Here is a 288,358-nt window from a genome sequence, read left to right on the forward strand (position 1 = left end):
TTTTTACAGTGATTGCTTTTACACCCATATAGGATGTAAAAGCAATCATTTCTCTTTCTCTCTGTCTGCATTCTTGCAGCCATTGAGAAATACTGTGTGAGCTGCGATTGGTCAGAGCTTGTCACATGGTACAAGGCTGTTGTGAATAGCCTTGTACCATGTGACCTCTGTGATCATTCACAGATTTCACACGTAGTAAGCAATGATGTCACAAGTGACATCTTGCTTACTAGTTTGCACGTGATCACTGATTGGCCAATCAGTGATCACATGATCGGGACCTCGTACAGCGGTCCCGTCCGACGATCGGTGTTTCACTGTGTCCGGAGGACACAGCGGGCACCGGATCGCGGACGGCAAGTGGTTAAAGAAATGTAGTAAAATACATTTGGGCTAAATTTATAAAGAAAGATTGTTCATTTGTAAGATTTTACAACGGAAACGAAAAAAAATGTATTTTAAAAAAAAAATGTTGATAATTTTTGTTATATAGCAAAAAAAAAACATCTGAGTAGTGATTAAATACCACCAAAAGAAAGCTCTATTTATGGGAAAAAAAATTATAAAAATTTAATTTGCATACAGTTTTGCATGACCGCACAATTGCCACTTAACTGGTTCCCACCAGACCAATTGTAGAATGATGGCAGGACAGGACCGCCCTTGTTCTGGGAGCACATCATATGATGCCACGTATGTACACCCCAGGGGCACGCAGTGCAGTGATCGGTGGTTAGCTGTGTCCCTCGAACACAGCGCATCACTGATCAGGGTAAAGAGCCAATGACGCTCTTTACCATATAATCAGTTGTGTCACATCACAGCTGATCCCATGTAAACAAATGCAGGATATTGGCATTTCCTCAGCGTTGTCACTGTCTGAGGAAAGGAAAGCCAATAAGCGGCTTTCCTGTGGCAGGGGGCATTTACACAGGTAATCAGGGCACTGATCATCAGGTAAATGAAGCTGATTTTCCCGTCATTATGAAAACTAAGGAGGGTCAATTCATGGTGGTAATGTGCTATTTTAAGCTGCAGCAGTGTAAGGCCATCCATTGACTTGCGTGTTGTCAGCACATCTCAGCATTACTACACAAGGAGCAGAAATACATCTCACTTTCTGCACTTTATTAAATGTTTGTTAAACTACAGTTAGTGTTAGAAAATATTCACTGAATGAAGCAAGGGACAAGCTAGTACTGTGTACATTTCATAGTATAAACACTGGCCACCTCTTCAGATGACTAGCAGTAGGAGCCAGGTTTAAAATTCCTTCAAGCTGATATCATGGAAAGTGAATAAGCCATTGGGACCTGGATGTACAAAACCGGTATTTGTAAAGTATTACTGGAGGTCAGTGGATCCGCACGTCAGCACAAAGGGTTCTGCTAGTACTGCCACTTACAGAGGGCATTAGAGAAACTTGGCAATTTCACCACAAAGACTGTCTCCTCCTGATCACCCCAAAAAACAATTGCTAATGTATTCCCAAACTGAAATGAAAAGGTTGCTTTCTAAGTAACACTTATATCACTGTCATCACAGACCTTCAGGCAGCCCTCTTATTCTTACTCTGACTGTTGTAGTAGTAACTTATCCCTTCCTAAGACCTATGCCTGGCCTGAATGTAGCAGAGGCAATCACTGCAGACAATCTTCGTCAGATAGCCGAACTCACCAAACACTTGACACCCACCTAAAGTACCTTTATTTTAAGCTGTAGGTTTGAAACAAACATACAATGCAGTAGATGGTGCCATTTGCAGTGTCTGAAGGTCAAAAGGAATATTTCTCAATTAGCCTCAATGTGCATGTCTAGGAGGAATGATAGCCGTGAGTTACAATGGGGAAGGAGGAAACTGCAATACACAATAGGGAAGGATTACAGAAAAAGAGCAGGTACCACAGTAACCACATGTTAGTAGCACACCAACGAATAATTAGGTTAGTGGAAATGCATTGGAAATAAATATAAATGCAATCTCTTTGCTTATACAGTATAATTTCTGGAGGCAGCACACCATTCATCAAGGTCAAACTGTCCATACAGCAATATAATTTCATTTAAAACCCTTGTTTTCAGAACATTCATTCAATTTGCTCATGGTTAATTGGGTGTAGCACCCTATAGCTAGATAGAATTTTTTGTTTGTGAGTCTTGTCAAAAGCCTGGGATGAATCAGAATGGGAGTGAGGCAGAGATGTTACCTCAGAGTAGGTTGGGAGGCTCTACATGGCAGGGCTTCTGGAGACCTCCCACCCTTCTAGAGATTGCTGGAACTTTCTAGAAGAGGGGCAGAGGAGGGGAGGAGGCCTGGATTTGCATGTTTGAGGGAACCTGGCCAGTCCTCAGGCAGGAGGCCTGGTTTGGTGACTAGGACAGCCCTTAAATGTGGGAGAACCTGAACAGCAGGAGAGTTGGGTGGAAGATGAAGCGAAGGAAGGTGCTGGTGTGTGGAGACTAGGAGGGGGCCCCAGCGGAGGGGGACCCACCTACATGCTGAAGCTGGACAGAAGAAACTCCACTGTCCCACGGTCTACTTGGAAAGACAGCCTGTCAGCAGGGCACCCACTAAACTACAGGACAGGACAGTGTGGGTACTTCTACACCCCCTGGGCGAGAGAACAGAGAGGGAAGTCAGGGACAATACCCAACTAGTTCTCACTGAGACTACTTCACTGTAGATCTTGGAATCCCTTGCTCAGGGACAGTCTCAAGACAGGTGGATGAGGAAATTTTCATCTGGGGTCTGAAGAGGTTCACCAAAGTAGTGTTACTTACTAAGACTATTGCTGATTTTGTGACCATTTTAGCTAAGAAGTCGTCCTCAAAGTTGTACAGTTCCTTGGGCATCCTATATCTACCCAGAACCCATTCATGTTGTTAAACCCTAATAAAAACAAAAAAAAACAAGCTGAAGGATTCACCCTTCTGTTTCTGAGGGTGCGGCATGCATCCTATTTGGTGAGAATGTCCACAGCTTTGTGGCTTTCGGAATGGTGTCTTTGCTCGGCTGCGTAGAGTCATGGGGGTGTCTGTCCCTCAGACCCTCGCAGTCACTGTACTTAAAGCTTTGGTGAAGGATGTTCCTCAGTATTTGCAATGCTTGATTTTCTATGTTCTGTTAGGAGCAAAGATGACTATTGCTAAGGCATGGAAGCAAACCTCAGTGTCTTTGGCTCAGGTAAAGAATAAAATCATTTACAGTAGATTATGATGCAGGAGAACGCAGTTGGTGTCCTTTATGATACAGTGGCCAGATTTGAAAAAATATGGAAGCCTTGGGCTAAATATATGAATGTTGTACTGTGATTGTTCCTCTCGTGAGACAGGAGTCAGCACCTTCTAGGAATCTCTCTCCGCACTTGTCTTTCTGTCTTTTTCCCCCTTCTACTTTCTTTCCTCTCTTCCTACTGTGGTACCTTTATACAAACCTCTGGTACTGAGTGGGACATCTTAGGTTATTGGAAAAAGAAGTGGTGGGGAGGCAAACTGTACTGTTAACAAAGAGAAATTGTGCGCCTCCCTACCTAACCCTATGTGTTTTTGAGTGTTCATTAAGGAGCTTTTTGGTAAAAAAAAATTAAAAAATGCAAACGCGGAAAACGCTGCTAAATGTGGCAAAACACCGCTAAACAGTAATGAAAAAATGCAAAAAAAAGCTAAAAAAAATTCACGTTTTAAACACGACTTTAAACAGCTAACGTTACCAGCGTTATCAAAACTCCCAGTGTGCATGGAGCCTGTTTCTTACTACAACTGTTGTAATAGTGACTTATCCGTTCCTGAGACCTCTATGCCTGGAATGAATGCAACAGAGGCAATCACTACATGCAATCTTTATCTGATAACTGAACTCACCATACACTTGGCACCCACATATAAAACAGCCTTGCTTGTGAAGAGTGTGTATTACTTTTAATCTTTTGTTGCAGCTTTTTAGACCAGATATTTGGTATAGGCTGCAATGGTGGAGGTATTGTATTTTATTTCTATAAATCCCACTGTGTGTTTAGTATCACTTTAATGAATATCATGTGAATAGCAAAATGCAGTGTATCTTTAAGACTTTAGGGATGAGAAGATGGAAGGGATTTTACCTTTTTTCATCTTTGTTACACCTTAGTGTTGTTGACATCCTTCAGCCTCTTCACAGCCGGTTCCTGTCCAAATGTACTGCAGAGATAACAGGCTACATATGTTTTTCTCATATTTCCTATGTTTTGTTGGCTTCAAATGTTCTTTTCACAGGCCTTTTTTTAAAATGATGACAACAGTGAAATATACCTGGACAACCTGTTCATCAGTACAGAACTTATAGTTTCTCGTGGAAGGACAGGGATGATATACAGGCAGAAGATTGTGGGACATAGGGCAGAGCTTTGTCACCCCATAACAAGGACCCTTTACATCAGTATCTCCAGCTGGTATTTTCATGAAAACTAGGATATAAAATAAAACTAGGCTTTCAAATTGATATTATCATGTCAAAGTTTATCTGTCATTTTAGTGGTTGGGTTTACATCTACTTTAACAAAATATGCTTGTGTTCTTTGAAATGCAGTGCTGGGGTTCATTTACTGTGGACACAGATCTGTGCATTTCAAAACCCCTTATGGACCAATATCTGCCTGTAGCATCTGACAGAAACCTAGCTGTTTGATTGTCAAAAACTCGGCTACTTTTTTCCATTTTTACTTTTTTTCCCTTAGAACTTTTAGTCTGGGGTGATTAAACGGCATCAGGCAGTTGTTGATGACATTCCAGTCAGGAGCTAACTTTTTTTTTTGCAGTACCTCACTACATCCTTTGAACATGAAAACGCTGCACACACTCCTAGATCCTAGATATACTGCAATATCCCACAGTATCCCCATATGCTGTATGCACCCAAAACGTGTTTGGTCTTTTCTTAGTATACAAAATAAACATATATATAAAATAAATGTGTTGATTTTATCAGTAACTTCTGCAGTGGGTGTTTGATAGTCTTCTGTGCTCCAAGTCTGATTCATTTTTATTTTATTGAAAGTCAGCTTCTCAGTTAAAAAATCCCCTCTGCTTCATTGTGCTGAAGGCTCTGTCTGACAAAATACATGCAGCAGGGCAGGGTAGCATCATAAGGGCATATTGGACAACTTCCAGCCAGTGGTACATCCTTGACACCCAGTAGTCCATGGATGTGATCCCATGTTTTATTTTACAGTCTTGGTGTCCCTGCCCACGTGTGCTTGACCAGGGCAGGGTCAGCCTTATGAAGAAACAAAAAATATTAAATAGAAAGACTATCTGAATCCATTGGAGAAATTCCTTTCTCTACACTCACCTGCAATGGCATATTCTTTGAAACCATCACCTTTGTGAAGTGAGCACCTGAGCTGGCGCCTTATCTTGCAAGGAACCCTATTTTGTGTTTGCTAAGGACAAGGTGGTGTTGAGGCCTAGAACATTCTTTTTGCCTAAGGTTGTACTAAGTTTGCACTACCATCCTTGTGTTTGCTTGACCATGACAGGGATGGCCTTACAAGGAAACATTTAAAAATGTAAATAAAATGTTTTAAAAAAATTGTAAATAATAAAATATATAATGGACATACTGTACCTGCCATGAACAGAACTTACACAGCTTCCAGTCTATACCAGTGGATGTCCTCTTCCAGACTCTCTCTTAAATTGTTAATGATCTAAGGAAGATACAGTCATGGGCAAAAATATTGGCACCCCTGCATTTCTGTCAGATAATGCTCCACTTCGACCAGAAAATTGTTGCAATTATAAATGTTTAGGCATTCTCATGTTTATTTCTTTTGTTTGTATTGGTATGACACAAAAAATTGGAGAAACAAAAAGCCAAATTTGATACATTCCACACAAAACCCCAAAAATGGACTGGACAAAATTATTGGTACCCTCAATTTATTATTTGGAAAAATAACTGAAATCAGTCGCTTCCTGTAACAATCAGTGAGTTTCTTACACCTCTCTACTGGAGGTTTGGATCGCTCTTCTTTTGCCAACTGCTCCAGGTCTCTCACATTAAAAGGGTTCCTCTTCCCAACTGCTGTTTTGAGATCTCTCTATGTGATTGAGATCTTGACTCATTGCATTACTCTCTAGCACTTTGTCTGAAACCATTTCTGGTTTTTTTTTTACTTGTGCTTCGGGTCTTTATCCTGTAGGCCCATGATCTCTGACAAAGACCCAACTTTCTGACACTGGGCCCTACATTGCATCCCAGAATTCTTTGCTAGTCTTCAGATTTCATAATGCCATGCACACGGTCAAGACATCCAGTGCCTGAAGCAGCAAAGCAACCCCAAAACATCAGTGAACCTCCACTATGTTTTTGGGTGTAGGGACTGTGTTCTTTTCTTTAAAGGCCTCATTTATTTTTCTGAAAACAGTAGAATGATGGGCTTTACTAAAATGCTTTAATTTTGTTTCGTCTGTCCACAGCACATGGTCCCAAAAGTATTTTCCTCAGGTAAGTTTTGGCAATCTCCAATTTGGTTTTTTATGTTTCTGTGTAAGCAGTGGGGTCCTCCTGGGTTTCTTATCATAGTGTTCCTTTTCATTCAGATGGCGACATATAGTGTGAGCTGACTCAGTTGTACCCTGTGCCTGAAGGTCAGCTTGAATTTGTCTTGAAGTTGATCAAGGTTCTTTATCCACCATTCAAACATTCCTTCATTGAAATCTTTGATCAAACTATTCTCTTTCCATATCCAGTTAGATTAGCTACAGTGCCATGGGCTTTAAACTTCTTTACAATGTTGCACACAGTGGACACAGGAACATTAAGATCTGTTAATTGATACATGTGAGTTTAATTACAAATTACAGGAGCATCATAAACTTGGAATTCAATTATTTCTTACAATTTTGAGAAGGTGCCAATAATTTTGTCCAGTCCATTTTTGGGTGTTTTGTTTAATGTGTCAGATTTGGCTTTTTGTTTTTCCACTTTTTTGTGTCATACAAATACAAACAAAAGAAATAAACATGAGAACATCTAAATATTTGTAATTGCAACAATTTTCTGGTCAAAGTGGTGCATTATCTGACAGAAATTCAGGGGTGCCAATATTTTTGGCCATGACTGTATGTGGAATTATTGGCATCTACAGGAGTCTACATTTAACATTTTGCTCCTGCCTGTCATTTCCCTGGCTGTAGAATTCCCCTCCTCTGTTTTCTGCTGCCTGTTCTTCCTCCTGTGCCTATGGCCATGCAGCTACTGTATGCAGAGGGCCATTTTACCTTTGTATTGGCAATCTAATAAGGTGGTCCATCTCTTTGATGGCCCTGTTGTCTCATTGCATTCCACATATTGGTGGAATGTAGGAATAGTTTTATGGGCAAAACAATACTGACTAGGGAATGGCTTTCTGCAGCCAGGTGTAGCATAGACCATAAACTCCTAAAAAGGGGTTTTTCCATGAGTTAGTTTGGGAGTAGCCATAAAGGCAGTAGTTTTGCTAAGTTGGCAATATGCTGGGTGATTTCTGGGTGTTTTTTTTCTTCTGCTAAAGTAGCAGATACAGTATGTTAGAAAAAGGCTCACACACAGTGTAGAGTTCTGTTGACTCCTATTAGCCAGTTTGCTGGGCTATGGAATGATTAGCAGACAGGGAGGACATAAATAGGCATTGGCAGAACTTTCAGGCAAATGGCTGTTCTGCAACTAGGAGGAGTAGAGGAGGAGAAAAATAGTTCATTAGCAGCGCTTGCAAGAAACCGGCTGCTCTGTCACTTGTTATAGTAAGAAGAGAAAGGTTTTGTCAGCCACCTCACTTCCCCCTGCATTACTGTGGCTGTATAGCACAGCCACTCTGAAACTGAAAAGGCAGAAGTGCCCTGACTCTGGACGGTGTACCCTAATCACCGCTTTGCCCTGCAGAACCTTCTCACCCCCTACTAAATTGTCATGGATAACTTCTACCTCATACCAGCCTGTCTGACATTTTATTTTAAAAAGGGGATTGCCTAAATTTAATGGCAGCTAAGGCATTAATGGGGATAAATATGTGATCCTTTGGTGCATGCTACTTTACTGAAAAAGTATGCGGTGATGTGTTGCAACCAGTTTTGCATGTGTCAGCACAAAGTGTACCTTGCTTTTGCCCTGAAATAAAAAAAGGCCCTAGAAACAATATACTTCTAAAAAAAACCGTACAACCTGATTTAAAGCATAAATACGGGCAAAACCCACTTTACTTGTCCTTGTTTCTGTTTTCCCACCTTCACTGAATATGTCATCCATCTTATGGTTCACTCAGTCGTTGCTCTGAAGTAGCCTTTTCATTTTCAAATGAAACAGTTAATTCTCTTTGGTTTAGTGTTTGTTAGACCAGTGGATGCTATGCCTCCTATTCCCCCAGCCACTGGTCTTGGCACATCCCTTATGTAGTTCTTTCTCCAGGACGCAGTGATGTAATTCAGCCACACTTGCAGCAATGGGCGGACCGAGAGTCTCAGACACATTCAACATGTATAGGCCTAATGTATCCACCACATTCACTACAATTCCCTGTGGTTGATGGGAACTGTATTTTATATAGAGAGAGGAATAGATATACTGTAATCCCTGCTGTTACACCTCCTCCTTGGCAGAGCAGATGTTGTTATCTTTTGAATTACATAGATGAGGCCATGAAAATTCAATTAGTCTTTTCTCCTAAATGGTAAGGATTTTCTAAATTTTATTAACACTTTTAAAATTTTAAAACACTAAAGTTTTGTATAGGGGGTGTTCTTATTTAAAGAAGGGCATTATATGGCAGTAAGATTTTACACTTCCTCTTTGCTGCTGCCTACACTTACCCCTGGCTGAAGAGTTTCTTCCTCCATTTGCTGATGCCTGCCCTTTTCTCTGCCTTGGGAAAGGGTGGGCAGCTTATAGCGTTTGGTTTTGCACCTACAGTTATGCCTCCAGTGCACTGGCTAAAATGAAATAAATACATAAATGTTAAAAGAAAATACAATTCTCTGCTGAGTGCCTGGAAGGAGAAAGATTATGCTGGCAAAGCAGAAGAATTACAGATGTGCCTGGCCACTACTGTGTACAGCCCAGCCACTGCATCAATACAGAAAAAATATAAAAACATATGAAATAAAAATGTAATAAATGAAAACAAACAATCTGCCATTCTGAGGCAACCTTGGCCAGGAATTTTCAATGATATTATAGAGGGGAAGGGTTGCAGCACAAAGAACTTTGACAAAGCGGGGCTCAGACTGCTGAACTGGATGGGGTATAGTGTAGCTTTTTTTTGCAGCCCAGATAGCAGCTGATGCCTGCTGACATCTAGAGCAGCAATTTCCAGCCACTGTAAACCTTTGAGGGTATTTTCTCTCAAATAATACACTCTAATTTTTGTTTCAAGATAAAACCTGCCTACCTCTAACCCTGATATTGGAGCCTAACCAAGATGCTTACATACTGCCTAACCACTAAACTATATTTGTGTCTATTGTCGCTCAGACTATTGGTTCTAATTTTTATTTCAAGATAAAATTTATCTTGTCTTTTTCTATTTGTCGCCGATTCAAGTGATTGCATACTGTCCTGGCACTAGCCAATTTCTACCAAGCATGTACTTGAAGCCTATATTGTGAACTTTTTGGGAAAAATTGTAGGTACGGATTAGGAGGGATACCAGGGAATATGGGGTTGTGATTGTAAAGTGTTTTTGCACTCTCTGTTTTGGCATTCTTTTTTTTTACATTTAAGGCCTCATGCACACTGGACGCTTTGCCCATCTCTCCTAGATGCCTGTCCTCTAGGCAATGGCATTTTGGCAGAAAAAATGCTTGATGCTTGTAAATGCATGTAGCGTGTGTGCAGGCAATAATAACCTTTTCTGGCTATTGAAATGAATTAATGCTCAGGCACTAAATGCGCCTAGTGTTAACATGCCTTTAGTTGTGTCCAGCCATTTTTTTACCTCTAAATGCCTCTGTGTGTGAAAGGACACAGGCTAACATACTGAGGCATTTAAAGGCAGAGAAAAAAATGCCAGACACTTTTTAAGATTAGAGTTAGAAACATCCACTATGCATGAGGCCTAAGATATTGCAGTGTGGTACTGCAAAATATGCTCACAAATGATACTATTAAACTGCTTGCCACTGGGTAAGTGAAGGGGGCTTTAGCTTTACCTAAATAAGCCTCTTGTTCAAATTGATTTGAATCAGATTGGGGTGTTACTGTTGTATTTAGGCCAAGCCTAATGTAGAAGTTAAAAAATCAATTATAAATCCAGAATATGAGCTCCCAGAATACAATGATACTGAAACTGTGCTTAAAAATTGCAGTGTTCCAATAGCAGTACCCAGCTCCATATGTCCTTTTTTGACAATAGTCTGTCTGTTAGCCTTGAAAATTGTCAGAATTTAATAATTGCACAAGGGACCCCATAAAGGCTTCAGTGGGGTAGGAAGCTAGGTTGGGGGAATGTGAATTTCACGCAGGATTTGATGAACCCCCTGCAAATTGAACCCAGGCAGCTTCACTCAAATCTGATACTTCATAGAAATACAAATTTTTTCACCTAAGGTTTAGTGGAAATACCTTAAAAGATATGATACTTATAGTTTATATTCCTCTTTTCTGTTTAACGGCTTGTCGACCGTCCTATAGCAGAAATACTGCTACAGGGAGGCAGCAGAGCGCAAAATCACATATATATATGTGATTTTGCATTTTCACGGCTGTCAATCACCAGGCCCCCAGCCAGTAATTACTCGCTGGCGCCTGGTGATTTCTGAGGATCTCCGACGGGGAGGAGGACTGTTTTGTTTACTAACAGTCCTCCTCCCTGTCAGCTCGGGCACACTGCTGCGGATGGCTGTGCACAGCACAGCCATCCACAGCACTGTAATTACAGTGAATCACACACATCCCACCCCTAGTAAAAGACTCCCAGCACACAGTTAACCCTTTGATCACCCCTCATGTTAACCCGTTCCTGCCAAGTGCCATTAGTATAGTGTCAGTCCTTTTTTTTTTAGCACTGACCACTGTATTAGTGTCACTGGGGATGTCTGTAACAGCAAGTCAGTTCCTCCCAGTGTCAGAATGTCCGCCGCATGTCCCGCAGTCCCGCTATAAGTCGCTGATCACCGCCATTACTAGTAAAAATGAAAAAAAAAAATGTCCCAGTATATATACTGCCATTTGTAAATGCTTTAACTTTCATACATACCAATTAATTTACCCGTATTGGGATTTTTTTAGCAAAGACATATAACAGAATACATTTGGGTGTAAGTGTATAATGAAATTTGATTTTTTAAATTTTTTACTGGACACGTTTAATAGCAAAAAGTCAGTTCCTAGCAACCAACACAAAACACTCCCATAAATGCTCAAAAAAGTGCAAATCAAGTGTTTCAATACATTTTCTATTTAAAAATAAACTCTTCAAAAATGCAAATCGAGCTACAAAAGTAGCTCCAAAACTTTTTTGAGCTTCAGGTTTTTGGCTTTAGGTGATTAGAAGTGGAGATGTGAACCAACTCCATAGAGAATAATTGATTTTGTTTTCTTTGTGAACATTTTGGATCTTCAAGGTGTGAATGGAGCCTAAGAAATACAGTATGATCCATAAGTGTTAACTAGTAGGCATACACACTGAATTGTCTTAGCCTCATTTTCACTGGCATTTACATCTGTCATAAGCAGTTGTGAGTATTAGGACCAAATACCTTTCTAGATGGTCTCAGTATTTTTAGAAAAGCGCCACACCCTAAATCTAAAAAGCAGCAAATTCCCACTTCAAAAAATCATAAATTAATTTTTTGCTCAAAACAAATAAATATAAGGAATGCGCTAAATAAATAAATAATACAAAATGAATGTGAAAAATAAAAAAATTATAAAAAATCACAAAAAATGTTCATAAATCAATAAATATTCAAAAGTCTTCAAATAATGCGCCCCGTGAGGACGTCGTTGGTGACGAAACGCGTAGGGCGTGGCCTACTGGATGCTGACGTCAGAGACAGTCTTTGGATGTGTAAGGAGAGGATCCATGGTGAACGGTCGCGGTCATATACTGCTGCCTAAATCTATGCCTATAACACTGGTGTCGGTATAGACACCTGATTTGTGAGTTTTATTTCATTCATTAAAATTTGGTACTTTTGTAAAACTCGCTGCACAATGATCTTTTTCTCTTACCTTTAAACATGGTCCCAATGGTATGGAGATATATGAAAGAAAGATGAGTTCTATCCCTGGAAATTACTTATATCTTTGAATGGTGGTTATTCATCTGAGCAGAGGTCGTTTAATTGCACAGCTTTGCATTTAGGAACTGGATTGCTATATACGGTCCCAGAGCAAAAAGTGTTTGTGGTTAGTCCAATGATTTATTCAGCTTTGGGCTCTGGTGAGTGTTCCAATTTTCTCTGGTGGTGGATTCAACACAGTGTGGACATTATTTGAAGACTTTTGAATATTTATTGTTTTATGAACATTTTTTGTGATTTTTTTATAATTTTTTTATTTTTCACATTCATTTTGTATTATTTATTTATTTAGCGCATTCCTTATATGTATTTACCTTTCTAGATGGTGTTGTTTGTGTTTTAAAATTCATTGGTAAAGTGATAAATTAGGGGAAAAAAGATGAGTGTAGCCATGTGGGTAACAGAGCAGATGGACAGCTATCAGCATGAAAATCAGTTTGCAGGTTATTTAAAAAAAGACAGATTTCAAATTGACAACAGGTTGCAGGTTGAGGAGAGTAAATTGTAGACGTTTATCGCAAGAAAAAGATGCAGAAAGTCTAAACTCCAAACTTTCTGCATTAATTGATGGTTAACACGGTACAACACTCTACCACTGCACAAAAAGAAGATAAAGGAACAGTAACAAGAAAACAAATATATTGGTGAAAGCTAGATTGTGTTTACGCAACATTTATTACTGGACATAGCCTCAAACTTTACACTTTAACCTTTGGCATAGGTACTTCTGAGGCATATAGCTTTGCATCATAGTTTAAATAATGGTTTTTAGATTAACATACTATTTAAAGCTGAACTCTGGGAAGATATAAAAAGATAAACATTAATGTGTACTAATTAATATATCATTAAACATGTTTTAAATGCCATCAGTGTAGGAACCTGAATCTGACATTGTATCAACCTTTTTGCAATCCCTGTACAGTAAACGCCAGACTTGGACAGAGAGAATCAGTATAGTGAGTTAGTCAGTTTTGTTGCAGTGCTCATGTTCTAACAAGGGGTGTGTTGATAGGAGGAAAGAGCAAACAGATAGAGATTGCAGAATTGCTTGGGACCTTAATTATGCCTCCGATAGTGACACACACCTATACCTTATTATCTGTTAAAATTCTCATAATTTTATTATGATAATATTATATTTAAACTGCCATTTTTTTATTTTTCCCTTTTTATGCTGCAAGCGTTAGCAGTTGAGTTAATAAATGTATTTTGGAATATTATTTTTATGTTTTTGAATAGGCAATGTATATAGTGTAATTGTCTATTTTACGGTTTATTGGCAAAAAATAGTTGATATGCTCCTGAGGCCAGAAGAGTTATGAAGAATTGAGTAGGCCCATGAAACGTGTAAACTATGGCCCACAGCATGATTATTATGTACCCTCGATTCTGCTTCTTTGTACTTTTTGGGAGTTTTAAAATAATAGTATCGTAATAAAATTGTGCAAATTTTAACAGATAATTGAGGTATCCATGTGTGTCACTAGCGGACGCATAATTAAAGTCCCAAGCCATCTGAGATTAAATATTTGGTGTTTCATGTGGGGATGATGCTTCCCATGGTGTAATTATATTCTAGCCTGACTCCAGCACTCCACTCATATATATTTATATGGTCAGTCCATTCTACCCTGCCAGGCATGGCTGTGTTGTGTGGTAGAGCTGTGTGAATCTCAGAGCTGGATGAATAGAAATGTAAAACCTTTGGCATTTAAAACAGTGTGTTTATCTGTTTTCATGGAGTTCAGCTTTAATAATTTTGCTTCTGCATTTCCAATTGTTGCATAAAAATATTTTGTAGATTTAATGAAGAAAACTGTAAAAGAAAGTTGAAAATCATTAACTTTAATTTAATTACACTTCAACTTTTGGCATAGGTATTTTGGGGGCTTATAGTTTTGCCTCATGGTGAATTGTAGGTTGGCATATCATTTTAATAAAGTTTCTTCTGATTTTTCAATTGTTGGATACAAAATATTTTGTGTATGCAATAAAGATAACTAACTGTAAAAGAGGATTGAATTGAATTGCATTTTTTGGGTCATCAAATTGTTAATATCATTTTAAAGGAGGTACTTTTGTTGCTTATAAACCCACAATCTATGCACTTGACATGCACAATGCTTAGCCAGTCCACAAAATCATACATTTTTCCTCTGTGATTTCCATACAAATTGGCTCATAACATCCATTGCAAACAGCATCCTTGGTCAGCTTTCCATAATGGATTTTCACAGTATTTGTGATTTAAAAGTTACAATGCCAATGCATGAAATATATTTTTGCACTTTCAATGCAAACACTCACCAGAATAAAAATAACCTTTAATAGCACAATATAATATAACACCAAAAACATTTTTCTATACAGTGGCCCTCCCCAACCCCAGTAAAATACATTAACAGAGTTCTGGATGCTACAAAGCTTATTTACAAAAGGGAAAAAACATCCGGTCCAAAATAGGATATAAATAGATTGTCCATATACCAAAGCTTATTCCTTTGCAAGGATTGCCACAACTTGTAAAGTCTGAATACTGACTGTAAATCTGGATCAGGTGCATAAAATGACAATGACGTAAACAAATTGTCCTCATTTTGCAAAGGACTTCAGTGTTGAGAACCCGGCCATGTTTGATCGGTCTCCAGCTGATTAGCTAGAAAAGTAAGCGCCAACGGTCTGCATTTATTTTTTTAAGAACTACTTCCTTTCTTCATGCAGTATTCCCAAGGTTTCTTGGGCAGAGATGGCAGTACCAAAAACAAGCAGCACATTCCTCCAAAAACCAAGATGGCTCCTGCTGCTGCTGCACATGCTATAGACCATGAGTATTCATATTCTAGATGTACGTTCTGGTTACTTCCCATGAGCCAAATGACTGCCTGACGAAATACTACCATGGTGATCAAGACAAACACACCTGTGGAAAGAAATAATAATAAAGAATTAAGATGGTTTTCATAAAAAGTATTTGGCATATGACTAGTGTAGACTGTGTAGTCTGTGTAGGGTGAAATATATGAACCAAAGTCTTGTGATTTATAATCCCTTATGTTTTAAAACTGAAATATGGAAAAATATAAAAGACCATTTCATGTTTTTGTATATTTCTTTATAAAAGAAAAATCCTTTTTTATACAACTAGCAACTACAACTGGTACCTGAATGTGTCTTAATGTTAACATCCTGTCCTAGCTTGTACAGCAGCACTCCCAATAGAAAGTTGCATTAGAAGCAAAAATGCTCTGTTAAATGAAAAAAAATGTGAGAAATTTACCAAAACGGGTGCACTCAGAATTTGGTGTACCTCTCCCACTGCCTATTCCAATAAATTCTGAGAAATCTCTGCTTGAGGTCTCTTTAGACATGGAAACTTTAGAAGATTTTGGATTCCCAGTCCCCTAGTGCATTTAGTGGTTCATTGTCATGACCCCTGTGTCACTACAGAACAAAGTTCTAGTGGGAGACCAGGGGTTTGACACTTCCAGAAGTGTCATTTTCTGAAGAGTCTATAGGCAGTGCTTGGGGCATGAGCAGTGGGAGATGTAAGTTTTATTATCTCCTTTACAGGGTACAGTTTTATTCTCACTTTGAATTTAGCAACAGAATGTCTTTAACCAGCAGCTAATGTGGTGTCTTCTGCTAGCTGATAGGCATAAGTGCATGAATTGTAACAGTGGTCTGATAGAATTAGGTTTCATACACAAGTGCATATTAAAATAATCCTATTTATATTGGATCTTTCTGCAAGGAGCTGGCAGAAAAATCCAGTGTAAAAAATGCTCAGTCTGGGGTAATTTTACGCAGGTACATGTGCGTTCACGCACACATGCCATATAGAGCCAAATGCACATAATTTCATGCTAATTACTAGAATATTCATTTTTTTTTAGCTAAATGAAATTTCCATGCATACAAGCATGTTAGTGCATGTATACAGTATGTGTAAATTATGCCAGCACTCTTTTCTCCGAAGTCAGGTTTGGGGCATTTTTTATCTCAGTAGAACAATAGAGATCAGCCATGGATATCCATCATAGCCCATGACACACACACACACACACACACACACACACACACACACACACACACAAAAAATTAAAATATCGTGCAAAAGTTCATTTATTTCAGTAATGCAACTTAAAAGGTGAAACTAATATATGAGATGGACTCATTACATGCAAAGCAAGATAGTTCAAACTGTGATTTGTCATAATTGTGATGATTATGGCTAACAGCTCATGAAAACCCCAAATCCTCAATCTCAGAAAATTAGAATATTGCTTCTGGAAGAATGGTCAAACATTCCCATAGAAACACTCCTAAACCTTGTGGACAGCCTTCCCAGAAATGTTAAAGCTTCTATAGCTGCAAAGGGTGGGTGAACTCAATATTGAACCCTATGGACTAAGACTGGATTGCCATTAAAGTTCATGTGCATGTAAAGGCAGGCGTCCCAATACTTTTGTATTATATATAATACACTATATATATATATATATACAGTTGCAAGAAAAAGTATGTGAATCCCTTGGGATTACGTGGAATTTTGCATGAATTGGGCACAAAATTTGCTCTGAACGTCATCTAAGTCTCAACAATAGAAGAACACAGTCTGCTGAACATAATACTACACAAACATTAGATATTGCCATGGTTTAATTGCACATAACATGTAAACATTCACAGTGCAGGGAGGAAAAAGTATGTGAACCTTTGGACTTAATAACTGGTTGATCCTCCTTTGGCAGCAATAACCTCAACCAAACGTTTCCTGTAGTTGCAGATCAGACCTGCACAACGATCCGGAGTAATTTTGGACCACTCCTCTTCACAAAACTGTTTTAGTGTAGCAATATTCTTGGGATGTCTGGTGTGAATCGCTCTCTTAAGGTCATGCCACAGCATTTCAATCGGGTTGAGGTCAGGACTCTGACTGGGCCACTCCAGAAGGCGTATTCTGTGCTGTTGCAGCCATTGTTTTGTTGAATTACTTGTATGCTTTGGGTCATTGTCCTGTTGCATCACCCATCCTCTGCGGAGCTTCAGTTGGCGGACAGATGGTCGTACGTTTTCCTGCAAAATGTCTTGATAAACTCTGGAATTCATTTTCCCATCAATGACAACAATCCGTCCAGGCCCTGAGGCAGGAAAGCAGCCCCAAACCATGATGCTCCCTCCGCCATGTTTCACAGTGGGGATGAGGTTTTGATGTTGGTGTGCTGTGTCTTTTTTTCTCCACACATAGTGTTGTGTGTTCTTCCCAAACAACTCAATCTTGGTTTCATCTGTCCTCAGTATATTTTGCCAGTAGTGCTGTGGAACATCCAGGTGCTCTTTTGCAAACTTCAAACGTGCTGCAATATTCTTTTTGGACAGCAATGGCTTCCTCCGTGGTGTCCTCCCATGTACTCCATTCTTGTTTAATGTTTTCCTTATTGTAGATGTGTCAACAAAAATGTTAGCATGTGCCAGAGATTTCTGTAGGTCTTTAGCTGACACTCTGGGATTCTTCTTTACCTCATGCAGCATTCTGCGCTGTGCTCTTGAAGTCATTTTTACAGGACGACCACGCCTAGGGAGAGTAGCAACAGTGCTAAACTTTCTCCATTTGTAGACAGTCTGTCTTACCGTGGACACATGAACATCAAGGCTTTTGGAGATACTTTTGTAACCCTTTCCAGCTTCATGCAAGGCAACAATTCTTGATCATAGGTCTTCTGAGAGCTCTTTTCTGCGAGGTATGGTTCACATCAGACAGTGCTTCTTGAAACCAGTAAACCCAAAACAGGTGTGTGTTTTTTAAGGGCAGGACAGCTGTCAGCAACACATCCAATATCATCACACTGATTGGAGTCAAGGTTGGCTCACTCCTGGCTCCAATTAGGTCTGGGAGAAGTCATTAAGCTAGGGCCTCACATACTTTTTCCTCCCTGCACTGTGAATGTTTACATGTTATGTGCAATTAAACCATGGCAACATCTAATGTTTGTGTAGTATTATGTTCAGCAGACTGTGTTCTTCTATTGTTGTGACTTAGATGACGTTCAGAGCACATTTTATGCCCAATTCATGCAAAACTCCACGTAATCCCAAGGGGTTCACATACTTTTTCTTGCAACTGTATATATATATATATATATATATATATATATACATATATATACACATACACAGTATATATATTCAGCCAGGTGCTACATGTCATTATGCCATTTACGTATGCTTTCAGATGGGATTACAATTATTCCTTTTCTCCCAGTGCCCAGTACTGGGACTGCTACATCATTTTCTGTTAACAGAGTGGATACAGCTCTTGTACAGCTGAGGACCTTTGGATCTGTAGTCCTATAGCCAATACATACTGTATTCCTGAGTGCTGAGTGAACTACAACTACCAGAGAGCTGGAATACAGAGGGAAGCTGGGAAAGTCTACATATTCTACAGCAAGGGACTGGCTGGCTCTCTTGGGAATCAGAGCTAAACACAGGGGGACTGTGGTTCTCCTCTAGAGATAGGTTGCTGGGTACTACTGCGGGACTGCAGACCAACCCAGCACAGTGGTGACACCAATCGCCACATCAAGATTGCATCAGCTTCTCTGCATCAAGATTGTCACTATCCGGTCTTCATCCAGTGATCTCTGCTCTCCACACTGACAGGCCATCAGGCAGTTACTTTGAACAGCTGAGAACCTGTGCAAGAACCCTGCTCTTAGGAGGCCATGCTTTCCATGGGATTGATGAGTGGGCTGATGCCCAACCTCTTTCTGACAACACTCTAGAGACACTGCATGTGGACATCTTTACACCTCAGTAGCAAGAGATCTTTGCTTTGAGCATTTACCACAGACTGTCTGTTATCTTCATTAAATTACCATTCCTCACTACTGTTTATGGGCCCCACCACTGCCAGCAGAAGACAATGGCTACTATCACATCAGCTTTAAACATCACAGAACTTAAGCTGCAATTTCTAGGTAAAGGGATCTCTCTGCAATCTAAGCCATTGTTATTCAATTTAAGGTGCCTATACCTATTTAGGCCGAAATACAGTCAGGTCCATAAATAATGGGACATCGACACAATTCTAACATTTTTGGCTCTATACACCACCACAATGGATTTGAAATGAAACAAACAAGATGTGGTTTAACTGCAGACTGTCAGCTTTAATTTGAGGGTATTTACATACAAATCAGGTGAACGGTGTAGGAATTACAACAGTTTGCATATGTGCTTCCCACTTCTTAAGGGACCAAAAGTAATGGGACAATTGGCTTCTCAGCTGTTTCATAGCCAGGTGTGTGTTATTCCCTCATTATCCCAATTACAATGAGCAGATAAAAGGTCCAGAGTTCATTTCAAGTGTGCTATTTGCATTTGGAATCTGTTGCTGTCAACTTTCAAGATGAGATCCAAAGAGCTGTCACTATCAGTGAAGCAAGCCATCATCAGGCTGAAAAAACAAAACAAACCCATCAGAGAGAAAGCAAAAACATTAGGCGTGGCCAAAACAACTGTTTGGAACATTCTTAAAAAGAAGGAACGCACCGGTGAGCTCAGCAACACCAAAAGACCCGGAAGACCACAGAAAACAACTGTGGTGGATGACCGAAGAATTCTTTTCCTGGTGAAGAAAACACCCTTCACAACAGTTGGCCAGATCAAGAACACTCTCCAGGAGGTAGGTGTATGTGTGTCAAAGTCAACAATCAAGAGAAGACTTCACCAGAGTGAATACAGAGGGTTGACCACAAGATGGAAACCATTGGTGAGCCTCAAAAACAGGAAGGCCAGATTAGAGTTTGCCAAACGACATCTAAAAAAGCCTTCACAGTTCTGGAACAACATCCTATGGACAGATGAGACCAAGATCAACTTGTACCAGAGTGATGGGAAGAGAAGAGTATGGAGAAGGAAAGGAACTGCTCATGAGCCTAAGCATACCACCTCATCAATGAAGCATGGTGGTGGTAGTGTCATGGCGTGGGCATGTATGGCTGCCAGTGGAACTGGTTCTCTTGTATTTATTGATGATGTGACTGCTGACAAAAGCAGCAGGATGAATTCTGAAGTGTTTCGGGCAATATTATCTGCTCATATTCAGCCAAATGCTTCAGAACTCATTGGACGCCACTTCACAGTGCAGATGGACAATGACCCAAAGCATACTGCAAAAGCAACCAAAGAGTTTTTTAAGGGAAAGAAGTGGAATGTTATGCAATGGCCAAGTCAATCACCTGACCTGAATCCGATTGAGCATGCATTTCACTTGCTGAAGACAAAACTGAAGGGAAAATGCCCCAAGAACAAGCAGGAACTGAAGACAGTTGCAGTAGAGGCCTGGCAGAGCATCACCAGGGATGAAACCCAGCGTCTAGTGATGTCTATGCGTTCCAGCCTTCAGGCTGTAATTGACTGCAAAGGATTTGCAACCAAGTATTAAAAAGTGAAAGTTTGATTTATGATTATTATTCTGTCCCATTACTTTTGGTCCCTTAAGATGTGGGAGGCACATATGCAAACTGTTGTAATTCCTACACCGTTCACCTGATTTGGATGTAAATACCCTCAAATTAAAGCTGACAGTCTGCAGTTAAAGCACATCTTGTTCGTTTCATTTCAAATCCATTGTGCTGGTGTATAGAGCCAAAAATGTTAGAATTGTGTCGATGTCCCAATATTTATGGACCTGACTGTATATATATGTTTACACAATTTTTTACATTCCTCATTGTTACACCAGTGGCCCAGAGGGAGCTGATAAGTCAAAAAGCCTTATCTTCCCCCTCCTGTTACTGGTGTTCCAGTTATATAGTTACAGCGTACTATTAGTGACTGTATAATCTGTTAAACTGGCTATTTTCATTTTATTAGTGTTCTGCTTGTACTCATTAACTGGGGTTGTACCTCCTAAACCTTTATTCTGTGGCATACTCTATTAAATGAGCCCAATATAGAGGTGTTGCTAAATAATCATATCTCTTGCATTATTATTTCATACTGTTGAAATATGTCTGAGCCCAGAGTATACATATATATACACAAAGTGTATATATCTCATTGTACATTAGAGTGGTCAGTAAGTTTTAGTTATAAAACAAAGAATAAGGAATGTGGGGCACCTATCATATTTGAAACCCAGTATGGATTACCTCCTGTTTTGATTGGCAAAATGACTTTAGGTAATAATTAAAGAAAAAGGTATAATAAAATGATCAGAAAAAAACTGTAAAAATTGTAGCATTCTTTTTAATTATGGGTCATTTGAGAAATGCCACCTTACATTGATGGCCAGTGCAGGGCTTTCTTTTTGTTCAGTGAGAAAAGCATTGTCTTACTTTGGGTAGTCAGAGAAAAAAAGACCTCCTAATATTTGTGATCAGAGAGAATTATATCTCATTACACTTAGGGTAAAAAAACAGAATGCCCCCTACATTGATGGGATAAATGCCCCTCTTAGAGATTTCTAAAGAGATACTTGGTGTCAGTGGTTACCTATCTGAGAGTAGAGGCTCCACTAATCTCATGACACTGACTCTGCTGAAAGATGTCAGTGCCAAACCAATCTTGGCAGCATTAGTAAGGAGATAAATCTGCCAATTCTCAAGGAGTCCCCAAAAACTTCTAAAGGAACCCTGTTTGTGAAAGACTAATCTAATGTACCTGGTTACCTTTATTTTATGATACCTCACACACAAGATGCTAGCTATTAAACAAGAGACTCTGGGATTTATATGTTTGTAGACAAAGACCTACCATGCACACTCAAAAATAATAAAAGGTGAGAGATCTGTGTTCATTCTAACCACCACAAAGCAATGATCTGCCATTACGTTTTTTTGTGTAAAAAGGATGTTTAATCCTGTCTTCTCTGATCCTCCCCTTCTTCCACTGTCTCGGACTCATCTCCTGATAGAACAGAGCCTTGGGGGGCAAGCTTCACATTCACAGTTTGGTGTGTATTGCTAGAAAGTTTCCTGCAGTCTCATAGGACAGTGAAAGGAGAATGAAAACTCCTCCTACAAGCTTTAACCAGTGCTCTGCTGGACATTGATATAGGACTTCTTTAACTGCTGATGAGAAAATGTATTTACTAAAATAATTGCATTTCCATGTTGTGTGTTCTGTGGGAGACCAGATATAGAGAATGCAGGGTCCTAGGTTTAGTAAGACTTTAAGATGAGATACCTAAAGTGGTAAGCTTGGTAAGACTCCACCTGTGTAAAAGTGTAAATAATCAGTGTTTGAATCATTCTATCACAGTCTACAGACAAGTGAAATATGAGATTTTGGGTGGACTAATCCTTTGAAATGCTGTGACCAATGAACAGGATATAAACTTTGCTTACCAGAAAGAATGAAGAAGAATGAAGCAGGCTTCAGGAGGAATTCCACACCTTTGCTTAAAACCATTGTTATGCAGATTGATCCCATTACCATCAGAGTTATGCTCAGCAGAGAGAGAACAGCTGCTGTGATATTCAGATCTATGGAAAGAACATATTGGTGAATGGTAAGCAGGAAAGCAGAAAAATTGACTGTCTATCTATCTACAAATGACTAGACATGAATATACAGGTGAAACTCAAAAAATTAGAATATCGTGCAAAAGTTCATTTATTTCAGTAATGCAACTTAAAAGGTGAAACTAATATATGAGATAGACTCATTACATGCAAAGCAAGATAGTTCAAGCTGTGATTTGTCATAATTGTGATGATTATGGCTAACAGCTCATGAAAACCCCAAATCCACAATCTCAGAAAATTAGAATATTGTGAAAAGGTGCCATATTCTAGGCTCAAAGTGTCCCACTCTAATAAGGTAATTAAGCCATAACACCTGCAAAGGGTTCCTGAGCCTTTAAATGGTCTCTCAGTCTGGTTCAGTAAGAATCACAATCATGGGGAAGACTGCTGACCTGACAGTTGTGCAGAAAGCCATCATTGACACCCTCCATAAGGAGGCAAAGCCTCAAAAGGTAATTGCAAAAGAAGTTGGATGTTCCCAAAGTGCTGTATCAAAGCACATTAATAGAAATATAAAGTTATGTGGAAGGGAAAAGTGTGGAAGACAAAGGTGCACAAGCATCAGGGATGACCGCAGCCTGGAGAGGATTGTCAGGAAAAGGCCATTCAAAAGTGTTGGGGAGTGGGCTGAGCCTGGAGTCAGTGCATCAAGAGCCACCACACACAGACGGATCCTGGACATGGGCTTCAAATGTCGTATTCCTCTTGTCAAGCCACTCCTGAACAGCAAACAACATCACAAACGTCTTACCTGGCCTAAAGAAAAACAGACCTGGTCTGTTGCTCAGTGGTCCAAAGTCCTCTTTTCTGATGAAAGCAACTTTTGCATCCCATTTGGAAACCAAGAGAGTATGGAGGAAGAATGGAGAGGCACACACTGCAAGATGCTTGAAATCCAGTGTGAAGTTTCCACAGTCTGTATTGATTTGGGGAGCCATGTCATCTGCCAGTGTTGGTCCACTGTGCTTCATTAAGTCCAGGGTCAACGCAGCCGTCTACCAGGAGATTTTGGAGCACTTCATGCTTCCTTCCGCAGACGAGCTTTATGGGGATGCTGACTTCATTTTCCAGCAGGACTTGGCACCTGCCCACACTGCCAAAAGCACCAAAACCTGATTCAATGACCGTGGGATTACTGTGCTTGATTGGCCAGCAAACTCGCCTGACCTGAACCCCATGGAGAATCTGGGGCATTGCCAAGAGAAAGATGAGAGACATGAGACCGAATAATGCAGAAGAGCTGAAGGCCGCTATTGAAGCATCCTGGTCTTCCATAACACCTCAGCAGTGCCACAGGCTGATAGCTTCCATGCCACGCCGCATTGAGGCAGTAATTGCTGCAAAAGGGGCCCAAACCAAGTACTGAGTACATATGCATGCTTATACTTTTCAGAGGTCCGATATTGGTCTATGCACAATCCTTGTTTTATTGATTGCATGTAATATTCTAATTTTCTGAGATTGTGGATTTGGGGTTTTCATGAGCTGTAAGCCATAATCATCAGAATTATGACAAATCACGGCTTGAACTATCTTGCTTTGCATGTAATTAGTCTATCTCATATATTAGTTTCACCTTTTAAGTTGCATTACTGAAATAAATGAACTTTTGCACGATATTCAAATTTTTCGAGTTTCACCTGTAAATTATATATATACTGTATATATATATATATAAACTCATTTATATCACCAAGGAATCAATGTAACTATTGCACATTAGAATCCAGCTAACAATAGCTCTTTAATCCACTCAATGTCTATTTACCATGGTTCAAATCCTCCCCTCCTCTGTTCAGGGCACAATGTTTTTTTTTTCTCTTTATGTGTTTGTGCCTTCTAAGCACCAAACATTGACTTTGACTAAAAGAAAAAACTTTACCTCATTGTATCAGACTTTGTTTTGTGTTTTAATTTACTTTTTCTCTTGCTTTTCACCCCTTCCCTCCTCCATTTACCATTTTTGCTCCTGGAGCCTCCTGGGATATCCACATCCGATATCCCAGAAGGCATCTGTGTAAGGAAGGAAGATGACCTGGCATGCAGCAGATCACACCAGGTCAAGACTGGATTTGTAGGGTGGGTGACTATGTATATTGAGGATAAAAAGACTGAAAAAAAAGATGAAAACTGGAGTGATGTTCCTCTCTTTCTGTTGAAGTGGCAGTAATGTGACCATTACAGGTGGTTGTTTCTGGTTGAGCTGTGGGTGGGGGTAGCAAACACTTGTTTAATCCTCACACATTACTGTAGGGTATATTAGAGTGAGGATGCATCTGGTTTTAACTGAAAATACTAGGCATCTATGTGATGAGGGCTACAAGGGGTGTGTGTCCCTGAGAGTCAAGCCACTGGCAGTTTCTAATGCTTTTGAATTTATCGTTTTAAGAGAGATGTTGGTGAACAAGCTTACCACAACAAATGTGCATAATTATGAAAAAATATTGAACATTTTGCACCAGAAAGAAAGTTGATATTTATTAAATCCCCTGAGGCTACACAATGAGACAAGAATGGTGCAGCCGCTTTAACATTTGTATTGATAGGTCAGCTATGTTACATAAGTTTCTCAAGAAGAACTCTTCATGCATATATAAAATACTCTGTAGTCCACCCATTTATTTTGTTAAAAAAAAAAATTAAACTTGTATAATTGCATGAAAATCTCTTCTGGCACTAAATTAGACCCAGTGATAGTTCAGATCATACTTGCCGTATGATACTGCAGTACCTGTTTATATGGTGGCAGTGGTTGGGATGGTGGGAAAGTGGAAGCCTGTGGCAGGAAGGGCTAATGTAAGCATTGATGGTTCTGCCAAAAAAAGTCCATGTTTGTGTACACTGCCTGCAGCACAGTGCTGTAAATTTTCAAGAAAGGGACTTGGTGTTGGGATAACATAACTCAAGTGAAAATTATTAGTGGTTGCCTAAAAAACTGCAGAAACAAGATGTAAAATGTTAAAGAAGCAATGGAAAAGATGGCATTGGTGGTGATGAAAAGGTATCAGGGAGCACATAGTTGGCAGCACTGCAAGAGGGCAAACTAAGTCTCCCTCTCTGTGCAAGTATTCTCTGCATACTTATGCATTATGAGAAGTGTTTCTGAAACGTCACCAGCCAAAGTTCCACTATAAAGGGTTGGTTCTTCTTACATTATTTTTCCATTTCGTAAGATGTTGGTAAGTTAAACCATTTAACTTCATTTTTAGTATTTCTCTGAGATGCTGGTGTCAAAATCTTTGCACTTAAAAACAGAACTCCAGGCATCAGCTAAGTACACAGTTTAGATTTATTTATTTTAATTAATTTAACTTAACTTTACATATATTTGGTACATTCCATCATTCCATGCCCCTCAAGGAGCTTACAATCTAAGGTCCCTAACTCACATTTAAACATACACATACTAGGGCCAATTTAGACAGGAATGTCTTTGGAGTATGGGAAGAAACTGGAGTACTTGGAGGAAACCCAACCAGACACATGGAGAGCATGCAAACTCCAGGCATCAGAGTGTCATGGTTGGGATTCGAACTAACGACTTCAGTGCTGCTAACCACTAATGCAGGCCATAGATGGGTCGAAAATCGGCGGATTTAAAAAAAAAACAAAAATGAAAAATTGGTCGTTCAATAGGCCGACGTTACCACCAACGGTAAAAAAAAATCAGACGATTTTCGTCCCGTCTATGGCCGGCATTTAATTACTTCTGTCCCTGCAGAGAGCTCCGCTATTATATTTGACAGTAAAAAGTATAGTGGTTGCAACATTGTATCTATTTGTATCCATTTCGGATACAGATGTTTTTATTCGGATACAAATAGATACATTGTTGCTACCGCAATACTTTTTCATGTCAAATATAATAGTGAACTGGAATTCTTCTTCTCCTTCTTTTTCTTCTTCTTGCAGGTCACGGCTCATGCACAGATTTTTTATTGGTAAAAAGATCGGCCGATTTGCCCATCATTGCCGCGAAAATCGGCCGATCGGCAAAAACGGCCGATTTTTTCCAACTTTACCGATAAAAAAAATGTGCCAAAATCCAGAAAAACGGCCGACCAATTAACTCATTAACGGTGCGAAAATCAGCCGATTTTTTTTCAGCCAAAAAATCGGCTGATTTTCAACCCATCTATGGCCTGCTTAAGCCACTATGCTGCCAGTTTGTTTACTGTTTTACCTGCCATAAAATTTTAAATTCTGTACCGCCAATCCTGTGATTGGCTGTGATACTTGAAGCTGCAATAGCATTGCATGGCCTCTGAGGAGTTATTGGGCCTAATCTGTAATGTTGAAATAGAACCTAAACTGGTTTACCAAATACTGTCTATCAAATGTATACAATGAAATGAAAGGCCACTATCGTATGTTTCAGTGGTATACCAGCTTGATGAATCAACATGTGATCTCATTGTTTGAGAAGTGACTTTAGCACAGTTTAAGTGGTTTAGCTGCTTGAGGAAATCAGGTAAACAGATTATTGTTAGAGATAGTCTGGGTAGACTGCTAAGCTTAGCGGGAGAGACATCTAGTAAAACACAATAACTGGGCAGTCAGAAAATATGTCTGTCTTGCTGCCACATGTACGGGGAAAATAGTGTATAATTACAAGCTATACATATATATAAGGATTTTAAACTTTAATGCACATATTCAAGATTATATACTTTAAACATATCACATTTATATGGATAGCTAGAAAATAAAGAGAATCGTAAAGTGATTCTAAAGGTTCTTTTTTTTTTTTTTTTGAAAATTACAAACCTGTTATACTTACCTACTAGAGTATAAGTAAAAAAGTGGAAAAACCTGCACTACACCCAAAACAATTAATGACAGTGAATAAATAAATATGTGAATAAATATAGTGAACTGCTGCTAGTCTTTTCTTGTATAATACAAAACATATATAAAGTGAATGCGCTGAACACTAAACAATCAAATGCAATAACCAAACACAGTGGGGTTTATTTACTAAAGCTGGAGAGTCCAAAATCAGACTCCCTTCTGCATAGAAACCAATCAGCTTCTAACCTCAGCTTGTTCAATGAAGCTTTGGCAATGAAACCTGGAAGCTGATTGGTTTCTATGCAGAAGGGAGTCTGATTTTGGACTCTCCAGCTTTAGTAAATAAACCCCAGTATGTCCTCAAAATAATAATGTGACAAAAAGTATATTGCTAAAGTGCTATAAAAAGTCCAAATTCATATAGTGAATGAATAAAAAAGTCCCAAATCCAGTGACACAGTGCTGTGTGCTGAAAAATCTTCCAACAAAAGTGTATAGGTGTCCACAAGTGTTTAACACAACAGAAAAATTAGCCTCTTACCAGACACATTGATCTCCAATCAAGAGATCAGACGAGCAGATGGTGTTCAGATCCAACACTGACACCCATGTTAGAGTGGAGATGAATGAACAACTGCAGGTTCACCTCAACGGATTCATCACATCAAACAGCTCTCCACATCATGTTAAGAAAGGTTTAAAACAGAAGAAGAAAACTTCATGCAACCCAATAATCCAACAAAAGATTTATTAAAGTATTGCACTTACATAGATAAGGTGCATAAAAGCAGTGTACAAATTTAAAATTCTGCAGTGACAGACCACCGGTCGGAACGTGGTGATGCCACAGAAAGCTCCGCCCGACGCGTTTCTCCAAAAATGGTGTCCTCAGGGATTGCAGATCAATGTGTCTGGTAAGAGGGTGATTTTTCCGTTGTGTCAAGCACTTGTGGACACCTATACACTTTTGTTGGAAGATTTTTCAGCACACAGCACTGTGTCACTGGACTTGGGACTTTTTTTATTCATTCACTATATGAATTTGAACTTTTTATAGCACTTTAGCAATAAACTTTTTGTCATATTATTATTTTGAGGACATACTGTGATTGGTTATTGCATTTGATTGTTTAGTGTACAGTGCACACACACTATATATATATATATATACAGTATATATATATATATATATATATATATATATATATATATATACTTACCTACTGTGTGCAGTAGTTTTGCACAGAGCAGCCTGGATTCTTCTCTTCTAAGGTCACCCGCAGGCTCTCCTGGACCCTCCCTCCTGTTGAGTGCCCCCACAGCAAGCAGCTTGCTATGGAGGCACATGCTGCTCTGTGTGTCCATTCACACATGGAGCTGCAGCCTGGCCCCGTCCCTCCCTCTCCTCATTGGATGACAGGCTGTGATTGACAGCAGTAGGAGCCAATGGCTCCTGCTTGCTGTCTCAGCCAATGAGGAGACAGAGACCCGGGACAGCCGAGGCTGTTGTGCACATTGATGGATCGCGATGGGATCAGGTAAGTATTGAGGGGGCTGGGGGCAGTGCTGCACACAGAAGGTTTTTTACCTTCTTGCATAGAATGCATGAAGGTAAAAAACCTTGAGCCTTTACAACCACTTTAATGCTATAGATTTAGATATAGGGTGTTGGCTGGTTCACCAACATCCACAGTCTGTTTCACCACTTAAAACAAATAATGTAGCCCTGCTCCAATATCTCCGGCATTAAATAAGCTTTACTGTTGCAGAAGGTACAAATCCCACCAACATCCTTCACCCAGCAATAAATGGGCTTGGTCATAAAGGTGATGAAAAACAGGATAGTGTGGAACTATTTCATCACTGCTCCTTCCAAGCAAGTTCTTTTAAAGATACAGCACATTCTTCACTTATAATGGGTTGGTTTTGAATGAGTAAAGTAAACAATGCACTGTATCTTTAAAAGACCTTGCTTAGAAAAAACTATGATGTATAAATAGCTCCACCCTTTCCTATTCCTTGGCCAGAGGTTGGGCATCAGCCAAAATAGATCAAGGCCCTTAGGTTGATAACCAGCGATTGGCAGTGTGTGGGTTTGGCTCACAGCTTGTTCTTTATAAAGATGACAAAAGTAGGCACAAAAGTGGCACAGAGCAGCCCTGAACCTCCTCTTCTTGGGTCCCCTCCTGGCCCCTACTTCCTGCCAAGTGTCCTCAGAGCAAGCAGCTTGCTATGAGGGCACCCAAGCAGGCTTGCTCCCTAGCTGCTGCTCCGCGTGTCTATCGCCTTCCATACCGGGCACTTTTACCCCCTTCCTGCCCAGGCCAATTTTCAGGTTTCAGCGCTCTCACAATTTTAATGACAATTGCACAGTCATACAACATTGCACCCAAACTAAAATTTTATCATTTTCTTCACACAACTAGAGATTTCTTTTGGTGGTATTTAATCACGAAAAATGTTGAAAAAAACCCATGTTTTTCTTTGTTTCTGTATAAAAGTTTGCAAATAAATAATTGTTCTTCATAAATTTAGGCCAAAATGTGTTCTACTACATGTCTTTGGTGACAATAACCAAAATTAGTATTTATTATTTAGTCTGTAGAAAAGTTAAAGAGTTCACAAACTATGGGATATATCTGAAAATTGATCAATCCTGAAGTACTGATGGCCAATCTAATTTCTTGAGGTCCAAGAATGTCAGAACAGTATAGATATCCCCCAAATGACCCCTTTTTGCAAAGTAGACAGTCGTATTTCATAATTTTTTTGTTTTTCGGAAATGAAGAAATAAAAAAAATGATTTTCACTATTTCTTTTTACATACTGTCACCAGTACAGTACAGTGTCATCATATAACTGGCATGGTGGTGATCAGGGACACTGCCTGGTGACAGTACGAAAAAAAAAAATTGATAATTTGTTTTTAATTTCTTCTTAATTTTTTAATATTTCTTATTTTTATTACATTTTTTCTCTTTTTGTTTACATTTTTTTTCCTATTTTTTTCATATTTCACTATGACCAAAGTAGTATAATGTTACCATAGTAACATTGTACTACTTTGGGGAAATCATCTATATTTTTATTTTTTTATTTTTGTGATTAGTCACAGCAAGTCACTTGGTACCAGCAACGGGGCCGGTACACAGATCTGCCCGAGGCACGTGACAGATCGCGCTGCTGTGTGGCTCTGCAGGCATGCAAACCGCGCATGCCTGAAAGGACGCCATATGGCATATGGCCACCCAGAGAGACAAGGTGTTTTGCTGGCCGCCATCTGGCCATAGGCCGGGCGGGAAGCGGTTAATCACACACAGGGCGGCAGCTCAGCCCTGCCCCCTCTCTCTCCTCATTGGATCACTATTTGAAATTGACAGCAGCAGGAGCCAATGGAGGCTCATGTGTACATTGCTGGATCGAGAGGGGGGCTTTGGTAAGTATTAAGGGGGCTGCTGCAAAGACAAGGTTTTTCCCTTCGTGCATAGAATGCATGAAGTTAAAAACCTTGAGCCTTTACAACCACTTTAAATTACTATTTTTTTCAATCTGGAAGTATGTAGTGCATGTAAGCTCATCATGTATAATTACTATTTGTAGTTCTCAGTTAGACATTTGACTGACTATGTTATCCCTATGAAGTGCATTAATGTGGGTGTATGTTGACCCCATGGCCAAAGGACAGCTTGTTGGCTGATACTAGAAACATTTTCTCTATTCAAATTATTGTTTTGTGTATAAAAAATGAGTAGTTATAAAGCAGCTTTTCCAAATGACAAATGTATTCAATGACAAATATGTAAAAGACTGAAATGTTTTAACATTTTGGATATTATCTTTTGTTTAAGGGCCTGAAGACTTCGGGTTTGATTTACTGACTGCAAATAAGTTGTTCACGTCATGAAGTGAAACTCCACTGACTTCCATCATCCCACCATTTGCAAGAAAAAATGCAGTTTTTTATCTTCCTTGCACATGATTGGGCATTCTTTGCAAAGGCAAAGTCCAGCACATTCACAAAGCTTTGGGGCAAATTCCCCTGCAAAGTGAACAGCATATTTGTCTTTAGAAAGTAAACGCTATGGTAACTATGCAGAAAGCTGGACAAGTTGCTAAAATAGACTTTCCTCAATAAAACAATACTTTGTTTCAAAATAGTGACATTTCTACTTCGCAAAAAGTTGTGTATGAAAAAGCTACAACTGGACCAGAATCCATTGCATTCTTCATGAGGCCTCATGTGGAATAGAGATGTGCGCAACAAAAAAATGTGTTTCATTTCAGATACATTTGTTAAGTTAATAATTTTGTTTCATAATATTCATTATGTTAGAATGATCCATTTTTTGGGAATTTGTTTCTTATATTTAGATTCGTTTCATATATTCGTTATTTTCAAATTTATTCCAAATTTGAATTTTGAAATTTGAATTTCGGAAAACGGCTAGATTTATTCTATGTTATTCTATTAAATTCTGTTCAAAATTTGAATTTCAGAAGATGGCTATATTCTGTTTTATTCTATTCTATTCAAAATTTGGATTTCTGAAGATGGTTATATTCTTTTTATTTTGTTAAATTCTATTTTTCTGTTTTATTCTATTTTTTAATTCTCCATTCTAATCTTTTATTTTCTATTCTATTCTTTCAGTTCTATTCAATTATATGCTTTTCTATTCTAGTCCTTTATTTTCTGTTCTATTAAATTATGTTTTATTTTATTCATTTCTAGTCTATTCAGTTTTATTGTAGTCTATTCCTTTCTATTCCATTCTGTTTTATTCTTTTTTTTATATGATTCTATTCTGTTTTATATATTCTATATTCTATTATGGTTTATTCCATTATTTTCTATTCTATTCTATTTTATTCTGTTCTATTCTATTTTTTTTTTGTCTTTAGAAAGTAAACGCTATGGCAACTATGCAGAAAGCTGGACAAGTTGCTAAAATAGACTTTCCTCAATAAAACAATACTTTGTTTCAAAATAGTGACATTTCTACTTCGCAAAAAGTTGTGTATGAAAAAGCTACAACTGGACCAGAATCCATTGCATTCTTAGTGAGGCCTCATGTGGAATAGAGATGTGCGCAACAAAAAAATGTGTTTCATTTCAGATACATTTGTTAAGTTAATAATTTTGTTTCATAATATTCATTATGTTAGAATGATCCATTTTTTGGGAATTTGTTTCTTATATTTAGATTCGTTTCATATATTCGTTATTTTCGAATTTATTCCAAATTTGAATTTTAAAATTTGAATTTCGGAAAACGGCTAGATTTATTCTATGTTATTCTATTCAATTCTGTTCAAAATTTGAATTTCAGAAGATGGCTATATTCTGTTTTATTCTATTCTATTCAAAATTTGGATTTCTGAAGATGGTTATATTCTTTTTATTTTGTTAAATTCTATTTTTCTGTTTTATTCTATTTTTTTATTCTCCATTCTAATCTTTTATTTTCTATTCTATTCTTTCAGTTCTATTCTATTATATTCTTTTCTATTCTAGTCCTTTATTTTCTGTTCTATTAAATTATGTTTTATTTTATTCATTTCTAGTCTATTCAGTTTTATTTTAGTCTATTCCTTTCTATTCCATTCTATTTTATTCTTTTTTTTATATGATTCTATTCTGTTTTATATATTCTATATTCTATTATGGTTTATTCCATTATTTTCTATTCTATTCTATTCTATTCTGTTCAATTCTATTTTTTTTTAATTTTCTATTCTATTCCCTTTTATTATATTCTATAAAGCAGCCTAAGTAGAAATCATTATCTTACTTCACTTATACCTTACTGTATTTATTGCAAAATTTTTCCATGTTATTGGAATTCGTTTTTGATTTTGAATTCATTTTCAGATTCAAATAATTTGTTTCATTATAATTTATTTCGGATTAATTGAAAATTGTTACTATTGTGATTCGGAAATTTGGATACATCCAAATCTTTAAGTAGCGTAAATTTTGTCCAAATTCCAATTCATAACAAAAAAACTTCACAACGTATCTAATCTGCAATATGCACTTTGGTTTTGAGCACCAGCTTACCAAAAAGGATATCGGAGAGCTGGAGAAGGGCAAACAAGCTATTAGGAGGCATGGAGGAGCTCAGCTATGAGGAAAGATTAGAGGAACTGAATTTATTTTCTCTTAACCACTTCCCGACCGACCGTTGTATATAAACAGCTGGACGGTGGCACTGCAGGGTCGGGTGGCCATTTAAAAACGGCCTCCCTGCACCCTGCTTGTGCACGCTCCCCGGGAGCACGCAGCACCGCGATCCGGTGCCCGCTGTGTCCTCCAGACACAATGAAACACCGATCAATGGAAGGACCTCTGTACAAGGTCCCGATCATGTGATCACTGATTGGCCAATCAGTGATCACATGCAAAGTAGTAAGCAAGATGTCACTTGTGACATCATTGCTTACTATATGTGAAATCTGTGAATGATCACAGAGGTCACATGGTACAAGGCTATTCACAACAGCCTTGTACCATGTGACAAGCTGTGACCAACCACGGCTCACTCAGTAGTTCTCAATGGCTGCAAGAATGCAGACAGAGAGAAAGTATTGCTTTTACATCCTATATGGGTGTAAAAGCAATCAGTGTAAAAAAAAAAAATCTTCATCACCCCCCAAAAGTAGTACAGTGTCACCATGGTGACACTGTACTGCTAGGGTGACAGTATGTAAAAAAATAATAATAATATAAAAAAAAAATAAAAATGTTAAATAAAAAAGTTTAAAAATTATAATTTTTGGTTATAAAAAAATTTGGCTTATTTTTTTTTTACTAAAAAGATAAAAATAGATATAATGAATAAATTTTGGCCAAGATTTATAATGAAATATTATTTATTTGCAAAATGTTATAAGAAAAACCCTTTTTTTCAAAATATTTGGACATTTCCATTTACATAGTAAAAAAAATAAAAATCCCAGCGGTGAATAAATACCACCAAAATAAAGTTTTATCTGTCTCAAAAAAATGGTAAAAAATTCATATGGGTACAGTGCTGCATGACCGCGCAATTGTCATTCAAAGTGTGATAGAACTGAAAACTGAAAATTGCCCTGGTCAGGAAGGGGGTAAAAGTGTCTGGACTGGTAGTGGTTAAGAGGCATTCAAGGGGGGATATGGTCACCATGTATAAATAGATAAGTGGTCCATATAGTGAACTTGGTGTTGAGTTATTCACTTTAAGGTCATTACAGAGGTCAAGGGGGCACTCTATACATATGGAGGAAACAAGATTTAACATACAGAAAGATTTTTTCACACAACAGCTGTAAAAATGTTGAATAGACTCCCTCGGTTCTGGCTAGCTCAGTAAATTGTTTTACAAAAGAGCAGGAACTAGGTACATTCCTAAATGCACAAAATATAACTGGATATTAATATTTATATGTAATAACACCAAAGATTGTTGATTGCCTTTAGGGGGATCAGGAAGGATTTGTTTCCCCACTGGAGCAAACTGGATCATGCCTTAGGCTTACAGTATAGGGTGTTTGTTTTGTTTGTGCAGTTAGGGGATTGAGGCAAACTATTTAACACTGACAGGGGTGCTTAAAATCTTTGGCTTTTGATCATTTATGTAAAACTGTTATCCCAAAAGGAAAAAAACCTGTTGCTCTAGCTACCTAAATTGTGTGGACTTTTCCCTTTAATCCTGTAACTGTCACGAATGTATGCCACACGTTGGGGGCAGCAGAGGGTGTATATATAAATTTCACAAGCCAGCTATCAGCTTTGAGGTACAAGTGATCCTGCAGACATAAATCTACAGGATCACTTTCATAAACCCCCAATATACCCCCCCACCCCATGCGAACCTCCACCATATTTCTCAGGCTCCACTACCCCACCTATGGACCTGCACAGTAGGTGTTGCTAGGTAGAGAGGAATGAGACCAGCGAACAAGGATTTTGTCTCTTTTAGTTTCTGCTGTCACTTTCCCTGGCCATTATGGCCAGGAAGAAAGTTAACGGAGTGCAATTTTCAGGAGGGACATCAGGGTTCGAATTGACATCTGATGTCCCAATAAATAGAACCTTTACCTGTCCCTTGAATATGTCCTGTTGTCGACAAAACAAGTAAGATGGGGCTTGTGGCCTGTGACTTCATCACGCCCGCTGCTGTACAATGGTAGATTGTTTTTTGTTTTTGTGTGTACCTGTTCTATTCTTAGTAAATAATGAGTTTTAGAGACATTACTCTATGGTGTTTTTCTTTGTTTCTTCCTATTATTGCTGAGGAGAGTGGCATAGTTTACTGGCCTGGTACATGAGTGGAGGAGATGTATATGGAGAGGGACAGCTAATTCAGGGGGGATTTCAATTCATTGGTTGAATTGCTTTAAATCTTTTATTAATACAGAGATCAAATATTTCTGATAAGGAGTTGGCACTGTTGGTGGTCTGGTGACCTTGAAGCACTGCACAAGCTCTATCGATTGGATGCTCTATTGACATGGAGAGGGGCAGCTAATCCAGGGGGGTTTCAATTCATTGGTTGAATTGCTTTTAATCTCTTATTAATACAGAGACCAAATATTTCTGGTAAGGAGTTGGCACTGTTTGTGGTCTGGTGACCTGGAAGCACTGCACAAGCTCTATCGATTGGATGGCTCTCGAGCCCTGATTGAACACTGGGGTTGGACTATATATGCACATTTAATTACTTTTCAATATTTCCCTTATTGCTATTTTTCCAATTTTTTGATTGGCTGCTTGCAATGTCATGTACTGTTTTTAGGAATAGAGATTGATAGTATGAATATTGAAAATGGGTGATGTTTTGTTACATTCACTTTTGTTGATACATATAAAAGAGATTACTCACCTTTTTAAGTACTATTTTGATTTTTCCTGTATCTGGAACTATTGAGTGCTGCATTCTCTTAGTACGCTAAGCACATTAGATTACTACAGTACATTTAAATAAATAGAGAATTTCAAAGTAAAAATGCTATTACATATAGGGGTTATTGGTTCCACATGCAAGTTTAAGGCTTGACATGTTGGGTATCTATTTACTCACTGCAACCTACCGTAATCTTTTATATTTTAACAAAAATTGGATAATATATTGCATTTGTGTGCACTACAATAAACATCAGTGTATTTTTTTCTGAAAATGTATGCTTCATAAACCATGTAGCATAAAAAGTTAGAACTACCTCCAATTTATTCCAATTCTGCTTTCACAAAATATATACTGTGTGGGGTTTTACCTAAGCTTCAGGCCTAAAATTATTTTTTAAACATGTGCAAAAAATGGCTCTGGCAGCAAAAGCATTAAATTGTATCTAAATCTCAAACCACAAATGTAATATACTGCAGTTTATTAGTCCTTAAATGTGGTGGCTACATTAGTTTAGTTGACGTCATATATGTCTGCTTTTGTTTACCTCTGTTACATTAAACCATATGATTTTTCTGGACTGGCTTGCTAAAAGTGGAAACTAAGTACCATACCTGCTCAATGTGTGTTGGCATGGCTATTGGTAGTTTCCACTAGGGGTGTATGTGACAAGGTGACAATGTTCGCCATGATCGCCAAACAGTATGTTGTTGACCAGATGCTGGGGTTTGCCATATCGCGAATCGGATGCACAGATTGGTTGGTGGGGCTGTGGAGGACCCAGCTGTTATGGTATATGTTGGTACCAATGACCAAGTAAGAGGAAGGTGGAGCGTCTTAAAAAATGATTTTAGAGACTTAAGGGCTAAGCTGAAGAAAAGGACCTCCAAGGTGGTATTCTCAGAAATACTGTTAATACTGTCTGTACCTTGAACCACACCAGAGAGGCAGCAGGAGCTAAGAGAACTTAACAAGTGGCTGAGAAATTGGTACAGGAAGGAGGGGTTCGGGTTCCTGGAGAACTGGGCTGACTTTCCAGTTGGTTACTGGCTCTATAGTAAGGATGGACTGCACCTTAATGAGGAGGGTCCACCTCTGTTGGGGAGAAGAGGATAAACAAAAAGTTGGACAGGCTTTTAAACTAGGTGGTGGGGGCTCAGATGATGAAGTGATAGCCAGCTGCATGCGAAGGTCAGAGGGGGCTGTAACCATGATACCGCAACCCTGGAAAAGTAGGATGACAAAACAAAATTACAGCCACAAAGCAACTAAGCAGGAAATAAGGTGTGCCCGTACAAAACTGAGAGGCATGTACACAAATGCTAGGAGCCTAGCTAACAAAATAGAAGAATTTGAGCTGCTGATACATGATGAGGATTACAACTTTGTGGGAATATCAGAAACTTTATTTGACAGCTCACATGACTGGTTAGAAACTATCCAGGGGTATTCCTTGTATCAGTGGGGCAGGGAGGGTAGAAGGGTAGGAGGGGTATGCCTGTATATCAAGAATGATTTGCTAGTGGACATGTGGGATGAAATTGCAAATGGGGCATGAGGAGAAGTGGAGTCTCTGTGGGTGGAACTTCAAAGAGAAGAAACTAGTGGGAAAATATTAGTGGGGGTATGCTACAGGTCCCCTAACCTGAAGGATGAGGTGGAGTTGGATCTCCTATCACAGTTAGAAATGGCAGTGAGGCAGCGCAGTGTAATCATAATGGGGGACTTCAACTATCCAGATATTGACTGCGCAGAGAGAACGGCTCATTCATTTAAGGCCTCTAATTTCTTAAATGTCTTACAGGACAACTTCATGTGCCAATTGGTGGATGCCCCAACTAGAAAAATGCATTACTAGATCTAATAATTACAAATAATATGGATCTGGTCGCAGATGTGGAAATACGGGACAACTTGGGAACCAGGGATCGCAGGATAATTACATTTAGCATAAATCACAGGATAAGAAGGCACATGGGTAGTACAAGAACATTAAATTTCAAAAGAGCCAACTTTATTAAACTGTGCACAATAGTACAAGATATTAAATGGGATCAAATCTTAGAAACAATGAACACTGAGGAAAAATGGGAGTGCAGTAGGAACACATTAAATAAAAGTATCAACCAGTGAATTCCAACGGGCAATAAATATAAAAAAGGGAAGGTTAAACCTGGGTGGTTAAACTCTAATGTAAAAAGATAGATGAAGGAGAAAAAAAAGGCCTTTAAAAAATGCAAGGCAGGTCTCGTCGGCTTTTCAACACTACAAGGAATGCAATAAGGAACTGTAAGAAAGCAAGCAGGGCGGCTAAAATAGACTACAATAGACATATAGTGGAGAAGAGAAAAAAATTCCCAAGGAATTTTTAAAATTTATTAACAGCAAAAAAGTGCAGTCAGAACATAATAGCCCCATAAAGTATGATGCAGGGAACTTGGTTACAAATGACAAGGAGAAGGCAACTGTACTAAGGACCAGTTCACACTATAAAAATGAACTCCGGATGCATTCTGGATACGTTTTTGCTTACTATTCACACCATACTCAGTTCCGATGCAGTTTTGATGCAGTTAGCCATGTTCCAGTATGGTTCTGTGCAGAAAAAATGGAGCATGTTCTACTTTTTTTTTTGCACTGGAAACTGACTGGAACTGACTGCACTACAGTGATCCATGGCCATTGGAATACATGGAAATGCTATGCATGCATTTTTGATGCAGAAAAGAGCACTGAACTGCATCTAGTGTCAACTAGCCCTAAATGCATTCTTCTCCTCAGTCTTTACAAAGGAAACTGAGGGGTATAGTAGTCAAGACATCATCATTACTAATGCATCTCAAAATGTACCCTTGTGGCTAAGAGAAGCCTGTGTCCAAAAATGACTTGAAAAGCTTAATGCAAATAAGTCCCCAGGACCAAATGGCTTACACCTGAGAGACCTCAAAGAACTCAGTCAGGTTATAGCCAGACCACTATTCCTAATTTTTATGGACAGTATACTGACAGGAATGGTACCAGCTGATTGGCAAAGGGCCAACGTGGTTCCAAAATTTAAAAGAGGGCCAAGATATATTCCTGGAAACTACAGGCCTATCAGTCTAACATCCATAGTATGTAAACTATTGGAGGGGATGATAAGGGACCATATCCAAGAATTTACTGATGAAAACCAAATCATTAGTAGTAATCAGTATGGATTTACAAAAGGTCATTCTTGCTAAACCAATTTGTCAACATTCTACAAGAAAGTGAATTGCGATCCAGACAAAGGGAGACAAGTGGATGTGTTACATTTTGATTTTTCAAAAGCATTCAATACAGTCCCCCATAATTGCTTATTCTACAGACTAAGGTCCGTAGGCATGGACCATAGAGTTTGTACATGAATAGAAAACTGGTTACAGGGGTGCTTCCAGAGGGTGGTGATAAATAGCATTAACTCAGACTGGTCCAGAGTGGTAAGTGGTGCACCTCAGGGTCCTGTACTGGGACCAGTTCTGTTTAATTTATTCATAAATGATATAAAGGGTGGAATAAATAGCATAATCTAAGTGTTTTCTGATGATACAAACCTAAGTAGGGGAATAACCTCACAACAGGATACAGAAACTTTACAAGAAGACCTCAATAAAATAAAGGGGTGGACAGATACATAGCAAATGAGGTTTAATGTTGAAAAATGTAAAGTAATGCACTAGGGCTAAACATATGAATGCAAGTTACATGCTAGGGGGAGAACCCTTGGGGGAATCCAGGATGGAAAAAGATCTGGGGGTTCTGGTAGATGACAGACTCAGCAATGGCATGCAATGCCAAGCTGCAGCAAGCAACGCCAGCAGAATATTAGCATGCATTAAAAAGGGAATCTACTCAAGAGATAAAACTACTATCCTGCTACTTTATAAAACTCTGGTTCAGTCACGCCTGGAGTATGCCATCCTGTTCTGGTTACCATTCCTCAAGAAAGATGTGTTGGAACTGGAGAGAGTGTAGCCGTTCCTCATAACTGAGGTCTTCCAGTTCCCTTATTAGTTTTTTTTGCCCTTCTCTACAAACACTAAACTTATTCTCCTTGGAGAAGAGACGCTTAAGAAGAGATATGAGAGTGATAAATAAATTTCAGAATGGTGATTCTATCACAGGGAATAAACTATTCAGTCGCAGGGAGAATAAGAAAACATGTGGCCACTCACTGAAATTAAAGGAGAAGTGGTTTAACCTTAAACTGACTAGAGTTTTCTTCGCTGTCAGGGCAGCAAGGATGTAGAACTCCCTTCCACAATTGGTGGTGTCAGCAGGAAGTATAGATAGTTTAAAAAAACTCTTGGATGGGTTTATTAGTGAACACAGTATACAGGGATTTTTTTTTTACATGAATACACACCCACACAGGTTAAACTGGATGGACTGGTTTCTTTATTCAACCTTACCAACTATATAACTATGTAACTAATTTGAAAAACACCAGTTATTTGTTTTTATTAAATCTGCATATGTAAAAAGATTGCAAATGATTACAGAAATGACATTAAAGTGTAAATCCATTTACAATCTCTTCTGGGTGTTAAATGTACATTGCTGTGATCTTAACAACCTTTACTGCAGATTTCTACCTTTTTATGTGCATAAGAAATAGCTGTTTTATGGTCACGTAATTTTCTCCATGGAAAGACTAGTTCATTATAATCAGCTGTGTCTACATCTATTTAGAAGTAATTAACCCTTGGGGAGTATCTCACCAAAACCGAAGCTCCTATTGCATGGGATGCCTACATTTTGATTTGTATCTTAGTGCAGATTTCTTTGAAATATCAATGAGCCAATCACACAAGCAGGAAATAAGATTTTGGGGGTGTTTTGTACTCCATCTGTGTACAGAACATCTCCAGGTTGCCATATTGCACTGAATTTTCCAACTGCAGATTGAAAAGAATAGGTCATTTTTTATAACAAGAGAAGATAGCTCTGTTCCAGGTAGGCTCGTCACTCCCACACTCAATCCTTCAGCGTTTGTGTTGGCCCAATTCACACACCTGTGCTGTAGATCAAAGGAAAGTCTGAAAGGTCGCACTAAAGGACATATCCACTTTACTGTATAGAAAAGCAGCTTAAAAACACATCAGATCCTAATCATAACCCACAACAGGAATGATGCAAAAGTCTATACATGGGGAAGTATAGCCCAATTATCAGCAACAGTTGTTGCCATATTAACCCTTGCAGCCACCACCCATAAACTAATGCATCACCCTGTCTAAAAATGATACAATCCACTAGACAATGTCAAAACTATGCATCAAAAAACAAAAACAAAATTTGGGAATTGTTGAAATACAAAACCATAAAAGGATCATTGTGGACACAAAACCAAGCATGACATAATTGTATAGGTGTTAGATTAAGTGAATCACATACTTCAATATCTTCAATGTCTAGTACCCAACTCTATCATATGAAAAGACCACTTGAGGCACCCAAGAGTACCCAAACCCAGAACTGACACCCACAGGTATAGGTATAAATTGTGGACAATCTTCAGAGCAATTGAGTTTATCCTATACAACCACATTGAAGTTTAACCCCTTAGGGACCCACGTACCCAGATGCTAAATCCAACTTCCTTTTTACACAAGAGTCTGAAGGTGTCTCCCCCTCTTTTTGGGCGGACCACTTTTTCAATACCCTGAATCTGTAATGCTGTCTGATCACCTCCATGATGCTCGTTAAAGTGACAAGCAACATTTGTGGAGTGACATTGTTTAAATATGGGGGAGGTTCAGATGGATGTGGAGGAGGTGAGGATGGATTTCAGGGAACAGTTTGCAGTTTGTGATTTGGAAATTCTTGCTGTCAATATGGAGGATGCTAGTCAAACATATTCTTCAAACACAGATCTGACATCTACTCTGTAAAATGGAGCATTTAATGGTCAGAAAAATTCAAGCCTACTGGAATAAAAGCACTTTTATGGAGTACCTTGCATTTTTAATGCATACCTAGGGGTTTAAGGATCAAAAAGTTTGCCACGTTTGAGCTTGCTTCTATGCATTAAGGTACAAAAATGTCTGCATGCAGCTCCCACCAGCCCCTCCTAAATAGTTACCTGAGCCCAATCTTGATCCAATGATGTGCACTAGAGCAGCATCTCTCTCGGCTCTCTCTCTCCTCATTGGACAGATCTAGCCATTGGCTCCTGCTGTTGTCAATCACAGCCAGTGAGGTGGGCGTGGCCAAGCCATGCTCTGTGTGTCAATGGACACACAGTGCTGACTTGGTAGCCAGCATGCAAGAGTGCTCCCATAGCAAGTGGATTGCTATGGGGGCATTTGGAAGGGGGAAGGGGCCAGGAGTACTGTCAGGGGGACCTGAGAAGATGAGGATTGGGGCTGCTTTATGCAAAACAAATGCACAGAGCAGGTAAGTATGACATGTTTGTTATTTAAAAAAAATTAAAATGATGCCTTTAGAATCACTTTAAAGAGAAACTAAACCCATTGTTTTAACGGTTTCCCAAAACAGGTAAAGTCAAGGCATGCCAGGAATGTAACTGTCATATTTGCTCATTTGCTTGTGCACTCAACCAAACTGTAAAGCCATCAAGTGGTTGGTGTCATTGCTGATCACATGTGCAGCACCATGGCAACTGCAGATCAAACAGAGGCTTAGATGGCAATTTCCTTGGCTGTAACACTTTAAATTGTGCTCAAAGTAGAGAAAAATGAAATAAAGCTGCAAACGCAAAAAGGAGATATCCCTTCAAATATTAAATTATAACATAAAATGTGTTGCGCTACAAATCATACTGTCTACGGAGATACGGACAGGGAATGCGGTAAGGGGAGAAACATCTAAATTCGAGACCAAGTGGATCTATAATTTTAAGTTGTATACTCCCTTTGGCTTGAATATTGAATGGGACGTCAATGCTTTTATTAATAATGTATGATGTCCCTATTTTTGTTGTTAATATCTCTCCTCTGTTTAGTGGGATCTCTTCCTCATATATGAAACCCAACATTAAATAATTTGTCTTCTTTCCCCCTTTCTTTTGTTCATCAGTTTGAGATATGGATTTTATTATTTTTAATATGTAACTTAAGAGGTTTCAAGATAGATTTATGAAATTATTTTTTATTGAATGTGTTATTTATATAAATTTTTAAAATTGTGTATTAGTTTATTAATTTTTTAAGTTTTACTTTGGGCCTTGATTTTTCAAATAGCCTTTCTGCTGTCGGTTTTGTACAGCTGTTTTTTAGCAAGTAATTTTTATGAATTAATTTCTTTTTTTTATATTGGTCCAGTAAGACTGGTGTTTAAATGTGTTAATCCAAAATGAGGCTTCTCCGCTATGGGAATTAAAGTGAGGCATGTTTTTTACTTAAAGTGAGGCTGGTTTGTAGGTGACATCATTCCACCTCTGTGGGCAGAGTTGCACCGCATGTGTTCTGGGGGGGCGTACCTGGAGCTGGGATTGGTCCATTCCCAAACCTGGGAGTGCTTCAATTCTCTGTTGACGTCTAATTGGCTAGTTTTCAGTCCTGTGGGGGCTTTATAAGGCTGCATTATCAGTTGTCATTGCCTTGCTCTGTATAGACACATTACCTAGCCTACCTATACCAGGCACACACCATGTTTTAAGTTATGACACCAGTTACCAACCAGGGGTTTCTTAGTAGTTACTTTTTTTACTTATTTATTATGTTTTTTTTTTTGTAGATCTTATGGTCTTGGTTTAGGGAGTAACACTGCATCCTGTTTATAAATAATTGCATCACAAATTGGAGCCCTCCATCTCTCACTATTATAGCCAGTATAGAGTTATTTTCTACCTACTAATTGGGCTCAATTGGGCTTTCTGGGATCCATATATATTCTATTGAAACCACCATAGAAAATTACAGGTATTTAACGAAAGTGACCCCTTTTTTTGTGGGCTAATCTATACATATATTAACATATCATTAATCGTCAACAGCTCAAATGTGGACTTTGTTCCCGGCTGTATGGGGTGACCCCAGTGGCATTGGCGGATGATAGAATGCCCAGACAACATCAGCTTCCAGAATCTTTACATCGTTTGATTTTAAAGTACCCAGTCGGTCATATTCATTCTGTTTGATTATATTGGGTTAGTACGATTTTGTTTATGATGTTTCAAATTAAATATTCTGATAGCATATCTTTTTCAAACTGTACTTTGAAGAAGCTAATGTACACTATTTTTACACCATAGGATATATTTATAGCCATCAGCTGTGTCCCTGAAGAAGAGAAAACCTAATCTCGAAACGCATTGAATGCTTGACTACCAATTGATTATATAAAACATGACGGATGTAATCATATGTAAAAATGACCCCTAACTTGCTTGCAGAACCTTTTGAACGTTTATGTAAAAATCAACTATTTACAATGTTTTTTTAAAAAAATGTTTTGTTTTTGATATCTTGGCTCATTGATCAGTGCTGCCCCATAGTCCCATCTTTTCAGGGGAATATAATTTTATTTTTTTTGTACTAATTTGAGGGATGATGGCAGACACAAATTTCCACCACCATAACACATAATTATGCCCTTGAAAACATCCTTTTAATGGTGAAAAGCATAGGACGGAGTCTCCTCTTGACGTCATCACGTACTGGAAGTCATTGTGCTTTGCTAGCTCTAGTGAATTTAGCAATGAGCTCTATGTTTTTATGCTTGTGAGTGATATTTTAGTTTAGTAAAGGTACTAGAGGAGCACTTTTTTGCTTGCTTTTGCATGAACTTATACTGCTGGAGATTGAAAATGCTGCTTGGGAAATCTTGGCTAGTGATAATCCTATGAGGTGTGTGAAGAAACGCTATTGAGGTCAAAAGTAGGCAGCTGATGCCTTACCTGACCACACTGAGCAAGGGGGTCATTGTAGGCTGACATCTTGTCACTATCCTCAGTGTTAGTGGACACAGTGGGCACTTTTTTGAAGAATACACCTTTTTACTCACACAGTGAAGGGTACCTTTTTTGGTCTTTAGAGTTTATGGGACTTATATTGATTATGGAGTATATGCACTTTATAGACACTTTTTAATTTATTAATGCATTGATGTATGTATGTAATTATGCATGCGGGTGTTTATTTTCATGTTTAAAAAAAGTGTGACAGTATTTCTAATCCTTGGCTGTAACTTATAGGAGGGTTTAGCTCAGCAATGGGCAAACTACGGCCCGCGGGCCGTATACGGCCCGGCGAACCTTTTAATCCGGCCCGCGGAGCTAGGCTCCTCTCACAGTCCGCCCTGAAGACCGGTGTAGCATGAAAATCTGTCTCCTATGAGGATCCGTCCCCCTCGACGTATCTGCGCATGTGCCGGAGATCGCCAATCGGTTGCTAATGCCTGAAACTGGCACATGCGCAGATACGTCGAGGGGGACAGATCCTCATAGGAGACAGATTTTCATGCTACACCGGAACAGCGCGGGAACACGGCGAGAGGAACGCGTGGAGCAAAGGTAAGTGAATTGACACAGGGGGGACTTGGGGACTTAATATTGGGAATGAATTACTATAGGGGGGATGAATTACTATGGGGGATGAATTACTATATGGGGGATTAATTACTATGCTTACTATGGGGGAATATTACTATACTTACTATGGATGACACATACACATCATTCATCTACTCTTGGTCCGGCCCCCGGGTCCAATATATGAACCCATTGCGGCCCTCAAGTCAAAAAGTTTGCCCACCCCTGGTTTAGCTCCACTTGAATTATCAAAAGTGAAAAAAAAAATGATAGCAGTGTGTGGGGACAGAGAGTGAGATTTTAAAAGTACCTCGGAGGTATACATTTACACACAAACAATTTTTTATACAATATTGTTTGTGTGTAAATATTACATATACCCTTGTGTGGTGCATTTAAAATCCCACTCTCTTTCCCCACTACATTGCTATGTTTTTTTTTCACTTTATTTATCAAAACATCAAATAGGAAGAGTCTGATACCAGATTGAACAATCACCTGGAAAACAAAAGTTTGATTCTGTGAGGTGTTAAGGGGCAACGCAAAAAGTTTTTATTTCAGTGACTTTTATTTTTACCCATTTGCTTGTTTGTATCTAGCAACAGGAGAGCAAGATTAGCGAAGGAAAAAATATTACAGCGTAATGCGTCAGATTTCCTGGGAATGACCTGGAAATAAAATCTTCTGTACCAGTAATAGCAACACACTGCATGCCTATGAAAATTGACCTAATTTTTTTTGAACGGAATACCCTGCCATGAACTAGAATTTCTAGACTGATTTGAAGTGAAGATTTCTTGTTGTCAGCTAGGCATTTTTTTAAATGTTTACAAAAAATATGTAAGGAGCAAAAATGAACTTACCTTTGTGTGTAACACGTTGAAATATGTGCGCATTTTCTCCAGTAGTGAAGAACTTGAAATATGAGCAATTAGAATCTACAATAAAAGAAACAAAAATGATTAAAGCCCTTGAAACTAAAAATAATTGAAGGATTTATAAAAATCATAGAAACAGACAGCTGGCATTACATATATCAAGATAACAACAATAAAAGCATTGTTGCTACAATAACAACTTCTACTAATTTCAATTGATGTTATTAGTGTTTAGAATAATACATTTGCACTCTGTTCATATTTTGTTAAAATTATTATAAAATATCAATATAATCAATATATAAAACATATTTACTGTTTTGTTTTTGTGTTAAGTTGGGGAGGGAGTCTCATAAACACTGTTGGGTTTTCAATGTATTTTCTGTGATATTCTGTCTTCTTTTCGCTAAAATTGAAAATGAGAGGAAATCTCTCCAATGGAAACACACAGCAATAAAATCACATTTTTCTCTCACTATCTATGTAGTCACCATAACAGGAAGTGAGCAAAATGCCTCTAAAAAAAATTAAGGCTGGATTAAAATGAAAGTAAATGTGAACCCTCACCATGTAAATCAACCCATTCAGTTTGAAAATATACTGTAAATGAAAGGAAAAACATTTGTGTTTAAATAAAAAAAAATATAAATATCTTTTTTATAAGTGATCACATACCATCTGCTCTCAGCTGCATAAGGAGCTCAGAGAGCTGGGTGACGAGAAACAGCATACACTAGTCATCCCAGTAAATGGCTGTGTATGAGGGGTAGTGTGTGCACAAGTCTGATCATTGAAGGAGATCAGGTTTAGTTTTCAGCACGACCAGAAAACTGACCACACTGTGGTATCCTACCTAGTGTGGTCAGTTTTTTTTAAAATAGGAAAGCAGAGGGACTGGCAGAAACAACAGACATTTCACACAAAGGAAGCAATGCAAAGAGAACAGGATGCTTTTTCATACAAGTACATGGCACAACAGTCACATATTAGGAATAGAAAATGTTGGGTTTACACATTCTTTAACTACCTGCAAACTTTTCTTGCTACATCCTGTCACCAGCTCCAGGGGATTGGACAGAGGATGTAAGGGAAGCCATCTCATCATGGTGGCCTTTACCAGTTATGTGATCCCTCTAATTCTTAATTTCCTCTCCTCCACCCCTACCTAATCTTAATTTACCCTAATGGAGGAGGTACCCCCTTCAGTCTCACCATCATGTATGGTAACACAACCAATTCCACAGAACAGAACACTGGGCTCCATTCACTAAAGCATACTGTATAGCATGCAATGTTTAGGTGTGCAATCCTGAAACTGTCAATTCACTATGCCTCACTACACTCAAATACTGCATGAAAAGGTGTTAAAGTCAACTAACAAAACATAATCAATTAACTAACTGCCTTTAGTAAATCCACCCCATTGCATGTAGTACAATCTATCTCTTTTCTCCTGGCATTTCGCCAGATTTTCAGAGACTTTTTTTGTGTATATACAAACATATATATTGTTTGGTGCAAAAAAACCCTTGTTGGAATATATGTCTATTGTAGTGAGGATACTTTACTCTTTCCCAATTATTATTTTTAGAGATATCTTCCCCCTGACAAGTTCCCACTGACATCATTGATCTTTTTAGCTATCTATAAGTGGGTAAATCTTCCCAGTGACCACAAGTGTAGGGAGCATTCTTCCCACTAAGCATTCTTCCCACTCCCACTTTAGATATATTTTAGGATTTCCTAAGACTGGAAAGTTATTTCAAGGGTTTCTCTGTGTTGAAAAGGTTAAGAAAGGCTGCTTGAAAGTGTAACTAAAGGTAAAACGTTCTTTTTCATTTTGGATAGAGTAATAGAGGATTAGAATCCCAGCCATTTTTTGTGTGTCTTATTGGGGAGATTTCCCTTCACTTCCTGTTCCATAGCCAAACAGGAAATGAGAGGAAATCTCTGCAAATTAAGGGAATATCTTGGGGACACATAGGTCACAAGAACTAGCGTCCCCATTGGAAAATTTTCCCTCTATTACTTTTCTGGGGTCAGTCCAAACTGTGGGATTTTCTTTTCATTTCACTTTCAATGATAATTGTAAATAGGACAAATAGAGAGGTGGGATCTCCCTAATGGGGGCACAGACAGCAGCGTTCTAATTCCTCTCCATTCTATCCAAAACTTTAAAAAAAAAAAAGTTTCCTTTAGTTATACTCTTCCACCAATAAAAAAGACAATGTTGTAGAAGAAGGGTGTGGGATTTTTTTAAAATTATTTTAATTCACTATTTGACATTTATAAAGATATTTTGTGTTTATGTCAACTTGTTGTTTTTGATACACCGCTTTTGTCCTGTCAAAGCAGCTTCCCTTTGACTGGTATTCTAATCACATTTTTTCTTTTGCATTAATACATCTGCTGCAGGAGACTTCGTGAGTTGGCATATTTCTACGGTTTCAACCATTTTACCTCTTTAGTAGCAATAAAAACTGATAGGGGTTCTAATTCTTCTCCACTGGATTCTTTCCACTGGATATTACATGTGATAAGATACTACATGGTTTCATGGGATAAATACTACATATTTCAGAAAAATACCACATATGGGATTCTAGAAGTGTGTTTTTGTGACTACCAAAAACATTTTTTAAAAAAGGTAACACACATTTCACAGAGCCTGCCTTCTGGTCTACAGAGGTGCTGTGAGGAGGAGTTTCAGGAGGCGGAGTCAGTACAGGAATCACTGCCTGTAGGCAGAAAGGTACCATGGGATATGTAGTCCTTAGAAACTGTAAGTTAACAGCAGAGGAAAGAGATGGTCAGCAAACAGGCAGTGTTTACTACTAGATTTTTTAGTGAACCTATTTTGGATTGTCAAATATAACTATTGTTTGTATTGCTTTTACAATGCTCATGGTAAAAAGAGAAACTGTTGGCTGTAACTATGGAACTCCTTTACCTGCCAGCTATTACATGACTAAGAACGTGGATGACGTTATGCCTATGTCCATTGATCTTGATTTATACCATCTCTGTGTTAACTTGTATTACTGCTTCACCGTGAAGGTTGTGCAACCTTCCCTTTTACTGCTGTGTTATGTTCCTTGAAAAAACTTTTCTTCTCAATAAAAACTCATTGAAGAGGAAAAGAATGGGATAAAATAGCTGTCAGTGTTCTATTGCTGTTTGTGTCCCCTTTGCATCAGTTAGCTCTCTATCCAAAGCTATCAACAAAAAAAACTGACATTACTTATTTTGCTATAATTCTTCAAAGCTCAGCTCCAGACCTAATTTTCCCCTTTTAAAATGTTCCCAGGGCTTTTTTTTTTAACCACCTGAGCTCCGGAATGATTTACCACCTTTACGACCAGAGCTTATAGAAATAGAATGCCCAACACAGGGTGATTGCTGTGGGGATATGGCGTTTCTGATAACGGTGGTTTTGGGGCCCTTTGTGGTTGGTGTGCCCTTGTCTATATGGACAGGTATAGTGAAGTGTTCAATGGTTGTGATAAATATGGGAATTTTGTGCCCTTCGTTGGGCTGTATCTATGGGATGATACTTAGCTGCTTGTTTTCTTACAGACAGACTTATGACTGACCCCATTTGACTATGCTAATGGGAATATTACAGTGCCACCTTTCCTAAGTTTTGGATTTATTATACGTAGGTAGAATTGGATACATATGTAACGGAACCGGTACCCGACCGCACTTGGGTATATTCCGTTATACCGCAGCTTCCCCTGTCCGAACACTATCCACGGACCACACCCTGAAATCCCTCAGGAAAAAGACAGCACCCAGCTCTTAAAACAGAAAGCCAACTCTTTATTTTAACACAAAACACAGAATATATACAGAGGGCGGGGAAACACAACCAGGAACAGGAAATACATCATTAGCCCGCCCTATCAGTGGGAAGGGCTACAGGGAACCACCCCAACCAACCCAAGACACAGAACAATGGGATGAAACACATGGCAAAGGACATTGACCAACCCCCACACCAATACACAAACAGTACATCCCATAATAGTTGGCTGGACAGGAAGACACAGCACAATGGGGGGTAACACATGGCAAACAGACAATGGACAGCCATGTGGCCGAGAACAAAGGAACACACACTATACACAAGACTCAGACATTCACATACACACCCTGTATCCCTTAACAGGCACAGGGTGCCTTAAACATAATGGGAATTTGGGAAGATGATACAGAGGTCCCCCCACCCCCAAAAGTCACTCCTGTCACATATCTCCCCTTTCGGCAGGAGACTAACGCAGGAGTAGATCCCAGACGGATGTACTCTGAAGTTAGTCGGTACCTCCAGTCCCTCAATGCCAGCACCCACACAGTACCCCATTAAAATTGTCCCACACCAAGCGTTACCAGCGGCGGGTATGTTCTACGGGAGAGGCCAACCTCTGCCTCTCCCGTAGAACATACCCGCCGCTGGGGAGAAGTACGGACTAGTCCTTCTCCCTGAAGTCCTCTCAGCCGCTGGAGAGAAGACAGGGTGGCTGGGCCGCCTTCATCCTTCTGTGGGGGACCTGGGCCAACTGCCCAGCATCCCTGGGGTATCAAAGTGGTGACTGTAGTTGCTAGGCAGAGGCCAGCGGCGCTCTGCCCTGTTGCCAGCACTTCTGCTGGGGACCCTACATCTGCTCCGGCTAACCGTAGGGGAGGGAGGCCGGCTTCCTCCCCTCCCAGACTGTGGATCTGCTGCTGGGATGGAATTCCGCTGTCACTGTCCCCCTGGTGCACAGATCCTGGCTTGGGAGGGAAAACAGTTTCCTCCACTCTGGCTGACTGTGGGGGAGAGAGGACAACAACCTCCTCTCCCTTCTCACCCTGGGCCTCTGAAATTACCACAAGTGTGGGGCAGAGGTCAGTACCATTTGGCCCTGTTGCCAGGTCTACTGCTGGTTCCTCCTCAGCTGAGAAGTGTATCAGATCCCTGGTCTCTGGAATTGGTGTTTGGGGATCGGGGCTCACCATCTCTTGTCCGTGGAACTCAGGAGACATTACCAGTGCTGGGCAGAGTTCAGTACTGTTTGGCCCTGTTGCCAGGTCTACTGCTGGTTCCTCCTCAGCTGAGAGGTCTATCAGATTCCCAGTCTCTGGAATTTCCCCTGCTGATTCTTGGGCATGCTGCCAAACATGTCCTAGCAGTTGCCTGTATGCCCTTTCTAGATCCAGTTCTTTCTTCAGCAGGTATTCCAGATCTGGTTTAAGTTCTGAGACCCCTGTGAGACCGAACATAGCCTCTCTGCCTTCTCGTAACTCCTCCAGAGTAGGTTCTCCTCTATTGCCAAACACAAAAAGATCTGTAAGGCTCTCCCACAGCAATCCAGGCCCACCAAAGTCAAGTCCCTCAGGAGAGCACTCTGTTGACACCCCTAAATATTCCTGCTCTGCGTACCACCGCAGAGCCCGATATCTATTGTCCAGTTCTATCTCCTGCTGGACCAGTCTGTCCAACCCAGCCACCCATTGCTCCTGGGGTTGCTCTCCCAGGAATGGCATCCGTGACTTCCGATGGTCCCTGACCCATTCTCCTAGGGTTGGGTAGCACTTGCCTTTGTCCATACCAGCAGCCTGGACCGCTCCTCTCCAAAGCACCTCCCAAATCCGCTGCCTGAGCTCCAGGTACTGATCCGTAGACACAGTCCTGGGGTATGTTGCAAGGATGATCTGCAGCAGCCCTGGGAACTCTGATGCCAGGTCCATAGCTCCACTGGGGTGACTGACGTCTTTTCCTGCTCTTGAATCCCGGTGGTGGTTTGGATGTGTTTACAGCTGGAAGCACAATCCCACCGCTTGCCACCAATGTAACGGAACCGGTACCCGACCACACTTGGGTATATTCCATTATACCGCAGCTTCCCCTGTCTGAACACCATCCACGGACCACACCCTGAAATCCCTCAGGAAAAAGACAGCACCCAGCTCTTAAAACAGAAAGCCAACTCTTTATTTTAACACAAAACACAGAATATATACAGAGGGCGGGGAAACACAACCAGGAACAGGAAATACATCATCAGCCCGCCCTATCAGTGGGAAGGGCTACAGGGAACCACCCCAACCAACCCAAGACACAGAACAATGGGATGAAACACATGGCAAAGGACATTGACCAACCCCCACACCAATACACAAACAGTACATCCCATAATAGTTGGCTGGACAGGAAAACACAGCACAATGGGGGGTAGCACATGGCAAACAGACAATGGACAGCCATGTGGCCGAGAACAAAGGAACACACACTATACACAAGACTCAGACATTCACATACACACCCTGTACCCCTTAACAGGCACAGGGTGCCTTAAACATAATGGGAATTTGGGAAGATGATACAGAGGTCCCCCCACCCCCCAAAAGTCACTCCCGTCACAACATATCTTTCTCCTCCCTGTATATTGGATTTTGATTAATTGTTGGTTTGCAATATCTCAGCAGTAAGGGTTTGACGGGGTCAATTCCTCTTATAGACTGAATAACATTTGTTTCCTCTCTTTTTGTGTTCTTTTTAGGGAACCTTTCATATACTATACCAGTCTATTGGTAGTCTCTTTCACATGTGCTCCATTTGGATCAGAACTGGTGACATTATTACATCCCTATCAGTGGGGAAGTTAGTCAAATATCTACAACTATAGTTTTATGTACCACTTAGGAGTCCCCTATTATGTTTTTTAACAGTTGCACATTTTTTATATGTCAGGAAGCTTTGGGAGTGTGCCGCTTGCCCCCCTTTGGTTTGTTGGGATCCCCTCACTAACTGGCCCAGCATGGGATTGCTGGATACCCTCCTCCATAGCCCTCGCACAGATGTTTGAGGTACGATAATCTATCAAACTGATGTTTACAAATCTATGTTCCTTTATGTAGAAATCTGTTTTCAAACCCTTACCATGAAACGTTACATCTTTATTGTGGAATATAGTAATACTACATGTATCTGTACTGAGTATACACTTCTATATGTTGCAGGAGTACATCCTCTGCAGCGGAATTTATTAATTGTATATATTATTGTACGTCTATGTATGGGCAATAAAGCAATACTTTTAATTACTACTGTTGTAGTGCCTATAAAGTCCACCAAGAGGCCACTCTTTTTTTCTAAACTTTATGACCAGAGCATTTTTTCCTATTTAGCACTGTGCTACTTTAACTGGCAATGCGCAGTCATGCAGCACTGTACATAAATTTATATAATTTTTTCACACAAATAGAGCTTTCATTTGGTGGTATTTGATCACTTCTGACTTTTTCATATTTTACTATATAAGCCAAAAAAGGCCAACAATTTTAGAAAACAAACAATATTTCTACTTTCTGTTATAAAACATACCAATAAAAATTAACAAAATACACATTTCTTCATACATTTAGGCCAAAATGCATTTTGCTAATTATCTTTGATAAAAAAAAAATATCAATATGTGTATATTTATTGCTTTTTGTGAAGGTTATAACGTCTAAAAACTATGGTATATACTAGAATTTACGCAGCTATGGCGCTATTCTGGTAATGGCCATGATCAGCGACTTATAGTGGGGCTATGATAGTGTGGCAGACAATATTGTGTTAGCTTGGAGGTACGCTAGTGAACTGGCATTGACATCAATAGTGACACTAATACAGTGATCAGTGTACACTGCCACTGTACTAATGACACTGGCTGGGAAGGGGTTAACATCTAAGGGCAATAAACGGGGTTAATTATGTGCCTAGCAGTATGTAATGTGTGTAATATGTGCTGCTTTTACTTTACTGTATGTTCTGTATTTTGTAAACAAAAAAATCTGTATGTGATTGGACACAGCCGATCAACTGACTTCAGCCAAAATCATTGGCTGAAATCAGCTGCCAAACTCGTGCTGTGTCCAATCACAGCACGGGTCAGCAGGGGGCGCACATGCGCGCGCCTGCAGACCCAGAAGCAGGCAGTCACATATATACACGTGACTGTACCTGCCTGTGCCATCCCACCACAGTGAATGTACAGCAGTGGGGTGGCAAGTGGTTAAGGAGGCCATACGTCAGTACTTGCCTTCAATCTCAAACTATCCCCTGAAGCATCTATTTTTGGCCACAAGATGTGATCAGTCCTCTGAGTTGAATGATGCTCAGTGGAAATATTGTGAGTGCAGGGTGTCAAAGCCCTGCCCCCTGAGCAGAACACCCTGTGCTTACAGTATATTGATGTAGAAAGTACTGGTGTTATCATATTAGCGCTACTCTCTTTTTCATCCGGGACTGTCCAGAAGACATCAGAGAAAAGTAAGTAAAAAAGCCCAAAAAGTATAAAATGCAATTGGGGATGGGGCGGGGCTTCAATAGGAGGAAGGGGAGGAGACTTTGAAGAGGAGAGCATAGAGACCAGAGCTTTAAAGTTCTCTCATACAAATGCAATTAAAGTATAGTTATATCATGTGCAAGTTTATTATTTATTTTAAAGGATAAGTTCACCTTTTATAAAAAAAATAATTGATCCCCATATTTTGGCAGGTAAAAAAATGTGCATTTATTATTTTAATAATTCAGCAGATCACAGTTACAATGCCTGGCTCCTGTAGACTCTCAGGTACGAGCAGACAGTTACTGATTTGCATGAAGATCAATGAACTATGAGAGCACTCATCAGCTCCCTTGCATTTCATTGAGAACTGTGAATGAATGACTTGGACATGTGGAAGGGGCCCACCCACGGCCGCACTGTTTTAAATTGTGACAGCAGGTGCGGGGAGAAGATCCTCTGCCCGCTGTCACAAGGAGGGGGGATTGGGGGAAGAGGAGGCAGGAACTGGAACATAGTACATGTTCCATCCTAAATAAAGGTGAACTTAGCTGTTCCAAAGGTGAACTTAGCTTTTAAGCAAGCACATTACTGTCCATGGTGCTGATCCTTTGTTAAAATGGGATCAGCACTAGAGAGTTTCAGTTTTATTTGGTTAAATAATTTTATTTCTCTAAAGCAAAAAAATAAGAAGCATGGATTCTACCTAGATGTATCAGCCCAGAACCCTTGGCACTGGTTTCAAAGCTAGAATACTAGAAAATGTGCAAACCCCATGGGGCTGGCACCATCTTCTATGTCCTTCAGCATTTTAGGGGCGTTTTTTGCTTTTCTTCACACTAAGGGATAGTAAAGTCACGTAGTGTTTCCGTAACATGACAGAAACATGCTGTGCAATGTTATTTTTTCAGAAAGGTATGAGAAAGTGTATCAACATTGTAAATCATATTTATTTGCACGTTGTATTTCAATTATTTTTAACTTATTGCTATTAATCTGAATAATCTCAAATCTTGTAAATGTGCTTTTTAAAGATCTCCATACATTTGATTCCTTGAATTTTGTATTCACTATGGCCTGTGAGTAGGCACTATTGTGTCACACAATTCACAGAGCCTGCTTTCTGAACTATAGAGGTGCTGAGAGGAGGAGTTTCAGGAGGCGGAGTTCAGGCAGGAATTACTGCTTGCAGGCAGCAGGGTAGCATGGGATATGTAGTCCTTTGAAATGAACAGCAGAGGAGGAACTATAAAGCATGCAGGGAATCCAGGAAGTTGTTGAAAGAGATGGCCAGCAGACAGGCAGCGCTCACCCATGAGCACTCACAGCACCCATGAAAGGAGATAGTTCAATTAAGCTGATATTGGATTACCAGATATAACTACTGTTAGTATTGTTATTAGAATGCTGATGTTAGAAAATGAATAAGTATGCTGTGACCATAGAAACTCCTTTATCAATTCATGGATCGAAAAACATTTGTGATTCAGCTACTGGCATCATAAATGAAAAATGCCAAGCATTAATAACACATAAAATTTTAACATTCTTCTGATGCATCAAGTGATATTATCATGTTTTGTTTGTTTACAAACGTTTTTATTTATTAAGAAATAGGCTGCAAAAACAGCATAAGGTATAACATGCAACAGAAAAAAAAGGCACATCTGTAATATTCATTCCAAAAAGGTACAGTTATGTAGAACATAAAAGTTAAGTACATGAGTAAGGTAGGCAGAGAAATAAAGCAACCAACAGAAAGACACCTTCAATTAAAGCATGAATAATCATTGGTCAGACAGTAAATGTCTATGAGTTTTCCAAACATCCCATTTTTGTCAAATAAGTGCATCCTATCCAGTAACGTAAAGTGGATACGGTCCATGAGCATTACCGCATCGACTCTTCGTAAAATTGAGGCCAATGGTACCGTAGGCCAATAAAGGGCAATGGCCCATAGGGCTGAGACACAGATGGTGTGAATCAGCCTCATAGCCTCAGTCCGTATATATTATCATGTTATGTATGATACACTATGCTTGAATTGCACTTTTTACGTACAGTATATCACTGTAGCTTGGTGCAGTAGACCCTTTGTGTTCTATATACAACCAGACAGCATGTTTTCATAGCACCAATACTTTGTTATTTATCCATCAATGCATATTCACCATAATAATGTCTAACAGATTTGCTGAGTTACCTTCACAGCTCCTCAAACACTCTTAGCTGGTGGTATCTGTCACTTTTTGCTCTATGACGGACTTTTGCTGCTCCTCTTCTTTCTTCTGTGTGAGTCAGATATAGTGGTAGGACAGGTAGTGAATGAGCCTTTGTGATTTGTAGAAAGGGGTCAGGTATAAAATGACTGGCCGTATTAAAAGAAAAGCGTACAATCAATAAGAGTTCACTATGCTGAAGTCAAATCACTACATGATATATTCTAAATGGCTGCAATGAGTTACTGGATTTGAAATGACTTTGTCATGAAAACAAAATGCGGGCTGCCATTACTGATATTTCCTTTACGAAGGTTGGCTGGCTGTTCTGCTGATGCTTTGATGTCAATTCTTATAGAGATGGAGTATAGAGAACATATTGTATACCGTATAATGTATAATATACAGTACAAGAAAGTCTGACCTTTTTCTGACACTCTTCTGCAGCATACCTGTTCCAGGTCTGTGACTCAAACGTGTTGAAGGCAGACACAGCCAGGCAATTATAAATTTCAAAAAAGGCCCAACAATAGCAGCCTCGCCTTCTTTCCTTACTTTAAGAATAGCAAACTATGCTGAATACACGTCCAGGTCACATAAAAAAGTCTAGCACTTGGGCTCCCTAGGTTAGCATGCCCTCCCTCCCTCCACAACCCACATGTCCTATAGCAGTTGTATGGTTACTAATGTGTTATGTCAGCTAATAAAAGATGCATGAAAGCTGCCATTACTGACTTCTCATTCCACTGGTTCCCTTTCTGTTATAATGGCCTATTGCTGGCCTCAATACTTTGGGTTATAAATCTGGGCTATAAGTATAAAGATTGGTTTCTGACTTTTCTCTGACTTCCCTGATCTGCGTTCATGTTCTAGGTCAGTGACTCAGAAAGTAAAGAAACCAGTAGTTTAGAATATGATAGAACCAGGCAACTAGCATTTTCAGAAAGCGATTACCAGTGACAACAGCCATGTTTCTGTTAGTAGTGATTCACTTTAGGATAGGGATCAGGTAGCTTTAACTTTAGCAGAATTGGCAATAGACACATAGGGGTTTATTTACTAAAGCTGGAGAGTGCAAAATCACACTCAGTTCTACATAGAAAGTAATCAGCTTCTAACCTCAGCTTGTTCAATTAAACTTTGCAATAAGACCTGAAAGCTGATTGGTTTCTATGCAGAAGTGATCCTGATTTTGCACTCTCCAGCTTTAGTAAATAAACCCCATAGGGGCAAATCCATATAATCTTGTCCTGCTGATTTTCCAAATTGTGCAAGGACAAAGGAAAAGACAAAACATTTATCTGCTGAGAATGATATCAGATCTGATATGACCTATTTCTCCTAACTGATTTCAATGACACATGAAATACGAGGAGAAAAGTATGTGATCTCTAAGCTAAAACAGTGCTTTCCGGTATATAGCTTTAAAGTTATCCCCTTACAATGACCAGTTATGACAACATATGCAATAAAATTGGCCAACTAAAGCGTGCATACCATGTACAGTATGTATCATTCACTAGGTTTCAAGTGACCCTCTTGCAAAAATGTAAAAACTGGGCATCCTGAAAGCAAGATTGATACTTGTTCATCAGTTGGTAAGATAAATCTTATTTTCTTTATGAGATACAGGCACCATAGTAGTGACATGGCAGCCAGTGGGAGGAACCACAGTGGGCGGCGGGGGACATTCTATCCGATAGACCCAGACATGTCAGATAGCAGCGGCTCTGGTATCTTTTGAAGGGGTTATTTGACTCTCCACCCACTAGACAGGTGAATCTTCTTTTTTTCAGGCTGTTTATGTTTTACTCTTTGCAGCAAGGTGAAAATAGAATGTGAATATACAGTATATTACAGAAAAACGAGTTTTAGTACATGTGTTTTTTTAAACAGGTGCTAGTTATAATTTGAAAGACAAATGCTCTGGGATTATCTAAATATGAAAATTAAAGATATGTGAACCATTGCATATCGGCTTTGATATAAACTCAGTCCAAATTGACTATTGTGTCAGTGGATTGTCATTGTCAAACAATATCAACTGAGACTGGTGTTTTTATCTACTTTTAAACTGTTGGCTTAAGACACTTTCCCCACAACACTGGCTTAGAACACTCTCCTCACAATATTGCTTTCATTTTTAAAACACTGTCCCAACATTTCAAGTAGGATCCCACACATTTGAAGTGATAAGTAATATGGAAAAGCAGCAAGTGATGTTTTAATAAGTTTGTTTGTTGTGAAGTATTTAATCAGTAAGTTAATGTCCAGTAAGTTAAACTTCAGTCAATATTTTTTTTCTTTTAGGTTTGGACAGAGCGGAACTCCTGCCAGGTTTTTATTACCTTCTCCATTCCTGTTGGAGATCCTATTTTCTTCCTGTGTAATCAATGATACAAAATGTGAGCGTGGAAGTCTCCAAAGAAGACCCACACAGCAACAACAGTCTGACTGGGGTTCTAACTCTTTCTCTCCCACTATGAGTTAAAAAAAAAAAAAAGTCTGAAGCCCAGTATTCAGGAATACAATTCCCACATATTTATTTTTATTACAGGTGCTTATATACTGCCGTCAATTTACGCAGTGCTGTATATATATATTGTACTTTCACATCAGTCTCTAACCCTCAAGGAGCTTACAATCTAAGGTCCAATTTAGACAGGAGCCAATTAACCTACCAGCATATCTTTGGAGTGTGGGAGGAAACCAGAGTACCCAGAGGAAACCCACGGTGGTGCCGTGGTTGGGATTTGAACCAATGACCCTAGTGCTGCCATTTACCCGCTGTGCTGCCCATATCAGATTGTTCTAGAAGTAGCACACCCCTAGCATTTGGTATAATAAAGTGCAGAGCTATAAAATTACGTGACATGCGTGATGAAAACAATTGATAATATATATGCGAAAATGACAAAATCTATAAATATATTTTTATTTTTTTTATTGGATTAAGATTTCTTTATTTAAAAAAATCTTTTTTGCACTTTTCTGTTTATTTACTATCTGTGGACTTTGAATGACTTTTTCCACACTGGACTTGTTTTGTCATTTCTTATTATTTATACAATTAATTTATTTATAGATTTTGTTGTGTACGCATATATATTATTAATTGTCTCATTTTCATTACGCATGTCACAATGATTTTATAGTGCTGTACTTTATTACACCATATGTTTATGAGTTTTTTTTATCCAAACTCCTGGTGCCAGGAGCTACTGATATTTAACCTAAACACAGTGTCTTATTTTTTCTTTATGAGGTACACAACATGCATTATTTTGTGCCAAAATCAGTTCTGGTCCACCACCCTTATCCACGTAGGTGCAATTTAGGTGCTATCATCTTTGCCTGAGAATCACGATGATGGGTCCAGTCTGTCAGTTTCATTTAAGAAATCACAGACCTGCTCATGTGCTGTGTTCATGCATGATCTCAGAACAGCCATGGAAGATGAGGTCAGCACAGTTATACATACATGCATTATGCAAGCATAGTCCTGATCCTTGTGTACTGCTACTTTTATTTGGGGCTTTCTGGGGTGGAGCAAGTGGGGCAGGAAAACTACAGAATATAAGGAGACTCCGAGGCCAAGGATGAATAGAATGGCATCAAAGGTGTGCAAAGCCTATTACTTTGAGGTGTGCACCCCAAGGCTTAAACAAACATGCTTGTGTGTGTATGTACTGTATATATGATCAATTGTCCATAATCGCCTGTTTAGTGAAAAAACCCCATTTGTGACAATCTAAAGACTAGGGAGGTAAAAAAGGACAGATGTTGAGTGACAATACCTGCACTGCAGTTTCATTAACGTAAGTATAGGTTGGAACACCTTGCAAGAGAAAATGGGGGTAAAGGATTTGAAATTAACACCCCGTCATCATTTACAGTCAGGTCCATATTGGACAGGGCAGATGGACAATGACCCAAAGCATACTGCAAAAGCAACCAAAGAGTTTTTTAAGGGAAAGAAGTGGAATGTTATACATTGGCCAAGTCAATCACCTGACCTGAATCCGATTGAGCATGCATTTCACTTGCTGAAGACATAGCTGAAGGGAAATTGCCCCAAGAAACAGCAGGAACTGAAGACAGTTGCAGTAGAGGCCTGGCAGAGCATCACCGGGGATGAAACCCAGCGTCTGGTGATGTCTATGCGTTCCAGCCTTCAGGCTGTAATTGACTGCAAAGGATTTGCAACCAAGTGTTAAAAAGTGAAAGTGTGATTTATGATTATTATTCTGTCCCATTACTTTTAGTCCCTTAACAAGTGGGAGGCACATAAGCAAACTGTTGTAATTCCTACACCGTTCACCTGATTTGGATGTAAATACCCTCAAATTAAAGCTGACAGCCTGCAGTTAAATCACATCTTGTTCGTTTCATTTCAAATCCATTGTGGCGGTGTATAGAGCCAAAAACGTTAGAATTGTGTCGATGTCCCAATATTTATTGACCTGACTGTAATTACTTCTCTTTGCAGAAGTCCTGTGATACTGGCTTTCCAACCATTTAGGAAGCTTGGTGTATGGTCACATGAGCTCCTGCCAGGCATCCTGATTGGTTGTAAAGTCAGTACCACTCTACCTTGTGGCATACTGCTGGGCAGAAAGAAAATCTTTCTGATCTCCCTGCTGGCACATTATCTCCGTGCCTGCAGATTCAGAGTGAAAGAAAAGTGCTTCCACGCTTCTCTTATAAGCAGAGCTGCTCAATGGGAGATCTCTGCCATCTCCTCGCCAGCACAGTGAAAGAGAAGTGCATAAGAACTTCTCTTTTGGCAGAGTTGGTCAGTGGGAGATTTTTTCCATTTCTCTGCTGGCATATTGATCTCCCCACCGGCACGGCGAAAGAGAAGTGCTGAAGCACTTCTCTTATGGCAGAGCCAGTCAGAGGGAGATCTTTCCCATCTCCCTGCCGACGGGTCCCACCTCCCTGTGGTATGCTAATGCACATGGGGTGATTATGCCTATGGATGGCATACTGTAGACTTAAAAGTCAATATTTCCATACGTATAACATTGCAGATTCCCTGCAGGGACTGATTTACCAAAAACGGTTGTGATGGAACTATTGAAGGTATTAATATCTTGAAGGAACCATCAAAGCACCAATATCTTAATTTTTTGGGAAGCAAAGAATTTCAGTTTAATTATAATAGTTTTCCACTGGACAGTATCTTGCTCTCTCTATCTGTGATCTGCTATGGTGCAGTATAGAACAAGACAGTGATGTTCTCCCTATTGCCTCATCTCCACAACAACCTAGTTGTGGTAAATTAAATGGAGCAGATCTAGCACTGCTAAAAAAAATTGTCTTTGTAAAGTAGAGAGAGTTTCAGGATGGCAGGAATAGTTCAAGAGAAAGTTTATGGAATCCTTCAAATTAGTGAATTTGAATTAATTCATATCAGATAAAACATGACTAATGGAAAGCAAAAGTTTTTTTAGAAATAAACATAACATTACAACTGCTCGTAGTAACCCAAGAACAGATATAGTAGGTATACCAACTGCTATCAGACTCCTGGCCCAGGTGTAGGGTGCAAATCTGACCCTGACTCAAATCGGTTGACTCTTTTGACCCCTATTGCATCAAGAAAGAATCATCACTGTGTTCTATGTTGCTTTCAAGCTTACAAGCTGCTTGCTGTACTATGGAGGACATTAATGATGAAATGTCAAAGAAAGCTTATTCTCCACTTGCATGGTGGCACTTAGAAGTTAAGCTATACCCCTCTATGATCAGATCTTTTTTGTAATAACCTCAGGCTTTCCATCTGACAGAACATTATGAATAATGAAGCAGCTTGTCAGTCACTGCCTATGATGTATTTCACACTCACTGATCTCGTTATCTCCGACTCTAAAGCCGACACACATTTTGTAGCTCCAGTTTTCATCAGGTTTATGGTGGAGCCAGATGGATTAGCATTCAAAGCAGATGATCTGTGAATTGCAGAATACACTGACCACATCAATTTGTATATCCATGTTTGTATCCATTGTAGCTGCAAAGATTTACTTTAATCTTTGATGTAGCTTCATATCTCATATTTTCTTTGTCTAGTGGATGTGTAAGCCTCATCAGAATGTATGTAATGTCAGCTGCATCTTCAGATAATCTACAAAGAGCAATTGTAAAGTATGAGTAACTTCATATATGACGGCATGGGCTTTTTTACAGATGAATGGAATATCTTATAGAGTCTTTTTGCCATTCCCATTAAAATAAAAAAAACAGGATGTTTAGAAAGTTTTATCATCATCCTGTATGTTTGTTCAATGTTTAGCAATTATTGGACAAATGGCATTGGCCGATCTTGATGGATGTGGAAATGAAAAGTGCAGCCCAGAATGACTCCTGACTTGCCACACCTCTATATAGTATTTATGGTAGTTATTTGGAGACTCTGTATGCTATTTCTGAGCACTGGAGAGCTTCTGACAATTCCTTTTGAGACAGGAGGTATGGCTTTGCCTTGCATCCATAGTGATGTCATGTTTTTTCTGGGACAAAGCCAGACCAGACTATCTCTGGAAACTCAGTAGAGAACTGTAGTAAATCAGCCACATATTTCAGTGACGTTTATAGCACTTTAAGGACACCTTTGTGAGTGTAATCACTCCATACATAGTACCAACTTGAAGTGGAACAGTATTTTGAACAATACAAACCAATAACGGTTTTGGGTAGCCCTCTGGGTTTCCCATATATGAAACCCATCATGTTACGATGTTTATCCAGAACCTGCATTCCCAAACTTTCAATAAGGAACTAAAGTTGTGGTGACATTCTTCATTTTTATAATATGACCAGAGCTACATTTGCCAGCACTGGTTGCTTTGAAAGAATTGCTATTTTCAAATGGCTAGTCATTTATTTTATCAGTGATTCACCATTGCTTCCCTATGGAAATCCACATCATTGAATCCCACTCCTTAAACTACATTTACACATTTAAGGCCCTATAAAGGTCAATTGAAAGTACAACTAAAGTTAAAAATAAGAACATTGTTAACATGTACAGTTTATTGGCAGACAATACTTTTTCAGTCAATTCTATCAAAAATCTGTTATATTTTTTAATACTGTATACTTCCTGTGGTGTGCTGTGCAATGTACACTACCAGCCCATTTGGGTGAGATGATGTAACTCCAGTACATAGCTACAAGAATTACATCATCAGGAGCAGCTCGATGGCAGTTCTAGAAGATGCTGGACACAGAAGAAGACAGGGAAAAGATGTCAGGGACTGCATAGAAACAGAGAAAAGTGACAGCAGAAAAAAAGACCACGTGGTCCATCATATCTGGCGGTTTTTTTTTTTTCATCAACTTTTATGAGTATAGATCTATATATGCGCCAAGCATTTTTGGAGCCACTTACTACTGTTGACTGACTCACTACCTCTGCTGGAAGTCTACTCCAAGCATCAACTACCCTTTCGCTAAAATAATACTTTCTAAGATTAGTTTGAACTTTCCTAAAGTTAGTTTGAGGTCATGTCCCCATGTTCTTGATCTTGGTTTCATATGCATGGTGGGGGGGGGCAAAGATCTTAAGGAGGGCACGTTAGAGGGTAAATGTGCTATACTGTGCATGGCTGTGCATACTTTCACCTTATTGCAAGAGCTCCAGAGACGTGCATAAGATTTAATTCCAATTTAAAGCAGAACTAAACCCTCCTCTCCTTTACAGCCAAGGAAGCGGCCTTCTTAGCCTTTCTTTGATCATCACTTGCCAAGGTGTTGCACATGTGATCAGCTAAGACACTGGCCATTGGTTGACTTGACAGTTTGGTTGAGAGCTAACATAAGCACAGCAGCTTAAATTCAGAGCATATCTTAAATATAACTGTTTTGGGAAAATGTTAAATTGGTGGGTTTAGTTCCACCTTAAAGTGGTTGTAAACCTCCGACATGAAATATGAACAAAGCATACCCCTCTATAGTGTGTACTTGTCTTCTGTGCCGTAGATAATTTTTCTTTCTGGGGGTGGGGGGGTTCAGCTCACAGCTATGCTGTATTTTTTACCTCCCCCCTAACTTCTCCCCCTTAAGCTGCTGCAAAAGCACACCGAAGATGAAGCATGCAGGACTTTTCAAAACGCACTGCACCAGCAGTTGTGAAGAATCCCATAGAATTTAAAGGGAAATATTTTTCTCACATTTTCTTCTATTTTTAGCAAGGCAAATGTTCAGGAAAAATGCATCAGTGTAAAAGCAACATAACACTTGATAATAGCCAAGCTATCCTAACTGTGCAACTTAAGCATTACAAAGGGCACTATATTGTGCTGTGCAAGGCAGTGCACTCACAGCTTTTTATAACATATGTTCTAATTGAAAGATTGAAAAAACAGTACACTACCTGGCACAATGTGGTGCTTTTTCCATCTGATTACTGAATAGGTGCAAAGGGCACCATGATATTGTGGCAGTGTACTGGTTTTTGAATCTTTCAATCATAATATGTGTTATAAAAAGCTGTGAGTGCTCAATGCACTACCTACCATATAGTGGTGCCTGAACTAGGGCTGGGAGATATGCTGGGCCAGGGCACTGAAAACAGATATGTGGTGCCAAGTCAAAGGGCTGGGGGGCATCAGCAAAAAAAGAAAAAGAATAAAATAAAAAGTCACAGTCACATATCTACGTATAACAGTGTCAACTGGGCCTGAGTGGTAAGAGGTTTGTGACAAATGATTCGGAGGCCAAGGGAGCCGTAAGCTGTAAGCAGACTAATATATCCTCCAGTTCAGACTCCTTCCACTGCAGAAAGCACTGCCAAGCAGCGGCAGGAAAACACTAGAGTATGTTAGGCGGGACTGCCAGACAGACAGAAGTGATCTGTCAGCTGCCCTGACCACGTACAGCTTGAGTCCCCTCTTTCATTAGGGTTCTCAAATTCATCCAAGAACATCAGGGTCCCCCCCTTTCATTAGGGTCCACTTCTTAAGTCGGGGTCCCCAGAGTCCCCCCTCAACACATAATTGTCCCCAGATTAACCCCCTTTACATCAGGGTCTCCCCTCCTTAAATCAGGGTTTCCAGAGTTCCCCCTTACATCAGAGTCCCCACACTTCCCCCTCCTTAAATTAGGGTCCACAGAAGTCACCTTTACATCAGAATCCCCCTTTCATTAGCATACCTAAAGTCCCCCCTCTTACATCAGACTCCCTCCCTTTCATTAGGATCCCCAAAGTCCCCACTTACATCAGGGTCCTCACAGCCACTCCCATTGCATCAGGGTCCTCAGAATTCCCCCTCCTTAAATCAGGAACCCAAGTTCCCTCTTACATAAGGGTCCTCATAGTTCACCCTTAGCCATCTCCTTAAATTAGGGTCCCCAGGGCCTCCCCCAATACATCAGGGTCCCCCCAATATATCATGATCTCCAGTCACCCCTCCTTATAGCAGAGTCCCTATAGCCCCTCCCCTTACATCAGGGTCCCTCTGAGCATCCCCTCCTTAATCCAGAGTCCCCCCTTACATCAGGGTCCCCCCAGATCAGGGTCCCAAAAAGTCCCCCATTACATCAGAGTCCCCATTTACATTATGGTCTCCAGAATCCCCCCACCCAAAGAGCTCCCCTTTACATCAGGGTCCCCCAGAGCCCCCTTCCTTAACTCAGGGTCCCCAGAGTTCCCCGGCCCTTATATCAGGGCATCAAATGTCCTACCAATACATCATGGTCTCCTTTTATCTCATGCTTTCCAGAGTCCCCCCACTTTACATCAGGGTCCCTAGAGCCCATTCCCTTTAATTTGGATCCCCAGAGTTCCCCCTGCTTTTACGCCAGGATCCCCCAAGCCCCCCCTTACATTCCTTCTCATTCAAGTTCTATCCTAGCCCTCCTCCTCTGAATGTCGGAGCCTGGGAGTGGGGCAAGCACATGATTAGAGCTGACAATACTGGGCAGCGGCATGGTGGTGGATGTCAGCTGGCTTGTATTTATGGACAGCTTTGCTGCACAGCGTGGGCTGTTGGTAAGGCTGAGCAGCACAGCTCCATGTGGCAGCAAGGATAGTAATTGGACATTAAGGCAGGGTGCTCTGGGGGGGGGGGGTTTTCAGACCTCCCCTAACCTCACCCCCCTTCATTATCTACGTCCCTAGTTGTCTCAATTAAGAACACTAAGTGTACTTTCTGTCTGCTCCCTCATTCTATTGTTATCAGCACGAGTCACTTCTGACAAGTTTTCCTGACACCAAGAGAAAAATAGTTACAGGGGAGGGGCCTCCAGCAGATTGACAGCCTCAGCTCTGTTCCATTGAGCTGTGTAAAGCGGTTTGTGTCTCTTCACTCCACTCAGTTCTCTCACTGTGCTCTGAAGAGAGTAACTTCAGCTCTACACCCCCTTTTTTTTTAAATCTCAGACAAGCTTTATAGATTCAGCACTTTGAACGGATGTAGAGAAGAGATGACTGACATCCTATAACTTATGTAGGATGATTTGTTTCATCTATGTGTATCATCTGAAGCCAGTCACTTCACTGGGTATATGTAAGGGTTTACAACCACATTAAGCCAAAAATGTTTAAGACCCCGGTCACACTGCAAATCACATGCCAAACTGCAGCCCATTGTCCGCAATTAGAGCGGTCATATCATTGCAGTTCCTACTTGGTCGGAGCCGCACTGATTTCTAAAGTAGTACATGAACTACTTCTGGTGTGATTTGCATAGACATCTGTATCAGATGTCTTGCAAATCACACCTGAAATTGGCATCTCATCTGACTTTGAAATCGTGCGACTTCACTGTAAGTCACTTGATTTCAAAGTAGGATTTGATGTGACGGGGTGTAAAGGAGATATGGGGTTAATGAAAGAACAAACACACATACTCACCTCTATGTTGCAGCTGTGTGATCAGTGTGATTCTGTCCCAGGTTGACTCTTAGCCAAAGAATTAAGGAATCACATGACCACTGATTGCTCAGTTCTCAGTCTACTTAGAGCAGAGAGCGGTGACTGTAAGTCACCACTCTCCACTCTGCTCCTCCAGCTCTGGGCTGGTGGGGGGGTGAGTTCAGCTGGTTTCCTCTCTCAGTTGTATGCTGAGAGCCAGAGCCAGCTGTCAATCAGGCAGCTGAATGGATCCCAACAATATTGTTGGGATCCTTCCAGAGCCTGCAGCAACTGGGTCACAGGAGAGCAAATGTAAGCGCACTCCTGTGACACACAAGAGAGGTATAGCCAAAAAAGCTTTAGCCATACTTCTTTTTTAAATGCATTTGCCCTTATCACTGGCTATATAACACAAAAGTGAATGTAGAGACTGAACCAAGACCTAACAGTGTTTTATATTATTAACATTACAATATACATTAATTGTTATTACATTTTACAACTATGCCTCTTAATCACTGATATGTATTTGTATATTATCTGTATGCACACATTCCTAGACATCTACAGAGATATGCATTGATGTACAACTGCATACATTTCAGACATCTGCAAAGCCGGGCTTGTACGAAAAGACAAGCTACCCAACCCATATGCGGACTTATCTGTGTTAAAGAAAAACATGGCTGTGTAAGCAGGTTGTACACATTCCAAAGCTGTGTCCACAAATGAATGAAAAGTCAGGCATTCAGCTAATTCCACATTTACAGGGCTTGCAATAGCCTTGCTAATGGCACCTCCATTCTGCAGTGATTCTGGGTTTGTGTGGGCGTCCTGCATAAGCTTCAGCTGCAACTGGTACAAGAGATAACAGCATGCTGCTGCAGTCAGGAGTCTAACGAGGAAAGCCTTCTTTGGGAAAGGAGAAAATGGAAGAGCAAGCCAGTGTGTTGTAACAGCAAGCACAATCACAATACTTTTCAAGTCCTTATCTCTTACTCTGCCATGTACACATTTTTCTGCACGCTTCACAGAAAGCTGTGCATTATTTTCATATTAACTATAAAAATGACATCCTTTCCCTTCTTCCTCGAGACATGTACATCTCCATTCATCCACTGAAGTCACGATCTGCCTCTGCATAGAAGTTTTTTTACATTCTTAATAACTGCTTCTATTGTTCTCAGCTTGGGATTTGATTGTCAATTCTGCAACCTTAAACAACTTTAAAATGATCATGAGATAGGTAGAGTGAAAAAAATATTCTGACAAATTCTAAACTTTTAGGGCTCATGTACCCGGGGCATTTGGAAAACTCTTCTGAACAATGGAAACTGACTGCTGGAAAACATAGGTTAAAAAACGTCAGTTTAGCCGCGTTTGCATACCGCATTTATGCGCATTTGCGCTTAGAGGCGTTTTTTAAAATATAACCTCAGGAGACCTTCCCAAATGCCCAGAATGCACTGCAAAATAGTACACAATTAACTATTTCAGACATTTTGAGAGAAATAGAGAGAGCAGAAGCAGAGAGAGCAGTATGTGTTGAGATGACCTGTCTTTTCTGGTTGTATTCACTATGGATCCCATCATGAGCATAATGCACCACGTTCTACCATTTTTTACATGTGAAACCTGGAACTGACTGCGCTGGTGTACCGGGTCCATTTGAATACATGGAAAATGCTTTGCATGCATTTCTGATGATGAAAAAAGGCTCTGGACAGCATCTGGATATGGAACAGTTAAAAAACAAATGCTTATAAATGCAGTTAACCGTGTTTACATGTGTTTATAAGCATTTAGCGTTTGAAACGCCAGTAAAATCTACTCCTGAACGCAAGTTTGGTACGTTCAAAAAAACAACAGTAAACTCAACTGTCTGTAAACCACTGTAAACGACTATGTGTACATGGACACATAGGAAAACATTAGGGATAGTTTAGGGGCTGCTGAAAAAAAAAAAAAAACGCAGAAAAGATTCTGAACATCAGTTTAGCAGGTGCAGTGTACATGAGCCCTTAGATGCTGAGAAAGCCTTTGATAATGTCATTTTTTTGCTCCTTTAGGCCATGTGCATCAAAAATGCCACTTTTAAGGGAGTTTGATTTTTTTTTCTGCCTCTAAACGTTCCTCCATGTTGGCCTATGTGTTCTTGTACACATAGGAATTTACAGGCGTTTAGAGGCAGGAGCTTTAGCCCGGGTTCACACTGATGCAGTGCGGAATTCGCAGCGTTTTCTGTGCAAATTCTGCACCGCATCAGAATCTCACCCCGTTCATGCGAACGGCTGCGGGTGTGTATGTTAAGTTAACAACACCCCCAAAGCTGTCCGCAAAATGCAGTACGATGTGCAGAATCGGATCGCATAGGTGTGAATACCCATGTGATCCGATTCTAGTGCGGACCTAAAAAAGGGTCCTGAACCTTTTTGGTGCAGATGCGGTGCAATTAGAGCCATACAAAATGTATGGTTCCAATCGCACCGCACACAAGTCGCATGTGATTTTCACGGGAATGCGGTGCGGTACCTGTGCGAATCACATGCGATATACCGCATCGCATATATGTGAACCCAGCCTTAAGAAGCAAAAAAGGAATGTTCCACCAGGAAAAAAAGATGCAGAACGAACATAAACACATGTAAACGCATCAAAATGACCCTAAGCCCTAGGTTCATTTAGCGCTTGAGAGTTCATTTATTTCAATGACCAGAATAAAATATTCTGTTAGTGGAGCGCGGCAATAGATTATTATTCAAGGAACATAATAATTGAATGGAGAAGTAGGAGGAGGAATAAGAAACTAAAGTGTTCCTAAAGGCAGAGGGATTTTTACCTTAATGCATTTTATGCATTCAGGTGAAAGTCCTCCTGGGTGCAGCTCTCCCCCGTCCCCCCCTTATACTTACCTGAGCAACATCTTGATCCAGCGATGTGCATGACAGCCGCGGTTCTCCCGGGTCTCTTGCTCCTCATTGGCTCACACAGCAGAGGGAGTCATTGGCTGAGTTAATGAAGAGAGAGCGGGGGGGGGGGGAAGCCACACTGTGTGTTAGTGGACACACAGAACACGGTTTAGGAGCAAGCCTGCTCGAGTGCCCCCTTAGCAAGAGGCTTGCAATTACGGGCACTCTGCAAGGGGGAGGAGCTAAGACAGCCGGCAGAAGACCTGAAAAGAAGAGGATTGGGGTTGTGCTGTGCAAAAGCATTGCACAGAGCAGGTAGGTATAACATGTTAGTTATTTTTAAAAAAAATACATCCTTTAGAATGATTTTAATGAGGGCTGATTAGTGTAAATTAAGGATTAATAACGGGTTAAACATTTTATTAAAAAAAAAAAACCTTTTATTTGTCAGGCTGCTTTAACTTCCATCTGCGGATCAAAGTTCATCCTTTTGATCTGCAGATGAATGAACACAATAGATACAAAAGTAACAATGTTACAGTGTATCTTTCTAATTCACAGCTGAACATTGTTATTGATAACCACTAGGTGACCGGCCTATAGTTTTACTGATGCAGGGTGGCCGCTGTGGGCAGAGTTAAGTACAGTGTACATACGTGATTCTGCACTCCGGCATTTGTCACAGAACTCGATCAGCATGTGCCGGCCAATGGATGACCACTGGTACATGCTGCCTGGCGATGAGACACAGAACACATCTCTGCCTATATAAACAAGGCAGAGCTGTGCCCTGTCAGTGGCGGTGTGCTGGGTTTTGTTTCCCTGCAAAACAGGGAATAACATCCAGTCCATCCGCTAGTAAAATCACCTCACGGTACACACTAAGCACCGTTAGACACACATTTAACCCTCTGATCACCCTAGATGTTAACCCTTTCCCAGCCAGTGTCATTAGTACAGTGACAGTATATATTTTTAGCTCTGATTACTGTATTTGTGTTACTGGTTCCCACAAAGTGTCAGTTAGTGTCAGTGTCAGATTGTCGGCTGCAATATTGCAGTCCCGCTATAAGTCGCTGATCACCGCTATTACTAGTATAAAATAAATAAATTAAAAAAACTCCAGTCTATATACCATAGTTTGTAAATATAATATATAACATTTAGGGCACACATAGCATGGCTCAGTCTTGCCTCCCGGTCCCTCCTCACTGGCTGTGATTGACAAAATCGGGAGCCAATGGCTCCTGCTGCTGTGTCTCAGCCAATGAGGAGGGAGAGACCCAAGAGAGATGAGGACATCATCACTGGATCATAGAGGGGCTCAGGTAAGTATTAGAGGGGCTGAAGAAGGAGCTGCACGCTGAAGGTTTTTTACCTGCATGCATAGAATGCATGCAGGTAAAGAACCTGCAGAACCTTCAGCCTATAGAACCACTTTAAAGGATAAGTTCACCTTTTGGACAGAAACAATAAATGCACTTTTAATGCAGGTAAAAAAATGTGCATTTATCATTTTTGTCCAAAGGAGCCAGTAAAGCACTGCACCAGCGATCAGTAGATCACTGATGCCTTGCAGGTCTCCTGCAGACCTGTCAGAATTTCTGCTTGCCGTACAGGATGTATGAGCAAGCAGACATACTGACAGGAAGCTTTAATGAACTACCACAGCACTCCACAGAGCTGTGATAGTTCATTGAAAACTACAAGCTGACAGCCGCAGAGGATGTCTGGACTTGTAGGCACTTATTCACAGAACACTGTGAATGAGTGATGCGGCTGTGTGGGCTGAGCCCCGCACGGCCACGCTGTTTTCAAATCTGACAGATAGTACATGGAGAAGTTTCCCTGTACTATCTGTCAGAAGGAGGCGGTGGGGGGGGGGGGGGGTCAGTGGGCATGGCTGTGGCTATGGGAACATGTTACATGTTCTACCCTAAAAATGGGGGGGGAACATGTAACATGTTCCAATGGTGAACTTATCCTTTAAATGCAATTATGTAAAAATACTGGTAATTTTTATCCTGACTAGAATTTCCTTTAAAAGGTGTTCATATGTAGTCTGATTTTGCCTTAAATCCAACAGAACACCTCTGGGATATCAAGTTTTGGTCCATCTGATGCCACCAGGTTGCACCTCAGACTGTCCAGGAGCTCAATGATGCCCTGGTCCAGATCTGGGAGGAAATACCCCAGGACACCATCCATTGTCTCATTAGGAACATGCCCTGATGTTGTCAGGCATGCATACAAGTACGTGGGGGCCATACAAACTACTGAGTACCATTTTGAGTTGCTGCAATGAAATTCCAGCAAAATGGACTAGCCTGCTGCATCATATTTTCACTTTGATTTTCGGGGTGTCTTTGAATTCAGTCATCTGTAGGTTGATAATTTTCATTTCCATCAAACGATAGGGCATCCTTCAATTCCTAACACATTTTCAGTCCACATTAGTATAGATATCCAGCATGATATTTTTCCCCAGTGAGGTCTGATGTGTTTTCAGTGTTACTTTAATTGGTTTGAGCAGCGTGTATATATATATATATATATATATATATACATATATATATAAACATTGGCTAAAAAATCCCCAGGATCTCCATTTATGTAATGTCACAGCAATATTGGTTTTACTAAACAGGCATGGAGTCAGCCTACTTCCATGGGGCCGTCATGTGCAGCTGTGTCTCTACCTTAACATACAGGCTGCAACAGATGGTTACAGGGTTACAGGATGATCTGCCCAAATGACTTATAACCTGCATGGAAGACAGTCCTATACTTCCTCCCTCCATTCTCTTGGTCATCACACAGTTAACCCTTTCCCACCTGGATTACTCACACACATAAGCCTATGTCTGACACATGATTCAGATAAAAGATCCAGAAATACATCCGGCCACCCAGTGCTCATGAGACAAAGAGGCCTAGGCCGTCTAAAGCATGCTATTTGAGAGGGTCCACTCTCACCATCAGGCTGGGGACCCCATTTCTCTGTCACCATCCACTCTAGCGCCAACCAGGCTTGCACCAGTAAGCACATAACTCTCTTCATTCCCCAGGTATTGGCTGAACTCATCACTTTACTCCTTTAGATCATCAGACAAAGGCTTTTGGTTGCAGTCAAACATCCTTACTTGCATCAAATGGCAAAACAGCACAGTCCAGGTAATGGTGGCAGTAGGTCCAAATTATGGCTCAAATAAGTACAGCACCTTTGGTTGAATTGGTATTCAGGAGCATTGTGGCAGTAGGTTAGGAAACTCGCTCTCTCCTCTTAATCCTTCCCAGACACAGCAAAAGGAAACCCCAAGTTTACAGCCTCTTCTGTAGGTCACCATCCCGGCTCTCTCACTCAAACTCTGGCTCCACCCACCTTATATATGGGCACCCACATCACACTTCACCAGCAAGAGGTGTAACCCTTAAAGGGGACCTCTACCTGCCTACAATTTACAGACAGTCAGAACAGGAGCCAGGCAGCCATGTTGAAAATGTTTGGAGTACCCAAGAAAGAATCTAAGCAGTACCATGAGCATATGCCATGCCTACAAAAGGGCTTATATAATTATTTTTTCTGTTTGCTTTATTGCAACTTACAACTTAGGGTAAACAAGATGAATGCCCATATCAGCAGCAATTTTAGAAGGACCTTTCCTATTCCAATTCTGCCTTGGAATTTTAAGTGAAGTGAAAACCTCATGAGGTGGCGTCTAGAGCAAAGAAAGTGCATTGCGGCATGAGAAAGCCCAAAGGAAAAGCATCAGCAAGACATGCCGTTTGCTAGTTCTCAGTTGTTAATAAGTGTACCCCCCAAACACAAGGGGGACATTCAGTAAAAGTTGTTTTACTTTATTCTAAGTGAAAAAAAAAACACCTAAAAGTAACTCCACATTTGTGGGGAAAAAATATCACAAATAAAAAAAATAGCAAATACAACTGCAAGACAATCCATTTTGTGTTAGAACATTATTAAAAATAACCTTTCCTTTTCAATCTGTAGTGCTGTAAACTTTTGTAAAATGCAGTGCAATATGCCAACTTGGAGGTTTCTATACTCAGAGGTCATACAGAATGCCCCCAGAAATGTAATTTTCTGCTTTTGTGATTTGCTCTCTGATTTTAGCAGAACTCTGCACTAAGATACAAATCAGATTTTGGGCATCCTTGCATCCTCTGCAACAAAAATGTCAGTTTTGGTGAGATTCTCCAAATGGGTTAATAACATCTAAAGGGATGCAGACACTGCCAATGTCCTCATTAGAACCCTGCAAGTGCAGCCGCTGATTGATAATTAAATATCACTTCCATTCACATTCACTTTGTATATGGGCTCAAACAAACAAAAAGCTATTTCTTCAGAATAACAAAAGGTAGTAATCTGCAACAAAGTTTGTTAAAATCTCTGCGATGTACATAGATCACCAACAAGGAATGTTTTTTTCTTGACAACAAAATTGGAGTTATTCTTCAAGCTATAAATATTGGCAAAGCATTTTTTTCTAGTTTTGGATGAATGGGGAGGGTTTAGACTCTGATGTTTTTCCCCCCTTTGTTTTCTGTGTCTCCATTGATAAGATTTACCCCTTTATTTAATAGTGGCCATTGTCATCTAGAAAGTAAGGAATGGTAAATCCAACATTTCAGGGCAAAAGGAAAGGGGAAATCCTTCAGTGGGGCATCAATTCAAGGGAACTGTCTAAGAGGGGAGTTAGGTACCTATTAAGGGTCTATGGGGATACATTTGCTTCCCATACTAAATTCATCAGAACAGTTTGAAAATTTAGAATATAATTAACCAGATATAAAAATGGCATCAGCTACTATTTTTAGTTAGTTAAAAGGGGAGAGATCGTTTGGAAAACCTTTACAGACTATCCATATTAGGTGATAATAGAAATAGAGGTGAACAAGAAAAACAGCTCCTCAATCTGGCAAATCTGCTAGATGATGTATGCTGTTTTAACCAATGTTTTCTCTGTGTAAACTAATAATTGTAATCAAGCAATATGAGAAATAGAATTTAATTACCATATTTTTTGTTAATGGTTAAAGACAGTAGAGCACAGCAGTAGCAGGGAGTGGTAATGGTAGGTAGACTTCCAAAACAAAAACAAAATCTGTTATACTGAATTTTATATATATATAAATTTATATGGTGTTCAAGTCCAACTGGGACTTCTGCATTTATATAATGAAAGAACAAATATCAAGGAGTGGAAACGGCATTTATTTTTTGACATACTCCCCTGCTACATTTATGCACTTATCAGTACACCTGAATCATCCTAGGACAGCCTGCTTCACTTTATCATCATTGTGTTCACCGTTCCCATAGAAAGCTTCATCTCTTGTGCAATTTCACAACAGGTTATGCGTTGATTATTCAGGATCAGACATTCCACCTGCTGAAAGTTCACAGGAATGACAGCTACGGGCTGGGAACTACCACGGCCTGGATCGTCACTGATGGACATACGGCCATCTTTGAAACATTTACATCATTTAAACGTCTTACTGCGGTTAAGCGTCTCATCACCGTACTAAGCTTAAAATCTTCTGTAGATATCCGCCTGTTTTATGCCTTCGTTCATAAGAAACCTCACCACCACACACTGTTCCATGCACGCACTAATGCTGTTGTCTGCCATATTGATTAACAGTCTCTGGACTGGCCCGCATCATGTGCACTGCCTATCAGTAATAGGATACACTTGGCACTTACTACAGTGTGTAGTACCGCGACGCTAGCATCCCTTTTTATACCTGTAAAATTAAAGTACCAGTTTGACTTGAACGCCCCTCGTATATTACACAGTTATTTAGTTATATTTATAGCAGGATCTCACTGTAACTGTGTAGATGACAAGGTCATGTACTTGACCGCCTCTTTTAGATTAATGGCCCTAACAACTGCCATGCTGTACACTGCCACCACTGCCTTCCTTGCCACCTTTAGGATTACATTTTGTGTGGAGGGAACTTGCATTATCTCTTATGGGGATATCTTGAGAAGAACCAATCATGTTTTGGAAAGCTAAAATGCATTCTTTTCTGATGAGAAGACCGACCAGTGACCATGATGACAGAAGACTACTAGGGGCTTGCCTGTACTGTGGCCTGCAGTAAGGCTCCTACTGCAGGCCACATTATGTAGCAAAAATCTCCTTGGCACTGGCTAATGTAACAATGATCTTGTAACAATCTCTTTGGCACTAGACCTGGCTAAGATGTAAAATCTTTGGTGTCCTGGTAGCTCAAACATATCTGCCCATTTCATTGTAGCTCCTCTCAGTTCAGTCCTCATGACCACTTTTCTCAGGAGGCCTTATGCACACAGGACATATTGCAAACTCTCCTGGAGTAAATTAATTTAATTGGCCAGAATAGTCATTTATTCTGGTCATTAAAAATGAATTAATGCTCAACCACTAAAAGGGTCTAGTGTTAAAAAGCGGTTAGACATGTTTACGCCCATTTACAAGCATCAATCATTTTTTCTGGCAAAACTCTGCTGCTCCTGGACTCACTGACAGTGTTTTTTTTCTACCTCTGTTTTGCTTGGTGTCTAGTAAAGGTTACTTTGCTTTATGAGCAAGAATACTTAGACCCCCGTAGTGTATTAATGTGCTTTTACTAAATGAAAATTCTGTACATAGAGACAATTACAATTATAGGAATACAATACAAGACTGACAGATGTACTTATAACAAGAAAAAAATGCTACCTATGTCCTTGTGAATCTATGCTCTATATACAATAGTAATACGCTGAAAAGGTTACTTAACTCAGGTTAGAGTGGGTTCACGATCTCCATAGGCAACGCGAAGACCCAGGCTTACTCTACAGCAATTTCAGGAGATATAGCAAAAAACATCTTCTTCTTCTGTCAGAGATCTTCCTTGGTGTTAAATCATCTTAGAGTCCTCACTGTTATCACAAGAGACCCACATTCCATTCATAAAGGATACGGAACTTCCCAGCCCCTCTTTCTAAGTCTCTCTGACTTCTCCTCAGGAAAAAAGGAATTTAAGTTTGGGTTCATTTGCAGTTTTGGGAATTGGTTTGGGGCTAACAGGAGGGGTCTGTTCTGTTTCATCTAAATCTAACCTAGTGAAGGTAAGATCAACCTAGAGCTGCTCCTTTGTGCAAGGAGGAACAGGATGAACACTGCCAGAGCCCTACAAAGTGACCTCCAGCAAGCCACTGGTGTGAATGTCTATGACCAAACAATCAGAAACAGACTTCATGAGGCTGGCCTGAGGGCCCATGTCCTCTAGTGGGCCCTGTGTTCACTGCCCGGCACCATAGAGCTTGATTGGCATTTGCCATTGAACACCAGAATTGGCAAGTCCACCACTGGTGCCCTGTGCTTTTCACAGATGAGAGCAGGTTCACCCTAAGCACATGTGACAGACGTGAAAGGGTCTGGAGAAGCCATGGAGAATGTTATGCTGCCTGTAACATTGTTCAGCATGACCATTTTGGTGGTGGGTCAGTGATGGTTAGGGGAGGCATATCCATGGAGGGACGCACAGACCTCTACAGGCTTGACCAGCAATGGGCAAACTACGGCCCGCGGGCCGTATACGGCCCGGCGGACCTTTTAATCCGGCCCGCGGAGCGTGGCAAACATCGGCTGTCAGAATGTGTGTAGGCGGGGCAGCGTGAGGAACGTGAGGGGAGCTAGGCTCCTCTCACAGTCCGCCCTGAAGACCGGAACGGCGCGGGAACACGGCGAGAGGAACGCGCGGAGCAAAGGTAAGTGAATTGACACAGGGGGGACTTGGGGACTTAATATGGGGGATGAATTAATATGGGGAATGAATTACTATAGGGGGGATGAATTACTATGGGGGATGAATTACTATATGGGGGATGAATTACTATATGGGGGATGAATTACTATGGGGGATGAATTACTATGGGGGATGAATTACTATATGGGGGATGAATTACTATGGGGGATGAATTACTATGGGGGATGAATTACTATATGGGGGATGAATTACTATGGGGGATGAATTACTATATGGGGGATGAATTACTATGGGGGATGAATTACTATATGGGGAATGAATTACTATGGGGGATGAATTACTATATGGGGGATGAATTACTATGGGGGATGAATTACTATATGGGGGATGAATTACTATGGGGGATGAATTACTATATGGGGGATGAATTACTATGGGGGATGAATTACTATATGGGGGATGAATTACTATATGGGGGATGAATTACTATGCTTACTATGGGGGAATATTACTATACTTACTATGGATGACACATACACATCATTCATCTACTCTTGGTCCGGCCCCCGGGTCCAATATATGAACCCATTGCGGCTCTCAAGTCAAAACGTTTGCCCACCCCTGGGCTAGACAATGGCACCCTGACTGCCATTAGGTATTGGGATGAAATCCTTAGACCCACTGTCAGACCCTACGCTGGTGCAGTGGGTCCTGGGTTCCTCCTGGTGCATGACAATGCCCGGCCTCATGTGGTGAGAGTATGCAGGCAGTTCCTGGAGGATGAAGGAATTGATACCGTTGAATGGCCCCCACGTTCATCTAACCTAAATCCAATAGAACACCTCTGGGATATCATGTTTTGGTCCATCTGACACCGCCAGGTTGCACCTCAGACTGTCCAGGAGCTCAGTGATGCCCTGGTCCAGATCTGGGAGGAAATACCCCAGAGCACCATCCGTCATCTCATTAGTAGCATACCCCGACATTGTCATCCATGCATACAAGCATGTGGGGGCCATACAAACTACTGCGTACCATTTTAAGATGTTGCAATGAAATTTCAGCAAAATGGACTAGCCTGCTGCATCATTTTTTCACTTTGAATTTTGGGGTGTCTTTGAATTCAGCCATCTGTAGGTGGATAATTTTCATTTCCATCAAACGATGGGGCAACCTTACATTCCTAACACATTACCAAGTCCATATCAGTACAGATATCCAGCATGATATTTTGCCCCATTGAGATCTGATATGTTTTCAAAGTGTTCATTAACTGTTGAAAATCATTTGTTTATTAAAGATAATCAGGTGCAAAATGCTGAGTGTGTTGTTTGTTAAATTCAAAGGGGTTGATTTACTAAAACTGGAGAGCGCAAAATCTGGTGAAGCTGTACATGGTAGCCAATCAGCTTCTAACTTCAGCTCGTCCAATTAAGTCTTGACAAAAAAAAACCTGGAAGTTGATTCATTTCTAGGCAGAGCTGCACCATATTTTGCACTCTGCAGTTTTAGTAAATAACCCCCATTGTCTTTTTGTATCATTGCAAATGGAAAGGGTGGGGGATGAAAATGCCACTTCACTGGTATGTGTCTAGAACAGTTTTTCTAAACCTTTTTAACACGGAGGAATCCTTGACATAATGTTTTGGCTTCAGGGAACCCCTGTTAATAATTATTATACTTACAGCTCAGAGTACATTAGCGTGATGATCAGTGGGGAGATTACTCCTTACATTTGAGGTAATTGGGAAGAATCACCCCTTTCAGATAGCTAAAATAAATCACTTCTCAAGGAACCCCTATCAACCTTTGGAGAAACCCTGGGGTTCTACAGAATCAAGGCTGAGAAACTGTGGTGTAAAATGTAATGTTTTGTGTTTATTAAAAACAGCCATCACACTTCAGGCGCTCAAAGGGTCCCCCTTCATCAGGGTTCGGGTATAATGGGAGAGTCTGGACTAGGAAGTTGTATCTGTATGTTTTAAAGATGTTTACACATAAAATAACATAATTGAGATATGCCTATTCCAGCTTAGATGACAATCAGACCATATTTTAGAAGTCACGTAGAGTTGCTGAAACAAAATAGCAAAATCCCAAACTTTTTTTCCCCCAGCCATAATCATGGAGCCTGATTAGACACACATCCATTCCAAACACTAATTAGTCACAAAATGGAAAAACGAGATTATGTCCCAATTTTGTAAACTGCAGATAAAATTCCAGTTGGCACTCATATCAAAAGAACATTGCTTTTTGTAAGTGTAGTTTACAACAATCAATGCAGTGGTGACGCGAATACAATTAGTATAATGCAACATGTCAGTTTTTAGTGAACTACAAAAATAAAGCATCTGTTCCATTCCTAGTTCTAAAATTAATTTTCATGTCAGAAATACTGCCCAACTATTTTAGGCAACATATTTTTATATCCATCAATTCCTTTCCCCACCCTCTGAAATAAGAAACATAAATATAACACATTCCTTCCAGCTTATAGTAAATTATCTGTACCTTAAAGTCCATGATATGTCATGTCATTGACAGGAAGGATTAGTAAAACTACAGTATAATATTTGTTCTATGAGAAGTGTTCTAACAGTTTGTCACTTGCTACTTTCTTTGCTTGTGGCGTGCACTATCAAATTCCTGTCTAGGTAAAGTGTGGAAATATGTTACCACATACAGGGCATATATATGTTTTTTGTTTTGAATGCATCCATATCTTCTGCATGCAAACAGAAGGTTTCACTGCTAAGTTTGAGTCTGCTGGCGTTAGCAAGATGTCTGGGCATCATGTGACAAGAGAAGGAGTTGTCAGAGAGAGATTCATTGCATACCAACTTTCCATTCCTTGGTGTAGAGAACAGTGATATTGGAATGCACTCCACACTGGAGCATGCGTGTAAGCTGCTGTAGAACTCCAAGCTGCAATGCTAAATATAAATAAATGATCACAAAAAATCTAATACTATATAATTTTAGTTTCTTTTCTTATTTCTACCCTTACAAATAACATACTGTGTGCACTTGTGACATATGACTGACTTCTCTGTCATTTAGCATCCTTTCCTTTCAAGAACTTTGATTGATAGCAAAAGAGTAAAAGAAGTGAAGTGTAAATTAATGAACTGAGATTAGATTGCATCTTCTGTTGCTACTTATGATTGATGTTGTTATGAGCATAGACCTTTTTTAAATAAAAATTGTAGCCTTTATTTCCTGTGCTCAGCTAAAAATCTGATATCCCCTGTCTCACATTTGGGGAAAGTAATCCATACTGCACCATAGCCACACAGTTTTCTGTTGGGAATAAAAGCTGCAAGCAATGCACGGATAAAATATATATAAAGGAGCTGTTTTATTTGTTAAAGCAGGATATGTCTATCAAATCCTGAGATTCACATAGCCCTCTAACACAACCAGGAAGATGACACCACCTGCAAACAGTTTAGGAACACAGTGACAGGGCTGGGACAAAGGGTGGACAGGAGGGACGACTGCCCTAGGCACGATGGGGATTTAGGGAGTTATGCTAGAAGGGGTGTTTTGGAGGGGGGGGGGTTGCATTAGGAGGGTGGATTTGTGCTGGGGTGGGATTTGTGCTAGTAGGGATGATTGGGAGAATTAGTGCTTGGAGAGGAGATTTGGGGGGCTGGGGGTTCTGCTGAAAGAGGGGGATTTGGAGGGGGGGATTTATGCTCAGAGAGGAAATTCAGGGGTAGAGGATTTGTGCTAGGAAGGGGGATTTGGGGAGGGAGAGGATATGAGCTCTCATTTTTGTTAGAGAATTTTAGCTTGCAATGGAAATTTTGGTTTAGGCGGTAAGTGTGGAGATTAGTGCTCAACTTTTTTTTCTTTGGGGGGGGGGAGGAAGGGGATTTTTACTGACACAACACATTTGTTTTGGGGAGGGGTGCACCGTTTGGCATATTTGGCCTGCGCTCTAGATGACCTTGCCTTGGTATTGCATATTAGTGTCCTACCACTCCCGTGCCTGTTGAATGTACAGATTTGTATTTAACACATCTGATTGGCTATTAGGCACATGTTTCCCTCTTCCAGACTGAGTGCTGTTGTATAGTCCAACAATGATTATTTATTATTGGATACCTAGCTGAATTTATTTGTGTCTTATATCTACTTGGAGTTCAGTTTAAAGGAAATAGCAGTATGTAGGTTATTTATGTGTCCTTTTTCATACCTTGATTCAGCCAGCCAACAATATCCTGAAGTCTAGGGGGAGGGTGTGTGGCCCTTAGGTTCCTTCTACAGCTGCCTTGAGGGTCTCTTAAGTGTTGTCCTCCCCTTGACTTGGGGGTCTCTTAGGTTCCTTCCTCCCCTGCCTTGTGGGTCTCTTAGGTCCCGTCCTCCCCAGACTTGAGGTTCTCTCTTCAGGAGAGCCCCTATCTTAGTACTTGGTGGTCGGACTTGGCTGATCATGGGGAGAAGGGTTTACTGGGTCCTTTGGCTAGGTGGCTCTGAGTGTGCCTTCTCTCCTTCAGGAGGCTTGTCTCTTGGGGGTCAGGGAAGGGTCCTTCCTATTCGGGAGCAGACCACATGACACACCCTAGTGCATTTTTTATATGTGTTCACATACATTGTTGGTTCACTTTGGTGTTTTGCTTTTGCGCACCACAAAAAAAATTTAATAATTTTATACAGTATTTTTCTTCCCATGTGAATAGGCTAACAGTAGATGTGTCTTTTGTTCCTACTGCTATGTCCTTGGGTAGCAAATCAACAATCACAGCCAGAAATGACCATTTGAACTGGGGAAACAACCAATGTATTGACAAAGACATCTGCCACTTTATGTGGACTCTGTACAAAATCATAGCCTGGCTGTCACCATGGAGTATATTAGGCATCTCAGAGTGATCCCCTGTCAGTTGTCGTACAAAGCTTTTGGGAAGTGTTATTATAAATAGAATCTGTTGGGGGTATGTACACGACTCTTCTTATCCCACGGCAGCTCTTCTCTCTCAAGTTATTTAGCTGTCTTGCCATCTATAATTTTTGACGGATGCCTGAGTTATATCTGATGTCTGCAAGTATGACTGGGATTTACAAATGAATATTTAAAGACAAACTTTAGCTTAAAAAAAACTAAATATTTTTTAGTGATTGTGAACCACTGCCTACCTGCAACACTTTTTTCTGGCTGATTATTAGACAAGCATTTTTAGGGGAGGTTGACTAAACTCCTGTATCTCATGACTGATGTCATTTCTTTTTTCAAGCTGAAGTTTAGTTAAAAATGTTTTGGGTATACAGCACCAGGAATGAACTTGCACACAGCGCTGTCATCAAACCATAAACAAAACCAAAAAGTTTCTTCTGTGTGTATGCGTACACTTGTGCTATATATAGTGGGATATGACCGCTGTGCTTTTAGTATCTGTGTGTGAGTTCTGCTGCTCATCAAAAAAACCCAATTAGGGGTTAATTGTATTGCATGACTTACGTTATACACAGCACTGTCATCAAACGTTACAAATGAGTGATAAGCTACACAATCTTCTCAACATATGCATCAACAAAATCAGATTAATGAAATGAATATATCATTAATCCAGCAGTCCTGAATGGTTCCTATAATGTCCCATCCATCCAACATAAAGTGCTTTATTGCAGAAAAATGCACTCCAGTGCAATAATATACTAATACGGTTTCTTCTCAGTGCTTCATGCGACACTCTGTGCTCTCCCCACCAGATAATATTGACCTCATGCTTTCAGCATAAAAGTCAGGGTGAACTTGTGGATTTCACCCTCCCAGGTAATGGCAGCAGTAATCAGCCTCTTCTCCACTCCTGTCTTCTCCTCCGCACCCCTCCTCTTACAGCAGTGTTTATGATCCTCCTGGGAACTTGAATCTCTCAAATGTAAAGTAAGGGGACCAGAGGGGGTACCAACATAGTGTAATACCACTTTATTTAAAACAAATATATTGCTAATGCACTCACGTGTAAAATTATTGAAAAAAAAAAAACACTTGTAGACCTGGAAAGACCACAGTTGTGTACGTTGCACGGGTCAGAAGGGACCACACTGGAAGTCCCACCAAATGCATTTCGTCCAGCTAATCTGGTGTCCTTAGGAGCGGGGATTTCCAGTACACCCATCTTATACAGTAATTAATACTTTTCTCTGCAATAAAGAACTTTATGCTGGATGGATGGGACTTTATCTGAACCATTTATGATTGTTGGATTAATTATATATTTATTTCATTAATCTGATTTTGTTGATGCATATGTTGAGAAGATTGTGTAGTTTATATAGCACCAGAGACATAAATTACTTCAAATGAAGTGTAACCTATGTCCTGCTGGCTGCTAGTTACTGTAAAAATCCTACCATATAGTGATGCTGGATCCTCCTCACAGTGGTGAATTTTCAGCATTGCATAGATTAACTGTCTTAATTCTAACAATGAAAGACTGCGCTGATCACCCTCCTCTTCTGCCCCACTCATCTATTCACAAAACTCCTTGTATTATTTTCAGAGGAGGCAATGTGTTTTGTGAATGGAAAAGAATAGATCCCCCTTCAAATACTCAAGGTATGCCAAAATCCCTGAGGCCTCAAAATGATGTGAAAGGTTCCTCTTGTGTAAAAGATTTGAGAAAGGATGACTTACAGTCACAGGGTTCCTTCATTGTAAAAAACATATGAGCAATGTGTGCCATGGTAAGGTAGGCAGTCATCTCAGTGGCACAGCAATGATCCTGAAGTAACCAAAAGGAAACTGATGCACGAATGCCTAAGAACAAAGACTGACTATGTGTGACTGCAGGCTTTTTGTAGAAAAGAAAGATGGTGACAGCATCGGAGAAGAGGAGGACCTAGAGGGTCAGCAGTAATTGGAGCACGCAGATATGTTTTTCCACTTAATGTATCCACAGGAACTGTTTTACACTATGCAGTTTACAGTTTTTCATTGATGCAGTACAATTCCACTTAAATTGGTAGATAGATATCACACAAACATTAGAATCCCTACAGGGTTCTGTTTTTTTTTATATTAGGCTATTGAGAGTCCTGCATCCCCTTTCACAGAATCAGTGCATTTTCCTATAGTGAACAAAGCATATCGAACACACCTAGTGTTGTTCATCTCTGATCTTTCCTCTGCTATCTGCATGACTCACTTTTGACAGTCCAACTCACCAAAGAATCCAGGGTGACACCCCCTGCCCCCCCAGCACTCAGAAGATGATTGACAGCCTCTAAAGTGCATGCTTCCCTATTATCTTGTGTAGAGGGGGTGTGTCGTATCCTCCCCACTCAGATCTCAGATTACACTGATCTCTCCTCATTGTCTCCTTAGTCTGTGCAGTGTGTGACATCAACTCCTTTGATTTGTGTGTTTTGGGTGGATGTGGAAGAGGGATGGCTGAAGATAAACAGGTACTATGTATGTAGCAGGATTTGTTTCATCTCTGTATCACCTGAGACTTGTCACTTCACTGGGTATATGAAGAGTTTACAACCACTTGGACATATGCAGTATATTACAGTTTGGTAGCTCTGGTCCTTTTGTACTGTTAAAAGTCCATCTCTAGCCTACCTAAGACTGGCCTCCCTGTAGCCTCACCCCCCACCCCATACATTAAAAAAAGGTCAAGTACACATACAACAAATACCTTAAATTACTAAGCTTATCTAAATGGGACAATACAGACACCTTGGCCCTGATTCACTAAGATGTGAGTCTATCAGCAGAGTCTGACCATTCAGGCAGACTCCGGTCAATCAATCAGTCGTCTGACCAGCGTCTAGCAAGCTCATTAACGAGCGTCTACTGACTACTTTGCCATTAGTGAATGAGGTATCCCGTCTGGCACATCTTTAGGTGCAATACCGGATATATTCGCTAGCGCGGGCTTTATTAACATTGGCGTTTTCCTGATAGAAAATTCTAATACAGCTGTACTATTACATTCTGAAAATTCTCTTTTGCTATTTTTTTTTTTTTGCTGTTTCTCCAAAATGATCAGGAAAGTATTGCATTTACTAATGAATGTCATACATTCTATATTCAAATGTTAAACATTTTCACACTTATATCTCAAATAATTTATATACTTCTAATTTCCCAATATAGTTATATATCTTCATTCTCTTTAATCACATAACTATTCTATGTTAAAGACAAGTGCAGCGCTATAAATGCATGTGATCAATAATGAACGCATGTAAAAACCAAAAAGTGCAAAGAATTGCAATAATGATGTAAACTGGTAAATCGTGCTAAAATAAGTTCATAGAATCATTCCTGAATAATGGAATGTCCTTCGTGTGAGAGTACCAACTCAGAGAGTGCCTATGAATGGCACGTGTGGTCTCTCCGTGACGGACAGTAGTGCATGAACTCGTGAAAGGTAAACCACCCTTGGGACTGGTCTACACTCACCAGAAAAAAAGTATTAATGTGCATGGGTTATACACATCGCACACCTGGGGGTGCAGCGGTATGCTGGCAGCTATGGGTTAGTCATCCAGCTCCATCCATCCATCCATCAGGGTGGGTGCCCAAATGGTCCTGGGGAGGAATTAGCTCAGCCACAGGAGCCAGAAAGGTGCTCAATAGTGTAGTACACTGTCACAGGGGTGGATGACCTTTCACGAGTTCATGCACTACTGTTCGTGGTTATATTTATCTTGTGTAATACCATTTTACTAGTCTATATCATTTGACCAGCGCTCGCTTTATCATTTTTAAACAATGTAACTATTCTACATTATAGCTCAAACTGTGTTTCCCACAGTGGTTTAGTGGTTAGAGCTCAGAACTTACAGCACTTGGGTCATGGGTTCTAATCCCAGTCTTGGCAACATCCCAAAAAAATGGAGATCAATTTTCTGGGTTGTGGCAGGAATATTGATCAATCAATTATGATTTTGCCTAGTGACTAGAAAGTGGATGAATGTTACTTGCGTACTGTTCTTCTGCCAATTAGGTCATGTGCAAGTTTCATGCCGTGTATATTTCATTGTAACTTTTTTCTCTTTTAAATCTGTCTCCTTATACAACTTGACCCCCTCCCCCACCCCATCATCACCTGTCCCATATGCAAATCTATGGATCACCGCCCCACTCTTTAACTATCTATTTACTGATCAAGTGAATGTGTCTCATTTTCTATCAGCTACAGCTCAGATCTCACATTATTATACAATTGCTGATTGTATCTCACCACTAGTCTGATTGAATTCACAATTCCTGGTCAGTCCTGTTCCCTGACCTCTAATAACCTTTAGGGCCAGTTCACACTACATGTGTTTCAGTTGCTTTTTCAGCATCACAAAGAAAGAAGGTTATATGGTTGTCAATGTCATAGTTCACATCAGCGCTGCATTGTTTCTGCACAGAACTGTACTGGAACACATTGAAACGTCCTTGAATGTACTAAAACGCACATGTCCCTAACTACATTGAATACAAAGAAAATAGAAAAAAATAAGTGGAAGGGATACAAAAATGCAATGTAAACATGTCCAAAACGCATCCAAAATGTACTGGAACACACTAAACATGCATGCCAAAAGGGCATGAAAAAACCCCATCAGGAACACATCTAGACTGTTTCTATAGTGTGAACCAGCCCTTAGGACTTGTTCACACCATTGGTGGTGCAGAAACGCATGCAAGAACACACATTTTCCAGCACAGCAAAGAAATGCAATGCCCTATGTAGATGTGCGCAGGTACCATGATGAAAACGTTGTTGCACCTACACACGTCTATTAAAAACAGCCCCATTCACAGCCACAAATACGCATGGCACCACACTATTGTGCGGTTAGGTGCGACACACTTGGAAAATAACATAAAAATAAGCAAACATGGCTAAAACATATCTTGAAAATATGGGGACTCTGATATCCGGCGACAGTCCGTTCACGAACAAGAAGCAATTCTGCACCCTAAAACCAACATAGAGGAAAGGGATGGTCAAATTGCTGTGCTTCTTCCAAACCACCTCTGGCATGCCAGGGTCATTATGCAGGTCCTCGATGCCAGTTCTTGCCTGCGGCCACAAAATATCCACTGGCCACAAGTGAAGGTGAGTGGAGGACGTGAAGGTGGATTTCTACCAGCTTCAACCGCAAGCAGTACCACTCCTGAAAAATGAGAGCAAATAATCATTGACACGTCATCATGACAGTCAATTCTCAGTGCAGGCTATCTAGAGTGTCTTTCCTTTTTAACCATTTCAAGAGTTCAAGGAAACATTCTTGGAGCATCTACTGTGTTTGGAAAGGCCAAAGGCCCCCCCCCTCCCCCAGGCACACTAATGCTTATGCAGGCCATAGACGGGGAGAAAAACAGCCGATTTTTCTTTTAAAAAATGAAAAATCGGTTGTTCAAGCGGCCGACGTTACCAGCAATGGTAAAAAAAAAAAAAAAATCGGCCGATTTTCATCCCGTCTACAGCCGGCAAAAAGTGTCCCTGCAGAGAGCTCCGCTATTTCTTTGACAGTTCTTTGACATTTATAGCGGTTGCAACAATGTATTTGTATCCATTTCGGATACAGATGTTTTTATTCGGAAACAAATAGATACAATGTTGCAACCGCTGTAAATGTCAAGGAACTGTCAAAGAAATAGCGGAGCTCTCTGCAGGGACACTTTTTGCCATACTGGAATTCCTCTCATTTTTCATCCTTCTTCCTCTTCTTCTTCCTCTTCTTCTTCATCATCATCCTCTTCTTCCTCTTCATCATCTTCTTCTTCTTCTTCATCATCATCATCCTCTTCTTCATCATCTTCATCATCATCATCCTCTTCTTCTTCTTTTTCTTCTTTTTGTCTTCCTCTTGCAGGTCACTGCTCATGTGCAGATTTTTTATCAGTAAAAAAATCGGCCGATTTGCCCATCATTGCCGCGAAAATCGGCCGATCGGCAAATTCGGCCGTTTTTTTCCAACTTTACCAAAAAAAAAAATCTGCCAAAATACCGAAAAACGGCCGAACAAATAGCCCACTAACGATCCGAAAATCGGCCGATTTTATTTTCGGCCGAAAAATCGGCCGATTTTCGACCCATCTATGGCCTGCATAAGATATGGTGTGGCCCTAGGGTCAATGTGTGTTTAGAATACTTCCAAAATGCACATACAAAAACACTCCATCCAAATGCATGTTGCATTTCTATAGCATGTTAAACAGAAGAATAACGCACTTCCATAATGTTAACATGCGCAAGTAAAAATAGACAAAATCCACATCCTTTTATTGTGGCTTCACATACATGCATTGTGGTCTAACACCGCACTCCTGGGCAAATCACATGCAATTTGTGTGCGTTGCAATTAGAGACAAACACTTTGCACACCTCAAATTGCACCGCATCCGGGCCAGAAATGTGCAGGACCCTTTTTCAGGGTATGCACATGGGTGTGAATAGGCATGCCATCCAATTTGGCAAATCGCAATACGCTTTGTGTACCAATATTGGTGTGTTGGTAACTTCACCTAGAAAGCCGCAGCAGGTGGCATGAAGGGGTTGCGGTTGTGATGCGGTGCAGCGCTTGCACAGAAAACACTGCAAATTTCACATCGCATCTGTGTGACACCAGAATGTGCCAATATGTGGCTTGACAAAGCACAGTGGTCAGTGCAGATTATTTTCAATCCATGTTTTTTTACACTTTTCATTCACTGGTTTAACTCAGGTGATCATTAATCACAATTATCTCCGGAGATCACATGCAGCCCCTCAACCATCTACACATATCTCTGGAAATCTATACAGATCTCCTTGAAAAAAAGTCTCCTCTCCTCTTCGGAAAACAATTGTCCTCCACCTCATAAACAGGGGGACAGAGAAGACTTCTCCTTGATAACTAAAATCAGATGAATTATCTGTGCTTAATAAACATACACCAATACTGCAAATGCATTGTACTGTCCAAGGCATTGCACACGAACGCATTGCACACTAGAAATGTCAAATGCGTTAGTGTGTACAGTGCATGAGTGTAAAATGCATTAGTGCACACTGCAGTGTACAACGCATTGCACACTGTAATACTCTGTACAAAGTAATACCGTGTACACCCACACATTGTAGACTGTAATGCACTGTACTCTGTCATGCAGGATGGAGCAACGCATTGCACACTGTGATACCGTGTACACCCACACATTGTAGACTGTAATGCACTGTACTCTGTCATGCAGGATGGAGCAACGCATTGCACACTGTGATACCGTGTACACCCACACATTGTAGACTGTAATGCACTGTACACTGTCATGCAGGATGGAGCTACGCATTGCACACTGTGATACGCTGTCCACTGTCATGCAGAATCCAGTAACGCATTGCACACTGTTATACCATGTACACCAACACATTGTAGAATGTAATGCATTATACGCAGTATACATGTCCAGATATTCAAAGATTAGCCATGAAGGCCTAGCTGGTTACCTATTTGGCGACCGCAGATAGCCGAATAACGCTACACTGCATCCAGGCAGCTCTGGGAGGGTGTCATATGACATCCTGGCAGAACGCGTTCTCCATGATTGCTGTGTCCTAAGGACACAGCTGATCACGTGATGTGGTAAAGACCAATCACAGCGGCTTTTTACCATGTGATCAGCCATGTCCAATGACACGCTGATCACCGGGAAATGCATTTGCCGGGTCTTGGCTGCACTTTCATCACGCTGTCAGAATGTGTGGAAAGTACTGCCGAGAACCAGCAGTTATCAAAGCAGGGGTCGGCCCCGATGATCAGTGCCCACCAGTGCCACCCAACAGTTCCGCCCACCTGTGGCCAGCAGTGCCGCCTCATCAACGCACATCAGTGTTGCTAAATTACCAGTTTACCAAATGTTATAATATAAACAGACTTTTATTCATTATGAGCTATTTTGTGGTTTATCGAGCAAAAAGTGAAACTCACAGCAGCAAGTCAATACCACCCAAAGAAAGCTCTATTTGTCTGAAAAAACTGATACAAATTTAAGATGGGTACAATGTGGCATGACCGCACAATTGTCATTCAAAGGGTAACAGTGCAGAAAGATGAAAATTGGCCAGGACAGGAAGGGGGTAGGAGTACCCAGTAGGCAAGTGGTTAATATAATTGACCCATCAATACCCAGGAGCTAATGTACAGATAAGTAGCATGTGCACCAAGTGAGATTCTGCTAGGCCCCACCCACAAAATTACAATTACTTGTCCCTCACATGTTATAAACATATTTGCAATGGCCACAGTTACTTTACATATAAGGATCATCTCCTCAGTTGAGAACTGTGCTCTCGCCATGTCCAAATGCCAATAAAGTTATCAAAATTTTCAACCAACACAAAACCTCCAACCACTTCTCATCCACTTACACTCCCAACAACCACTTCCGGGTGCGCGCGCACCAGATGACGGACTTCCAGGAGGATAGCTGCTCGTGCGCCATGGGGGACACCTGTTTGGCGTTAATTTGTGCACGATCGCGCATATCTATGCACGATCGCTCATTTCTATGCACGGCTATGATAGCTTTCGCGAATGTGTGTTTTAGTGATTTTTTTCTTTTTAAACCTTGGCTAATATATATTTGTTGCCAAAGGCCAAAAATCAACATACAGTGGGGACTATTTTATTACTGTAAATCAAATTGTAGAAAACCTGTAGCTGGCTGCACAGTGAATGTGACATATTCATTAGTACATAACAATATTGTGGTGCAAGCAGGTTTTTTATTTTTTTGTTTGGTTTTGAAAAAGCCAGTTTGCACCCACTTGCATATTCACGCTCTTACAAGCTACATTTGAGCAGATTATATAAGTATACAAAGTAACTATTAAGGTTGTTCATATATTGAACATAAAATAAACACAAAAACATCGGTGAAACATTTATTGATCAAATATATCTTCATTTATTTGGTCAGCAGGAACAAGTAGGTACAGTCAATATCTTGGTGAGTCACAAAAATAGTATTGATGTGGCAAAAATAAAACACTCCTGCTCATAAGAGCTTACAATCTAAAGATACTTCTAATGAACTGTGTGTGCTCAGGTTATAGCAGGAAACAAAGGGGAAGATGAATCAAGTAACATTTTCGTGCACATAAGGTTTACTTACACAATCATTTAGTATAAAGATCCATTCACAAAAAAAGTCTACACATCAAAATATAAAGAAAAGACATATGTGAAAAACCCTCCCACCTCTACAAATCCCCTCCCACCTCTACAAATCCCCTCCCACCTCTACAAACACCCTACACATACATTTGTCAGCAGGTTTGTAAGAAAAAAGCATTTGAGTCTAAATAAGCAAGCAAAATTAAAACAAGAGCAGATTTTAAACAAAACGATTGACATGTGTGAGGCTTTCAATGCAAAGAGAAAAAAACACAATCATTGTGCAATAACACACAAACACACTTTACAAGGCCAAAAATATGCAAACATTTCCAGCCCACTTCCAAACACAGCCTGAGTGGTGTCTGGGGCAATTCAGCACAAAATCTCTTCCTCCCCCAAACCACTACAAGCAAGGACTTAGTCACAAACCACCCGGCCTAGTAACAGGCCAAATCACTCCCTACTGCACATCTTTATATAAGCTAGGTTGTATTTGGAGCACGCCAAACAAGGCCCCACACCCAATGAAGCCACACCCACCACTGACCTTAGTTTGGTCAGTGAAAGTGTTTTCACCTGATGAATCCGCTTCCTACCTGCATTAACCCTTGGTATACAGGCCCCACAAATCAGAAAGATATATACAGTGAAATGTACGTGTGCAGCATACAACAGAACATTGAGCAGGGATGTGAAAGGGAACCCCAATTGGAACCTTTATTGCTACTATGGTCACAATTCCCTCCAGATTCTCGCATGAGTTAAGACAGTCACATGACCACATCTTGTATGCAATACTGAAAATGACAAATCGATTTGACTAGTATGGTGAATTTCCCATCAATTGGTAAAACACTCCAGAAATCAAACATCACCAAACATTACACTCTGGGCAAAGCTGATTTACAAATCATGCAACTTACAGTAAAGTTGACCATTTCAATGCAATTTTCAAGACATCTGACACAGATCTCTATGCAAATTGCCACTAAAGTAGTACATGTACTACTATAGAAATCAGTGTTTGAAACGCACCCATGTGGTCACTCTAATAGCAGACAATAGGGTGCGACTTTGCAGATGATTTACAGCTTGCATGTTGTGCAAATCACATGCCAAGTCCCACTCAATGAGCACGCTATTGGAGCGTTCATATTGTTGTGGTTCAAACTTGGTAGGAGCCGCAAGTAATAATAGAGTAATGAATACACTACTTTTCATGCAATTTGCTGAGAGATCGATGTCGAATGTCTTGCAAATTGCACTTGAAATCACCATGTACCCCGACTTTGAAATCATGCAACTTCTATACAAGTCACATGATGTGACTGTGGTGTCAATAACACCACTTAGAAATCTGCTTTAATGTGACCGGGTAGCCCCCAGTAACATTGTTTGCGATTGCCATGCAATTGGCATGACAGGCGACTTGCAAATCGTAGACCAAGTCGCACCCTATTGGCCACTGTAGGCTCTGTTCACATCCAATTGGATTGTGAACTCGTGCAACTTCACTGTAAGTTGGACAATTGCCGCATCGGATTAGATGTGACAGTGGTGTTGGCCCCCAGTAACATTGGGTGCAATTTGCCATGCAAAGAGCAAGCTGCTGGCCATGCCAATCACATGACAAGTCACATCCAGGGTGTGCAATTTCAGGTGCGATTTGTGCATTGACATCGTACCTGATATTGGATATAATGAATGTGAGTGTATTAACATACACCATTTGTTGCAGCGAGAGTTCAAAGGTATTTGAGAATTGTGGCCATTTATTAGCAATTTAACATCTAGACTCAAATAGAAATCGCAATGCTACACACAATTGAAAACACAACTAGTTAGTAATTCTCTAGAAAACACAGTAAAATTGGCAACTTAAAGAGTAATTTTCAATTGCATATAGTGTGAGCGAAGCAGGAAAATCAACAAAGGAAATAAATCTTTGAAGGCGTGCGGTACCTGCCTGCTGGGATAAGGGTCTGCTATGCATTTGGGGGAAAAATGCGCGCCAGGATTTGTGACAAGTTTGATGTGTGGATTCACCAACCGAGTCTTTTCTCTCTCGCTCACTCTTCTGAATGTCTCTCTTTATCACTCCTCAGTATGTATCTCTCGCTCACTCTTCTTCGTCTCACTGGCTCGCTCTTCTCTCTCGCTCACTCTTCTTCGTCTCACTGGCTCGCTCTTCTCTCTCGCTCACTCTTCTGAATGTCTCTCTTTATCACTCTTCATATGTATCTCTTGCTCACTCTTCTTCGTCTCACTCTTCTCTCTCTCTGTCAGCTCTTTGCTTGCCAAATCCTTCACAAAAGTGGGTGGAGTGTAAACCATCATTATCAAATCTATTAGTGATTCAGGCCCTTATCTTATACCATTGTATGACATTCACATAAGGTGCAGCTTTGAAGGTGTTTCAACAGACAAGGCCTCATTCTAATTCACATTTTAGGGATCATTTAGACAGAATGCAAAGACAGAACATGTATGTGAAGACAGCCACACACGGAGATCATGCTACTACCTCGCCGGGGTTGGGATTCGAACCGACAACCCTAGAGTTGTGAGGCAGCAGTGCTAACCACTAACCCACGGAGCTACATTGCTAACCCAGCCTGTATTTCTGTGCTGTGAATCAATCCTAGGTCCCTGGGCATGGTCAGTTTAACTAGCCAGATATCTCCAATGTGACACAAATGTTGTGCTATGTTGCCAATTCAGATGTATGTTGGTTCTATGTATCCCAATACAAAGGATTGCAATACTAATACAGGCGTACCTCGGTTTACCAATGCCTCAGGGAACGTCATATTTGGGGTACAAATGCCAAACCATTTCAGTTAATTGGTCTGTTTACAAATGTTTTAATAATTTGGTATGGGCATGTGGCCTGGTATGGTTCAGGAGGGGGGGAGGCGCTCGCTCGTCCCCCCCCCCTTTCCTGACCTGCCAGCTGCATGCTCGGATAAGTATGTGTTATGGATTTTGGGGGGTACCCCATGCTGTTTTTTATTTAATTTCAGCGTGGAGGTACCCCTTAACATCCATACGAGACCCGAAGGGCTTAGTATGGATGGGAGGGGGGACCCCACGCCAGTTATTTAAAGAACTGTTTCTAAATCCCTGCAATACTTTGACATTCAACTGTCAGTGGGGAAATCCGCCGACAGCTGAAACATGAGCGCTGCATTGGTTTTCACTACTAAAACGCCGCATGAGTTGATAACATAACTCATGCGGGATTGTAGGAGCGACAGCCATGAGTTAATGTTTCATCTGTCAGCGGGGTTCCCCACTGACAGCTGAATGTAAAATAATTCCCTTTATTGCATAAATAATAGAAAAACAGCGTGGGTCCCCCCTCCCATCTGTACCAAGCCCTTCGGATCTAGTATGGATATTAAGGGGGAACTCCACGTCGAAATGTAAAAAAAAAAACAGCGTGGGTCCCCTCAATATCCATACCAGACCCTTATCCAAGCATGCAGCCCGGCAGGTCAGGGAAGGGGGGGGGGACGAGCGAGCACCCCCCCTCCTGAACCATACCAGGCCACATGCCCTCAACATGGGGGGGGTGCTTTGGGGCAGGGGGGGCTCCCCCCCCAAAGCACCTTGTCCCCATGTTGATGAGGACAAGGGCCTCTTCCCCACAACCCTGGCCGGTGGTTGTGGGGGTCTGCGGGCGGGGGGCTTATCAGAATCTGGAAGCCCCCTTTAACAAGGGGGCCCCCAGATCCCGCCCCCCCCCCTACGTGAATGATTCTGCGGTACACGGTCCGCAGACTCATTCACAAAAAAACTAAGTGTGGTGTAAAAAAAACACAGTACAGGGTCTTTGACAAGTCCTTTATTAAAACAATGTCCCCCGAAGTAGATCCAACGTCAATCGCGGCGGCGGCAGGGACCCGAAAAAAAAAATAAAAGTTCCGCTCCCGTCGGAGGCTTCCAGCCTAGTGAAGAAGAGGCTAGCTGACAGTTCTTATATAGGTATGGGGCGGGGCCAGCCGGGGACATCATCTGAGTGACCCGCCCCATGTCACATGCTTGCTGTTCCCGGCTGGCCCCGCCCCATACCTATATAAGAAATGTCAGACTGTCTCCTGCATTCAGCTAGTTAGCCTCAGTGGAGAGACAGGGTGACATTTCTCAAATAGGTAAGGGGCTGGGATGATGTGCCCGGCTGGCCCCGCCCCATACCTATATAAGAACTGTCAGCTAGCCTCTTCTTCACTAGGCTGGAAGCCTCGGACTGGAGCGGAACCTTTTTTTTTTTTTCTTTTTTCGGGTCCCTGCCGCTGCCGTGATTGACGTTGGATCTACTTCGGGGGACATTGTTTTAATAAAGGACTTGTCAAAGACCCTGTACTGTGTTTTTTTTACACCACACTTAGTTTTTTTGTGAATGAGTCTGCGGACCGTGTACCGCAGAATCATTCACGTAGGGGGGGGGCGGGATCTGGGGGCCCCCTTGTTAAAGGGGGCTTCCAGATTCTGATAAGCCCCCCGCCCGCAGACCCCCACAACCACCGGCCAGGGTTGTGGGGAAGAGGCCCTTGTCCTCATCAACATGGGGACAAGGTGCTTTGGGGGGGGGAGCCCCCCTGCCCCAAAGCACCCCCCCATGTTGAGGGCATGTGGCCTGGTATGGTTCAGGAGGGGGGGGGCGCTCGCTCGTCCCCCCCCCCTTTCCTGACCTGCCGGGCTGCATGCTCGGATAAAGGTCTGGTATGGATATTGAGGGGGACCCACGCTGTTTTTTTTTTAAATTTCAGCATGGAGTTCCCCCTTGATATCCATACCAGACCCGAAGGGCTTGGTATGGATGAGAGGGGGGACCCACGCTGTTATTTTTATTTTATTTTTTTTTATTGCGGACCTTTATTTTTACATTCAGCTTTCAAAATAAATTTTATCTAGACCTTCAAAATAAGTAAAATCATAACAGAAATAATTATAAAGGATAAGAAACAAAAATATAATCACTAAAACGAAGGAAATCTAATTAGATTACATGAAGATATGCTTAATGCTGTTTATTAAACACAGTAGTCGCGACCGAGTGCCGGCTGTCAGAGGAATCCACAATCAGATTCACTATTAGTCAGTGGCTAAAAAGCAAACGCCCATGGCAGAGGACTAAAATGTGTTCTGCACATGCTCAGTTCTATCTGCCAAAGACACTGCACGGGCATCTAGATTTTTACTGTGTCGATTTCCTTGAGAAAAACGTTTTTTAACACATTCTTAATTTTTTTGGAAATAGCAGATATTGTTTAAAGTGAAGTCCTGATATTTGGCAAAGCAAATTTCTAAGTGAACATGTCTCTACAGTGATTTTTCATGGTGTTAGACGTGCTTCTTAGCAAGTCTGCTTTTGTGAGTCTGATTCCGGGCGTGTGTCTTTTTGTGAATTAGATTGGGCGTCTGCTTATGGGCTCTGCTCAATAGTGAATTAGGTTGCAGGGTCAAAAATGGACGGACGCCCATGAAAATTGGGCTTAAGCCCATAAATATGCGCCCACGCCCAATAGTGAATCAGGGCCCTTGAGTCAAAAGCTATCACATATATTGTCAACATTCTGAGAAAGTGATTTTAATTTACCAGAGGATTGCTATCCACTCTGGGTCCATTTACAGCTTGCCTGCTGTACTCCTTCCCTATTTTTTTCCTTCAGCCAGTCGCATGGATCTAGTTGGGGGAATGTAGGGACAGGATAGTAGCACATGACTGCTCCCATGATTTCTTAAAGAGACTTTTCAGTCATTGGGGAGAACTAATGCAAAAATGTCTGAGACAAGTTCTATCTTAACTGGTGTTGTTGCCCATAGCAACCCAACAACTTCTATGTTTAATTTTTTTCCACACAGCTTAGAAAATAAAACATGTAAAAGCTGATTAGCTGCACTACAATAGAGAAAATGTTGGGGGGAGAGTTACTAAAATTGGAGCACTTAGAAAGCGGTGCAACTGTGCATGGTAGCCAATTAGCTTCTAACGTCAACTTGTTCAATTAAGCTTTGGCAATAAAATCTGGAAGCTGATTGGTTTCTATGCAGAGCTACACCAGATGTTGTACTCTCCAGTTTTAGTTAATCTCCCCCTTAATCTCAGACACTTTTAATTAATTCCCCACTGTGCTTGAAGAAGTGGACCTTGATCAGCAAAACATGTAACGCCTCCAATTACCTTCTTCATCCAAATGTCACTTTAAAAATAGGACTTTATGTCAATGTAGAATTGAAAATAAATATTGGAGGTTTATTTGTACGCTATAAGTGACCTGGATATTTGCTTGACCCTTATGACTCCTTTGATATCATGTAAAGTTTTCATATTTTGTGATAATATTTGCAAATCTTTTAAAATAAAATATAGCAATAATCTGCCTGGCTTCACAATTAAAAAGTCAAAACAGCATGAGAAAATTTGAACATGACTAAACTTATGACAAACCTGGTGAACCTTAGGATAGAGTAGAAAAACAAGTTCTCTAATGCATGGTGACAAACGGTAGTCATGATCAGGTTGTGCTGATCAGTGGGAGTGGCTTAAATAGGGATGGTTAAACAGAATCTGAGTCTAGTTGCTGTATACGCTGCACTCATTTGCCGCAGTCCTTGTACCTACAAATTACTCCTTTTTTCGGTGCCACAAGTGACAGCCTCACAGACAAACATAAACCTCAGGACAAAGAATCATTTTAAAAATATAAACATTTTCAGTTATATATGCTTTTCTGAACACAAAATGATATGATTTTGTCTGGCGGAGCCTACTGTAAGGAAAAACATCATTGAAACCAGCAACTGCAGTAGACAGCACCAGAGAGAAGGTGATAAATGCAGCTAAAGTTTTTCATTTTTAATGCAGGCAAATGTATTTTTATTAAAATATAAACCAGTGTTCTGCCTAAACACGATGTTTAGTTAAGCTTAAGGATTATTACTTTTCCCCCGTAACTCTAGGCCAGGGGTCCTCAAACTAAGATGTTTATGTGGCCTGCTGGGCCAGCAGGAAAAAAAAGAACCTGGCGCCGGCCGGCAAATAGCTAGGCTGCTCGCTGGGTCCTCAGCCATGAGGACCCAGCAAGCGGCAGCCTGAAAGCTCAGGATTTCACCTGCTGCAGCCAGCGGAGCAACAAGAGAGGAGGAGTTCACACCAGGCACCAGGTACAGTGCATTGCGGTGTCCAGTGTGTCAGTGTAAAGTGCATTGCGGTGTCCAGTGTTTCAGTGTACAGTGCATTGCGGTGTCCAGTGTGTAAGTGTACAGTGCATTAGAGTACAGTGCATTGCAGTGTCCAGTGTGTCAGTGTACAGTGCATTGCGGTGTCCAGTGTGTCAGTGTACAGTACATTGCTGTGTCCAGTGTGTCAGTGTACAGTACATTGTGGTGTCCAGTGTTTCAGTGTACAGTGCATTGCGGTGTCCAGTGTGTAAGTGTACAGTGCATTAGAGTACAGTTCATTGCAGTGTCCAGTGTGTCAGTGTACAGTACATTGCAGTGTCCAGTGTGTCAGTGTACAGTACATTGTGGTGTCCAGTGTGTCAGTGTACAGTGCATTGCGGTGTCCAGTGTGTAAGTGTACAGTGCTTTAGAGTACAGTGCATTGCTGTGTCCAGTGCATTACAGAGTACAGTGCATTTTGTTGTCCAGTGCGTTACAGTGTACAGTGCATTGTGGTGTCCAGTGCGTTACAGTGTACAGTGCATTGGGGTGTCAAGTGCGTTACAGTGTACAGTGCATTGGGGTGTACAGTGTGTTACAGAGTACAGTGAATTGTGGTGTCCAGTGTGTTACAGAGTACAGTGCATTGCGGTGTCAAGTGTGTTACAGCGTACAGTGTATTTTGGTGTCCAGTGCATTACAGCGTAGTGCATGGCGGTACCAAGTGCGTTACAGTGTACAGTGCATTGCGGTGTCCAGTGCGTTAGTGTACAGTGCATTGCGGTGTCCAGTTTGTTAGTGTACAGTGGATTGAGGTGTCCAGTGCATTATAGAGTACAGTGCATTGCAGTGTCAAGTGCGTTAGTGTACAGTGCATTGCGGTGTCCAGTGCGATACAGTGTGCAGTGCATTGTGGTGTCCAGTGCGTTACAAAGTACAGTGCATTTTAAATATTGTATTGTTTTTTCCTGTTTTTTTTGCACTACAAATAAGATATGTGAGGTGTGCATAGGAATTTGTTCATATTTTTTTCAAATTATAGTCCGGCCCCCCAACAGTGTGAAGGTCCGTGAACCAGCCCCCTGTTTAAAAAGTTTGAGGACCCCTACTCTAGGCCCTTCAGTACCTGTGTATTTGACTAAAGTACTTATCAGTCAGTTATCATAGGATCATAGCTCTTTAAACTGCTTAATTCCTTTTTAAATTAATTACATTAATATCCATTAGAGGGTTCTGAAATGAAACCTTGTCACTGTTTAAAAGTATCATTTCAGTTTCTTCATGATTTCATGAAGGGAATTCTTCAACATTTTTTCCACAAAAAGTCCTGTTACTGAAAGAGGCATGCATTGACAGACTGCACTGAATGTTCACTCTTTTGCCAAACTGGATTACAACATGGGTCCAGCCGTCAAAAGAATTCAAACAGTTTACAGAACCACTGACTTCCAGCTGCCCAGATTCATTCATCTTTGGCATGTGGATGTTAGGGGATTAACTGGGTCATCGTTCATGCCCATGCCACATTAAATAAACACTCTGATCAAACATGAAAATGTACTCAGCCGGCCTGCCGAGTGACTCAAACTTTCATCTTGGCATTTGTCTTGTGCAGTTGGCGGCGCTGGTCTGTAAATCTGTAAGACTGATAGTTTTTTTTATTTTTTGGATGAACCTGATTCTGAGCTACAAAAGTACAGGTCAAGTGACACTAGGTTCTCAACATTTTCCTCTGTAATTCTCTGAGCAAGAGGATGTATGTATGTTTCTCTCATTTTTATCTACTACAGCGAATGCATACTGTCTATTTCACAGCTTATTGTTATAAAATATAGCACATACAAAGTGATACAGGTGATGTTTGGGAGTCATCAATACAAGTAGTAACCAGTTACTTTAAGATAGACTATCTCTCTAGGCTAATATATGTCGGAAATGGGACAAAAGAGGAAGAACATTAGAAATGACACACTGCTTTGAAAAATGCTTTACAAAAATTGTTAATCTTGTTTTAGCATCAAAAGTTCTAAAGTGATCTGTAACTTTAAAGTCTACCTATCGTTCCAATACAAGGCAATGTAACAGGTTTGCTGTAAAGCATGAAAAACCATCTGCCTGTACTTACCTTCTGTGTGTTGCCCTTCTGCCCTGATCTACCTCCATAGCCTCAAGAATTGATGATAACTTGTAGGGCATCTCTGACACTCCTACTAGCTTTTCACAGTTCAAAATTAGCAACGAGTTTCAGATTTGGGATGAATATGTGTTCAATCCGAACTCAGCTAGTTCAGATTTTGGTGAACAGGCTTATAAACTGGCCATATTTGTCCATTTCATCTGCTGGAACCTCTGGCTGATGTTTGCATCAAATATCTATATCTATAGGTTTAGGAGTAGTGTCAGGAAAGCATCACTGTTAGTAGATCAGCATAGTGGCAAATCAACATCATTAAGGTTCTTTGTTGTGATTAATCGATATCTACATCACTGAACAATGTAACCTGCTTTGCTTTGCTTTCCAGTGCATTGTGTTTCCTTGATTGCAGGATGTTCTGTTGAGGTGCTTAAGTACTGTTGGCAATACAGGTCAAATGCAATCTTTTCTTGTGTTCTTCATTTGAATACAGCTGGATGCATTCTAATTGTAAATGCAGCATTTGACAAGAACCCTATCAACATAATCCCTGATAAATTAGACTAATACAGTGTATGTCAATGTACAAAGATTATGCTGCATTCAATATATATTATTATAATAGAGGAAAATAGTTTATTTACACAATATAGCCATTGTTTTGTTTTACTTTTACTGGTCCTTTGAAGGAATTATCTTTGTTGACAATGCTAATGCAACCTATATGACATGTAACTTTCTATTAAAGTGGGTGTTAATTCTCTGGTATGACTAAACAGAATGTGTTGTATGAAGTATTCTGTGACCACATGGAACATTTTAATATACATTGTTAGCATACTGCACCAATAAGATAAAAGTCAAGATAATATAATATACTCGGGAACTTCTATGCCTTCCTCTGCCTCCCACCTGCAAGCACTTGTTGCACGGATAGACAAACAGAGATATTTCTACAATATGCAGGAGATATAGCTGGGTAATGTGTTGCATTGTAGGATGGGTATGTCTGCATTACAGGGGTAAGGTTGTCACAGACTGCTGCATTATAATGGGATATGGTGAAATATAGCTACATTAATGAAAGGCCCCCTCCATGCCCACCATACCATCCCTCTCTTCTAACCATCTTTATCTGATTGCTGTTATTAAAAAAACAAATTCCAATCTAAATGCCCCTTTTTACTTATCTTAGGCAGCAGTCATATGACACTTCAGCCATGAGTTATCTCCTCTTCTGTTTACCTCCATCTTGGGATACATATTTAGTTGTCCACTTACTTCACTGAAGTTGGACATGTGCACTCCCAATTCAGTGGTTGCCAGCAAGGTTCTCTCAGGATAGAGAAGAGGACTGACATTATCGCAGGAGACATTAGGAGACCAGTGGTTTTGAAGGCGCCATCACAGCACTGGACATGGGTGGGGGATTTAGGTGAGTATTGTTGGCTTTAGCAGCAAAGGTTTAGGTAAAAGTTTAGTTTTATCCCAGAATGGGTTTTAATGATCACTTAGGAATATATGACTATATATTAATGATAGATATTAGTAATTACGTGTAATACAATGTATATTCAGAATATTAATTGAATGTTAATTTAAAAATTGTATTTTGCCACTGGGAAAAAGGAAACAAAAGTGCATGTAAAAGAGTTGGACACGTATTATATGTGCCTCAGTTTTTGCTTGCACAATGGCAAAACACCAGTAGGACACCCAGTACCCATCACCCCAGCACCATTGCCTTCCACTAGACCAGTGGTTCTTAACCTGGGTTCGATCGAACCCCAGGGGTTCGGTGAGTCAGTCTCGCGGGTTCGGCGGAGGTGAAGACCCACACCCCACTCATATGATTCGTGCAGTAAATATTCATTATTATGTTTTTGTGTGAAAATCATGTTTTAATGGTTTTGTTCTTTGTTCTTAATGGTTTTGTTCATTTTGTGCACCTATGTATAAATATATACCTAAATATATACCTATGTTTTGAATTTTAAAAATCATATTTTATTTTTCCAATTAAGAAGGGTTCGGTGAATGCGCATATGAAACTGGTGGGGTTCAGTACCTCCAACAAGGTTAAGAACCACTGCACTAGACTCTGCATGCTCATCTCCTGTTCAGCACACGAGAGAAAATAGCCAGCAAGATCCCCTTCACACCTCTCCTGGAACCCCTGTTAAACTTCCCCTATACTTCCCAACACCAGAAGTTGAGAAAAGGGGACAATCTAGAAAGGAAAAAACATGAGGAATGCTTCTCCTGCCATTGCAAAAAAATGCTATTTTGGGCTAAATGTTGGCCTTGGCCTCAGTAGAGATGGTTAAAACTAGTTACACTTTTAAACTATTGTTGAAGCAAAACATTCCTCTCTGGGTGATCTATGTACATTGCAAGGATTTTAATACACTTTGTTGCAAATTATTACCTGTTTCTGCACTGAAGAAAAAGCTGTTTGTTCTACTTCTCTGGAGAGATGCTGTACACCAACAGTGTACAAAACACCTTCAAATTTCTATATTGCATCGAATTTTGCAGAAAATGACAATGCTGCAGTTTGAAAAGGATTAATAAATTAAATTACAATTTGTCTTGTATAGCAATAGTATATATAAACTTATTGGGACTCCTGCCAATGAACTGCTTGAACATGAACTTTAATGGCATTCCAATCTTAGTTCGTAGGGTTCAATATTGAGTTGGCCCACCCTTTGCAGCTATAACAGCTTCAACTCCTCTTAGAAGGCTGTCCACAAAGATTAGGAATGTGTGTCTATGGGAATGTTTGACCATTCTTCCAGCAGCGCAATTGTGAGGTCAGGCACTGGTGTTGGACGAGAAGGCCTGGCTCACAGTCTCCACTCTGATTCATCCCAAAGGTGTTCTATCGGGTTGAGTTCAGGACTCTGTGTAGGCCAGCCAAGTTCCTTTACCCCAAACTGATTGCCAGACAGAGAAGCGTACACCCGACGCTTTGCATTGCACTTGGTAATGTAAGGCTTGGATGCAGCCATTCCATGAAGCTCTCTATGCACTGTTGTTGTGCTAATCTGAAGGCCACACAAAGTTTGGAGGTCTTTAGCTATGGACTCTGCAGACAGTTGGTGATTTCTACGCACTGTGCACTTCAGTATCTGCTGACCCCGCTCTGTCTATGTGGCCTACCACTTCGTGGCTAAGTTGCTGTTGTTCCTAGTTGCTTCCACTTTGTTTTAATACCGCTAACAGTTGACTGTGGAATATTTAGTAGCAAGGAAATTTCACAGATGGACTTATTGCACAGGCGGCAACCTATCATGTTACCGCACTTGAATTCACTGAGAGCGACCCATTCTTTCACAAATGTTTGTAGAAGCAGTCTGCATACCTAGGTGCTTGATTTTATACACCTGTGGCCATGGAGGTGATTGGAACACCTGAATCCAATGATTTGGAGGGGTGTCCCAATACCGTTGGCAATATATATATATATATATATATATATATATATATATATATATATATATACACATTTTTTTAATTTCTTTTTTCCATGAAAGTGTCTGCCTCTGAACTTATTTGCAGTTCATGCTGCTCACAAATGCTATAGTCTTTGAACCCACACTTTATATTAAAGAAGAATTTCATCTAAAAAGTACTTATCAACCAGTAACTGTTGAGACAAAAACATTTGGTCAGGAGCATGTAATGTACAGCAGTAAGCACTCTGTCATGTACAATAGAACATATACAGTTCATTAGCCAACAGTATGTGTCATAATGCTGCTTATAGTGCTGGTCAGTGGGAAGAAAAAAAATGGAGGGCATCTGGCCAATTGGAGGGAAAAATGAGCCCTGTTGGTGGTTAGTGGGAAGAAAATATTGCCAGAATTGGTGGAAAGTGGGAGGAAATAATGTCTGGCACTGAAAACTGAAAAATCGCCTTGACGGGAAAGGAGTTTACCACATTGGTCTTCAAGTGGTTAAAAAACAAAGAACTAAACTATTATGCAGGCATTAATATACCACAATATTGTAAAGCACTGCACAGTATGCAGGGAATTATAATAAAATAAATTGATGTGACAATACAAATTTAAAAAAAAAACAACAACAATGATACTACAGTATATCATGTGTATATATATATATATATATATATATATATATATATATATAAATATGTGTGTGTGTATACATATACACTCACTGGCCACTTTATTAGGTACACCTGTTCAAATGCTTGGTAACAAAAATTGCTAATCAGCCAATCACATGGCAACAGCTCCATGCATTTAGGCATCTAGACCTGGTGAAGACGACTTGCTGATATTCAAACTGAGCATCAGAATGGGCAAGAAAAGAGATTTAAGTGACCTTGAACGTGCCATAGTTGTTGGTGCCAGAGGGGCTGGTCTGAGTACTGCAAAAACTGCTGATCTACTGGGATATTCACACACAACCATCTGTAGGGTTTACAGAGAATGGTCAGAAAAAGAGAAAATATCCAGTGAGTGGCAGTTGTGTGGAGAAAAATGCCTTGTTGGTGTCAGAGGTCAGAGGAGAAGATCACACTACGTGCCAGTGTACCTATCTTCTGATGGCAACTTCCAACAGGATAATGTACCATATCACAAGGCTCAAATCATCTCAAACTGGCTTCTGGAACATGACTATAAGTTCACTGTACTCCAGTGGCCTCCACACTCACCAGATCTCAATCCAACAGAGCACTTTTGGGATGTGGTAGAACGGGAGATTCGCATCATGGATGAGCAGATGACAAATCTACAGCAACTGCATGATGCTATCATGTTAATATGGGCCAAAATCTCTGAGGAATGTTTTCAACACCTTGTTGACACCTTGTTGAATCTATGCCATGAAGAATTAGGGCAGTTCTGAAGGCAAAAGGGGTCCAACCCGTTACTAGCAAGGTGTACCTAATAAAGTGTATATATAATATATATCCAATTGTCTCTTGAGGGAACAGGAAGGAATTTTTCCCCTGCTGTAACACATTGGATAAAGCTTTTTGCCTTCCTCTGAATCAACTGTGGGTATAGGATTGTGTATATAGGATTGTATAATTGTTTTCCCTTCTATTGATTGAACTGGATGGACATGGTTCTTTTTTCAACTTGACTAACTTTGTAACTATAAAGAAAAAAAAGGTCTTTGCTCACAAGTTATTTATAAAATGCCCCTTTCACAATACAACAATCTGCAGTACAAAACTCATATACAGGCCAGTGCAAAAGTACACCAGAGCTCACATTCTAAAATAATAGAGATCATGATCAGACAATACTCTGCGGAGCCCACAATATAACTTAATTCAATGTGAAACAGGGTCAGAGTATGTGTACAAATATATTATAGTGGCACAATGCCACAAGACAATATGAAATGATGCTCACATTTTAACACAGTGCCCCAATGTGAAATATTTCTGCCTATAATTTCTGGTAGTCTACTGAAGTAAAAATACTTATGTAGGGAACTGTTATTTTATACACTAGTTGTGGTTTGTTTACATTCATATACAGCCACTACCATAGAGGTCCCATTACAGACAAGTCCCTGGGTGTGCTTCCTGCCCCTACAAGGAGGTCAAGAAACCCCAGGATGTTATATAGTTTGTTTTCCAGGAAGTATCAGGCAGAGGGTGCCAGCCTGCCATGTGCTATGTATCTGGGGAGAACTGTATGGTGATTCTGTGAGTAATGATCCAGATTAACAAGGCTGTTATCTATCTAGTTGTTACTGAAGCAGATTAGGTCTGCCTCTGTTATATTTCAACTTCTGTATAGGAACCCTAATATCTCTGTAAGAGAGAGATTTGTGGTTCATTATCATTATTCTATTTACACACTGCAGAATCCTTATAGTTGTCTATATATATATATATATATATATATATAGATCAGTGTTTTCACCTGCATAAGACTGTCAGGTGAACTTTCTGTTAATTGCAGTGTATCTTTGCAGCCTCTTTGCTTAAAGCTATAGCATCCTTATTGGTCTGGATCTCCCTTTAGCTAGGATTAGCATAGGGAGCGTTGGATAAGATTAGGCTAGAGGTAGGTTAGGCATCCGACGGCCACTTAGACAGATAGAGGCCCGGTTGCAGTGACAGCCCAGTTTAGGGATAGGGACTAAGAGTAAGGATAGATAGGGCATTTTATCCTTTTAGGTGATGCATCGCTGATCTTCAGACAAGCAGTGCAATCATCCGCATGTTACTTGGACGCCATCACAGCATCTAAAGTGGAAGTGTAATTCCTGAATGTTATTCTTATGCATCCTGTTTTATATGGCTGCTTTATATAAACTTTGCATTAATCTCATACAGGTGTGGTGACATGTTTTCATGTTAGAAATATAAGCTGGGTGCATTAATACTGCTATGTATAGTTACTTTAAGTTGTCTACCTGTTACATTCCTAGAAAGGGGTGAGTCTCCTCAATTGCAGGATCCCTATTCTAGATGGAGGCACTGCCATTTGTATTATCACAACCCCCTCTTCCATATAGCGAAGGCTCAGGATTGCCTACTCGTATACAGGTTAGCGCCATAGCTTGTTTGGGGCGGGCCATTTCACATAACCCCCCCCCAAAACAGGGCTACACTTATATACAGGTGCATCTCAATAAATTAATATATCATCAAAAAGTTAACTTATTTCAGTAATTAAATTAAAAAATGTAAACTCGTATATTATATACATTCATTACACACAGAGTGATATATTTCAAGCATTTCTATCTTTTAATTTTGATGACTATGGCTTACAGCTAGTGACAACCCAAAATTCAGTATCTCAGAAAATTTGAATATTACACAAAACCAATAAAAAAAAGGATTTTTAATACAGAAATGTTGGCTTACTGAAAAGTATGTCCATGTTCAGTATAGTATGGGCTCAATACTTGGTTGGGGCTCCTTTTTCATGAATTACTGCATCAATGCATCATGCCATGGAGGCGATTAGCCTGTGGCACTGCTGAGGTGTTATGGAAGCCCAGATTGCTTTGATAGGGGCCTTCAGCTTGTATGCATCGTTGGGTCTGGTGTCTCTCATCTTCCTCTTGACAATACCCCACAGATTCTCTACGGGGTTTAGGTCAGGGGAGTTTGCTGGCCAATCAATCACAGTGATACCATGATCATTAAACCAGGTATTGTTACTTTTGGTAATGTGGGTAGGTGCTAAGTGCTGCTGGAAAATGAAATCAGCATCTCAATAAAGCTGGTCAGCAAAGGGAAGCATGAAGTGCTAGAATTTAGTGGCAGAGAGCTGCGCTGACTTTGGACTTGATAAAACACAGTGGACCAACACCAGCAGATGAAATGGCTCAGCAAATCATCACTGATTGTGGAAACTTCATACTGGACCTCATGCAACTTGGATTCTGTGCTTCTCCACTCTTCCTCCAGACTCTGGGACCTTGATTTCCAAATGAAATGCAAAGTTTACATCTGAAAAGAGAACTTTGGACCACTGAGCAACAGTCCAGTCCTTTTTCTTCTTAGTCCAGGTAAGACAAGGAATGCGACAGTTGTAATCCATGTCCTGGATATGTCTGTGTGTGGTGGCTCTTGAAGCACTGACACCAGCCGTAGTCCACTCTTTGTGAATCTCCTCCAAATTCTTGAATGGCCTTTGCTTCACAATCCTCTCAAAGTTGTGGTTATCCCTGTTGCTTGTGCTTCTTTTTCTACCACACTTTTTCCTTACACTTAACTTTACATTTAAATGCTTGGATACAGCAGCCAGCTTCTTTAGCAATGACCTTTTATGACTTACCCTCCTTGTGGAGGGTGTCAATGACTTTCTTCTGGACAACTGTCAAGTCAACAGTCTTCCCCGTGATTGTGTAACCTACTGAACTGGACTGAGAGACCATTTAAAGGCTCAGGAAGCCTTTACAGGTGTTTTGAGTTAATTAGCTGATTAGAGTGTGACACCATGGGGTTGATTTACTAAAGCATCTTGCCTGTAAATGGTCGCAGTTCCTTTGCATGACCGACTACTTTTAGGCAGAGAAGAGATTTACTAAGGCACTCAGTCAAACAATTAGACACAATCAGAATTTACTAATGGTCACAAAACTTAGCAACCGTCTAAATGAGCTCACCTCTTAGAACCAGGTGAACAGCAGAGAAAAATCTTTTTAATGACATGATCTCAAGCAATTTATACCTCCTATACATATGTTGGACATTTTTAAGAATAACTGCTTTAAAAGAATTCTAGATTTGTCTGTATAAAGGGATATATTTCCAGAAATCCTAACAGGCATTGACTTCACCTAGTTCAGACATCTCAGTAGTGACATGAATGAGCATGGTCAGACCAGGAAAACTAAAAACTGCCTTCACTCTGTTTTTTTTTTTAAAGCATTATAGTAAATGCCTTTGCATGAGTCTACAATGTTGAACTTTGTCACAATATTTTAATTTTCTGTGATACTGAATTTTGGGTTTTCACTAGCTATAAGCCATAATCATCAAAATTAAAAGAAACAAGTGCTTGAAATATATCACTCTGTGTGTAATGAATCTATATAATATATGAGTTTCACTTTTTGAATTGAATTACTGTAATAAATTAACTTTATGATGATATTCTAATTTATTGAGATGCACCTGTAATTACTTACATGTTCTGGGACTTCCTTCTTCACCATAGTGATGACAGTGTGTGTATTGTCCCTATGAACAACACAACAACCTTACAGGTGAATGTGGCTGTCTATTGACATCCACATAAATCTCTGCTCCTCTTCTGCTAGCAATGCAGAGAGGTCTCACTTGCCTGTCTCTCCAGCTCCTCTGAACCCGCACCTGGATATGAAAGCATATCACTCCCAGGTTGAGGTTTCCAGGAACTCCAGAGTGATGAGCTGGTCAGGTCGTCCTGTCTTGCTGGCAGCAGAGGAGCATAGCTGCACAGGACTGTGCCAGGACTATGCACCAGCAGATTCCAGCACAAACAAAGACCTGCCTGGGTGTGACATGTTAAGATTAGCCTAACCACTTACTTGCTGGAGGAGCAGCGAAGGGGAATACTATAGAGCAGGGGTGTCAAAGTGGCGGCCCTCCAGCTGTTGCAAAACTACAAGTTCCATCATGCCTCTGTCTTTCTGAGTCATGCTTGTAACTGTCAGTCTTGCAATGTCTCATGGGACTTGTAGTTTGGCAACAGCTAGAGGGCCGCAAGTTTGACACCCATGCTATAGAGTGTCACTTGCATCTGTTGGGGTTCAAGATGATGGTGGCATTCAGCACCAGTTTCAGGGCTTTTGGATGTCTATACAAGGGACACTTTTACAGGCATCCATAAATGACATGCATAAAATATGTTAATTGTGATGTCATCTTACAAGAAGAAATCGGGCAACAGGGTCTCTTTAAAGACATTTTCAGAGAAACCATAAAAATCTGTTTGTAACCCTCCTGTGCAGTAATACCAAGGTCTTCCACATGTAAGCATCAGTTGTAATGGTTTTCTAATTCAATGCTAGTGTCCTTAGTGTTTCATTTTGAGTTTGAGCTGCAATATTCAGCACAAAAGTTTGTGAAACATTCTCTCCCCCAACTAATTGCAATCTTCTGTTTCATCTTATTTTTACTTAGGAATGCCAGAAGGTTTACTGTTCAATGAAACAACATTGTATTAAATTCTCTGAAAGAGGACAGACTGACTTTATTTTTTGATGTCAAATCTGCTGAGCCCAATAAATTTTACTATTATTTTTATTTCAGTAAAAAGCACAAAGGAGTCAGGGCAATATAGCGTTCACTTTACCTGTTACTGGATTGTATATTCCTTTTGTGTAGCGTTCACCCTGGAAGGGCAGCTGAGAATGACACAGGTTCCCCCACAATAGTACAGAGGCTGCCAGTCACAAGCACAGTTCCATGCACATTGACAATACAAGCTTAGTCTAGGGGATGTCTTTTTAGAATTTATTGCTGAATAACTTGAAAAAAGGGGTTTATAGTTCAGGATACTCCAAAACAATCATTCCAGGGGACAAACTTGTAGCACAAATACTTTTAGCTGCAGTCCCACAGTAGGTCTTAATCACAGTGTCCCAGGAGCTGTCTTCCACCCAGCTTCCACAGGTAGTTCCTCAGTGAGGGAGACAAAAGATCTATCTCCAGACCAGGACTCCCCAGCAAAAGTGTATTAGTACTCTACTTCAGATCCTCATTTCAGCACCTGCTGAGGCCCAAGCTGCAATTCTCAGTATACAGTAACTACTTCCCAGGGACAGCAGCCCCACAATAACTGGAACCCTCCTAGCAGAGAACTCTCTGAAAAGGCCTCCCCAAACATTTATCACCTCCTCCGCCACCTTCTGGATGCCCTTTTCCAGGGATTGGCTGAAGCATGATTGCTATTCATCAATGGGTGTATGACTTTCCCTGGCCAATATTATGGAAGCTTCTCCCAGAAGCAGGTAGGAGAAATCAAATACCCAGCCAAGAAGCCATGGCCAAACAGAAATAGATCACTGCTCTACAGACTACAGTGAGGCCAAAAACTAAATTTAGCCTAACAACCTAACTAGAGGAAAATGCTACACTTGGAATCCTTCTTTGACAAGTTAATGTCGTGAGGCATGGGTTGCAGAAAGTGAAAGTAGCAAATAAGGTTCTACTTTGTCAGATTACGGTTCAGAATAATGATGGCTAATCGGTTGCTATAGGTTAACATGCTTCACTTGCGGTCCTTTGTCTTAAGAATATATTGTTCATTTATTCACTAAATAAAAAGTATTATCTGTTTAATATAATATGTTTTTTACATTGAACATAGGTTCTAAAACTTTACATCTACTATTTTGTTACATAATAGTTTGTTCTTAGTGCATATACTAAGCTTACTCTAGTAATTATACCTTGGAAGGAAGCAGAGTAATAAGCAGTTAGTGACTAAATAACCTTGAATGCTTCTCTATGTATAATTAACATTTTATGTTGAATTACATCTCAAGAGAAACATACAGCATTTTCTAGGCTTTCCAAAGAATGGTTAGAATGGTTCATAAAGGTAAATGTGTACCAGGTGGCTTTTTTGAAGGGGTGCCGTACCTAAAGCAAGCAGTGCAATGGCCAAACAGGAATATAGTAGATTTTATATTTAAAGTCTAAAGCTTTACTCCAGCAAAAAGTACTCATGTGGTAAACGTAAACTGATTAACAAAGGATGTGTTAAGATGCAAGTGATGGCAAAAGGCTTACTGTATTTTTTTTATGAAAACATACATACTTGTTCTTTAAAAAAGAGTAAATGTCAACTGGCCGGCAACAGCTGATATTTTGATTGAGGGATTGGACAAATTAGCACAGATTTTTCAAAGGTAATAATTTAGGGCTTTGTGTGTCATTGTCCAAATTGTCACTCTTTAAATATTACAGTACACTGTACATTAAGTTTAGGGTAATATTTTTTTTGTTTATGTGAAAGCCTAACCAGCACTATAATGGCATAATTGTAGTAATTTGCATTATATTTTCCCTGTATATATTGTATCGGTGGTTAAAGTGATATTAAAGGCTTCATTTTTTTTTAAATCTTATACTTACCTGTTCTGTGCAAAACCCTTCTGAGGTACCTCTCTGGTGCTCTGGGCTCCTCCCTCCTGCAGAATGCCCCCATAGCAAGCCACTTGTTATAGGGGCACTCGTGCATGCTCGCTCCCATAAGACACACAGAAATGAGCTTGGCCCAACCCCTGCTCCCTCTTCACTGGCTGTGACTGGCAATGGGAGCCAATGGCAGAGAGATGGAACAGCAGTTGCTCTCTTGAACATCAACGGATTGGAATTGGGATTATGCTCAGGTAAGTATTAAGGAGGGCTGCAGGGCGGCAGAGCTGTGCAAAATCACGTATATATATATATATATATATATATATATGATTTTGTTTTTCCAAGTAGGGGGCACGTGAATCTCCTTGCCCGCACCGCCATTGGCGGCTACAGCTTTCAATCGCCGGGTCTCGGCGATCGCTGAGGAACAGTGACAGAGCAGAGGTCTGTATGTAAACAATACAGATCTCTCCCCTGTCAGCACAAGCATGCTGCTTTGTATTGCTCTGCATAGTAACTTTAAACCTGAATGCCAGGAATTCAGACACATTCTGAAGGTTCTGGGTTATTAGGGGTTAAGTCCAATGAAATACATGCCACCAGGTGGACTTATAGCAATTGCTATACTTTTGGCGGGCTGAGTAGTCATATGCGGCTGCTGTACCATTCTTTCCCCTCCTCCTGCCCAATCAAAGAGTGCTTTGTATTATGTTAACCCATTCACAAAATACAAAGCCTTCTGTAAATAGGCAGCAGAGGGTGAGACAGGAAGACGTGCTGTTGTATGAGAGAGCAGTGTTTCTCCTGTTGGAGCACTTGGAGTGTAGTGATTGCTGTACTTTCAGCGCTTAGTGAAACAGTCAGTTGTAAAAAAAAAAAGAGATAAATCTACAAGATGGTATGCACCTTGTTGGACCTAACCCATAGTAAGTCTGCAGATTTTAGACAATGGCTGAATTACTGGAATTCATTTTTAAGTGAGCCTATTGCATTACGCTTTATGGGCAAAACACAACTTGATTGTAGGGGTTAAATTTATCTTAAGGGTAAGTTGATCATTTAGTTTTTTGGTGCAATGGCATGTTTATTTTTATGAGAGTGCACCAAAATGAAATAGGTAGTACAATTTCAGTGCCAAAAACATTAAATAATCAATAAAAGTGCTATACCAGGTATTGTAGAAGTCCTAGCTGTTTTTTATTATTATTTCATATTAGGATAAAACATCTAAGACTTTTTTTTGGGTGGGGCTCAAACAGTCCCACTTCATCAGGGCTAAAATACATAAAAGAAAGTATACTGACTATATAATGTAGTGCATGTAGGTAAGGAGTGCACATTAACACATATGCCATAATTATTATTAAGATAAATATTAATGGCGTACATGATAATGTTCCAACACCTCTTATCTACATGCTTTCTAATTCTAGATATTTTTAAAAGGCATTGTATTATATAACTGCTATGTTTTCTTTTCCTTTTGTATTTAAGGGGGAATATTTGAGCTCCTGAAATGTGTTTATGTTAAGTTTGCTAATAATAATAATAATAATAATTTAAAACCAACTCTTCTTCTTTTAGACTCTTCGTCAGCATCTGAATTCTACCCAAGGTACCTTTCTGGGGTCTCTCATCTGATGAGAGTAGTCTCACCATATCAGTTAGCTCTAGAAACTGAATTTGCTTTTGAACATATGGGACTGCAATATCTTAACCCCTTTATGATTCAGTCTAATGACAAAATGCATCAAAGGGAAGTGACGTCAAGACACACAGCGGAACCCGATGTGATTGGGTGGCCATTTTGGATCCTGGAAGTTCCTATCTAAAACGCAGGAAAAGTTTCAGAGGATCTCCAGAGGTCTGGCAGCCAGATAAATTTTGTGGATGGCGATTTTCAAGATGTAATACCATGTAAGCATATAAATAAAGTATATTTGCTAAGATTTATACGGATTTACACTACTATCTGTTTTATATATGGTTGGCATCGCTTGGAGCATGGAGATTGGTGGTTAGAGAGGAGTACATCCATGTGGCTTTGAGGATCTCTCTGTTGGAGCTTATTCATAACATCATCCTCCTAATGATTATAAGTCTTATGGTTTATGATATTCGGTAAGGGTATTTAATCTGCACACTATAGAAGTGTACACAATTTATTTCACTTTTTTACCGAATGTTTTTTCACGGTAGTGTTTTCACTGGCACGTTTTACACGGTTGTTCACTTTTTGCACTATTAGTGATCACGTGTGTTTTTGTGAGTATATCACACTGTTTATTCAATTTTTGCTAAGGATAATGCACTATATGAGTTTTTTTCTTCTTTGAGGTTCCTAGTCCAGTCACTTGGGAGTTGTTTACAACAAGGAGATTTTTCATTTGAACTGTATGAAGGACTTCAATTTTTGTATGATTATATTGACTCTGGTGGACACTTTATATTACATTTATTACTTTATTTACATGAAGATGTGAATAATTCTGGATTATTTGAGCACTGGTTCATTTTGAGCACTATTTTGTTAAGTAAGCATAATATTTCTAGTAATATCTTAACCACTTCAGCTCTGTCAGGTGTGTGTAGCGCTCCTGTTCCATCACAGCTGCTGGTCAAATTCCAGCATCCTGGTTTTGGATATGATACATTCTCCCTGTCTGTCTGTTCACCTGCAAGGTGGATGATGTGGCCAGTCTCTGGGTGGAGACCTAATCTGATTTAAGCCAGCCAAGTCTGCAGTCTCATGCTTGTGTTATTGCGATTGTAACAGGTACTGCAAGCTCCCTGTTTGTCTGCCCTTCTAGTTTGGATTCCCTCGTTGAGTATCTCAGATTGGATATCGACTGCTCTTTGAACTCTGCCTGCCTTTTGACTACAGATTTGACCCTAACTATTCTGAACCTTGTCTGCCTTGTACCTGGACTGCCATTGAACCACTCTGCCAATGGCAAGTACCTGCTTGCTGTGCTCAGTTTGTGCCTGCCCCGTCGTGGTGGCCAGGCACTATAACATTGTGTATAAGTCCTGGGGACAACCGAGTACTGGTAGGCCTGTTGGTCATAAGGGAAAGGGGGTTGCTATAGGTGAAGAACACACAAGCCAGCTATAGTGTCTGACCACTTGTGTTAGGGTTAAGTGTGACAAGCTCTCATCCCATCATACCCATTATGCAACTTTTACATTTCTGCTATAGGCCTGTTTACTTGCTGATAACTCTGTCTTAAGATAAGAAGGTGATATATACCATGTTTTTGGGACAAACAAGCCTTTATTTAGGCAATATTGTATAATGGTTAACCAGGGATGAAATAGAAATACTTTTTTCTAAATATATTTAACTTGTAAAGATTTTTTTAACTGGGGGCATATGGTTATAACTTTGATCTGCATATGAATGATATAGTAAATACAATGTAACAATAGACTTTTACGCTAGTTTACTCAGTGACACTTGTAGAATATCTGCAAGTGCCATTTTACACAGGAGTGGCTGCAGTTTGCATTTGTAATAGCAATACATAGGAGTTCCCAGCTGCCATTTAGACAGCTAAGAATTGCTGATAACAGTGACGGGCGAGCGGTAGCAGGAGGAAAGAAGCAGGGCATAAGAGATATGCCCTAAAAACTTTTTGAAGCCTAAGGTACTCAAATGGCTAAAGTAAATGTCACACCTAACAGCCAACTCCACAGGATGTCTACTATTAACTATTATTAGCCAAAAAAAACTTTTTCTCTGACTTCATGGGTAAACTCAACTAACTACTACCCATGTCCAAAGAGCATGCAATTACCTCGCCAGTTAATCTCTTCCTGACCACCCTATAGCAGAAGTACTGCTACAGGATGGCAGGGCTGTGCAAATCCACGGATATATTCACCATTGGTGACTTCAGCTGTCGATCACCGGGTCCCGGCCGAATTTTCCCCACTTGCACCCAGCAATCGCTGAGGAACACTGACAGGGGAGAGGCCCGTATGTAAACAATACAGATCTCTCCCATGTCAGCAAAAGCAGGCTGCTTTGTATTGCTCTGCATAGCAAGAAGGGATTTAGAGAAGAACTGTAAAGAAGAGTGGACCAAAATCCCTCCTGAGATGTGTGCAAACCAGGTAACCAACTACAGGAAATGTCTTACCTCTGTGCTTGCCAAAAAGGGTTACTTCATCAAGTACCAAGTTATGTTTTGCTTGGGATCAAATATTTATTTTACTCACAGAACTGCAACTCATGACATTTGTATCATGTGTTTTTTTCTGGATTTTTGGTTGATATTCTGTCTCTATCATTTAAAAAACACCTATGAATTTAAAAAACACCTATAAAGTAAAGATATATATATATATATATATATATATATACACACACACACACTATATATTGTTTGTATATATATATACATATATATATATATATATATATATAATGTTTGGTTGGCTCTAAGTAGTTTTCTAGCAAATAAAATGGATGTTTTATTACATGTAGGATAGGAATGTAAGAATTGGCAATGGAAGTGGTTAAAAGAGCCCATTTTTAAAACAAACAAACAAACAAACATGCAGATACAACACAAAAAATGGTAATGTAAACTGAAAATATCCCTCAAGTTGAAAAGACCAACAAAGCATTTTTTTAGGCATTCGTTCAACAATATACATTTGTTTTTATGCCAACCCGTGTATTCCTGGCAACAGATTAAACTAATCAATGAGCTACTGTTTCTGCAATGCAACTGTACTAAAATCAGTACATAACCTTATTCTATGGGTTCTCTAATCTGTTGTAGCCAGATACCAGAAAGCACCTTACAGGGTCACTAGGAAAATACTTTATGTAACTAGTGCTGTATAACTTCATCTAAATCTCTCTTTCTTGTATTACCAATCAATCACATTCAGACTTCAATTACAAGAGCTAATGTGTTTTATTAGTGCAGTTATCCCTTTGGCTTTAGAATCTATGGATAACTGGTCATCCCATATGTACATTCAAAAACACTTACTAAAATGTTAGGAATACACTTGGACTCAGTTACTAAAGGAGTTAAGAATGTTCGTACAATAAGTTTCACTAAGATTCACTTCAGTTTTTCAGCCATGGAAAAATCAATCCCCTGGTTACTTATTTATTCTGCCCATGATTGGATAATTTAACTAGATATCCACCTTACCTAGAAGCTCATTCTGTATTAGTCCATCTATGTATGTAGCACCCTCCTAGTTTTCAGCAGGCTGCTAGGTAAATTTAGTTCAGCTCCTCTATAAACAGTGGAGCATGGGGTTGATTGCTTAGGCGTGCTCAGTTTTTTGCAGGCTGCTGTTCTGATGCTTCTGATTATCTTCTAGAGGTGTCTAGAAACACAGTAGGAGAAAGAGCAGAACAGGCAGCCTGTATATTTATGGGACTCCAACCAATCTCTAGGGAGGTGTGCCCAGAAGGTGAAGGGAGGACCCATAAGTAGTCTGAGGCCTGAGTGGCAGAGTGTTCCTGTGTCCAGTCCTTCAGGAGGAGGCCCCTGTGCAGGGGATCTGCCCACTGGGGCAGAAGTCAGGGAGGAAGCCAGCCTGAAGACACCGAGGTTCCAGGTAGGCTTAGCTGGGGGGTCTGCTTACAACTACTAATCTCAGGTTCCAGTTGGGTCAGGAGAAAGATCACGGGAGAGAGCTGGGAGAAGGCTGTGAGAGAGAGCCCAAGTTGTCCAGAGGAGGTGTGAGTCTACATCTCCTTCACTAGGAAGAACCCAGTGCAGCAGGAGTCAACCGATAATCCTATGGCTAATAGAGTACAAAAGCCCAGTGCTGCAGAGTGTGACATTATGGTGCTTTGAAACTCTAAAAGGAGTGCAAGTCATATTCAGCCTATAGATCCAGTGGGACATTTCTTTTGCAAGTGCAATACAGCCAGGAGATGTGCAATGCATCCAGGAGTTGTGCAGTGCAACCAGAGGTTGTGCACCACAACAAGAAGTTTGTGCATAGCAGCCAGAAATTAAGCAGTCTTCAAGTTGTACAGTTTTGCAGTTCCGGGGTATCCCATGCTCCCCATGTAGGCAGTTGCAGTCTGCTTTCTCCACTGCAGGTGGCGCTTGACTGCAGTGGCATTGCAGAGGGAGAGGAAGTCACTAGGAACATGGTTCCTATATGGTTTCCTGGGTCACTGTGGAAGCTATCCAACTTGATGCTGCCACCCCATGGGAATCTGGAGTCCATCTTGGGTCAGGAAGAGTCTATTTAAGACCCTGGCTCACGGGCTTGACATGCTTTCCGCATGTGGGTATTGTAAGGACAGGTCATCTGTCTGTCAGGCACAGTGAATAGCAGTGGGGAGAGATTCAAGATGAGTAGGGAAAGGGTAGGGACATGCCATCCTTCTTGGAAGCCTCCTTATTTGTGTACAGACTGGCCAGGCTACATGTGCAGATGCTGTTGGCACATCAGAGACCTGCTCTGCAACACATTGCTGTTACATCCTGTGAGTGTTTCTTGGGTGCCTTCCCACTGGATTTGTTGTGAAGTGCAATCTTTAGCTTTAATTCAAGTTCTGTTTCCTGCAACTGGACTGAAGTGTTTACTGCTGCCGCATCACGCTACAACTCCCCACACCCATCCCTCAAGTTCATCATTCTCCAATTAAAAAAAAACACAATAGACAGCCAAGGACTGATATTTTGAGCTAGAGGAAGAATGCCAAAAATGCTGTTTGCCTGGCTGTGTGTGTTCTAAGAGGGGAAACAGGACCAAACTTTCAGCACCTCTTTAGGGATGCGCTACCTGTGTATAGTATTTTGGTTAGAAAGATGACTACGTTTTTAGGCCAGTAATGTCAATTAGATCATTACGTGGCCAGAAACGTAATTCTGGTAGCAGTGAGGTCTTTTTTAGGAGCTTGGTAACTTTTGCACCCATGCAAAGCTTTCAGGAAACAGAACATTTTTTAAACTGTAATTCCAGTGTCTCCTTTTGCCTTGACCAACCAGAATAAACATATTTTACAGTTTCTTCAAAAGCCTCAAGTGAGGTGCTACAAAGGTCTTTAGACAAGAACAAGAAGTCAGAATAGCTGAGCAGGTCATGTCCATGGATAAGGGGGCAGCACTGATTTCAGGAGTCAATGGAAGTCCTATCTCTAAGCTGGGTTGCAGTCAGCATGATATGGTGCACTTGGTGAACACAGACACAACATTTTTCAAACTATCAGATTCTGGACAGCATATTTGGTTCTCTTTTCATTGCAAGAAAAGGAGATTTAAACAATATTCAATTTTTCCAGTAAACAAAGGCTCTTTGAATGCCTTTTTTGCTTATTAGTTACTTTATTAAATTACATCTAGATATGTCTTTTCACTCATCTTTTCTTCTTTTAGCCTTTAAATAATTATTGAACGTGTCCATTAAGTACTGTTGGCTGTCTCTCATAATCCTTCAATGCGCTGGCAACAGATAGGTAAATATGGGTCTTATTTTTAAGCTATACTTTTAAACCTAATAGCTTTTCAGCCACTCATCATAACATTGGCAAGCTTGATTTAGTGCTTTATTAAGCCATTCACAGGAGGAAATTTGTGAGTCATTGTTATCAATAATGCTAAGCTACAAAACTCTTTCAAGTCACCGCTGTTCATTTTGGTAATCTTGTGCGACCTCCTCGCTAACCTTGAGAAAGGCTCTATGTGAGTGTTTGGCTAGTCCTTGTGCTCTGAGCAAGTCATTGTATTATATTTTTAGACGTTTCATACAGTATGTATTGTGCACGCAGCATATATACTGTATGCCCTACTGACATCACCTTGAATTTTACCCAGGGTACTGTGAAATTATCTCATGTTGTCATGGCAACCAGAATTTTAGGGAAGTGCATATGCTGCTTTAGAAAATTACAGTAAAGAAGGGACAAGTTAAAAGCAAAAATGAATTTCCTGTTATTTTCTGCTATGACGTTTGTTCAGAAAGACAATTCTATTTCTGTTTCCACAAATTGGATAGTTTGGTAGGATAAACAGCAAACAGGGTTGGCAATTGTTTGTTAACTAAACCATCTGAGTGAGTTAACACTGGTCATGGGTGGGCAAATCTCTCCCCAGTAATTGACCTATGTGGAGATAAGATAGGTGTATCCAGAATTATGAAGGAACAAGAACTGTCAACTTCCCTTGCAAACTGAATAGCCTATTTGCCTTTGGTAAATCAACCCCTTAGTAATGTCCATACAAAAGGTACTAATAGGTGACCATAAACCAACAAGAATATCCAAACATCCCCAGTGTGATCAGTAAACTTCATGTGCACCTTCACCCTGATGACGGAACAAATACTCACCCACTCCGAGCCTTTCACTTATATAGAGTAGGTCAAACATATTTTTGGAGGAGTGAGTGACAATCTTTTACTACAGGTCTCCAACAGTAGTAGTAGTGCTCCTTACATGACCAGCCAAACAGTTCTCCCCCGGCTTGAACTGAACCAATACCCTGTATGGAATAGATTATAAGCATCTCCAATGGCTATCCAAAACTTTCTTTGGGGGAATTAAAACACAAAATAGGCTCTCATAGCAGAACACAACAACATACCCCAATACACTGTGCAGTGGATGCCAACACACCGAAGCACACTACATTGCACATGCCATGCATTTTGGTGCACTACAATGCATCATAAAGAAAAAGGGTCATGTCCATTAACTGGTCTGTTGAGGTGTACTGCCAGCTGATTTTTAATAAATGGGTTGCCTTAACGCAACATACCTTGACACTCCACAATAGATTATATATATAGATGTAAATGGGCCTTTGCATACTCACATTTCTTAGTGCTCAACTTTCACGAATATCAGAGAGCTCATTTTGTGTATAACAGACCCAAATCCTGCTATAGTTGTGACCACGGGAAATGATATCAAAGGTTCCTCCTGTCAACACATTTTTTCACAATGGACTTCCTCAAAGGATAGCAGCTATTATTGCACGTATTATGATGTTTATCTTACACTACAAGTTAATTAGACACTATGTTGTAAAGATGAATAGAACGACAAAGACAACTGGGCAAGATTGACACTGCTCAGTCCACACAAATGCTGTGTGTTGTCAGTCTACAACAAAAAATTAGTAACTGAGTGCATTTTGGCACAGTAAAGGATACGTTCACCTTTAAGAGGATGTTACATCCATATTTAGGGTATAACATGTAACATGCTCCTATGCCCCAGCCTCCCACCATCAGTTCTCCCGTCCCTGTGATGGCAGGTGTAGGAGGGATCCTCTACCCGCACCCACTGTCACTTTTTGAAAACAGCATGACTGTGCGGGGCTCTGCCCACACAGCCGTATCAGTCATTCCCAGCTTCCTGTGAATGAAAAAAAAAAAACATGCCACTGCGGCAGACCTACTTGTAGTTTGAATGGTCTGCGAGCACGCTCTAAATAAATACCAGTGCGCTTACATGCATTTGGATGCATTGCGCTGAAAAAAAGTAAGCCATGATGTACTTTTTTTCAGTGCAGGGCAGCAAACTGGTGTGAAGTGCTTCTATTGAAATACATTGCTTTTAGAATGTATATGTGCTGACATTGTTTTGATGCATACATGGCAGCGCATCTAGCGGGGGTCTATAGGGTCTTTGAAGGTGGTGCTGGTTCAAAATTGTGGAGAATTATGGGTTGAGACCATCTTAGGTATGGGTGTCACTTCCTAATAATACGTTGGTAACATTGGGGTTTAAGTAAGTTGTATCTGGTAGTATGTAAGTGGTTAAATTGTGGTAGTTGCAGCTGGGGGCCTTTTATCGGGTGGCAGATACAGGGGAGTGCAGAGGAGTCCCTGAACTTGGGGGGGGGGGTGCAGAGGAAGCCATAAGCTTGGGGTTGGCAGAGGAGGCGCTGGACTTGGAGGGGGATGCAGGGGAGGCCTTGGCCTAGGAAAAGTGAGTGGGTGGGGCAAAGGCCCTGGATTGGGGGAACAAAGACTTCTGGACTAGGCGAGGGTGGTATCTGGAGGTCCCAGACTAGAAAGTTGGTGTCTGGAGACCCTGGACTAGGAGAGGGGGAGCATGGAGGCCCTAGACTAGGAAAGAGATCTGACAACACCCACAGTTTTGGTGTGGCACACAAAGCACGCAGCTAAATTACCACATACCATTTTTTGGGGGGAGAGGGGTGCAAAAAAATTACCATCCCCGGGTGCCAAATGTGCTAGCTACGCCACTGTTTCCGAGTATAGATCTATGGGGCTGGATACAGATGTCTGAGTATGCAGCAGGTTTCTAACGTGTTTATATATTCTTTTACAGTAAGCACATAAAATATGTTCCAGCAATCAGGATGATGCTGCACAGTTTTCATTTTGTTTACCACTTGCAGTTGCAATCTATTTAAAGTGCTTTGAAAACATGTGAAAACACATTCAGTATAGCTATGTGAAGGTGTGCACATTACAGAAAATGCATCAAATGTCTTGCTAGGTAGTCTTGCACTTTAATGATTTTTAGCAGCTTCAGCTATTTGCCATGTTTATCATTTAAAAGTTAGGGTCCTCATTACAAAGTTCCTTAAAATCCTGGCTTTTCATTCCAATGAGCTACACTGTTTTTTTCACGTTACCAGTTATTTTTGCACTTGTTTTGAAGGTGCCAATTGTATGCAATGAAAGTGTATAGAAAAAAAACATTGTGGGGTATTTCACCAACATAGCCCATTATCTATAACTCATATCTAAAGCCAAAACCAAAAATATAATATATTGCAGCTTTCCAACCCTTAGATATAGTGGCGGCATTAGGTTTCTTTTTTAGACTAAGAACATATTCAGCAAGTACAGAAAGTACCAGCATACGAATAGTTGTACATATATCATTTACACAGTCTTTCTGCAATACGTGCCACCTAAGTGGGCTAATCAGCACCATTACTGATACATCAATTTCAACTTTCTGGCTAAAGTCAACAGCTAAGCCAATATGTCTGTGAAAGATATTTATCCAGACCATAGAAGAGCTAGTGGTAGTTAGACACATAGAACTACACTAATTAGCCCAGTTGACTGTGACTAATTACTACTAGTTAAGCCCATATCTAATTACTACTAGCTATACTCCCCCCTACCCCCCCAAAAAAATAACCAGCATATTGTACACGGTATATGGACTGGTATCCCCATTTTTCTTCTGTCATACTGAAACCACACTGCACATGTGAGTTCAAGGTGCACATTTCAAGAGCTGTGCTCCCAAAAAGTGATTTGTCTTTAAAACCAGAAGCCAGATATTGACAAACATGGTTATCTTCTGTTATATTACTTGACCCACCTCTTTGGTCACAAGTATGAGGAGAGTAATGCTAGTTATTGCCCAAGCGATATTGCTTTAGGACCACCCGCCCGCATTGTACTTGGGACCAATGGATTAAATCAAGATGTTAACCCCTTTCCAGCCAGTGTCATTAGTACAGTGACAGTGTGTAGTATTATTACTGATTGCTGTATTAGTGTTACTGGTGATGTCAGTGTCAGTTAGTCAGTTTCCACCCATATCACTTAGTGTCAGATTGGCTGCTGCACTATCACAGTCCCATTATTAGTCACTGATCACCACCATTACCAGTATATACAGTTGTGTTCAAAATAATAGCAGTGTGTTGAAAAAAGTGAATAAAGCTCAAAATCCTTCTAATAGCTTTTATTTCCATACACACAAATGCATTGGGAACACTACACATTCTATTCCAAATCAAAACATGAAGAAAAATATATCATATTTGTGTTGTTCCTCTAAAAAAATAGAAGAAAAGTGAATATTAGACTGTTCAAAACAATAGCAGTGTTTGTATTCTTCTTTACAAACTAAAACATTCACTATATAAATGTGAGATGGGAAAACAGCTTTCATTGTTTGAATACTGTTGTGTGGATTCAATTAAATGTTCTGGACTGATATTCTGCGGTTTAGCCACAAGATGCTACTGTTTTCCTAACACAGCCTCAGACTGCATAGATATTTCTATATTCATGAAGAGGTGGGGTTTTCACTCAGAGTTTAGAGAACAGGAAGAGGAGAGAGAGGAGCCATGTTTGGAGGATGGTGAATGAAGGAGCCGGGTGAGCAGAGAATCTGATGGCACCCAGGTGTGAGAGCATCCCTCAGTAACCAGAGCTGCAGCTAAGTGAAGCTGATCGTGTCCAAGACCCTGATCCTGTTCAGAGAAAGGAAGATTGCTGCCAGGAATGCTGATGAGAGCAGAGGAACAAAGCAACATACACTGCGATACCGCATGCTTGTTGGAGAGACATTTGTTCTGTTTAGAGTCACCAGCGGATGAAAAGCAGACCCGGGTCGGTAAGATCGTGCACGCACCTAATTTCAGTGTTGGCACCTAGAGACTGAGACCAGGCCTATAGTTAGTTAGGTTCTCTGTTTGTGTCAGGCCACAAGTGTTATTACTGATCATTGGAAAGACTTCATAACTTAAAGCGACATTTCACATTGGAGAGCTGATAAAATCCCACAAACTTAAGCAGACTGGTGTTTTGCTCAGAAGAAATACTCAGGCACGTGCTACAGGACCAGTTATGGGAGGGGGAATACTGTAGATTTGTGTAAGATTGTAAGCTGTTGTGCTGCACCGCAGGCTAGCCCATACCATACACCCATACACTGATTCCTGCTCTTTTAGGGTATAAACGGGTAAGGTGTGGCAGCTTAGTTGTGCCCGCCAGTAGGTAAATTACTACACTTTCTACCTTCATCCATCAGAAGGCGCCGTGCTGTGCAGCACAAGGGTCTCAGCCTTTGGGCTGGGTGTATGTCAATTTATTGTATGTTCTCAGCATTTGTGGTTGTGTTTATTTGCCACATCTAAGTAAAATTCTGTTGTGGCAAAAGCTGGTGTTGGGGTTGCTTTCCTTGTCTGTGACTTCACTGTATCCTGGGGAGCCCACCCCGATACACGGCTTACATAAACTGAAACATTTTTGAAGATTTTGCTTTCCTTTGAATCACTTAATATTTAGTTGTATAAGCACTGTTTCTGAGAACTGCTGTACATCTGTGTTGCATGGAGTCAACCAACATCTGGCACCTGTGAACAGGTATTCCAGCCCAGGATGATTGGACTACATTCCACAGTTCTCTATTTCTTGGTTTTTCCTCAGAAACTGCATTTTTGATGTCACTCCACAAGTTTTCTATTGGATTAAAATCCGGGGATTGGGCTGGCCACTCCATAACGTCAATCTTGTTGGTCTGGAACCAAGATGTTGCACATTTACTGGTGTGTTTGGGGTCATTGTCTTGTTGGAACATCCATTTCAAGGGCATTTCCTCTTCAGCATAAGGCAGCATGACCTCTTCAAGTATTCTGATGTATTCAAACTGATGCATGATCCCTGGTATGCGATAAATAGGCCCAACACCGTAGTATGAGAAACATCCCCATATCATGATGCTTGCGCAACCATGCTTCTCTGTCTTCACAGTGTACTGTGGCTTGAATTCAGTGTTTGGGGGTCATCTGACAAACTGTCTCCGGCCACTAGACCCAAAAAAGAACAATCTTACTTTCATCAGTCCACAAATTGTTGCACCATTTCTCTTTAGGCCAGTCAATGTGCTCTTTGGCAAATTGTAACCTCTTCAGCACATGTCTTTTTTTCAACAGTGGGACTTTGCGGGGGCTTCTTGCAGATAGCTTAGCTTCACATAGGCGTCTTCTAATTGTAACAGAACTCACAGGTAACGTTACACCTTCTTTGATCTTCCTGGAGCTGATTGTTGGCTGAGTCCTTGCCATTTTGGTTATTCTTCTATCCATTCCAATGGTAGTTTTTTGCTTTCTACCACGTCTTTCAGATTTTGGTTGCCATTTTAAAGCATTTGCGATCATTTTAGCTGAGCAGCCTATCATTTTCTGCACTTCTTTATATGTTTTCCCCTCTACAATCAACTTTTTAATCAAGGTACGCTGTACTTCTGAACAATGACTGGAATGACCCATTTTCCTCAGAATTTCAGAGAGAAATGCACTATAACCAGCATGTACAACATTTGCTGCCTTCCTTCTTTAAATAAGGGCAATAATTGCCACCTGTTTTTCAAAGAATGAATGACCTCACTAATAGAACTCCACACTGCTATTATTTTGAACATGCCCCTTTCAATCAGTGATTCAATTACACAGAATCAGTAGCATGCATGTCATGACTGTTGGGTCTGTTGGATTTCTATTACTCTACTACACCTGCTAGTAAATTATTGACATGTAGAAATATCATTTCTACCAAAAACAGTGATTAATCAGGTTAGTGATGTCTGACTGCTATTATTTTGAACACAACTGTATATATATATAAAAAATAAATCCAGTATATATATCATAGTTTGTAAACACCATAACTTTCACACAAGCATGTAGATACATTACAGAATAACTTTATGAACAAATGTGATTTTTTCTTTGGATTTTTATTGGATATGTTTTACAGCAGAAAGTAAAGAATATTCTTTGGTCTTTTTAGTTTATATAACAAAAAATAAAAACCCAGTGGTGATCAAATACCACAAAAAGAAAGCTCTATGTGTGTGATATATGTTTTATAGATTTTATTTGGGTACAGCATTGCACAACCGTGTGATTACCAATTAAAATAGCACAGTGCTAAATAGCAAAAAAATGGCTTGGTCATGAAGGGGATCAAGTAGTCAAAACACCATATGAGCAATGGAAAACATATAGAGCAACCCAACAGCCTGACTGGATTGAAGTCCTTTTATTACATCCTTTTACATACAGTGACTTGACCCTGTGGTCTTTCAGTCAGATGGCCAGCTCTGGAATGCAGTAAAGTGCATGCCTATCTCTGACATAGATATTCTTCATCAATCGAGATGAGCTTCAGGTTTAATTAAACCTGAGTTCAACCTGAACACAGCTTGAACAAACTAGCCATATTTGGGGATTCTGAATGACGTCATTGGTGGAATATATCACCCAGGACCTCTAATGCTATTGTTTATATTACAGTAGTGGCCATTTAGCAGCATGGAAACAATATCATAAGGCCATTGGTCTTGACAGGGGGGGGGGGGATAAACATCATCAGATGATGGGTTGTTGCGGTTGATGATGGATCTAAATGGTGGGATGTTGTGACTGATAATTGATTTACATTGGGGATATTCTTTACATTTTTAATGTCATTTTATGAAAATACTTTCTCATGGTCCCAACATGCTTATTTACATTATTTGTTTGGGAATGAGTAATGAGTGGTACTAATAAACTTTGTATTCATTTCTCTGGGGGGCGTCCAGATTTCTATAATTCCCCCAAAACCCTGACATTCCTGTTGGGGAACACTGGGACAAGGTGCCTAGCAAGGAAGGGGGAGGCTTAACCATTAACCCTTGCAAGGTACCTCCCTTTGCTAATGTTGAAAGGCATGTGCTCACTGCCCTCCATTTCCTGGTTATTAAGGCTGCATGTATGTGAAAGCATTTGATAGGAATTTTATGGAATTATCAAGCTGTTTATTTATTGTATGTCACTTTTAAAGGGTTCCATCATACTGCTCTGTAACTGCATGTCCAACTTTAAGTTATTCCTCTAGCATGTAAAAAAAAGTGTGTATTTTTCATGTTGCCGTTTAAGCTGCATGAAAAGACCCTCTCCCTCCTAAACAATATTTTCAAAAATGTTTTTGCATTGGTAAAGGTCCCCTATGACAGTGTCCTTTTTTTAACAATAGGTTGGAACTAGCCATAAAAAAGCCAGATTGGGCTCCTATAGACTTCTAAAGAATTCAGAGCTATGTTCAGGGTTTACAGAATACCTGTTGGGTTCTCCAAACCTCCTGTGAATCAAACGTTGCCCTGTTTCCTCAGTTTCATTCATCTCAGTGTAGCTGCTTCCCTTTTTTTTTTCAACAGATTACCCCTCTGAAGATACTATACAAAGCCACCATATAGGATGTCTCTTGTGAAAGATCACTGTTTTGGCTTTGATCGCTTATATCCCCAAGTCCTCCATTCAAACCAATATTGACTCTGCAATTAAAATACTAAAGAATGGCCTGGCTGGTAAGGTTAGTAAGCCCTTAACAGAATCTTTGCTTTCCAAAATTGTTTCCAAAGCCTACATGTGGCAGGAAAGATTCTAATTTTCTATGACTCTGATAGAGAACCACTAAAGCTTTCACATTTGACCATGGGATATGGGCACACTGGTTCTCTTGGTCTTGGGAAAACTTGATCATATGCTATAAATGATTGAATATATCTACTTCTCTTTTACTTTTCTTAAATGTTATCTCAAACACTTTGATTGTATCCCCTGCTTTAAAGTTCTCTGAATGTGTGAATGTGTCTGGGTTTGGTCCCTTCATTGTGAAGTATGAAAATTGTGAATTTAAAACTAAACACTATTGAAATGTATGAAAAGGGAGGAGGGGGCGGGATGTGGGGTCAGATCTTGGAAATCAGCTCTGTCCACTTTTAAAATTTATAGACAAAGGATTGTCAAAAAGCACATGAAGAGCTGATGCATGTACCAAAGCAAAATAATGTAAAATACCTTACAGCGGGAAAAAGGGTCTACCTTTATATGCAACTTAGAGTGAAGCATGGGAAAACCAGCAATCCTGTCAATTCTATGATTGGGTGATGCCTTTAATGTGGGGTTATGGAACAGAACAACTGTCACAGACAATATCAGCGACAGCATATTCTGGCATGGCATTCTGTACTTTGGATGTGTAATTGAGTATTTGTAAAACTAGGTTCGCACTAGTGCTGCTGCATAATCATGCGTCTTTCAGTGCATTTTTGTAGTGCATTTTTGTGCATTTTACATGTGGTTTCAAGCTTCCTGCATTTTTGTTTTTTCTAGTGACTTGCAATATCTGATGTGACATCATTGTTGCTAGGAGCAAGAGACTAGATTTTAGTAAAAAAAAAAACAACAAAACATCAAAATCTTGCTGCACCATTGTGCATTAATGTGAACAAGAACCATAAAGAATAATGTGATTTCCATTGTGATGTAAACTTCTGGTGCAGTCTGGGTTAATAGAACTTCGGGAGATGTCACAGGCACTCATCAAGATTGCCCAATTATGTCTGCCCTTTCCACCAATCTCCTCCATTCATAGAAACTGTACTAGGGCTTCTATGAATGAAAAACAATTATGAATGGAGGATGGGCAGATGATTGAAAGGTCTGCCCCCTCCATTCATAGGTTGTAAGTCTTCATAAGTACATAAGTATTCATTTAGGATGAAGACTGCAATGCAAGAACCCAGCCCTGCATTGTATCAAGAAGGAGAAAGAGTGGCATGCTCCCCCATACCCTGAAGTACCCAGAAGTACTTGGTATGTTATGTCACTCTGGTGGGTGAACCAAGCTACAGGGATTGAAGAGAATGAGTATGTGTAGTTTGGGAGGGAGGGGGAGGATTACGTGAAACTGTTGCTTCTCCCTTGGTTGTCTACTTTTATCTCTTAAAGTAATTTACACAAATTGATGTCTGGTTCAAGTTTACAGCACTATGATTGCATGTATAGCAGCCCCAGTTCATCTTTAATGCAGATTGTAGACAGTAGACTCGGTCTGTAAATGCGAGGGCCGGAATTAAATTGTGCTGCACGTATATTATAGGCTGTGTTCCCAACAGTGATGAGTAAGGGCTATTAGATGTGCCCTCCTGGTCATCTGCTGGAAACACAAACTAGGTTTCAAGCTGTGTCTTCAAGGACTCAGTTTGGCTCCATGTGCATGGACCTAATGCAGTTATTTGAAAAAGCAGCACTGACAGAAGCAAAGAAAACGATTTTATAGGTGAGAAGCAATTATTGGATTTGCTTAACCACTTGCCCTCCAGAGGATTTACCCCACTTCCTGACCAGGCCATTTTTTGTGATACAGCGCTTCGTTACTTTAAATGACAATTGCGTGGTCATGCAACCCTGTACATAAATTAAATGTATATCTTTTTTTCCCCACGAATAGAGTTTTCTTTTGGTGGTATTTGATCACCTCTACGGTTTTTATTTTTTGCTCTATAAACAAAAAAAGATCGACAATTTTGAAAAAAAAAGACAATATTTTAGACTTTTTGCTATAAAACATATCCAGTAAAAATAATTAATAAATAAAAAAAAATTACTCATAAATTTAGACCAAAATGTATTCTACTACACATCTTTTCTAGAAAAAAATCCCAATACGTGTAAATTAATTGGGTTACATGAAAGTGATAGTGTCTACAAATGGTGGTATATATACTGGAATTTTTATTAAAATTGTTTTATACTAGTAATGGCGGCAAACAGTGACTTATAGCAGGATTGTGGGACTGTGGCAGGCATTCTGACACTTGGGTGGGAACTGACTAACTGCCACTGGCATCCCCGGTGACACTAATACAGTGACCAGTGCTAATAAAAAGCACTGACACTGTACTAATGACACTGGGCATGAAGGGGTTAACATCTGGGGCGATCAAAGGGTTAATTGTGTGCTATTTTACATGATGTGCTGTGTGTGTTTTACTAGGGTGACATGCTTCTTTGTATTTCTCTGCTGTGCAGAGAAATACAAAGCAGCATGCCCTTGGTGGAAGGAGAGAGACCTGTGTTGTTTACAGACAGGTCTCTCCCCTGTCAGCTTTCCCCAACAATCGCTGGGTGCCGATGGGGAATATCTGGGCGGGACCCAGTGATTGACATCCCTAGCCGCCAATGGCGTCCCAGGTAGGGCAGTGCATGCATACTCCCTACCCAGAAATGCAAATCACGTATATATACGCGATTTTGCACAGCCCTGCAGCCATGTAGCAGTAGTTCTACTGTAGGGCAGTGGGAAAGCTGTTAAAAGTACTATATGTTTTTTTTTCCTGGGGTACCTTCTTAAAGTGACTCTCCCACCAAAAAAGCAGCACTGTAAAAAATATCACCACCTTTATGGTGGACCGTGTCTTAAAATGCTACCACTCCACTATTCACTTACTAAGGTTCCTTTTACACGGAATGGACTCTGCCTAGACCAGCAGGTCTGTGTCCAATCAGTATTTGCAGATTACAGGTCCTTGTCCACTCTGCTCTATGGGTGGTCGGGAATAAATGGACTCCACTGTCTGTTTACACCCAACTGCCCTCCAATCCAATTCCACCTAGATGGATCCCCTTCTGTGGACTTGATCAGATTGGAAGTAGGTGGCTCTATTTACAGCCACCAGTCCATAGGGTTAATGGAGGGTCCAAACAAGTGAGCCTGAAAAACTGACTGGTGGACCTGATCGAACCCTTCATGTGAAAGGGGCCTAAGTGAGAATACCTGTCCCTGTTATACATGTTCTTTATAGGGTTGCCTATTTTTTATAAGTGATCCTGTGGTGAAGGTACCCGTGAAGTATATATACAGGGGTTAGACAAAAAATGCAAACACTACATGATTTGCAGGTGTGAAAGTAATGGCATGTTTTGCATTGAAAGCAGAAGTGATGTAATACTCTCTTACTTCCGCTGTGTGATAAGACACCTAGCTAACAGGTGGGAAGCCTCACTTTCGCCATTCACTGTGTGCGCTGCTAGTAATATGGAGTCTTGTCAAAGCTTACCTGTGAAGACTGAGATTGAGGCCTGCAGTCACTTTTGCAGCAGTTGTGTTTTATTCCGGGTCACAATCCTGTGTAATGCACTTCTGTCGCTTTCGGTCAGTTGACCATGTCGACTGCGCTTATGCCTATCAGACAACGTTTTCCCGGAAACTGTATATCATAACCTTTGATTCTGTACCTCACGACACGGCAAATAATTTTGCAACTTCAGTCACAGAGGAACCAGCTAATCAGGCACCAACAATTTGCCCTCTTTGAAGCTCAGTAAGCTCTGACATGATGTATTACTAGCAGCACGCTCAGAGAATGACCAGAGTGAGGCTTCCCACCTGTTAGCTAGGTGTCTCATCACACAGCGGAAGCAAAAGAGTGTTACATCATTTCTGCTTTCAACGCAAAACATGTAGTCACTTTCACACCTGCAAATCATGTAGTATCTCTATTTTTTTGTCTAACCCCTGTATAGCCACATTTTTTTTTAGATTTGGATAGAGGGTGGAAGTACCTAACCCCTTTCATGTGTTTATTGTTGTATCTGTCCCTACTGGGGAGATGCATCCTCTTTATTAGTCTAAAGGACCATTGTCACCATGAAAGGAAGGTAGGCAAAAAAAAAAAAAATCGCAGGGAGAGACATGACGGGGGGAATAGTGGGACAACCTAGTAAGGGTAGAAAGTGAAGGAAGTTTGGAAAGATTAAAGTTGAGCTTACCTGATTGAAGGGCTGGTTTCTGGAAGGGATCACAGGAAGGTAGGGGGGGGGGTGATGATCCGCAGGAGTCCATGCGGCGAAGTTTCAGAAGAGGAGAAGCTTCCCACCCTCCCTCCCCATCGTTCTTGTGCTTGGGTTGTCAAGGCAGCCTGGTGGTGGTTGGTCTTTGGAGGAGGAAAGAACTCTGGATATAAAATGGTTTGGGACCTATCGGTGGTACTCGGTACATTCCTGTTAACAAGGGGTTAACTCGGAATAGGTAAAATGGAGGTCACTGCGGATAAGTAGGGTTGTCTCCAAGCCGGTGTGTTGTGGTTGAGGATAAGTAGGATTGCTCCGAGCTGGTAGGTTGCTGCTGGGGGGCCTAGGTTTAAGAAAAAGTTTTCCGTAAAAAGATAAGTTAGGTTTGTTGCCCTTAAAAGACCACCAAGTTTTTTCTCTGTTTCTATTCTAGGAATATTATGTTACTTATATTGAAATCAGTTTTTGGTTAATAAAACACTGCTATGGCCATTTTTACTCCAAACCAGGTTTGTGTTCTTTTTGAATATCTGGGTGGGTGGAGGGTATGGCCTAGAAGACCAGGTTTCAGGTTGGAAGGTATACATTCTACCCTTGTCAAGTGATAGGAAAGCCAAAGTGAAACGAAAGGAAAGTTTTACAGTGTTAACCAGAACAGGGGTGGCAATGGCAACAACTGTTAAAGAGGGGGTGTCCCCTCACTTTGTAGAGTGCCCCCCACTCCCTCCTCACTGGCTGTGATTGACATTGACCAATGGCTCCTGCTGATGTGTCTGAGCCAAAGAGGATGGAGAGAACTGAGAGAACAGCTGCTCTTGTGCACATCGCTGGATCATGATTGAGCTCAGCTATGTATTTAGTGAATGGGGAAGGGGACTGGATACTGAAAGTCTAGAATGCATGAAGGTAAAAAACCTTTAGCCTTTTGAACATCTTTAACAAGTGTGAGCTGACTGCAAGAGTTTATACAGCCCACTAACATTCTCAAAAGCAGCAGCCTTTCAAAAGATAGAAATACCCAATTACCAGCACAGGCTTCACTGCAGATAAATGCTTGAATGAAGAGGGAGGTATCCGTTACTTCTCAACAATTTAATATTCATGAAGATAAAGTGAGTGTTTTATGTCCAGCTAAATATCCATTTGCTGATAGGCAATATCAGTGAGAAAGAAGGAACAATAAAACACAGCATGCTCATTCCACATTGACAAGTAATTTCTTCTAGGCTGGTTCACTAAACTACTCATTACCAAATGTACACTACAAGGCTTTTGTAATAATGACTTATAGACTTCCAGCTAACGTCTAATCAGAGACAAACCATCCACTGATATTCATTTTTGTGTATAGCACATTAAAGTTGAATAATAATGGTTTCAATCTATTTTAGTTTAGCTGTTTTTTACATTTCAAATTTTTTTTTCTGTAACAATTGTTTTCTGACTGCTTTAGCTTTGGTATACGTGCAAACATTTCATACCTGACAAAGGGTTTCCAGGTGACTATGAGTTAGCTAAAGAGATAGCACAGCATGACCTTTTCTGATTTAAAGTGGTATTAAACCCAAAAGTAAACAATTATTATATTGCAGCTTACCAATTTGTAGATGTGATGGCTGCATTAGTTTTCTTTTTTAGGCTTGCTTTCCTTTATTTTCTCTATGCAATCTGGCCAGTAAGTCTGTTTTTCCAGCGGGCTGGCTGCAAGAACCCCAAACATCCAGTCAACTCCCAATGACATAACAAAGGAAGATGGGGGTATGGGACCTGGTGTGCAGTAGTGGGGTGGTGGATTACAACAGAAAACACAGGATTCCTTAGGAGAGTGAGTATGTTTTTTTAGGACAACCCAGTGGACAAGGTAAGAGAGGACAGTAAAAACAATTAAGAAGGGGGGAGGAGTTACTCTTTAATGCCCTTGTTTCTCTGGGGTTTCAAGGCTTACGCTTAAACTGGCCACAGGCTGTGTAATTTATTTGCTTTAAAGTGTTTCCAAAGGCAAAATGTTTTTTATCCTAATGCATTCTATGACTTAAGGTAATAAGCCTTCTGCATGCAACTCCCACCCAGCCCCCCCAATTACTTACCTGAACCCGATCTTGATCCATTAGCTCATGCAAGGTCCACTGCCTCTTCACCCATTGGCGTCTGCTGCTGTCAATCACAGCCAGTGAGGAGATCGGGGTCAGGGCTGAGCCACACTCTGTATGTCAATGGACACAGAGAGCTGGGTCAAGAGCAAGAAAGCACAAGTGCCCCCAAAGCAAGCAGCTTGCTGTGGGGGCACTCAGCAGGGGGGAGGGGTCAGGAGAGCTGGTGGGGGATTATTACACAGAGCAGGTAAGTATGACATGTTGTTTTTAATTATTTAAAAAAATTGCCTTCAGAATCACTTTAAATCAGCTTTCAACCAATATTTTTATACTTCTAGGCGACCAAGAAAACAATTTGGTGAGATAATTAGAACCAGTGTAATTCTTAGTATCTTTTCTTAATCTGCATGTATGAAAGCTTCATAGTGCCATGTCTCTTTTTCTGTAAATAGATGCAATTCTCAGTATGTGTTCTTATTATGCATGTATGGGCACGGCACATTACCATTTTGCTTTGTAGTGATGGGCCGAAGGGGAGCTGCAGCTTAAAGATTTTTTAATTAAAAACCTTTAGCCTTTACAACCACTTGTCTGCTGCACTAAGGAAGCCAAGGCAGCCAATTCAGTAAGACATCAGCAACAGACCTAAGGATACACATGATCCACGTGGCATTTGCTTTATGATGTGCTGCCATGTGTTTGTGTTGGCTGCTACTGTATAGTGCACTGAGTGCTATTCACAACAAATTGCAATGCAACAATCTACAGTTCAGCACATCATTTGTTGTGATACTGGTAAAATATGCATTGTGTTAACCCGCAATTAAGCACAAGATTTAATGGCTGTTTCTACAACACAATAGTCTGAATTAGTATTTACACATATTTTGTGCTTATTTTTGTCAAATAAAAAATATAAAGCTTATATCTGGTAGTTGTGATTCAGTCACTATGTGCCATGTGCATTCACAAAAAGGCAATCAATTACATTTCAGGTTACTGTATTCAGATGATGAACAAACAAACATTGCCCCTTGCAAAATTGTATAAAGTAAAAAGAGCCAGCTTATGTTCTTTGTAAAATACAGAATACAATTCAATAGAATTACACAATGCTAGATAAACAACACGTTTACAGCAAAAAAGAAAACAAAAATAGCCAAGTGCAACAATTTACCAACTCAAAAATTTAGAGAAAAATGTTCACAGAAAGACTTGAGTTTATTTTCATCACTCCCACTGTGAAAGTAATGGCTGAAGATAAAAGAAAATGTGAAGACAGCTCGCTGAGCTAGGTATGAGGATTATGCATTTGCTGCTTAATTGTTAAAACAATAAAAGTTTATTGAGTCTTATATGAGAGCAATAAGGCTACAACCCAGGGCAAAAGTACTAAACATATATCTGTTAGCGTAAATGTACGTTTATTGCCATGTAGGGTATGTACAGTACATTGTGGCTTTAAATAATTGGTCTCATAAATCTTGATGATCACAGAAGAGTAGGATCCAGTGGAGTTTCAAGATGAGTTACCAGAAAATTAGGCTCACAAATCTCCCCTCCTATTCTACTCATACAGCGTAATTGTTTTGGCACAGCTTTATTCAGATGTAGTAATGGCTTTGGATGAAATAAGTGAATACATCATATTTAATAAATATTTTAATTTAAAGGGAAATTACACCCTTGAATATAACAACTGTCTAATTACCCATACAATGAAATGCTTGTAGTTAGAAACATAGAAAAGGCATGGCAGAAAAAGACTGAGTGGTCCATCGAGTCCGCCCATTTTGTTTTTGTTTTTTTGGGGGGTTTTTCGTTAGCTTTTTTGTCTGGGTATACTGTAGATCCATGCTTGTCCCAAGCATGTTTGAAGTTATTTACTGTTGACTCGCTCACTATCTCTGCTTGAAGTTTATTCCAAGCATCTTTTTCAGTAAAATAATACTTTCTTCCAGTGTTTTGAAGCTCTCATAAACAGAGTGTCACATTCAACTGTTCCAAGCTCTAGTGGTGGTTTTTCCTTTTGGCAGTAGCCACCGGCTTCTGGACAGTCCCAGAGGGGGGTGCTGTTTTAAAAGGCTACCACAGGATTTCTCAACCAGGGTTAAGTGGAACCCTAGCATTCCTCCAGAAGTTGCTAGGGATTCCTTGAGCAATAAGCAATTTCTGCCTCTCAGATGAGTAACTACTGACACTAATAATCTTTTATAAGGGGGGTATTCTAGTTTCTTCCCAATGACCACAAGTGTAAGGAGCACTCTGACCATCACACTAATGTACTGTGAGCTGGAAATATAATTATTACACAGGTCTGCAACTAAAAAGCTGTTTGATTATTTTAATCTAATTTCCATGTATTTTGGTGTGCTGAAAATAAATAAAATATTGAAAAAACTCCTAGACATCATGATTTGCCACAAAATGCAAAATTGTCTTCAAATTTATAAAAAATTTAAAAATTTTTGGTATTTTATTTATATTATGGGTTTTTAACCAAATTTAAAGTCCAAATTACTATTAATTAATTCACATAAGTGCATTTAAGATATAAAATGCCAAAAAAACCTTAAAAGGGTTGTCCGAGTTATGTAAAAAAAAATATAGCACTGTAAATCTGATGGTCAGCAATATATACATAAGCTAAGCAAGTTTTAGGAAAAAAAAATCTATTTTCTCATTTCCCTGGTTCTCTTCTGGCCCTTTGTTGTTATTTGCAGGTAAACAATCTCTGCCCCTCCCCCCCTGCAAAGTGAGTGAGTACAAGTGCTGCTCTGAGTGACATGTCTGACTACTGGGATACTCAGCAGCATGCTGTATGTGTAAGCCTCAGCCCTGAGTCTGTGCTTCTAATGGTAGAAGGGGTTAATCTTTCCTGAAGAATCCAGTGGGTGGGATACCAAATACCCTTGTTTTCTGTGTCTATGGGACAGTCGAGACCGACAAAATCACTGGACCAAGAAGAGTTGGCAGCCGAGGGTGCTAACAGTCTGTGAAATAAATGTCCACCGAGAAACTTTGGTACCTTCCCATAAAGTTCTTCTACCACCTCTCCACATAAAATTGGGATTGATGAAGCAATTCGTAAAATCACTTCCAAGAGATGAAGAATGCTTCAAATACTTGGTCACCAAGTTTCCAGGCCTGTCGGAGGCAAAATTGAAGGAAGGTGTGTTTGTTGGACCAGACATTAGAAGGCTTATAGTTGATCAAGAGTTTGTCAATACCATGACAGATCCTCAAAAAGAAGGGTGGATTGCATTTAAAGAAGTCGTACAGAAATTTTTAGGCAATAACAAAGATCCTCTCTACAAAAAGATCGTCGGACGAATGCTGAAAGCATTTCAAGCTTTAGGTTGCCTGGTGAGTTTGAAAGTGCATTTTCTCCAGTCCCACCTTGACTATTTTCCTGAAAAGTTGGGAGCTGTGAGTGACGAACAAGGTGAACGATTCCACCAAGACATTAAAGAGATGGAAAGGAGATACCAGGGAAAATGGAGCATTACAATGATGGCAGACTACTGTTGTATGCTTCAGAGAGACATTCCAGATGCTACTCACAAGCGTAAATACACCAAGAGGAGCCTCACAGGAAAGAAGAATCGAGTTTAGTGTGTGTAGGTGAGCTCATTTCAGTTCAAAAAAGGATTTTCATGAAAAAATTGTAATAAAACTTTAATTTTATGTCTATTTCCATTTATTTTGAGGTATTGCCTTACTTAACATAGTTACCTAAATTGATAGGAAATGCGATGTCCTATGACAAAATGGAGGTCATTTTCGGATTCAGCGCACCAAAAAACATAAAAATTACGTGAAATACCCAAAACAGCTCTTGAAAAAAAAAATGTTGCAGACCTGTGTTATTTGGGATTTTGCTGAAGCCAAAAAAAGTTATTTCAAGGTTTCCTCCATGTTAAAAAGGCTGAGAAAGGCTGGGCTACTATGTGGATTGCTCAATAATCAAATGTCCATACACTAGTAGCCGAATATCCTGTGTTGCTTAACAATTAATTCAGTGATTCTTCTGTGCTTCTTTGTGTTGCCTCTGCAGTCCTTGTGCTACCAGTGCTACCAGTGCTACCAGTCTTGTGTATCCTTTTCTGTGTACCTTGTGTTACCTTGCCTGTTTCTTACCTTTTGTGATCCCATGAATTTCTGCCATTGCCTTGTCTCTCTTCCCCTTCTTTACTTCAGTTAGTTCCTGCTTTTTTTCTCTGTGTGTCTGTCATTTCCTTATGCACACCTGCATTCCGAACCTGTGCTTCTCCCATGTGTCTCCCATGTGTCATTCCTGCTTGTTACCCTGTGTATCCAGAACCTCAGTGCAGCCAGAGAGTCTTACTCACTCACGGATGCAGCCTGCTCGGGTGAGTCAGAGGACCAAAACGTGGATACTCTCTGCAGTGCAACACCTCCACTTCTAGGAGCTCTGGTGAAGACCAGTAAGTGTCTTAGACTCTGCGCCTCAGCCTCAGCCCTTCTCAGAGCGCTCACTGTCACTAAGCAAACAGCCAGCAAACTACTGTGTGTCCACGCTGTGGCATTTGCCACCATCCAACCAGCTGCTGCAAATTCTGGTCAGCCTCGCCATCCCTAGAGGGAGCAGATTCCCAATCCATGACACAGAGAACTGTATGACAGAACTTGAGTTGACTTGTAACCATTGAGGGGCAGATGTAGAAGTGAAAGTAGTCATATACTGTCTGATAGCAATCTGAGTTAAGCATCATCTGCGGTTATGAGGAACAGATTGGGTTGACATTATACTTTTCTTGGGCTGGAGACTTCATAGACAGCAGGGACTGAGCCATACACTTAGGTACTTCAAGCTGGCAATATACTTTCCATACATACTGGTATACTGGTCACTATACTTCTCAAAGGCACTTTAAGCTGGGTACACACTATAAGAAAATCGAAAGAAGAATTCTGTACGAGGAACGATAAGTCAATTATCTGTTAGTTATATAAATAACAGATGAAAACAGAACAATACAGTGGTTTAATATCACAGTGTATGCAATGGAGCCCCAATTAGGCATCAAACGAAGGAAAGTAGCTGCATATCACTTAATCAGGCCTCCAGCAGCAATAACCACCAACTTGGAGACAACTCAGATACACATCCTAACAACTGGGAGCTGTACCTCAGATGGGTTCCTACACCATACCTTTGTGCCCATACTAACCTAAAAAAGGACCTTGCACCCTGCCGGCCTCATTACAAAACGTACCATAACCATCATAGTTCCCAACTGCGAGAGACCAATACAAACAGGGTGGGATGTTTTCACCAACTTGACTGACCTCTGACTGAAGACCTCCCCAGGCCAGCTACCAGACCTCCTCTTACAGCTCCACCCCTACCTGACCTCGACCCAATCCCAAGAGCTTGTCAACTATTTACTTTTAAACTTCATCCATACCCCAACCTTAGACTCAAGCCCCTTTAACCCCTGTCATGCCAGCCCTGCGTCTATTTGTTTTCTTATATACTCTGGGTCTCCCTTTTGTCTTTGTCATCTGAAAATTTTCATGCATGTTAATACCATTGTCAGTTGCATCATCTTCGTGGAAAATTGGACGATTGCGTTCCCAGCTTTAGACTGGCAATGCAGCAGCTATAGCCACTGAGAGATAAGCTGAATTATATTTTATACAGACTTCAAAAGCCTGACTATTTTTCTTTCCACAGATACAAAGTAGCAATATATATTTTTTTTACCACAGTATCCCTATTTGGCCCTGCAAGCTGGACACTATTACCAGTATATTAGACTAGTATATTACAAATCCTTGACAGCCCCCCTGGTATATTAGATTATCACAAGCTTTATTGCAGGAGTAAATTACATTAATGACTGTTATCAATTATTATCCAGCTAATGTTTATTGCAGAGAATTTTAGCATCATCTAAAACCTAAAGGCTCTGGTCATCTTTTCCCAGCACACACCCACCCACCTCTGCCTTTCTCTCTATCTAATTTTGCAGTTTAATATATTAGGTTTGTCTGGATCATTACTATTTATGTTAATATGTAAACCCAACATTTCATATTCCCGATATGTGCCAGTACCTGCTGTACCATGTACTGTACTTGTAGTATTGCTACCTTTGTGTGAAATCCCTGGTGTTCCTCCCTCTGCTTTCTTATAAAAAAACTGACCATACTAGGTACGAGAGCACAGCATGGTTGGTTTGCTGGCTGTGCTGGGAATTCAGCCTGCTCTCCTTCAGTGGTTTATTACATGTACTTAGCATTTTCAATTTACGCAGCACTTTACATATATATATATTGTATATTCACACCAGTCACTAACCCTCAAGGAGTGTACAATATAAGGTCCATAACTCACATTCATACACAAACATACTATTTAGACAGCATGTCTTTAGAGTATGGGACAAAACTGGAGCACCCAAAGGAAACCCTGGCTCCTCCCCCCTTCTGAGTGCCACCAATAGCAATCCTCTTGTTATGGGGGCACTCGAGCGGGCTCGCCCCACCTCCCGCTCTCTCCTCATTGGCTCACTGGCTGTGATTGACAGCAGCAGGGGGCTAATGAGGAAAGAGAGAGACCCATGAGAAACCCGTCTCTCAGGCACATCGCTGGATAGAGATGGAGCTTAGGTAAGTATAAGGGAGGCTGAGGAGGGAGATGCACCCTGAAGGTTTTTTACCTTAATGCATAAAAGGATAAGTTCACTTTTCATAACATGTTACACCCATATTCAGGGTGTAATGTAACATGCTAGGTTCTGACCGGCCCCTGCACCCCTGCTGCCTGCTGTGACAGCTAGCGGGGGATCTTCTCCTCCCGCTAGCTGTCACAATTTTTAAAAAATGTGGCCTGGCCATGTGGGGCTCTGCCCCCTGTCCACATCATTCATTCACAGCATTCTGTGAATTGGAAAACTACAAGTTCAGCTTGTAGTTTTCACTGAGCTACCAAAGCACTCCACAGAGGGAGGCAGCAGGGGCCAATGGCTCCCACTGTATGAGATGTATGAACAAGCAGGTATACTGACAGGTCAGAGGGAGACCTGCATGGCACCAGCGTTCTGTTGATCGCTGGTGCAATGCTTTAGAGCAGGGGTGTCAAACTGGTGGCTCTCCCATCATGCCTCTGCCTTTGGGAGTCATGCTTGTAACTGTCAATCTTGCAATGCCTCATGGGACTTTTAGTTTGGCAACAGCTGGAGGGCCGCCAGTTTGACAACTGTGCTTTAGAGGCTCCATAAAAAAAAAAAAATAAATACACATTTTTTTTACCTGCAAAAAATTGTGCATTCATTATTTTTTGTTAAAAGTTGAATTTATCCTTTAAGGTAAAAAAAACCTTCTGCCTTTAGAACCACTTTAACTTCGACCGTCCAACCACGTGCAAGCAAAAATAGCTTTTTTTTACAAGAATTTTCCTTGCACTTGAGTGGGTATTCTTTGCAAACGGAATCTTTTAAAGAAATTCACCTAGTTTACTAAGCTAAGTGAACATATACTTTGTACAGTGAACATGCTGTACCCATTTTGTAAATAAATCCTATTGTGTGTAGAGTTTTACATATCTCTTCATTCATGGCGGAAAAATGTGAGTTGAATGTTCAAACACTGATTATGCCATCAGTCTAAGGTTCTATCCTAACCACTGATCATGAGCTATAATAGGAATGAAAGAACAAAGTTGTGAATGCAAGCTGCAGAAAGGAGGTTTCCCCGGAGAATTGCTTGGCTTAAAGCATATCTAAACCCTAAAACAAAATGTAGTAAATTGCAGATTACTAGTTCTTAGATGTCATGGCTACATTCGTTTTCTTTTTTGAAGATCTTTTGACCTTCATTTTCACATACTGATCCTGAAAATAACACACGTCCTGTCACTTCATATTTCCACTCATTTCTCCATTGTATCTACAGAGGCAACCACAATTGTCACCCAAACTGGACTTCAAACGTGTGTCTTTGTGCAACTCCATTACACAGTGGGTTGTGGGCTCTAGTAGTTTGCACAAGAGATATAACGATGTTTGTGCTTCCTTTCAGCTCATAGGAAGTGATAGGGATGCTGCACTTTATAAGATAAACAGGCATTTTCTGTACTTGCAAAAAATGTTCTTAGCCTGAAAAGAAAATAATGCAGCCATCACTCCTTTCGGCTGGTAAGTTGCAATATATTCATTTTTCATTTTTAGGTTTTAGATATATTTTAATCATTATAATAGGGCAAGACATGTGACAGTCCAGAATTGCCTACCTGGGAAGATACTGTAAGGCAGACTCATACTAAACTATTAAGATCATATCTTATCACTCACTGCCATCATCTCCGGTTCTTCATTTTCCCATTTTACCTACCTGTCTTGTATTTGGTAGCCCCGGTAAGAATTGCTGCTGAGCCAGGTGATTACCTTTACTTCTTCAAAGATGTTGGACCATGAGCATTCCTCTAACTCAGTATGTAGGCTATGCCTGTGAATATTTTCCCAGCCTCCACAATAGGCATTTCTAGTATCAACCCTAAAGCATCTACCTGTTATATGGGGTGCTACAGGCACAGGGTGTTCAAACCTCTAAGGCTGGTCACAGCTTGGCATTGATTGATGCATTAAAGGATGTTAGATGCTTTAGAGGCTTTCTTTCGGAGATGGTATTTCATTTCATTGGGGTTTCTTAGTTTTTATTGTATTTACTGTAGTTAGGGACCATGAGAGAGTAGCAGAATATCAGCATGGGAAGATATTCATCCAGGGACAGCAGCATCTTGTAGAAGACTGGAGGGAGCAGCTTTTTTAGTCTATTGGAGGGCACTGCCAAACAGGTACTGGCCTCTGCTATCCCCAAGGCTGCTTCACATAGCTCTGTAGTCTGGACCTTTTTTCACACATCTGTTGCCAACAGTAGTGTTGTTTGCAGCTCCTGCATGGAGTGTAACGGTCTTAGTAGGCAAACTACCATATGGGAACCATATGCATGAGGAGACACATGAATCTGCAAACAAAGCTTGGTGGGAGCAATAAATAAACCAGGTTAGCAGCAAAAGGCCTGCATTCCTCCTCATCCTCATCCATAACTTTCCACCTCACTTTCCACTACACAAGATTCTCATTCACTGTAACATTTGTGGCCCCAAGCGATAGGGTGTCAAGTTTGGCAAGGTGACAAGATTCTCATTCACTGTAACATTTGTGGCCCCAAGAGATAGGGTGTCAAGTTTGGCAAGGTGTTTGAGAGGCCTACTCCACAGCATATCAAGTGGGGGAGAGAGTTAGCATGGAGCCATGATGAGTAGGGAAATGTGTGTAGTTGAACCTAAAAGTGTCCCCTAATCACCCCCATGCCCAGTATCTCAATGGTTTTACTTCTGACTTTACAGCTGCTCCCACTCCAGCTACTAGAGTCAGCCCCATTTCCCGAGTCTATGACATGTGCTACACCACATTGGCAGGTTCCTAGCACGTCATTTTTTGTCAACAAGACCATTCTTGCCTTGACCTAGATGCATTTAACTTTTTTCAACCATAGCAGACAGGCCTGATTACAGGCATCAATCACAGGTGACAGCTAAACCACGTGATTGCAGACAACTTGGGATCAAGGGCTGATGCGGACACTCTTCAAACTGAGAACCTCATGGACTACTGAGTGTCCAGCCAGCCATTGGCTAGAGGTTGCACACTACACGCTGGAGCTTCTGGACTGCTCTGCTGCCACTGTGGTGTATAAGACATTCATCTTAGCAGAGAATTTTGTTACAGAGAGAAAAATATGTCTGTCCCTTGATACTGTGGATTGGTTTACTTTCATAAAAATGCAGTCCTGGCTTAGTAATGATTCCAAAATCTCTGCAGCTGATTTTTACCATTTTACCAAACAATTTTTTTCATTATAATCTGGTCTCCCACCCAAAATTTGCAGCCTGTTCCCGTAATGCAGCACTCAAAAAAGAATTGTGACTGTTGTCTCTTGGAAATAATATACTCCAATTTTTATTTAAAGATTAAACCTTCCTCGTATCTGCCTGCCCTCTCCTGCTGCATTTTTCCTTGTGTTAAGTTGTAATATACAGTTTAAAGCTGGACATACACTTATGGATTTTTTTTGTTCAGTCTGTAGGCAGAATGAACAATATCCATCCACACAATACAACGTGGATGGACGAATCTGCAGTGCCAGCTATTGTATTCAGGCAGCCGGTTCCATCAGCTGTCAGAATACCCAAACAGTGGCTACACTTGATTGGATGAAGCCACTGTTTGGCCAACACTTTTCTGCCTGGCTCCTTTGCCTTTTCAGTCAAAGGAAGACATGAGCGAGAGCGCCAGCAGGGCCACCTACGAAGGGAATTTTGGCTGGTTCACCAGGAAGCAAGTGATATTTGCTCAGTGCTTGGCCACCATGAAGTGTATCTAAACCCCAAAGCAAAAAAGTATGGATAACCAGCTTGCCAATCCATAAATCTGGTGACTGCATTAGTTTCCTTTTTTAGGCATTGTTTTCCATTTTAACTTGATGATATTCCTGTAACAAACCAAATTGTCCAGCAAAATCATCAGTTAGAGGGTACAGACAAACCATTTAACACTGACAAGGGTGCTTACAATGATCAGCTTTTATATATTTATGTAAAACCTTTAACACAAAAGGAAAAAAACAAAACAAAAAACTGTTGTCATAACTGCTTTAAAAAGTGTCAGCTGTAGTTCAGTCTTAATTTGTTAGACAAGTCCACCTAAATCTGCAAGTGCATCTAACAGTACCCTCTCCCCAGACTGACGATACTGCTGTGAAAAGGTGTCTCTGTTGCTCCTCCATCCAGATGGAGGCACCCTTGGACAGGAAGTGTGTAATTTTCAGGATCACTATTAGAATAAAGAAAAAAATAATTTTCATTTTTGGGTTTAATACTGTTTCAAGTGATGACTGAGGGAGCAAAGACCAAGGGATGCTTCTTCTTGTTTGCAGCAGACTGATAAGATCATTCTTCAGTTTCATCTGGTAGGCAGCCTATGGGAGACTGTGCATTTCACAGTAAAAGCTACAGTTTCCTTTAATTATACTGTTGCTATATATTTTTGCATATTGGGAAAATAGTCATGCAATCATCCAAAGCTATACATATGTTTGCTATAATAATTTTTCCTTCTAATTTGGATAATTTACTTGATATGCATCATTGAATATTTAAAAATGCATTTACAACCACCAACCCACCACGATAAACAACAACAACAAAAAAAAACATCCGTTTTCTGTTGCTAGTGTTAAAATCTCCTCTTAGATGCCACATGAACTGTAAAACGTGACACATTTGCCCTGCAGAAGGAACAGTTTTTTTCTGTTTCCTGTAGATCAATATGGTAGCCATATATGGTAATGACTGAATGAATTCTGTTTTATTTGTGTCTCCATGGCAACTATTAAATGTGCAGATACTGTACTGCAAGATTAGTATGTTGGACTATGTGTGTTCCATTACCATGGAGACTAAAATGGAAGAAATCCGGCTCAGGCTTCTGGAAGGAAGGGGCAGACGTAGTATATGTTTGACGGAAGAACTTCAAAGTTTTTTTTTCACGCCCTAGATATCTAGTATTTACCTCCAGCTGAACAGGTTTGCACTAAGCTTAACATATCATTTTATCCCACTAAAAAATCATATAATCGCATGGTATGCAATTTTCAGTACGTTTTGCCTGAGTCATCCAAGCGTGTCAAGCCATTCTTCATTTAAGAGCCACCACCTCCTCAATACCACATTGAGAGTCATTGTATGTTTGCAATTGCAACACTTAGAAACTTAAGCTCTTAGCGGTGCCTTGCATTGATTATCTCATCTTTCTCGAGTTAATTTCAGAATCATTGTTGCCAAGGTAACATCAGTGAGCCCTTTATATAGCACCTTAGCAAATGACATCATCTATACAATTTAGTCTGCCTTGCATGTTCGTTTAAGCTTCCAGGAACCAGTGCAAGGAATTGTGTGCCACAAACTGTATAATCTGATGTGAGCCCTTGAGAAAATAAGAGCACGATCATTTCGATGTGTAAAGCTCCCTCCCTTCAATTTATGTTGACTCTTAAGACGCAGTTAGTTGAGCAATAAAATCTTTCAACTGTGAAGGTCAAATGTAAACCAATTTGCATTTAGATTTCATGGCTTCTGAATTAAATATGAATTTATATTAATATTCTATTTTTAGAAAATAGGAAGTATTTACACATTTTAAAAGTCAACAAAAAAGCTATGTAAGCTGTTGGATTGTCTAGGTAATTATTTGGTTTTAAAGTGTATCTGAACCCAGTTATAAAAATGTAATATATTGTAGCTTAGCAATCCTCAGACTTGAAAACTACAATCGTTTTTCTTTTCAGTTTTTCTTCCCTGTATTTTCACCTGGTGATCTTTCAAGCAACATACTTCTTGTCGTAGGTGGATACACCCAACATACTGTATATGGAAGAACAGCATTATCAGGTCAGGCCTACAGAAACCCCCCCCCTCTTTTTTCTCCATAGCATTGGTGGGAGGGTTCTGTAGTCCATAGAGATAATATTTCCTGTGATCTAATGTGCTGCCACCCACCTTATTTAAACTACCTCTCATGTAGTCAGCTCACTCTGCACTAATTCAGTATATAAATTCAAACAGTGCAGTACTACTGTGTAACCACCTTACATTCAATACATAAATTGTACTTATGCAATTAAACCATATATACATACATAAACCACATCCTCCACCAATATATACAAAATGAAATCAAAATAAATAATTGCCCATCATGCTAGAACTTATATCAGATGTCCTTGTGATTAAGGTAATCTTCACAAATTGTATATTCTGTAATAATTCCAGTGATGCGCTGAAAATCAAGCTTTGTGCTCCACCTTGTGTACAGCTGTGACCTCACCTCTGGTATATTACCTTATGACCAATTTCTAAGGAAGTCACGTGATTAGTGACATAACAAGTAGGGTGGGGCCGGATGACTTCATCACGTTAATCAGGAATCGACTGGGCAAAGTGATTGGGATAGTGCAGATTGCTGCATATTCTGAGGGGACCAAGTTGTAACTGCACCGATTTGACCGCTGTAATTGCAGACAATAGGGTGAGTCGGTGATCGTCAGCAAAGTTGAGAGGAGAGAGACCTGTGTGTAAACAATACAGATCTCTGTCCTGTCAGCATGGATGTGCTGCTTTCCATCTCTCTACCCAGTACAGAAATAGAAAGCAGCAGGTCTGTTTAGTAAAACACAACACAGTACACAATAAAATCACTCCCTAACGCACAGTTAACTCTTTGATTGCCTTGGATGTTAACCCCTTCCTTCCCAGTGTCAGTGCTTTTTATTAGCTCTGATCACTGTATTAGTGTCACTGGAGATGTCAGTGGCAGTTAGTTCCCACCCAGTGTCAGATTGCCCGCTGCAGTCCCGAAGTCCCGCTATAAGTCGCTGCTAGTATAAAAATTCCAGTATATATATCGCCATTTGTAGACGCTATAACTTTCACATAAACCAATTAATGTACACTTATTGGGATTATTTCTTAGCAAAGGCATGCAGCAGAATACATTTTGACCTAAATTTATAACAACATTTTATTTTTTATTGGATATGTTTTATAACAAAAAGTCAAAAATGCTGTTTTTTTTTCAAAATTGTCAGTCTTTTTTTGTTTATAGAGCAAAAAAATAACCAAAAACCCAGAGGTGATCAAATACCACAGAAAGAAAGCTCTATTTGTGGGGAAAAAATTACATAAATTTAATTTGTGTACAGCATTGCATGACCGCTCAATAGTCAGTTAAAGTAACGCAGTGTAGTATAGCAAAAAATTGCCTGGTCAGGAAGGGGGATAAATCCTCTGGAGGGCAAGTGGTTAAAGATATAGGTCTGAAGAAAAAAGCTGATATTCATTAGAGATGGGTGACTCATGAGTTCAAAAATGTAGATAATGAACTTATCTCTGGTGCTTATGACATTTTGCATCTAAATTTATTTCAATGTCTATTGTGATGATATCAAATGGATTGACTACCCCATCATGCTTTGGAGACCCCCTCAGCCCTCCATGTCTTTCTGTATTCTGTAGTCCCACATATTAGACCAGATTGTGACTTCACAATGCTTCACTAAAAATTGCTTGCCTATAATCCAGCTTTGATATATCATCAGTCCTACTGAGAGTCTTCACCACAATATGAATGAGGTTACATAAATAAATAGTTATCGTACTCATTACCAGCCTTGATATATCATCAGTCCTACTGACAGCCTTCACCACAATTTGAATGAGGTCACATAAAAAAAATAGATTAAAATTGAACACACTTCAACGGTAAAATGTACAATATAACAAGCTCCATTTTTAGTGTTACCTCTATTTTTCCTGTTATAGCAATCTGTTGAAATATGACGGCACAGTCCAACCTGCACTAGTATTTCACATTGCTGCCAAGTACATTCCATTATCTAACGTATCTGATCAGATTCACCTTTCTCTTCCTCAGCACTTCAAGCCAAAGAAATTGGAAAAAGTACCCCAGTGTTGGGGGGGACATCTGATATGTAAGTGGGAGAAGTTCTAGTAATATAGGATCTGGACTGCAGAGCAGCACCTCAGAGCACTATTCTATGGTTCTGTTGATTCTGTAAACAGAGGGTACAAAATGCCTCTCACAGCGCAACGATGGCTGTCTCTGGGATTTCCTTCCATCACTACACACTGGAATATGTTATTCATAAGATTGTTTTATTGAAAGAACGCTTAGATACAGTGCAAAACACACCATGGGCAGCACAGTGTCTCATTGATTAGCACTCCTGGGTTTCCAGTAGGCTCTTCAGTTTCCTCAATATATCAATGAAAAAATAGCCACCCAGGTAGGCAGGTCAGCCTACAAAATGACTCTGTCTCATCGTAAATAAAGATGTGGGTTATAACTGGGCAAAATGAAAAACAAAAGACAGCTGTAAAGACAGGCTGTGAAGAAGGCGGTTCTAAATATGTTCCTGCATCGGTTTCCTCTGGGTACTCCGGTTTCCTTCCACACTCCAAAGACATGCTAGTAGGTTAATTGGATCCTGTCTAAATTGGCCCTAGTATGTGTATGTCTAAATGTGAGTTAGGGACCTTAGATTATACACCCCTTGAGGGTTAGGGACTGATGCGAATGTACAATATATATATGTGAAGCGCTGCGTAAAATTGACAGTGCTATATAAGTACCTGTAATAAATAAAATAAATAAACCCAAGCAGAGTAGTATATTGCAGTTTAATACGAAAACCTTTATTACAAACCTTAATCAAAAAAGTGTATATGTGTTGCGGTCATACTGGACGGTGCCCGTTGTTTGCATCATCCTTGATATACATGATCTACTTCTATGGCTGTGTCTGGATGATTCTGCTGTGTCCCTTGGACTTGTCACACGGCTCCCAGGACTCTTTACTCCAGGGTTACTGCAATTTGTAAACCCAATCCATATGATCATTCATGATAAAGGACATTGGTCTGCAGCACCTATGATATTGATGGACATCTTGCCCTCTTCACATCTATCTCATATACAGCACCTTGTTTTATTTTATATACTCCCAGTAAGGCTTATCATCATCAGTGGCATTCGTTTGAGCATCTGTGTGGCTCCTGGCTGCTTTAGTTGATGTTACTGACTGCCTGTTGATATCGCAGTCCAGACTGCTTTTTTTTTAACTTTACTGTTGTGTGTTTTAAATGTCTGATTACCTTGCAAGGTTTCACTTTTTTGATTAAGGTTTGTAATAAAGGTTTTCATATTAAACTGCAATATACTACTCTGCTTGGGTTTATTTAGAACCGCCTTCTTCACAGGCTGTCTTTACGGCTGTCTTTTGTTCTTCAATTTTCTCCCATGCATCAGACATTCCGGTAGGTTGACTCTTCTCTAAAGCTGTCCTAGTATGTGTATGTATGAATGTGAGTTAGGGGCTTTAGATTGAAAGCTCCTTGAGAACAAAGAATGTGAATGTATATGTGTAAAAAACTTTGTAAATTGACTGTGCCATATAAGTACATATAGTAATAATAATAATAATACATTATTTTCTATAGCAATAAAAGGATAACTGTTTTTTTAATAATGCCCCTTTAGCAGCCTTGCAAAATCTAAAGCTGGTTACACGCTGAACACATTTGATCAACTTCTGTTGGAGGGACATGCTGGAATTGTTTTCTCAATCAGTGGCTGCAGCAACTGTATTTTAATTCTGATTGCTAGCTCTTTGGGCAATTAAACCCTTTGCTAAGCAAACACTCTAAACTGTTGTCCCCCCATAGCATGCATTTTTTTTAGCACAATGCTCCCCCTAAAAAGAGGGCTTTTGTGTCAGGAAGTGATATTTAGGGGGTTTTAGTTAATTTTGTAGTATATTTGTTTTTATTGTATGTTGGTAAGGCTTTTCAAGTTAAACTGCTTCTCTTTAAAAAAAATGTCTTTTGTTTCAGGGGTAATGTTTTGAATGTTTCTTTTTTTATGTTTGGGATGCTGAAAGCAAAACATTGATTGTTCTGACCATCTGTTCTTGGAGCTGCCTGTTGTTCACAGAACACCATTACTTTGAAAGAAGAAAAAACTAAGTGCAACTAATTGTGCACCTACACCACCTAACATTAAATCACTAACGTTCACTGCATCCCACTATTTCCTACAGATAAAACAAACTTAAAGTGGAACTGCACTGCATCTGAGTATCACAAACCACAAATACTATATAATTCATTATTAATATTCAAAACAAATCTCCTCCATTCATCCCTGGCTCCATGCTTTATTTTGCTGAGAAATCATTTTTAAAAACACTCCCTGGCATTTCTGACAGTGGCCATCTTGAGTAAGGGCAGATGATTCATGTAGCAGTTACTTCCTGGAATCTATCTGTCTTTATCTCAGGCATTGGCTGAGCTGAGAACCCTCCCTCCCCTCCTGAAGATTCCTAGAATTTATGCTATCATTTGCCTAGGCATTGAAACCAGGAAGTAAATGAAGGAATACACAAAAAGGTTAAACAAATAAATATGACATACTTTCCTATCTATTTACTAATGCTAGCAGCATAAAGATTAGAAATATTCCATACTGATTGAGAGTGAAGTTCCGCTTTAAGCATACATCAGTTAGGCCAATTATCACTGATAAACCGTCCTGCTGCTAGCCAATTTTACAGTGCTATATCCAATGCAGTATTCTAATTCTAAGTCGCTCACTTTCACTGCATTTCAGAACTTCCTATAGATAAAAACTAACTCAGGCATACATCAGTTAGGCCAGTTTTACACTTCTATATTCTCTGCAGTATCCTAATTCTAGTGGCCAAACTCCAGCCTCTGCTGTTTGCCTGTATTCAATTTGGGCCTAACGTTGCTCACTTGCTGTTGGCCAGTTTTGTATTACTCTCTTTAACAACACCCCTCCCTCGATGTGCCGTATTTAAACAAAACATTGCATAGGTACAAATCCCCAATGGCAGGGCTCAGCTTCCCCATGCCTTTTTGACAGTAGTTTGCATAGTACCCAGAAGGTAACAATACAAGATTCTCCCTCCATATGGCACGTGCCTCTAAGTTCAAGTTTGCTGAATTCCAAACCCTTGATGAATTGAACCCAAGCACAACCATCTATCAATTATAGCAAAGTCTAAATCAAACTTTACTTTGTGTGTTAAATGCATGCAAATGGTGCTATGTATAAAATATCTACTTTTTTAAAAAGATAATGAAAATACATGTAACATTCCCCAACAGAGCCCTCTTATAACAACTTCTATATAAATAGCTTTGATGTCTCAATATTGGCATACCTCCCAACATTCTGAGATGAGAAGTAGGGACACCTTTTTTAGCAGAAAGTATGTAGGCATAGGATACACCCCTAATTATGCAGACCATGTAGAATTTATTAAGCAAAAGTAACTGGTGAAACCAACAAGTGCAATTTTTTTCACTGCTACTTTTCCTTTATACTGACTTTTAGAAGTAATAAATGCCATAACATAGGGGCTGGATGAAAGATTTAGTGTTGTGTAACACTTTAAATAATGCATTTTTATAGAGGTCTATAGATCAGACCAAAAAAAAGAGGACTAATGTGGAGGTAAGAAGGTCAGAGGAATTTTGTTCCAAAACAGTGACAGTCCCTCCAAATGAAGGACAGTTGGGAGCCAATAAGAATGGATGCCAGAATAATATGTTAGATCAGCCTTTCTCAACCAGGGTGCCCAGGCACCCTGGAGTGCCTTGAGGTTTTTTCATGAGGGCCTTGGCAAAATGACTAAAAATTGTCCAAAGCTTGTATACAAGCCAGCGGGTGGAACAAGCCTTCCTTTTAGTTACACAAAGCCACAGGTTTTCATTGTGCACCATTACGACATTAGCCGCCGGCGTCCTAACAACCAATGACATCATCAGCTAAGGAGGATGTCAGCTGCCTGCACAACATCCTAGTTTGCTCCTCCCCTGCCCCTCTCCATCAGTGCTGGGGTCACATTATCTCAGTGATGGAGAAAAACTGAGGGAGAAGAGAAACACTGGAATACTACTCAGTACCAGCATGCAAATGTGTATTTGCTTTGGAAGAATAAATCACCTCTAATGTTGCGTGTCCTATATATGTGGATGTTGCTGCGTTAAATAAAGCTATTAGAATAGTTTTTCACAATTACAATGGGGTGCCTCAAGACTTCCATAATTTTAAAAGGGTGCTGCGGGACTGTCCATAATTTTAAAGGGTACCTTGACTGAAAAAAGGTTGAGAAACACTGTGTTAGATACATCAAATTGTTAGGGAGCTGACACTTAATAGTTTCTTGTTCTCTGTAAAGGTGCTGTGTAAACTTTCTATACTGATGAGTAAAACAAATACTAGAGAAATATTCCTCCATACAGATTTACTATTTATTTGTTTCTATCTGTTAAAAAGAGTTTTCTGTTTCTAAACTCTTGTTGTCTATGTTGTTTCTCTATCCTATACTGTCGAATTAAGCTTGGTGTTGTTTGCTACCACATGATAAATACTACCTAGATCTCATCTGTGTTTACTGGTTACACTCCTACAATGTCTTAATAAGTCTCTACTCTTGCTGGATTGATCTCTGCAAACAGATTAACAAGGCAGTTCCTTCAGTGAAACTTGTATCTTGGGTTTCATCTTTATTGCTTGTCAAACAGATTAAGAGATAGGATACCGTCACCTTCTGGTTATATATAGGTCTAGAAAGTTGCTTTGGGTAAGGCCTACTACTCTGTCTCAGCTAGTGTGCTTAGACATACTAATTTAGCCCAGCTGTTTAAGCCTTTTCCAAAGAAAGTAGAAGACGTAAGAAAGAAATATCTCTAAAAACATAAGCTATTCAAACGTATGAGGTTCACACCTTGTGAATATAACAGCTAGCAAGTCTGAAGACCAGAAGGTATAATCATGTGAAATTAAACAAATGCTTACTAGTTTGGCATGTACAAATATCTTGTTTCTGTATGGCTCTGGTGCCTGACCTGTGTCCCGGGGGTGCAACCTTTTGGCACTTATTTTGCATCCCCCAGAACCTACCTAGACAAGAGTCTGTGTTTTTTTTTTACTTAGGTGCTTATTGGGGGCTAGTGAAGGAAAGATGTTCTTTTGACTTCATGCTAGTAGTTAAATGGTTCTTTTACACTGACTTATACTACCTTACTATTGCTTGGGAGGGGCTTCTATTACTCTGCTGATGTATACTCTCTACATTGTGAGTCTGTCTGGCCAGTCAGAAGACTAAAAAAACAGCAATTAAAATTCAATCATAAATAAGAAAAATAAAATTTTTTAGCTTCCTGTAAATCTTTATTAACCCCTTGCCTACTGGGCACTTATACCCCCTTCATGTCCAGGCCAATTTTCAGCTTTCAGCGCTGTTGCATTTGAATGACAATTGCGCGGTCAAGCAACATTGTACCCATATGAAATTTTTATCATTTTTTTACACAAATAGAGCTTTCTTTTGGTGATATGTACTCACTGCTGGGTGCTTTAATTTTTGCACTATAAACAAAAAAAGAGCAACAAATTTGAAAAAAAAATGCTTTTCTTTGTTTCTATTGTAAAATTTTGCAAACAGGTAATTTTTGTCCTTCACTGATGTGTGTTTATGAGGCTGCACTGATAGGCAGCACTGATGGGCACTGATAGGCAGCACTGATGGGCACTGATAGGCGGCACTGATGAGGTGCAATGGAAAGGCAGTGCTGATGGGCACTGGTAGGCCGTACTGATAGGCAGCATTGATAGGCGGCACTGATGAGGTGGCACTGATGAGGCAGCACTGATGATGCTGCACTGATATGCAACAATGATGGGCACTGATAGGCGGCACTGATGGGCAGCACTGATGGGTGGCACTGACTGGTGGCACTGCTGGGCACCGATAGGTGGCACTGCTGGGCAGCAGTGATGGGTTGAACTGATGGTGGGCACTGTTGGGCACTGGTGGGTGGCACTGCAGGGCACAGGTGGGTGGCACTGCTAGGCACAGATGGGCATAGGTGGGTGGCACTGCTGGGTACAGGTGGGTGGCACTTGTGGGCCGCAATGTTAGGCACAGGTGGGTGGCACTGATCAGGGTGCTGATCATCAGTAAAAAAGGGGGGGTTGATGGTTTTTTGATTTGAGTGTGCACTGTTGAAGTTGCCAAGCCTTTCCTTTCTCTGATATTTCCAGTCGCTTGTTCTTTTAATTGAATTTAGAATGACCAGCAGCTGTGCTAAGTATTTAGCCCCCTTTTTTTCTTCCATTGGGAATAACTGCAAGTCAATTTTTGCATAAATGGGTGGGTCTTAACCCACTATAAATAGAAAACTGGAATGCAGGAATCCCATTGGTCCTGACGAAGCTGAGTGAGATACGCCCATCGGCGAAACGCGTTGACGTCATACGTCAGATACGTCAGTACGTCACTTCCGGTCATGCACACTAGGTGGAACGCACGCTGACCTACAAGGAGGAAGCCATCTTCACATGCCACGAGGCAAGCTTAAGCAGCACAGGCGCCGAGAAGAGGTCGGAACCCGCGGTATGTTGGCTGATGTCAGCGGTGGTTCCCTGGCCTCTTTGGCCTTGTAAGGCAGTACCTATGAAGGACATCTCTTCCTCTCCTTTTATCCATTGCGCAGGTGGTGAGTGGACTGTTACAGGATACTAGTTATATGGTCTTATGTGATCGATATGACCTACACATCTTATATAGAGTGAAAGCTCTTCCAGTGACTTTCCACATATTGTCTGTTTCACTACAGGATGGGGACATCATGGTGCTTTTTATAGGAAACAGGATATATCACATGTATCTCAACAGGCAGAAGATCTATTGGGATTCGTCTTGTTCTCCTTACAGAAAGTGGTGTGTAGTCCACATATAGTGGTGAAGAAACCATTTCTAGCAGTGCTCTGCTATTTGCATCTATCCTTCCATCCTGGTAACAAATGGGGCTTATTCTCATTTAAGAGCCCTAAGGAAACAGTCGCTTATACTACAGATGAATGGGCCCCAACCACATGTGCCGGCATAGGAGTGTACTGCATTTTATATATGACATTCATTTTTTGTCTCATATAGGCCTAGAGGCATGCCTCTCTTTTTGACGCATACTGTGCTTGCTGCATTGCATACATGTGATATTTTATATCTATAGTATATGTTTAGATACTCCTTGCTTAGGATATAACCATTTTGGTAGTAGCACATGTCTACATATCTACAACATGCTACATGGTATACCTATGGTATAATTTTTGCATACACCTCCTGTAGGAAGTGTTCACTTGTGCGCTAGTGCCACAAAGACTTTAGACTCAAGTAGTCACTGTCTTTGTTGCACATATATTTGGACCGGTCTTGGTGTCATTTTATATGGTTTTAGGTCTCTGTGTATTGTCTCATACTGAGGTGATGGTAAACCAGGGAGACTGCCCAAATGTCAAATTTGTATATGTAATAAAGCATAATTTTTGGAAATTTTTCTGAGTATCACATTCTGTTCATAATGTAGCCACTTTCTCTGTGAATTTCTTTTCACAACCCCCCTTTTTTGCATGTCTTTTTTGGCTACTGAATGGAGGCCATCTACTGGGTGATATGGTAATTTACTTTACAACCTCTAAATAACTATCTTCAACTGCTGATCATCAGTACCCTGATGATCGGTGCTGATCCATCTTCTGACAATTGACAGTTATCGGCAGTACTTTCCTCAAGATGTGACAGCGTGAGGAAAGTGTAGCCGATAACCGGCAACTGCATTTACCCAGTGATCTGCTGTGTCATTGGACACAGCTGATCACATGGTAAAAGTCTGCTGTGATTGGCCTTTTACCACATCACGTGATCAGCTGTGTCCTAGGACACAGCGATCATGGAGATCGCCAGGTGTGCGGTCCCAGGGGCGCACGAGACTGTGCGATCTGGGAGGACATCATATGACACCCTCCCATAACTGGCCCTCCTATAACTGGACAACCGCGCTGTAGCCATCATTCGGCTATGGCGTAGTTGGCAAGTGGTTAAACATCAAATGTGTATATTTTGCATATTGTCAATATGGTGTAAGTGGAGTCAAAGATGATTGACACTAACTTTAATTTTTTTACTTTACAGGTATTACTGATTACATCTGATATATTTAATACTGATTTATATTAAAAATTAAGCTTTTTTGTGAGTTTCTTAATAAATGTATTCAATCAGTATACCCCAACCCAACAGTGTTTAGCAATAGGACATGGAGGAGAAGGGAGGGAGGGGAGTGTCATTTACAACTGTTTATACGCCCACATGTGGGACTTTATAAAAGAGCTTAGAAGGGAACTCAAATGTGAGCATGCTCAGTAGAGGACACCTGCTGGTCTACAGAATTGCAGGCTGCAATAGGGACAGAGAGAAGATAGGAAGGATAGCTGAAGGCAGATTCAACCAGGTATATTTCACACTACACAAATGATTGCTTTAGGCTTTGTGAATATGCACACTCTGTTATATAACATGTAATGAGAGTTTATTATAGTCTGGATTTAATGACCCTTTAAGTTAAACATTGTTGTGTTTTGGGTTCTACCTTAAACCTATTACACTGTTTTTCTTCCTTGTTGCTTACTAGTTTATTATGCAACAAGATGGTACAGAGACAATGTCTTTTAGCACTCATGGAAAAGACCAAATGGTGAATCCTCCTTCCCCTTTTATGAGCTGGTGCTCTATTTCAGCAGCATAGGTGGCATTGTCTGCTACTGCTAAGACTAATAGGCCTTGTAAGGTTTGATGATCATTGAAAAGTGCCGCAAGGGGAGTGCTGGATAAAACAGTTTTATAAATCTCTTTCAATAAGATTTATTGCGGTATTGCAAAGTAAACAATTAGTACATCATTCCTCGCATAAATGAAAAGGAGTATGCACACAAAAAGAAGGGGGGAGCCATAGATCCCACAGCACATATTCAAATAGTTACAACATTCACATATCAGCATGGGAAGTAGCAAGCTGAAGACGACCTAATGCACAAATGCCATGGGTTATAAGAAAGCAAGTACTCTGACACAAACAAATATTAAAGCCAAAGAGAGGAAAAGTAAAGGAGCTGAAAGCTAGAGAAGAGAAGATACCCAGGTGACTCAATTATGAGGTAATATTGTCACCTGAGAGGATGTAATGGAGACATTCATGTAATTGGCTCATGGTTCCCATACAGTATTTGCTGAATTTAACGCTGATTGTCTTTAATAATACTCACAATTTTCTCATGGATCATAATCCAGGATATTTTATATTTCACCAGTTTCAGTGAAACCGAGGATTGTTTCCATGCTCCCACTATTGTAATGTTAGCGGTCAAAATGATGAAACACACCAGCCTCTGGGAGGAACGGGGGATTCACAGAGGAATTTCATCCAGCAATTCTATATGAAGCAGTTTTTGCACTGAAGACCGGGTTACTCTGCCTAGGATGGAGAAGACCCTGTTCCAAAAGCCCCTGATCTTCGGGCATTACCATCATAATGTATATGGAGCATAGAGCCTCGTAATGAGCTCCCTCTAAAACAATCTGGGGAGGTATTTGGTAACATGCTTGCAAAGCGACAGGGGATCAGCTACAATCGAGTCAGGACCTTGAGATTGACTTCTTTCAAGGAGATGTTTAAGATCCCTCTAAAAGAAGTTTGAAATCGGGAATGCCAGGATTCCAGCTCTAGCTCTTCACCGAGGTCCCTCTCCCAAGCCAACATATTAAGTAACTTATGGGGGGAGGCCAACAATAGGCCATATATCATAGAGATACCCCCCTTCGATCCCTGGTCTTTAGTACACCATTTTTCACCACCTGAACACCCTGATGTCCATACTCGGAGATAAAATAGGAGTGTGAAATAGATAAGCAAGGGAGATAAAATCCAACACCAACAAGTCATTCGATCTCACATGATCGCAAAGCATAAAGGAATGAGCCAACATTGGAGCCATAACAGGGGGCCTATCCCTTGGTATACACCAGAGCAAATAATCAATAGTAAAAGGGTATATTGCCTATCTTTCTATAGATACCCAATCCGTTTTCTCTCACCTAGAGTATGTGATTGAGAGCTGTGTTAGCTGCGAAGCTTCATAACAATTCCAGAAATTGGGAACGCTGAGACCACCCCTGGTTTTGTGGGTGTATAGAACAGTCTTAGCTAATCTATGGCCTTTCGCACCTCAGTTGAAACTCAGAACCCTAGATTGGAAGTGAAGAAAACAGTTTTATAAATGTTATCTCTCTCCAGCTATCCTGGAAATTTTTATTGTTAGTACTATATTTTTATTCTGTCATATTTGTAAAACTTTAGAGCAGTGTTTCTCAACCAGGGTTCCGTGTAACCCTAGGGTTCCGCAACAAGTCCCCAAGTATTCCGCCACAAATCAACATTGTGGCGGATATAAACCTGCTCAGTGTTTTTTCCAATGTTCTCAATGCCTGCTGACAGTGAGTACTATCAGCACGGATTGATACCCAATGCCTCCACTGTAGTTCCAGCTCCATTGAACTCAGAGGGAGGCGCCATGAGCAGTGCAGACAGTGTGTACTAAAGGAGGTGATGACATCCTATCTCAGCGCTGAATGCAAACTACTGAGGGGGCGAGCACAGAGCAGGACCACGTGGCTGAATCATGAAGTGAGAGCCTGTCAGTATGGTAGTAGTGATGCAGATAGTGGAGGGGGGAGAAGATAGGTGGAGCACATGGTTGGATCTAGAGTTGTGGTCTGAATGGTAGCGATGAGGCACACTGTGGAGGGGGGGGGGAGCAGAGCAAATGAGCACATGGCTGGATCAGGAAGTGAGATTCTGTGTATGAAAGGGGTGAATGCAGACTGCAGAGGAGGGGTTTAGAGAAGAGGAGGTGACTTCCTGTATATAGCAGCATGGACTGCAGAGAATGGGAGCTCATTGCTGGATCAGATTAAATATAGCAGGTGAGATCATAATAGCTTTATGATATGCCATAACTGAACATAAAGCTATTATGATCTCACCTTCTGCTACATTCGGTCTGATCCAGCCATGGACTCCCGTTCTCTGCAATCTGTAGTCAGTGATGCCATACACAGGATCTTGCCTCCTGCAACATTCAATCATGAACTCCTACTCTCTGCACCCCTCCCGCAACCGCCCTCTGAGTTCACAGGAGCTGTAACTACAGGAGAGGTATCAATGCACACTGGCAAGTATTCTTTGTCAAAGCGCATTGAAAACAGCATTGGTATCATGTGCATATTTTTTTCTGCACAGAAATATGCAACATGTATGCATTTTTTTTGCACAGAAAAAAAGCTCTAGACATAACAACAATTATTGTACAGATAGCATTATGAAAATTGGGTTTCTCTTTTTCTGCACAAAAATCTGTAACATGTATGCATTTTCCTGCACAGAAAAAAATCACCCTACACCAACATTTTGGTGTGAACAGGGCACATAGAAATCAATTTTTTTCTTTATGTCCCTGCAGAGATCTACATTAGAAATATGCATGTCTCTGCACATGGTATGGACAAGCCCAAAGTATTTTAAGCAAGTCAAATCTGCACCGTTTTTTCATTAATTCTTATGCATATACAATATTTTGTGAATGAGACCCAACTGTTCCTGCAGTCTGCCTTTTTTATGAATCACGACATTTGGGAGTTTTGTTCAAGCTCAGTAAGGCCTTGTTCAAACCATACATGCATAAAAACATGGAGAATTGACATGCATTGAATATTTTGGACTTTTTCACACCATGTGCATAGACATGTGTTTCTAACTTAGGTCTCTGCAAGGGCATAAAGAAAACAATTGATTCTATGTGCCCTGTTCACACCACAATGTTGGTGTCAGGTGACTTTTTTTCTGTGCAGGAAAATGCATACATGTTACAGATTTTTGTGCAGAAAAAGGGAAACACAATTTTCATAATAATGCTATCTGTACAATAATTGTTGTTATGTCTACAGCTTGCTGGTCAGATCCAATGATCCTTGAGCTGTAGATCTGAACACTGACCATTTTTTGCTAAGGGCAGTGGCGTAGCTTGAAGCTTGTGGGCCCCTATGCAAAAGTTGACTTGGGCTCACCCACTACCACCTATATCTTCCACCACGCCAAGATACTCCATGTGCCTAAAGAGGTACTTCAGATCTTTATTTATATATTAAGAGAGTAATTTTAAAGATTTTGGAGAAACTGTCCATATTTTGGCATACCCCTTCAATAATTTTGTATACCTTGGAGCAGGGGTAGGCAATCTTTAAGAGGTGAAGATCTACCTGGACAACATGAAAGATCACTGGGGTTTGGTGCCCTCATGTTTTTTTAAATTTAACTTTTTTAGCAAGGCCTAACTGAAACTTAGAAAAATATAATGTTGCTATAAAAATATAAACTTAGTCTACCCTAAAAAGGGACAATATCGGTTAGTAGAGCAGTGGATGGTGTCAGTAGGGCAGTGGATGGTGTCAGTAGAGTGTCAGTAGGGCAGTGGATGATGTCAGTGGGGAAGTGGATGGTGTGAATAGAGCAGTGGATGGTGTCAGTAGAGCAGCATATAGTGTCAGTAGAGAAGTGGATAGTGTCAGTGGAGCAGCATATAGTGTCAGTAGGGCAGTGGATGGTGTCAGTGGAGTGTCAGTAGTGCAGTGGATGGTGTCAGTAGGGTAGTGGATGCTGTAAGTAGTTTTTGTAATTTTACAATTGTATTTTTAATAATTTTTTACAATTTTTAGCAGCCCTGAGGGGGAACTTTGGTGAAGTATCGGTGGTCTAAACAGACCCCTGATGTTTCGTTTTTTGAGACAGAGAAAGGAGATAGAGGCCGCAGTGCCTAATCTCCATCTCTGTAGCCTCAGCTGCTCAGATGAATGAATAGGAAGTGCCCTGAGGCTTCCTGTTCATTCACAAACTAAAGCATAGTAAACAGTTTACTATGCTTCAGTTATGATTGAACACAGGAGTGATCGACCCTGATCATTCACTGTATTCATTCAGAAAAGGAAGGGGCTGGTAAATAAGACAACTTCCCTGCTCTTTTTCTTGATATAATCCTCCAGAGCAGCCAGTGGAGGGGTGGAGAGAGGAGCTCACATGAGGCCCAGGCAGCAGAAATAAGAGAAAAGAGGGATGGCGGTGGCAGCACATACAGAAATTAATCTTTTCTATTTCCCTCCTGCACCTGCTAAATGCCAATGGGAGGGACAGGAGGAGAAGCCGGCTTTCAGCAGCTGCAGGAGGGAAATGGAGAGGATTGGTTCCTGTATGTGCTGCCACTGCCACCCTTCATGTCTGGGAGTAAATCTAAATGTGACAGGGAGGCCGCACAGTGCCCTGTAACATGGGCGAGATCATCATTGTGACCCCTAATACTATGCCAGTGTTGGGGTCCCTTCATGTCACACAAGGAAAGTCTCAATCCCTCAGCCCTGTGTCCTGAACTGTAGAGTGCTCAGTCCCTCTGCACATACCCCCCTCCCTCTATGCTCCCCTCTCACCTCATCTCACTTGATGAACTTGCTGCTCTGCTGTCGCATCTCTGGCATGTGGACCATTCTTAGTTGTAGAGCATTACCCCCGGGCGTCCCTGCCATGACTGATGGCAAATCGGGGGAGAAGCAACACATAAAGAGGGAAGGAGGGGACAGACTTGAAGGGTAAGATGAGGGGAGGTTTCAAGGGAAGAGAGGGCGGGGCCCACTCACAGAGGGGCATGGACAGGGAGGACACGGAGATGAGACAGTCCGTGTACTAACACTCTCTATTCCTGCACTTAGAGGCAGCTACCAGCCTCTTAGGTAACCCCGCTGTCCACACACAGACATGCTCTGCACTATAGGGGACACAGTGACATGTGAGAGGAAGGCTGCATGCCCCCCTCCAGTGCATAGGCAGGGTCACAAATGCAACCCCTGCGACCCCTGATGCTACGTCTATGGCTAAGGGTTCTTCCAGGGTAAAAAGGTTGAGAAACACTGCTTTAGTGCTACAATAAATACACATTGTTAACATGATTATCACACAGTTGTATAGAATGAGTGTGTTGCTATAAAACTATTTTCTTCAGTAATATGGCACTCTTGTGGTATATGATAAACTTTAATTCAGTCACAAGCCTTTATAGCAAGAACAAAGTTTATTGTACAAACCAAACATGGGTAGTTCATGTGTCAGTAAAACAGAAACATAAAACCCCAGTTTTGAGACATTCCAGGAACATAGACACAGGTACATAAAAATGTCATAAAAGAATTCAGAGCCCATAAAACAAACATATATCAGACTTACTATGAAACTGTAATGCTCCAGTGCTAAAAAAACAACCATTAAATCTAAAAAAGGCAAAAAGACTGCTAGGGCACATCCCCCTCCCCTTCATGAGCTTGTGATATACTTCAGCAGCATAGATTGCTGGTTTTGCATTTTTTTTTTGCACCCCCCTTCTGGTGCAGCTTCAAAGTTGGCCGCCTCTCTGCTCCCCATCATTTATTGCTTTACTCCAATAATGTAATTTCACAATTGTATTTAAGAAGAAAAGGGAGCTTGTTTATAATTTGACAAAAAGGACAGGGGCTGTACATTTAAAGGTGAACTGACCATTGCATTTGCAAAACATATATGCCATGAAAAGTCACCTGCACGCCCATTATATGCAACATTCCCCTACACTCACCAATATTTGATCTTCAGAAAATTATACTGATTCTGACATTCTCCCTACCAACAATATAGTGAATTTCAGATTTAGCACAGAGTAAATGCAGTTTCACCAAAATGTTTTCCTTCAAATATTCAGCATTTTAAAATGGCAAATAATGGTTCATTATTTTATTGATTCAAAAAATTAGAATATCACCTAAAAGAAAAGTATGACCAAAGCTCTTTTGACCTTACTTTTCTTGTGGGTCACAGGAGTACACTTACTTTTACTCTCCAGAGACCCAGAATCAGCTGACAGAGTTTTAAAGCCTGTTGTCGGCTGAAGTCACAGAGTTGTACCAGACACTGGAGGTATCCCAACATGTCGGGATCCATCCAGATGCCTTACAGGCAGCTGGCTTAGCCGGTCAGCCTGCATCTGACAGCCCAAGCCAGCTGCTCCCTAGACAGGGTGCTCCAGTGAGTGCTGGAGGGGCAGTGCAGAGAGCCGGTGACTGACACTCACTACTCTGCTCAGAGGGGACCCTAGAACTGAGTGATCAGCGATTATGTGATAGCTCAGTTCTTGGGCTTAGAGCCGGCAGGGGGCATATGTATATTAGACTGATGCTTCAGCATAGATCTAAGTATGTATCTTTATATTTTTTAGTGTTTTCACACTTCTTCTTTAAACTTCCCATTATTATTTGCATTACTCAGATCTACCTCCAAAGCTCCCTTTACCTTGTTCCTAAAATACAATCACCAGGCTTCTAAAATTGATGCAGGGGCAGTTGCTGGGAAGGTGGTTCCTATTTATGTAGGAATGCTCCCTAAAACTACATCTTCCAATAGTCCTTTTCCTACACTGCATGTGGCAGGTTTTGGGAATCATGGAAGCAGCATTGTTTTCCTGGGGAAGAAATCAACGGAGTAGATATGCTAAAACTGGTGCACTCAGAATCAGGGGCAGCTGTGCATGGTAGCCAATCAGCTTCTAACCTTTGCTTATTCAATTAAGCGTTGACAATACAACCTGGAAGCTGGTTGGTTTCTATGCAGAAGTGTGTCCAATTTTGCACTCTCCAGCTTTAGTAAATAACCCCCTATGCATGCGTGTGAAATGGGACAGGGGGATAAAGATAATTCTGTAGTGCTGAAGGCAGGGCTGCTTGGGATTTCACAGCTGCATAGATGGGATGCTGCCAACTAATGTGACACAGGTGGTTAAAAGCACACTGGATTTCTGGCAGATTTTCGGTACTTGTAGCATTTTTAAAAAATAAAACATTGAGAAATGTTCATGTATTGCAGAGATGTTCTACTAATGTGTTTAATATTTTGCCCAGACATATACCATACTTTAAAGAGTGTTAAAAGCATGCTAAAATGACCCCTTAGACATTGTTATTGTATGTCATTTTAGTATGCCTTTAGCACTATTTAATGTTTCTTAAAGTGTATATAATTCCCAAAAATGAACATGTTTTATTTCACTCACTTTTGGTCTGTTAAATATGTTGTTTAATGTCTTTTGTTATATCTGTATAATAAGTGCAAAAAACATCTTTTGATCCCATCAGAAATCCACAACCTATCATGTGCACTCTGCAGTCTTATCTCAAGTAATCTAATCAGCTCCTTCAGTTCTCCACTTGGACTACAGAACATTTGCCCCTATGATGAGCAGTAGGGGAATGCATTTTGTAGTTCAGTAAAAATCATCTGGGCATGGATGACACCATTCCTAGCAATTTCAGAACAGCAAAGGCACTGCGTTGTCAGTTTTTGAAGAAGTCCTTACATCAATTGTTCTACACTGTGTCTCTGCATAGAGGTGGCCATCTTGGTAGGACTTTGCTTTCTTATGTCAGAACCTTCAGCAAGGAGAACAGTGAGCAGCATAGTAGTGACCAGATCTCACTCTGGAGTCCACATCTCCTGAGACTAGTAGTTAGAGGCAGCAGTGATTTAGATTCACATTGCAGATATATAACTATGAGGATGTAGGCACAGGAGTTCCTAGGCACCCTCACATGCCATGAAGTGCTTTTTCAAGAGAAATTTACAACAAAAGATACATTTTTTAGGGTACCACCTAGGCACAAATACCACATCTAGATATTCCCAATAGCATAGCAAATGTTCACTTTTTGAGTTTAGTTAAACTTTAACCACTTCCAGTCCAGCCAATCAGTGATCACATGAATAGTAGTAAACAAGATGTCACTTCTAACATCATTGCTTACTACTAGTGAAATCTGTGAATGATCACAGAGGTCACATGGTACAAGGCTGTTCACAACAGCCTTTTACCATGTGACAAGCTGTGACCAATCACAGCTCTCACAGTATTTCTCAATGGCTGCAAGAATGCAGCCAGAGAGAAGGAGAAATGATTGCTTTTACAGCCTTTATGGGTGTTAAAGCAATCAGTATAAAAAAAAAAAAAAATCTTCATCACCTCCCACAAGTAGTACAGTGTTACTATGACACTGTACTGCTAGGATGACAGTATGTTAAAAAAAAAAACAAAAAAAAAAAACATACATAATAATATAAAAAAATAAAATAAAAATGTAAAACATTTTTTGGAAAAATTATAATTTTGGTTATAAACTAATTTGGGTTATTTTTTTTTACTAAAAAGATAGCTGGATACATTTTGGCCACGATTTATGAAGAAAGATTATTTATTTGCAAAATTTTATAAGAAAAACACTTTTTTTTTTCAAAATGTTTGGACTTTTTCATTTATATAGCAAAAAAATAAAAATCCCAGTGGTGAATAAATACCACCAAAATAAAGTTTTATCTGTCTTACAAAAATGCTAAAAAATTCATACGGGTATAGTGTTGCATGACCGCACAATTGTCATTCAAAGTGTGATAGCACTGAAAGCTGAAAATTGGCCTGGACAGAAAGGGGGTGAAAGTGTCTGGACTTGAAGAGGTTAAAGTGACTGTCACTGTGGGAAAGGCAGACAAACTGTTGCAAGGGTAAAATGCAGGCAGTTAACAGTAACCAACAGGTATTCAAGTTTAAGTACTTCAGCCTGGCCGCCCCTTCCTACCTCTTGCACATTTCTATTGGCCAATAAGACTGCTCGTCTTTGTAATGAAGAAAGTGAAAAATATGGGAGTGGGACTTAACAGCAAGCTTTGATAATACTTGGAAGTACAGGAGCGTTGCCTGTCAGAACAGCCTGAGAATGGGCAGCAAGGTTTTTGAAGATTGCTGCAGGCACTTACAGGCACATTTAGGTTCCTGCACTTTATACTTGCAGACATTTATTCCCTTTTGTTGGGTGACAGAGTCACATTAAAGATATTTCCATGTTTGTTGCATTGCTACAGCTTCACTTTTTAAGGATGTGAGAGTAACGTCAAAGTTTCTTAGGCAGCTGATGAAGGACCTCAAAGACTGCAACCCAGATGATTACCTGTAGATGAATTATGACTGTTGCAACATCCTACTACATACTGTTGCATTTTCATACAGAAACAGGATACATTCATGCAGAAGTCAAAAATAGTTGAACAAAGGATAATAATGTTTCTACAATACTTGGCCAACGAGTAGTCACTTGAAAACCTAAACTTTTCTACTGTGATCTCACCCAAGCACTTGGCCTCATCAGTTCAGGAACTTGCAATTGAACAACTATAGGACAAGTGCATAAATGACAGAGTGAATGTATACATATTTATTTATATAAATGGACAGCATTGATCAAACGTTTGCATGGTGTTTGTTGCTATTAAAAAACGAGTCACTTTATTTGATCTTAGTCACTTTATTTGATCTTTATAGTCTGATTTTATTGTTACATTACATTTATTTATTTATAGTGCTGTACTACTGTTTTATGCTTTATATGATTTGGATGTATTGTTTATGTACTAAGGAGCAGCTGCTGGGTTGAGGGTAAATTAGCATAGAGTGTTGATACTGGATTGGTTGCAGTTTTCTGTAGATCTTTACTATTTATACAAAAGCTGTCCTTGACCTTCCCTTTTCCCACCCCTAAGTTCCATATTGGCCCTTTAATGAGATTGGCCACCTTACTGACTAATAGGGAGGCTTGCAGGGTTTAGGGGACAGAAGGATGGGGTCTTGTTCGACATCTTTCAAAAACTTCAGATTTGCAAATAATTTATTCTACCTTTATTTCTGCATTGATTGATTTGACATATTAGAAAAATTGCTTAATCTCTGCCTATGTCATTTTTTAATCAAATGCTGAATTTAATTACCCAATTTTGAGACAGGTTTTTGTTTTAAGACAAATATATTTATCTGCATCATTCATCATGAATGTTCCTTATATTATAGCGCATTTAATTAATGGAATAATGATTTCCATTATGAAAACGGCATTGCTTGTACATGGTGTCATTTAAAAAAATTAATCCATGGGGGCATCATATTACTGATTTGATGGCATTATACTGTATATGTATATGCTTTTATGGTGGCACCCTGTGTTATTATAGAGACCTTTTGTGCACTAGTTCTGCTCAAAACCTTCTAGATGTTTTTACAGCTTGTGGTATACTAGTACAACTACTAATTATCCTAGTACCAAAATAAATTAAAACCTAAGAACCTAATAAGTATATCTTCTGCCCAGGGGCGGACTGGCAACTCATGGGGCCCCGGGGCAATAGGGGACCATGGGGCCCCTGTGTCCTTGCCCACACTCAAACCACACCCAAAAAGCCTATGAAAAAGGTACCAGGGGCATCTCATGGGGCCCTCTTCTGACCCCGGGCCCTCGGGCAGTGCCCGAGTTTCCAAATGGTCAGTCCACCACTGCTTCTGCCATAGACTTTGCATGAACAGATTTAGAAAAAAATAACTGTCGAAATATGCAAGATAGCTCAATTTTATGTATTTGCCCGATATCTTGCAAATGCAATTAAAAACACAAATGCGCACACACATGCACACATTTTTTTAAATAAAAGGTTTCACATGGTTTTAAACATGGTTTATATCTTCAATTTTAACCTTCGTTTTAAAACCCTGTGATATCATGGTCTTTTGAGGAATCTATATGTATTCATGTATTGGTGATAACATATTCCTATGGACTGCATTAGACGTGCAAATCTTTCATGAAGAATGACTTTTGATGAGAGATCTACGTCACCTTGACTAAATGGTGGGCTGACAGGACCAATCAATAATTTTTTTCTTGCATGGATGACATACTGGTGTGGTACACAATCCTTCAGGCTGCATTCACACCTGAGCATAGTGATTTCCTGGTATTTTATGAGTTTTCTGAGCATTTTTAGAAGTGTATTACAAGCGTTTTATAAGCATATTACAAGCATTTTACAGCTTCAGTCATTTTTGTTTAGCCAATAGAAAGCACTAGGGGGAGGAGAAGGGGAGGAAGATAGGGGTGGAGAGCTGGTGTTTGAGCAGAAAATGCGCAACAAAACGCATAAACAGCTCAACTCACACATTTTCAGGTGTTTCTATTGAAGTCTATGAGGACAAAAACACTTGTAATCTTCCAAAAAGAAGCTCATGTACTTTTTTGAGTGACAGGCATTTTGCTTTAGGCGACAGAATGCTCATATGTGAACAGGGGCCATGGAAATTAATGGGATTTGGCTTATTGAGCGCTTTAGAACTAAGAGCTTCAAGCAGAAAATCGGTCAGGTGTAAACGCAGCTTCAGATCTCTTTATTAGTACATGTATTAGACAAATCAGCAAACGTGCTGATTGGTTGAACCATCTATTTAAGTAACCTGATGCATTTTAGGTGGTTGCCAGTTTTGCAAGGTTATTTCTTTTTCTTTTTTTTTTATTCCTGTGACTGGACTTAGACTTTACGGGCTCAACAGTTTAATGCATGGATGTGGGCACCAATGAGTTAATTCTGATACAAGACATTTTGACATGCTGAGTATAGTATTCCCTAAGCTCACACATAATGAAGGAGGGGGGTGTAGTTTGGCTTCTTCTTCTTTACCCTGGGCGCTGGATGACCTTGTCCCGGCACTGCTTATGCATCCAGTGTGCAACTTCAATCTTTGCTTTTTTGCAGAGCAATAGCTGTCACTTCTGTCTGCCACTTCCAGATGCACACCCCATCACTCTGCTAGTCTCTACATTACTGCAATGTACACCTGTGTCACTGCTTGCCAGACAAGTACATATTGAGTTCTATAGTGATAGGGTCACTTTAAAGTATAAGCCAAATTAGGATAACACCTGCTTTATATTTGTTATATTTTCCTATTCACATAGCAAAAAATATTTAAAATATGGAGGTGTTGCCGGGCTGTTTGGGGTGAACTCCTGGCTGGCCTGGGTGCCAGGCTGTTAATTAGCTTACTGTTTGAGTAGATCACTGTTCAGTGTTAGTTGCCAGCTGTTGATTAGCTTACTGTTAATTAGATCATTGTTAGCTACTGGTTGTTCATTAGATGTACTGATGATATTACTGTTTAACATTTGCATTGTTTAGGATAATGTGATCAAGCACTTACCTGATTCTGTCTGGTATAAATTATGTGTGAATTGAAAGGAAAGAGAGTTCCTTGTTGCACCTAAGCTAGTGTTATCTAGTTCTGCGGTATCCACCTGAAATTGCTGCATCCATTGTTACAGAGCCTCCAAATGTGATGTGCCCACAATAAGAAAGGGAAACTGACACAAAAGGGTTAACTGTACTTGTATGCTCACTTCTAAGTCAGAGTGCCACCTGCGAAATTAGAAGGAGAGGGAAAATGATGGTGCGCAAAATTCAAAGGAGCGGGAAAATGATGGTGTGCATAAAAAAAAAAAATGCACGGAATAACGTTGGTGAAATGATCTGGTTACAGTAATTCAGGATATTTACATATATTAGATTTATTCTACTTCTGTCTTCTTTAGGCCACACTGGCTTTCGATTGCAGTGCTTTAACACACACACACTAATGTTTGGTAGCTTATGCATTAACATGCATTATGCTAATGCTGCTAATTAGTTTAGAATGGTCTACTAGTGCAATTCAATGGAAGTAAAATTAGACATGCATTTTTAAAATATGTAATGCAGTGCTTAACAATACATGGCATGTGCAGTGTAGCACGCTGCAGTGTAAGTTAATTGTCATTACTGTACTTGAGTGTTTCTAAATGAATTGCATTACAAAACATCCCAAAGACTGCTGTGAACTAACATGCACTGCACTTTTAATCCATTGCTGCAACACATAGGTCTGAAGTCAACTTTACTCTTCTACCTGTGCAAAAATAAAAACCCTTGTGAGCACTCTGCATCTAAACTACCAACAATAGTGTAACACCAGTGCAGGAACAAAAAAAAAAAACAGCTTTTCTGTGAAAAAGAAAATAAAAATGTCCATACACTAAAGCAGGGTACACACAGTCCAAATAACAGCAGGAACTGGCCAACATTTGGACCATGTGTACATTTGTCCTTCTGACAGACGCTGGACTAAGATGCAGCCAATGGCTTTGAGTGTGAATCAGTGTGTTTTGGCGAGGTAGGGTCCCCCCTGTAAGAACACAAAAGCACAGTGGGAGAGAGAGATCACTGCACTAACATTGCTTGTTGTAGTACAGAGATCTCTCATTTTTTTTTGTTTAGTCCACTGGGTTGAATGAACAATAAAACTGTGTGCAGTAGGCTTAACTGTCATGTACATGAGGAAAAAAAGATGAAGCTTTGTGTGGCCTTAACTCCTTCTTAGCATGTGTTAGCTATTATTCAGATGGTGTCTATCCTATCATTCATGTATCAGCCATTATGACACAATGGTGGCAGTGGTACAGATCCAATATGGCTCCCAATGACTCTCAATGCTCTTAAAGTAGAGTGGTCACAAACAACAAATTATTCTGGGTGCCTGGCTTAGAGGATCAACTAATATTAGTAACAAAATCATTTTGGTTATATTTAGAGATTAAAATGGCTCAGTGATTTGAAGCTATAGGAGTTTTTATTTAGACTTATTCTTTCACGGGCAATTCTGGCTCACAGTATGATGTTTTCCAATTAAACAAAAGAGCCAGATTTGTTTTATTATATCATATTTTTTGTATTTATGCAATTTAAGCTATATAGAAAATATACCTATTGTGGATATCAGTAGTTTTGCAAGTAACTGTGAAGGTTGGCTTTGTCTCAAGTCAGCTCCTCTATTTGTCAGTTTGGATCTCTGTATTAGTTTTGAAACTGTAAAAGTCACTACTAACCTGCATATTAGTTCATTTCTGTTTATTGAGGAAAGGGTCAGGTCTCTAACAGTGCTGCTTGGTGATATACATAGATGTTACATACCCACCAACATTTCTTATTAGTATTAGTTTCACCAAATCCCTAAGCTAGTTGAGTTATAGAAGGGATGAGTAATAAAATTAAAAACAACCAGTTGGCACTTTTATCCTATTAATAAAAAACAAACAAAAAAATGTGCCCTCACAGTCCGAACACAGTTCAAAAACAGATGTATACAAGAGACTCTCCAGAGGGTTTGCATCTCCATGTTGTACAAATCTTTCATCTCCCCTACTTTGTGAAAACTTCCCTATCAAATTGCTTGGGAAAGGGACATGGACATTACTCCTGATGCAGAGAACCGGCGAACTTGGACTACACAAATACATAAGGGCAATTTTTCTTGGTTACTATGGCTAACATCACTAAAGATCACAATACTCAATGAACCTGCGAACAATATCCTAAGACCCACACAAACTTTAATATATTACATATTTTTGGCGGCTAAAATAGCCATCGCTACTGTCTAGAAAGGCCCTGTGATCCATTTAGCCTTAATGAAGCAGAAGCCAAGTTGGATCATGCTATATTGAAAAATTGTTAGTGTCCTACATGATAAACAACCCTTGTTTGAAAGAATATGGAACCCCTGGATTTCTTCTGTAGGCACCGGACACTTCGGAAAAGGTCGATATTGGATTGGTGACCTGGTGGATTCCCTCATGTAGTCATTCTTCTACTCTTCTCCTTTTCCTCCTGTTTTTCTTTTTTTCTTTCCCCTCACTTGCTTTGTCTGCCTTTTTTATTTTGGTGCAATTTTGGTCCTCTAGCCGGAACTTTGCTCTTGATTAAAGACTCTAGACTTTTAGGTGGCATATTCTTCAAAAGGATATAAAGTTGATATATTTGATTCTTCCTATTTTTTGAGGCCCTCCTGATAGACATATAAGTCTAATGCTTAGCACCACAACGGATCCTATATTTGCTATAGTTAGCTATACATTATCATGGTTATCACCTGCTAAGTTGGTAGGGTGGGTGGGTGTAGTCCTGCTCAACCCCTCTGCTGAGCCTACAATGTTGACCTAAATCAAGGTCCCTTTGTGGTTAAGCTTCTTCATAGCTGCATATGCAGTGTTATATGGGACTCTATAACTGACTACTTTACATAGAACATATCAAAGTAACGGCAGAAAAAGATCGAGTGGTCCATCAAGTCTGCCCGTTTTTTGTTTTTATTTGTGTGTGTATGTGTGAGGGGTGGGGGTTGTTTGTTTTTTGTTGGGTTTTTTTGTTAATTGTTTTGTCCGAGTATAGATCTATATGTTTGAAGCTATGTACTGTTGACTGGCTCACTACCTCTGCTGCCTTTGATGTAGTTCCTCATACCTTCATTCCTTCCTCATTTTTTGTTATTGTCGCCACTGTTTATACACTGACTATGATGACAGTTCTATTTTATACATGATTTTGTTACTCTTTATTGTCCTAATGCTATTTGAAATCTTAATAAAAAGATTGAAACAGGAAAAAAAATGTGCTAAGTGCTTCAAAAAATAAAAAATCAGTTGACTGAACAACCACTCACAGCTGTACTCCAACACACTTAAATACTAGTGCATGAAAATTAAATGTACAATAATGTTGTGCTGTGACTTTAAATGTCACAAATCACATTCTACATAACACTTAAACTTATTGTGGATACCACCACCAATGCTATATGCACTATAAATATGTATAGCTCAGCGAATTCCACCACCACTCTCATGAGGTATTTAAAAAATCAAATATAATCTCCCCATCACATTCAACGCATGGACATGCCTCCCAGCCACCCCAGATTCCATGGGACAGTCCAAGGATTTTTACCAGGTCCCAGCATCCTGCGGTCTGTGTCCCAGAGCCTACTGCACAGGACTTGCATCCCTCCCTTTTTACTTCCACGTTTGATAGGTGGACATCTATTGGCTTGGCTAGGATCCTAGGTGGAGTGGATTAGTGCAGCAGTAGGTTACATGGGTGGGGAGCCCATCTGAAAACTGACAAGACTTTTGCAAGAAACTGGTTCATCTGCACCTGTCCGTCCCTGAGGTTGACCTTGGACTAATTTATTAATTTATTTATTTCAGGTACTTATATAGCGCTGTCAATTTACGCAGCGCTTTACACATATATATATTGAACATTCCCATCAGTCCCTAACCCTCAAGGGGTGTACAATCTAAGGTCCCTAACTCACATTCATACATACACATATTAGGGCCAATTTAGACAGGATCCAGTTAACCTACCAGCATGTCTTTGGAATGGGAGGAAACTGGAGCATCCGGAGGAAACCCACGCAAGCACAGGGAGAACATGCAAACTCCATGCAGGAGGCGTCATGGTCTAATGAAAAACCTGTGAAAGAGGAGTGCCCCACTTTGGAGCTTAGTGCCCTGCAATCAACAAGCTTAATGCTACGAACCTTGGCCCTATACCTATCTGGAGCGGGTAAAGTCACCCCAATAGGGGACTGCTGTAGAAGGTCATTCTACTTATCTCTCTTGGGGGATTCAGAGGAAGATTGCGCCTGATAGCTTTCCTGGTTGTTATACAACAAAAGCGAGATTGACTGCTCTTCTCAGGGGGTCATGTCTTTCTGGTAAGCCTTGCATGCGAGTGGTTGGTGACACATCAGCTATCCTTGGAAATGTCTCTGTTTCATCACAGCCTTTGGGAACTATCTTCTTCTGATTCGTTTTCCATTTTGGAAATTTTTTTTGTACTACCACTAATTATCTATTTCATAATTATTATATAAACGCTGCACTTCATGCACAGTATTTTTGAATTGCCTAGTATCAGGTTATTAGTGTTCAGCTGCTACATTTCTTTGTACTTTATATTCTTAGCGCGGATCTCTGTTTTTAGTTTTTTTACACTATGCTTATGCCTTTTGGTAAAATGAAATAGTAATACTGTATAATTTTACAATCAAGTTAAATGAAGCAGTAAAATGGTAGTTATAGTAGCTGAATATTCTGATCCTCATACATCCTAGAAACATGCAAACATATTCAACGGTTCAGCATCCTATAGTAACCAATAAGGTTTCATGCTCTGACTAGTCTAACTACTGATTTGTATCTGTGGATTATAGTACTTTGGAAATGATCTTTGCCTTTCCACTACTGTAAAAAACCTTATTGAAGGCTCAAATCTAATTGTCACATTATAGTCTTGTACCTTTTTTATGCTATTGTTTTTTAGGTATTTTTTTTAATTAAAACACCCCTAATCCCCCTAACCCACCCTACCCTTTCAAAGATGCATACTTAATTTAATCTGACAGCCGCTACCTCCTGTGTTTGTTTACATCTTGGCTGTGGCTGCACATTACAGCCCCATAGACTTCTATAGGGTCATCACCCTTTGTCTCTGACCTCAGGACACAGCCCTCATAGAAGTCCCTGGGTAAGGCCTGTGGAAATAAAACATTGAACATGGAGTTTTTTAGTACAATGTCTATTTATGTGACTTCAGCTGGGCCTTAAATAAGACTGGTAATCTTTACATTCATGGCTTTCTAAAAATTAGCGTGTTTGACATTTTTTTAAGCTAAACATACTTGAGTTACAGTATATTGTATACACCAACGGCACTATTTACATAAAGCAAATGGGTCATGGAAAATGCGCCTACCATGATTGAATTATTTTAAAATATCATCACTCCTGAGTGAAACTTTCATAACGTTATTAAAAAGCTCCTATACAATATATCCAAAAAGAACCCAAAGTCTAAGTGCCTGGTCATAACGGTGCATCTTGCCATGCGATTTGCCATGCCATGTGAGTTTCAAATCGCATGGCAAGCCGCACCCTATTGTCCGCAATTAAAGTGGTCATATCGGTGCAATTCCGACTTGCACCAATTCAGGGGCGACTTGCATAGACTTCTGTGTCTTGCAAGCCACAGATGTCTTGCAAGACGCACCTCAATTCGGAATGACATCTGACTTTGAAATTGTAAGACTTCACTGGAAATTGCACGATTTCAAAGTCAGATCGGTGTGACTGGGGACTAAAGGATAAAGTGGAAATATTTTTTCGATCTTATGAAAGTAAGCCAAGCCAAGCCACCATTTTTTGTTAGTCAAAAAGAAAATTGAATGAAGCAGCTTGATATTGACCTGCACCTAACCACAATGTATATAGAGTCAAAACTTTATTTTAACGTTTGGATAGAGTAAGGAAAGATTAAGATCTTGGTCAGGTTTTTATTGCTATCTATGTACTTGATGGGCAGATTCATCCTCTCTATTTGTTCTGTTGACTGTTGACGCCCAAAAGAAAATGAGAACGGACATTCAAAATGTTATGGTTGTTGTGGAAATAGTAGTAGAGGGAAAATCTTCCAAAGAGGACTGGATGTTCTTGTCACAACTGTCAAAGAGGATATTTGCTCTTACTATGGAAAGATTTTTTTTCTATTGTGTCCCTGAGATAGGAAGTGAAGGGACTACTCCTCAACAAGATGCAGACAGAAGAAAAACAAACAGGGGGTTAAACAATACATTATCTGTTCAAAATGTTGTAAAGGTTTTGGCTTTAAATACACTTTATATTATGCCTTATGAATCATCACCTTGACTTTCTAACAGGTACCTTTAATTTCCTTCAGAATACCTAGAGAGCTAAATATGAAGTCTAGTTAGGATGCCACAATTCTGACACCTCTCAATTCCCATACCTTGCTACTGGTTGCTAAATGGGATGTTTGGCCTCACAGACTATTGGTAAAGCAAAGGAGATGAAACTTCTGGGGTATTTTTAAAGAAACTTTAAAGTGGAACTTCACTCTCTCAGTCAGCACTGACTATTTTAAATCCTTATGCTGCAAGCATTAGTAAATAGACTGGAACTTATATCATATTTACTTGTTTTAAACTATTTTTTTTATGTTTCTTTAGTTACTTCCTGGTTTCTTGCCTAGCAAATGATGTCATACATCCCAGGAGGGGTTTTCTCAGCTAAGCATGCCCTCCTGCTTGCATGCTTGAACTAAGGGCAGATGGATTCCAGGATGTCAAAGCTACATGAATCATCAGCCCTTACTCAAGATGGCCAATGCCAGAAATGCTAGGGAACGTATATCATATTTACTTGTTTTAAACTATTTTTTTATGTTTCTTTAGTTACTTCCTGGTTTCTTGCCTAGGCAAATTATGTCATACATGCCAGGAGGGGTTTTCTCAGCTAAGCATGCCCTCCTGCCTGCATGCTTGAGCTAAGGGCAGATGGATTCCAGGACGTCAAAGCTACATGAATCATCAGCCCTTACTCAAGATGGCCAATGCCAGAAATGCTAGGGGGTGTTTTTCAAAGTGGTTTATCAGCAAAATAAGGCATGAAGACATGGATGAATAGTGGGAGTTTGCTTTGAATATTAAAAATGAATTAAATTGCCTTTTTTTTCGGTGCTCAGATGCAGTGTAGTTCCACTTTAAGATGCATGCAGGTCCCATTTTAGATACCTAATTATAAGATCCCTGAGCTATGTACATACTTTGTCCTGAAGAATGTGACCACATTTAATGAATCTACAATATCTGTGGCCCCCGCTCCTCCTTCCAACATCTGTCTGGAACGTTTTGTGCCGCCAAAATGTTTCCTCCATCCTCCGCTAGTGTCTGGAAACCATCAGGCTATGAACTCTTATTAACCCCAAGCAGGCTGGTAACTTAAATAGTCACTTCTCTGATTTTGCGGCTGTGCAGGTAATCTCACTGTAACCCTAAAATGAAACGTGACAGTGTATGCTGTGAGCTTAAGTCATTTCATGTATCATGCAAAGCATTCTTCAGTGAAGGAATAATATTCAGAGATATAGAATATACAAAGTTAAAAAAAAGTTTGATTTATCAATAAAATAAGTAGATGTACACAGGGGCGGACTGACCATTTGGAAACTCGGGCACTGCCCGAGGGCCCGGGGCAGTAGGGGGCCCCATGAGATGCCCCTGGTACCTTTTTCATAGGCTTTTTTGTTTGGGCAGGGACACAGGGGCCCCATGATCCCCTATTGCCCGGGGGCCCCATGAGTTGTCAGTCCGCCATGGATGTACATATGGGTCCAGGAAGCATGAGGCACTTTAGTAGCTATGCTGTGTGGTTTTGGAACCCTAATCAGCGCAGCCCCCCATGGTGGGCCTTTTTTAATATTAAAGTGGAATTCCAGGCTATTCCTAACTAAGCCTAAACCTGCTCCCACCTCTCTTCTTAATCCTATCTAGCTACCCTGTGAAAGGAACATGCTTATACATACCTATGCTGAGGACTCTCCGGTCCAGTAACATGATCAGCTCCTAGCGGCCAGCTTCAGTGACATCACCACCCAGGCATTTCGGCCATTGTCAGCGATCTTCCTTGAAGTTGGCTGCTGGAGAGATCACGTGACCAGACCGCCCTAAAGGATTCAACTGGACAAGGGTGTTCTACTTTTTTCTGTATACAAACACAACAAATATTCTGTAGGTATTTTAAGCACTTAATATTATAAAATATAAAAGCAAAATCATTATCCCCTTTTACTCAACCCTGTTAATTTTATTAACAAGCTAGATGTGATAGCTGCATTAGTTAAATTTTTCAGGTATTATTTTTACATTATTTTTACCTGGCTGTCCTGCCAGTAACACACTTCCTGTTCTTGGTTGAAAACACTCACTCATGACATAGTATTGCTGGAGGAGGGACACCCTAGGACAGGACTGCAGTACCCCCTTTTCTCGTTAACATAGGGAGGAGGTGTTCTTTAGTCCACAGAGAACTGCAAACACTATGCCAGTTATTGTCTTTATTGACAAAGTGTCCCAGGTTTTGGATCTCTTGGGTATCGCTTCTCTTCTCCCAGCTTATCGATTATGTGTGATGGGTAGTCTTGGTAATCAGTTGCTAAGCAGAAGGAGGAACAGGTCAGTCATTGTCTTTATTGAGAAAAGGTCTACATTTTCTTATCAAAATGTCCTGTTCAGGGGCGAACTGACCATTTGGAAACTCAGGCACTGCCCGAGGGCCCGGGGTCAGTAGGGGGCCCCATGAGATGCCCCTGGTACCTTTTTCATAGGCTTTTTTGAGTTTGGGCAAGGACACAGGGGCCCCATGAGATGCCCCTGGTACCTTTTTCATAGGCTTTTTTGAGTTTGGGCAAGGGCACAGGGGCCCCATGATCCCCTAGTGCTCAGGGACCCCATGAGTTCTCAGTCCGCCCTTGATCCTGGGTATAAGGCTCTGTTCAAATACAAGCATTTTGAATCACGGACGGATTCACCGCGATTCTGTCCATGATTTCAACATGCGCTGTTAAAATTTTAAATCACAAATCATTTCAATGGCACCTAAAAAGTGGGGCAATTCTGCAGCGATTGTCTTTCGGCAAAAGGTTTGTGCGATTGCTGTGACAATCACAGCAGAATTGCCCCGCGTTTTTAGGTGCCATTGAATTGAATGGCACCTGAACATGCTGATATGCGATTTAACATTTTAACAGCGCATTTTAACCTCTTCCATACAGGGCACTTTTACCCCCTTCCTGCCCAGACCAATTTTCAGGTTTCAGCGCTCTCACACTTTGAATGACAATTGCGCAGTCTACAACATTGTACCCAAACTAAAATTTTATCATTTTTTTCAGACAACTAGAGCTTTCTTTTGGTGGTATTTAATCACCGCTGGGGTTTTTATTTTTTGCTAAATTAACAAAAAAAGACCAAAAATTTTGAAAAAAAACACGTTTTTCTTTGCTTCTGTTATAAAAGTTTGCAAATAATAGTTCTTCATAAATTTAGGCCAAAATGTATTCTGCTACATGTCTTTGGTGAAAATAACCCAAATTAGGATGTATTATTTAGTCTGTAGGAAAGTTATAGAGTTCACAAACTATGGGATACAGTCAGGTCCATAAATTTTGGGACATTGACATAATTCTAACATTTTTGGCTCTATACACCACCACAATGGATTTGAAATGAAACGAACAAGATGTGCTTTAACTGCAGACTGTCAGCTTTAATTTGAGGGTATTTACATCCAAATCAGGTGAACGGTGTAGGAATTACAACAGTTTGCATATGTGCCTCCCACTTGTTAAGGGACCAAAAGTAATGGGACAGAATAATAATCATAAATCAAACTTTCACTTTTTAATACTTGGTTGCAAATCCTTTGCAGTCAATTACAGCCTGAAGTCTGGAATGCATGACATCACCAGACACTGGGTTTCATCCCTGGTGATGCTTTGCCAGGCCTCTACTGCAACTGTCTTCAGTTCCTGCTTGTTCTTGGGGCATTTTCCCTTAAGTTTTGTCTTTAGCAAGTGAAATGCATGCTCAAGCAGATTCAGGTCAGGTGATTGACTTGGCCATTGCATAACATTCCACTTCTTTCCCTTAAAAAACTCTTTGGTTGCTTTTGCAGTATGCTTTGGGTCATTGTCCATCTGCACTGTGAAGTGGCGTCGAATGAGTTCTGAAGCATTTGGCTGAATATGAGCAGATAATATTGCCCGAAACACTTCAGAATTCATCCTGCTGCTTTTGTCAGCAGTCACATCATCAATAAATACAAGAGAACCAGTTCCATTGGCAGCCATACATGCCCACGCCATGACACTACCACCACCATGCTTCATTGATGAAGTGGTATGCTTAGGATCATGAGCAGCTCCTTTTCTTCTCCATACTCTTCTCTTCCCATCACTCTGGTACAAGTTGATCTTGGTCTCATCTGTCCATAGGATGTTGTTCCAGAACTGTGAAGGCTTTTTTAGATGTCATTTGGCAAACTCTAATCTCGCCTTCCTGTTTTTGAGGCTCACCAATGGTTTACATCTTGTGGTGAACCCTCTGTATTCACTCTGGTGAAGTCTTCTCTTGATTGTTGACTTTGACACACATACACCTACCTCCTGGAGAGTCTTCTTGATCTGGCCAACTGTTGTGAAGGGTGTTTTCTTCACCATGCAAAGAATTCTTCGGTCATCCACCACAGTTGTTTTCTGTGGTCTCCCGGGTCTTTTGGTGTTGCTGAGCTCACCGGTGTGTTCCTTTTTTTTAAGAATGTTCCAAACAGTTGTTTTGGCCACGCCTAATGTTTTTGCTATCTCTCTGATGGGTTTGTTTTGTTTTTTCAGCCTAATGATGGCTTGCTTCACTGATAGTGACAGCTCTTTGGATCTCATCTTGAGAGTTGACAGCAACAGATTCCAAATGCAAATAGCACACTTGAAATTAACTCTGGACCTTTTATCTGCTCATTGTAATTGGGATAATGAGGGAATAACACACACCTGGCCATGGAACAGCTAAGAAGCCAATTGTCCCATTACTTTTGGTCCCTTAACAAGTGGGAGGCACATATGCAAACTGTTGTAATTCCTACACTGTTCACCTGATTTGGATGTAAATATCCTCAAATTAAAGCTGACAGTCTGCAGTTAAAGCACATCTTGTTCGTTTCATTTGAAATCCATTGTGGTGGTGTATAGAGCCAAAAATGTTAGAATTGTGTCGATGTCCCAATATTTATGGACCTGACTGTAGATCTGAAAATTGATCAATCCTGAAGTACTTACGGCCAATCTAATTTCTTGAGGTCCAAGAATGTCAGAACAGTACAGATATCCCCCTAATGACCCCTTTTTGCAAAATAGACAGTCCGATGTATTTCATAAGAGGCATGCTGAGTTTTTTGAAGTCGGAATTTTTTTGTCATAATTTTTCGGAAATGAAGAAATTAAAAAAAAATATTTTCACAATTTATTTTTACATACTGTCACCAGTGTAGTACAGTGTCATCATATAACTGGCATGGCGGTGCTCAGGGACACTGACTGGTGACAGTACGAAAAAAAAAATTGATAATTTTTTTTAAAAAAATTTTATTACATTTTTTTCTCTTTTTTTAAAGTGTTTTTTACTACTTTGGGGAAGTGATCAGTATTTTTTTTTATACAATTTGCTTATAGCAAAGAATTTCTTTGCTATAAGCAAGCATTTACCTGAATGAAATTGATTAATTCAGGGGTTTTTTTGAGCTTAGCTGTGATTTGGCCACAGCTAATCACATGACACACCTGGGCTGTGATTGGCCCAGCTTGTGCATGTGATCGCTGTGACCATTCACAGCTAGACACACTTGTATACAATGGATGGCATGAAAGGAAGCAATCCATTGTATACAACTGTCATGTGACCTGTGATTGGTCACAGCAGGTCACATGGTACTGGCAACGGGGCCGGTACACAGATCTGTCATCGGCCGTGTCCGAGGTACACAGCTGGTGACAGTTTGCGCTGCTGCACGGCCCTGCGGGCAGGCGCAATGCGCATGCCTGGAAGGACACCATATGGCGTCCACCCGGAGGGATGAGCTGTTCGCCCGGCCGCCATCTGGCTATAGGCCAGGCGGCAACTGGTTAATATCGTGGACAGAATTGCATCAATTCCGCCCGCGATTCAAAACGCCTATATGTGAACAGAGCCTAAGGGCTCTTTGGTACTTAACCTCCCTAGCGGTCTGATTATTTCAGATTTTTGGTGCTTAAAGCGGTACCATTATTTTGCATGGAAATATGTAGTTTTTTTATTGTAGGCTGTAATTTTTAGGAATAACTCACTGAAATCTGTCCGAACAAGAGTCTATTAAACATCCCGGGTATGATAAAATTTTAAACAGCAATCATAAATTATAATTTAATAAATAATCATAAAAAATAATAATATAATAATAATACATTTAATTCAATAATATAATCAAACCAAAAGCACTGAAATTTGAAATAGAGCGCCAAGTTTGCACATCGCTGAGCAAAGTCGCAAAATCGTTTTCAGTGTCCGATGACGAAATTCCCCACGAATCATTATCATTCAATTCTGCAAGTGGTTCTGATTTACTATCGCTGTTCTCTAGCTGATCTAAACCCGCTTTTGACCTAAAGGAACACTTTTTGGACACCATGGACTTTTCTCAGTTTCCAGGCAGAAAGAACAGACAAAATGCAGACAGGGCACAGGACAAAGCACTACGGACAAAATGTATGTGAAATGGGTTGAAACAGCAATGTTTTGCTATGTAAAATTTGTAAAAAAATGAAATTTTTTAAAATTTTCAAATTTCCCGCCGCCGCCCCTACGTCCCGACGTCACAGGGACCGGAACACAGAAGCCGGATGCCGGCATCGGCCGGAGGAGATGGCTGGGGACACTGCAGGGGACGCATCGCGGGAGCGCAGGACAAGGTAAGCTCTGCAGGGACTCCCTATGCAGCGCCGCATGTAGCTCGGGGTTACCGCTTTTGGCACTGACATTTTACCCCTAGCTACACTCGGGAATACCGCTAGGGAGGTTAAAGTAGAGTTCCGCTCAAGAGTGGAAGCTCCGATTTTCTGCCTCCCCCCCGCTGCCACATTTGGCACCTTTGAGCGGTGAAGGGGAACAGGTATCTGGTTTTGACAGGTACTCCTCCCACTTCTGGTTCCATTTGTGGTGGCAAACTGAACCAGAAGTTCGGCAGCCCCAAAGCCCTCTGGGACACTTCCAAGGTCCCAGAGAACTGCAGACCATTCACAAAGTGCAGTAGACAAATGGTGGTGAAGCCCCAAGGCTTCACTGTTAGTTTTCCTTAGTCAAGATGGTGGCACCAGCACCCAACAGCTGATTAAAAAATCGGCTCGGGGTGAGGACACCGCTGGACAAGTAAGTGCCCTAATATTAAAAGTCAGCAGTCAAAGTATTTGTAGCTGCTGACTTTTAACTTTTTTTTTTTTGGGAGGTGGCTGGTGCCAGAACTCTGCTTTAAAGATAGGCTTTTGTAAGCAAATGAGGGAGATTAATTTTCTTTCCTAAAGCTGGATCAATACTTTTTGCATTGAAAGATTTTTTTTTTCACATGTTTGTTGATGAGTTACAAAGAACTTTATTTATCTAAATGTTTGAAATAAGAACTTTAATTTTACAACTTTCAAATTCCCGGGAATCATTAAATCTGTTTGGTTATTACTGGGGAACGCAAACAGTTCTCACTCACATATTTTGATAAAAGAAACAATTTTATGACATGCATGAAAGTGTTGCGTCTTGTGAATTGGGCCTTCATAGCTCAAGACAGATCTAACCATACACACATTTTTCAACTTCATACATTTCTGATTGCCTCTTTGGCTGCGAGAGCCACCATTGTAGAGGTACTCTACTCAGCATATTTAAAATCTCGGGTGACATTTGAAACGTGCTGAGCTTTCTTCACCATTAATCCTTGTACCTTAAGTCACAACCATACCTTCTTTCCACCACAATGTTAACAGAGTAACCTGTCCCACACAACATACTGTATATGAGGGGGAAATCAATAAAGTATCCCTATCAACAAAAGTATTTAAAATGTACATTTGATCTATCGACTAATTTATGATTTATCCTTTCCTCAACAAATCATGTCATAAGTGTTCTATGCAGCAGTCTCTAACTACTAAATAAACTATAATTCATCTTAAAAAAAGCTTACTGTCCCATTTAATGATGTACTTCAAAGTGGTAGCCCAAGGCAGTCTATGAGCAACACATTACAGTAATGTTCTGAAGAAAGTACTTTCGATCATTAGTGACCTAAATGATTGCCATGTAGTTAAAACTAAATTGCAGATCTTGATACTTTAGTTAAAGTTAAAACTTGAGCACTTTTACTGTATTTCAGATGGAATTGGTAGTGTCTAGTCATTCAATTAATGTGCCATAATATTAATCTTATATTTTTCCATGTTATGTAGATTTTATGTTTGTGCACTTGACTCTCTTAACTTATCCGCAATGTAATTATGGAAACGGTTACATGAGTTTCATGTATTTACACAGAAAGCAGAGTGATATTTGGGCTCCACCTTATCCTTAAATCTAAGCAATTAACTGCATTTGCAATTTCTTAAAGTTGTGAAATAAAGTTGCACAGTTTTGTAAAGTCATGCGGCTCGTAAAATGTCCATGGTCACATGATTTTTACTGGTGCAGCACAAGACAAAGTTGCTGTTCTATTTATTTCAAGTTAATTAAGTAATATCTGTGATCTGTTTTCTTAAGCTGTACTAATCATTACCTTTCGAGGACAAGTTTTCAGGAATCTATTCAGGTCAGTAGGGTAAAACCTTTTGTTTGATATTTCATTAGGGTAGCTCTGTGTTCAGCTAATGAATGAAGAACAAAGTAGATCACAGCAATAATCAGATTTTCTTTTGAAGAAGCTAAATCAGTGAGGTTTAGCTAGTCACTAACACATAACAATCAATAATTTTTGATTGTTCTGATTGCTTTAAGCTCACAAAAGCTGAAATCTGATTGGTTGCTGGGAGTACATGCACATCACTAATCATAGAAGTTAGGCAACCAGCTCAAATGTTTATCCTTTATACTTTTGTAGCATAAAACTTGCTTTAGCAATATACAAACAAACTATTTATTTTGGCCTATAATTCTGTAGAAAAGTTCTACAAAATTCTATAATCCTGATAAACTTTCTAAGCCATCCCTATTTTCTACAAAAATAAGTATACCAAACTTAACATTGCGTTCAAAATAACTTTGAAACTTGACTAGCCCATTTGTGTTACCAACTTACCAGCATACAGATGTCACCAACATTTAATGCTGACATGTCTAAAGTATTGAAAATGAACTGCGCAGTTAACACTTCAATTATCCTAAAGTAGATGCACAATTAGTAAGCTTTGGATGGAATTTTAGATCTACATCTAGTAACAATATTTGAAGAAAAAAACAAAAAAGAAAAAGTGTTACAATTAATCTAAGACACGTCCTTTAGAACACTTAAAAAGTCTTAATTAGACATGATACATAAAAATATGATATGAAAAATAAACTAGTGAAGATAAGCTGCATTTTAACAACCAATAGGTACAAGATACAGCAGTCTGCTGCTTAATAATTCTATTTCATGGGCAATCACCTTTAATACAGTTACTTCCGCAAGTATTGTCTCATTGGCCTCAGGCATTTTACGCATTCCTGCTGGATGTCAAGCTGGACACTAATGCTAGAAATACATCATTTTTTCAATATAACTTAGAAAATAGCAAACCATTCATTAGGGGAAAAAATGTAAGCTTAAAGTCTTTTATATGATTGTCCCTGCAGCTCTATGCATGTCCTGTTAGTACGAAACACTCAGTTCTGAACTTTGCTATGCCCTAGAGCAAGTTGTGTTCAGTGCCAGCAGTACAAGCACAACATAAAACAGAAGCACTATACCTCCAGGCAGCTCTGCGGGGCCACAGGTGGCTCGGTATTCATCCACATCTCCAATCCACAGTTTTTTGTAGCAGAACTTCCATAGCCCGAAATGGGCTGCCTCGCAAGTCATGCTGTTGTTCTGTTTATACGTGTTCACCTCCACCCAGAACTCTGTCCCAACGGCTAGCACAGAAAGTGTCACCCCTACCAGGGCCACAAAAAAGGCCAGCTTGATCTTGCCCTCTTGTGCATCAGTCAAACCTTTTCCACGCTGTCCTCTACCCCTTCCAGAAAAGCGCTGCTCCTCCTCTTGCATGAAAAAATTAGGCCACATCATTTGGATAGTGAGGCTTCTTCCTTCAGCTACGAGAATTGATTTAAATAGCCCTTTTGCTTGACACCCTCTTCTTCTTCCCTTCTCCGATCTTCCTTGTCTTTTTCTTTAGAATTTAGGTCGCTGAAAGGAAATCTGCTGTAAGTTTCACAGGCTAGAGAGAAACGCAGCAGGGACATCAGCGTGCTCTCCCCCTTTCTGCTTTCTCTCTCCCCCTCTTGCTGTTACACACAGACGCACACACATGGCCTGGAAATAATCTCTGCACCTGTTACATTCATCAGATCTCCCAGGCAGAGCTGTTATTTTAAGGTTCCCTTAAAGGCACTTGCTTTATGCACAGGCGACAGAGATCAGAATGAGGCTAAGACAAAATGAAGTTAACTTATCCCAGTTCAGCCCCTGATAATATATGCACCTGCCCTGGCTCTCGCTGTATCCTCTTCGTCTCTGTGCTGTGTGTTTGGATGCCAAGCCATGCTATCTATCATGGATTTTTATTATGCTCCGATGCTTTGATTTCAGCTTCCTTCTACAGAGCCCATACTTAGCACAAATCCCAGAGCCACTTACGCATTGCTGTCACTCTTTCTGTTGCTTCTTCAGGGCTCAGTCAGGCCTAATTTAGTTCAGGTTTCCATTCTGCTTTGGCCTGACTATTGATCTACATTCTTAGGCAATAGCATCTAAGCGTTAGCGATGAAGCGGCGATGTACAAAAACACCCAGCTACCAAGGAAATGCAAGCAATATCTTAGCTCATTGCTTCCAAGATGTCTCTGGGCAAATTATTTATTGATTGGAAGGAAGGACATACAGAATGCTTTATGAAGAACTGGAGCTACACACTGTGTATGTTTTTTTCTTCTTGTAGAAGGAATTCTGCAGGGAAAACCTATGCCTGCAAGTAGAAAGAAATAGCTTTCAGTGTGTGGTTAGGAGCGTATGTACTCTGACAAACTGGCTAGGCAGCCCAGTAATGCGCTGTCAGAAACAAAACCGCCTCCAGCTCAACCCAGTCTGCTTACAGTGAGATGCAAAGCAGAATAATTGGGGATGTTTTCAAATCCTGCAGACTTATCTATAGCCTTCTTGCACAGATAGCCAAATGTATTGCTGTTCTGATTCTATAACAAGATTATTAATGAAAATAAACACCAGTTCTTGTTGATGCCACACACCACGGTTACTATGGTAGATGTATTTGAAGGAAGAAAAAATGGTTCTTATTTGTAAGTGAATCTTGTCTATTACATTCATAAGAAAACATCCACACACGCTGCCTTTTTGGATGTCTGATTATTCTGTCCCTTACATTCTAATATTCAGATAATAGGTATCAATTATCAGAGCATCTGGAAATACAAGTATCTATATTGCCCAGGGGAACCAATCACATTCACTGATCAATAACTTGCTGCACTGGAAGATAGACACTACTTTCCTTCAGGGACTGTCAGAACTGCACATGCATGCAGAACTGTTCACAGACCTGTATACAGAATCAGCGTCATGTCTGACAATGCACATGACTATGAGTGCGTACATTTGAATTGACTTTGGCACCCAGTGGCCTAATAAAGCACAGAAAGGCTCAAAATCATTGCTGAGTGGTCATCAGCTCCTGTGACCCATGACCAAGCCCTGTTCCATTCAGAATTCAACCTGGGTATGCCTTCTGACTTCCCTTGATCTTAACCACTCCGTTACCTGACTTCTGACTTAATATTTGACTCTGCATCCTGCTTATCGCTTTGGTACCACTTCCTGCCCGTGTGACACTGACTCCAGCTCGGCCACCATTTGTGCTCTTGTCTTCTGAAACTGCTCCTCCACTGCCCAAGCATTGGCAGCTTCTGCGTGCCTGACCATGTCTCTGTCTTCTATATTTGCAAGTGCCAGCACAACTTCCTGCTCTACAGTTTCTGCCTTGCTGCATCCTCTAGACCTCTAGCACAACTTCCTGTTCTACAGCTTCTGCCTTGCTGCATGATCCAGATCTCTAACACAAGTCCTGCTTAATGACTCCAGATCCTCTTCTGGCCTGGATTTAACTCAGGCCCCCATGCCACTCCACATCCTGTCATACCATGTCAACAATCTTGTGTGAAAAACTGAACTGGAGGTGTAAGGGAGAGTCCTCTCGTCAGCCCAGCCTCTACCATGTACATGACAAGGTGACAGGGACTCCTATTCTTCAGAGCAGGATAAGATAAATATACTTTAGAAGATGTTACTTTAATGTTAGGGCAGTACAGTGGCTAAATGGTTAGCACCTCCGCCTGGCAGTACTAGGGTTATTTGTTCAAATCCCAGCCATGGCACCACCTGCCTGGAGTTTGCATGTTCTCCCTGTGCCTGTGTGGGTTTCCTATGGCTACTACAGTTTCCTCCCACACTCAAAAACATGCTGGTAGGTTAATTGGCTCCTGTCTAAATTGGCCCTAGTATGTGTGTGTATGAATGTAAGTTAGGGACCTTAGATTGTACGCCCCTTAAGGGTTAGGGATTCAAATCAATGTACTATATATATGTAAAGCACTGCGTAAATTGACAGCGCTATATAAGTACCTGAAATAAATAATAATAATGTTAGATAGTAGTTAATTGGTTAGGTTAAGGTTCAGCATTAGAAGCTTTAATATACTTATTTAGGTGGGTATCGGCTTTAAGAAGTTAACTTTTAGATTGTTGAAGCAATTAATTGTTAAGGTTCCCGTTTTAGATGTTAAGTTAAAGTGGACCATCCCCACCCACTTTTCATAAAGCTGAATAAACCAATGCATTCTCATTATAAAAACAATAAAGTTATTAACGTGCCTCCAACTTTTACTTTTTGCCCAATCTCAGTGGACTGCTCCCTTAAAAAAAACAAATAATCAAAGACTGCATTTCCTTACTTGCTGCCAGTCCTCCCATGATGTCTAATCACCATGTGCTGTATATCAACTATGGAAATTTTTTTTTTCATAAAATCTCACAAGATCTCACAAATGGGCTCCAACTGGGCCACTCCAGGACTTTCACAGAGTTGGCCCGTAGCCACTCCTTTGTTATATGGGCTGTGTGCTAAAGGTCATTGTCCTGTTGAAAGATAAACCACCGCCCCAGTCTAATGTTCAGAGCGCTCTGGAACAGGTTTTCATCAAGGATGTCTCTGTACATTGCTGCATTCATCTTTCCTTCGATCCTGACTAGTCTCCCAGTTCTTGCCGCTGAAAAACAACCCCACAGCATGATGCTGCCACCACCATGCTTCACTGTAGGATGGTATTGGCCAGGTGGTGAGGGGTGCCTGGTTTCCTCCAGACATGACGCTTGGCATTCAGGCCAAAGAGATCAAACTTTGTTTCATCAGACCAAAGAGTATTGTTTCTCATGGTTTGAGAGTCCCTCAGGTGCCTTTTGGCAAACTCCAGATGGGCTGCCATTTGCCTGTTACTAAGGAGTGGCTTCCATCTGGCCACTCTACCATAAAGGCCTGATTGGTGGAGTGCTGCAGAGATGGTTGTTCTCCTGGAAGGTTCTCCACAGAGAAATGCTGGAGCTCTTTCAGCGTGACCATCGGGTGCTTGGTTACCTCCCCGGCTAAGGCCATTCTCGATCGCTCATTTTGACCGGGTGGCCCACTCTAGGAAGATTCCTGGTGGTTCCAAACTTCTTCCGTTTACAGATGATGGAGGGCACTGTGCTCATTGGGACCTTCAATGCTGCAGAAAATTTTCTGTACCCTTCCCCAGATCTATGCCTTGATATATTCCTGTCTCGGAGGTCTATGAACAATTACTTGGACTGCATGGCTTGGTTTGTGCTCTGACATGCACTGTTAACTGTGGGACCTTATATAGACAGGTTTATGCCTTTCCTAATTATGTCCAATCAACTGAATTTCCCACAGGTGGACTCCAGTCAAGTTGTGGAAACATCTCAAACATGAACAGTGGGAACAGGATGCACAAGAGCTCAATTTTGAGTGTCATGGTAAAGTCTGTGAATACTTATGTACATGTGTTTTTTTTCATTTTTTATTTTTAATAAATTGCAAAGATTTCAAAACAAACTTCTTTCATGTTGTCAGTATGGGGTATTGTTTGTAGAATTTTGAGGAAAAAAATTAATGTAATCCATTTTTGAATAAGGCTGTAACATAACAAAATATGGCAAACGTTAAGTGCTGTGAATATTTTCTGGATGCACTATATACTGGCTTCAGCTGGGAGGCAATAAAAACTAACATCTTATGCAATAGTGAAATTGTGATTTTATTGGGAGTCTTGGTAGCACAAAAAGTAGTCAGCGCAGATAATGAGAGAAAAGTGTGTGCTTGCATGGAGAAGAAATAGCATAGCTGCCTACATCTCCATGCATCCATAGGAAATCTCAAGTACCTTTCTGTTACATTCTCCTGGCAGTAGTTTATTGTTTAGAAGGAACTTGCCACATCTCACAGCTCCATCAGCAGCTCATGTCTCAAAGAATCAACACTTTTCACCAGGTTGAAACCATGGGAAGCCTCCAACTGATGACAAGGGAGACATAGACAGAGCTAAGAAGCTGTCTTGATTTATTCTATCCCATATGTTCAATGCTTGGTTGGTAAGAGGCAAGGCTTCATCAGTTAAGCCAAGGAGTGTACGTGGGAGCCAGGGGGCATGTGAAAAGTTCCTTCCAGCCATAAGATTTTCCAGTGGAACCAAAAATTTAGTTGTTATGTGGAAATGCCTATTAAGAACTCTGTGGAGGGCAATGGCTTTACAAGACAGTTGCACATCTGGTACACCCAGACCTCCAGACCCCTTTGACCTTTTCAGGATGGATAAAGCTATTTGTGGTCATTTGTTACTCCATGCAAACAGTATAAATAAGCTTTTTATTTCTGAAAGAAGGAGTTAGGTAGTGCAATTTGAATCATATATAACTAGAACAAGAATCTGGATGGTATGTTTATTTTCAGTATAGGTTGGTGCTGCCTATCCATGTGAAAGAAGTCTTGTGTCAGGCATTAGGACCTTTGTGTATGGTGCAGAACAGCGGGTCAGAGTTCTGGGAATATAAATGACCAAAATGGTCAGTGAGTTGATACCTAAATATTTCAGTGATCTGCTGCTCCGTGAAAAGGAGAAGGCTCATTTTAGGTTAGTGACAATGGTTTGACGCACAGTCAAACGCAGAATTTCTGACTTTGTATATGTTTTCTTAAGAGTGGATATTTGCCAAAAATTTCTCAATCTTGCTAATATATTAGGCAGCAAAATCCATGGGTCTCCAACCTAAAACAAGATGCTGTCCACATAAGAAGAGAGTCTATGTTTTATTGTGCCAATGTTAATCCCTTGAATATTAGGATTCAACCTAATTCTCCTAAGCAGGGCCTTCACGTTTGAGGTAAATAAAAGGAGAGCAGCAGGCACCCCTCTTTTATCCCATTCTTAGGTAGGAATTACAGAGAGAGGGTACATTTTACCCTAATTTGAGCCTCAAAGGGTTGCATAGAGAGATGTTTTTATTTTTTCTATTGTAGCAGTACCCCCTTAGGAGTTGCTCCTCTATAGTCCTGCACAGCCAGGCAACATATATTTCCACATAGACTTGCATCCAGAGTCAGAGATCTGTCCTTGAGTTTAGGTTGTGTTATTTTTATTTAAGGGATTTGAACTGGGATAGGGTTAGGGGTGTACAGGATGCCCAAAGGAACTGATGAACTGAGGACAACTTCTTGGAACTATTTACAAGCAACACAGTCTCTGTTTGAGAGCTAGCCAGCATCTCCTAGTGTACCAACCCAGACTCCTCGTCTTTCTCCCAGCAATCTGGAGGCATCCCTGAACAGGTGATCTGGATCCTGTTGCTTTAACCACTTGCCAACCGTGCTATAGCTGAATGATGACTACAGCATGGTTGTCCAGTTCTGGGAGGGCGTCATATGGCGTCCTGCCAGAACACACCCTCCCGCGGGCCGCCGGGTGCGCACCCGGCGATCTCCTTGATCTGGTAAAAGGCTAATCACAGCGGCCTTTTACCACGTGATCAGCTGTGTCCAATGACACAGCAGATCACCGGGTAAATGCAGTTGCCAGTTATCGGCTGCACTTTCCTCATGCTGTCACAGCATGAGGAAAGTACTGCCGATAACCGGCAATTGTCAGAGGACGGTTCAGCACTGATCATTAGTGCCCAGCAAGGCCACCCATCAGTGCCACCCACCTGTGCCCATCAGTGCCGCCCACCTGTGCCCATCAGTGCTTAGTAGTGCCACCCACCTGTGCCCAGCAGTGCCACGCATTAGTGCTGCCCATCAGTGCCACTCAGCAGTGCCACCAGTCAGTGCCCAGCAGTGCCGCCAGTCAGTGGCGCCCTTTAGTGCTGCCCATCAGTGCTGCCTATCAGTGCCACCTATCAGTGCCCATCATTGTTGCATATCAATAAATGCAGCCTCATCAGTGCCAGCTCATCAGTGCCAGCTCATCAGTGCCAGCTCATCAGTGCCGCCGATCAGTGCTGCCTATCAGTGCCCATCAGTGCTGCCTATCCATGCCACCTCATCAGTGTGGCCTATCAGTGCTCATCAGTGCCGCCTATCAGTGCCCATTAGTTCTGCCTATCAGTGCTGCCTCATGAACGCACATCAGTGAAGGAGAAAAATTACCTGTTTGCTAAATTTTATAATAAAAACAAAGAAAAACTTTTTTTTAAAATTTTTGCTCTTTTTTTGTTTATAGCGCAAAAAATAAAACACCCAGCGACAACTAAAAATCATCAAAAGAAAGCTCTATTTGTGTTAAAAAAATTATAAAAATTTCATATGGGTACAGTGTTGCATGACCGCGCAATTGTCATTCAAAATGAGACAGCGCTGAAAGCTGAAAATTGGCCTGGGCAGGAAGGGGGTATAAGTGTCCGGTAGGCAAGTGGTTAAGAAATGGACAGTCCCAGGTAGGTGGCCAATCTGGTTTCCTACCAGAGTGCTCCTTCCCCTATCTTCCCAGGGGGTGCAGGAGCACTAACTCAAATCCTGTACTGCTGATGGTTTGGAGGCTGCTACCAGGCTATTAGCTGGGCCGCTCCTTCCCTGGTCCTCATTGTAAGGGCCAGTGAAGCTCTGAGCTTTCTTCCTTTCCAGCTCTACTGCCTGTAGGTGGGCCTCTCTCTCTATCTACCCCCCCCCCCCCCCCCAGGCTCCTGCCTTCAGCCTCACGTCTTCCTCATTACTGTATTCCACCTGAACTCTCCTGCATCTAAGCAGGCTCGCTTACTTTTAAGGGTTGTCCTAGCCCTTTGCCAGGCTTCCTGTTGGGGAATAGTCAGGATCCCTCAAGAGTATAAGCCACCCACTCCTCAGATCCACCACTGCCTCTAGGCTTTCCTCCAAAGCTCTAGAGCAGAGGGAAATTCCAGTGGGCCTGGCCTGCAGAGCCTCTCAGCCCTGACCAAAATTTGACATCCTGACTATTATACCTAGGCTGCTATTCAGCCCTCCTGTCTAACAATCAGGACTCTAGCCCCCCTAGCAAACAAGGAGGGTGCTACACTATTTTTTTTAAACAATATTTCTTTATTGAGAGAAAAACTAAGTCTTATGCAGCAATTTCGAGAACAGCGAGAGTTAGCAGTTGACAACAATAATATATCAATGTGTTGTCATAAGTAGTAAAAGAAAAAAAAGACAATAACAAAATGGCACAAGGCCCAGTAAAGGCAGGGTGAGCTTAAACACGCAATAAATGTTATGGTATAAACAGAAAAGATGAAAACAGGGAGGGAGACAGCATATCTCAGGAGGACCTGATGGATTAGGGCCTAGAAGCAGATCAAGATGTACAGGCATTCAGGAGTGAATAATTAGGATAGAGATGCGCTCCTAAAATCAACTATCCAGGCTGCCCATGTATCATAAAATTGGGAGGCAGAAAGACTGGTTTTGGAAAAGTAGAATTCCAGTTGGAAGTGAGAATTCAGTAAATAGACAACATCAGCGAGAGTCAGGGGGATGTAATGATTTCCAATGTTTTGCTAAAGCTAGGTAGGCAGCTGTGAGAATATGAGAGGCCCGGATTTGGAATTTTTTGGGTCAGGTAGAGAGCTTCAAACCCATCAGGAGTTCCATTGGAGCCATAGTAAGGGGGATGTAGACAAGGGAGTTAAATAATCTGGTAATCCAAGTCCAACATTGCTTGGTAAAAGGGCAATCCCACCAAGTATAATAAAGAGTGCCTGGGAGGTTGCGGTTTCTCCAGCACGTTGAGGGAAGCAGTGGGATATATCGAGGTCAGACTGATAGGTGTGAATTAGCATTTGTGGAACTGTTTTTGCAGGATTCCCATTGTGTAATACAACGAGAAGTCCGTAATGGTACTCAGGACTCGGGAGAGTGCAGAGTGACGTCAGGAGGAAGGGACATATGGGATAGCTTCAGCTACTCATTGGCTGAGAATACAGCAGGGGCTGGCACAGCCTGTAGCTTACATGCTGCACCTCCTTCTACTGCCTCCTCAGCCAATTAATAAACAAAGTGTGCTGTCTATCACTGCAATCAACTGTTTATTATGTGGGCTTCCTGTCAGTGCAGATGTGGGATGGAGCAGCGGCTCTAAAATGGGGAGAAGCCTGCCTGCACACAAGCTATGGAACTGCAACCAGTGAGTCTCCTGCAACAAAAGGTGAGGGAGAAAAGTACAAGAAAGTGTTTTTCCCCAGTAGAAATGAAGAGAAAATGGGGAGCTGCTAGAAATGCTCCTGTACAGTACCTAGCCTGTGTCCCCCTTCAACAACACTCAGTGTAATTCTCAGGACTGCTGTTAGAAACCAAGGGGCCCCATACAGCCAACCTGACAGGCCCCCCTCTCCCCCAAAAAAGCACAGTTTACTACGCTTCAGTTATGAATGAACACAGTGAGTGATCAGTACAGATCACACATTGTGTTCATTCAGGAAAGGATGGGGCTGGTAAATGTGACCTATTTACCGGAAATTTCCTTCACTCTCTATCCTGAAGGATCCTATGGTGCTTACAGCTGCTGGTGGGAAGGAGAGCCGGCTGCACTGTGGGGGTGGGGGCACTCAGGGCGGCCTGGGCAGCAGTGGAAATGTATGGTGCACTGGAATAGTGATGGGTGCGGTGGGGGACAATTACTGGAACCAATCCCCTGTATGGCTCTCTCTGCAGCAGCTGAAAGCCAGCAGGAGGGAGAGGAGAAGAGGCCAGTTTTCAGCTGCTGGAGAGAGAGCCATACAGGGGATCAGTTCCAGTAACTGCCCCCCCCGCCGTGCCAATCACCCTCCCTGCCCACATCCTATTCACACAGCTTTGTGGCCTGGACTCCGTACAGGAGAACTGGTGGTACCCCCTTATCCACAGCCCTGGTAATGCCCCCTATATTTCTGTTCACCCATATTCCTTCCTTTTAACAGCGTCACATCAACCTGATAACTGTGGACCTGAGAAGCTTGGGTGTCAGCTTGCTGTCACCATGTTAAAAGAACATGAATATGGGTGGAATTACAATGAGTGTTAATAGGTTGGGTTCACACTATCCAAAGCTCTGAAAAGTGATCTTCAGTGGATTGCATTTCAGTGTGCAGCTTAGTGGCTGTTGTAAGTAATTCAGCAAGCCAAATGGCAGCTTGTAATGGTGCTAACACAGTACAAGCAATCTCTTCCAGCTGTATTTTAGACTTGTTTAGGTGGCCAGTGGGCAGTAAAACTGGGGTTCATTCACTTGTCTTTATTGTTCCTCAACCATCCATGTGAAAGTGGCCTTAAAGGGGTACAATGATTTGTCTGTAAGCACTGAACCTTTTTAGACCAGTATGTGACAAAGTGCTTTATGCACTCCTGAACCTGTGCTCTGTACATTACATATTACCTGACCTCTGTACTCTGTGCATTATTCAATCCTGACCTCTACACTTTGTACATTACAAATTCCTGTGCCTCACCCACTCATGAGCCCTGCAATCTGTACATTACATACACCTGACACCTGCACTCTATACACTACATACTTCTGATGCCTGCACTTTGTACGGAGGCTTACCTTTTAAGTCCCTCTCACTGCTAATGCAACAACCACACTCCATCTCATAATTCTCCTCTGGGTGCCCAAGAGGGGTCCTTGCCAGGTAGTCTGTACAAGGCCCTATGATTTCTAATTGCGGCTCTGCTGTGGGGACAGTGTGGGGGGGGGGGAGGTGAACTCTAAATCACTGCATCAGCAACCTGATTTAGTTCCATCCACTAGCAAGTAAAAAGTGTGGGGGCATTTGAGAAAGTTGAAGTTATTGATGGGACCCATGGGAGGGAAAGAGAACCATCAGGGACCGAGGAGCAAGTGGCCTACAGTACAGGAGAAGGTGTATGGGGAGCGAGGACTGGAGCAGCGAGTGCTGTGCACAAAACCAGGTGAGAAATAAGAGTGTGAGCCAGGCAGAGAGCAGCTGAGCAGGGAAAACAGACCACCTGGAAGCAGCAGCAGAGACTGGGGAAATACAGACAGAGGCAAAGCAGCTTTATCTGCACACAGTCCAGACACTCCAATTAGCCAGCAACTAAGCCCAAAATATAAAGAAAAGCCCCTCTGTAAAGAGCCTGACAGACTGACCTCTTTAGAAAGCAGACATTGAAAACCACGTTTACTGTTTGCTTCACAAACAGATGCACCTCCCAATGTTAGCCAATTTGCCATGCCCACAATTTGTCACAGTGTGGCAGGTGTGCTAATTATTGTCCTCTGGGTACCCATGGCTAACATCCCCCCCAAGAAAAAAAATTACCTACGGCCCTGCGTGTCTCCAACCTTTATAGCTGTAATTGAAGGAGCAGACCAAATAACTTGTGTCAACAGTTCTATAACCAAAGCAAATATGAGTGGGGAAAGTGGGCAACCCTGGCGAGTACCATTCGTGAATGTAAAGGGTTCTGATGAAATACCCGATGTCCATATGTATGCGCTTGGGGAAGAATATAAACTGATAACCTGAAATACTAAATTGTGAAGAACAGCATTCATGTAAGTCTAGTGGACTCTGTCAAACAACTTCCCTGCAGAAGAGGAAAAGAGAAGTCATTCAACATAGCTTTGTCCACTGTATAAAGTCAATAAAGTAACGAGTGTCATCTGAAGCTTGCAGGACTAGCATAAAACCAACCCGATCCACTTGGATTAAAAGGGGAATGACCGATGATAGGCGTTGTGTGAGAAGTTCGGCAAAAAGCTTGGTGTCTGTGTTTAGAAGAGATATTGGCCTATAATTGGCGAGGCTGTGACTTGGTTTGCCTGATTTCGGTATGGTCATTACTAGGGCTTGTAAAGATTCTGGGCGTATTGCACTAGTAGAAGAGTATTGGTTAAAGATGTTGCAAAGGTGTGGGATAAGTATTTCATAGTAATGCTTGTAATCCTTGTAATGCTTGTTAGAGAAGCCATTCCAGACTGCCAGGGCAGGATACAACTGGAGTAGGACATCAGGACACTTACTGCTACTTATCTACTGGCTGCATTACCCTTGTGGTACCTTTGGTTTGAAGCAGATTGTGGGGGTTTGCGTTGGTTTGATGCAGGAGAATTATGATGCTTATAGCCATCCTTAGGCGATAGAATGGGTATGAGCTGTTGCTCGTATGTGACCAATAGCTTGGTAGGGAAACCCAATCAGTATTTAATCTGATGTTACTACAGGATTGATGTAATTGGTGCAAAAGCCCTGTGGTGCTCTATAGTGGTGGAAGATAAGTCTGCAAAAAAGGAGATGTTGGAATAAGGTGACGGGAAAGGCCTCTTCATCCTAGCAGATGAGAGGATTTGTTCCTTGATGTGGAAGAAATGTATTTGGGTGAGTACACCTTTGGAAACATAATTTGACAGGTGAGGTGATTTGGAAATTCTATGGGCTCTGTTGATTATAAGATCTCGCTGAGTAAGTTTATAGTAGCTTGGAGAAGTGCTCTTGAAAGAAAGGAGTGAACTTGGCTGGTTTAACTGATTCAGAGATACCGCTGAAGTTATTATTGTTGTGCCTAGATCGATCCTCAAGGTCTTCAAGCTTTCATTTAATGCGGTGTAACTCCTCTGCATGGTGGTCATGATGACATCCAGGAGCTCATTATGTGTTTGGTTACGTGTTCTTCCAGAACATCTGTACTCTCCTCCAAAGAGTCAACGCTGTCGTGGGGCTGTGTGATAAAGCTGTGTGATGCAACTCCCTGTGGAGATCTTTCTGTAGTGTGAGGAGCAAAGAGTTTAATGTGGATTAAGTGACTAGATTGTTTGTCACAGTTAAAGAGGCAAGTGAGTGTGAGTTCTCCATGTCTTCTTATATGCATTGAGAAATGGCCCAGTGCTGTTTCTTGGCTAAGGGAGCTTTGTCAGGAGAGTGTACAGGAGACAGCACTAGTCTCTTACCCCTATCCCAGGAGGATGGCAGGGGAGCTGCTACTGAAGGAGGGAGACTGTCCATGTCCTCTTCTGAAGTGTTGGGTTGCAGTGCTTCTCCTGAGATTTGCAGTGCGGGCTCTGGCTGGGTGCAGCGAGAAGGCAAATCACGGCTGTTGGGGCCGATATCATCTTGGGTGTTCTGCATGGCCGCAGCCAAGAAGTAATGTGTAAAACGGTAGGATATAGGCAGCTTATAATTCTTCCTGGGCATGCCGCTGAGTGTCCCAGTAGCATTCCCCCCTTCTTGAGAAAGTTTGGGGGTGAAACAGACACTGTGGGTTGCAGAAGATTCATGCTTATAAGTGGAGTTCAGGATTCAGGCTTCCATACTGGTCAGCAGCTGGCCATGCCCTCCCTAGAGAGCTGAAATGTATCTAAGCATATGGGTTCCTAGACCTAATTTCCTCAGCATCTCAACATGAAGAAGGTTTATTTCACACTGTCAAATGTCTTCTCAGCTTCAGCAGAAAGCAAGAGACAGGGTGGAAACTGAATCTCTGTGATGGAGTTGTCTCTCGTCTCCCCGCCCACAATGAACCCTGTCTGATCAGAACATATCATATCTGGTAGGAAATATTTAATCCTGTAGGCTAAAATTTATTATAAGATGTATTCATTGGTGTTAAGCAATGGTATGGCGAGCATCCAGGAGGAGGCTCTATGTTGCATAAGCATGCGCCTAGAGAAGTTTTAGGAAAAAAATAAATGGGTCCCATTGAAAACAAAATAGTTTATATTTTTACACAATTGCTGCATTAAGTGTTCCTTCATAGTGTAGTTATACATTTTGCATATAGTATCCCTTGGTTTCTTAGTGCCCTGGGCTAATGGTCTCAGCACTTCATAGGATCTAATTTAAATAATTTCCTGTGAGCTGCTGTGACACAATAATATTCTAATATCAAACTCAAAAAATTTTAATGAAAGAAAATTGCACCTTCCACAGTCTCATTTATAGTATGTGTGTGCAGCTGACCTTATATACCAAATATTATTATTATTTTTATTATACAGGATTTATATAGCGCCAACAGTTTGCTCAGCGCTTTACAAAATAAAGGGAGACAATACAGCAACAATACAGTTCAATACAAGAGGGTTAGGAAGGCCCTGCTCCTTGAAGCTTACAATCTAAGAGGAAGGGGCTGTAGTGCTGTGCTTCTCAAATTCTTCACTAGTCTTACCAGTCAAACCATCCACTGTTTTGTGCAGCTACCATCAGATGTGCTGTCACCTGGAGATAATGATGACCTTACATATAATGGAGGGTCACGGAAAGCTTGTGTCCCACTCAGAGGACTGTTACTGGTAATGTCCGCTGATGGCTCTCACTTCTGCTCCAAATTCTCTTTCCACTCCAAACAATACACTCCATTTAATGTACTCTCCAATTCTCTCCTCCGTTCAGCACCACATAGTTACATAGTCTGGCTGAAAAAGAGAAAAGTCTATCCAGTACAACCATAAAAAAACAAAAAAACAAGTTATAATCCTATACCCACAGTTGATCCAAAGCATGATCCAATTTGCTCCTGCAGGGGAAAAAATCCTTCCTAATCCCTCGAGAGGAAATTGGATATTTCCTGGATCAACTTTACCTATAAATGTTAGTATACAGTTATATTCTGTGTATCTAGGAATGAATCCAGGTCTTTTTTAAAGCAATCCACTGAGCTGGCCAGAATCAACTCCTGAGGGAGTCTATTCCACATTTTCACAGTTCTTACTGTGAAGAAACCTTTCCATATTTGGAGATTAAATCTCTTTTCCTCCAGATATAAATAGTGCTCCCTTGTAATCTGTGATGACCTTAGGGTGAATAATTCTACACCGAGTTCGCTATATGAACCACTGATGTATTTATACAGTTGTGACCAAAATTATTCAACCCCCAATGCTGTAAAGGGGTTTAGGGACTATAGTGTACATTTGGAATTGTATTCAGAATCAAATCCTACAAGGACGTTGTAACTACCCAAATGCAACTAAAATGACATCAATTGTTTATGTAATACAGTAGTAAATGGTTCTTATGTGGTTTCTTCATTGCCACAATTATTCAACCCCTTAAAGACTACCACTCTGAAGAACAGAGGTTCATACAGGTGCTTTCCATCAGGTATTGAAAACACCTGTGGATGTCACCGAGCAGCAATCAAGCATAATAAGCACCAATTAGGCAGCTTTAAAATGACTGTGATACTCAGCTCCTTCTAGACATTTACTGGTGTGGTTACAAACATGGTGAAGGCAAGAGAATGGTCCAGGAAGACAAGAGAAGAGGTGATTTCTCTTCACAGGAAGGGCAATGGCTATAAGAAGATTGCAAAGATGTTAAACATACCAAGAGACACCTTAGGAAGCATCATTCGCAAATTCAAGGCAAAGGGCACTGTTGAAACGCTACCTGGTCGTGGCAGAAAGAAGATGCTGACTTCGACTGCTGTGCGCTACCTGAAGCGTAGAGTGGAGAGAAGTCCCCGTGTGACTGCTGAGGAACTGAGAAAAGATTTGTCAGATGTGGGTACAGAAGTTTCAGCCCAGACAATAAGACGCACACTGCGTAATGAAGGCCTCCGTGCCAGAACTCCCAGGCGTACCCCCTTGCTGTCTCCAAAGAATAAGAAGAGTATGCCAAAAGCCATGTGGACAAACCACAAAAGTTGTGGGATAGTGTTCTGTGGACTGATGAAACAAAATTAGAACTGTTTGGGCCCATGGATCAACGCTATGTTTGGAGGAGGAAGAACAAGGCCTTTGATGAAAAGAACACCTTGCCTACTGTGAAGCATGGTGGAGGGTCAATCATGCTTTGGGGCTGTTTTGCTTCTGCAGGTACAGGGAAGCTTCAGCGTGTGCAAGGTACCATGAATTCTCTTCAGTACCAGGAGATATTGGATGGAAACGTGATGCAGTCCGTCACACACCTGAGGCTTGGGAGACGTTGGACCTTTCAACAGGACAATGATCCCAAGCATACCTCCAAGTCCACTAGAGCATGGTTGCAGAGGAAAGGCTGGAACATTTTGGAGTGGCCATCGCAGTCACCAGACTTAAATCCGATTGAGAACCTCTGGTGGGACTTAAAGAAAGCAGTTGCAGTGCGCAAGCCTAAGAATGTGACTGAACTGGAGGCCTTTGCCCATGAAGAATGGGCGAAGATACCCGTAGATCGCTGCAAGACACTTGTGTCAAGCTATGCTTCACGTTTAAAAGCTGTTATAACTGTAAAAGGATGCTGTACTAAGTACTAAGATTGAATGTCACTTGGGGGTTGAATAAAACTGATAATGCTGTGAGCACAGAAAAGACATTTGTGGTTATTTCATTATAACTGTTATGTTATATTTGTCTGACCTACAAGTGCCTCTTTAATGTAAATGTAAGCAAGATGACTGAATGATCAAAAGCAATGTCAAACTGGCCAAAACACTCAATTTCAGTGGGGGTTGAATAATTTTGGTCACAACTGTACATTATATGTTGATCATATCCACCGTTAGTCTCCTCTTCTCAAGAGAGAATAAATTCAGTTCCTCTAATTTTTCCTCATAGCTGAGCTCCTCCATGCCTCATCAGTTTGGTTGCCCTTCTCTGCACTTTCTCCAGTTCTCCAATGTTCATTTTTTGAATTGGTGCACAAAACTGAACTACATATTCCATGTGAGGTACTAAAGCTTATGATCTACCAGAACTCCCAGATTCTTCTCTACCATTGATTCCCCCAATTGTACCCCCCCCCCCCAGTATGTATGAAGCATGCATATTCTTAGCCCCCAAGTGCATAACCTTACATTTATCAACATTAAACCTCATTTGCCACATAGTTGCCCAATTAAACAGTGCATTGAGGTTGGCTTGTAAGTTGGAGGCATCCTGTAAGGACGTTATTCCACTGCACAGCTTGGTGTCATCTGCAAAGACTGAAATGGTATTTTTAATCCTAGACCCTGTATCGTTTGTAAATATATTAAAAAATAAGGGTCCAACACTGAACCTTGAGGTACACCACTAACAACCCTAGACCATTCAGAGTATGAATAATTAACCACTACTCTCTGAATACGATCTTTTAGCCAGTTTTCTATCCATTTACATACTGATTTTTCCAAGCCTGTAGACTTTACCTTACACAATAGCCGTGTGTGGGGAACTGCATCAAACGCTTTTGCAAAATCCAAGAATACCACATCCACAGCCACTCCCCTGTCCAAGGTTTTGCTCACCTCCTCATATAAAGAAATCAGATTTGTTTGACAACGTCTGTCTTTCATGAAGCCATGCTGTCTGTTGCTTAAAATATTTTTTTCCAGCACAAACTCATCTACAATATCTCACAGAAGTGAGTACACCCCTCACATTTTTGTAAATATTTTATTATATCTTTTCATGTGACAACACTGAAGAAATGACACTTTGCTACAATGTAAAGTAGTGAGTATACAGCTTGTATAACAGTGTAAACTTTTCTGTCTCCTCAAAATAACTCAACACACAGCCATTAATGTCTAAACTGCTGGCAACAAAAGTGAGTAGCTAAAATTAGAGTCCCTAATAATTAGAAACAATGGCTTTGAAATGACAGAGCTCAATTCTTTAAGGACCCGTGGGTGTATGCCATCCAGTCCAAGTGCTTTATTCACCTTTATTCTGTATACATTGTTCCAGACCATATCAGTTGTGAGCCAATGTGGATCATCTGGAGCTGTGTCAATACCATGCCCATTATGGACAAGAGCTCCCCCATGCTCCTTTGTATACACAGAGCTGAAGAAAGTATTTAATAAATTTGCCTTCTCTTTGTCCCCAGTCACCCACTCTAGATTATTTTGTAAAGGGCCTACATGCTCGGACCTGACCTTGTTACTATTAATATATTTGAAGCATTGTTTGGGGTTTGTTCTGCTATCATGTGCGATCTGTCGTTCGTTTCCAATATTTGATTTCCTTTTTACATATTCTGTTATATTCTTTGTAATGTTTAAACAGTGATAGCATTCCTTCATTTTTATATTTAATAAAAGCTCTTTCCTTATTATTTGTAGTTTCTTTAACTTTGGCCTAAGCCACATAGATTTGATTTTTAGCCTTTTAAACTTGTTGTGCATGGGAATATATTTTTCAGTGTGTTCACATACAGTCTTTTTGACAAACTCCCATTTCTGTGTTGTGTTCATCAATGCCAATATTCTCTCCCAGTCTAAGTCTTGGGGACCTTGGAAAATTAGCTCTCTTGAAGTTGAGCGGTTTTATTTTTCCCATATGTGCTCGTTGTTTACAGCTAGCAAAAAAATAAATCATTTTATGGTCACTGCTACCCAGATATTCTTTTATATCTTTTATATATTTTACTCCTAGACTCTATATTATTTTGAAATATATTTAAAAAATAATGGTTCCATCACTGAACATTGCTGTACACTGCTAATACCCTTTGATCATTCTGAGTATGAATCATTAATCACTACTCTCTGATTAAACATATTTAAACAGAATGTTCTAAGCCTGCAGACTTGAATTTACACATTAGCCACATGTGAGGTACTGTGTCAAACGCTTTTGCAAAGTAAACTATATCCACAGTCACTCCTTTGTCTAAGTTGTTACTCATAAGGAGAAAACAGATTTTTTTGACAGCTTCAATCCTTTGTGAATCCATGGTGTCTATTGCTTACAATATTATTTTCTAGCAAAATCTTCTGTGTGGCCTTTTATCAAACTCTTAAGCATCTTTTTCAACTATTGAAGTTAAACTAACTTGTCTGTAGTTACTTGGTAAATATAGACACTACATTGGTCTTCCTGATCTTACTGAGCCAGTCATTAGTCTCCAAAAATTAGAAATATTGGCTTTAAAATAACAGAGCTCAGTTCTTTGATCTCTGGTCCAGGCGCTTTATTTGCCTTTTTTTTGTCTAAATGTTTCAAGAGCATATCAATTTTGAGCTATTGGGGTTTTATTGGAACTATGTCAATACTATGCTGATTATGGACTTGAGGTCCCCCATTTTCTTTTGAAGAATTTTTGAGGTCAATCCTACTCTCTTTTGCAACCCGTTATTTGTTTTAAACTTTTGTGGCCTTGATTTCCTCTTTGTAACTTTGTAAATGATGATAATATTCCTTCAATTTTATATTATTTGAATGCCCTTTTTTAATCTTTATAACTTTGGACATAAGCCGTACAGGTTTTATTTTTAGCCTTTGAAACTTATTGCCCATGGAAATATCTTTCAGCATGTTAGCATACAATCAATGTACAACATTCTCATTTCTTTTCTGTGTTGTTCTATGACAATAATCCCCCATACTCTAAGTCTTGGATAACAAACCTCATCCTTGAAAAGTCTGCGGTCTTAAAATGAAGGTTTTTTTTGTGTGTGTCATTGTTGAATCTCTTTAAAAGCATCCACTAAGCATATGAAAAAGAAAACTAGAACAGGCCAATTATGTGAAATTGATTAATTCAATACTCTTTGAGATCATAGGCTTGATATTAGCTACATTTGATAAATAGTTTTTGACACATAATATTCACAAGGGCCTGTTAACAAGTATTCCATGTATAAGGATAGCACCATACTCTGAAGTACCTGCTGATGTTTGGGTGCCCCTGTTCCAGATGTTACTAAGCGGTTCCACTCTCTCAGACACACTTCAAGGCTGCATAAAGGGATGTTAACACACTCAGCAGTGTAAAACAGCAACAGTACCAAGAGACAGTGGCAATAAACAGTGGCAGTTTAATCAACATATACCAACAACACAGTCTGCAAAATGTATAATAGCAGTTATGCACGGGATATAACAGTAACCTGGTTCAAAAAGTATCATTCAAACCTCCTAGTCCCTAAACTAGAGAAATGCCCTAACTAATGGTGAATGCACAGGGGCAATAAAGACACAGTCTTTTCTTACTCCTCTCCCACTGGCCAGTGCTAAATAGCTATCAATGGCCAGCATTAAAGCCCAAAGTCTGCAGTGGAGAGTTCAAATAAAGTTATATAATCCCAAACAAGGAAGAAAGGGCTACAAGGAAACAAATCCCATAGGAGGAAGGTAGCACTGTCCTACAGACAAGAGGTCTCACATCAGTTTTATTGTCTTAAAGGTGCCCACTGTTGTCCAACAAGATGTCTAGGGGTTCACCTCTCATTAGTAATAAGCTCTGCATGGTTTGAGATGACCAGGTCCAGCAGAGCATCATTCCTAGTTGGGGCCTCTATGACCTGTACCATAAAATTGTCCTGTAGTGCCATTACTCCAGTCAATTTCCGGGTAGTTAAAATCCTCCATTATTATCACTGTCTCAGCCCTTGCAGCCCTTTTCGATCTGTGTAAGGAGCTGAGTATCCACCTTCTCAATAACACTGGGTGGCCTATAACAAACTCTAATGACTACCTTTGTAGTATGCACCCCCATGTGCAGTTCCATCCATAATGCTTCAGCTTCATCATACTTTCCATCAACTAGGTCCTCTTTCACACTCACTCTGAGATCACTTCTGACATAGAGACAGACACCACCACCTTTCCTTTTTACCCTGTCTCCCCAAAAGAAAACATAGCCAGGAATATTCAAGTGAAGAATGAAGCCAATATTCAGCAATACCAATTAAATCATAGTTCTCTTCATGCATCAAAGCGTCCAACTTACCTATTTTGCTTGACAGACTTCTGGCATTGGTGAATAAACACTTTAATGCATTGACATCTTGTGCATACGTGTTTTGCATATTTATTATTTTCGTACAATTGGTACCAATTCCAATGGTTGTTGGTAACATGGAAACCTTCTTATCACCTGCCATAGCCCTCCCCCATCTTTCCCCATTGCACCCACCAATAAGGACTGATCCCTGACACAGGACTGACATAACAAAATAAAATGCTTAATAGTGTTTTGTCCTTTTTAAAATGTATTTCCTTTTCCAAATGCAGAAACACACTCAATTTAACAATTTGCTACATTGCACCAAATATTACATGAATGTATATGTAGAGTTATTTGCTCGTGACATCATCCAACAAGCCCCACCCTATGCGTTTTGCCACAGGGACACATGACTTATTTGGTGGATATAATTGGATGACATGCCGCTTGCTTTTATATAGACCCAGTCAGGCACCATTTTCTTATAGCCTCTGCCATTTTCTTATGATCTACTATATTACACTATATACAGGCGTCATTTTATTGATGACCTTTATTTACCATAATTTTTTTACAGATCTTCCTTTATAATACAAAGAGCCCCTGGTACCATGCACTCTCTTTTTACTTGTTATATCCTACTGTATACAATCTAATAATTCATGCTCATCTTATCCCATGTTATGTTAACATTATAAAACTATACTACTCTAAAACTTACTACGTGCGCCTTACTCCGTGTGCTTAATCATTACGGCAAGATTAAACTTTACTGTACCTTAAAAGTTCAAAAAAATAAGCTGTATATACATATTTATACCATTCATTATAATTAGGTATTAATGAGTAATTTTATTTAATTATATAATTAGGGGTATAAATGTGTATATATAGCTTGCTGTCTCACAACAAAGCAGATTTTATCATGAAATAAAAATAAGTGCATTATCTTAGAGACAATGGCAATAATTATTGTACAGTTGTATGCAACTGTATGTAAGCAACTTGATTAAATCACAATATAAATAGGAGAGACAAGTCAGACATGAAAGAAAAATTAGAGTGTAACATTTCAGAGACAATATCCACAAATATTGTACATTTGCAGGAGAATATGTAAGCAGCTCAATTAGACCACAATGTGAGAAGGAGAGAAAAGGCATTTTTTTCTCCTCAAAATTAATTTTAGAGTGCATTTTTTAGAGAGGCAATAGTCAAAAATATTTCTAAATGCTGAGGAAAAACAAGTATGATCTATCCTGCAGAATTCATAAAAAAATGTGCAACTTTGTCCCAGCCTCGGAAACATTATGTGCAGCATCTTTAAAATCAAGCTAGCAAGTCAGCAGAGATTACAAGAATATGGAATGGGGATAGCAGCAGGCTAGCAGAGATGGCAGGATCTTGTAATGGTGACATCAGCAGGGCAAGGGAGGTCACATAGTTAGACTGAAAAAAAGGTTCCCTTGAATTCGACCAATAGAGAAAAAAAAAAAGAATAAATAAAAATAAAACCTCTGTAATCCTATACCCACAGCTGATCAAAAAGAAGACAACAATTGTCCCCTAAAAATTATAAACCAAATATACTTCAGTGTAATTATGTATCACCTACTATACTATTCTTAATAGACTGTCCAATTTGGTCCAATTTTCTCCAACAGGAGAAAAAAATACCTTTCTGATCTCATAAGACAATCATATATTCCCTGAATCAACAATATCTGATTGTATTACTTATAAATTGAATTATATTATGTGCGTTTATGAATGCATCCAGATGTTTTTTAGTCAATCAACTAAGCTGACTAGAACAAGTTCCTTAGGGAACCTAAGGATGAGAGCTGCAACTTTTAGTAGTAGTACTACCATTAATGAAAGATTTACTGCATAGCCAGAGGATTGCTGCTAGGGAGGTGAACAGGTCATTTTGCTTCCTAGTTCTTCAAAGTGCTAACAGCTAGAGTTCAGGACAAACCCTGCAATGCCAAAACTCAAACCTCATCCCTTCTCTCTGCATTAGTTCTTTAAGCTAATTTTCTTTAGACTAAATTTTCTAAGCTTATATAACTTAACTTGCAAATTACTCATCTGTGGACAACTGATCATATGTCAAATGATTTTGCAAAGTCCAAGTAAGCTACGTATATCTACAGTCACTCCCTTGTCTATGTTTTACTTAGTTCATAAAAAGAAAATAAGTTTATTTGATAACCTCAAATAAACCATGTTTACTATTGCTTATAGTATTGTTTTCCAGAAAACCTCATCTATGTGGTCATTTATCATGCTATTGATATCTTTCTGATTATGGAAGTTAAAAAGGCACTTTACTGATCTACATACATTTTTTTTCTAGTCCTTTAAATTATTCCTGTATACAAATAAAAAACAAATGTACTTGTCTATATAGTCCAATGTTATCCTCCTTTGAGCCCAAAGATCTTCTTTCATATGTATCTCTGTCTCTGCCATCTTGAATGTATATCCTGTAGATGCACAGACGTGTAGCTTGTCTCTGCCAATCCTATAGGGCCTGGTAGACCCCTTTGGTGCATCCGTGCATGTGCGAAATGTAACAAAATTCTCAAAAATTTCCCCTGGCTCACTCAGCCTATAGTTACAGCACCCTGCTGCACAGGCCAGCTCCTGGCCTCTCAATAGCAGATCTACTGGCAACCTGGCTTTCTCACTCCTCCAAGACTTACAGGTCCCTTCAGTCCCTGGACTCACCTTGTCACCTAAGCTATCCCAGTCCTCCAAACTCGCCTACCTGTCCTGACTTTCTCAGTTCAGTTCTACCCTCAAACATGAAGTACTGTCTCTTGAGCAGAGTACACACCTCTCTCCAAATGGGAGCTCTGCACTATGGTCAGGTCTTTGCTTATAATGCACACTTGCATGCTCTCACAGCCTGCAATAAGACCAAACTCAGGATTGGAGACTTCTTCTCTCCCAAAACTCTTAGAAGTCTCCAAGCTCAAGAACCTTATCTGGGATTACCAAACCCAGAGAAAACTGCAACCACAGGCTTCTCCTCTCAGACACAATACTATAGGTTACCCTACTCCACATTAGTGCAAATTCTGTGCATCTTCTGCTTATACTGCAGGACCTAGCATTGTCACAATTATCTGAAGTTATTTTTGGGTTTCTTTTATTCTCTGCAAACTGTCATACATTTTGAATATTTGCTATCTTACTTTCCTATTTACATGTTTTATCATATTCTTGGTAGTAGCTGGTAATGGTGACAGATAAGGTGGCAGGAGCTGGTAATCGTGGCAGGGTAGCAGTGGCAGGCCAGGAGAAGTGGAAGGTGCTTTTTAGGCAGGTAAGCAGAGGCAGCAGGAACTGGTAATGGCTGGGATAGATTAGCAGGAAAAATTTAGCTGGTAGCATAATCTGCAGGGACTTTATCATTTTTGCTGATCCAGAACTAGTTTATTTTCATGAAAGTGGGCTGATCCACACTGTCTAGGTACAGGTGGATTCATCACTGCAGGGACAGCCAGATGCTCTAGCGCAGTCAGTGATTCTCAACCTTTCTAATGCCGCGACCCCTTAATACAGTTCCTCATGTTGTGGTGACCCCCAACCATAAAATTATTTTCGTTGCTACTTCATAACTGTAATTTTGCAGTGGGAGGAGTAGTGCCACATCATTGGTGTCAGTGGAAGGAGTAGTGCCCCATCACTGATGTCAGTGGGATGAATAGTGCCCCATCGTTGGTATCAGTGGGAGGAATAGTGCCCCATCACTGGTGTCAGTGGGAGGAATAGTGCCCCATCACTGGTGTCAGTGGGAGGAATAGTGCCCCATCACTGGTATCAGTGGGAGGAATAGTGCCCCATCGTTGGTATCAGTGGGAGGAATAGTGCCCCATCGTTGGTGTCAGTGGGAGGAATAGTGCCCCATCGTTGGTGTCAGTGGGAGGAATAGTGCCCCATCGTTGGTGTCAGTGGGAGGAATAGTGCCCCATCGTTGGTATCAGTGGGAGGAATAGTGCCCCATCGTTGGTGTCAGTGGGAGGAATAGTGCCCCATCATTGGTGTCAGTGGGAGGAATAGTGCCCCATCATTGGTGTCAGTGGGAGGAATAGTGCCCCATCATTGGTGTCAGTGGGAGGAATAGTGCCCCATCATTGCTGTCAGTGGGAGGAATAGTGCCCCATCATTGGTGTCAGTGGGGGGAGTAGTGCCCCATCATTGGTGTCAATGGGGGGAGTAGTGCCCCATCACTGGTGTCAGTGGGGGGAGTAGTGCCCCATCACTGGTGTCAGTGGGAGGAGTAGTGCCCCATCATTGGTGTCGGTGGGAGGAGTAGTGCCCCATCATTGGTGTCAGTGGGGGGAGTAGTGCCCCATCATTGGTGTCAGTGGGGGGAGTATTGCCCCATCATTGGTGTCAGTGGGAGGAATAGTGCTCCATCACTGGTGTCAGTGGGGGGAGTAGTGCCCCATCACTGGTGTCAGTGGGGGGAGTAGTGCCCCATCACTGGTGTCAGTGGGAGTAGTGCCCCATCACTGGTGTCAGTGGGAGGAATAGTGCCACATCATTGGTGTCAGTGGGAGGAATAGTGCCCCATCATTGGTGTCAGTGGGAGGAATAGTGCCCCATCATTGGTGTCAGTGGGAGGAATAGTGTCCCATCATTGGTGTCAGTGGGAGGAATAGTGCCCCATCATTGATGTCAGTGTGGTGGAGGGGAGAATAGTGCCCCATCATTGGGGTCGGGGGGGGGGGAAATAGTGTCCCATCGTTGGTGTCAGTGGGGGGAGGAATAGTGCCCCATCATTGGTGTCAGTGGGAGGAATAGTGCCCCATCATTGATGTCAGTGTGGTGGAGGGGAGAATAGTGCCCCATCATTGGGGTCAGGGGGGGGAAATAGTGTCCCATCGTTGGTGTCAGTGGGGGGAGGAATAGTGCCCCATCATTGGTGTCAGTGGGAGGAATAGTGCCCCATCATTGATGTCAGTGTGGTGGAGGGGAGAATAGTGCCCCATCATTGATGTCAGTGTGGTGGAGGGGAGAATAGTGCCCCATCATTGGGGTCGGGGGGGGGGAAATAGTGTCCCATCGTTGGTGTCAGTGGGGGGGGAAATAGTGTCCCATCGTTGGTGTCAGTGGGGGGAGGAATAGTGCCCCATCGTTGGTGTCAGTGGGGGGAGGAATAGTGCCCCATCGTTGGTGTCAGTGGGGGGAGGAATAGTGCCCCATCGTTGGTATTAGTGACAGCCTGGGCTCGCTCTCTCACTTACCTGTCAGCTGTCTTCCTTCTCTGGCCGCTCTCCTCTTCACTCGCTCCGGCAGCTCCCTCGATCTTCTTTGATGTACGCGCGCTGCCGCTCGGCTCCTCCTCTCCAAGCTCCACCTCCTCGCCGGTGATTGGCCGCCTGTGTGCCTCTCCTGAGCTACAGTTCCGGTGGCCAATCAGCGGCGAGGAGGCGGAGCTGCTGAGCGATCCCGGAGGTGTGGCCAGGTGACAGGAGCAGCGTATCATCCCGCCCACACATCGCCGGAGAGAGGAGCGGTGTCTCGGTTCCTAAGACCATCGGAAATATGTGTTTTCCGATGGTCTTAGGCGACCCCTGGGAAATGGTCGTTCGACCCCCAAAGGGGTCGCGACCCCCAGGTTGAGAACCGCTGCTCTAGCGCATACTGAGCAAGTTCCGACACTCAATAGTCAGTAGACCAGTCCTGCGCAATGACATGCATCTGACAATGAAGTGCATACATGTAAACAGGAAGTGACTGCAAACAGGCTGTAAGGGATCTTCAGCACTGAGGTGCAAAAAAGATTAAAAAAAGTGAAAAATAAATTTTCCAACAAAAAAAAAAAAGACAATTGTTTAGAATACATTAAACTTTATCAAAGTTGTCACAACATGTAGTGATTGAAAGTGGACAGCCCACTAAATGATAAAAATTCAATTCAATGGAGAAGAGCTGCAAACACCCTGCAAGTGCAAGGTTGCTACAGAAACACGTATTAAACATATGTAAAATAAAACTTTAGAAATATTCATAGTCACAAGTTTAAATGCACTAACATACCCCCACAAAGCAGGTGAATAAAAAACAGCAGCTGGCGGCGGCCCACAGGCCCAAGCAGCACTAATATACTACGTAGTTTAGCTACTCCTATGTGGATTTGACAATTTATAAAAAGTTTTATTGTATGCATGTCTTATACATGTTTTTTTAATTAGGTAATTCTTCCTTCAAAGCATATGGGTGGTCCTGCGGAAGCAATTCTGTAAAGCACCTTGACCTACCAATTTGCTTGCTCTGAAGATTTGTAAAACAATCTATGTTATTTTGTATGATGGAAGATGAAACTGTACACAAATAAGGGGGTGTATTTAGTCCCCACTTTTATTGTCTTTTTAATGTGTTGTAAACAAAGTTTATGAATTTTAAATATGGTGTGTTTTCCCTTGGTATCAGTAAAGTTCTTCTTCTTTTCCCCATTGGGGATGCTTCTGCAATATAGATATTTGGGTTGTGGTATCTATCTTAGCAGTAACATTTGCTATTGTAAATTAATAAGACCTTTCTACCATATAACATTAACATACTTAGAATTACACCCAAAAACACTTTCTGGTACTCTTCCAGTGTATAGCCATACCACATATGTGAGACTTTTTCAGAGCCTAGCTGCATAGAGGGGTCCAAACTCCAATGAGCACCATCAGTCTTGGAAGGAACATAAATTACACATCTAAGTTTCTGACTGCTTATCACATTTTTGGAGCCCTGGAACACCAGGCCAGTAAAAATTGAGAACATTTTATGTAAATGTGTGTGTATATATATATATATAGTTTTTATTTCTTACATAGAATTGATTAAAGTTAATAGAATTTTTTTTTCCCACACATGGACAATTTTACTCCATAACACATTCTGCTACTCCTCCCAGGTATGGGGATACCGCAGTTGTTTGGACTGATTATGTAGCAGATATTTCATTTGTGTGTCACAAAAACTAACCAACATGTATCAAAAACAATATACTGTAATGCTTACCTCTGTATGAGAGGTCAGGGAATATAGTATAATGTAGCATTACCTGTAGCAATCACTGTACCTACAGTATAAGCCAATGAAGCCTAGCCTAATGGTGTGTGGCTGCCTTCAGGAATGCCATGTTCACTGGCAAAGAAGCTGGACAAAGGGTGAACAGGAGTGCAGTTGTCCACATGGAATGGCTGAGACTAATGTCTCACAGAAACCTAGTCAGTGGGACGTACAGATGGGTCAGTTCAGGTGACAGGAAGAGATGTGGTCAGAAAACAGGCAAAGGATTGGTCCAGATGGCAGGCAGAAACATAGTCAATAAACAGGCCAGGGTCAGTACAGACAGAAGACAGGGGCAACACGGCACTGGTGTGGCATTGATCAGGGACACTGTTGATGGCTGCACTGGCTCTGGTTTGGTTATTGATCAGGAACCTTGTTGCTGGCTGCACTGGTTTGGTGACACTGGGACTGGTGTGCAACAATCAGTGACACGGTTGCTGGCTTACATTGCTCTGGTGATACTGAAACTGGTGTGGAGGTGATCAGAAATACTGTTGCTGGATGCATTGGTCTTTTAATACTGGGACTGGTGTGGTGGTGATTGGGAACATCATTGCTGGATGTAGTGGTCTGATGACAATCGGGCCTGTGTGTGTCAGGTATCAGTAATGCTGTTTCTCGCTTACACTGAGCTGGTGACAGTGGGACTGGTGTGCAGCATCATAAACACTGTTGCTTGCTTACACTGCTCTGGTAATACTGAGATTGGTATGGTGGTGATCAGGAACACTGTTGATGGCTGCACTGGTCTGGCACCATTGGCACTCGTGTGGTGGTGATCAGTAACACTGTTGCTGACTTAGTCTGATGACACTGGGACTGGTGTTGTAGCAATCAGGAACACTGTTGCTGGTTGCACTGGTCTGATGTCATTGGAAATGTTTGGTGGTGGTCAGGAACATTGTTGCTTGCTTACACTGGTCTGGAAACACTGGGACTGGTGTAAATTTTATTGTGTATATTGAATAACATGTGCCTTAAAAAAATAATGTTATAATGTTGTTTAATGTCTGGCACCTCAAAAATCCATCTTTTTTCTTTCTATTTTTACATATTCTATTAGGATGTTGATGTCTTTTGCAACTCAGATATATTACATATGATATTGCTCTGGTGTCACTGGGAGTGTTGTGGGAACAATCAAGAACACTGTTACTGCCTTACACTGGGACTGGTGTGGTAGTGATCAGGAACACTGTTGATGACATACTGTACACTGGTCTGATGACACTGGAACTGCTGTGGTGGTGATCAGGAACACTGCTGTTGTCTTACACCGGTCTGACTAAACTGAGACTGGTGTGGTAGTAATCAGGAACACTTACACTGGTCTGGTGACAGCAGGACAGGTGTGGCGTAACAATGCTGTTGGTTGCAGTAGTTCGGGTCATTGGAACTGCTGTGATGGCAATCAGAAATACTGCTGCTGGCTGCATTGGTCTGTTAATCCTGGGACTGGTGTGATGGTGATTGGGAACATCATTGCTGGATGTAGTGGTCTGATGATACTGGGACTTTGTGTGGCAGTTATCAGGAACACTGTTGCTGGCTTGCTCTGGTCTAGTGCCCCTGGGACTGGTGTGATGGCAATCAGGAACACTGTTGCTGCACTGGTCTAGAAATACTAGGAATAGAGTGGCAGTGATCAGGACACTGTTTCTGGCTTACACTGGGCTGGTGACACTGGAACTGGTGTGGCTGTGATCAGAAAAAACTGCTGCTGGCTTGCACTGGTAAGGTGACACTGGAACTGGTGTGGAAGAAATCAAGAACACTGTCGATGGCTTACACTGGTCTTGTGACACTGGTATAGCGATGATCAGAAAAACTGTTTCTGGCGTGCTCTAATCTGGTGACATCTGGTCTAATGTGTCAGTGATCAGGAACACTGATGCTACTTGCACTAATCTGGCAATGCTGTGACTGGTGTGGCAGTGATCAGTGACATTGTGGGGTAGATTTACTAAAACTGAGGCACTCAGAATCTGGAGCAGCTGTGCATTGTAGCCAATCAGCTTCTAACTTCAGCTTGTTCAATTAAGCTTGGCAATGAAGCCTGGAAGCTGATTGGTTTCTATGCAGAAGTGAACCTGATTTTGCAGTCTCTTATTTTAGTAAATAAACCCCTACGTGTGGCTCGCTGCACTAATATGATGACACCATACTGGTTCAGCAGTGACCAGGGACACTATGGCTGGCTACACTGGCATGCAGAGCCATCAGAACAGCCAGCCAGTGTCCCTGATCATAGTGACATAGTGACACTGTACTGAGGTGGTTAATGATCAGGGACACTGGCTGACTATTCTGGTGATACTGTGCTAAGTAAAAAAAAACCTGTGCTATTTGCTGTGGAAACACTCTGTTTCTTCGCACAACTGATCTGGCTGGCTGCAAAATGCAGCCTTTGTTTACATATGCGATGACTGTGATTGATTACAGCATTCACATGCTACAGGGCCAATTTCATTGGTCCTGTACCCTGCTCAGTGATCCGTTGTGTCCAAAGGATGCAGTGGACACAGGGGATGTTAATGTGCATGCTAGAGGATGCATGCAGAGCGAGCAGGAGGAGGCTTTATCATACCCGTAGGAGTGAGTCATTCAGCCGTACAACAAAAGTGGTTAAATATTGTTTTAATGAAAAAAAGGTGAAAAGTACTTTGCAAAGTCCACTATCACTGACGGGTGTGATGTAGGAGTCCTGAAGCATTTCATTATATTTAAGAGGATGCATGCCTGTTTTTCTAATTATATGAATATTTCCAGATGACCGTGTCTGAAAATGTGACAACCAATGTATTATTTTGGTGGAGCCAGTGATGTTATCACGCAAACTGTAAGTGAGGTCGGATAGGACTGTATGGAGGTAATGCAGATGCTTTAGCTCCTTAAGAGGGCAATACATGTGTTTTTAATCTGAATATCTTGGTGCACAAGAATTAGTGCACATTTTTAATGCAAGTGTAATTCTTAGAGGTTTTTAATAAAATGCATAAATTTTAAAAGGGTATGCATGGCAATGGCCTTGTTTTGATTCTTTTGAGCTTTTGATGGAGAAGAAGAGGTAATCTCTGACCTGGAGTCCGTCTCCATGCTGTCTGCTGTTGGGATCCAGTTCGCCTCCATGCTGCCTGCCGATGGGCCCAGGCTGCCTCCATGTTGTCTGTCAATGGGGTCTAGTCCATCTCCATGCTGCCTGCGAGCGGGGTCCAGTCTGCCTCCATGCTGTCTGCCAATGTGCTCTAGTCCACCTCCTCGCTGTCTGCTGATGGGGTCTAGTTCACCTCCATGATGTCTACTGATGGGGTCCAGTCCACCTCCATGTTGCCTGCCAGTTAGGTCCAGTCCACCTCCATGTTGCCTGCCAATTAGGTCCAGACCACCTCCATGCTGCCTGCCAATGGGGTTCAGTTCATCACCATGCTGCCTGGTCAAGGGGTCCAGTCTGCCTCCATGATGCCTGCCCAAGGAGTCCTGTCTGCCTTAATGCTGTCTCCGTGGGGTCTAGTCCACCTCCACGCTGTCTGCTGATGGGGTCCAGTCCACCTCCATGCTGCCTGCTGAATGGAGTCCAGTTTGCCTCTATGCTGCCTGCCAATGGGGTCACCTCCATGCTGCCTACCAATTGGGTTCAGTATGCCTCCAAGCTGCCTGCCCAGTGGGGTTCAGTCTGACTCAATACCTGCTGATATTGATTCAGTCTGCGTCAATGTTTGCTGATGGGGTTCAGTCTGCTTCAATGCATGCTGAGGGGGTTCAGTCTCCCTCAACACCTGCTGATGTGGTTCAGTTGGCCTCAATGCCCACTGATGGGGTTCAGTCTGTCGGCAAGCCTGCCTCTAGTGATCCTCTGTCTGCTGCCACACCCACTTCTGGTGATACGCTGTCTGCTGCCAAGCCAGCCGCTTATGGTTCACTATATATAACTAAACCACACCTAGCCTAGAGTAAAAAAAAACCCTTAGGACCCAATGCACCATTACCTCTCCTCGGAGGCCACAAATATAGGTAAAGGCAATGTCGGTCTCTCTAAATATAACAAAATACCCAATGTCCAACCAAGTGAAAATAAAATTATAGATATAAAGTCCTTCCAAAGTTCTCAGTATATCCTGATGGAGTCTTCTTTAAGTCCACCAGTTCTTAGTGATCCTTTAATCTCCAATACTCCTCAAAGCAATGCGTCTTCTTTTACCCTTAATATCTCAAAATAAATAAACTGAACACAGTGCATTATCCTTAAGCACAAATATTAATAGTGTGTGTACTTCCAAATGTTCACAAAACCAGTGTCTCAGTGACCACATGTACGTCCAGTAATTGGGGTTCCTGCCCAGCTACCAAATTGGACTGTGATGATCCACTGCTAGTTGTCAAGTCAGCTGGTGCTGATTCCCTGTCCATTGCCTAGCCAGACTTTGCTGGTTTCCTGGCAGCTGTCCAGCCAGACTTCACTAATTCCCTGGTCACTGCCCAGCCAGACTTTGCTGATTTCCTGGCCACTGCCCAGCCAGACTTTGCTGATTCCCTGGTCACTGCTCAGCTAGACTTTGCTGATTCCTTGGTGGCTGCCAAGCCAGACTTTGCTGATTCCCGGGCGAGTGCCCTGCTGGACTTTGCTGATTCCAGAGCAGCTTCCCAAACAGACTTTCCTGTTTCCCTACTTTCTGCCCAGCTGGACTCTGTTAACGGGGTACCTAGTTAGCCTCTAGACCCTGTGGGGCACTGTGAGGTGCCCAGAGACTTCTACTTGAAGGGGGGGCTGTCAATCTGAATCACCTGCTAGTGGCACTTTGTATTTAGGTTCTCCCTTATTAGTGCCCCTCACTCCAGTATGATTGCTGCCAGATAATTCTAGTTGCAGGGCCACCAGTAGGGCAGTACAGATGGCCCTGCTGTACTGGGCCTGGGTCCTATCGACTCAACAAAGGGGCCTGGACAGCTTTACTGTTCAACTATAATGAAAGCACTTTTCAACTTTTGCCCAAACTCTAGGCTTGCTGTAGGTTTGTCAGGAAAGGGGGGGGGTGAGCGAGTGCCCCCCCCCATGAACCATACCAGGCCACATTCCCTCAACATGTGTCTGTGGATTAGCGAATGCCTTGCCCACTTATTATTGACAGTGCACTGTGACGGGGAGGGGGGGTCCCTGTCAGGTTGGCTCTATGGGGCCCCGTGATTTCTAATAGCAGCTCTGGCTAGCTGTGACCCTGATCTTGCTCCTGCACCCTGTATCCTGCTGCCTCCCTGTATACCTGCTTTCCCTTGCTCCTGTACCCACTTTTGGTTCCCCCTTCCCATCTGCTCCCTGTACCCCCAGTTTTCCCTGCTTTTCTGTGTTTTCAATTTTATATATATCATATATAGTTAGTTGTTAGGCTTTCTGTTTGTTAGTTATTAGTCTTGTATTGTGCCACTGGGTTTTTGGTTCACTTTTATTTTTATGTTTGTTGTGTGCTGATGTTTGATGTTTGTTGTTTGATGTTTCACGGTAAATAAATGTTACTTAGAGCATACACAGTTTTTTCCCAGTTTCCTGAGTGTAGCCACGCAGCTCTAACCACCCTTGGGGCTGATTCCTGACAGTGCTTTTGCAGTGTTATTCCTATAAGGTAAGCACATTTAAAACTGAACTCTATATAGGACCCTTCTGTAGCTCCCCTTCTTGGGTGAGCAGTAGTCCTTTGGTCACTAGAAGTTTCTCTATACCTCCCAACTTTTTGAGATGGGAATGTAGGACACCTATTAGTAAACGTATGTAGGCATAGCACACACACCCTGCCACACCCCCTTAAAGAAGAATTATACAAAACAAATTGATTAGTTAAACCCACAAGTGCTTTTTTTTTCTACTATTCATTTATATTGTGTGAGTATAACCTGCACAGAGCACTGACTGCTGCTAGCAAAATCACAAATGTGTACCAGTGTACAAATGTGTGAGTGCAAATATTAAAATTGCTGCACTGCCTCTCCCAAAAACTACTTTAAATAAGTAAATAAATTAATGAACTCCCTACTACACAAAGGGACCCCACAAATGTGCATGTGCTATAATGCCCCATGGGCTGGCAATTATATCCCTCCTCCCCAGTGACTAAATCCCAAATAAACCAATAGGTAAATACAAGGTGCTTAAACCACAATAGTGCTAAAAATAGCACCTATACAATGCCATGAAACTATATATACAGTGAAATTGTATAAAACTATATATATATATATATATATATATATATATATATATATATATATATATATAATTTTTTTTAAAGTCCCAATATTTGTGCAAACATATAAAAGTAAAAAAGAAAATTAAAGTTCCAAAAAAAAAATCCCATCCGCATCAGGTGTGAATATTAAGTGATACAGTAGTAAATCTTCTTATCCATAGCAATTCTCTGTGTGTAGTGCTCCAATTAGTGCTCCCCCTCCGGAGCCTCACTCACCACAGATAATTTGACCAACTGGAATGGTAGGTCAAATATCACATGAGGACAAGTGTAGTGCTATTAAGCCCCGCTCTACATGTTTTGTCTTCTGAAATGTATAAATGCAGCAATTTAGAAATTGGATGAAAGAGATAGCACTTTTTCAAAGATACAAAGTGCATTTATATACATCTATTTAGATCAAACCAAAATAAGAGACAAATAAGGAGGAAAGAGGGACAGAGGGACTTTATTCCAAATCAGGGACAATCCCTCAGTAGCAGCATATAAATAGGGAAGTTGGGAGGAGTTAGGTGGTTGGTAGCAGAGAGTGAGGACAGTATAGTCCTGTTTAAGGCCCTCATGGGACCAAGAAAGACCATGTAGCACATCAGACAATGGCTTTCCCCTACTATTTGTTAGAAACTATCGCAGAGTGCATAGGAGCTCTGCTTAAACAGTGGTTATACTGCCCCAAAGACATTAGGGAAAATTCTAATTTTAAGCACATCCTGGATTAGTTGATGTATGTTCAGATGCTGAAGCATATTCATGTGTATTCATACCATTGAAGTAAATCAGGCCCCAAATCACAATATCTCAGAATTCTGCAACATTATTTCATTTTGGTTTTTTTCAAATTGGTCTTAGAGCTTTTTGATAAATTTCTGGGATAAATTTTGATAAATTGACTTTATTAAACAGAAGTAACCCCTGCCCTATCACCCCCTATCCCTGAAATTACATTGCATTGCATTTCTAGCTGAGAACCTGCCCTGTGAAATAAAGTCAGTATACATTTGTTTTGTGTAAGGTGGCACATAAAATCCTAAAATGTCTCAATACTAACTGAAAATAGGCAAGACATCTGTATTTGTTATCACTGATTGTTCCAAGGGATAGAACATGCTTAAACGCCCCAAATGAAATGATTTCTGTATATACATTTCTTGAGGTGTATTGTACTTAATCAATAATAAATGACTGCAAACTCGCCAGTATGGCAGCTTTGCTGTATCCCTAGTGTGTAAGCTGGTTGTCATGGGGACAGAATAGCAGTATGGTGCGAAAAACTGCCATATCAGTCCTGTGACAGACTGAATAGGAAAGTTGTACTGAGAAATTAGAAGGATGAATTTGTGTGTTATATTAATTAAAAAATATATTTTTGTGTAGCAGGGAACATGAAAATTGGTTTCATAGTTTATCAGACTCTAAAAATGTCCTTTTTTCACATCCCTGCCTCAGCAGTATACTGTACTTCAAATTATCTGTGTCCCCCACCTACAACTCCGCAGTGCCCCTGCAAAAGAACTGCTCTCCATCCCCAGTTCATCGTTACAGCATCCCTGGAAATAGCCTTGTGCCTCCACCACTGGTTCAGAAACACAATGTACCAGGAAATCTCTGTTCTGTATGCACTAATTAGTAGAGCTCTAGCTAAAAAACTGTTCTTAATCCTTGGCTCAGCACCACAAAGTCCCTGGATAATGCCCTTTGACTCCACTGATTGCTCATAAGCTAATATTATTTGAAATATCACTGTTTCCATTCTAGACCAAGTAATATAGTGTCCCCGGAATTACCACTCTTAGACTTACCACTACCTCACCATTACCACCTCACCACCATGGTGTCCATGACATCTCTTCAATCTTCCTATCCCTGACCTTGCATTGTAGTGTTCCCAGAAATACCACACAATTCCTCTTGTCTTCATCAGCAGGACTTGGCTCCTCTCACACCTACCCTAGCAATGTAGTGTCTGTGGAATATCACTCCCTATCTTTGACTTTGCAGAACCCTTGCAAATAGGTCATGGAAATGTGACTCTTACTTGCCTGGGTCACCACTGCTGTAAACCTAGAAATTTAATTCTCCTGTCCTGGCTGAGTTCTCTGAAGGCCCCATCCATAACAAAATCCCTCATGGACGTGTGCTTGCTGTTGAAGGGAAAAGAAACAATAAGGCTGTGCAGTGCAATGGTGATGTGCAAAGAGCAGAACGTATAGCATGAAACACCTTTTGGTAAATAAACTAAACTTTGAACAGTGGCCAGGCTAATGCCCTCTCTACAGCCCCGTTGCTATTTGTACTGTTTATTAACTAAGCTTGGAAGCAACTTTTACAAAATGCAACCAAATTTGACCTGTTAAACAATAGCATTTGCTGGCTGGTCTACTGGTTGCCATAGCAATGTCACTAAAGCAAAACAGGATAGCCGCAGTACTGTACCAAATCCTATAGGTCAAGAATTTACAAATGCACAGATATAAGTATGTTGAATATTTTTAAAATGTTTAATTAAAGTGGTATGAAACCCAAAAGCAAACATTATATGGCAGCTTACCATTTTTTTAGGCTTTTCCCTTTATTTGTACTTGGTGATCCTGCCAATAAGTCTGTTTGTTTTCCAAACCAAGCTGTTGAGCAAAAGTGTCAGGCAGAGGGATGAGGCCAACTATTTAACACTAACAGTGGTGCTTAGAATGGTTTGTATTTACTCATTTATGTAAACCTTTACTCAAAAAGGGAAAAAAAAGTCCTCTCTGGATGGGTTCTTTCCTTCCTCACTATCCTCCCCCCTTCCCCACTCCTCTTCTTCAACCCCACGTTTATTTTATTTTTTTTCCATTCTTCCTGTCTCTGGTCTCTTTTGTTTTCCTTACCATAAATGTATTTCATATCCCTCTTTTCAATCCCCTGTTCAATAACATTTTAAAAATAAAATTCCCACCCACATTGAAACCTTACGTGGCCATATACACTCTACATGGCTGGACCAAAGAAACCTTGTTTCTTTGTGTTCTAGACATTTTATTGTTAGGCAATTTATATCCTCATTTTGATTAGTGGTTCCAAATTAACTACTGCAGTAGGGGACATATACAAAAAGATACAATCAGCACCTTTCCAAATAACTGTTCTGTATTAGGTGCAATTGAAGTTTTTTATACACATGATTACATAGGTATCACATTAATATTACAAACATAGGCAGGCTAATTTCTAATTAGGATTCGAAACAATGCAAACATGTAATAAAAACATTATTAGTGCCATGTGCATAGTGAGTGCAGTGTGCAATACATAGGCAAAGCATTGTGAATACAGGGTCCTGGGTTTAGTAACACTATTTTTTCTACGGTATATCTGCTAGTCAGTGCATCTAACACTACCCTCTCCCAAGGTAAACAATGCTGCTGTCCAAGAGTGTTCCTCCATCCAGAGTGGAGATACCCTAAGACAGAAATTGTGTTACTGGCTGGATCACCAGAAGGATTGGTAAGCTGAAATATGATTTTTTTTGTTTTTGGTTTAATACTGCTTTAACTTGCTTATCCTTACCAAAGCAAAATGCTTAATAGATCTGTTCAACAACCAATCTATAGATGATAGATTATTAGACATCTTAAATGTGTGTAACCTTACATACTGTAGGATCAAATGCATTCATAAACAGTAAATGTAATGAGATCACATGGAAAAATAATTTAATAAACTGGAAATTGTCTGTTTCACCCTGAATATATTGTAGAGCTGGCCACACATGAACACACTTTTTAATGTTAAAACCCATTTTCATACCTTCTGCAAGATGTTTTTATGTTTGTACTATACTGTCTGAACTTAGCAGATATTTGTTTTAAATTAAACACATAATAGAGGTGGCTACATATGTTACAGTCTGAATTTACAATACTGTATATCTTGAATGGTACTAAGAAAAGTGATGGTGAATTTTCCATATTATTCTAAATCATATGTGAATATAATAGCTGGGATTTCAATGCTTATGTAGCACCCTCCTAGGTAGCTAGGGTGAGCCAGAGTTCTGATTCTTAATTAGAAGGTCTGAGTAGAAGCCCAGGTGTAATAGTCAGGGGGTCAAAGTTCAGTAGGGGCTGAGAGGCTCTGCAGACCAGTCTCTGGGACTCCCCCCTTGCTCTAGAGATTTGGAGATAATTCTAGAAGCAATGGGGTGGAGTGAGGAGTGGATGGTTTGTTCTCTCAAGAGGTCTTGGCCAATCCCCAACAGGATGATTGGCTTGTGGCCAGGATAGCTCTTAAGAGTTACTGAGCCTGCTCACCAGCAGGGAAATTCAGATGGAAAATGGAGAAGTAAGGCTGGAGAGCAGGAGCCTGGAAGGGGGCACAGATGGAGAGAGGCTCACCTAAAGGCGAAGGATATTGAAAGGAGGAACGCTTGGGACTTAACTAACCCCCAGAGAGAGGACCACCTATGCAGCCGTAAGGAGCATCCCAGCTAGAAAACCTGGTAGAAGCCACCTACCGACCCACCAGCAGCATGGGAGAAGGACTGAGTGAGTAGACCTGCATTAGGAGAATTTAGGGTCTGGTGTTGTACTACATGAGATGCTGACTAGCTCCCCAGAAGAGAATTTTGTTGTAAAGACTTGTACATAGTTCCAGGAAGTTGTTTTCTGTTGCCATAACCTTGGACATTCCGTACATCCCTTATCCCATCCAAGTTCAATCCCCTAACAAAATCCAAAAAACAAGCTCAAAGACTAATTACTGTCTCCTGGATGCAAGTCTGATGGAAAATGCGTGTTGCCTGGCTGTGCTGGACTATGGGGGGACCCAAATCTTCAGCGACTCCTAAAGGGGTAGTGCTACACTTATTTAAAAGTTTTAATTCACAGAGGGTTTTAGACAAGCTCACTGTATCAGAGGATGAACCGCACAAGAAAGGGCACATCTGCCAACACTCAGTGGCCATGCTAAATTGCACAGAAATGCAAAATGACGTTGTGTGCCGGTGCTCGGGCGTGCATCCATGGACATGCGCATGCGCACACAATCGCGCACACAGATGCGCCATGGCGCACGTGAAGCGTAACTGTTTCTGGTGCCCAGTGGCTTATTTAAAGTCAACACTCTGGTATATAAATTGCTGGATGATCGTCAGCCCCCAGTTACCCTGTGCTTTTGTGTTGCTATACTTCTAGATACCCATTGCTGACTCGACTTGCTCCTGGACTTGTCGTGGCTCATCTTGTGACTTTGACCCTTGCTTGTTACATGGAATCTGCTACTGCCTGTCTCCTGTGTATGATCCCGGCTTGCTATACCAACTTAGCTTACTGCCTGCCTCCTGTATATAACCTCGGCTAGATCTGTGACTACGCTTCTGCTCCTACTGCTGACTGACCTACTGCATGATTCCTGGCTCTGGTTCCTGACTCTGCCTCTTGTTCTGCTCATCTGTCATGATCCACCTAGGCATCTGGAGTTCTGCCTGTCCTGCTGGTACCAAGAAAGCAAGACTTTAACTGCTCATCTGGAGTATCTTCTGCTCTGCTGACACCACTGCAAGGTCAAGTCCATTCCAAGTACCTCATCCATTCTACTCATCGGGCTACTTCATAGCAGGCAACCCGTGCTTCTTTGGACACAACATCCCTGTTCCCTTCTTTAGGGGCGCTCTGCACTCATCCGCAAGGGGAGCCCTCTCATCACTTTAGCCTCTGACCAGGCACGTGCCACACTGGCTCTGGTAGTAGCGCCCAAATCAAACAGGGCTCCCTGGTTCGTTTGCCAGAAATAGCTTAAAGTGTAAACACACAGAGATTGGTGCAAAAAAGGTGAAATATTCAAAACTGTTTTTTGTTTGCCATTCACTCTCCCATCAGGGCTTGGAACTATTGAATGGGGACTTGAAAAGACTAAAAAAAAGCTATATTTAGTCTGATTTATACTCTAGTAAAAGGCTGTTATTTGTTCCCACACTGAAAAAACAAACAAACAAAAAAAAGTAAATTGCTAACTTAGTCATCAATAACAACAGTAATGATGTATAGTATTCTCAATAAATGACAATATTACCACAATATCTGTCTCTGTGATATGTAACTTCACATATGATAAACATCAAACTGAAACAAAAAAAATTAAATCTAGCAAGGATGGTGGAAACTCTTTCTATAGATATTTGCAATACAATTTAACTTCCAGTGCAATAATTCAAGTGATATGTGACATCACATGTAATACACATCAAACAGAAAATAAGATATAAAACATAAAACTTAGCAGAGAGTTTCTCCTTGAGGAAGTCACATGGCTGGTGACAAAACTTTTCAGGGGCAGCACCTACCCTCCTTTAGTGCAAGTAGTCAACTGAAATCAGAAGGTACCAGTTCACACTTTTCAGAGGAGACTGACAGGTGTGCTCCATAGCAGGTTTTAAAGCAAAGGTCCTTCTTAAGTACTGGAGTTGCTGTGCACTTCTATGCACGTGTTTACTATTTTACTGATCTTTTTAGTTTATTGCTAACCGTGGCCAAGCATCAGATAAATCACATATCTGTTAGAGAAGCGAAGTTCTGTTTAGGCAACAGCACTAGAGAATAGGCCATACCACTGTGGCTGTCATTTTCTTATAGAAATAATGGCAACCACAGTCAACTGACCTTCCAACTAACAAATTGACCTTCAAACTAACAAAGCCTCAACTAACAAATTATGGGGCTCAATGTCAGGCATAAAGAGGTTAATGTTGGCCTAGCATCAGATATACAGTATATTTTCATGCCAATGCCCCCACTATTTCCTCCAGTGATCTGAGGTTCGGAAACCAATGAAAGCTGCAGGGGACCTTGATGGTCACTCCCAACAGACTTCACGATTCAGACTCTGCAATGAAATAGTCCTGAGTGGCCTGGGTGTCAGGGAATGTAGGTATACAGCCTTTTTTTGACAGGTATGTCATTTGCTCAAAGAAATGTAGTACAAGATAGGGTCTTTTTAAGTGTAGTGCTACCCCGTTAGGAGCTGCTGATTAGGATGTGTCCTCTGTTCTTTGCCCCAACCTTTTTATGAATCTCAGCCCCTTTAACAAACCTAGTTGAGTGTACAAACATACAATATCACAGAAAATAACTGAAAGTAATACTTAGTACCAAGCAGTAGTGCTATATCAAAGAGAACAAGCACCAAACCAAGTAGTAAAGGTAAATTGTCACTGTCACGGCTGCCACCAATCTGTCACGGCTCCAACCCACAAGCACAAGCCCACAGCGACTAGCTAACCGAGGCGCACAAGTGCGGCCATGACTTGAGGTAAGAAGGAATAAGGAGGACTTAATCTGAATATATATAAGTATATAAGACCGGCCGTGATATACTTTCACAGCCCGCACTACCTTTGGCCATCACTAGAGGGAGACTCCACTCCAATCCAGCTGGCTGACCACAGACACAGGCAGACACGAATCTTATATACAATCTGGTGCACACTAAGGGTTGAGGAGCAGCCTAGCAATCTCACACCCTTGTAGCATTCCTTCAGCTATCCTACAAGCTAGAACCCCGGTGTTAATCACTCTTCCACTGTCCACACCCCCCCACACCAGACACACCAAAAACGATAGCTTGCCACCACCCAACAGTTTTACTGGCCTGCTGCTCCACCACACACACACAGATCTCTGTCTGGCAGACCTTTTACCTTTACAATCTGCATGCAATCTGCCAACATGCAGTGCAATTGCATACAGATTGGCAATTAACTTGACCGAGCATATAAAGACACTGCAATACAATACAATACAATCTCTCTGGAGATATGAGCCCGAGCTTAAGTACCCAGAAGTCACTTATTAATTTTATGATTTAATATCCCGAAAGTGGGCAGTGCATAAAATATGTACAAAGTATAAAAAGTTACAGAAAATACAAGAAGACACACAATTGGCTAATGACTATAAAATTAAAGGGAAATAAAAACAGAAATAAAACTTTTACCAAGAGTTATCCTGCGACTGGAGCAAGTCAGAGAAAGTCCGCAATCCGTCAGTCAATAGAACTGGCTCCATACGAATCACAACATCCATATCCCAGGTCCTCAATTTATGGGAATATGGACATAGGCTGGACATTAGCCCTTGGCCAATCAACTCTGGGGGGTGTTCCTGTACCAGCCCACAGGACGTTCTGGGTACTGAAATGCCCAAAGTCGATTGGACCAGGAACAGTTTGAATCACCAAGTCAGGGATTGAATTTCCGACACCAGCGCATCAGTCCGATAGCGACAGTACCAATCACTGTTCACCTGTCGCAACTAGGCACCATATAACCATTTTCTGCATTTCTTTGGGATCCTACATAGTCTACAAATACAGTTTTACATGCAGGTGTAGCCTACAGTGTATCCAATCAGAAGGAAGTATTTTCATCTCTCTGCAACTAATATTTTAGCTTTTATGAGAGATGAAATATATTCCTTTGATCTGCTGATATACTCCAAAGCTCCCAGACACATCAGAACCACCTCTGGTCTCCCGCTGTGTCATGAAGCTGAACTGTCTGAAGCCTTTTCCTTCCAGATTTCCCAGAAGGTGACAATTCTTATTGGCATCTAGGTGTCACCTCCTTCTAGAGGAAGTTCTGTCCCAGAGGAAGTACTGTATATGATTGTATAGCCTTTTGTATATTCTTGACACAGCATGATTTAGATCAGGCACTAAGATCGTTGGCTAGTTAAAAGTTACACAAGTCAGGTCTGTTTTGACAGACCTGTGCATGTATGGTTATACATCAGTATCTCAGCAGAGGGAAAGGCAAAGTCTCTTTCTTCATATTGCTGTAGCCAAGCACCTGGTTACATAAGGAATGGATAAAAGTAGATTATCCTTGATTTACTAGTGTTTATATTGAAATAGGGAGATAGTAAAAGTGCAAGTTACTGTATAGCATTAAGAACTACTGTGCTTACATTTTTCGCAAACTATTCCAATGCACCATTGTAACAAGAATGACATAAACCATTGCATGTTTGCTGATGGTCTCTGTGTCACTTCCTCAAGGAATTAGTCTGAGCAGGGGGATGGGCAGAATTTATAAGACCGTAAATAATTTCCTATATACTTTAGGTTCCCTCTGTCCACAAGTGTGCTGTACATTCCCTATAGTTACTTCATGAGTTATCTACTGCATTTAGCACACTTGCGCTATATCTTTTCTTTCTTCTCCTCATTCCATTCAAAGATGGTTTTGTAACAGTGAATTCTCCCACCCGGAGAGTGGAGATGAGGGCTTAAGCAGGCCATAGACGTGGGGAAAATTGGCCATTTTTTTTTTTTTTTAAGTTGTAAATCAGTCGTTCAGACGGTCGATGTTGCCACTAATTAAAAAAAAAAGTCGGCGGGTTTTAGTCCTGTCTACGGCCATCAATATAATATAATATATAAGATAATAGCAGTGTCCCTGCATAGAGACCCGCTATTATATTTGACAGAAGAAATAGATTATGCAGAAGAAGAAGAAGAGAAACAACATTGTATCTATTTGTACTTGAATAGAAACATCTGTATCCAAAATGCATACAAATAGATACAATGTTGCAATTTTTTTTCTTCTCCGTCTTCTTCTGTTAAATCTATTTCATCTTCTCTTTTCTTCTATTCTTCTTCTTGATATTCTATTTCTTCTTCTTCTGCAAAATCTATTTCTTCTTTTTCTTCATAGTCAATTTATTGTCAAATCGGCCAGAGGAATGGCCGATTTGACCATAAATTACCACGAAAATTGGCCGATCTAACAAATCGTCCCAGGATTTTCCGGCTTGGACGATTTTCTTTTCTTTGATCAGCCCAGATGTCCCTATCCAAACATAGGGAGTCTGATGGAGCAATACTCCCCACTGTGCCATTGTATTCTGATAGTGGGACTCCTTTTCTGTCAGAACACACTGAGTGGCAGCTGCAGCCGATTGGCAAGAGTTTTCCAACAGTTCCTTTTGACAGAAGTAGATTATCAGATTGACATCTGTTGAGCGGGTGTCAGGGCTTGGACTTGAACCCAGGAGCTCTGCTGTGTCTGGTAGTAACTCTCTTCTCACTGAGCTACCATGGGACAGCACTCTGCCTGATCCATTGGACAGTCCTGCCTTGTGCCTTGTTTTCTGCTGAACCTTGAACTATTTGCTCCTCCCATGAACTTAATGATTTAAGCCATGTCTTTGCACTTTCTGTTTGCCACATTATTGTGCCTTCTCCAGCCAATATCTCACTCTTGTATTTCCTGCTGCCATCCATACTTTTTCTACCACTCTTTACCAACCTTTGGCTTGTTCCTCAACTACACTTTTGCCCAATCCCAACCTGCAACCACTTGTTACCGACCTTTGGCTTGTTTACTGACTATGCTTCTGTTTGATTCCTATAGCTGCTACTGGACCCTGGCTTGCTCACCTCCTGGTGGAGTGATCAGGAGCTTTGGTGAATTCCAGTTATCGCTTATACCAGGGGTCCTCAAAGTGCGGCCCGCCGAGGACATTTACCTGGCCCGCCGACAGGGGCATATTTGCCGCGAGGAAGGGACACTAAGTACAGGGGCGGGCAGGGGGCTGCTCTATCTTACCTGTCCCAGTCCCACGACAATCCAGTCCAGGAAGTGCTGCTCCTTCATTCACACCGGCCACTCCCTCGCTCGATGTTCGCACTGCCGCTCGGCTCCGCCTCCTCACCGGTGATTGGGCGCCAGAACTGTAGCTCAGGAAAGGCACACAGGCGGGCAATCACCAGTGAGGAGGCGGAGCCAATCGTCCCCGCGAACTTCGAGGGAGGGAGAGGCCGGAGTGAAGAAGGACAGCTGACAGGTAAGTGTGCCATGCAGATGGTGCTGCTGCAACCAGGTATGCTGGCTGCAGCAGCACCATGCTGGAACAGGGGTCAGCAAGTTAAGTGTCATTGGTGTCAGTGGGAGGAATAGTGCCCCATCATTGGTGTCACTGATACTAATGATGGGGCATTTTTCCTCCCACTGAAACCAATGATGGGGCACTATTCCTCCCCCCACTGACACCAACAATGAGGTACTATTCCTCCCCCCCACTGACACCAACGATGAGGCACTATTCCACCCCCCACTGACACCAATGATGGAACACTATTCCTTCCTACACTGACACCAATGATGGGGTACTATACCTCCCACTGACACCAATGTTGAGACACTATCCCCCCCCACTGACGGGGCACTATTCTTCCCACTGACACCAATGATGGGACACTATTCCTCCCACTGACACCAATGATGAGACACTATTCCTCCCACTGACACCAATGATGGGGCACTATTCCTCCCACTGACACCAATGATGGGGCATGATTCTTCCCACTGACACCAATGATGTGGCACTATTCTTCCCACTGACACCAATGATGGGGCACTATTTCGCTCTATAAGACACACTTGGGGGGAAATGTCTGTGGGTCTTATGCAGCGGCCGGCCCAGTATTCCCGCTGCCGTTGTATGTCCGCAGTCTCTGGTCATCTCCTGTACTGTGTCCGTAGTCTCTGGTCATCTCCTGTACTGTGTCCGCATTTGTTCATAGTTTTTTTTTTAAACTATAGTCCTGCCCTCCAACGGTCTGAGGGACAGTGAACTGGCCCCCTGTTTTAAAAGTTTGAGGACCCCTGGCTTAGACCCTGCAATTCAGGTGAGCCCATGTCATCTGCCAGGGTGATCTGCTTGTATGCCATGCTGCTGGTTGGTTGGAGATTTTCTGCTGCTATAGCTATTGGTCTCTGAGCCTGATTCCAGACCATGACAGCAGGAATAGATGGATCAAAATTAGAGCCAAAAAGTATTGTTGCCCTGTAGGAGGAAAATGAGTCCTTGGCAGGATCACCAGATAATAAACTTAATCTTGATCTTAATCAGCATGAAATTAGAATTTTAGGTGCAGTATGTATTGTTTAAAATATTTATACTTGTATTGTTTTTTAATTGAAAAAAAGTTTTTCACAGTACATCTAAAGCAGGCAATAGAGGATTCAAAAACTGATCGTTCTGTCAATTGAAAAACAAAAATGGAGCATACAATTGTGCCATCATTTGTTTCAATTTTCAAAATAAAATCCAGCATGTTGGATCAGGCATTTTCGATTGCGATTGTGTTGCAACTGGCACACTAATGATGGGAAAAATGAAAGACCAAGAATTTTTGTTTGGTTTTCAACTCATCTATGGCCTTCTTTAGTCTCTGTATCAGTATGTACAATGGAATAGGGTACCAAAAATGAAATGAAATGCCTTCCCCATGTGGAGCCTGTCCAATCTTGCCCTGCCTCTACAAATGCACAGCTTTCTTCATAAACTGCAGAAAAATATTTGTCTTCATTCACAATATTCAGTGACTTAGGTCTTATGCACACTGGACGTTTTTGCTATCTCTTCAAGATGCCTTTCCTCCTGGCAGCGGTGTTTTGTCAGGAAAAAAACTCTTGGTGCTTGTAAACAGGAGTAACACATTTAAGTGCTTCAAGTGCTTGGGCGTCAATTCAATTACTTGGCCACAATAATAATTTAATCTGGCCTCTGAAATAAATGAATGCTCAAGGACTAAATGCGCCTAGTGCTAATGTGCCTTTAGACACGTTTACAGGCACCAAGCATTTTTTCTGCCAAAATACAACTTCTCTGGAAGTGCTGGTAGTGGGTTTTTGTTTCTGCCTCTAAACGCCCCTGCCTCTAAACTCCTGTGTGCATTGACACATAGACAAACATGCAAGGGCATTTAGAGGCAGAAAAATAAAAATGCCAGACACCCCTAAAAGCAGCCTCAAAAACATCCAGTGTGCATGAGGCCTTAGAGTATTCTGCTCTCTTGTTTCAACAAGTTGGCAGTTGGTACAAACTTATAACATTCTCTATTCTTGGCACTGGGGAGTGAATCCAATAAATCCTTAGAGATTTTAGTACCATGATCGTTTTGCTAAACATTTCCCATGTGATTCTAGTCTTACTGAGTCATTCTCCAGAAAAAAAACCATTTACTGCACTAAACCCTGATTGCTGAATACTGGCTGATACAATAGCAGTGATGGATGATGTTTTTCTGTACACAGCAAAGATTTAGTACACAGTTGATTTTGACTCAGCAGTTTAAACCGCAACTCCGTATTTGATGGGATGTCTTGGTGTAGCAACATGCATGAATACCAAACTCTCGCTGCTTACTTGAAAATAAAAATGTGCCCCTTCTCCTTTACTGTGCTCAAGAGAATAAAAATAGCGCATCATTTCCCCTGTAATATGGAAATACCACACCACATTTCATGGTCAGGGGGCTCAAATGACTCTGCAGGTGGAATCTACAATTTGATATTGGTACAGCCCTGCAACCTTATGGGTTACTATAAAGAAAGGGTCTCAAGCAGATATAGGATTTAAGTTAAAAAAAAAAAAACTTAGTTTACCAACAAAGCTGTGAGATTTCATGTACACAGGAATTGTGACAGCAATATTTCCTGGTGCCACATGTAGTTTTTTTTCTTAGATATAAGATATATTGCTGAGATTATTCCAAACTCTTCTATGATCCAGTTACATAAAATCCTGTAGAGAGTAGTAACCCATATAGGGATGGTACTAAAATCCCTAACATAATAGCCACCAGATAAGCTAGAATGGGACATTAATGGCATTCCAAACATACATTTTATCATAAAAAATTTTATTTTGTTGGATATTCCATAAACAGATATTCAAAGTTAAGATGTTGCTGCTGCCATTTGGGGGACATAGCACCAGCAAAGCTTATTTGGTGTATTCTATGATCCAGCTCCAGAATTGGTGTTTCACCCTCTAAAATTTATACAAAGATTTAGAAAAAATATTTTTATTGGGGTAACAAGTAGTAGAATCTGGTGTTATCCTAACAAACATAAAAGAGGCCAAAGGAACAAAATTATCAGAATACATCCCTTTTGGCTCTAGTTTTTCTTATTTTTCCAGAATTTTATCATTTTATTAATGCTAATTCAAGAGATAAGTTCATCATTTTCATTCATTACAATGTCAATTTTGGATTACTTTACTTACTATATCTGTTTTTCATGGCAGAAAATAATTTTTTGCCAATTTTATTTTTTTATGGTTATGGAGGTTAAGGTTAAAATGGTGTTTTATGAATTTCTAAAAAATCTATTTTAATTGTTTAGCAAACAAACATTTAAAGAGAACATGTCACAAAATTTGAAATGCTTACTTGCTTGTTTTTCCTGTTTTACATTTTTTTCTAAATTCACCTTCAATATGCCTTGGAACTTGCTATAAAATATGATTATTCTAGGAGAGTCATTCCCTAGCACAGCAGACTACCTTTTCTTGCACTTCATAGCCCTTACCTCTTCTAATTGCTCTCTGTGCTGATTCAGCAGATCCACTCCCCTCTCCTTCCTGCATAACCTTTTATGCAGCTGCTAGAGAACTTGAATACTATAGAGTCACTAAAGCAACAACTCTGAGTCTGTGGTACTGCTGACGTCACATCAAAGATGGCAGCACCTAACAGCAGCATTAGAGTCTTTGGATGTCTAGACAAGGCTTTTATATGTAAAAAAAAAACCTATAAAATATGATAAATGCAAATTAAATCTTTAGGATTTTTGTTGGAACAAATTGCCTGGTGACAGAGTCTCTCTAATATATGGTGCACCAATGACAATAGTTTTACAGAGCAGTATTGACTTTCTAAAGTGAGGACATGCAGTAGCTTTTATCATTTCAAATGTGGGAGGGGGGATAATTCACTTAGCTGACTCATTCTGTTGTATGCAATTTGAGCTTGAGTTATTGGACATTAGAAATATGAGGGTTCCTCAAAACTTTCCACACACACAAAAAATAAAGTAAATATTATATATATAATTTATATGTATACTTTTATATATATGTATATATATATATAAAAGTAATAGCCTTTTTTTCTGTAACACCAATATAGCTAGGCAGCTGAAAATCTAACATTTAAATTTTAAACATCATAAATGTTCATATATAGTATTTCAGATTTAATGAACTGTAAAAATGAGAACTTAATATTATCTTACTTTTTTTTTAACAAAATAAAATAAATACATTAAAAAATAGTATATATTGAAGTAAATCTAGTACTATGATAAAACTCAATGTTGCAATTTGAGAAAATCTGCTTGAACTAAATGAAACAAAACTGAAACAAAAGTTTCAGTTATTGTGTTGTGAAATTTCAAAATTATTTTCTCTATAATGCCTATAGATACAGAAGTAATTGAAGGATTGTTTTAAAGTGCTATTACTGTCTGTTCTGAATATATAAATACTTTAGTGTGCATGATATGGCCACAGGTTCACTTTAAGATTGCTTTCCACACTATTACAAGACTTGGACTTATTGTTTTATTGTGATTAGTCTATAATGTGAATAAACTTTAATAGCTGGAGTTCAAATTACATACTGTACATCTTAATGAATTAGGCACCCCACTACCAGCTGGTGTGCATATACCCATACCCTCTTTTGACTGAGAAAGTCTGGCCTATCTCTCTAGAAATTTCAGAAAGCACTGTAGAATTTGAGTTATGAGTGTACCCTGTATTAAAATATTACCTGGCAAGTTAAAGATTTTGTTTTGTTAAAAAATATTGATAGAACTGATTAGTTTGTTGTAAATTTTACAAATACCATAGTTCCTGTTTAAAGCAGAATACCACTTCCAATTGTAAAAATAATGAAATGCCCATTGAATGAAAGCCAGCAGTATTCAGGTGCGCTCTCTATGAAAATGGGTTGCTGCCAATTTCAGCTCTAAAGCCTTTTTTTTTAACAGCACTGTAAAAACAAACACCACTATATACATATATATATATATATATATATATATATATATATATATATTGCTAAAAAAAATTGAAGAAACACTTTGAAAACACATCAGATCTTAATGGGGAAAATCTCATGCTGGATATCTATACTGATATGGACTGGGTAATGTGTTAGGAAGGTAAGGATGCCCCATTGTTTGATGGAAATTAAAATTATCAACCAACAGAGGACTGAATTCAAAGACACCTAGAAAATCAAAGTGAAAAAATGATGCAGCAGGCTAGTCTATTTTGCTGAAATTTCACTGCAGCAACTCAAAATGGTACTCAGTAGTTTGTATGGCCCCCACGTGCTTGTATGCATGCCTGACAACGTTGGGGCTTGTTCCCAATGAGTTGACGGATGGTGTCCTGGGGTATTTCCTGCCAGATCTGGACCAGAGCATCACTGAGCTCCTGGACAGTCTGAGGTGCAACCTGGCGGTGTCAGATGGACAGAAACATGATATCCTAGAGGTGTTCTATTGGATTTAGGTCAGGCAAGCATGAGGGCCATTCAATGGTATCAATTCCTTCATCCTCCAGGAACTGCCTGCATACTCTCGCCACATGAGGCCAGGCATTGTTGTGCACCAGGAGGAGCCCAGGACCCACTTCACCAACGTAGGGTCTGACAATGGGGTCTGACACCTCCATTAACTGATAGCTGATGATTGGTTAAGCAAATGACAGAAGAGAGCCCTGTGTTAGTAAACAACACAGAGCTCCCTACATAGAGCAGTGATGTGGCTGTTATATTTTCTTCTTGCGAAGCAGGGAGTAATATCAATCACATTGCTTAGAAAAAACAGCACACACTACATACTTTACACTTGTTAGGCACACAGTTAACCCCTTGATTTTCCTCAGATGTTATCCACTTTCTATCCATTGACATATTGTATAGTGTGTATTATTAGCACTGATCACTGTATTAGTGCCATTGGATATGTCAGTGTCATTTAGTCAGTACCCACAAAGTGTCAGATAGTGTCAGATTGCCCTCCACACAATCACAGTCCCACTATAAGTCACACCCATTTTCATTTGAGTACAGTGTTGCATGGCTGAGCAATTACCAGTTAAAGTAGCTCAGTGGTGAATAGCAAGAAATGGCCTTGTCATGTAGGGGGTAAAAGCTTCTGGAGTTTAGGTGTGTGTGTATATGTATGTGTGCATGTATGTATGTATGTATGTGTATATGTATACTTTATATACAGTGGATATAAAAAGTCTACACACCACACTCCTGATAAAATGTCAGGTTTCTGCGATGTTAAAAAATTAGACAAAGATAAGTCATTTCAGAACTTTTTCCACCTTTAATGTAACCTATAAACTGTACATCTCAGTTGAACAACAAACTGAAATTGTGTAGGTGGAGGGAACTAATAATAAAAAACTAAAATGTTATGGTTGCACAAGTGTGCATACCCTTAAACTAATACTTTGTTGAAGTACCTTTTGAGTATGAGTTTGTCAGCTTGGCACATCTTGACTTGGCAATATTTGCCCACTCTTCCTTGCAAAAACACTCCAAATCTGTCAGGGCATTTTAGATTGGATTCAGGTCTGGGCTCTGGCTGGGTCATTCCAAAACTTCAATTTTCTGCTTGTGAAGCCATTCCTTTGTTGATTTGGATGTATGCTTTGGGCCATTGTCATGTTGAAAGATGAAGTTCCTCTTCATGTTCAGCTTTCTAGCAGAAGCCTTAGGGTTTTGTGCCAATATTAACTGGTATTTGGAACTGTTCATAATTCCCTTTTGACTAAGGCCCCAGTTTCAGCTGAAGAAAAACTGCCCCAAAGCATGATGCTGCCACCACCATGCTTCACTGTGGTTATGGTGTTCTTTTGATGATGTACAGTGTTGTTTTTGCGCCAAACATATCTTTTGGAATTATGGCCAAAAAGTTCAACCTTGGTTTCTTCACACCATATCACATTTTCACACATGCTTTTGGGAGACCTCAGATGTGTTTTTGCTAAATTTAGCCAGGCTTGGATGTTTTTCTTCGTAAGAAAAGGCTTCCGTTTTGCCATTCTACCACATAGCCAAGACATATGAAGAATACGGGAGATTGTTGTCACATGTATCACAGCCAGTACTCACCAGATATTCCTGCAGCTCCTTTAATATTGCTGTAGGCCTCTTGGCAGCCTCCCAGACCAGTTTTCTTCTCGTCTTTTAAACAATTTTTGAGGAACGTCCAGTTCTTTGTAATGTCACAGTTGCACCATATTTTCTCCACTTGATGATGACTGTCTTCACTGTGTTCCATGGTATATCTAATGCCTTTGAAATTCTTTTTTACCCTTCTTCTGACTGATACATTTTAACAATGAGATTCCTCTGATGTTTTGGAAGCTCTCTGCGGACCATGGCTCTTCCTGTAGGATGCGACTAAGAAAATGTCAGGAAAGACCTACTAGAACAGCTGAACTTTATTTGGGGTTAATCATAGCCACTTTGAATGATGGCAGGTGTGTACTGATTCTGATTCAGCTACATCCCCAGTTATGAGAGGGTGTGCACACTTATGCAACCGCATTATTCTAGTTTTTTATGTTTACTTCCCCCCCTAAAATATTTCAGTTTGTTGATCAACTGAGTTTTACAGTTTATAGGTCACATTAAAGTTGGAAAAAGTTCTGAAATTAGTTATCTTTGTCTCATATTTTTACATCGCAGAAACCTGATATTTTAACGGGTGTGTAGATTTTTTACTTCCACTGTGTGTGTATATGTATATATTTCTTTATCGTATGTCACTGGACACACAGCAGGCTATTCATGACTATGTAGATTATAGGCCACATAGGTGGATGGCCACTGTAAGTGTTGCTGTGCTCTTGGAGCATACCTGAAAGTCCAGAACGGTTTAATTAGAGAACCAGGGATGTTCATCAGATCCATTCAGAAGGCTTTGAGCTAAAATGGATGGTACCTGAGCCTTTCTGGATAAGGAGAAGAATCCTCGAGGTTTTGCCTGTAATGCAGCCTTATGGCGCTGGACCCACGTGCAGATAAAACCCTGTGAAATTTTAAATGTGACCAGGGCGCTTCCAGCGGGGTGTTATACGGGTTCAAGGCAGTAACCCCTCAGCATTGGGACTGAGTCCCTGAAGGTTTGTATGATAATGCCCGCTGTGATGGGTGAAGGTTGGTGCCTGACAGAAGTCAGGGACCTGCAGCAGGACTGGTAAGATATCTCCTTTTTTTCCTTCTGTAAAGAGAAACAAACAAAGCTCTAAATTGTAGGGAAAAGGAGAGGTGTTGGGACTGTGAGTTTCCACCGGGGGGGTGCTCACTGTTGTTCCCCAGATGTGCTTGCTCTCTTTGTTTTCGGCCACTACAGGGGAGTGTGGCCTGAAAAGGAAGTCGGCCATATTTTGTTTATCTAGAGGCCAGGACACACATGGGCTGCTGCTGAGATATCTCCTGTGGCCGGGACACAGAGCGGGCTATTCAGTAGTGCCACGTGAGTACTTCCCTGAGGGGGGAGCGTGGACCAGTCAGTCAGGAGCCACCCTAGGTGGCTCATAAGGCAGCATTTGCAATGACTGTTTTTTCAGCACACTACTTGCATAGCTGTATCATGGTGATCTCTGTTACTAGTGGAGGTGCACAGGTTTGCGCTATCTAAAGTTATGTCTTCCAGAATGCGGAGTGGGGGAGGTGCAGCAGGAAAGGGCACTAATGTACCACCGCGAGGTCCTGAGGAACCTAGCTGAAGGTTCGCTGTAATATCCTCTCCTGACAGGCCAGAAGCAACTGGGCAGTCATAGCTGCTTCGTCTGTCTGGCATTGTGGCTTCTGCCTCCACATATGTAACCAAGGATGATCTTGCTTCAGCCTTAGAGAGTTTAGAAGATAAAATCGCTGGGATGACTGCATCAGTTTCTCAGGGGACTAAGAAGCGAGATAGATCCCTGTCACTGGAACCACCAATCCTGAAGCGGGAATGGGTGGAGCCTGAAGATGAGGAAAAGCTGGAGGAAGGTCAGGCAGAATTTCTGCCTGAGAAGTCACAGCCTGAGGAGAAGCAGGAGGTCTCTGCCTCCAAGTCTCAGAGATTTTTAGTCCAGGACCTCATTGATATGGTAAGGTCTGGATTTAGGCTACCTCCAATAGAAACCTCTGAGGTTAAATATTCTTCCCTGGGCTCTTTGAAGCCTTCACAGAGCGCTCATTCTTCCCTGGGCTCTTTGAAGCCTTCACAGAGTATTCAGTCAGGCCTTTCCGGTGCATACTCTTCTGGAGCACATTATGTATGCTGACTGGGATTACCCAGACAGGGTTTTTGTTCCACCAAAGAGGTTTTCTGTTTTGTACCCCATGGAACAAAAGTTTGTTAAGAAATGGGGGTTGCCTGTAGTGGATGCAGCTGTTTCATCCCTGAATAAATCTTTAACATGTCCTGTGGTTAATGTACAGGTTTTCAAGGACCCAGCAGATAAGAAGCTGGAGTCTCTCCTTAAGGCCTCCTTCTCCCTGTCAGGTTCTGCCGCACAGCCAGCTGTTGCAGCTATTGGCATTTGCCAGAATTTTTCTGACCAGGTCAAGCAACAGATTGGAAGACCATCAGTGCAGGGATAATGCTTGGCCGAGGATTTGGAGGATGTTCCACATACTTTGTGTTTCATGGTTGATGTTCTTAACACCTTCCCGCCCGGCCTATAACAGATTGACAAATAATACAGTAGTAAAAAAAGTTTCAACACAATAACCTCTTCTAATGGGAAACCAGATCACAAATTGCTGATTAAATCACCGACTCACCATAAAATCTATGGTGGGGTCCTCAAAAACCAAGCCAGAGCCAAAAGACAGTTAGGAGATCAGTGAGACCCCGTCAAAAAAAGGTTTTAAAAGAGAACCAACAGCGGTGTGAATGAGATTAACAGCTTTATTGAGATCACAAATAGGTAATAAGGTTAGTAGGCCAGGAATCCTCCATTGACTTTAAAATAAGGTAAGATAACATTATCTCCTTAAAATCAGACCGGGGCCACGCACATATTCATACAAAGTGCTGAGCAACTACCTTCTGTCTTAAATGAGCATAATTAATGAGTCTCACATAACGGGTTAACCCGCAATCAGCCAGAAAGGCAATGGCAGGGCTCTGGGGATCAGGCTCACCAGGTATACCTGATAACCTACATAATGATAACAATCATCATATATGAACATATGGGTTAAAGGAGGCTAGGTTGGAACCTGATATGGGTTGTATAATTGGTACAAGTCCGAGCCAATGACCACTGCAAAAATGTATCCCCGTGGCTAAAGCATAGGTGCACAGGTATAGGCAGTTAGAAATGCTCACAGCCCAAGGTTAGCCTGGTTACAGGATACATGTGATAGTAATAACATCCAAAGATGAAGCCAAATGAAAGTTAAGTGTGTCACTATAGTTCCATAGAGGTGAGGCTGATGGCCGTGAATAAGGCAATATTAGACTTGGTACACAAGGCGTGGCAACAGCCGCATAAGCTGTGCCCGCAGGCTCTCACCACTCCATATGATATAGTGGATCTCCTTGGTGGTATTACGATCACCACATAGATTGCAGAGTGTGAAGTAACTTGCATCTCATCCGGAGAGACAATTACAGCCTCCGATATCCCTCCGGGTTAGGTAGATAATCCTCTGGTTAAGAGTGCTCAAGGCAGCAGTCTTGGGTAGTAGAGCGGAGGTGGTGTTGAAGTTGCCACCATGCACAGTGCAGTGTAAGGTGGGTACAAGTGTTACCACCAGTGTGGGCGTGGCCCGGGACTAGCTGACACTGCCTACGTCAACGCATTTCGCCCATGTGAACGTGAGCTTCGTCAGGACATAAGGGACTAATTCAACCAATAGCAGTGGCCAGGGGCGGTCCCAAACTTAAAAGGACAGTACACTGATTGCTCAGACCAATTGTTACATTTAAAAAGTAGGGAAAGGTACAATCAAAGACAAAGATTTATAAATTCAATAAATTCAATACACAGACCAGAGACACGGTCCATTCTCTATAGCATTGTCTGTTAATCTGGATATATTAACCAATGGGATTCACAAAGGTGATTTATCATGAAGACAAAGGAGGAACTGAGCAGAATGATGGATATCATGGTTCAAGGAACACTTTTAAGCTCATTTCATTGTTGAGCCGCAAGGGCGCCACGGTTTTGAGTTTAAAAATCCATCTCTTTTCTTTCTTTAGTAACACAGTGTTAAAGTCACCTCTCCTAAGGGATAAATTAAGAGCATAGAAACCCTTTCCTCTCAGACCTGTTGTCTGACCGCCATGAAATTCAACAAAATGTTGAGCCACTGGTGTATCTTTGTTTAACCTTATACTTTTTAAATGTTCACCCACCCTAATCCGAAGTTGGCGTTTAGTTTTACCCACATAATATTTTTTACAGGGCCATTCAATAATATAGAAAACTCTAGTGGTGGCACAGTTTATAAATTGTCTTATTTGATTTTAAGTTGATAATGTTATCTTACCTTATTTTAATGTGAATGGAGGATTCCTGGCCTACTGGCCTTATTACCTATTAGTGATCTCAATAAAGCTGTTAATCTCATTTACACTGCTGTTGGTTTTCTTTTAAACGTCTTTTTTTGAGGGGGATTCTCACTGATCTCCTAACTGTCTTATAGCAGATTGACGGCCAGGCAGGACACTCCTCATTGTGACTGGGCGTCATGTGACGTCCTGTCAAAACAAGCTACTCATGCGGCTACAGGGCCGCACAACGGTGTGATCTGTCACCGGCTGTGTCCACGGGACACAGCTGATGACATAACACTACACTGGCCCGTTGCCAATGTCATGTGACTGCTGTGACGAATCACAGCAGATCATATGTCAATTGTATACAATGGATGACTTCCTGTTATGCCATCGATTGTATTCAATTATGTTGTTAGCTGTGACTGGTCAAAGCAGTCACATGATACAGACAGGTTCAATCACAGCCCATCTGTATCATATGATGAGCTTTGCCCAATCACAGCTAATCACAACAAAAGACTGAATGAATCAGTTTCATTCAGTAACAATGATTGCAATTATCAATGAAATACATTGATATTAGCAATTTTATTTATTACAGGTACTTATATAGCGCTGTCAATTTACGCAGCACTTTACATATATATTATACATTCACATCAGTCCCTAACCCTCAAGGGGTGTACAATCTAAGGTCCCTAGCTTACATTCATACATACACATACTAGGGACAATTTAGACAGGATCCAATTCACCTACCAGCATGTCTTTGGAGTGTGGGAGGAAACCAGAGTACCCAGAGGGAACCCACGCAGGCACAGGGAGAACATGCAAACTCCAGCCAGGAGGTGCTGTGGCTGGGATTAGAACCAACAACCCTAGTACTGCCAGACGGAAGTGCTAACCATTTAGCCACTGTGCTGCCCGTCAGTAATCATAATGTGTTGAAAAAAAAAATCCTGATCACTTGCCCAAAGTAGTTCAATGTTACTATGTATTGCTTTGGTCGCAATGTGTTGAAAAAAAAAATAGTAAAAAAAAAAGAAAAAATAATGTAATAAAACAATAATAGAAAAATTAAAAAAAAGTACAAATTAAATTATCATTATTATTGGGTTTTTTTTTACATACTGTCACCAGTCAGTGTCTCTGATCACTGCCACACCAGTTATATAATAACTGTGTACTGGACTGGTGACAATATGTAAAAAAAAACATTTGATTTCTACATTTTCCAAAAAATTGTAACAAAAATTTGCAACCTCCAAAAAACTCACCATGTCTCTTACTAAATACCTTGAACTATGTATTTTCCAAAAATGAGTGATTTTAGGGGTATTTGTACTATCCTGGCGTTTTCGGGCCTCAAGAAATGAGATGGGTCGTCAGTACATCAGGATTGATGAATTGTCAGATATATATACCTTGGTTTGTGGACTCTATAACTTTCCTACTGACTAAATAATATACACTAATTTGGGGTATTTTCACCAAAGAAATGTAGCAGAATATATTTTTACCTAAATTTATGAAGAAATATTATTTTTTTGCAAAAATGTACAACAGAAACAAAGAAAAATGCAAATTTTTTTAAATGTTTTAGGTTTTTTTTTTAGGTATTTAGCAAAAAATAAAAAACTCAGTGGTGATTAAATATCACCAAATTAAAGCTCTATTTGTGTGAAAAAAATTATACAAATTTCATATGGCTACAGTGTCGCATGACTGTACAATTGTCATTCAAAGCGTGACAGCGCTGAAAGCTGAAAATTGGCCTGGGCAGGAAGGTAGTAAAAGTGCCCGGTATTGAAGTGCTTAAGGATTCATTTCAGCAAATTTCTCGCTTGGCCCTCTTGTCAACGAACATGCACAGAGTTTTGTGGCTGAACAGTTGGTCAGTAGAACTGCCATGCAAAAAATTGTTGGCAGGTTTTCCCTTTCATGGGGAACAGCTGTTTGGAAAAGATCTGGATAAATATAAATAATAGATTTCAGGGTGTAAAAGAACTCTTCTACCCTCTAAGAGGAAATCCAAATGCCCTTCTTTTAAGCTGTCAGGAGCTTCGGTTGTTGGGCCCTCATCTACCAGGCAGTCCTTTTGCCACACACAGGTCCCAGCCTCCAGAGGTAGATCTCAGAATTAAAACCCAAAAAGGCTCTGGATGCAAAAGTCGTCTAAGACAGGTCCAAAGTCCACCTCCTTGTGAAGGGGTGCCCCCACTTGTTCGGGTGGGGGGAAGACTTTTGAATTTTGTGGGTGCATGGAGGGCTCTAGCACAAGGCAAATGGGTAATTTCCATGATTTTGCTGGGGTACAGGCTAGAATTTCAGGTATTTCCCTCTCCCCGGGTTCTAAGATATAATGTACCAACAAATCCAGAGAGAAGAAGAGCTTTATTTCAGGCACTCTATTGCCTATTGGCTCATGGAGTAATCACAGAGGCTCCAGCGGATGAAAGGTTTCAGGGGTTTTATTTAAACCTGCTTACAGTCCCAAGACCAAATGGGGATGTCAGGCCCATTTAGGACTTCAATGGGGTAAATCAGTTCCTAAATGTCCGATCCTTTCGTATGATATTGGTTTGGTCAGTGGTGGCCTCCCTACAAGAGGGAGATTTTTTGGCATCCATAGACATCAAGAACGCATACCTGCATGTACCGATATTCATTCCTCACCAAAGATTTCTGCAGTTTGCAGTATGGGCTCAGCATTTCCAGTTCATAGCACTACCATTTGGGCTGACCACAACTTCCAGAGTTTTCACAAAAATTCTTGTTCCGGTGTTGGGGCTACTCAGAACTCAAGGAGTATCAGTTGCAGGTTATCTAGACAATCTCTTGCTCAGAAATCGGTCGGTGCCAGATCTGAAGCAGGATGTGGTCCTTATGATGAAGATACTGGAATAGCTGGGCTGGGTGCTCAACCTCAAGAAGTTGGTCCTGAAACCAATACAGAGCCTGGAGTATTTTGGGATGGTCCTGGACATGGTTCAGGCAAAGGTATTTCTGCCTCCAGGGAAACGTTGCGCCTGAGGAACAAGGTTTGCAGTTTGAAGGCCAAGAGGTATCCCGCAATTTGCCTCTGTATGAGGTAGATGGGGAAGATGGTGTCCTCATTCGAGGCTATTCCCTATGCTGAATTCCACTCCAGACCCCTGCAAAGGTACATTCTGTCTGCGTGGAACAAAAATATTCCAGCCCTGGATTACTGCATATCTCTTTCTCCAGAGGTGCAGCAGAGCCTGAATTGGTGGTTGATAACTCACAATTTGGAGAAGGGAAGATCCTTTCAGCCAGTGGTGTGGATTTTGGTAACCACTGATGCAAGCCTTTCAGGTTGGAGGGCCATTCTGGAGGAGACCACAGTTCAGGGAACATGGCTTCCTTGGGAAAGGGTTCTTCCCATCAATGTCCTGGAATTTCAAGCAGTGAGGCTGGCTTTGAGATATTGGACATCCCGGCTTCAGGGTTGGTCTGTAAGGATTCAGTCCGACAATGCCACAGCAGTCGCATACATCAACAACCAGGGTGGTGCCAGGAATCGAAGTGCTCAGGAGGTTAACTACATTCTGACCTGGTCAGAGAGATATGTTCCAAGTCTGTCAGCAGTGTTCATTCCAGGTGTGGAAAATTGGCAGGCAGATTATCTCAGTCACCGGAAGTTGATTCCAGGGGAATGGGCTTTGCATCTCAATGTTTTCAAGACAATATGCCAGCAATGGGGTTGCCCAGATGTAGATATATTGGCATCCAGGTTCAACAACAAGGTCAGTCTTTTTGTGTCCAGGATAAGGGACCCTTGCACTGCAGGGGTAGACGCCTTAGTGATTCCTTGGAACCAGTGCTCACTGATTTATGCCTTTCCTCCAATCCAGCTGCTGCTGCGTCTCTTATGCAGGATTCGGGAGGAGTCTATTCCAGTGATACTGATTGCTCCAGCCTGGCCCAGGACAGCTTGGTACGTGGACATAGTGAAGATGGCAGTAGACGGGCTGTGGGCCCTGCCATATCAGCCAGACCTGTTGTCTCAAGGTCCTATATTGCACCCAGATTACAGTCACTAATTTTTATGGTGTGGCTATTGAAACCCAGATCCTGAAGGATTGGGGAGTGTCGAATTCTGTCATCCCCATCATGTTGGGTGCTAGAAAGGAAGTTTCTAGGAATATTTATTACAGAACCTGGAAGGCTTACATTTCCTGGTGTGAAGTTCACAAATGGCACCCATGATAGTATGTGATTGTCAGGATTCTGTTTTTTCTTCAAACGGTTGAATAAGAATTTGGCTGTTGGTACCATTAAGGGCCAGGTTTCAGCATTAGCTATTTTTTCCAGGGGCCCATTGCATCTCACTCTTTGGTCTGCACTTTTTTACAAAGAGTGATGAGTATGGCTACTCCTGTCAGGTTGCCTTTGTGTCCTTGGGACCTGAACTTGGTTTTGGAGGTTTTGCAAAAGCCACCATTTGAACCTATTGGAGAGATTCCACTGGTCCTGTTGACTCGTAAGGTGTTGTTTCTAGTGGCAATCACTTTTGCAAGAAGGGTTTTGGAGCTGGCAGCTCTATCTTGCAGAGAACCATTTCTGGTTTTGAATCATGATAGGGTGGTGCTGGGACCTCATCTGTGCTTTTTACCAAACGTGGTTTCTGGTTTTCATCTCAATCAGGACATAGTTCTGTCTTCATTCTTTCCTAGTCCACAGTCAGCAAAAGAAAAATCACTGAATACCTTGGATGTGGTCTGTGCTGTAAGGGTTTTCTTGAAGGTGACAGCATTGGTCAGGAGGTCAGATGCTCTATTTGAGCTGCCAGAGGGGCCTAGAAAGGGGCAGGCTGCATCTAAGGTAACTATTTCTCATTTGATCCGCCAATTGATCATTCAAGCCTATGGTTTGAAAGGTAAAGTCCCACCCTTTCGGGTGAAGACACACTCCACTAGGAGTGTAGGGGTATCTAGGGCCAGGGGCGGACTGACCATTTGGAAGCTCGGGCACTGCCCGAGGGCCCGGGGTCAGTAGGAACCCCATGAGATGCCCCATGGTACCTTTTTCATAGGCTTTTTTGAGTTTGGGCAAGGACACAGGGGCCCCATAATCCCCTATTGCCCGGGGGCCCCATGAGTTGTCAGTCCGCCCCTGTCTAGGGCAATCCGCCATCAGGCATCAGTGGCTCAGATTTGCAAGGCCGCTACATGGTTTTCAGTTCACACATTCACAAGATTCTACCAGGTGGATGTCAGAGCTGCAGATAAATCTGCTTTTGGCCACAATGTTTTATAGATCCCTGAGTAGGTCTTGACTGATTATTATGGTGTCGCCCTCGCCTCAAATGTCTTATTGCTTTGGGACATCCCACATAGTCATGAATAGCCTGGTCTGTGCCCCATGATGTATGATAAAGAAAATTGGATTTTTTCTACATACTTAAATGTAAAATCCTTTTCTTGGAGTACATCATGGGATACAGAGGTCCCACCCCTCTTTCTGGAATGCCATTGCTTGCTACAAAAATGTAGGTACTTCCTGTATAGGAGGGGTTATATAGGGGAGGACCTCCTCTCTGATTGGTTGGCCAGTGTCCATTCACCTGTCGGTGGACTATAACCCATTTAGTCATGAATAGCCTGCTTTGTGTCCCGTGATGTACTCCAAGAAATGGATTTTTACAGATAAGTATGTAGAAAAAAATCCAATTTTTTTTATGTAACAAATTTTTTATTAGTCAAAAGTAAAACACCTGTCAATTACATTCCAATAAATTGACACTCATGATACAGTTGTCAAATAAGGTGTCTGCTCAATCAATAAGTATAGTAAATATTAACACAGAACATAGTATATAGTCCCCTATAAAAAAAGGAATTGCAGTGAGGTATGGCCAACACCACCAGGGTGTAAAGAGAAGAACAGGAACACTGGGGGGGGGGGGGGGGGGTGAGGAGTATGCGAGGGTGCCACGTCCAAGGTCACCAACTGCAGTGTATGTGTCAAGATGTGTCAAGATGCAAAACAGCCTTGTTGCCACTCTCATCAATTATGTATGCTTGATCATTAGGTCTTGTTTTTCCAAGTCTATAAAGAGAGTCAAGATAGACCAGAGGTTGTTAAATTGTATTTGCCTGTCTCAGAGTTGCTCCATGAGGCTTTCCTAGTGCATAAAGTGAGAAATGTTTAAAAAGCCATTCTTTACTAGTAGGAGATGATTTCTTTTTCCAGTGCCTCAGAATCACTGCCCTGGCTACTGCTGGGGCTTTCTGACCCTTATGGGAAGCCTTAGAAATTATAAATTGAAATGTTATAGTAGGGATGGGAAGAATGGATTTTGGTCAATAGGAGATGGTAGAATAAGGAAATGGTATGGTCCATTTTTTCATTTTCATGTAGAGAATATCTAGTTTAGCTACATTTCTTCTCAAAAATATTACAAGCCTGGGCAATACAAACCAAATTACAACCAAAGCACAGATTACAGTCAGTGAAAGGAGCATGTCAACAGGAAAAAATAAAACATTTACAAGACTTAATAAGCAGAAGTACACTAAATCTGAAAACTCATTGGTGTTTAATGAGGCTCAGTCCAGCCTTGTAAACCCGATGAAAGTGATAGATTACACTAAAGTAAGCCAAGGAAGCTTCAAAGCTTATCAGTCGCACAGTTAAAATAGCTAACAACAGTGGTTCCTGCCAATCAGCATCAAGGGGCCCCCCGGACTGACTTTACATTTTGTGCATGAAAAACCTCTTTAAGGGACACCTCCATCTTTCTAGGACTTCAACTATAGTACATGTGAGCTCTGCTGTATTGTATTGTATGTGGGTGTATAATTGCACAGTAGGAGTTTCAGATTTATTTTTAGATGACTAAATTGGGTTGTTTGTTGTTTAAAAGAGCCATCTAAGTAATCTGAAAAGTAAGGAAGCCATCCTTTCTTGAAATAAAAGGGTTGGTGTCATGCCCCACCTTCTAGAGGACCATAAACTCATTCTGGTCAGTAACAGATATATTAAAAATAAATAAATAAAAAAGCAGCCATAACAAATAGCCAAGACTTTGGACATCCCATAATCTGAGCACAACACAAATTTTCCCACCATTCATGCCTTTCATAGTATGTCTAAATGCAACCACTAAAATGTCATGTAATCTTTAACATGTTGGTGAATTTCAAAAGTTTTTAATTTATATAAATCTTCAGCTCTTATTAAAAAATACTTGTTGATCCTGCCATGATAATACCTCCTAACTTTAGACTTTCATATGGAAGAAAAGCCTGAAAAGGGGATAATGCAGTGCTCACATTTTACATTATTATACAGGATTTACATTTTATATTATTTTTATTTATATTATTATATATTTTATTATATTATTTTATTATTGACTACATGGTGCTAAAAAGGGGATAATGCAGTGCTCGCATTTTAGGTTATTATTATTTATATTATTATATTTTATTTTATTATTGCTACATGGTGCTGAATTGTGGGAGTGGTTTACGTCCACATACGGTATACATTGCTCGTGTTTTCTGCAGTCTTTATACTACTACCTGTGCTGTTTAGCAACTATTGAAATAAGAAACATGTTGGTCAGGAGTATATAACAAACAGCACAGCATAAAGATTGCAGTAGTTGAAATTAAGCAACAGTGCCCCTTACATTGCTGGTCAATGGATGGGAAAGAATGATCTGCTGGTGGTCAGTGGGCGGAAAATGCCTGGTGTCATTAGTTAGTGGGAAAAAATGCCTGACATCATTGGGCAGTGGGAGTAAACTGTTTAGTATCATTGGTGATTGGGAGAAAAATGCCTGGTGTTATTATTCAGTGTCCCATTAGTGGCAGGAAAAATGGCTCTGGTGCCAATGGAAGTAAAGAATGCATACACGTCAATGGGATAAAAAGCTTACTGTTCATTGTTCAGTAGGAGGAAAATGCCTGGCTTCATTGGTCAGTTGAAAAAAAATGCCTTGCACCATTTTTCTAGAGGAGAAAATTGCCTGGCACTATTGGTTAGTGTGGAGGAAAAATGCAACAGTGTCAGATGGATGGAAATCTTGCAATTTCATCAGGGATGGGCCAAATTTTCATTCATGTGTGGCCATCTCTGTTCAAGAGAAATCGATCGTTAGACCAACTTCAGTCAAAAGGGAATATTAGAAAACTTTTGTCAATCAGCAGTTGTGGGTGGCTGATTAATTGCAGCCTCTGATCAGTGTATTCTGAGAGCAAAGAGTCCCACTGTCAGAATACAATGTCCCAGCGGTGTAAATTACTCAATTGTTTGTGTGGATGGAGGAATCAGTCCATTTATTTTCCATTCATTTTGTTAGCTAAACAAAAAAAATAGTAATCATCTATGGCCAGCTTTAGGAGGCGGAGATATATGACTTTAGCATCAGTGAGAGTAAGAAATGCCCTGGCATGAGACGGAAGAAAAACAGTCCCCAGAGTCAATGGACCATTGGCTCCTCCTTAACATTTAGACCCCAAGTCAGTCCCCTTCTTAATATTCAGACCAGGGCAGTTGGGAGAGATGCAACTCTGTTAACCAAAAATCATTGGATCTGCTGCCCTCTACTGTCTGTATTTGTAAATTCCTGGGCTGCTTATATATCATGTATGCACTTCCTATCTCAGGGTTGTTGGTTTGAAAACCCCAGAAGAAGGAAGTGGAGGGAGAGAGTCTGAGACCATGTCCTGCCCATGAAAAGGCTGCTGCTAAATCCAGGCCAGAAGGAATTAATAGGCAAATGCCCCTGTGTTTAATAATTGTTTATATACAGTATATATGTATATATAAATATATACAGTTAGGTCCATATATATTTGGACACAGGCACAATTTTTGCTTTTTCCAGGAATTTACCAAACCATATTCAAGCTATAGTTATATAATGGATATGGTCTGAAAGTACACACTCTCAGTTTTTATTTGAAGGTATGTACAGTACATCCAAATTAGAGGAAGAGTTTAGGCATAACGGCTCTTAAGAGTAGCCACCCCCCCTTTTTCAAGGGACCAAAAGTAATTGGACAATTGAATCAAATGCTGTTCCATGGCCAGGTGTGGGCTACTCCTTTGTTATTTCTTCATCAATTGAGCAGGTAAACGGTCTGGAGTTGATTCTTCGTGTGGTATTTGCATTTGGAATCTATTGCTGTGAACCTACATCATGCATTCAAAGGAGCTGTCCTTGCAAGTGCAACAGGCCATTGTAAGGCTTCAAAAACAAAACAAATCCATCAGAGAGATAGCAGCAACATTAGGAGTTGCCAAATCAACAGTTTGGTACATTCTGAGGAAAGAAGAATGCACTAGTGATCTCAGCAACATAAAAAGGCATGGATGTCTACAGAAGACAACAGTGGTAGATGATTGCAGGATCCTCTATATTGTAAAGAAATACCCATTCACAACATCCAGAGAAGTGAAGGACACTCTCCAGGAGGTGGGTGTATTATTGTCAAAGTCTACAATCAAGAGAAGACTTCACGAAAACAAATACAGAGGGTTCACCACAAGGTGCAAACCATTCATAAGCCTAAAAAATAGAAAAGCCAGATTAGACTTTGCCAAAAAACATCTAAAAAAGTCAGACCAGTTCTGGAAAAGCATTCTTTGGACGGATGAAACTAAGATTAATTTGTACCAGAATGACAGGAAAAATGTGTGGAGAAGTTTTGGAACAGCTCATGATCCAAAGCACACAAAGCCATCTGTAAAACATGGTTGAGGCATGGGCATGGCTTCCAGTGGCACTGGATCATTGGTGTTTATTGATGATGTGACAGAAGACAGAATTCTGCATTATTTAGAGACATAGGAGTTTATTTACTAAAGCTGGAGAGTCCAAAATCAGACTCCCTCCTGCATATAAACCAATCAGCTTCTAACCTCAGCTTGTTCAATGAAGCTTTGGCAATGAAACCTGGAAGCTGATTGGTTTCTATGCAGAAGTGAGTCTGATTTTTGAACTCTCCAGCTTTAGTAAATAAACCCCATACTGTCAGCCCAGATTCAGCGAAATGCAGCAAAGTTGATTGGACGGCTCTTCACAGTACAGATGGACAATGATCCAAAACACACTAAAAAAGCAACTCAGGAGCTTTTGAAGAAAAAGAAGCGGAGTATTCTGCAATGGCTAAGTTAATCACCTGATCTCAACCCAATTGAGCATGCATTTCACTTGCTGAAGGCAAAACTAAAGGCAGAAACACCCACAAAGAACAACTCAAGCTGCAGTTAGCACCTGGGAAAGCATCAGAAAGGAGGAAACCCAGTCTTTGATAATATTCATGGGTTCCAGACTTTAGGCACTCATTGCCAGTAAAGAATTCTCAACAAAATATTAAAAATTAACATTTTATTTATGATTATATTCCTTTGTACCAATGTACTGTATTTATGTTCAACCCCTTGAATTAAAGCTGAAAGTCTGCACTTCAAATTCAATTTGATTGGGTCATTTTAAAGCCAAAAGTATGAGAAGTGTGTGTGTGTGTGTGTGTGTGTGTGTGTGCGTGTATATATATATATATATATATATATACATTTAGAAAGACTGGTGAAAGAAGTATGACTCTTTGTTATCTTACATATACCAAATGATTACGTGTCCCCTCTGGTCTGGGTTTCTAGAGCTAGATTTAGCTTAGGGCTCAATAGCTAGCATAGACTAGAGCCAGGTTAGACATCTGGTGGCCACTTCAGGTAGATTAGAAACTACTAGGGACTAAGATGCAGAGTAGATGCTGAGTTCTAGTACCACACCATGGTTTTGGCTGGTGAGAATCTGTGTTCAGGGCTGGTTGGAAAATGGTTGGAGTATCTCCCCATCACTGCTGATCTTGTCTTCAGGTCCCTGACTCAAAGACGGATGCCACAATCATCCTGGGGGGTCACTGTAACTAGACTTTGCTGTGACATTCATCTGGAGGTATTTTTAAGAAATACCTACTGTATATATACCTGGGTATATGTACATAATTCCACCAGGACTCTTGTTGGGTCTTTTGCCATTAACACCTGTTTGTACATTGAACGTACTTGTATGTACTGTTATTAATCTCTTCTTATATAAAGCCTGTATTATCTGAATACTGGTGCACATCTATGTGCTTATGGTTAATGGTATTTGTTAGTTGCAGCAATTCCTTTGCTCCTAATTACTTTGTTTAGATTACTGGTTCATTTCCTAAGAAAGGAATGCCCTCTGTTAGCACAGGTCCTGTCCTGTGTGGAGACACTATCAATTTTATTATCATACCCACTCTTCTACTTTTTTACCTACAGGTGCAATACCCTGTTTGGGGAGGGCCATTTCTCATAACCCCTACAAAAGAAGGCTTCAATAATGTACACACCAGGTAAAATTCTGAAACTGACTGGTACCACAAAACACTGGAAGTAGGGCAGGAAATACATGCATAAAAGTAAATAGTAACACAAATTTAGCAAACCAATAACTCATTAAATTTTTCTTTATGTTTGCTGTTATTTTATAGAAATTTGTAAACAACCACAGCAAAGCAGACCTGCTTTTTATTCATAGCTTTTCCCATCAGTTAAAGGATTAGAACGGTCTATTTTTAAGTCAGCTTCTTGCTTTCAGAGAAGTGACAGGACAGGCATCTGTCGCCAAACTGCTCTCTGGAACACCCGTCAGTGGTGTGCAAATAAGGGGCCTGCAAAATGTGGTGCCTCTGGGCTTAGTGTACTCAGACCTCAGACCAGAGTGGCACTTAGGAGCAAAGGAAGCCTATACCATCTCCCTACTGCGGCTCTGAGTCAACAAAGAAAACAGAGGGTGCGCCAGCCTAGTGCATTATCCAAAAGATTTTTAATTTAAATCCAAAATAAAACTATCAAACTAACACCCATTAAAACACACTCATACACATGGACAACTCACCCCTCATGGTTAAGACAGGATACCCCTCTGCTCTTGGCCCCAGAGTGCTGCTATGGCGGTAGTTTCACCACTGCTCTTAGACCTCTACAAAGAAGGACAGCACCATCTTTGACCAGACATAATCCTGGGTCAAAATCTACTTTCTAGATGGAAATGACAACTGAAAGATAACACAGCCATATCAATTTTGGTAGTTCTTGGTTGTGTTCACAACAGTCTGACACAGATCACACTAGACCAGAAACTAGAGGTGAGGAGACTGATGATCTGCCTTAAGCAGACTAATGACATAATCTCAATCTCAATGTTGGTCTGATACGTCAGCTGACACACATCCATCCCATATATTGCATAGAGACCAAAATTCAGTGCCCATGGGCCTTTTTAGAGATATGTCTACACATATTATATGTAAAATCTTTATTTTATTCAATGTCACTAGATAAAAAACATCTTCTTGTACAAAAATGAAATGTTAAAAATTGTACAAAAACTGATTTACTGATGTCAATCTATTTCACATTGGTGATCAATTTTTACATATTTCATCAAACACCTTTTTTTGTGAAACTTTAAAAATATAGACTTGCAGAGTACACAGATGGAGAACTTGCATCACAAATCTCAACCCGTTTCGTGAGCAACACTTCACTTCATCAGGAGTGGATACTACTGAAAGAGTGTCTATAAGGTCAAAATAACAAAGATACAGAAATAACAAAACAATGGTGAATTTGTCTACATAAAATGGATGACATTAGCCTTGTCTTGATAAACAGACATAGCACACTTACAAATCAACTTCAAGGAACATTTTAAAAGCCAGAACATTTTTGGATGGCAGCCTCAAACAGTGACTGTCCCAAAAGCTGGGGAGAGGGTCCAATGATCCAGCGAGATAATGAGGGCACAGAAACTATCAGAAGTAAATCTATTAACCTAGAAGATATACATCAAATGTAAAAACTGATTATGATAGTAAAAATGAATAAAGTAATACATATAAGGCACCGGTGAAAGCTTTAGTCTAGAGTGGAGCTTTGGCTGAGGGTTGAGGCATTAGCGTAGTCAGGCAGGCTGGGTGTGCAACAAATCTTGACAGCAAGATATAAAGTCAGAATCCAGAAGCGTGGTCGGACGCAGGCAGGGTCATACACACACTGGCAGGGTAATGTAGGATTGTCAGGCAAAGACAGTAATCCAGGGATCAGGCAGGGGTCGAAGTCCAGTAGCTCAGCAATATAGCACACACCAAGGGAAACAGATCCAACAAACGGGTACAGTCCATAGGAAGTCCTGCAATTTAAGCAGATCAGCTTGTGGATTGATTGCAGCTGGAAGACAGTTGAGGCTAGAGATGTATACTGCAAGCAAGGGCGGACTGACCATTTGGAAACTCGGGCACTGCCCGAGGGCCCGGGGTCAGTAAGGGGCCCCATGAGATGCCCCTGGTACCTTTTTCATATGCTTTTTTTTGAGTTTGGGCAAGGACACAGGGGCCCCATGATCCCCTATTGCCCAGGGGCCCCATGAGTTGTCAGTCCGCCCCTGACTGCAAGACTGTTTCCCCAGTGGCAGTGAACAGAGCCACAGTCCAAAGACAGAAGGACCCAAGTTCAATCCCAGGCACATGAGAGCCCCCCCTTAATGGACCCCTCTGGGGGGCCTAGCGAGACTTTGTGGGAAAGATGGCAGGAAAGTCCCGAAATATTCAGGAGCAGTAGATCTTCAGCAGGAACCCAAGATCTCTCAGTCACAGGGTATCCCTTCCAGTGCACTAGGTACAGTACACCTCGGCCCCACTTTCTTGAATCCAGGATTTTATTTACCTCATACTTGTGCTGCCCATCCACATGAACAGGAGAAGGTAGTTGTTGAGGTTTTTAGTACCAGTTAAAGACTGCATTTTTGAGTAGATAAACGTGAAAAACTTGGTGTATCTGGAGAGAAGGTGGCAATTTCAGTTGGTAAGAGACTGGCCCAAGATAAGAAATGATCCTGTAGGGACCGATAAATTGCGGGCCCGACTTAGAAGAATGTTGCTTCAGTCTCACATATTTGGCAGACAGCTTTACTTTGTCTCCCACTGCATATGGAGGTATATGGTGCCCTAGTTTATCAGAGTAGTGTTTATATTTGCCTGCTGATTTTTGTTAAGTAGCAGAGGGGGTTGGTAATCAGTTTCAGCTGCTTTGGTGCTAATGAAATTAACAACAGGTGCACTAGATGGGTAACAATGAGACAACCCCCAAAACAGGAATTTTTTTACAGGTGAAGGCCACTGACTTTTTTTTCCTTTTCTGACTGTTTTTCACTAGTTTTGCATTTGTCTAGGGTCAGTGTTGTGACGGACGTGGCGACAGACCCCCAGCCCTTCTCACCAATTCGTGACCGAAGGACTAGCCAATCTAAAACCGCGCTGTCAAGTGCGTAACAATGTCACGCTCAGCTGCACCCTGCACAAAGATTTTCCAGCTAATGAACCACAATCTATGTACCGCAGCCTGAGAGCGGATAATAGGATTTATTACTAAGGTCAAAATGGTGCAATAAAAATATTTACAGAAAAAGATGTAGCCAATATATATATATATAAATACAGAGAGCAAAACCACAACAGAGAGATAACAGAAAGAAGTTTAGAGAGGTAGAATACTTGCTAGAGTACTTGGTTTAAGCAGATTCAACGGTCCTGAGCAAAAGGGTGCCTTTTCTCCCAAAATTGGTTCCTGATGTTAAAAGGGAGATCTCTTCAACTTATTTCTCCAGGCCTGACAGCCTATTTTGTAGTCCTCCAGCAGGGGGCATCTACTGAAGCCAAGGGCCAATCGCCTCATTTGGGGAGAGGGGTTTAGGCGGAGCCTAGAACCAAAATCCCTCCCAAGTTATAGCAGGGTCAATAACCTTCCCTAGGTACATGTAGCATCCTATCCACTGGCAGGATAATATTCAGATTGATATTCTGAACGTCCAGACATCACATATGACATATCTGCCTGTGACGGTTAAGGAGATATCGCTTTCTGCTCTCGGGTAGACGTAATCTAGGGGTGTAAGGTATCAGGTGACTTGTATTAAAATGATCTCTCTGAATATACAGTTGCAAGAAAAAGTATGTGAACCCCTTGGGGTTACGTGGAGTTTTGCATGAATTGGGCATAAAATGTGCTCTGAACGTCATCTAAGTCACAACAATAGAAGAACACAGTCTGCTGAAGATAATACTACACAAACATTAGATGTTGCCATGGTTTAATTGCACATAACATGTAAACATTCACAGTGCAGGGAGGAAAAAGTATGTGAGGCCCTAGCTTAATGACTTCTCCCAGAGCTAATTGGAGCCAGGAGTGAGCCAACCTTGACTCCAATCAGTGTGATGATATTGGATGTGTTGCTGACAGCTGTCCTGCCCTTAAAAAACACACACCTGTTTTGGGTTTACTGGTTTCAAGAAGCACTGTCTGATGTGAACCATGCCTCGCAGAAAAGAGCTCTCAGAAGACCTACGATCAAGAATTGTTGACTTGCATGAAGCTGGAAAGGGTTACAAAAGTATCTCCAAAAGCCTTGATGTTCATGTGTCCAGACTGTCTACAAATGGAGAAAGTTTAGCACTGTTGCTACTCTCCCTAGGCGAGGTCGTCCTGTAAAAATGACTGCAAGAGCACAGCGCAGAATGCTGCATGAGGTAAAGAAGAATCCCAGAGTGTCAGCTAAAGACCTACAGAAATCTCTGGCACATGCTAACATTTTTGTTGACACATCTACAATAAGGAAAACATTAAACAAGAATGGAGTACATGGGAGGACACCACGGAGTAAGCCATTGCTGTCCAAAAAGAATATTGCAGCACGTTTGAAGTTTGCAAAAGAGCACCTGGATGTTCCACAGCACTACTGGCAAAATATACTGTGGACAGATGAAACCAAGATTGAGTTGTTTGGGAAGAACACACAACACTACGTGTGGAGAAAAAAAGGCACAGCACACCAACATTAAAAACTCATCCCCACTGTAAAACATGGCGGAGGGAGCATCATGGTTTGGGGCTGCTTTGCTGCCTCAGGGCCTGGACGGATTGTTGTCATTGATGGGAAAATGAATTCCCAGCCCTTCTTTCTGATGCATCCACTTCAATGAGAGTCTGGAGTTTTAGGTTTGGATGCTGCAGGATTGGAGACTTGCTGAACATTTCTTTTAGCTGATAGAAAGTTGACACTGCTTTGGTCACACTTTACAAAAAGAATCCAACCCCACTGGAGAGGAAGAGCGACAGATAAAGCCTCTCTCTAAGCTGTCCTGAATTTATTTTTCCACAGATATGTCTATCCTTTCAGGAGAGGCATCCCTGGGATCATGTTAATTGCACAAAAGGCATCCCTGGCATCAATCATATTCCCCTGATGAAGCTGCGTCATCTGCAGCGTAACGCGTAGGGGAGGAGCCTTGACATAACCCGGCACCCAAGGAAGGCAGGCATATTCGCTGAACGGCAGACACGCTGGCAGTAAGAGATGGTGGATGATTTTAAACAAAACGCTTATTATTTTTAAATACATGTGAGTGCATATGGGCACACAATAAAAGTTTTTTATGTAAGGATAAGGCACTATGTTTATGTCTTCTTTATACTGAGGAATATTCTTGGGAGGAGATTAAGCGAGGGATTCCTGCGGTGGTGTGAATAAGAGAGGAGAGTCACGGTCCTGCAGCAATTGGGAGATACTCACCATTATTGTTATGACGCAATATATGATCCATAGTTCCAATAGGTGAACAAAAGCGAGTTTTGCCTTTTAGGAGGCATCAAAGGAGGTGAGCGCATATTGAGATCACAATAAGAAGTCACTTGGAATTAAGATTTGTTCACTTTTGAATTTTTCAGGTTTGGACTGATCACTTTTGTAGTAGATTTCATTGGTCACTTATTATTTGGATATAATTTGTTTCACGTTAACACAAAGGACTATATCACTAATGTATATTTTTTGAAAGATTATTGTTTTTGGTGAAAGATTGTGCAGTGTTGTCTTCCTTAGTGGTCACTTTTGTTTTTGTTATTTTTTGCAATTTGAAAAAAAAACCCCAATATTTTCTACATTCTGCTATAAAACATCCAATAAAAATTTTTTTAAAAATCAAATTGCTTCATAAATTTAGGCCAATTTGTATTTTGCTACATATTTTCTTAAAAAAAATCCCAATAGCCGTATATTGATTGGTTTGCGCAAAAGTTATAGTGTATACAAACCATGGCATGTACTGTATATTGGAATTTTTATTTTATTTTTTATACTAGTAATGGCTTTGATCAGCTACTTATAGCTGGACTGCAATATTGCAGAGGACAATTAGACACTAACTGACACTTTGTGGGAACCAGTGACACTAACACAGTGATCAGTGCTAAAAATATACACTGGCACTGTACTAGGACCACTGGCTGGGAAGGTGTTAAACATCTAGGTGATAAAGGGGTTAGCTATGTGCCTAGCTAAGTGTAATGGATACTGTGTGTGTGCTGTTTTCACTAGGTAATGTGCTGGGTTCTATTCCCAGCTCTGCAGGGAAAGAGAATCCAGCATATTGCCTCTGACAGGACACAGCTCTGCCTTGTTTACATAGGCAGAGCTGTGTTCTGTCAGTCTCCTAGACGATCTGTGACAAATCACTGCTGTGTTTATATATGTGATTCTGCACAGCACAGCCGCCCTGTAGCTGTATATCTTCTATGGTGCTGTCGGCAAATGGGTAATAATAAGACTTGTCAAAAAATTTGTTTTTTATTACTTTTAAAACTTTTTTTGGTAAATGAGTTATGGGTACTATGCACCCCATACTTATTCACATGGGGGGTCTTATTGACCAAACTAACAACAAATAATTAAATGAATGAAACAAATGCATTTGTTTGTTTTTTTCTTAGAACATTTTTTCTTTTTTGTTGCCATTCGTTTCTATGTCCATTCATTCTGAAATTTGGATCTGAATCTCCGAAAACTAAATTTTGATCAGAAAAACTAATCAAAATGAAAAGAGTCACACATGTGAGTTTTCACATGCAGCCAAACGCACAGAATGTGGTATAGATGTATATAAGGCTTCCACATTTAAGCAGACTAACCACCAATCATCTTGTATTTCCATACCTTTCAATTTCTTTACGATCTCCAGTATCTTTTGCATATGATTTTAAATGTCTGACAATGGGTTGTAATCCTTTATCCTAAAACCTGCTCACTTTATCTGTTGAGCTCCCCCTACCAGAAATCATAGGGCACTCCTTGTTTTTATGCACCCTGGGTAGGGTGTAGAATGTTGGTACTATGTATCTCTCTATTTTCATATACTTATTTTCTTGTTCAGGTAGCCCAACTTTAAACATTTATTAAGATTTTTAACCAAATCCAGAAATGGGATTTCTCTTACTTTGGATTATTCAACTCAGTTACTTAACAATTTCCTTAGATATTTTACTAACTCATCCAGTTGTCAGGGTCTGAACCCACAACCTCTATTGTGCCCAGCAGTAGCTCTTCCTACTGAGCCACCTGAGATGCTGGACAACATGCTGTCTGATTCTTTGAATAATCTTTCCTTTTACTTTAGTTACAGTATTTTGAACCTTGAACTCCTTTATCCTCCCATGAACTTGCAATTTAAGCCATGCCTTTGCATTTCCTGTTTGCCAGATTATCGTGCTCTCTCCAGTCGATCCTTTGTACCTGCAGCTATCTTTATCTCTGCTACCACTCATTTCCGTCCTCTGGTTTGTTCCTTGACTATGCTTCTGCTTGATCCCAATCTGCAACCATTTGTTATCGGCATTTGGCTTGTTCATCAACTATGCTTCCGTTTGATCCCAACTGCAACCACTTGTTATCAACCTGTGCTTGTTCCTCAACTATGCTTCCACTTGATCCCAGCCAGCAACCACATGAACTTTGGATTTTTTACTGTTTACACTTCTGCTTGATCTCTAAAGCAAAACCCATCCCCACCATCAGGAGCACTGGTGAATACCAGGTAGTGCTTAGATCCTGCACCTCAGGTGAGCCTGCATCATCCAACAAGGTGACCTGCTTCTGTACTTATTCTGTACTTATTCAGCTGTTCAGTGGCAGCCTCTCCATTGCTATAGCTACTTGTTTCTGAGCCTGACCCCTGACTGTGACACAAATTCCTTTCTATCACCAGGGGATACGTTGTCACTTCAATGTGAAGACCATTCCAGATCCCTCAAATCTGCATGAACTAGCTCCAGAAACATGGAGAAGTGAATATTCAATGCAATCAGCTGCATTTTCTTAAATTTTTCAAGTAACTCTGTTGTCTTGGGGACATGTATTTTGTCATCATTTGTGAATAAATCATCCAATCTAACGTCATCTACATCACAAAATTCATCATCTGTATTGATGAATGTATCCCCTCCAGGGGCGGATTGACAACTCATGAGGCCCCCAGGCAATAAGAGATAATGGGACCCCCTGTGTCTCTGCCTATACTCAAGCCACACCCGCACAACACCCCACCTACATATTGCAGCACAACTGTATAGAAAGGGCATTAAAAATAATTAAAAAAAATAATAAAACAATGTTGTGGGGTCCCCCCTCCATTCATACCAAGGCCTTCGGTTCTGGTATGGGTTTTGAGAGGAAACCCCACACCAAAATTTAAAAAAAAAAGTGTGAGCCCCCCCCGCAAGATCCATACCAGACCCTTATCCGAGCATGCCAGGCAGGTCAGGAAAGGGGGGGTCAAGCGAGGCCCCCTCCTGAACCATACCAGGCCACATGCCCTCAACATGGGGGGAGAATCCCCCCAAAGCACCTTATCCCCATGTTGATGGGGACAAGGGCCTCTTCCCCACAACCCTGGCCTGTGGTTGTGGGGGTCTGGGGGCAGGGGGCTTATCTGAATCTGGAATGCCCCTTTAGCAAGGGGGCCCCCAGATCCCACCCCCCATGTGAATGAGTATGGGGTACATGGTACCGCTACCCATTCACAAAAAAAAAGTGTAGTGTGTGTGAAAAAAGACAGGAGACAGTTTTTGACAAGTCCTTTAATAAAAGAAGAAAAATAAAAGAATGTCCCCTGAAGTAGATCCAACGTCAATCATGATTAGAGATGAGCGAAGTATTCAAAAATTCGATTCGACTGATTCGGAGAATTCGTAGAAAAATTTAGATTCGAGTCGAATATATTCGCTGTGAATTTAACTTAAAAAAGGGTGTTTCTAGGCTTCAGAGAGACTTAATATTAGTGCTGAACACTGTACCTTTAATTTAAATGCCCTTGGAGTCTGCTGGGGAAGAGAAATAATACTGTCAGGCAGTATGACATGCAGATGAGTGCCGTCGATCTTAGAATCACCGCACACTTCACTCATTTGGCCAGTCACGGGGCCAAAACCAGAGTGTGGAGCCACAGTGTGGCGGTGGAGGCAGCAGCAATGGGAGGCCATACAGCACCCTATGACAAAAATGGAAACCACCAGCAGTGTGAGGAGACCTGAAAGTGGCACATGGCAGAGTGTGGCGATAGAGACAGCAGCAATGGGAGGCCGTACAAGGACCCATGACACACTCTGGACCTGGCAGCAGCATGAGGAGTCGGTACGGGGGCCCATGGCAGATTACAGGCCTGGCAGCAGCAATGGGAGGCCGTACAGGGACCCATGACACAATCTGGACGTGGCAGCAGCATGGGGAGGCGGTACAGGGGCCCATGACAGATTACGGGCCTGGCAGCAGCATTTGGAGTCGGTACGGGGGCCCATGACACACTCTGGACCTGGCAGCAGCATGAGGAGGCGGTACAGGGGCGCATGACAGATTACGAGCCTGGCAGCAGCAACTTGGACAGGAGGACGTTCAGTTTCTGCACCGTCTGGTGCGTGCACGCAAACTGTTGTCTCTTGGAAACGGATTCCAAGAAAGACTGCTGACGGAATCCGTGAAGAGGAGTAGCAGGAGAAGGAGCATCTGAACGAGCGGAATATGCCAACAAGCGACAACAGGGGCCCATGGCAGATTAGGGGCCTGGCAGCAGCTATGGGAGGCCCGTAATCTGCCAGCACCCTATGACAAAAAATGGAACCCACCAGCAGTGTGAGGAGACCTGAAAGTGGCACATGGCAGAGTGTGGCGATGGAGACAGCAGCAATGGGAGGCCGTACAGGGACCCATGACACACTCTGGACCTGGCAGCAGCATGAGGAGGTGGTATATAGGGGCCTATGGCAGATTAGGGGCCTGGCAGCAGCTATGGGAGGCCCGTAATCTGCCAGCACCCTATGTCAAAAAATTCTACACACCAGCAGTGTGTGAGACCTGAAAGTGGCACATGGCAGAGTGTGGCGATGGAGACAGCAGCAATGGGAGGCCGTACAGGGACCCATGAGAGACTCTGGACTTGGCAGCAGCATGAGGAGGTGGTATAGGGGCCCATGGCAGATTAGGGGCCTGGCAGCAGCTATGGGAGGCCCGTAATCTGCCAGCACCCTATGACAAAAAATGGAACACACCAGCAGTGTGAGGAGACCTGAAAGTGGCACATGTTTGGGGCATGATTCATGGCGGATTTAGTCAGTTGTGTCAGGAACTGGTGGTTTGAAATCCAGACTAATCCACGCCTGATTCATTTTCACAAACGTCAGTCTCTCCACACTTTGGGTGGACAGTCGTGTCCTCCGCGGAGTTGCAATACCTCCTGCCGCACTAAACACGCGCTCCGATGCCACGCTACTGGCCGGGCATGACAGCCTTTCAAGGGCAAATTCAGCTAGTTGGGGCCAAAGGTCAAGTTTCGTTGCCCAGTAGTCAAGGGGATTGTCTACCTCGGTTGGCAGGGTGCTGTCCAAGTAGGCCTAAGCCTGTTGTTTGAGGTCCTGCTCCAGGTCCACCTGATGCTGCTGCTGCTGCTGCTGCTGCGGCTGGTTAGTAGTTTCCTCACTGCGCTGGTGAAGAAAGCTACTCATCATCGACTGCAGACTGAGGCAGCCGCTGCTGGTGGAGCTGCCACTGCTCCTACCACCCCACCCCTCCCCTGCTGCCATGGCAGCGGAACGCGAGCGCACAGGGCCCACAGTGTCTGAGGATGGACGTTGGCGCAGACAGGCAGAGACCAGCTGACTACATAGGTGGTTTTTATAGTACGTTATTTTGGCCTCCCTCTCAGCAGGTGTGAAAAAGGCCACCATTTTTGAACGGTAGCGAGGGTCCAACAAGGTGGACAGCCAAAAGTCATCCCTCTGTCTGATGGTTATTATTCGGCTGTCGCTACGCAAGCAAGCGAGCATGCTATGGGCCATTTGTGCCAAGGAATGCGAGGGACTCCCTGCCTCCATCTCCACAGCATACTGCCACGGTGCGTCTGGGTCCTCTGTCTCCTCCTCCTCCTCCTCCTCTACCAGATGCTCCTGCTCCTCCACTCCTGTCCGCTGAGTGGAAAAACCACCCATTTCACTCAATAATTCCTGAGCACCAATGTCCTCCTCTACCTCCTCCTCTTCTTCCTGTCCTGCCCCCACAGGGGTCATGTGGCGTTGAGATCTGTGCGCCACGTCTACCGCACCCTGACCAGCCATTGTTAACAGCATTTGTTCCAGGACGTGCAACAGAGGAATGACGTCGTTCATCCCATAGTCCTGCCGACTCACGAATAGCGTGGCCTCCTCAAAGGGCCTGAGCAAGCGCAGGTGTCACGCATGAGCTGCCAATGGCTGACATCTAAGTTACACAGGGAGTACCTTTATCCGCTTATAACATCAGGAAATCGGTGATGGCCTTTCGCTGTTCGTAAAGGCGGTCTAACATATGTAGGGTTGAATTCCACCTTGTTGCAACGTCACAGCATGAGGAGTCGGTACGGGGGCCCATGGCAGATTACGTGCCTGGCAGCAGCAATGGGAGGCCCGTAATCTGCCAGCACCCTATGTCAAAAAATTCAACACACCAGCAGTGTGAGGAGACCTGAAAGTGGCACATGGCATGAGACACTGTGGACCTGGCAGCAGCATGAGGAGGCGGTATATAGGGGCCCATGGCAGATTAGGGGCCTGGCAGCAGCTATGGGAGGCCCATAATCTGCCAGCACCCTATGTCAAAAAATTCTACACACCAGCAGTGTGTGAGGAGAACTGAAAGTGGCACATGGCAGAGTGTGGCGATGGAGACAGCAGCAATGGGAGGCCGTACAGGGACCCATGACAGACTCTGGACCTGGCAGCAGCATGAGGAAGCGGTATATAGGGGCCTATGGCAGATTAGGGGCCTGGCAGCAGCTATAGGAGGCCCATAATCTGCCAGCACCCTATGTCAAAAAATTCAACACACCAGCAGTGTGAGGAGACCTGAAAGTGGCACATGGCATGAGACACTGTGGACCTGGCAGCAGCATGAGGAGGCGGTATATAGGGGCCCATGGCAGATTAGGGGCCTGGCAGCAGCTATGGGAGGCCCATAATCTGCCAGCACCCTATGTCAAAAAATTCTACACACCAGCAGTGTGTGAGGAGACCTGAAAGTGGCACATGGCAGAGTGTGGCGATGGAGACAGCAGCAATGGGAGGCCGTACAGGGACCCATGACAGACTCTGGACCTGGCAGCAGCATGAGGAGGCGGTATATAGGGGCCTATGGCAGATTAGGGGCCTGGCAGCAGCTATGGGAGGCCCGTAATCTGCCAGCACCCTATGTCAAAAAATTCTACACACCAGCAGTGTGTGAGGAGACCTGAAAGTGGCACATGGCAGAGTGTGGCGATGGAGACAGCAGCAATGGGAGGCCGTACAGGGACCCATGACAGACTCTGGACCTGGCAGCAGCATGAGGAAGCGGTATATAGGGGCCTATGGCAGATTAGGGGCCTGGCAGCAGCAATGGGAGGCCCGTAATCTGCCAACACCCTATGTCAAAAAATTCTACACACCAGCAGTGTGTGAGGAGACCTGAAAGTGGCACATGGCAGAGTGTGGCGATGGAGACAGCAGCAATGGGAGGCCGTACAGGGACCCATGAGAGACTCTGGACCTGGCAGCAGCATGAGGAAGCGGTATATAGGGGCCTATGGCAGATTAGGGGCCTGGCAGCAGCTATAGGAGGCCCATAATCTGCCAGCACCCTATGTCAAAAAATTCTACACACCAGCAGTGTGAGGAGACCTGAAAGTGGCACATGGCATGAGACACTGTGGACCTGGCAGCAGCATGAGGAGGCGGTATATAGGGGCCCATGGCAGATTAGGGGCCTGGCAGCAGCTATGGGAGGCCCATAATCTGCCAGCACCCTATGTCAAAAAATTCTACACACCAGCAGTGTGTGAGGAGACCTGAAAGTGGCACATGGCAGAGTGTGGCGATGGAGACAGCAGCAATGGGAGGCCGTACAGGGACCCATGAGAGACTCTGGACCTGGCAGCAGCATGAGGAAGCGGTATATAGGGGCCTATGGCAGATTAGGGGCCTGGCAGCAGCTATGGGAGACCCATAATCTGCCAGCACCCTATGTCAAAAAATTCTACACACCAGCAGTGTGTGAGGAGACCTGAAAGTGGCACATGGCAGAGTGTGGCGATGGAGACAGCAGCAATGGGAGGCCGTACAGGGACCCATGACAGACTCTGGACCTGGCAGCAGCATGAGGAGGCGGTATATAGGGGCCTATGGCAGATTAGGGGCCTGGCAGCAGCTATGGGAGGCCCGTAATCTGCCAGCACCCTATGTCAAAAAATTCTACACACCAGCAGTGTGTGAGGAGACCTGAAAGTGGCACATGGCAGAGTGTGGCGATGGAGACAGCAGCAATGGGAGGCCGTACAGGGACCCATGAGAGACTCTGGACCTGGCAGCAGCATGAGGAAGCGGTATATAGGGGCCCATGGCAGATTAGGGGCCTGGCAGCAGCTATGGGAGGCCCGTAATCTGCCAGCACCCTATGTCAAAAAATTCTACACACCAGCAGTGTGTGAGGAGACCTGAAAGTGGCACATGGCAGAGTGTGGTGATGGAGACAGCAGCAATGGGAGGCCTTACAGGGACCCATGAGAGACTCTGGACCTGGCAGCAGCATCAGGAAGCGGTATATAGGGGCCTATGGCAGATTAGGGGCCTGGCAGCAGCTATGGGAGGCCCATAATCTGCCAGCACCCTATGTCAAAAAATTCTACACACCAGCAGTGTGTGAGGAGACCTGAAAGTGGCACATGGCAGAGTGTGGCGATGGAGACAGCAGCAATGGGAGGCCGTACAGGGACCCATGAGAGACTCTGGACCTGGCAGCAGCATGAGGAAGCGGTATATAGGGGCCTATGGCAGATTAGGGGCCTGGCAGCAGCTATAGGAGGCCCATAATCTGCCAGCACCCTATGTCAAAAAATTCTACACACCAGCAGTGTGAGGAGACCTGAAAGTGGCACATGGCATGAGACACTGTGGACCTGGCAGCAGCATGAGGAGGCGGTATATAGGGGCCCATGGCAGATTAGGGGCCTGGCAGCAGCTATGGGAGGCCCATAATCTGCCAGCACCCTATGTCAAAAAATTCTACACACCAGCAGTGTGTGAGGAGACCTGAAAGTGGCACATGGCAGAGTGTGGCGATGGAGACAGCAGCAATGGGAGGCCGTACAGGGACCCATGACAGACTCTGGACCTGGCAGCAGCATGAGGAAGCGGTATATAGGGGCCTATGGCAGATTAGGGGCCTGGCAGCAGCTATAGGAGGCCCATAATCTGCCAGCACCCTATGTCAAAAAATTCAACACACCAGCAGTGTGAGGAGACCTGAAAGTGGCACATGGCAGAGTGTGGCGATGGAGACAGCAGCAATGGGAGGCCGTACAGGGACCCATGACAGACTCTGGACCTGGCAGCAGCATGAGGAGGCGGTATATAGGGGCCTATGGCAGATTAGGGGCCTGGCAGCAGCTATGGGAGGCCCGTAATCTGCCAGCACCCTATGTCAAAAAATTCTACACACCAGCAGTGTGTGAGACCTGAAAGTGGCACATGGCAGAGTGTGGCGATGGAGACAGCAGCAATGGGAGGCCGTACAGGGACCCATGAGAGACTCTGGACCTGACAGCAGCATGAGGAAGCGGTATATAGGGGCCTATGGCAGATTAGGGGCCTGGCAGCAGCTATAGGAGGCCCATAATCTGCCAGCACCCTATGTCAAAAAATTCTGCACACCAGCAGTGTGTGAGGAGACCTGAAAGTGGCACATGGCAGAGTGTGGCGATGGAGACAGCAGCAATGGGAGGCCGTACAGGGACCCATGAGAGACTCTGGACCTGGCAGCAGCATGAGGAAGCCGTATATAGGGGCCTATGGCAGATTAGGGGCCTGGCAGCAGCTATGGGAGGCCCGTAATCTGCCAGCACCCTATGTCAAAAAATTCTACACACCAGCAGTGTGTGAGGAGACCTGAAAGTGGCACATGGCAGAGTGTGGCGATGGAGACAGCAGCAATGGGAGGCCGTACAGGGACCCATGACAGACTCTGGACCTGGCAGCAGCATGAGGAAGGGGTATATAGGGGCCTATGGCAGATTAGGGGCCTGGCAGCAGCTATAGGAGGCCCATAATCTGCCAGCACCCTATGTCAAAAAATTCAACACACCAGCAGTGTGAGGAGACCTGAAAGTGGCACATGGCATGAGACACTGTGGACCTGGCAGCAGCATGAGGAGGCGGTATATAGGGGCCCATGGCAGATTAGGGGCCTGGCAGCAGCTATGGGAGGCCCATAATCTGCCAGCACCCTATGTCAAAAAATTCTACACACCAGCAGTGTGTGAGGAGACCTGAAAGTGGCACATGGCATGAGACACTGTGGACCTGGCAGCAGCATGAGGAGGCGGTATATAGGGGCCCATGGCAGATTAGGGGCCTGGCAGCAGCTATGGGAGGCCCATAATCTGCCAGCACCCTATGTCAAAAAATTCTACACACCAGCAGTGTGTGAGGAGACCTGAAAGTGGCACATGGCAGAGTGTGGCGATGGAGACAGCAGCAATGGGAGGCCGTACAGGGACCCATGACAGACTCTGGACCTGGCAGCAGCATGAGGAGGCGGTATATAGGGGCCTATGGCAGATTAGGGGCCTGGCAGCAGCTATGGGAGGCCCGTAATCTGCCAGCACCCTATGTCAAAAAATTCTACACACCAGCAGTGTGTGAGGAGACCTGAAAGTGGCACATGGCAGAGTGTGGCGATGGAGACAGCAGCAATGGGAGGCCGTACAGGGACCCATGACAGACTCTGGACCTGGCAGCAGCATGAGGAAGCGGTATATAGGGGCCTATGGCAGATTAGGGGCCTGGCAGCAGCAATGGGAGGCCCGTAATCTGCCAACACCCTATGTCAAAAAATTCTACACACCAGCAGTGTGTGAGGAGACCTGAAAGTGGCACATGGCAGAGTGTGGCGATGGAGACAGCAGCAATGGGAGGCCGTACAGGGACCCATGAGAGACTCTGGACCTGGCAGCAGCATGAGGAAGCGGTATATAGGGGCCTATGGCAGATTAGGGGCCTGGCAGCAGCTATGGGAGGCCCGTAATCTGCCAGCACCCTATGTCAAAAAATTCTACACACCAGCAGTGTGTGAGGAGACCTCAAAGTGGCACATGTTTGAGGCATGATTCATGGCGGATTTAGTCAGTTGTGTCAGGAACTGGTGGTTTGAAATCCAGACTAATCCACGCCTGATTCATTTTCACAAACGTGAGTCTCTCCACACTTTGGGTGGACAGTCGTGTCCTCCGCGGAGTTACAATACCTCCTGCCGCACTAAACACGCGCTCCGATGCCACGCTACTGGCCGGGCATGACAGCCTTTCAAGGGCAAATTCAGCTAGTTGGGGCCAAAGGTCAAGTTTCGTTGCCCAGTAGTCAAGGGGATTGTCTACCTCGGTTGGCAGGGTGCTGTCCAAGTAGGCCCAAGCCTGTTGTTTGAGGTCCTGCTCCAGGTCCACCTGATGCTGCTGCTGCTGCTGCGGCTGGTTAGTAGTTTCCTCACTGCGCTGGTGAAGAAAGCTACTCATCATCGACTGCAGACTGAGGCAGCCGCTGCTGGTGGAGCTGCCACTGCTCCTACCACCCCACCCCTCCCCTGCTGCCATGGCAGCGGAACGCGAGCGCACAGGGCCCACAGTGTCTGAGGATGGACGTTGGCGCACAAAGGCAGAGACCAACTGACTACATAGGTGGTTTTTATAGTACGTTATTTTGGCCTCCCTCTCAGCAGGTGTGAAAAAGGCCACCATTTTGGAACGGTAGCGAGGGTCCAACAAGGTGGACAGCCAAAAGTCATCCCTCTGTCTGATGGTTATTATTCGGCTGTCGCTACGCAAGCAACCGAGCATGCTATGGGCCATTTGTGCCAAGGAATGCGAGGGACTCCCTGCCTCCATCTCCACAGCATACTGCCACGGTGCGTCTGGGTCCTCTGTCTCCTCCTCCTCCTCCTCTACCAGATGCTCCTGCTCCTCCACTCCTGTCCGCTGAGTGGAAAAACCACCCATTTCACTCAATAATTCCTGAGCACAAATGTCCTCCTCTACCTCCTCCTCTTCTTCCTGTCCTGCCCCCACAGGGGTCATGTGGCGTTGAGATCTGTGCGCCACGTCTACCGCACCCTGACCAGCCATTGTTAACAGCATTTGTTCAAGGACGTGCAACAGAGGAATGACGTCGTTCATCCCATAGTCCTGCCGACTCACGAATAGCGTGGCCTCCTCAAAGGGCCTGAGCAAGCGGCAGGTGTCACGCATGAGCTGCCAATGGCTGACATCGAAGTTACACAGGGGAGTACCTTTATCCGCTTGTAACATCAGGAAATCGGTGATGGCCTTTCGCTGTTCGTAAAGGCGGTCTAACATGTGTAGAGTTGAATTCCACCTTGTTGCAACGTCGCAGATCAGGCGATGCTGTGGAATTCCGTTCTGCCGCTGCAGCTCAAGGAGGGTGTGCTTTGCGGTGTAGGAATGGCTGAAATGCATGCAAAGTTTACGTGACATTTTAAGGATGTCTTGCAGTGGGATGGTGGATTTTAAGAACCGCTTGACAACCAGATTGAACACGTGAGCCATGCATGGCGCATGGCACAACCTTCCTTGACGCAGAGCAGACACCATGTTCTTTCCGTTGTCGGTCAACATGGTTCCGATTTTCAGTTTGCGCGGAGACAGCCATCTGTCGATTTCTCTGTTCATTACACTCAGAAGTTCCTCCCCTGTGTGACTACGTTCGCCAAGGCATACCAGGTGCAGAACAGCGTGACACCGTTGCGCCCTGCACATGTGATATGCCGGTCGGGTAATGGGACTTGGCACGGGGGTGGCGGCTGAGGACACGGCGGAAGAAGAGGTGGTAGAGGCGGACATCTTTGCCGGACCAAGGACGTGCAAACGTGGAGGCAAAAGCGGCATGACCTGTCCAAGTTGCTGGTGCGGCTGTGACGGCACCACGTTCACCCAGTGGGCCGTAAATGACATGTACTGTCCCTGACCATAGTTACAGCTCCACACGTCGGCGCTGCCGTGCACTTTGGCAGAGACCGACATGCTCAAAGACTGGCCCACCATGTCTTCTACATGTGAATGCAGGGCTGGCACTGCCTTTTTGGCGAAGAAATGACGGCTTGGCACTCTCCACCGCGGCGCGGCACAAGCCATCATTTCTCTGAAAGGTGCTGAGTCCACCACTTGGAAAGGGAGGGACTGCAGCACCAGCAACTTGGACAGGAGGACGTTCAGCTTTTGCACCGTCGGGTGCGTGCTCGCAAACTGTTGTCTCTTGGAAACGGATTCCAAGAAAGACTGCTGACGGAATCCGTGAAGAGGAGTAGCAGGAGAAGGAGCATCTGAACGAGCGGAAGATGCCAACGAGCGACAACTCCCCTCAGCAGAGGTGTTGGAGCCTTGACTGGCTGATGGAGGGCGATTGACGTCGGGTGACGGAGCAAGTAACTTAGCGGGTGATGGAGCGGGGGCTGGGGCGGGCAGAACCGCCGTATCTTTATCACGGTTTTCCCAGGCCACCAAATGGCGACGCTGCATATGCTGCCGCAACGCTGTAGTCCCAACATGGGCCCCCTGGCCACGCTTGACTTTCTGGCCACATAGTCGACATACGGCTACGTTTACTTCCTCGGGCGGCTTGACGAAAAATTGCCACACCGCCGAGTAGGAAACTTTGCCCCCGATACTCCTCACTGGCTGACTGCTGCTTCCTCCGTGCACACCGGCACCACTACTGGCCATGGTGGTAGGCTGCAGTGGAGCTGGTGCTCTACTCCGTGGACGTTTGGCTCCACTGACACTGCTGCGACCCTGCTGCTGTCTCCTGGGCAACCCACCGACTGTTTTGCTCGCTGCCAAGCTGCCACCCTCTTCTCCTGATGATGCGGAAGAAATTGCCTGATGACGACGAGGCTGCCAAGTGCGATCAACCTCCTCATCATCAAGTAGGGTCTCCGCCTCACTACTAGCCCCCTCGGCTGCATCTGGGTCAGGAGACAGACCTTTCTCTAGACCGGCTACCGAGCCACTCTCCTCGCCACTACTTCTTCGCCTGACTGCTGAAAAGGCGGATGTCTCCCCCCGTTCCTGACCGCCCTCTGTTAGCTCTTCCTCACTGTACAGTGGGGCTGAGCCCACAGCATGCGATACTTCGCTTGGTGAGGGAACACCAAAGGACAGGGGCAGGTAGAGGACACGTGATTTCAGTGGGCTTGGTCCCGGGCCATGCCAACTAACGGTTGTGTCTGACGTACCCACCGACCGTTGGCTGTAGGTGTCAGAGGTGACCTGGGAAGAGGAAGACGACCGAGCCAACCAATCGACGACGGCAGGGTTGTCGGTGGAGACACGACCGCTGGATGACACCGGGAGCACTGGCCTCTGGCTGCGAATAGTGCTGCCTCGACCCCTTCCTCTGCTGCCACGTCTGCTCGCTCCTAAAACATTGCCTCCTCTGCCACTCCTCTGCATGTTGTCTGACATACTCTTTAATTAAACGATTATGTGTCCCTGAGTAACAATTCTGTGTCCCTGAGTAACAATTCTGTGTCTGTGCGAGTAACAATTCTGTGGCCCTAAGTAACAGTTCTGTGGCCCTCAGTAACAATTCTGTGTCCCTGATTAACGTTTCTGTGGCCCCAAGTAACAGTTCTGTGGCCCTCAGTAACAATTCTGTGTCTGTGCGAGTAACAATTCTGTGTCTGTGCGAGTAACAATTCTGTGGCCCTAAGTAAAGTTTCTGTGGCCCTAAGTAACAATTCTCTGGCACTCAGTAACAATTCTGTCTGTCCCTGAGTAACAATTCTCTGGCACTCAGTAACAATTCTGTCTGTCCCTGAGTAAAAATTCTGTGGCCCTAAGTAAAGTTTCTGGGGCCCTGAGTAACAATTATCTGGCACTCAGTAACAATTCTGTCTGTCCCTGAGTAACAATTCTCTGGCACTCAGTAACAATTCTGTCTGTCCCTGAGTAAAAATTCTCTGGCCCTAAGTAAAGTTTCTGTGGCCCTGAGTAACAATTCTCTGGCACTCCGTAACAATTCTGTCTGTCCCTGAGTAACAATTCTCTGGCACTCAGTAACAATTCTGTCTGTCCCTGAGTAAAAATTCTGTGGCCCTAATTAAAGTTTCTGTGGCCCTAAGTAACAATTCTCTGGCACTCAGTAACAATTCTGTCTGTCCCTGAGTAACAATTCTCTGGCACTCGGTAACAATTCTGTCTGTCCCTGAGTAACAATTCTCTGGCACTCAGTAACAATTCTGTCTGTCCCTGAGTAAAAATTCTGTGGCCCTAATTAAAGTTTCTGTGGCCCTAAGTAACAATTCTCTGGCACTCAGTAACAATTCTGTCTGTCCCTGAGTAACAATTCTCTGACACTCCGTAACAATTCTGTCTGTCCCTGAGTAACAATTCTCTGGCACTCAGTAACAATTCTGTCTGTCCCTGAGTAAAAATTCTCTGGCCCTAAGTAAAGTTTCTGTGGCCCTGAGTAACAATTCTCTGGCACTCCGTAACAATTCTGTCTGTCCCTGAGTATGAATTCCGTGGCCCTAACTAGCGTTTCTTTGTCCCTAAGTAAAGTTTCTGTGGCCCTCAGTAACAGTTCTGTGTCTGTGCGAGTAACAATTCTGTGTCTGTGCGAGTAACAATTCTGTGGCCCTAAGTAAAGTTTCTGTGGCCCTAAGTAACAATTCTCTGGCACTCCGTAACAAGTCTGTCTGTCCCTGAGTAACAATTCTCTGGCACTCAGTAACAATTCTGTCTGTCCCTGAGTAAAAATTCTGTGGCCCTAAGTAAAGTTTCTGTGGCCCAGAGTAACAATTCTCTGGCACTCCGTAACAATTCTGTCTGTCCCTGAGTATGAATTCTGTGGCCCTAACTAGCGTTTCTTTGTCCCTAAGTAACAGTTCTGTGGCCCTGAGTAACAATTCTGTGTCTGTGCGAGTAACAATTCTGTGGCCCTAAGTAACAGTTCTGTGGCCCTCAGTAACAGTTCTGTGTCTGTGCGAGTAACAATTCTGTGTCTGTGCGAGTAACAATTCTGTGGCCCTAAGTAACAGTTCTGTGGCCTTCAGTAACAATTCTGTGTCTGTGCGAGTAACAATTCTGTGTCTGTGCGAGTAACAATTCTGTGGCCCTAAGTAAAGTTTCTGTGGCCCTAAGTAACAATTCTCTGGCACTCAGTAACAATTCTGTCTGTCCCTGAGTAACAATTCTCTGGCACTCAGTAACAATTCTGTCTGTCCCTGAGTAAAAATTCTGTGGCCCTAAGTAAAGTTTCTGTGGCCCTAAGTAACAATTCTCTGGCACTCAGTAACAATTCTGTCTGTCCCTGAGTAACAATTCTCTGGCACTGAGTAACAATTCTGTCTGTCCCTGAGTAAAAATTCTGTGGCCCTAATTAAAGTTTCTGTGGCCCTAAGTAACAATTCTCTGGCACTCAGTAACAATTCTGTCTGTCCCTGAGTAACAATTCTCTGGCACTCAGTAACAATTCTGTCTGTCCCTGAGTAACAATTCTGTGGCCCTAATAACGTTTCTGTGGCCCTAAGTAACAATTCTCTGGCACTGAGTAACAATTCTGTCTGTCCCTGATTATGAATTCTGTGGCCCTAACTAGCGTTTCTTTGTCCCTAAATAACGATTCTGTGGCCCTCATTAACAAGTCTGTGTCCCTGAGTAATGGTTCTCTGTCCCTAAGTAACTTTTCTCTGTCCCCAATTATCGTTTCTGTGGCCCTAACTCTGTCCCTGTCCCTAGTACAGAGCGGTCTGCCTCTGTTCAATAACTGCAGGCAAATGAAGAATTCCAAAATGGCCGCTATTTATAGCTCGACCATTACACAGTGCTGGCTGGCTGGCTGCTGATAGGCTGATGCGATCACATGTAGTTGAGGAATGCATTATGGGTCAGCGCGCCTTGTCTGCGCGCCTTCCCAGACATCCCCGCTCCGTCGCCGCACATGTCAGCCGCCATTTTCTGAAAAATTTCGATTCGCGCGTCCGAATTAGGCTATTTTTCGGATTCGGCACGAATCGAAATTTTTCCGATATTCGACTCGAATTCCACTTCGGATACTTCGATTCGCTCATCTCTAATCATGATGCCCGCAAAAAAAAAAGCAAAAAAAAAAAAAAAAGCTCTGCCTTACGCTGGTTCCCAGCCGTCTGACTGTTTTGAGAGGAAACCCCACACCAAAATTTAAAAAAAAAAGTGTGAGCCCCCCCGCAAGATCCATACCAGACCCTTATCCGAGCATGCAGTTAGGCAGGTCAGGAAAGGGGGGGTCAAGCGAGGCCCCCTCCTGAACCATACCAGGCCACATGCCCTCAACATGGGGGGGGAATCCCCCCAAAGCACCTTATCCCCATGTTGATGGGGACAAGGGCCTCTTCCCCACAACCCTGGCCTGTGGTTGTGGGGGTCTGCGGGCAGGGGGCTTATCTGAATCTGGAATGCCCCTTTAGCAAGGGGGCCCCAGATCCAACCCCCCATGTGAATGAGTATGGGGTACATGGTACCGCTACCCATTCACAAAAAAAAAGTGTAGTGTGTGTGAAAAAAGACAGGAGACAGTCTTTGACAAGTCCTTTAATAAAAGAAGAAAAATAAAAGAATCTCCCCTGAAGTAGATCCAACGTCAATCATGATGCCCGCAAAAAAAAAAGCAAAAAAAAAAAAAAAAGCTCTGCCTTACGCTGGCTCCCGGCCGTCTGACTGTTCCACTGGCTTGACAGTTCTTAAATATGCAAGGGGCAAGGCCATCCAGGGACATAACATGTGTAACCCCGCCTCCTTTGCATCATCAACTGGGCCATGCTGGGTCAATGAAGCCCCGCCCCTTATATATTTAAGAACTGTCAAGCCAGCAGAGCAGTCAGTTGGCTGAGAGCCAGCATCAGGAGCGGAGCCTTTTGTTCTTTCTTTTTTTGGGCAGCGGCGGTCGCAGGCATCATGAATGACGCTAGATCTACTTCGGGGGACAATCTTTTATTTTTCTTCTTTTAATAAAGGACTTGTCAAAGACTGTCTCCTCTTTTGTTTCACACTACACTTTTTTTTTTGTGTGAATGGGTAGCGGTGTCATGTATTCCATACTCATTCACATGGGGGGGTGGGATCTGGGGGCCCCTTTGCTAAAGGGGGCTTCCAGATTCGGTTAAGCCCCCCCTGCCCCAAAGCACCCCCCCATGTAGAGGGTACAAGGCCTGGTATGGTTCGGGGGGGGGCGCTGACTTGTCCCCTCCTTTCCTGACCTGCCGGGCCATGCTCAGATAAGGGTCTGGTATAGATTTTGTGGTGACCCCCACGCCATTTTTTTTTAAATTTTGGTGCGGGGGTTACCCTCAAAATCCATACCAGACCCAAAGAGCTTAGAATGGATGGCGGGGGGACCCCACACCTTTTTTTAAATATTTTTTTAATTGCCGGCAATTCTTTGTTTTACATTCAGCTGTCAGAGGGGAACCCCGCTGGCAGCTGAAACATTAACGCATGGTTTTCACTACTAAAATACCGCTCGTCTTGATAAAATAACTCATGCGCTATTTTAGTAGCGTTTTTTGGTGAATTCAAATTATTTTTTTTAATGCTATGTGGTACCTCCTGCATACTCAGATGCAGTAAGATACCGCTTAGTGAATTGTGCCCAGTGAGCCTCTCCCCAGGCCCCCTACTGACCCCGCGCCCTTGGGCAATGCCCGAATGGTCAGTCCGTCCCTGATCCCCACCATTCTCCAAAGATGTAGATTTCATGTGCCATTTCTTAAACAGGATACGATGTAAAAAAAAGTTAAACCCCTTATAAACCTCTAATTGATGTCTTTTATCCATCAGGCAAAATGTTACCTTTAAAAACACTGCTATCATGATTTATTGCTCAGTATGTGCAGCCAACAATAAATCATTATTACAAGTCATCTTTTCCTGAAGAGCTGTATAGGGAGCTGTAAACAAGCACAATGTCAATTTTAGTGACCAGAAACATGAAAATGTTGCTAGTGGGCTAATTTATTTCCACACTAAACCAACTTGAACTCAACTTATTGTTATGCTAATAGTATAGGCAAACATTAGGTTTTCCACTGTGCGTCACAATGTAGCACTGAAAGGGTAAAAAGCTCTCTTGAAGTAAAAAGCAGACATTCCTTTAGCACTTTAGCATTCTACTACATTACATAAAAATTACAATTATGTGATATGCCTTTAACAAGAATACATTGCCAGTAGGAAATTAGTTCAAATTTGCCACTATCTTGGATTTACAGCAAATGTTCTTTAAACTATTTAAGCCACGGGCACCATACTTAGAAGGGCTAATAACATAGTTGCCACCATTTCCAAAAACTTTTTAGGGGCACTTTTTTTCTTTATGTCCAGAAAGGTGCTGTGAGCGGAGTATCATTTTAATTGGGGGTGAGGCATTCAATTGTGGGTGTGGCTCGACATCAGTTGTGAAAAATGTGGTGTGTGATGATGGATGATGGCGTCAGCAAGCACTGACTGTGAGAAATTGGGTTTAAAAGTGCATTGTTTAATTTCTCAGTCAGAACAATGCTACTTGAAAACAGAGATACCATCTTTGTCAGTAAACAGCACTTTTTTCTAAAATCTTAGATAGAAGTAAAAACAAAAATCTCCATTTTCATGTGTCACTGTCCTGACTGAGGGGCCCGGGGGCCCCATGAGTTGTCAGTCCGTCCCTGATAATAGCACAGCAGTTTTGGAAATCTCCAGCATCAGCACAGTGCTTACCTTCATTGCTGGCACTTCACTAGTAGAATGAATGGGGGCTGAGGCTCGCCGCCCCCCTTCCAACAAATCACTCTGCCTCAGGGATGCTGGAGTCCTCACTGTCATCACCTGGTCTGAGCTGCTGTGGGAGGAGGTAGGGGGAGGGATGAGTCTCCAACAACGTTCTGTGTCGCTTCCTGCCGGGAGCTTAGGCAATCCAGTGACAGGTCCCAAAAGTGGCCAGGAGTTTACTTTATAATAAACAGCGGCACTGCAGATTACTCTGCCGCTCCTAAAAATGGAAACATAGTCCATTGGAAATGCAAATTGCACCAGGAAAGTTTATAATTTTTTTTAACTGCTGTTCAAGGCTCTTACAGAATTAGGAACATCTATCTGCTGCTGCCCCCACCCTGATCTCAGTTTTCCAGGACACTGGCCGGGACACAGCAATGGCAGGACTTTATTCAAATATTTGTGACCTTCTCGGGCAATCCATGACAGTTGGTAACTCTGCATACTTGCCATAATGGAGACTCTTGGATAAAACAACCCCTCAATATAAAGGGTCAGAAAAGGCTCACAGTAACTATAGTGTCAGTGTAAAGAGAGGTAGAGGATAGGAACAGCTGACAAATGGAATTGCAGTGGTGAAATCTTGTTTCCTCCCATGTTCACAGTGCTTAATTTTATCCAGCAATCCTTATTAAGACTACTATCTATGTCAGCAACCAGTTTGAATTCTAGCTCTTGGATAATCACCATCCTTGCAGCCTACTTTTATATTTGTGGGGTTTTTTTTTATTGGATGCCAATTGTTTTCTATATTTCTGGGGTGTAGTAGGGGGGCTTAAAGCACAGCATTCACTTTCTGACCATCTGTACTTGGAGATGCCTTTGCTCCCTGCATTATTTGTAAGAAATAAAAAGACTCAATGCAACTGTTTGCACCCAAACCTCCTCATATTACTTCACTCACACTTATCCCCCTATTCCTGTAGGAAAATTTAAAGTTAGGCTTTAAACAGTTGGGGCTGCTGTTCCTGAATAAAACCGCTCTGCTACTTGCCAATTTTACACATCTGTATCAGTCAAAACATTCCTGATCATGGGACTATTTTGTAAGCTCTGATAGTAGTGATTACATGCAGGCTAGAGGCTTTCCAAAATAAAAATGAAAGCCTTTATGCACATGAATACTGCTACTTTCTGCCTGCAGTGTTCATCTGCGGTGCCATCTATTAATAGTATGACTTTCAGAATTAGTTGCACTACTAAAAATAATAATAAAAAATAATCACATTCTTGTATTTTTGCAACCCTGTGATAAAACAGAATTTTTTTTTTAATTAAAATGTTTTTAGTTTTTCATTTTTATTTTTAAATTAAAGCATTGTACCAAATAAAAGCCTTATACCCTGTTCCGAATTATTATGCAAATTCTATTTAAGTGTCACAAAGATGAAATATTTTGTTTTTCAGTTTAATTCATGGATGGCATTGTGTCTCAGGGCTCTTTTGATCACTGAAAACAATCTCGGACGCCTGTGATAATTAGATTGGCAGGTGAGCCCAATTTAAGGAAAAACTACTAAAGGAGGGTGTTCCACATTATTAAGCAGAGCACCATTTTCAAGCAATATGGAGAAGAAAAATGATCTCTCTGCTGCCGAAAAGAGTTCAATGGATGCAATACTTATGAAGCTGCTATCAAATAAGTGGTCCTATGATAAAATGTAACGTGACCTGTTAAAATGTTTATAAAGTTAAAATGTTGTTAAAAGTTTGATTGAAATAGATTTTGATTTTAGTAAATATGCTGCAAACACAACAAATGACAGTTTTCAGTTCTTTACAACCTATAAAGTGTTTTGAAACTTACTGTGCGTAATAATTTGGAACAGTGCATTGTAAGTTTTTTATGTTTAAAAAAAATCCTGTTATCATTAGGTGGTTTGTTCAATAAAATTTGAATTGTACTCTTAATTGTCTCATTGTCAGCACTGTCCCAGTCTTTGCAGCCCTTTCCAGGATTAAAAAATAGTAATAATTGAAGTGGCCAAAATTTAGTTTGCCCAGAGTTCAATAAATGCATCAAATATTTTACAAATCGCATCAGTCAAACGAGGGTGAATTTTAATGGACAGTTGTGGCCCATTTGCTGCTGAAAAGCTATTGCCAAACATATAGCATGGGAAGCTGAGAACTGCTTTTGGGAACTTTTGACAATGCAAAGAAACAAAAAAGCAGAATGAGGGTGATCTGGCAAAAAAGAGAACCGGCACGATTTTTTACCTAGACATGCAGTGGATTGTTATGAGTCAATCAATGTTCTATACCGGTCCAGGGCCATGGTCCATCCACAGGTGATCTGTCCTTGAAGACCCCTTAGGGGGTATGCCCACCTGGAGAGTGAAGATATGGGTGGGCCTTGGTTCCCCAAATTCCCCCTGGCTAACTCAGGGAAACTGCAGGCATTGTTGGTAAGGTAGGGGTCTGTCCTATTTGGAACCTATTAGGATCTGATGCTACAGTCCCTGAAAGGTTAACATACAGAGCACTTAGGGAACAGTTTGGTTACAGCTCTTTTTAGAATTTATTTTTTTTTCCTTAGGCACCCTGGACTTGGGCTGGAAGAGCTGCCACACTTATGCAGCCTCTTTCATAAATGACACCATTCACAGGTGGGCCAGCTAGTCATGCCAGCAGATGCTCAGCAAACAGCTCAGCCCTAAGTCCCAAGTGAAGAGCCAAACAATGTACTGAATAATCTTCTATGTGTGACAAGAGGAGGACAGATGAGAATCTCAAAAGCTTCCCTGTATCAAGTTGCACACCACCTCAGTGTGTAAAAGAGGGGGGATTACTGGAACTGAATGACACCCTGTAATGAGTGGTGAAACAGTGCTTTGTATACTCCACAAGATATCCACTTTCACTTCAGTACCTATTCAAACAACTGCCCGTCTATGTTCCCACATATCAGAACTCAATTGGCTATACATTTAATGGAGTCATGAAAAAGAAAGAAACACTCCCCATAGTGTAAACCAGTGGAGTAATGTACATTTTAATGGAGTATATGCACTTACAACAAGCAGATGACAAACAGGCACTTTGATTCACGTGTACAGATCATTTCCCAAAACCAAGATGGCCATGGCTGGTTCGCACATATACAGGGGTGTGCAATCTGACTTCGCCCACCGCATTTCGTCAGAGGTGACATCATCTGTGCCCCTAGTGCTGGATCTGATGCATCACCTGGAATATCTGTGGCTTACCTATACCTTACCTATATAGCCCTGTTCTGCGTCTTCCTTTAGTCTCTCTGCTCCTGCGGGTTTTGGATTTGATGGTGACCTTCTTCAAGGCAGTCCCTTACGCCGAGACTCATTCCAGATTGTTGCAACTTAGCTTTCTGGTAGTGTGGGACAAACAGGCTCAGTCTTTGGATAGTCCAATGCACCTGACCAGCAAGACCAGGCTTGTCCTGGCATTATGGATCTCCAGCCCAGCACCGGATTGGAGAAATCCTTGCTCCCAATGGTTTGGTGGGTGCTCACAAACAATTCCAGTCTGTACGGCTAGAATGCTTTCTTGGTGCAGGAAACCTGGTTGTCTAAGGAAGCTCAACTCCCAATCAATATTCTGGAACTCCAGGCAATTTTGTTTTCCCTTCAATGAAGGATTTAGTCAGAAACCACCATTGCCATGGATTACATGAACTATCAGGACAAACATATCAACCATGCTTGGAAAAAATATCATGTTTCAGCACTGATTGCTGTGCATATCCCAGGCATAAAAATAGGCAGGAGACTTTCTCAGTTGTCAATGTCTGGACTCCAGAAAATGGCTCCTTCACCCATAGGTGTTTCAAGCTCTCTGTCGCAGATTAGAGACAGCAGACGAAGACCTCCTGGCTTTCAGGCTGAATAAAAAATAGGACAGATTTGTCTCTATGATCATGGATCCATTTTGTAGGTAGTGAGGGCTCTGTTAATTCTGTGTGATCAGGTCAATCTGGAACTTTAACTCCTATTGCAGGGTTTTTCAACCTTTTTGCCTTGGTAAAAAGTGTAAGATCTTATGCCCGAAATAATTTTTAGATCTGTAGCTCACAGAACATCAGCATGATCAGTGAGCTGTTGATATGACAATGAATATTTTTAGAAATAGTTCCACACAGGGAAGAGAAATGGGAAGTCACCAGGTCAAGACACAGGGGGTCACCAGGGCAAAGCACAGACAGGGGAGTCACCAGGTTAAGGCACAGGGGAGACACAAGCGCAAAGCACAGGGGATTCACCAGGTTGGGGCACAGCTGATTCACCAGGTTAAGACACAGGGGGGGTCACCAGGGCAGAGCACAGGGGGGTCACCAAGACAGAGCACAGGGGAGTCACCAGGTCAGGACATAGGGGCTCAATAGGTCAGGGCACAAGGGCAAAGTGTAGGGATGTCACCAGGTTAGGGCACAGGGAGTCACCAGGTCAAGACACAGGGGGCCACCAGGCAGAGCACAGGAGGGTCACCAGGGCAGAGAACAGGGGAGTCACCAGGTTACGATACAGGGGAGTCACCAAGTCAGGGCACAGAAATCTGTAGTAGTATTTATTTTCCTTCACATGCAGATCAGCACAGGGAAACTGATACCTTTCTGTTTTGGTGTGATGATCCCTATCAGCTCTCTTCTGTTATTTATCCCAAGTAATGTCACATACAAGTGCCTAGGATGGACAGAATAGGAGAGCCATCAGTGATCAGCGCAGTACAATTATGAATTCTTCCCTGTACCATTTTGCAAATATACCTACAATACACAATTCACCTAATGTGCTCACAGTGCTACAACATGCCCCTTCTGGCATGAACAACCACTGATGAGGGAAGCCCTCCTTTAGTCCCGTGCTGCCCCCTGCAGTTATGTCACAGGAACCAGAACTACAGGGGAGCCATCAGGTATTGATACGCCCTGGCAGTATTCACTGTGAGTGGGCATTGACACCACCATTCAGTGGATACAATTAGCCACAATGGTGAATTTCGGCTTAAACCCCTTTAACCCGTGGGGACTACTCACGGAACCTTAGAGTTCCATGGAACCATCATTGAGGAACCTTGCCTTAATGTATTCCAGCCATCCTCATTGCAACAAAGAAATGGTAACACAGCCCTGATTATTATTAGTATGGGCATTCTTACACTGTAATGCTGGAATCTTGGGTCCATTTTCTAGCACAGTCCCTATTTTCGTGGCATTTTGCATGCTGTTTATTTTCCTCGTGTTCACATAGATTTCCCATGCAGACTCTTCTTTCCCAGATAAACTGGAATCCACTAAAATGTAGCCAAAGAGCTATGTGTCTGTGTCAATGTTGTAGGGACAACAAAGTGGAAGAAAAGCCTCCTAAACCTAACTATTATTAAAAATATTCCCTTCCCCCTCCCACTGTCTATCCTGTTTAACCTGTATAAAAAAGATGTGTGTGCCTACCTATTTTTAATCTGCTCCAGACATGTGATTCTGCAGTGGGTTTCTGCTGCAGAAGAGAGGAGGAAGCACAAATAATGGCTTGGTCATGGGAGCCTGTTGGGTAGGTGCAACGTAGTGTGGTGGCAGAAAACACAGAGTCTTAGATTGTCAGAAACAATGTTTTGAAAAGCGTATAAGACAGTACAACAAGCCTGGAGGGGAGGCTCACCTGACAGGGACACTTACTACAGTTCAGAGAAGCGTCAATAGTGAGAAGGTCCAAGCTGCAGAGAGCGCCTGTCAAGGGGAACGGAGTGTGGCCTCGCCAGTCCAACCCTAATACGAGGTTCATACAGATGTGGGCCCAGGAACCTTTCCCTGTCGCTAGTGCTGTCCCTGATAGATGCGTATCCTGTCTCTACACTAGCCACTCACACAAAGAGAGACAAAACCTGGTGCAAAGACTTAAAAGATTCTGTATGACCCAGGATGGCAGAAGGGTCACCTGGATCTAGTACATCCAACCAAATTGCTGCTCCAGCAAACTGGGAAAACCGTAGAGAAACCCAATTTCTCCCAACTTCCTCCTCCAGTTGCAATGCCACTTTGGACGAGCGCCACCTGCAGTGGAGACTGTAGACCGCACCTGCCTACAAGCCTACGGGTGACACCACAGCTCCCAGAATGTACAGCCACTGTAAGCGTTCCCTGAGCCGAAGCTGCAGGATCATGTCACTGTACCAGAGCAGATAAAGAAGACAGGTTAGGCAGTACAGGTAGGAAAGGGGGGAAATATTTTAAGGATAGTTAGACTTAGGCTTTTCTTCCACTTTAACCTGCAAGATTCAGTACATGGGTAAATCTACAGTATTTATAGTAACTGTTTTGTCTGTATTGTCATATTTTGATATAGTTCAGAATTTTAGTCTATGAAGATTAAAATAACACTGGAGTTGTAGGCACAGGGTTTTCAATTTTTCCACAGTCCTAAAATACAGCTGGTTTGGCTCCTGCTGTGTATGGAATGTCCATGTAAACACTTTTTACTGACTGCTATTTTTTCCTATGACAGATGGAAGTTTCAGTGAGAGTTATCACCCCTGATCAAAACTGTCAAACAGAGAGCAGTGTCTTCTGTTACTCATGCTTATTGTCTATATGACTCCTGTTTACTTCCATCCTATTGCTAATGCTCCTTTTATCATCCACTGCTATATGTAAAACTGTACATACATGACATGTTTTTTTACAAGATTAGAGAGTCATTTACAGTTAGGTCCCTTTTACTCTCTGATCTGAACCCCAAAACCTTTTCTAGGACTACTTTCTTTTGTGTGTCAGCATCAGGTTCTGTTGCTGTTTTGCTGCTGTTCCCTCTTTTTTTTTTTTTTTTTTTTTTGTGGGGTGTTTCTTTGCTTTTCTTTAATAGTAGTTCTCTTTCATTTTTTTTCCCTAAGCAAAAAAAAGGTAAAAAACAGGTTTTGTTTTTTTCTTGTAGTGTTTCCGGGTGGGTGAGTTTTTGTTTTAAATTTTTTACATTCTTTTGTATTTTTATTTTTTTTGGGGGGAGGGGTTATTTACTTAGGGTTATTTATTTATTTATTTTTACATGGGTTAGCAACAGCAACGTAAATCTGTTGATATCACAAGTGCTGCCCTTTGTTTGCAGTAAGCACTGCATATTATTTAGCTTATTAGTTCTGTTTAGTCCACCAAAGTAACACAGCTTGCATTGCACCCAAGCACTACAGTTTACAGTGCACCCAAGCACCACTTCCCCTATACAGCTCTTCCAATAGATGCAAATAAAGTATGAAATAAGTCCCACATTATAGCTCAGCACTGCAACTACTACTACCGCTAAAGGGATTTTGCTCACTCCTAAACTACTTGTTACTACTATTTAAATAGAAGTCTGCTATCTTCTTTTAGCCAAGACTTAAAAAATTATCAGCTAAGAGATCAGCTAGATGTCCTTAGTTGTGAATAGTTCTAATTTTGTCGTATCCTACTAAATTCCCAATCCCTATCCCCAGCTCTACAATAAAACTAAAAAAAAAAAAATCCCCTATATTGGTCATTGATGACAATGAGTGAAAGTGTGTGTACATGGCTGTGGAAAATACTTAGTGCCTGGCTGCAGAGCAAAGCAAGGGGAGACTGGGGCAAAAATACAAGCGGCTCCTCCAGGGGTAGGGCTACATGAGAGGGCTTGTCAGTGCAGGATTTTCCCCTTGGAAGCAACAGTGGTTGCTGTGGGCAATGGAAGAGACTGTTTGTGTTGTTGTTGGTGCTGTGGGGATCACGGTGAGACAATTGGGATGTCAGATTGTGGGGAGGCAATCGGAGTGCTGGAGAATTGTTGTGTCATGTTGGAGAATATCTGCTTTACAGTAATAGACACTGCCAGGGCAAAGGCATTTCCAAGTGGCAGCAGAAGAGTTAATGCGTGGTGCAAAA

At 41.5% G+C, this 288,358-nt stretch overlaps 2 protein-coding genes across 2 annotated transcripts; one reads left to right on the plus strand and one right to left on the minus strand.

The window, feature by feature from the left end:
• Positions 1–12,911: 12,911 nt before the first annotated feature.
• On the minus strand, positions 12,912–188,804 carry CACNG6 (calcium voltage-gated channel auxiliary subunit gamma 6). Its single transcript, XM_089690971.1, has 4 exons — positions 188,144–188,804; positions 46,850–46,924; positions 22,614–22,751; positions 12,912–15,178 (listed from the first exon to the last, which is right to left on the minus strand). Exons 1-4 carry the CDS (start codon positions 188,460–188,462, stop codon positions 14,952–14,954), a joined length of 759 nt encoding a protein of 252 aa, XP_089547097.1. The 5' UTR covers positions 188,463–188,804; the 3' UTR covers positions 12,912–14,951.
• Positions 188,805–247,332: 58,528 nt separating this feature from the next.
• On the plus strand, positions 247,333–248,301 carry LOC149451135 (uncharacterized). Its single transcript, XM_089690939.1, has one exon. The coding sequence runs from the start codon at positions 247,333–247,335 to the stop codon at positions 248,299–248,301; it is 969 nt and encodes a 322-aa protein (XP_089547065.1).
• The last annotated feature ends 40,057 nt before the right edge of the window (positions 248,302–288,358 follow it).

Source organism: Staurois parvus, unplaced genomic scaffold (assembly GCF_062004578.1).
Source record: "Staurois parvus isolate SC_StPar_1 unplaced genomic scaffold, SC_StPar_1.0 ptg000548l, whole genome shotgun sequence".
NCBI lineage: Eukaryota > Metazoa > Chordata > Amphibia > Anura > Ranidae > Staurois > Staurois parvus.

Coding starts and splice junctions, on each gene's coding strand:
- LOC149451135 (XM_089690939.1), top strand. CDS start 247,333: ATGGGGAAGATGGTGTCCTCATTCGAGGCTATTCCCTATGCTGAATTC.
- CACNG6 (XM_089690971.1), bottom strand. CDS start 188,462: ATGATGTGGCCTAATTTTTTCATGCAAGAGGAGGAGCAGCGCTTTTCT. Junction 22,752..46,849: donor TCAACGTGTTACACACAAAG/GTAAGTTCATTT, acceptor TTCTTTCCATAG/ATCTGAATATCACAGCAGCT. Junction 15,179..22,613: donor ATTCTTCTTCATTCTTTCTG/GTAAGCAAAGTT, acceptor TTCTTTCCACAG/GTGTGTTTGTCTTGATCACC.